The 278424-nt window shown below is 41.3% G+C and overlaps 25 protein-coding genes and 1 long non-coding RNA gene across 50 annotated transcripts in view; 11 read left to right on the forward strand and 15 right to left on the reverse strand.

Moving 5' to 3' along the window:
• The first annotated feature begins 377 nt into the window (after positions 1–377).
• Positions 378–7493, forward strand: sgk2b (serum/glucocorticoid regulated kinase 2b). 2 transcript variants are annotated; one of them, XM_076889986.1, is made up of 12 exons: positions 378–621; positions 934–1009; positions 1107–1176; positions 1285–1310; positions 1537–1594; positions 2646–2729; positions 2907–3038; positions 5808–5920; positions 6283–6502; positions 6592–6747; positions 6826–6915; positions 6996–7493. In XM_076889986.1, the coding sequence occupies exons 1-12, from the start codon at positions 555–557 to the stop codon at positions 7155–7157; spliced, it is 1254 nt and encodes a 417-aa protein (XP_076746101.1). In that variant the 5' UTR covers positions 378–554; the 3' UTR covers positions 7158–7493. The 2 variants fall into 2 exon arrangements, with proteins under 2 accessions (XP_076746101.1, XP_024654793.1); XM_024799025.2 differs by having other exon boundaries at positions 2910–3038.
• Positions 7419–10036, reverse strand: LOC101475785 (putative transmembrane protein 244). Its single transcript, XM_004541353.4, has 6 exons — positions 9877–10036; positions 9371–9456; positions 8400–8473; positions 8190–8315; positions 8054–8098; positions 7419–7961 (listed from the first exon to the last, which is right to left on the reverse strand). Exons 1-6 carry the CDS (start codon positions 9907–9909, stop codon positions 7867–7869), a joined length of 459 nt encoding a protein of 152 aa, XP_004541410.1. The 5' UTR covers positions 9910–10036; the 3' UTR covers positions 7419–7866.
• Positions 10037–10769: 733 nt separating this feature from the next.
• l3mbtl1b (L3MBTL histone methyl-lysine binding protein 1b) lies at positions 10770–25548 on the forward strand. Of its 5 annotated transcripts, none has more exons than XM_004541350.5 (22): positions 10770–11071; positions 12483–12614; positions 12798–12993; positions 13108–13321; positions 13432–13561; positions 13718–13769; positions 14185–14279; positions 14371–14475; positions 14574–14745; positions 14819–14910; positions 15027–15178; positions 15415–15491; positions 15882–15967; positions 16058–16168; positions 16263–16377; positions 16627–16726; positions 17259–17453; positions 17561–17662; positions 17755–17819; positions 17899–18071; positions 18369–18431; positions 24081–25548. In XM_004541350.5, the coding sequence occupies exons 2-22, from the start codon at positions 12507–12509 to the stop codon at positions 24207–24209; spliced, it is 2532 nt and encodes an 843-aa protein (XP_004541407.1). In that variant the 5' UTR covers positions 10770–11071; positions 12483–12506; the 3' UTR covers positions 24210–25548. The 5 variants fall into 5 exon arrangements, with proteins under 5 accessions (XP_004541407.1, XP_076746102.1, XP_012771352.1 ...); XM_076889987.1 differs by lacking the exon at positions 10770–11071 and adding an exon at positions 11096–11645; XM_012915898.5 differs by lacking the exon at positions 10770–11071 and adding an exon at positions 11096–11645 and having other exon boundaries at positions 13135–13321.
• A 5695-nt stretch (positions 25549–31243) lies between these two features.
• Positions 31244–38622, forward strand: LOC101474349 (uncharacterized). The gene is made up of 4 exons (XM_076889992.1): positions 31244–31579; positions 32113–35908; positions 37816–37983; positions 38092–38622. Exon 2 carries the CDS (start codon positions 32127–32129, stop codon positions 32922–32924), a length of 798 nt encoding a protein of 265 aa, XP_076746107.1. The 5' UTR covers positions 31244–31579; positions 32113–32126; the 3' UTR covers positions 32925–35908; positions 37816–37983; positions 38092–38622.
• msh5 (mutS homolog 5) lies at positions 38443–53911 on the reverse strand. Of its 2 annotated transcripts, XM_014412107.3 has the most exons (26): positions 53768–53911; positions 53035–53139; positions 52802–52925; positions 52562–52642; positions 50391–50444; positions 50170–50291; positions 49961–50070; positions 49589–49624; positions 48583–48665; positions 48462–48507; positions 47848–47986; positions 47678–47740; positions 47463–47591; positions 47302–47374; positions 47110–47219; positions 45481–45561; positions 45287–45374; positions 45102–45169; positions 42861–42979; positions 42622–42748; positions 41723–41872; positions 41407–41481; positions 39415–39561; positions 39075–39212; positions 38927–39000; positions 38443–38850 (listed from the first exon to the last, which is right to left on the reverse strand). In XM_014412107.3, exons 2-26 carry the CDS (start codon positions 53125–53127, stop codon positions 38730–38732), a joined length of 2451 nt encoding a protein of 816 aa, XP_014267593.1. In that variant the 5' UTR covers positions 53128–53139; positions 53768–53911; the 3' UTR covers positions 38443–38729. The 2 variants fall into 2 exon arrangements, with proteins under 2 accessions (XP_014267593.1, XP_076746106.1); XM_076889991.1 differs by lacking the exons at positions 53035–53139; positions 53768–53911 and having other exon boundaries at positions 52632–52642; positions 52802–52900.
• A 1343-nt stretch (positions 53912–55254) lies between these two features.
• LOC101474061 (SPRY domain-containing SOCS box protein 1) lies at positions 55255–58603 on the reverse strand. Of its 2 annotated transcripts, none has more exons than XM_004541347.3 (3): positions 58161–58603; positions 55758–56549; positions 55255–55661 (listed from the first exon to the last, which is right to left on the reverse strand). In XM_004541347.3, the coding sequence occupies exons 2-3, from the start codon at positions 56503–56505 to the stop codon at positions 55531–55533; spliced, it is 879 nt and encodes a 292-aa protein (XP_004541404.1). In that variant the 5' UTR covers positions 56506–56549; positions 58161–58603; the 3' UTR covers positions 55255–55530. The 2 variants fall into 2 exon arrangements, with proteins under 2 accessions (XP_004541404.1, XP_076746104.1); XM_076889989.1 differs by lacking the exon at positions 58161–58603 and adding an exon at positions 57921–57968.
• Positions 58604–61198: 2595 nt separating this feature from the next.
• LOC101467329 (rano class II histocompatibility antigen, A beta chain-like) lies at positions 61199–63744 on the reverse strand. The gene is made up of 6 exons (XM_023154511.2): positions 63730–63744; positions 62981–63083; positions 62547–62807; positions 61849–62130; positions 61575–61732; positions 61199–61367 (listed from the first exon to the last, which is right to left on the reverse strand). Exons 1-6 carry the CDS (start codon positions 63742–63744, stop codon positions 61335–61337), a joined length of 852 nt encoding a protein of 283 aa, XP_023010279.1. The 3' UTR covers positions 61199–61334.
• A 1715-nt stretch (positions 63745–65459) lies between these two features.
• On the forward strand, positions 65460–68003 carry LOC143421078 (uncharacterized). Of its 3 annotated transcripts, none has more exons than XR_013100828.1 (4): positions 65460–65983; positions 66369–66547; positions 66724–66850; positions 67385–68003. It is a non-coding gene; the product is annotated as an uncharacterized LOC143421078 (long non-coding RNA). The 3 variants fall into 3 exon arrangements; XR_013100826.1 differs by having other exon boundaries at positions 65463–65983; positions 66769–66850; XR_013100827.1 differs by having other exon boundaries at positions 65465–65983; positions 66407–66547; positions 66769–66850.
• Positions 68004–73584: 5581 nt separating this feature from the next.
• On the reverse strand, positions 73585–77423 carry LOC101472588 (H-2 class II histocompatibility antigen, E-S beta chain). 2 transcript variants are annotated; one of them, XM_076889995.1, is made up of 6 exons: positions 77322–77423; positions 77036–77131; positions 76871–76942; positions 74853–75134; positions 74626–74736; positions 73585–74379 (listed from the first exon to the last, which is right to left on the reverse strand). In XM_076889995.1, exons 1-6 carry the CDS (start codon positions 77377–77379, stop codon positions 74354–74356), a joined length of 645 nt encoding a protein of 214 aa, XP_076746110.1. In that variant the 5' UTR covers positions 77380–77423; the 3' UTR covers positions 73585–74353. The 2 variants fall into 2 exon arrangements, with proteins under 2 accessions (XP_076746110.1, XP_004541400.1); XM_004541343.2 differs by having other exon boundaries at positions 76871–77131.
• A 461-nt stretch (positions 77424–77884) lies between these two features.
• On the reverse strand, positions 77885–80476 carry LOC101472870 (H-2 class II histocompatibility antigen, A-U alpha chain). The gene is made up of 4 exons (XM_004541344.6): positions 79947–80476; positions 79180–79443; positions 78810–79091; positions 77885–78720 (listed from the first exon to the last, which is right to left on the reverse strand). Exons 1-4 carry the CDS (start codon positions 80026–80028, stop codon positions 78578–78580), a joined length of 771 nt encoding a protein of 256 aa, XP_004541401.1. The 5' UTR covers positions 80029–80476; the 3' UTR covers positions 77885–78577.
• A 626-nt stretch (positions 80477–81102) lies between these two features.
• LOC101473169 (rano class II histocompatibility antigen, A beta chain) lies at positions 81103–85032 on the reverse strand. Its single transcript, XM_014412081.3, has 6 exons — positions 84747–85032; positions 84320–84586; positions 83932–84213; positions 82922–83032; positions 82818–82843; positions 81103–82719 (listed from the first exon to the last, which is right to left on the reverse strand). The coding sequence occupies exons 1-6, from the start codon at positions 84841–84843 to the stop codon at positions 82693–82695; spliced, it is 810 nt and encodes a 269-aa protein (XP_014267567.3). The 5' UTR covers positions 84844–85032; the 3' UTR covers positions 81103–82692.
• Positions 85033–85186: 154 nt separating this feature from the next.
• LOC143412451 (rano class II histocompatibility antigen, A beta chain-like) lies at positions 85187–88399 on the reverse strand. Its single transcript, XM_076889994.1, has 6 exons — positions 88262–88399; positions 87835–88101; positions 87447–87728; positions 86949–87059; positions 86827–86852; positions 85187–86728 (listed from the first exon to the last, which is right to left on the reverse strand). The coding sequence occupies exons 1-6, from the start codon at positions 88356–88358 to the stop codon at positions 86702–86704; spliced, it is 810 nt and encodes a 269-aa protein (XP_076746109.1). The 5' UTR covers positions 88359–88399; the 3' UTR covers positions 85187–86701.
• A 354-nt stretch (positions 88400–88753) lies between these two features.
• LOC101473466 (rano class II histocompatibility antigen, B alpha chain) lies at positions 88754–90279 on the reverse strand. 2 transcript variants are annotated; one of them, XM_004541346.3, is made up of 4 exons: positions 90168–90279; positions 89684–89947; positions 89319–89597; positions 88754–89232 (listed from the first exon to the last, which is right to left on the reverse strand). In XM_004541346.3, the coding sequence occupies exons 1-4, from the start codon at positions 90244–90246 to the stop codon at positions 89105–89107; spliced, it is 750 nt and encodes a 249-aa protein (XP_004541403.3). In that variant the 5' UTR covers positions 90247–90279; the 3' UTR covers positions 88754–89104. The 2 variants fall into 2 exon arrangements, with proteins under 2 accessions (XP_004541403.3, XP_076746108.1); XM_076889993.1 differs by having other exon boundaries at positions 90164–90271.
• A 2946-nt stretch (positions 90280–93225) lies between these two features.
• On the forward strand, positions 93226–119889 carry fam171a1 (family with sequence similarity 171 member A1). Of its 2 annotated transcripts, none has more exons than XM_004541341.3 (9): positions 93226–93661; positions 103671–103898; positions 104567–104659; positions 107751–107915; positions 108790–108966; positions 112749–112865; positions 113005–113119; positions 113707–113824; positions 115796–119889. In XM_004541341.3, the coding sequence occupies exons 1-9, from the start codon at positions 93553–93555 to the stop codon at positions 117371–117373; spliced, it is 2700 nt and encodes an 899-aa protein (XP_004541398.1). In that variant the 5' UTR covers positions 93226–93552; the 3' UTR covers positions 117374–119889. The 2 variants fall into 2 exon arrangements, with proteins under 2 accessions (XP_004541398.1, XP_004541399.1); XM_004541342.3 differs by having other exon boundaries at positions 107751–107909.
• A 1681-nt stretch (positions 119890–121570) lies between these two features.
• nmt2 (N-myristoyltransferase 2) lies at positions 121571–129775 on the forward strand. Of its 2 annotated transcripts, none has more exons than XM_004541340.3 (12): positions 121571–121814; positions 122132–122246; positions 122919–123060; positions 123511–123629; positions 123716–123807; positions 123894–124010; positions 124122–124292; positions 124740–124848; positions 124944–125114; positions 125198–125365; positions 126741–126878; positions 127302–129775. In XM_004541340.3, exons 1-12 carry the CDS (start codon positions 121702–121704, stop codon positions 127320–127322), a joined length of 1476 nt encoding a protein of 491 aa, XP_004541397.1. In that variant the 5' UTR covers positions 121571–121701; the 3' UTR covers positions 127323–129775. The 2 variants fall into 2 exon arrangements, with proteins under 2 accessions (XP_004541397.1, XP_004541396.1); XM_004541339.3 differs by having other exon boundaries at positions 121572–121814; positions 122129–122246.
• A 19302-nt stretch (positions 129776–149077) lies between these two features.
• On the reverse strand, positions 149078–151388 carry LOC106674462 (ribonuclease P protein subunit p38). Of its 3 annotated transcripts, none has more exons than XM_076889996.1 (3): positions 151247–151388; positions 149630–150501; positions 149078–149388 (listed from the first exon to the last, which is right to left on the reverse strand). In XM_076889996.1, exon 2 carries the CDS (start codon positions 150486–150488, stop codon positions 149679–149681), a length of 810 nt encoding a protein of 269 aa, XP_076746111.1. In that variant the 5' UTR covers positions 150489–150501; positions 151247–151388; the 3' UTR covers positions 149078–149388; positions 149630–149678. The 3 variants fall into 3 exon arrangements, with proteins under 3 accessions (XP_076746111.1, XP_024654781.1, XP_014265368.2); XM_024799013.2 differs by adding an exon at positions 150579–150666 and having other exon boundaries at positions 149078–150501; positions 151247–151375; XM_014409882.3 differs by having other exon boundaries at positions 149078–150501.
• A 622-nt stretch (positions 151389–152010) lies between these two features.
• LOC101471133 (uncharacterized) lies at positions 152011–162501 on the reverse strand. The gene is made up of 8 exons (XM_012924465.4): positions 162388–162501; positions 161276–161394; positions 161010–161198; positions 158500–158638; positions 157415–158409; positions 155794–155949; positions 155292–155387; positions 152011–155194 (listed from the first exon to the last, which is right to left on the reverse strand). The coding sequence occupies exons 5-7, from the start codon at positions 157928–157930 to the stop codon at positions 155364–155366; spliced, it is 696 nt and encodes a 231-aa protein (XP_012779919.2). The 5' UTR covers positions 157931–158409; positions 158500–158638; positions 161010–161198; positions 161276–161394; positions 162388–162501; the 3' UTR covers positions 152011–155194; positions 155292–155363.
• Positions 162502–167287: 4786 nt separating this feature from the next.
• LOC143421079 (uncharacterized) lies at positions 167288–169739 on the reverse strand. The gene is made up of 3 exons (XM_076889997.1): positions 169523–169739; positions 169132–169413; positions 167288–168639 (listed from the first exon to the last, which is right to left on the reverse strand). Exons 1-3 carry the CDS (start codon positions 169731–169733, stop codon positions 167609–167611), a joined length of 1524 nt encoding a protein of 507 aa, XP_076746112.1. The 5' UTR covers positions 169734–169739; the 3' UTR covers positions 167288–167608.
• Positions 169740–171872: 2133 nt separating this feature from the next.
• Positions 171873–174328, reverse strand: rpp38 (ribonuclease P/MRP 38 subunit). 2 transcript variants are annotated; one of them, XM_014412030.3, is made up of 2 exons: positions 174212–174328; positions 171873–173467 (listed from the first exon to the last, which is right to left on the reverse strand). In XM_014412030.3, exon 2 carries the CDS (start codon positions 173452–173454, stop codon positions 172645–172647), a length of 810 nt encoding a protein of 269 aa, XP_014267516.2. In that variant the 5' UTR covers positions 173455–173467; positions 174212–174328; the 3' UTR covers positions 171873–172644. The 2 variants fall into 2 exon arrangements, with proteins under 2 accessions (XP_014267516.2, XP_076746113.1); XM_076889998.1 differs by having other exon boundaries at positions 174120–174326.
• Positions 174329–175063: 735 nt separating this feature from the next.
• Positions 175064–178602, forward strand: acbd7 (acyl-CoA binding domain containing 7). The gene is made up of 4 exons (XM_014412088.3): positions 175064–175218; positions 175999–176116; positions 176212–176274; positions 178183–178602. Exons 1-4 carry the CDS (start codon positions 175207–175209, stop codon positions 178254–178256), a joined length of 267 nt encoding a protein of 88 aa, XP_014267574.1. The 5' UTR covers positions 175064–175206; the 3' UTR covers positions 178257–178602.
• Positions 178603–179715: 1113 nt separating this feature from the next.
• On the forward strand, positions 179716–197873 carry crot (carnitine O-octanoyltransferase). Of its 3 annotated transcripts, none has more exons than XM_004541335.6 (17): positions 179716–180040; positions 180808–180933; positions 188011–188135; positions 188244–188425; positions 188524–188648; positions 188762–188870; positions 191387–191480; positions 191599–191724; positions 191838–191939; positions 192070–192153; positions 192242–192349; positions 193758–193888; positions 193974–194097; positions 195745–195823; positions 196898–196991; positions 197208–197327; positions 197618–197873. In XM_004541335.6, exons 2-17 carry the CDS (start codon positions 180819–180821, stop codon positions 197736–197738), a joined length of 1839 nt encoding a protein of 612 aa, XP_004541392.2. In that variant the 5' UTR covers positions 179716–180040; positions 180808–180818; the 3' UTR covers positions 197739–197873. The 3 variants fall into 3 exon arrangements, with proteins under 3 accessions (XP_004541392.2, XP_004541391.2, XP_076746115.1); XM_004541334.5 differs by having other exon boundaries at positions 179717–179996; XM_076890000.1 differs by lacking the exon at positions 179716–180040 and adding an exon at positions 180099–180213.
• Positions 197874–198892: 1019 nt separating this feature from the next.
• Positions 198893–214187, reverse strand: abcb4 (ATP-binding cassette, sub-family B (MDR/TAP), member 4). Of its 2 annotated transcripts, none has more exons than XM_004541336.5 (28): positions 213895–214187; positions 212902–212969; positions 212673–212751; positions 212139–212277; positions 212005–212041; positions 211713–211904; positions 211317–211488; positions 211103–211227; positions 210781–210952; positions 210553–210666; positions 209352–209462; positions 209136–209261; positions 208575–208778; positions 208322–208492; positions 207863–208024; positions 207591–207767; positions 206945–207091; positions 206755–206859; positions 206420–206497; positions 206184–206267; positions 205911–206114; positions 205706–205806; positions 205481–205621; positions 203481–203637; positions 203215–203412; positions 202485–202691; positions 200125–200271; positions 198893–199842 (listed from the first exon to the last, which is right to left on the reverse strand). In XM_004541336.5, the coding sequence occupies exons 2-28, from the start codon at positions 212958–212960 to the stop codon at positions 199636–199638; spliced, it is 3816 nt and encodes a 1271-aa protein (XP_004541393.1). In that variant the 5' UTR covers positions 212961–212969; positions 213895–214187; the 3' UTR covers positions 198893–199635. The 2 variants fall into 2 exon arrangements, with proteins under 2 accessions (XP_004541393.1, XP_012780392.1); XM_012924938.5 differs by having other exon boundaries at positions 213891–214187.
• A 7273-nt stretch (positions 214188–221460) lies between these two features.
• rundc3b (RUN domain containing 3b) lies at positions 221461–241107 on the forward strand. Its single transcript, XM_004541331.4, has 11 exons — positions 221461–221712; positions 226849–226964; positions 228753–228886; positions 229240–229325; positions 229442–229531; positions 233655–233735; positions 235076–235250; positions 235496–235653; positions 237069–237215; positions 239781–239902; positions 239989–241107. Exons 1-11 carry the CDS (start codon positions 221618–221620, stop codon positions 240132–240134), a joined length of 1350 nt encoding a protein of 449 aa, XP_004541388.1. The 5' UTR covers positions 221461–221617; the 3' UTR covers positions 240135–241107.
• An 88-nt stretch (positions 241108–241195) lies between these two features.
• On the reverse strand, positions 241196–249196 carry slc25a40 (solute carrier family 25 member 40). Of its 4 annotated transcripts, none has more exons than XM_012916047.3 (10): positions 249017–249196; positions 248745–248845; positions 248433–248492; positions 247643–247749; positions 246409–246476; positions 245970–246094; positions 245366–245649; positions 245153–245234; positions 244301–244378; positions 241196–242206 (listed from the first exon to the last, which is right to left on the reverse strand). In XM_012916047.3, exons 2-10 carry the CDS (start codon positions 248842–248844, stop codon positions 242076–242078), a joined length of 1035 nt encoding a protein of 344 aa, XP_012771501.3. In that variant the 5' UTR covers position 248845; positions 249017–249196; the 3' UTR covers positions 241196–242075. The 4 variants fall into 4 exon arrangements, with proteins under 4 accessions (XP_012771501.3, XP_023010299.3, XP_012771505.3 ...); XM_023154531.3 differs by having other exon boundaries at positions 249013–249196; XM_012916051.3 differs by having other exon boundaries at positions 248745–248849; positions 249013–249196.
• A 262-nt stretch (positions 249197–249458) lies between these two features.
• On the forward strand, positions 249459–258125 carry dbf4 (DBF4-CDC7 kinase regulatory subunit). Of its 2 annotated transcripts, none has more exons than XM_004541330.4 (13): positions 249459–249664; positions 250027–250156; positions 250574–250734; positions 251945–252145; positions 252262–252312; positions 252389–252458; positions 252580–252656; positions 252762–252807; positions 252922–252967; positions 253058–253183; positions 253645–253759; positions 256123–256241; positions 256389–258125. In XM_004541330.4, the coding sequence occupies exons 1-13, from the start codon at positions 249662–249664 to the stop codon at positions 257155–257157; spliced, it is 1914 nt and encodes a 637-aa protein (XP_004541387.4). In that variant the 5' UTR covers positions 249459–249661; the 3' UTR covers positions 257158–258125. The 2 variants fall into 2 exon arrangements, with proteins under 2 accessions (XP_004541387.4, XP_076746117.1); XM_076890002.1 differs by having other exon boundaries at positions 249460–249848.
• A 1979-nt stretch (positions 258126–260104) lies between these two features.
• adam22 (ADAM metallopeptidase domain 22) overlaps positions 260105–278424 on the forward strand; it is a 72178-nt gene continuing 53858 nt past the window's right edge. For both annotated transcript variants that reach the window (XM_004541329.5, XM_012924972.5), the window contains exons 1-3: positions 260105–260451; positions 260758–260924; positions 264272–264348. In XM_004541329.5, coding sequence (XP_004541386.2) covers positions 260355–260451; positions 260758–260924; positions 264272–264348 — 341 coding nt within the window. In that variant the 5' untranslated portion in view covers positions 260105–260354. The remainder of the gene's footprint in view (positions 260452–260757; positions 260925–264271; positions 264349–278424) is intronic.

Below are 278424 nucleotides of genomic sequence, written 5' to 3' on the forward strand. Positions count from 1 at the left end.
GTAATTTTTGTTTTTACTAGTAAAAGTTAAGAATTTATTGACTATTAATAGATAATAAAGAAAACTGTAGTTTAGTTTTTGGTTTACTGGAATTCTAATGTTAAAAAAATGATTTACAAATGACTTACAGATATATTTTCCACTGGTGACTTCTAACAAGTCAGCAGACCGTTTAAACGTTAAAAGGCTTTGGTGTACGCTTATGCAATCTAATGCAGGAACGAGAGTCCCAGATGCTGCCGAGGAAAAATGAAACATACTGCTGGCCAGTGGCTTGTCGTAACTTACGGTTGTCCACGCGTAATATAATTTGGATATCTCCGAGGGCACTTGAACGCAGCTTCACTGGTATTCAGCGTCTCCCCTGCGTCACCGGTCCTTAAACTGAACGGCAGGTCAGGGGCGACGTGAGACAAGTAGGGCACCTCAGAGAAGGACAGTCCACCCGTGTGCCTTCAGCAGCAGCTACCTGCGCTCTGCTCCTCAGATATTTTCTTTTTTAATTTTCATTTTTCAAGTTAAACCAGCTGGTCGTTTTTTCTTTTCTTTTCCAGATGATCGTGTCTCAAGAAAGGCCCATGACCTATGCCAAGATGAAAGGCCTTGTCTCGTTTCTCTCAGGTAAGAACATTAAATATAAATGTTTAAGATAAGCTTTACTTTACCTGTGATCTTAAAGCAAGCTCGTGTATAACATCTAATATAAAGATAAAAGCTAAAGAGGCCAAAAGAGAGTAATTAGTCATTACTGCATAAAATACCACAATGTTAAAATTATTTATCTTGGCTTGAAAGGTTCAGAAAGTCTCCATATAATTAGAGAAGTTTGATCACTTGAGAGAAGTGCGGTGATAAAGTGACACCAACCTTCTGCTGAGTAAATACAGCTGTTGACCTCTTATGTAAGGGACTAACCCTCTTCCTGTGCTACAGCTCTGCTCAAGGGGAAGAAAGTGGGCTTCAGTGACTTCTTGCACAAATTTGTTTCCAGCCAGCACCTCTGCCAACAGTAAGTTGGCAACAGTAATTTTTTCACAGCTTTTTTCCTTCGTGTTGAACCTCATAAAACAAACCCTCATATTCTGTGTCCGATCTCCCGATTGAAGCCTGGACACTGAGAAAATCCTGCAGAGACAAAGCAAACCGGGGAGAGGGAAGGAGGAGAAATCTACTTTGGTGAGTTCAGAGAGAAGACTTTTTTTTAAAGTCTTTGCTGAGTGTTGACAGAAGATGAAACTTGAGCTGACCTCCTGACCGTTTTGTCCCTCTATGTCTTTTCCTCAGAGCTCCACGAACACAGAAACCTCACAGTAAGTCATTTTCTCCCTTTACATCGGGAAATATTTCGTCTATGTTGTCAATGATGCACAATCTGGACTTAATAAAGTGGCCAGAAGGCTTTTTTCTCATTCATGAGCTTCACCAGAGGCAACCTGAGAGTTATTTCTTATCATGCATTCACATCCAATTATTATGCATGACTTATTTGTACTCGGATGTGCATTATTAACTGTTTTCTGCTGTTGTATTAACCAGGATGAAACCATCAGACTTCGACTACCTCAAAGTCATCGGCAGAGGAAGCTTTGGAAAGGTGGGGAAAAAAAATCCTCAGCACCTACCCCCCTGACCTCCCTTTAAGACAGCCGATTGGTCTGAAACATGAGGATTTGTTGTTGTTCAGTAGAGGAGAGATCCACAGCGAATTCTCAGCACAGAAAAACACATTTAGGCTCTGTTAAAACCTGCTTTTAAATCAGTTTTACACCCACTCCAAGTGACCAGCTTTAAGCATCAGTGCACCAAACAAGCACTGGTACCCTGGATGTTAATTTCTGACAAATATTCGGTGCTCATATCATGATATCAGAGAGGTGGCTGGTCAAAAACAAGTTACAGCTTTAGGAATCGCTCATTTCCCAACCGTGATCCATTCTGTGGGAAAAATACTTTTCTAACATAGTCACAAATCTAACTCGTCGCTGTAAAACAGCTGGTTGCAGTTTTTTTTACTGTCATTTTTTTATTACTTACAAACAAACAGAAAGCACCTACATGCACTCACGAACAACCTGGATTGCCTCGTCTCTGCAGTTTGTTCATGTAACATCAATATTTCAGTCCTCGCCCTGTCTCTGACACATAAACACACATAAACACAGTCCATTTCTTTCTTTTCTCTAGACATCGTACCTCTTGAATTCTTATCTGATGAGTCAACAGCTCCAGGACATTTTTTTTTTCACTCACTAATTTCAGCTATTTGTTTTGTGTTTGTGGGTCTGGCTCGTACCATCTCAATATTTCCTCTCATATGATGAAATTAGAGCACTATACATGACCTAGATATGTCATAATTTTTAAGAATAAACAAATGAGCACGCTTCCAAAAATATTTAATACCAGAACAAAGCCAAAAAACACAAGAATTACTTACTCTTACTACTCTACACTGTCTCCAGCTTGACTGTGTTATAGGTAAAAATGTACCAGCTGTGTTGTAGTTTTTACAGTTTGTAAAATGTGTTTTTCTGATGCTGACGGGGTCAGATGGGAACTTTTTCCCCAGATTTGGTTGACCTTGTAAGTTGCTGTGTTTGAGGTTGGTGCTGTGAGATTAAATGTGAAAATTCAAACTTTTACAGGTGCTGCTGGCAAGACATAGAAAACAAGGGGGTTATTATGCCGTGAAAGTGCTCCAGAAACAGTTGATTGTCAAGAGGAAAGAGGTAATCTATCTATCTATCTATCTATCTATCTATCTATCTATCTATCTATCTATCTATCTATCTATCTATCTATCCATCCATCCATCCATCCATCCATCCATCCATCCATCCATCCATCCATCCATCCATCCATCCATCCATCCATCCATCCATCCATCCAGTGTTCTGTCTCTGTAGCAGAAGCATGTGATGGTTGAGAGGAGTGTACTGCTGAAAGGACTACAGCATCCATTCCTGGTGGGACTCCACTTCTCTTTCCAGACACCAAACACTCTCTACTTTGTCCTGGACTATGTCAACGGAGGGGAGGTGAGTGTATACAGTTTTTCTCAGTCGCTTTGGTGCGTTCCTCAGAACACCACTAACATTTGCACAGCAGTTAGTGCATTTCCCAAAACAATTAGTGCAAACTGCAAAACCTAGTGGATAGCCTGCAAAAGCACGTCACATGCACAGAATTGATTATCCATACCTCAAAAGCAAGTATCCATGTCAATGAAACTGTCAGTGCCATCAAAATGAAAAGTCTTGACACCATCTTTATGAACAAGATAGTCAAATGGCATTGTCATGTTTCCACTATGACAGTTTATAATTTCAGTGTTTCCCATTGCAAAAACAATTGGTGACACCTGAAAATGCTGACGACAGCACTATGGCCTACCTGTACAGCCATCTGAAATGTGCAGTAAAGTCACTGTAGATGTTATGGGAGTCTTGGGAGTAACTGAGACACTGAATACGTACGTTTCACATTTCCATTGTGTAGAAGTGTTTGTAATCCTACAGAATTGTGCAAAAGAAAAATATGCTACAGTCACTTGTTCACTGTAGAATACATGTAAACATAAAATCACCCATTTGGTAGAGCTGTGCACTAATGTGAACAATAAACAGCACATGTAACAGTACAGTAAATCATTCTGGCACATCCAGACGTTCCTGTCTGTCTGGCCACATATTTTCATCTACATCACAACAGATGTTATCCCTCGCAATGCAGCGAGGAAAGTATCTCCTGGAGTGGCGAATCCATCCTCTGCAGGACCCTGCTGTGATGTCGTCACATGCTGCATCCATGGCTGCTAGCAGGGCCATTTGCTCATGTGGATGCCGGTCATAAACTTTCCACCTCCAGGCAGAGAAAAACTCCTCTATTGGATTAAGGAATGGGGAATATGGAGGGAGATATTCAACCAGAATTCTGTCATGTGCTGCAAACCACTCTCTGACCTGATGGGAGTGGTGAAAACGGACATTATCCCAGACAACAACATACTTGCTGAGTTGGCCTCCACCTCTCTCATTCTCAGGGACTAGGTCCCTGTAAAGAGTGTCTAAAAATGTCAGGAGATGTTGGGTATTGTATGGACCAAGAAGGGCGATATGGGTGAGGACGCCGTTGTCTGAGATGGCTGCACACATGGTAATATTCCCTCCGCGCTGACCAGGGACTTCAGTGGTTGCCCTCTGTCCAATGCGATTTCTTCCACGCCTTCTGCCTTTGGCCAGATTGAAACCTGCCTCATCAACATATATGAATGTGTGCAGTGTTTCCCTGGCTTCCAGCTCCAGTACACGCTTTAGAGAGAGACAGAAATGCAATGTCACAATATGCCTGTGTACAGTAACAAACAGTAATGCATGCATTTAGTAAAACACATTGTAGAGTATGTGCTGTGGAATTGCAAGTGTACTGCATGAAACTACGAAGTACTGTAAAACAGTTTGCAGTGCAGAACATAGAAGACCAGCTTTACCTGCACATACTGGTGACGGATCTCCTTCACCCTGTCACTGTTTCGTTCAAATGGCACTTTATACAATTGCTTCATGTGGATTTCATTTTTCTTGAGTACTCTGTCAATTGTTGAAATTGAAACAGATTCAATATTGCCAAATACCGTGTAATTCTCTATGACAGCGCTTTGTATGTCTCTCAGCTTTATTGCATTGTTTGCAATGACCATTGCACAAATGGCTTCTTCTTGCTGTGGGGTAAAAAGGGGCCCTCTTCCGCCTCCGCGAGGTTATCTTACAATCCTATGTGGTGCAGAGTGAACTTTTTGTGAAATTGCAAATACAGTACAGTAACATGTGATGTGTCTGAGATGGCACAGTACAGTACAGTGTATTACTGTTTGCATACCTGTTTTCCCTACGGAATGTTTGAATGATTGAACTGACAGTAGTTCTTCCAATATTGGGTTGCACCCTTCGACCAGCCTCCTCCATGGTGAGGCCGTGATTGACAACATGGTCCACAATTGTAGCCCTTATTTCATTAGGAATCTGCCTATTTCTGCCTCTTCTCCCTCTTCCCCTTCCCCTTCCTCCCCGCATCCTCACCCCTCTTCCACGGTGCTGACCTTCCATTTTGTGTCACAGAAGTGTAGAAATGGTACACACTAGCCCCTGCGCAGTTTATATATGCTTGCCAATTGGGGATTCACAGGATTCATCCATAATTGACAGTGAACAAGTTGTTTGTCATTGGTTACAACTAAACTTTCACACGCCTCCTCATGAGTGACAGCTGTAATTCACCTGAGATCAATTGTTCAATTTCGGAGACATTTCCAGGAAAAATGATACAGAAAGGTATAGGATTTGCTTGACAGATGGCCAATATTTGGCATGTGATAACTAGTTCAACAATTTTGTGTGTGATGACTCAAGCAATGGATGTATGACTATTAGTTTTATTGGGAATGACTATTCAGCATCCATAGGTATGATTACTTTTGACTGACATGACATAAGCAAATGGAAATGTCAGAAAGCAGCAGGGAAATGTATGGAAGCAACTGATTCATGTCCAAAATCATTTGAAGTTTGTTCAGAGAGAGGAGAAATTGCTACTATGATGTGCACAAATGACTGAGTGTTGTGGAGGTTGAACTAATAGTTATGAGAATTTCAATTCTGATCTGAGAAACGCACCAAAGCGACTGAGAAAAACTGTAAGATTAAGGATTTCAAAATATTCTGCATTCAGATGTTTAGTTGTTGTGTACTCTATGAGTTTGTAGAAGTGCAGGTGTTGCTGTTGTGTTGAATTCCTTGCTTTGCTTTCAGCTTTTCTACCACCTGCAGAGAGAGGGGTCATTTCCAGAACCCAGAGCTGCTTTCTATGCTGCAGAGGTGGCTGCAGCACTGGGCTACCTCCACTCTCTTAACATCGTCTACAGGTATGTATGTGTGTGTATGTATGTATATATATATATATATATATATATATATATATATATATATATATGCGTGAAAACACAGCATTAGAAAAGCGGCAGCATAGTCACCCTTCCAAGTTTTTCTCGCCTCTGTGCTCTCTCTCTTTCTTTGTGCATGTTTGATTTGACCACGTTCTGCCTGCTTCATTTATTCATGCAGAGAATTCCCAATGAAATTTTCCCACTCAAATCCACCATGTTCTCCGGCGCCACATTAAAAATTAAAGAGTGAGGAAAAGCAATGTGAAGCTAAAGGAAACTAACAAAGAAATGACAGCTAATGTCAGATTTTGCAGGACTCAGTGTTCTTTGTTTTTATGCAGAGACCTGAAACCTGAGAACATCCTGCTGGACAGTGAGGGCCACGTGATGCTGACTGACTTTGGGCTTTGTAAAGAAGGTGTGGCCACAGGTGGGGTCATGCACACCTTCTGTGGCACTCCGGAGTACCTTGCTCCAGAGGTGTTACACGGCCATCCATATAGCCCAGCTGTGGACTGGTGGGGACTCGGCACGGTGGCTTATGAGATGATCTGTGGACTGGTGAGTGCAGGTGCAGTGATCTCTATCCTTTACATCATCAGCATCTTCACCTTAAGCCACCTCCCTCTTCCCCTCCCTCTCTCTCACAGCCTCCATTTTATAGTCGCAGTAAACTGCAAATGTTTCAGAACATCCTTCACGGCCCTCTGCAGCTACGCAGCGACATCTCTAAAGCTGCCTGCTCACTGTTGGAGGGCTTATTGGAAAAAGATGTCTCCAGACGCTTAGGAGCGAGCTGTGACATTGTAAGTGCCCCAGCTAAAAAGAAGAGAAACAGTAATGAAACATGGCCACAGAAGGGTTAACTGTTATTGTGTTTCCAGGCGGAGCTGCAGGAACATCCCTTCTTCGCCTCTATCGACTGGGATGACCTCCTGGCCAGAAAAATCAGACCCCCTTTCATCCCAAAAGTGGTACGAGTGAATCAGAAATGAGCTCGACGCACTTTTCTTTTTAACCGAGGGAACATGGCTCACTCCTCTCTCCTCTTCAGGCTGGTCCTTGGGATGTCAGTTACATTGACCCAGCGTTTACACGACAACCTGTACCTGCCTGTGTGAACGACATGTGCCAGGAGGCCGGGGTCAGCGAGGCCTTCCAAGGATTCTCCTACATGAACCCTGTGGAGTACCTGGCAGCAGAGCCGGTTTCATAACAACACCGAATCCTCCGGGGGCGCGGTTGTTCAGTTGTTTCTTTTTTACATCATTAATTTTTAAGTGGGTGTCTATTTTTAAGAACTTGAGCAAAAAGATTTTTATGCTAACAGTGCAACATACTGTATGTTTCATTGGATGTTTTGTTTGTTTGTTTTGTGTTTTTGGCTATTGATGTTAATTCAATATGTGGTCGTGATGATGGAATGGGCTGGTCACTATTTCATCCTCGCTGCTTTAATGCATTATATGAAGCACTCAACAGTTTGGAGTAGATTTATTTTTCAACACTTTGCATTTACAGGATATTAAAATATACAATGTGTACTGCAAAATTCTCATTCTAACATTACATTCACAGCTTACAAGTGCACTCAAAATACTTCACTGGCTGCTTTATTGCTGCATAGTGACAGAGCAAAATACAGAAAGCATCTCCATGCGGTGTTTAGATAAAAACAACAACAGGATGCCAGCCTATTGGCAACACTAAAACACAAATTGGACCCCAGCTCCGACTTCACGTGTGGTGTTTTGGTGTCTAATTTTAGTGATGAACAGAAAAAGCCCATCACTGTGGAGAAGCTAATGGATGTCTTCCCCTCAAAAAAAAAAGAGAAAAAAGGAGAGCATCTGTTCTGATCCTTTCTACCTCACTTCACAAGACTGTGGAACAGTTTGGACACAGGGAGGGTGGCTTTCAGTCTGTCAGTAGATGCTGAAGGAGGCGTAGCTCTGCTCACTCTGGCATGTGAAGTAAGCAATCAACTGACCGTTGCAAATCATCAGAAACAAGCCACTGCCTAGGGAAAAATGAAGAGTGACATATTTGAAACAGCTAACCTCATGAAGTTAAGACTGATAGTAACCGATGAGCTGGCAGTGTTTGTCTTACCTAAAGCCAGCCACCACTGCCACACAGTAGGAAACTCCAACATTACTGCAACATGGAAACAAAACGTGTCATTACACAATGCATTTGGTTATTCAAGCATGCACCTGGGTAGATGCACCGATACATTTCTGCTCACCTAGGCTGGTGATCATTACATGCACCAGTGTGACAGTGAGAGCGTAGTCCCAAACCCGCCTCCTCACCACTGCGGCAAACAGAAGGCCACTGCAAAAGTAGGTGAGCTCCAAGGACAGGAGGTTCACTAGAAAAAGAAAAGAGAAAATAGATTATGTGTATAAAGCTGCCACTCTGTGTCGACAGCATTGCACGCATTAGGTGTGCTCACCCAAGTATTTGGAGTTGGATTCGGTAGGTTCGGTCTTAAAGTCAAAAGGAATCAGTCCATCAAAGTGGTCCAACCTGAGATGAGAGATATGATAAAGTTACAGCAGACAAAACATTAAAGCGCAACCTATAAGTAAATATCTTAAAGTAGAATGAGTAGAATAATCTATTAAATGAATATCTTGAATAAAGAAGGATAACCTATAAGTACAATGATCTGTTAGTAAATACCTTAAATAAAGTAAAATGACCAATAAGTAGAATAACCTAAGAGTAAATAGCTTAAATAATGCAGAATGACCTATAAGTAAAGTAGAACATCTTGAGCATAATACGATATGGCGAAACAAAATAGGTCAATAAGTTAAAAATTCCAGAAAAGAAGGAGCTCAAACAGAAAAATTATGAATGCAATAAGTAGAAATTAAAGTAAAATATATAACAGTTTGAATGGAATACAATAAAACATACCAACAAAAACATAAAAAGAAATATAATACATTAAAGAGACTGTGCAGAAAACTATTACAATAAATGTCATACATTTAAAAAGGATAATAAAAAATACCTTATTAAATGTAGTTAAAGAAAAATAGCATAGCAGTGCAGTTTGTAGTCTGTTTGATGTGTGTGATTGGTGTAACTTTTTTTCTCAGATTCTGAGATTAATCTTTGAATTCAGAGAAAAAAGAAATCTCAGAATTCTGAGATTAATGTCAGAATATTTACTTTTTTATTCACAATTCTGACATTAATCTCAAAATTCTGAGGTTAATTTCAGAATAGCCTCACAATTCTGACATTAATTTTAGAACTCAAAGAGATTAATGTCAAAATACTGACTTTTTTATTCAGAATCTTGACATTTGGATTCTGAATATTTGTTGCTATTTATTATAATCATCAATATACTTCCAGTTATTATAGGAGACAAACCCTCCTTTCGATCCCTTGCGCGTGCGTGGCTCTCACCTGAAGGCACCAAAGCAGACGCTCCCGATCATGTAGAAAAGCGAGTAAAATATGAGCAGACACAGCAGCAGGTTGAGGAGCACGGTCTGTTGGGATGGATAGAGAATGGGGCGTAATTTAAAGATTCTTGTCCGTCAACGCTACATATTTTCCATATAACGCAACACGAGCAAACACCACCTAAAGCTGAGGATTGCACTCTCACAGTATTATAGACGCAGATCCCTGCAGTGGGAGGGATATGCGTGGTCTGTAAGCAGGCAGACAGGCAGGCAGGCTCTTTTATGTGCTGCAGCCCGACCTGCTGCTGGTTTATAATATATAAGAGGTATGATATACATATTTAACGTGTGTGTTTACATTATATATAAAACAGCCTGTCATAGCCAGCTTATTCTGTTGTTTAACCGCACATAATTCCCACTTTCGATCCACGGCTCACAGAAACGCCTGAAAATCCACAGGACAGTCGGATAATCTCACAGCACACGATTTCCCCATCTTACCTTCGAGTCGACCGCTCTGCCTTTGAATGCCATCTCATGGTTTCCCTTTAATGCTTTATTCCCAAATAACGTGGGCTGCAGCAGGCTGCACGACCTCGGTTAAATCCCCCAGCTCTCCTCCTAACAAAGTGGACTCCTACCACCACCTAGCGGCCAACAGGAGACGCGGAGCAGCGCCGCCGCTTTTACAGCCCAGCTGAACTCGTTTCACCTCGTATCAGGGCGGCCTTTTTTAATTTGTTTTTAACTGAAAAAAATAAAGACTTTCCTCTGTATGTGCCACTTGTATGTTGTCGTGGATATTTGTTATATTCCCCAGCCCAGGTGTTTACCATTTGGGGGGATATACCTCGCATCTACAGCCTTGCCATTACCGTGGAAAGCCGCCCAGTGTGCAGGGAGATTTATACCGGCAGGTTAGCTGCTTATATTCTGGTTGAATATGAGTGATTTTGCACCCAGTACATACTTCCAAGCCCATGTGGTGACCAGACGAGGCACCTGTGTGGTCAGGTGTTGCGTTAAATTGATCATTTGTCACAGTAATAGATAAATAAAATAAATAAATCGTGCACCCAGCAGCCTCGCTGTGTTATGAAACGTGATGGCATCACCCTTATTGTAGTCGGATGATATTTCCGTGCATAAGATGTGAGATGTAAGACTGACACACCTCAGTACACTCCATCTGACTGTCTCGGGTTTAACAGCCCCATTGTGTTCGTTTTTCAAGTGATATTACAGGCCTGAGCGTTTATATCTATAGTTAGCGCCGGTGGTTGTAGTCTTATTAACGCTTGTGTCCTGAATATGTCCGCCCCAAACGAGCTACTACAGTGATCAGAGTGTGCTTAAAAAGTGGGAAGTGACCAGTTTTTGACCATCGGGGAAACCAACGGCTCTTTATGGGGGAGACACTGTGCTCCCTGCGCTCCGCTCATACACAGTCGTATTTAACGCTTTTATAGGCGGTTTAGGTCAAAGGGGGAACCCGGAGCCCCTGTCCGGCGGATAATTCTCGTTACACCGGCTCTAAATCGAGTTTTGGGGCGCGTTGTGAACGTACGCAGGCCCGGTATTGACCACCAGCAGTGAACTTAACTTTTCCGAGACCCAAAGTTGTGTCAGGCAGCGCGTCTTGCGCGCATGCGCACCACTCTATCCAGCTCTAAATAAGAGTTAAAACAGAAACGAGGTGAGTTCCACAATTGTTAAACAATACGGGCGTTAATAATCATTTGTTGTCGTTGACGAGGACGGCGTTTGAAAAGCAGGCGTTCGTTTTTGTAAACTGGCGACAGTTTCCATTATTTCCACTCTGATTTAAAACGGCGAGAATAAATCGTTTTTTTCCAAGTTTCTATTGAAGAAATTAATCAAGCAACAATGTTAAAGCTCGTAACATTATCGCGGTGTTGTTACGAGTGTGCGTGATATTCTGTGATGTATCTGCATTTTGCAAATGCGTTTTCCTATTGTTATTAACCGGGAAACTTATTTATTACAGATCGTCCTTATAGCTGGCTCTGCATCCAGTCTCAATGCTACGGCTAGCCCTCTATAGCAGCCCTCAGTTCATATGAACTGAGTGGAGCTAGCGACTGTTAGCTTTATGTCAGCGCTAGCTAGCAACCTGGGCTGACATTCCGTGACAAGGGGAAAGTGAAGAAAAACGGCCAGAGTGAATGAAAACACCAAGTCAGGAAATTACACAGCAAGCGTTTGCCTTTGTTTAACGTGTAGCAGCTTTGCGGCATTTGTTTAAAATGGTAACTTGAGTAATTAACATAGTTTAAACGTGTTGGTGGCCTCTTCCTATGCTCCGCCATTTTGTATAAGACGAATGCTAATCATGGGCGCTCTTACATACACTTTATTTATGGCTAGAATAAAACTGAGGCATGGGATGCAAAGTCTAACTTAACCGAGATCCAGGAGCTCTGATTGTTGTTTACTTTTGACACGGTTGTGACCACGATGCAAGCAGAAAATATAACCTTAATTCAGTGTTGAACATGCGTCGGGACTAAAACGTTATATCGTATTATTAAGCGGATAAAGACGTTTTTAAGTTTGGCCAGTGAGTGCAGAAAACAGTGTTCTCCTTACAGCTGATAAACAAATGAGCCCCTCACTTGCTCCTTGCCAGGCAAGCAGTCGGTTTTAAGAGATACTGTTAAAACAAGGAAAAGACGAACTTGTCTGGTTAACTTAAAGTTGAGACGTCTTTCCTCTTCTTTGTCAATGATCTGGACTAAGGTTTACCCTAATGGGGTCGTTTGTGCTCGCATTTCTCTGATAGTTGGCCGGCAAAACAATATTATTATTGACTGTTTTGTCTGAAATCGAAGTGCATGGTGTATCCTGCACGCCAGCGCGCAGTCGCCATCTAGTGGTGATGCTGCGCAGAGCTGTTTACAAGTGCAGGGAGGAATAAAAACTGCATTTGTGATCGGAATCAGTTCGCTGATCAAGCCGTAGGGGACCGCTTGGCTCACTGCAGTTATCATGTACAGGGAAACAATGGGCCTGGAAAACAGAAGCGTAAAAGTCAGAGGTGCAGACTGTGCGCATAATACCATGCCTTTCCATGTGACTCTTTGCAGGTTGGTCATATCAGCAGAGTGGGAATGACTGACACTCCACCCAGTGATGGCCCCTCCCAGGGAGCTGAGTTTGACAGGATGGGATTAGACTGGAAGGATGGCATTGCAACGCTGCCAGGCAGTGATATCAGGGTACAAAAGATATCACTGATTTTTGTTGTTGTTGTTTTTCGGTCCAGGGTCTTTCTTGCTTGTGCAAATATTTGTTTATAGGGGGAGGAGGCTGTATGTATAGCTGTTTCTCAGGCTGAACTCATAATCAGGACCATAGTAGCACACCAACTTGGCTGATAGGAATGTGTCTCTTTTTTTCAGTTCCGCCTGACCGAGTTTCGGACTCTTGAGATTGTCACAGATTTAGAGGTCAAAGGGCAGGAGGCAGAGCCTAACAGTGAGACCTTGGACCCCGCACCATCTCACACGCCCACCCCTCCACCTGAAGGCCAGTCACAGACAGGGACAAGCAAAGCTTCAGCCAATCAGAGTAAACCAGGATTGTCTCAAGCTAAAGGTATGATGGCACATGATTGTCATTTTTATAATGAAGACTTTCACTGTTTGGTTTTTAAAGTCTACGTTACGTTTCGGCCTCAGTTTCAGCCCTTCTTTCTCCTCCGTCCTTTAGCTCCTGGTCCTGTGCTTTTGTCTTTAGAGGAGGGCCCCAGTATGGAGGGCCCCAGTGTGGAGGTTGGGCCCAGTGTTGAAGTTGGTTCTAGTGCAAACTTGGGCTCAAATGGGGAGCTGTCAAGGTGCCGGGCCTGCGGTGGCCGTGCTCCTGGGGATGCCCTCCTGCAGGGGAAATTCTGCTGCTCAGCTTGTGCCCAGCCTTCCAGTGGCAGGTAAAACCATGCCTCTGTTATCTCTAATAACGCCCTCCCCCCCATTTAATTTTTTTTTAGATTAACTTAATATTTTTTGTTTCATGTGCACCTTCTTTGTGTTTGTAAAGATCGTCTCCGGGAGAAGCACGGGAGGGTCAGGCAGTAGAAGGAGAGAGACTTGGCAAACGTGTGCGCAAAAAGAGGAAGATCTACATGGACTCTGGTGAGGAAGAGGAAGAAAACCAAGAAGAACCAGAGGTGAGGAATATACCATCAACACTTGTGTTCGGTGGTCAACTTCAGAGCTACATACATACCAGATGTTCAGGCTTAAGTTTCCTCTCATCTACAGGATGAGAAGAGTTGTGATAGTCCTGTGTAACACGTTTTGCTCATTCTGCTTTTTTCTTGTAGGAAAAGGCTAAAGCTACAAAGGGCAGGAGAGGAGCCAAAATTGCCAAGCTGGGTATGATGAAGCGCTAAACATTATTAGAATCTGTTAATGCCCTAAATCAGTTTTTTGTTGTGTTGTTTAGCTGGTGATACATTCTCAGCTTTTGAGACTGTCCTCTGATTTGATTGTCAGATTTTTTGATTAGCATTTGCATTATCTTCCAATTCATGAAACCTGCAGGCAATGTATTTCTCAGAGCGACAGAAAGCAGGAATGAAGAATGAGTTTTTATTAATTTGGTTAGACTTAAACCAATATTATGAGCATGCTGTTTTTGCCCATTTTTATATAGGGACTTCGATAGAAAGAAAATTGTCAAACTGCCTAGAATACATCCATGTATTCATGGTTTTATATGCATTGTGTGTCATTGGCATACACTTTATACAACACGTAATATGTCACTATTTGTTCACCCAACCTTTAGTTGCTGCCCCACCCAATAAGAAACGTGCATGGAGCTGGCCTTCTTACCTCGAAGAGGAGAGAGCGGTCGCTGCTCCAGTTAAACTATTCAAAGAGGTAAAAACCTGCATATACCTGCTATTTGTACCCTGTTAAGTAGAAGCTCACAGTCTTGTTTATCTGACCTATGCTGTTATTATTCTTGCAGCACCAGTCGCTTCCACAAAGCAGGAACAGTTTTAAGGTGGGGATGAAGCTGGAGGGACTTGACCCGGCACACCCGTCTCTATTCTGTGTGCTCAGTGTTGCGGAGGTACTAATGCTAATGCTTGACTATGTTACCTATACGCTATAACCTTTTTCTAGATAAAGACTTTGACTCATGGATGCTTGCCTCTCTTTGCATCCCAGATCCAAGGTTACAGGGTGAGGCTCCACTTTGACGGATATCCAGAATGCTATGACTTCTGGGCTAATGCCGATTCGTGGGATCTGAAACCAGCCGGCTGGTGTGAGAAGAACGGACACAAGTTATTGTTGCCTAAAGGTAACAAGAATACCACCAATAAACATGAAATTCAAGGTAGAATTTTTATTTTTTATTTTTTTAACAAAGTTGGGTCACAACTCAGCTGACTGGGCTTGTCGTGTTGTAGGCTGTAAGGATGGAGAGTTCAACTGGAGCACGTACGTGAAGAACTGCAGGGGTCAGCTGGCCCCGAAACACCTTTTTAAGAGCCTCAACACAGTGAGTGTTAAACACATCTGAAGCTGTCAGATGGTTCTGTGATTCAGTGGATTTTATTGGCTCCGTGTGGCTAAATTGGCTAAATGCATATTGTCTTTTTGTTTGTTTGTTTTTAGTCCGTGACTCCATCCGGGTTTAGAGCTGGGATGAAACTGGAGGCGGTTGACAGGAAGAATCCTGCTTTGATCTGTGTAGCAACAATTGCTGCCGTTGTCGACAACCGCCTGCTCATTCATTTTGACAACTGGGATGACACACATGATTACTGGTGAGAGATTATTACCCAGAGATGTTCGCCGGTCTGCCTTGAGGGCAGCTGGAGATTTGAATCCGTGTGAAAGCAGTGCTAATTTAGTGCCTGTCTACTGAAGACAGCATGCCACTGTATTTTAAATAAACAGACTAGCATTGTAAGTAAAGAGTTTCTGAACCTTTTTATTGGTGAATATTTCTTTCAAAACCCCCGGTGTTATCGTTCGCCCATTTACTTGTGTTTGTTTTAAGGTGTGATGCCAGCAGTCCATACATCCACCCTGTGGGTTACTGTGAAGAGGCTGAGCTAACACTCACAACTCCAGCTGGTAAGACAGACCAAGACACGTGTGAGTCAGTATGAATGTAATATACTGTAGGACCCAACTCTTGTAAGATCTGAGATGATTAATTAAAGGCCAGCTAAATAAAAAATGATAAATAAAATAAATAAAAATGGCAACAACAAAAAAAAAAAATCTTGAATCCTGAAATAGTAAAATCTGATAACAAAGCCACGGATGAATTATTCTGTAGAAAGTAAATGTGCTCATGCTAAGTGTATTAATAGTAAGATGTAATTTCCTGTAGATCCCCATGTTGCCACCTATTTCTAACCTGCTGGGTAATGTTGTTACACCTGTAGAAATGGCTTTGTTTACATGGTGTCTGTCTGCAGTATCCAGTGCACCTAATGAGTCTTTATCTCCTCTCCTTAGAATGTAAGGAACCAAAGAGTTTCTCTTGGGAGAAATACCTGGAAGAGACGGGCACACAGGCAGCTCCTGCACGAGCTTTCAAAGTGGTATGATATACGAGTATGCAGATATTTACGGTACTGTGCTACAGTAGTCTAAATACAGACATGTGATTCTGTGTTGTTGTTTTTTTTCAGCGACCTCTGCATGGCTTCCAGTTTGGGATGAAAGTAGAAGCGGTTGATAAGAGGAATCCCATGCTCATTCGTGTTGCCACTATAGCAGACACAGAGGACCACAGACTAAAGGTGGGAGATGTCTCTTCATGGTGATGCTTTTTGAGTTTGTTTTTTTTTCTGTGCTCAGCCTTTGTTTAAATTCTTGTTTACCCTCCTCTTGCAGATCCACTTTGATGGCTGGAGTTCAGAGTACGACTATTGGGTGGAAACCGACTGCCCAGATCTGCATCCTGTCGGGTGGTGTCAAAAAACTGGACACCCACTACAATATCCTAACGGTGTGACACATTTTACGACTCTCTCTCACACTCACACGCACAGACACACAGACTGTCCTTGTCTGTCCTGCTGGGTGCTGAGGGTGAGGTTGCCAGATTTCTAATTTCAACAGATGAGTCAGCACACTTGATCTCTGCCTTTATTTTACTTGGATAAGACATTAAGAGGAATGTATAATGAATTCAGAATGGATGGTTGTTTGCATAGTTTTATTAAGTTTCCCGTGTGTGTGCGTGTGTGTATTTCAGGCTCCAGTGATTTAGTGACTGCTCCAGGACAAGGATGTCCTACCCCGGGATGCAACGGCGTTGGGCACATCAGGGGACCTCGCTATGGGACTCACTACACGTTCGTAGCTCAACTTTTTACAGTCGTCTTTTGTTGCAACTCTTATGTCTTACATCTCCATTTTCATTTAAGATGTTTTATGCATTTCCCCAACTGCTCTCCCGGTTTACCTCAGGGAATATTTGTCATAGTTTCTCAGTCGCTGCAGTGTTGCCTTTCTATCCTGTTTTTAAAATACTTTTAACACTCTTAAGTGCACCACTTTCCAAATGGATTTCAATAAATTATCACCATTTCCATTTTTGTTTGTCCAGTCAGTCGTCAGGTAATGTCATATTGTTATATTAAGGTGTAGTAAACACGTCTTAACAGTAACTAAAAGAGGAGAAACGTCTCCAGGCTCTCAAATATTGCTTTTATTTGTGTGGGCTGCCAGCACTCTACATGTGTTACTTGTGTGTTTGTCTGTATGTAGGAGGGTGAGGCGAGGCGATATTAACTGCCTTTCTGTTGTCTGTGTTATAACCTCTTACTGGAGTTTTAAAAAAATAAAGGCTGTGTGTTCCAGCGATGTTTGCGTCTCTGTGTGCAGTCAGGTGAGCTGTCCCTACTCAGAGGTGAATCTGAACAAAGAGGGTTTGCTGCCAGACCGTCTCAGCGGAGAGCGGCCTCCCACCCTCAGCGGGCCTCATCCTCGTGGGCGACGCCCTGACCCAAATGCAAACAACACAACGCAAAACTCCTCGACGCAAGATCAACCCGAAGGACCGGAGGACGCCCAGAACAGGTTCAATCCTTTGTCGACATACTTTAACAGCTCCTATCATATCAGGGGATTTGCATGCAACTATATGTAGTGGTTTGTACCTGAGCAATGATTATCTGTGTTGCTAGGAAACCGGCGACGGTGGCAGCTGAGCGTACAGGACGCAGTAGCCAGGCAGAGGCACTGAGTGGAGCCACCGAGCAAAGCCACAATGGAACAAGGCCTAAACGGTACCTGTCGCTCAAGATAGCCTCACACTACGCTGCGCCTGATATGATTTGTTTGTTTCAAGGAGTCATTCTGTCGTTGGTCTTCATTTCAGGACAGCTCCAGTTCCCAAATACCTAAAAATGCATTATGTCAAAGAGGAGATTGGCGATAGTAAAGGTAAGCGAGGAAAAAGTGCAGAAGGAATCGTACCTCATACCCTCACTTCCTCCCACTGACTCCTCTTAACTCTCCTCAGCCTCTCCAGAGGCCATCTCCCTCCAGCAGGCCCTCCACGAGTCGGTGTTCTCCCCCGGCATCTCTGCCTCGCCTCCCCATCGGGTGGCTCTTTGCTGGGACAAACACTGCCAGCTGCTGCCTGAGGTCCTGGGGCTGACTGCCAAGAGAGTGGCCACTTGGAGTGCCGAGGAGGTTAGACATGCTTAGACACTCAGACTGTGTAAACACCAGAAAAGCAGGCACACAAACTCTGAATCCACTCATCCAACATGAAGGCGGCTAGTTGTTCAGGGAGACCGCAACTGTGCATGAATATTCAGTAAGGGCTTTTCTGGGTGTCGCGGTGAGCTGGAGCCTTCATTTTGGCAGTCAGGTGAACGATTGAGGGTCAATAGAGGCATGTAAAGAATCACGATTAGTAGATAAACACGCATTGATCGACGTTTGTCTGAAGCTGTTTTCTGTATGTTTATTTTCTTTGTTCTTCAGGTGGCTGGTTTTGTCAAAGGGCTTCCAGGGTGCAAAGAACATGCTGCTACATTTAAAACAGAGGTAAGCACTTCAGGATGGTTTGTAAAAAGAAGTGAGAGTGAAAGTAAAAGCCACATGGCATGTACACTGAAACTTCTGAAGGATCGATGCCTCTGCAATCGAAGTGCTAGCAGACAGTCCGCTCACTTTTATTTTTAAAGTTGAGCCACCACTAACAGGCAGGCTCCGTCCCTTCACGTCTTTTGTTACACTGTTGGCGGGCTAATTAGCCACTGTCATCAATATCAGTCAGCTGGCTCTGTAGAAAGTCTCTTCTCGTGCGGTCAGAAAAATTCCCACCTCCCCAGTGTGGATGATGCTCTGTGAGCTGGAGGGAAACTAACCAGAACCTGCAGCAGATGGAGAACTGACCCATGTGCTGCTACACCAAGTTCATTGAGGCCCCAGAGCACAACAGGGACAGACTTTGCTTACTGCAGTTGGACTTTTGTCTGCAGTACGATGGAGTCACTGAAGAAGTAGCTGATCATGGCTCTGATTATTGTCAAGATGTATTATTGATAATTCATCTAAGAAAGTGTTACGACTGTGACCGTAATTATGTGTGGATTTGAGTGTCTAGGTGCTCCTCCGGGGTATGTTACGATTTGGCGTTGGTATTGTATTGTTTTTGCGTGACTGTTATGTGTTTCCTACTTTATTTTGAAGGTCTGTTGTTATTTTAGTGTGTTCAGTTTACGTTTCCCTGTCTCGTCAGTTCTGATTTGCCCCAGCTGTGTTTCCCTCCTGTTGTCCATTTCCTGATTGCTCCCTCTATGTATTTAAACCCTGTGTTTCAGTGTGTCATGGTCGCGATCTCCCCCGTGTTGTAAATAGTTTGGTGTTTTTGTTGTAAATAAATAGTCTGTTGTAAATAGTTGTGAATGGGTTTGGTAATATTTTCGTTTGAGACACCTTCGTTTTGGGATTTTGGTGGAGGGCCTTCGTGGTTTTATTTTCTTTATTTTTGTTTTTCTACGTTGCACCCCGGTTGCCTAGGCCGGGGTGTAACATATGGGGGCTCGTCCGGGATCGCTGGAGGGTCCGAAGGAGGGACAGCTTCGGCCTTCTGTCTTCGCTGGAGGGTCCGAGGACCGCTCCAGCCTTCATCATCTTCGTCTGCCTTCGCTTCAGCCGTTTGCCGTTGCTGGAGGGTCCAGGGAGGGACCGCTTCAGCCTCCGTCTGTCTTCGCTGGAGGGCCCGGGGACCGCTCCAGCCTTCATCCGCCTTCGCTGGAGGGTCCGTGGGACCACTCCAGCCTTCGTCGTCTGCTGGAGGGTCAGGGGGACCGCTCCAGCCTCCATCAGTTTCATCTGCCTCTGCTGGAGGGTCCGTGGGACCGCTTCAGTCTTCATTTGCCTTCGCTGGGGGGTCCGAGGGACCGCCTCAGCCTTCGTCGTCTGCTGGAGGGTCAGGGGGACCGCTCCAGCCTCCATCAGTTTCATCTGCCTCCGCTGGAGGGTCCGAGGGACCGCCTCAGCCTTCGTCGTCTGCTGGAGGGTCCGTGGGACCGCTCCAGCCTTCATCCGCCTTCGCTGGAGGATCCGAGGGACCGCCCCAGCCTTCGTCGTCTGCTGGAGGGTCCGTGGGACCGCTCCAGCCTTCATCCGTCTTCGCTGGAGTGTCCGAGGGACTGCTCCAGCCTTCATCAGCTTCGTTTGTCTTCGCTGGAGGATCCGAGGGACCGCTCCAGCCTTCTGCAGCTGGTGGGCTGCGTGTCCGTGTGTGCAGCTGGTGGGCTGCGTGTCTGTTTTTTGCAGCTTGTGAGCTGCTGGTCTGTCTTTGCTGGGGGGTCCGAGGGCCCGCTCCGGTTTTCCGTTTCCACTGGAGGACCCGTCCAGTCATCAGCGTCGCCTGCGGGACGGTGGCCGGTGCCGTATGGGCTGGACATGGAACATATATTTTTTTCGTTGGGGTTGTATGTTTTAAATGTTTGTTTTTTTTGGGTGGGGGGTATGTTAGGTCTATGCTGGGTCAAGTGTGCTGCCTGTGCGGGTGTTTACCGATCACAACCCACTGGTGTTCCTTTCCCAAATGTGCAACTCCAATCAAAGACTTATGCGCTGGTCCTTGTTGTTGCAAGATTTTAACTTGGAGATCAGTTACAAGAAAGGGAAGGGTAACGTATTGGCTGACACCCTGTCTAGAGCACTGTCTCCTTGAATTAAACATTTTGGGGTTAATGTTAATTCTTGGGTAAGGGGGTGTTACGACTGTGACCGTAATTATGTGTGGATTTGAGTGTCTAGGTGCTCCTCCGGGGTATGTTACGATTTGGCGTTGGTATTGTATTGTTTTTGCGTGACTGTTATGTGTTTCCTACTTTATTTTGAAGGTCTGTTGTTATTTTAGTGTGTTCAGTTTACGTTTCCCTGTCTCGTCAGTTCTGATTTGCCCCAGCTGTGTTTCCCTCCTGTTGTCCATTCCCTGATTGCTCCCTCCATGTATTTAAGCCCTGTGTTTCTGTATGTCATGGTCGCGATCTTCTTCCCCCCCGTTGTAAATAGTTTGGCGCCTTGTGTTGAGATATAAATAAATATCATATTTTGCTTTAAAGATATAGTGGTCGATACTTTCGTTTTGGGATGATTTTGTGGAGACCCGTATTAGTTTTTCTTTTCGTGTGTTTTTACCTTATTTTTATTTTTCTTATCTTTGTTTTTCTACGTTGCACCCCGGTTGCCTAGGCCGGGGTGTAACAAAAGCAAAGCTGAGTTTTTGGGGGTTTTGTGTTTTTTGCATGTAGGGTACAGTACCATCACACATGCCATCACAGAACATAATTCAGCGGAATCACTACAGAGTGTAGTCTGGAGAGTTCAGCAGATATTCCAGAACAGTTTGAAATTAAAATGTGTTTTATGTAGGGGATCCATGTAAGAGTGAAGTGGGAGGCTTTACAAGAGGTGCTGAGACCTGCTGTGACGTATGAGGGTGGCTCAGAAAAAAAGACAGGAGGCCAAGCTGGTAATGTTAAGATTTCACTGGGAGTGACCTGAAGGCGGAGCGGTTGGAGACAGAGTTAGAGCAGCAAGGCTGAGATGGTTTGGAGATGTAGCAGAGGAGGGACAGTAGACAGACTGGACAAAGGCTGTTGAATAAGGACTGCAAGGCAGGAGGAAAAGAGGAAGACCTCAGAAAGAGATCATGGATGTAGTGAAGGAGGACGTGCAGAGGCTTGCATGGGAGGAGGAGAAGCAGTCCCAACCTCCTAACTGATTTATGTGCACTTGTGTAGTGTGTTGTTTTACTGGTGTCCTCTGCTCCCTGTTTCAATCTGTGTGTGTGTGTGTGTGTGTGTGTGTGTGTGTGTGTGTGTGTGTGTGTGTGTGTTTAAACCTTATTTTGGCGGATTCAGCATCGGTTGATTTCCAGCGAATTATAGCCTCTTTTTTTCCCTCTACATTATTTTTTGGTGTTTTGTCTTTATTGGATAGTGAAGCAGTGAAGACAGACAGGAAAGTGGGGAGAGAGAGAGGGAGCAAAGGGCCACGGGTTGGACTCGAACCTGAGCTGATGCACTCGGGCCGTGTGGCATGTGGCTGCCTGCTCATCCACCCACTGTATTTTACATTACTAGAGTGGGATAATGGTCGTGGATGTTTTGGCTCTCGCCCACACAACCTTTCTGTAAGAAGTATACGCTCATTTGTTTTGCGTTGAGATGCTGGTGCCCAGCACAGAAAACTGCTTTAAACAGGGCTTTAGTTAATAACTGCTCATTCTTGATTATTGTTTAATGCTTTATCATTAGACAAATCAATTTAGAACTTGCTTTGGATGTGAGGCAGATGCTGTTGAAGGTTATTCTTTTTTTTTTTTTCTGGATCAGTCCTTATATGTTATTTAACTGAGTAATTAATCAACTAAGGACTTCGGACAATACCTAACTGACCGAGGTTCAATCAGTTTAGCTTTCCCATTACTTCCTAGCCTTGTTCAGAATATCAAACGTGTGTATTTCCCTGCTGACATGAATGAGGTTATTCTCTAATCCAACAGCTGCTTTGGCTCGCGCTCATTTCCTGTGAAGGGAACAAGTGAGAGGTCCTTATTTTGCATTTGAGAACATGTGAAGAAAGCATGCATGAATAAATAAATAAATAAATAAACAAGGGAATACAAGTGGCAGCAATAAGCAACTTCATCAGTTTAGTGTGTGTGTGTGTGTGTGTGTGTGTGTGTGTGTGTGTGTGTGTGTGTGTGTGTGTGTGTGTGTGTGTGGTCTAGCGTAAAGCTGGCTTAAAAATAGCTGCACATTAAATCGTAGATGTTGTTCTTTTGCATCAGTCATGGTTTGCAGTCTTCTCGGACACCTTTTTGCTGACTGCATAATTTCATGCAGTCTCCAGCTTTTTCATCTTGCATATATTTTCATAAATTTAAGGTTCTACTGAAAAATGAGAGAAAAAAGAGCCTCAGTTTTAGTGCTTCCAAAACAATTCATATGTCCACTAATGTAAATCCCTGTGCTAGTTCAGATTTACGTTGCACGTTAACCAATGGCAAACAAACCCTTAGTGATTTTTATAAAACAATAAAAATGTCAGCCACGTTTGTTCTCTAAAATGAGCTTTTTTTGATGTTTAATTTTGTTTTGTTTAACTTTATTTAAATATCACAGCTACAGTAAGACAGCAAGCAGGTTTAACAAACTTTAAGATGGGGAACTCTGAAAGGCTGATCAGTGAGACTGATTTAGGTGACTGTCAGTGGAAACAATTTCCAGGTTCAGACTTTCAATTTTCAGATGTACTTTTCAAAATGTTGCTCGGCTGAATTTTGCTGTTTACACAAAAGCGACGCCGCATGGGGAAAAAAGCCAGCACGTGAAGCAGACCGAGAATCCCGGCTGTACAAAAACAGCCAAACAGCGATGCAGTCGAGAACAACCAGACTTTCCAGTGTTCCTGGTGTTTATGCTAACTTCACTGTCCATAGTATCGCTCAAAACTGTCTGAAAAATTACGTTTACCAAACAGTTTCTGACACGTAAACAGCAAATAAACAGACTCTCCTCAAATCCAGCAAACCTCGTCGCTATGAGAGGAAAACCTGGCTCAGTGCAGACACTTTGTTAGGGGTGTGATCTTCCCCCCCTCAGTGATGCTGGTGACTTTCTATGGCCTGCTTTGTTAACGCTGGCTATCAATCGTTTCTTGTAAACACAGCAGACTTTACATTAGAAGTTAAATCATTTATGAGCTTGCCCGGTCACCTGGGGACAAGGTACTTTATTCATTCATTCATTTATAAATAAATAATTATTTATTTGTTTATTTATTGCATTTTTGATTTTTTATTTCTTCTCTTCTATCTGCATCTTCTTCTTTGTAATAATTGCATTTTTTTTTTAGAAGTTTTAGCTGTTAAGTTGATCATTATTTCTTTTTGCTTATCAGATTATCCTGATGTGTATTTTAACTTCATGACCTGTAGTGAAACAATCAAAATCTTTGACAAAACTCATAACACCTAAAGGTTGATCCTAAATACTTATTTTGTCAAATCGTACTTTAAAAGTTAAGAAGTGTTGCTGTTGGTTTGACCCCTCCTAGTGCTTCTAGTATTGGAGGTGTTCTGTGTTCATACTGTTTGTGCGTCAACCAGCGTACAATAGAAATTCTTTTAAAGTAACAAAGCCTTTACTTGATTTTTTTCCTCTTCAGCAAATCGATGGCGAGGCCTTCCTGCTGCTCACACAAGCAGACATCGTCAAGATCCTGTCAATCAAGTTAGGACCCGCTCTGAAGATCTACAACTCCATCCTCATGTTGAAGAACGCCGATGAAGAGTAGAACACGACTCCAGTGGGACTTGTTCCTCGACGCTCGAGTAAAGACTTTGTTTGTTTTGTTTTTTTTAAATGTCCAGAACAAGTTTAACTTGTTGAGCTCTGTGATGGTACAGCTACACAAGAGAAACAAGCGGAAGTCATCATCTCAAAAAAACGTCCATCTCTCCTCCCTCCTCTCTCCTCTCTCCATGATGGACGGCCCTGGTCAGCCTGAGGGAGAGTTTTTCATCATACCCCGAGGAACCCTTAACTTATAACGTGTTTGTTTACTGACTCTTTAAAAAAAAAAAAAAGGGAGGAGGAGAAGAAGAAGCTACAAGCACCTTCAAGATTTCTTAACATTGTACAGCCAACAAATTGGATTTTGCGTCACAGTTCTGTTGCATTTTTTAAAAATCTGAGCTGTAATGAAACGTTTTTTGTGTTGCGACTTACTTGAGAACACACGTTGTTTGGTTTTTTTCTTTTGTTTGTTTGTTTGTTGTTTAAGCTGCAGAATACAATCGTGAGGCGGTGGGACATTTTTAAATGTGAAATTCAGTGGAGCAGAAGCACTATGTAGTTCATCTTTTCTCCTGTAGATGGAGAAAGAGGGCCACTCCACGGGCCCAAAGGGCGTGAGTGAATTTGGAGTTTAAGTTGAATGAGGAGGGAGGGAGGGATGGTTAAAAATACGTGTTTGTGTACGAGTGTGTAAAAGTGTGTTTGAGAAGTGAGGATGCAATTTCCTACTATCCCGCTTGTGTTGGTTGGTCATTGCGGGGCGGGGGGGGGAGTTTTTGACAAACAGGGCCAAGGGCTAACTGTTGAATTAAGGAAGCTTGGAGTTTTTTTTTTTTTAAGGTGGAACAAGCAACAAGCTCTGTTCTTCTACTTGTTTTTTTTGGGAACGCTCCATGAATATGAATGTTAAACACAGCTTTCAGTTTTGTTGTTTCTGGTCACAATGTTCTTGGTTCAGATTAACCTCTGGTCTTTTTACAGTGTAAATAGTATACAGCTACAAGAGTTTACTCCTGTTTGGATATGCAAAAGCTTCTCTACAGGAGAGGACGCTGTGGCAGTAAACTTTAAAAAAAAAAACACACAAAAAAAAGAGCCTTGCTTCATAGTTCTGGAGAAAGAGGAAAGAAAACACCCACAACAAACATGTTCAGTGTCCTTGTAAATCTGCGTGTACTTCAGCAAGTTGGAATGTGTACATCAGCAACTGTTTATATGCAAACAGCTTTTATTTATGTATTGTAATTTAAGGGGTTAATGGTACGCCATTCTGGCTCCGAGGTAGCTCTGGCTGTTTGGAAAGTCTGAATGGGTGAAAATAAATGAGATGCACACTATCGGCTGTCCTCATTTGACTCTGGACATTTCACCCTCTCCCACACACTTGCACAGACAATCTAAAACTGCTCTACACTCACAGAGCTAGTACCAGGTTGGACCCCTTTTTTTTATTTTAATGGCACAGATTCAACAAGGTGCTGGAAACATTCCTTAGAGATTTTAGTCCATATTAACATGACAGCATCACACAGTTGCTGCAGATCGGTCAGCTGTGAATCCCCTTTTCCCACCATATTCTACAGGCGCTGTTTGTGAACTCATTATGTTCAAGAAACATATTTATTATTTGGGCCTTAGAATATGGTGTGTTGTATGAAAGTTACAATGTGGTCAACAACACTCAGGTAGGCTGTGCCATTGAAATCAGAATCAGAATCAGAATCAGAATACTTTATTCATCCCGAGGGAAATTAGGGGTTACAGCAGGCAGCACGCTAATGGCGCATGCGCACTCACAAAGGAACCTTCTGACCAACTTTACACAAACATCACATTGGGCAGACATGTCAGAAGGTAGGCTGATAGGAAAAAAACAACGAAAATACACTACATGAGGTAAGAGGAGGAGAAAAAAAACTCCACTCAGACTGAGCTCCTAGTGGGAGAACAGTTTGATAAAAGAAAAAACACCTCAGCACAAAAGCACATGACTATCAATACACCATAGAAACACGAGACAAGCAACAGGGCGGGTAAAGGGTAAGAGAGAGCCGGCGTAGACAGCGCATCCGGTCCTGCAGCATCTGTGCTGATCCAGTTGACTGCTATCATCCCCGGTAGGGCACAAGCATCGAAGGCGTTGGAAAGGGAGGGGGATGAGTGAGTGCTTATCAGTGTAAGTGTGTGTGTGTGCGTGTCCATAGTTTAGCTGAGACAGTGTCCTTCGGCCTATCAGGCTAAGTAAACAGTCCTCCAGCCAATCCAGGTGTCCTTCATGGGGCGGGAAGAATAGTCATCACACAGTCGTTATCAGGGAGTTGTTTTGGTGGGCTCCAGCCTTGGGCCTGCAGCTGGGGCCGTGGTGTCCAAATGTTGAATATTGTTGATTTCTCCTTTGTGAGCAGCTCGAATTCTAGCTCTCCGAGGCTGGTCTCTCGATCTCCCGTTGAAGAGCTGCGAGCCTCCCCATGATGGTATCAAACTTCTGTTCCGTGGTGTTGTCAGTCTTTTGATTCTGAGACCTCACAACTGCAGTGATCCGTTCCGCGATGTTTTCCAACTGTCGCTCAAGGGTCTCATTTTGAGCAGGCCTCTCTCTGATGTTTCCCCTCATACGCTCAATGGTGTTGTTTTGAGCCTTCACAGCAGCTGTAAGCGTCTCCAAGGTGTTGACCATATTACGTTCGTTGTGAGAGGTCGCACCTCGTCCCGTCGCTTCGAATCCAGCGGGCAGCCTTGTGGGGGTTTGAACAGCCGGTTCCGCTTTCTTATTTCTCTGATAAACCAGGGCTAAGCCAACGCCGATCAGCATGAACCCTGTTATCATGGTTCCGAATAGGTAGATATCTTCAGCGTCCTCGATCGACAGTCCCGCCAGGCACACGGTCCTCCAGTTCTGCCACCCGTCCATCGTGTAACCGGCAGGGAAAGTCCCTCCAGGGCACTCAGGCTCTCCCGAGCCCCGACTTCTCGTTGAGAAAAGGGTGTCAATAGCACTCAGAGACCAGTTGATCAAATCCATAATTCTCTTTTAGGTTTAGAGAACGACAGTGAGAGACTGTTCCAGGGATGCTCAGTTGGTACCAAGAGGCCACAAAAATGCCAGCCTCACAATGGGACCAATGCCAGGCTGAAGCATTGCTACAAGGCAGGATGGATCCATGCTTTCATGTTGTTTACACCAAATTCTGACCTCGGCATCAGGCTGTTGCAGCAGAAATCGAGACTCATCAGACCATTGATCCCATGTGAACTATGTAGCTTCAGGTTTTTGTTCTTCGTCGACAATGTCAAATGTCAGCGGCATCGTAATTATTCAGTAAATTTGCTCCAGACTTTTTTTCAAATCTGTGATGGAAATTTAATGCAGAGTCAGTAAGAACTGGAACATCTTGTTTAAGTTATTGTTTTTTTTAAAATCTAAGAGATAAATTTGATCACATTTGGCAGAGCCATCCGTAACATCACGCTGCAGTCAGGTCTCAATGGCCCACAAACCTAGAACTCAGTTGAGAGCAGGGACACCTGGTGTGAGCTTTCACCCAGAGAACTGCTGCTCACTGGATATTTTCTCCTTTCTCAGATCATTCTCTGTAAACTCTACAGATGGTTGTGTGGAAAAATCCCAGCAGATCAGCAGTTTGAAATAAATAAAGCAGCCCGTCTGACGTCAACAACCGTGTCACGTCCAGAGTTGCTTAAATTATATTTTTTCCACAGTCTTGATCGTGTCTACATGCCTAAATGCAGTGAGTTGCTGCCAATGTGATTGCCTGATCCTATATTTGCATTAAAAGAGCAGCTGAACGGCTGTACCTAAGAAATCACTTGCAGACTATATAGGTGTGCATTTATTTTTTTTTATTTGAAGTTTGATCTGTTGATGTTCACTGGATATGTGTTTTCAGGCTGTGGTAAACATTGTTTGCATGCTGTGTTTTTGTGCCATGCAGTCATTAACTTCCATTTATTTCTGTATGTTACATTAATTAAGCTGCAGATGTGAAAAATGCAAGTGGCATCGTAATTACTCAGTAAATTCGCTCCAGACTTTTCAAGTCTGTGATGGAAAATTAACGCAGAGAGTAAGAACTGGAACATCAAAGCATCTGTTTCCTGTTTAAGGTACTTTTTTAAAAAGTCAGAGAAAAACATTTGGTCAAGAGGCAGAGCCATCCGTAACATCATGCTGCAGGCAGGTCACAGTCAGGCCACAGTGGCCCCCAAACCTAGAACTCACTTCCTGTGTCTTGCCCACATATGGCCCACATGCAAACTTACCCACAAACCAGATTGCTAATTGAAACACATGTGGCACATCGGCAGCAGGCTGAAAGTCACACAAAACCACTGCTGCGCATGGCCTGAATCTTACACTCGTAACCCAGAAGCTTTCAGGTATCTTTAATACTTATATTCCTGTTTTCATCTAAGCTGTGAAGAACTGCAGATGAGCTCTGAGTGGATGAAACAAAATGTGTTTGTGGTGATGTAAAAGCTACATCTGTTGGCCCGGTGTGACTCATTCTATCTTCACCACAAACGGAGCCGTCGCTTACAAAATGGACCTGAAACCCCCCATATTTATATCCTGAATAGATTTTCACAAGTTTAAACCGTTTTTGTTTGACCTTATCCACAACGCAAGTTACCACTAACAAGATGGACTAGCTAGGAAATCTGGGCTTAAATGGTTAAAGGTGTTAAGCATTTGGACAGTTTGGACATTGATTATTTTGTTTGTTTGTGTTTAATTAAGTAAGGGGCACTTAATTGGAGCAGGATGCGTAAAGTTAGGTCTGTAATTTTTTGGACAATTACAAAGTTTTGTTAGTTTCAGTGCATTTTAATTTAAACAGTCAAAATGTGACTGAAGTGCAATGTTTCAAGTTTAAATAAGCTGCTTTAATAAAACTCATTTTAGGATTTACAGCCATTTTATACACATTCCCCCAATTTTCAGAGGCTTGAAAGTAATTTGGCTAACTAACTTAATTTTAAATCTGAGGACTGTTTGTAATCTTTTGAAGCCTCGGGCGGGCCTTTTACTGCAGACACCTTCTTGTTTGCGGGTCTGTCTGAATTCAGTTTTGTATTTAATGAAATGAAAAGCAGCTGGACAGAAATCAGGTGACTGACTTGGCCACTGGATAATGTCCCATGTCTTTGCCTTAGAGACTCTTGCGTTTCTTTTGCAGTTTGCTTTGAGTCATGTTCCATTTGCACTGTGAGGTGTGTCCAATCAGTTTGCAGCATTTGGCTGAATCTGAGCACAGAGTATTCTTCAAAATTCATCCTGCTGCTTATATCAGCAGTCACATCCGCATTAAACACTGGTGACTCACTTCCACAGGCATACATATGCACATGCCATAACACTACCTCCACCGTGTTTGACAGTGGTCCGCTTCAGATCATGAGCCGTTTCTCTCCTGCATTTCCATTCATGAAGCTGTCTCTTGATCCTGGACCATGGCAATGATATACCTACATCCTCAAGAGTGTTCCTGACTCGGTTAGATGTTGTGAAGTTGCTTTTGTTAACTATGGAAATAACTCAGTCATCATGCCCTTGAGTTGTCTTCTGTCTTCAGGCCTTTCTTCTTTTCAAGGGTGTTCCAGGTTGTTGTTTTGTCCTCTCCTAAAATGTTTTGCTGTCTATCTAATAAGGTTATTTATGTAAGCTTGATGGCCTCGCTCACTCGCACTGACATCCATTTTAGCCTCGAATTTAAAATTATAATGAAAAGCTGTAAAATACAAATGTAACACTTTGAATCAACTTCAGATGTTAAGTTTGCTCCATTTGTCATGAAACAACAAAGGGACAGACCTTACCTGGACATTAAACTGCTTAAAAGTCAATTGTACAATTACACACGATGCTCTGAAAACAGGGGACTGTGCATAAATCCTGTAAATTCTAAACACGTTATGCTACATTAACAAAACAAAACCAAAAAAGCCCCGCTTGAATTAAAGTCTGCGCTTCAGTCACATGTTTGATGTAAAATATAGAGTGGTGGTGTGCAAAAGGAAAACTACAAAAAACGTGTCCTTGTCCTAAAAATGATGGGCCTAACTGTATATAGACACACACATTTTTCCAGGGTCTCCTTAACAAGTGATATTCTATATATGAATGCTTCTGCTCAATGTCTTCGAATGGTTGATTCTGTGTATCATGCTTCTCTGAGGTTCATCACTAACTGTAAATTTCAGACTCACCACTGTGAGTTATACTCTCAGGTAGGATGGCCTGCTTTGGTAAGTCGGAGGAACTCTCATTTATACAGTTTTATATATAAGGCGATACTTGGGTTGCTGCCTTCTTATATATGTTCCCTGCTTGTAATGAAACATGCTGGTCGGTATTCTCTTCGTCCGCATGGTTACTTGTTGCTTTCTGTTCCATTTGCCCGAACTGAACTTGGTAAAAGAGCTTTTGTCCATTTAGCACCCTCGGCCTGGAACAAACTGCAGAAGGAATGGAAAATGACTGAATTCATTTCATTAAGTGATTTTAAATCTAAACTACGAATCCTTGAGGCCAAGTCCATAACATGCAACTGTTTCAATTAGATTGATTGTCATTTTAACTGACTTTTTATTTTATTTGAATTTTATTGAATTTTATTTTTATTTTATTTGTATTCTTTCACTTATTGTTGCATGTGTGTTGTTGCTGCCTGTGTTTGAGTAATTTCTGTAACTGTGAGACATCTGCTGCTGCCTATCTTGGCCAGGTCTCCCTTGAAAAAGAGGTTTTTAATCTCAATGGGATCTTCCTGGTTAAATAAAGGTTAATAAATAAATAAATAAATAAATAAATAAATAACAAGAAAATCCCACCTAGAACGAAAAGTCTCTCTCTCTATCTATATATCTGTGCTCATTTTATTATGGGAGGGTACGTTTCTTCAATTTTTGTATTTTATGCACTTAGAAAAACTTCTTGATGGGTGGTGATGATCGCAGAGAATAATTTACCGTGGGACTGGCCTGGACCAGCCAGAGATTCCCACGACCCCTCCTCTTCACACACACACACACACACGCACACACACACACACATCGGAACACAGGCTGCACAGACGCACAAGCAGCGCAGAGACGGAGAGGCAGAGCAGCTTTGCACCACTTTTATCAAGACTCTTATTTTACTATATAAGCCTCGTTTCAGGCTCCGTTTCCGCGCGGCACGCGCAGTCAATCCATGGATGAAAAAGGTCTTCATGTGAGGAGGAATTGGGTTAAAGTACGGAATCCTCCGGATCAAAGTGGAGGAGTGGGAGGAATAAGTCAGCGCTATTTATTTTGATAATGCCGAGGAGCCAGTTTCTGCTTCGGATTTACGTCCAAAACAAGGCAAGTACCCACTCCGACTGCACACACACTGCGTTAAAACAGCAGGAAGTGGATTGGTGTAGTGAGCAACAGTGCTGTCGAGCAAAATGACTCAAAATATTCTGTTTAACACGGATGCGTAAAAGCAAACTTGGATCATCTGCGTTCGGATCCCCCGGTTAGGTCCACTTGCCTCGGGCAGAGTCGGGGGGAGGAATAAATTATGAGTTCAGTTGGAGCAGTTAGCGCAGGGATGTGACTCCAGTTTGTTTTTTAGCCGCAGTGAGATCGTGAAGTGAAATCATAAGGTCTTGAACGGGGTCAGTCATTGATGGTGGTGGTTCATGAGCTCCTCAGAGACACCAGCGGAGTTGCGGGAAGCTCGGCATCTCATTAACTGAGCCACATGTCTTATTAAAGCAGCTATTTCCTGTTGTGTGCGGTGCAGGCTAAACTGTCTTCTCCCCAACACCTCCAGCGCTCTCCTGATGCTGCATCCAGCGCTTTCATGTTTCATTCCTTTATTTTCTGATGCCTCTCTCCTCTCCTCTCAGTCTGAATCCAGACGATGACAGCTGACACTCCAGTCTGCAGCCCTGCCTCTTCCCACTCTTCCCACTCCTCACCTGCCTGCCCCCCGGAGTGCCACAGACACCTGAGGAAAAGCAAAGCCCTCCAAACCAAACTGCCCCTGGCTTCTGCCCCAGGTTGGTGGCTCCTGCTGGGTGTAATGGTGGTGCTGGTGGGGATGAGTGTTGCAGTGGCGGGCTACGTCTCTGCAGAACCGAAGCCCGTGGGGCGGCGTGGCACCACCCCCGTGGACAGGATGAAACTGGCTGGCCCCGTGGTAATGGGAGTTGGCCTCTTCATCTTCATCTGCGCCGCCACGCTGCTGTACGAGAACCGGGACCGTGAAGTCTGCAGGCGAGAGAAACCTGACGACCTGGAGGATCTGAAGGGAGGAAGCTTTTGTGAAGATTCCCAAGAGCAGCCCAGCTTCGGGTGCCACGAGCAGTGGGAGTGTAAAGAAGGAGAACAGGGATCCTGGGCCGCTCCAGCCCACATACTCCCCCTCTCAGACCCTCCTCTTCCTCATTTGAACAGACACAGCATTAGCAGCAGAGCCTCAGAGCCACCTCCTCCGGACGCACAAGGTAAAGATAAAGAGGACGAAGACAGGAATGAGGAGGAGAAGGAAGGAAGGTCAACCCTGCTGGCCCGAGTTCTGCACCACCAGGAGCCAACTCCTCACCCTTCCTCCCCCTGCCTGTCCATCTCTCACTCCCCCGTCTTCTCAGACTCCTGCAACTCTAGTGAAATCAACTTCAACGTACGGACAGACCCTTCTGTGCCGCCTCAACTCTGAACCCCATGCTGCCTCCCCCCCCTTCCACTGTCTCATGAAATATGCATGATGAGACACACTTAAAGGTTTCACGTGCAGATACACAAGACTATGCAGTCCTCAATAAACAGATGAAATGTTTTTTGGGTATGTTATAGTGCCTCCGAATGGCGCAGTTGCTCTGAGTCACTGTCTGTGAAGGGTGTTTTTGTCCTACATCGCTCTCTGACTCACCCACATTTGAAAGATTGGAGCTGTGCTGTTTGATGTCAACTCACAATCTTGTTGTCTTTGAACTCAACCGTGCCCAAAAATCCCTAAAGCCACCACTGGATTGACCATATTAGGACGTGAGGAGGTTTGCTGAAAAGTTATTTGGGTGCCATACTGGGAGATGGACTCCGTCTCCTCTCCCCTCTCCTTCCTTCTCTGCAGATGTCTATATTTGCTTGCTGGAGAGGTTCAGTAAAAGAGGATGAGCCAGATTAGGTTTCAAATAAGTCTTTATCTTATCTCATACATAAGTGAAATCTGCTCTTTATCTGAGGAAATTGTGTCTTGGTACAAACAAGAGAAGCACATAAGGCCACACTCCTCTCACTCGACACCTACAGCCACTCTATAAATACCAGCTGGTGCTCTGCACACATGCAGGATCTTTTTTTTTCTTTTTACTGTAATTCAACATTTCTTTTTAAATTCCTACTGTCAGCTGCTCAGTTTTTTCCTTTTTCTCAGCCGCGGCGGCGAGGCGAGATCTTAAAGATTTTCAATCACAGGCTCTATGGAAAGAAAAAGAGCAACAACTTGACACAAAAAAGACACAAAAAAAAATCTGGTGAGGCTGTTATGAGTTATTCCTGACGTAGCTTAAGTGAGAAAAACAAGTCCTGCGAGTGGAGTAATTGAAGCCTCCCTCTCCCACCCATCACGACCTTTCATCTCCTCTCTTATCATCCAATTCCCACGCTTTATTCAAATACTCCATCCTCCGTCTCCATCCTTGGCTCCCGCAAAAGCCGAGAAGTGGCGAAAAAAAATAGGGCAAAACAATGCAGAGGGAAATGTTAGCAGCTACAATTAAGCCAAAGTGAGAATGTTTGAACAGGGAAGAGGAGGAGGCGGAAGAGGAGGGGGTTTAATTTTAATTATCGCCAGCATTTTCTCCTCCAGTCTTTAATTACACTGGGGATCAGTGTGAAGGGTTTTATAGGTGCTGTAGGACTGCTGAGTATTTCCTTGTTTCGGCCCATGCTGGGATCCAGGCGACGACCGAAGTCTGAGCAGTCTACAGTAATTTGCAGCCACACATTTCACTCACTTAAAAGCAGCACCCATCTGTGTGTCACACACACACACACACACACACACACACATGGAGGGCTTTTGTGTAGGTACAGTATGCTGGCTGTATATTCAGCTGCAGAGATGAGCTGGTGGTGGTCGGGGGGTGGGGGGAGGGACGCGTCTGAATCTTGCAACATGCTGCAAGCAGCCTCCTTCGCACTCATGCCTCTCAGAAATGCAGCTCTGTGTTCGCTCTCTTCTCACACGTCGGCTGCGCGAGTGCTTTGCAGTGCGTGAGATGATCCGATGTGTTTACATTTGGAGGGAAAGACGATGCACCGTAGAGCTGTAACTTACAACTTATATTACCATTTAATCTGCACATTGTCATGCTGCACTCGACTGCCAGTTTGTTGTTGTTTTTTTGGGCTTTTGTTTTTCAATTTAAGTAAACCAAGCACACAACAGTGTTGCAATAAAACCTTCCCCCTGCAAACGTTTTTATTCAGAGCTTTTTATTCGACCGCATTGTGATTTTGGGAGCCTGCAGTTTGTGGTGCAATGGAGTTCATATTGTGTTACACTACACATCAGGTGCTACTTCTGCTTGTCCATCTGAATCAGAGAGAGGAGGCTAAATAACAGCAGCGTGTGTGCATAATCCAATAAAGCACCACAAATTACATCTTCCATACGAGTCATAAAGTTGTCAGATGCCTTCAGGATATTACATTTACCACCACATGATCCAAAGTAAGGCAACAAACTTTTATAATTCAGAATCTGGAGCCTTTCTTTTTAAAAAAGAAAGTTTGATGCTCGGAATCATTGCAGTGAGTCATGCAGTTACATCACTGAGTTAATTACAAAAATAAGTCTCTTCAGATAAATGTTGCATTTACAGAGGGATTGATTCACAGGACGGGGGGAATCCCTTCAGCAGATTTATGTGTATACAAACACTGCAGCGCCACACAATTTAATAAATCTTCTCATGTGTATTTCTGTGTGGTTGTGTGTGTGTGGCACGTGTTAAGTCAGCTGCACAGATCTTAATGCTGCATTGAGAATATAGCTGAATCGAATGCCCTCATCTGAGAGGCCAGTGTGTGTGTGTGCGCATTGATACATATCTGAGCAGACGGACGGGTGGCTATAAGCTGCTTAACCCTGCGCTGACTCAGGTTCATTCAATTTCTCTACTCCTTAACATGCGAGAGAAGCTCTGATCACCGTTTCTGTGTTGGTGAAATGATTTCCGTTACTGAGGAACTTCAAAAGTAAAAAGCTGTCAAAACAGAAAGGCGGGTTCAGCTCAGCTCACAAATCTTTGTTATAAGTCAGAAACACGGTTTGCACCCATGTGGAGGAATCTTAACCTTTGAAGTAGTTTGCTAATTAGAAACAAAGGCACGTGTCACCCTCTTGGTTATATTTTTGACACTGATGCTGTATCTTCTCTTGAAAAACTGCAGGTTTCAGTGCACATCTCTGCAGTTATTTCCAGAAACGTCACTTGTTTGATCGTCAGCACCCTTCTAGCAGCTGTGATTGGTGTCACGCAGGTGACAGGTGCATTCCTTACTAATCCAATTTCCCTCCACCCTCCGGCCACCTCAGCAGTCCTCATGGTGGAGTTGGTGGAGGAAGCATCACGCTCAAAATGAAAGGCCTCATATTGTGTGTTTTTGCCATCATGATGCTCACACCTGCTCAAGGTAAGCTGACAGAGTACCCGAGTTCATAGCAGGTGTTATTTTTAGTGTTCTAATGCTTTTTAAGGACATTTTCTTTATATTTCACTTAAGAGTCCAACAGCTGACCCTGAAAAGTATTTGCGTTTTTGGCCGATAGCTTGTCAGATTCTCACTGGCTGTAATGACTGCATTTATTTATATCATATCAATAATGTTTGAGTTGTTAAATTCCATGATTAACATCACCTGCGATACATTTGGTCTGTAACTAAAAAGTATTAATCTGCACATTATTTTATCGCTAAATAAATTAACTGATAAAGCATCACACAAACTGCCTCAGATTCCCATAGTGTAAGATGACTGCTTCAAACTGGTGAAAAACTGAAATGTATTCAGTCTGCTGCAGTGTAAGGCAAGACAGAAATACAAATGTTTGGGACTTTACTTCATAAAATAGTGACCAACCTTTGTTAAAACTGTTTTAGAGAGGTTCAGACAGGTGGGACCTAAAGAGACCCACTGCACAATGCAACAACAGGAGAGTTTGGTTAAAATCCTCCAAAATTACCTTCAAGTCAAACCATAACCTCAAAAAAAAAAAGTCTATTATAATGTGCACTAAGGAAAAACTTATTATAGGACTGTGTTACGCTGTATTAGACAGGCTTTACCCCATAAACTGTTGAATAAGAGTGGACTTTGGACCTTAGGTTATAAAAAGTAAGCCTGGCCCTTCCTCATAATGACCCCCCACCTCGGTACTCTTTTGTTTTGCTCATTCACCTGAGCTAGCACTGGGTTAACAAGATGATAGGGGATAAGGATTGTCTCACCAAAATGCATCCGATTACTCTGAGGAAGAGATTAGTCCCTTTTGCCGACAGCAGCTAATCGCAGCACTAAAGTCAGCCATTTGGCAGCCAAAGCTCCCTATATCATGATATTCTGTTGTCTCCTAAAAGGTGATCTTTAGAATAAAACAGGACACTGATGATAAGCTTATTAACAATTTTCAGTTTTGCTTTATGGACACTAAGAAAATCTTTTAAAACTAGTGACATGATTCGGAGGGCTCGAGGAATAGTAGGAATAACTGAGGTATTGTCCCCTGCCTGCATTATGTTTCCCTGCTGAAGTTTTCCATTAATCCCAGTATCTGTGCAGTTAATACAAACATGATGCTGCCCTATGACTTGGAGCACTCCCTGAATAACGCACTCAAGAAACAAATTCCAGACTGCTGCAGAATAAACAAAGCATTTCTGAGATGCTCAAGTGCTCAGCAGTTTGCTGGCCATGAGTTTGGCTTGATGTCCTGTAACAGTGCTGCAGTACTTCACACATCCAGCAACCCTGAATATTAATGTGCCAAAAAGGCTATTACATAAAATCTGAGAAACCCAAAGTATTTTATTAACTTTAGCCTGTTTATAACTTCATTTTTTCTGTTCTTACCTGTATTTGAGTCTCTCTTTACTGTTACCTGATTATGTTCAGTGTCCTGGTTACCAGATTTACCAGTGGTGCTTATTTGCTTATGCAAATTTAAATAAAGGATAAGAAATCTGCATTTTCTGTATCAGCCACATTCATAGATCTTTGGCGACGACTTCATGCTTAACAATGGTTGTTTGGCATGTAATCAATGTCTTTCCATTTTCCTGTTATTTTTGGTTGTTTAAAATGTGTTTACACTTGAAAACATTTACCCAAATGTTAAAAAAAGTATATATTTTTATTGTTAAGCTCTGATGATTTTTTAATGGTGAGAGGCCAAAATATTTTACATGCAGGAAAAATCCTCTTCATCTTTGTCAGCTGTCCCCATAATGGACCATTTCCATTTTAAGTTGTTCAGAAGAATCTCCTTTAGCAGCACATTCAGTAAAAATCATTGTGCATTCAGTGTTATTCTTTGGGCTCAGGTGAGGAAAAGGAGCAGGTAGAGCAGCTCATGGAGTCAGTGGCATTCGAAGCAGAGGAGGAGTGTCTGGAGTGCTTCCGCTGTGATTTAGGCTTCTGGGATGTCTGCTACACGACTGAAACCAAATGCAATCTCGGGGAGCGCTGCTACACAGGCCGGGGGAGGGCAGGTGTGTGTTTACCAAACATTATACGAAGAATACAAGAAATGATGTGAAGGTTATTGCCTATAAAATACACACTGATCATGGCTCTATGCTACTGCCCTGTTTCCCCAGCTGATGCTTTGGATATAAAGATGCTGGGGTGTACCCAGGCAGAGGAGTGCGAGGTGGAGACGACCTTCGAGATCTTTCCAAACAACACCATCTTTGTGATGACCAAACACTGTTGCGACACGCCCTTCTGCAACTCAGCGAGCAAACTTTCCATCTGTGCACTGATGTATATCACAGTGGCTCTAACCACCTGGTTTACTGAAGAATCAGCGTCATCATAATAAAGTGAACTTGTTTATTATTTATTACAGACTGTGTGATGTGATGCTGAAAGGACTTCAACCATACGGTGAAGAAAAACCGCCAGATTTACAGAACTTTTTTATGAATGACTAAGAAGACATTGGATAATTAAAGCATAAAAGATCATTTATTATATATTATAGAAACACTGTTTGGTGTTACATTTCATATTTTTGAAGTGTGAATATGGTACTTAAACATATAAAACTGCTGTTTTTGTTTTGTTTTTTTGTCTTTTTTGCTACAACATAAGTTTCAGTGTTTCTTGGAATAAAGGTTGCGTCATTATGTATTTTTCCCCGGCGTTCTTCCAACACCAACCCAAAATATTTAGGAATGAATGAACAGACTGACCACGTGGTACAGAAGCGCGTTTGCCGCAAAGCCAGAAGCATTCAGCTGCGGTTTAGCAGATCTCCAGCAGAGGGCAGGAGCTCTTCCTTCAAGAACCTCTGCACATCCAAATCTTTGTCCTCCAGGTTCAAGCTAAGGAACTTCTCCACAACAAACTGGCATCTGTTACCCACAAACAGAAACATTTCACACACTGCTTTAACTGTGTGTCACTTTGTGCTGCTTAAGTTTAGCAAACCTCTTTGTCTCTTCTTCCAAGGATGCTTTTTCAGTCCGTTTGATGGGCCTTCCTACCCTGTACAGCTCAGACACCTTAACAAACACAAAAATCAGTCAGTCTGTCAGCCTATTTCTGTATGTGTGCGTGTGTGTGTGTGTGTGTTTACCTCCACTGCTCTCTGTACAAGGGAAGTTGGCAGGCCCGCCAGTGTAGCAATGTTGGCAGCATAGCTGGACTGGCAGATCCCTTCCTTTAGTTGGTACAAAAACACCAACTCATCTCCGTCCACTGCTGTCTCTAGGGTCTAACACACACAAACACACATACCAGACGCACACATACACCCAAATGATTAGTCATACTTGTGAAATGAGGTGAAACAAATTTTATTACTTAATCGTCCATTTGGATGTTTCCGTTCTAAACATTTTTCTGAAGCACTTTAGTTTACCATTTTTAAACTTTACAGAAGGTTTTTTTTAATCACTCTCAAAGTTTCTCAGTACCAGAAGAGACAGCAGGGCCGAGGATGGTAACAAACTCAGCTGCACCACACTGTGGAAGTTAGTAGCCACCAGAACATGAGGAACATCCCGCAGGGCTTTCTTCAGCCAGTAAGAGATCGATGCAGTCAGCAAGGACAGTCCGTCCACCTGCACAGCAACAACTACGATTTAATAATATTTTTAGTGACAGTGGGATTCTATTAGGAAAAAATGGGACATCAGTTTCAAATTTGTGGATGAAAAAAGTCCACCCACCAGATGCCCTCCTTGCTCATTGTTAAAGGTGTAAAAACGTCAATTTACCTAATGCTAATGTTTTTTACTGGTTTTAATCATCCAACAGTAATAAATATCATACAGGTACACCTGTTCATCTACTTGTTAATGCAAATATGTAATCAGCCAATTACATGTAGACATGGTCAAGAAGACCTGCTGAATTCAAACTGAGTATCAGAATGAGGAAGAAAGGTGATTAGTCTGAAATGGTCTGAAAAAGAGAAATGAACATATAGCTGTCCTGTATGTTAACATTAAACCGAGGCTACAATTCACACAGGCTCACCGAAGTTGGACAACAGAAAATTTGAAAATATTTTCTAGTGTGATGAGTCTCGGTTTCTCCTGCAGCATTCGGAAAGTAAGGTCAGAAGCATAAATAACATAAAAGCATGAATCCATTCTGCCTTGTAACAGTGGTTCAGGCTGCTGCTGGAGGTGTAATTGTATGGGGGATTATTTACTGGCACGCTTTGAGCTCCTTGATACCAACTGACATTAAAATGCCAGTGTCTACCTGAACATGCTAACAATGTTCAAGAGAGCCACAGATTAATAATAATAATAATAATAATAACTAATAATTAAATGCAGATAGGAGAGTGAAAAACCATGACTTGAATGTATTTCTTTATGATTCCAGTGCATCCATAGGAAATTCATATCATGGATGTGCAGCTGAAAGATCTGCAGGAATGTATTTATCGGTGCACCCAGGAATGTTTATATCTATGTTTGGATACCTGAAACAATTACAAAGGAGTAAAGCAACAGCAGCAGCAGATAAGATCAGCAGATGTAGATCTGTCTTTTTCCAACCACGTGCAGCAAAAAGACAAAAGTACACTGGGAAAGTCAGGCATCAACCGGTCTTTGCATGCATGTTATCAGGAGTGAGAGTTCAGTTTCTTTTTTCTGATTTTTTGAATAGTTTTTGGCCAAACCACAGAAAGAACCAGAACTGACACATCCAGCAGTTTCATAGTGACATTAGCTTTATTCAGGATAATATTCAACATTTCCTCTTTTTAAATTCACATTTCTGTGTGTGTAACTGTCCAGTGCCCCTCTGTGGTGTTTATTAGTTAGTGTGCAGCAAAGTTTTAAGAGCTTTTTTACTGGAAATGACAGCATTAGAGCAGTGAAACGATCCACTGAAGCTCATTACAAAGCTCTGAGGGGATTGAGGGGAGCTGCAGATTTAGTCCATTACAGTGACTAATACTTCAAATTATCAAATTGTTTTCACATTGTAATAATAATTTTTTTAAAATTATACACACATGTTAACTGGATTAAGATGGAAGTTATCCTACACTGATATTTTTCTCTTGTTCTTTCTGTTGGTTTCTGCCTCTGACACCTATGTTTACTCTCTAGATGAACATAACTGGAGTTTCTCATCCCTTCTCAGTACAACATGGTACACAGAGATAGATTAAAATGCTTTGTGTGTGTATGCACATACCCCAAAGTTTCAAAACTGCCCATAGAAGGTGCAAAATAACACTTCTAAGTTTGTAGGTCCACACAGCTGCTGCTATTTTCTTGCTAATAGGTGACACATGTTTGGCTGAACCCAGAGTCTGTTTGTGCTGCAGCTTTAAACTTGTGACTGGTTTCAGGTGCGTAACATTAATGACATAGTGTTTCCCCTTTTACCCTCGTGCATATGTGTTCAATTCACAAAGTGCTGGGACAGTCTGTTCTTACTGTGTTAGTTCCTTTTCCGAATTCATCGATGAGGACTAACGAGTTGCCAGTACTGCTGTTAAGAGCCTGTGCCATCTAGAGAAAAGAGATGCAAACTATTAGACTACACTTTGCATTTTTTGTGTGTGTATGTGTGTGTGTCATTGCTGCAGGCAGTGGTTGCTTAAAAAAATTTGACAGGTGGAGAGTGGGAGTGGAGCATGAAGAGAGCAGTGATGAAAATTCATATATTTCATTTGTACACCTACACACACATACACAGTGGGAGCTGCTTGTTATCATGAGATTTCTGTGTTTTTGTGTGTGCGTGAGATACCTGGTTGAGGTCTATCATGAAGGTGCTAAGGCCCACAGACACGGACTCTCTGCTCTGCATACACGTAAAGATGCCGTCCACTAGACCAATCTCTGCCTCCTTTGCAGGCACGTCTGAGCCAATCAGAGCCATGAACACAATCAGACCCACCTGCAAAATCAAAATAGAAAGCAGGTTAAGCGTTGAGTTTCAAAAACTGAGCTGTCTCTTTGCTATTATGGAAATCTAAATATATTTTTCTGATGAGGTTGTAAATTTCGGAGCAATGCCTGATTAAATAACTAAAGTAAAAATAGTGTGGAACGGAAATAGATAAATGTTGGGGATCTTTTCTAAGGTGCAAATGCAGCTGCTGAGAGAAAAAGGCAAATTATGTGCAATAATGCTGATTATTTTTTTGTCTCTTGGTAAATGGTAAATGGCCTGTATTTGTATAGCGCTTTTCTAGTCCCTAAGGACCCCAAAGCGCTTTACACAACCTGTCATCCACCCATTCACACACACATTCACACACTGGTGATGGCAAGCTACAATGTAGCCACAGCCACCCTGGGGCGCACTGACAGAGGCGAGGCTGCCGGACACTGGCGCCACCGGGCCCTCTGACCACCACCAGTAGGCAACGGGTGAAGTGTCTTGCCCAAGGACACAACGACCGAGACTGTCCAAGCCGGGGCTCGAACCGGCAACCTTCCGATTACAAGGCGAACTCCCAACTCTTGAGCCACGATCGCCCCACGATCTCTTGAATGCCATAATTTTTAAAATTCTTCTTCTTATTATTGTTTTTAAAACTTCTTGCTTGACTGTTTGGCTCATAGAAGCTCGTCACTTGGGATCACAAAAGAAGAATAAAATAAAATTCAGTTCAGTTCAATTCATTTTTATGACAGCCCTACCTGTTTGAGGTAGATGCTCTTTCCGGATGAGTTGGGTCCGGTGATTATTTTGACTCTGCCCTCCGACTCAGAGCTGTGGAAGGAGTTGGCCACAAACACAGGAGAGCACAGCTCCAACAGCGGGTGCCTGGACAAAAACAAACCCCCCCAAAACAAACAAACAAAAAAAAACAGTAAATACAAAAAAGTACACTCTTGTACCGCAGTAACAATTTTTCCTTTTGTGTGTCAGCGCTTACCTGCCCTGTGTGATCGTTATCTTCCTGTTGCTGGCTAGCTTAGGCGAGGTATAATTGTACTCCTGGGAGGCGCTGCTCATGGCCATTAAACAGTCCAGCTCAGCAGCAAGATCAAGAACCTATAAAATGTACAGATTAAACGCCTTTAATATCCTGAACAGAAGAGCTATTAGAATCCAACAGACCTTCCTTCCTACCTACCTACAGTCTTCTCTGTTGATACAGGGAGTGCAGAATTATTAGGCAAGTTGTATTTTTGAGGAATAATTTTATTATTGAACAACAACCATGTTCTCAATGAACCCAAAAAACTCATTAATATCAAAGCTGAATGTTTTTGGAAGTAGTTTTTAGTTTTAGCTATTTTAGGGGGATATCTGTGTGTGCAGGTGACTATTACTGTGCATAATTATTAGGCAACTTAACAAAAAACAAATATATACCCATTTCAATTATTTATTTTTACCAGTGAAACCAATATAACATCTCCACATTCACAAATATACATTTCTGACATTCAAAAACAAAACAAAAACAAATCAGCGACCAATATAGTCACCTTTCTTTGCAAGGACACTCAAAAGCCTGCCATCCATGGATTCTGTCAGTGTTTTGATCTGTTCACCATCAACATTGTGTGCAGCAGCAACCACAGCCTCCCAGACACTGTTCAGAGAGGTGTACTGTTGTCCCTCCTTGTAAATCTCACATTTGATGATGGACCACAGGTTCTCAATGGGGTTCAGATCAGGTGAACAAGGAGGCCATGTCATTAGTTTTTCTTCTTTTATACCCTTTCTTGCCAGCCACGCTGTGGAGTACTTGGACACGTGTGATGGAGCATTGTCCTGCATGAAAATCATGTTTTTCTTGAAGGATGCAGACTTCTTCCTGTACCACTGCTTGAAGAAGGTGTCTTCCAGAAACTGGCAGTAGGACTGGGAGTTGAGCTTGACTCCATCCTCAACCCGAAAAGGCCCCACAAGCTCATCTTTGATGATACCAGCCCAAACCAGTACTCCACCTCCACCTTGCTGGCGTCTGAGTCGGACTGGAGCTCTCTGCCCTTTACCAATCCAGCCACGGGCCCATCCATCTGGCCCATCAAGACTCACTCTCATTTCATCAGTCCATAAAACCTTAGAAAAATCAGTCTTGAGATATTTCTTGGCCCAGTCTTGACGTTTCAGCTTGTGTGTCTTGTTCAGTGGTGGTCGTCTTTCAGCCTTTCTTACCTTGGCCATGTCTCTGAGTATTGCACACCTTGTGCTTTTGGGCACTCCAGTGATGTTGCAGCTCTGAAATATGGCCAAACTGGTGGCAAGTGGCATCTTGGCAGCTGCACGCTTGACTTTTCTCAGTTCATGGGCAGTTATTTTGCGCCTTGGTTTTTCCACATGCTTCTTGCGACCCTGTTGACTATTTTGAATGAAACGCTTGATTGTTCGATGATCACGCTTCAGAAGCTTCGCAATTTTGAGACTGCTGCATCCCTCTGCAAGATATCTCACTATTTTTGACTTTTCTGAGCCTGTCAAGTCCTTCTTTTGACCCATTTTGCCAAAGGAAAGGACGTTGCCTAATAATTATGCACACATGATATAGGGTGTTGATGTCATTAGACCACACCCCTTCTCATTACAGAGATGCACATCACCTAATATGCTTAATTGGTAGTAGGCTCACGAGCCTATACAGCTTGGAGTAAGACAACATGCATGAAGAGGATGATGTGGACAAAATACTCATTTGCCTAATAATTCTGCACTCCCTGTATAGTCGATATATGACTTTGAACACAAGTGGTCAACAATGAAGCAGACTGTGTTGCCCCTCTTTATTGAACTCAGTATTTCTTTTAAATTATTTATTTTAAATCTTTCAAGTTGTAATATGATTAAAAGTTATTAGCGTTACATTTTGACCACAAATGCATTTGTTCTTAATGTTCATTGTTCCCTCAAAAATAATATTGTTTAGAACAGCTGCAGTCACATAGTGCAGCACTCATACATCAATAGACAAGTATCACAGCAGTTAAAAAATAACTTGTAATGGGATCAGGGCCTGTTTCATAATCAAAGTAAACAACTCAATCCAACCAGAGGAAGCACACAGTAAATCACAACAAAACCCACCTACACACATCAAAAACATCACTTTGATGCCAGCAATCGCTTAAACAGAGTGGGAGTCATGTGTTAAACCCTGGAATCTGCATACACAGTGATGAACACGAACCTTACAGAGGGAATCGCTCCTTTCAAGGACTGCGCTCTGCAAATGGGCCATGACTGCCATCTCCATGTCTGACAAACAGAAGGTTTGTGATCAAGGTAGTATCTTGAGAATTGCAGTTATTTTCTCATAAAAAATGTCAGAAACACGCCTGTGATGTGACTGTTTTGTGGGTGAACGTAAAAGACCTCTAATGTCGCAGTGCAAGTCTCCGAGGAACTCGTTGAGCTCCCTGGTTCTCTGGCTGCGGTAGTGGAGCCGGTCGTCTGAAAGAAACTAGCCCACACACAGACATATAGAAAAAAACATATACTGTATATATGGAATAATGATCACAAAAATGTGTAAACAATGTAATCATTAGATACGATCATGAACATGCCAAAAAATCAAGTCCCTCCATCTCAAAATCCTTTTTCTCTACCATACTAGGCAGTCGAGGCACAGACAGCAGGAATCCAATCTGTACAGAGAGTTTCAGACATAAAAGGTACTGAGATATATACGCATGGTGGTCCAGAGTAACAATTTCCTCAATATCTGATCATCAATAAATCAAAGAAATACTGCAGTATACAGTGCTGTGAAAAAGCATCTGCCCCTTTCTTGATTTCTTAGGGTTTTTTTTCCATATTTTTCACAGTTACGTTTCAGATCATCAGACAAATTTTGACATTAAACAAAGTTTATGTCATTAAATACAACATTAGACCTGCTGACTAAAGAAATCATTAAAATAGAATGTGTTTGACAAAGTGAAGTAGGCTGAAAGATCTCATAAAGCAACACACCACACCAAAATCTAAAGAAACAGCTGAGAAACAAAGTCATTGACATCTATCTCTCTGGAAAGGGTCACAAAGCCATTTCTAAGGCTTTAGGACTCCTGTGAACCAGTGAGAGGCATTAACCACAAATTAAGAGTGCTAAACCTTCCCAGGAGTGGCCGCCCTACCAAAATTACTTCAAGAGCACATCCACGACTGTTCCAGGATGTCACAAAAGAACCCAGAACAACATGTACTCACTTGCCTCAGTTAAAGTCAAAGTTCATGATTGAACAATAAGAAAGAGACTGGGCGAAAATGGCTCACATTTGTCAGAAAACATCTTGATGATACCAGAGAAAAAATATTCTGTGGACTGACGAGAAAAAAAGCAAACTTTTTAGAAGTTTTTAGTCCCGTTACATTTAGACTGAAACTAACGCAGTATTTCAGTAAAAGAAAACATCGTACCAATAGTCGAACATGTTGGTGGTATTGTAATGGTGCTTTGCTACTTCAGAACCTGGGTGTTAAAAAGGTTGTTCGTGCTCGAAAACCCTCCAGTGTGGCTGAATTAACATAATTTAGCAAAGAAGAGTTGGCCAAAATTACCCCACAGTGATGTGAAAGACTCACTGTCAGTTAATGCAACCATTTGAATTCAGTTCTTGCTGCCAAGGGTGCCACAACCAGTTATTAGATTTAGGGGGCAATTACTTTTTCACACAGCCCATATGGAAAAGAAATAGTAAAAATATATATGATTTACTCATGAAAGTGGCCACTTTCATGAGTAAATCATATATAAATCATATAAGGCTTACATGATTTACTCATGAAAGTGGCAACTTTCTCATTACTTTCATATATTTTTTTAGTAAGTATACAAAACATACAAGTTTCATTATATAATTTTTCAAGGGATCTTATATCTGTTTTCACTCTTGTATGCTTTTCATACAAGTTTCATACAAGACAGATAAAAACTTTATAAGATTTATATATATCTTTTCCATATGGGAGAGCTTGGCAGGTTTGTTCCTTTAATAAATGAAAGCATCATTTTAAAATTGTGTTATGCATTTACTGGTTATCTTTGTCTAACAATAAAAATTGTTTAATCATCTGAAATAAGAAGTCAGGAAGGGGGAAATACTTTTTTGAAATACTGCATGACAGATGAATTTGTAAAAAAAATAAATAAATTGAGAAAGCATTGTGTGTGCCAGAATTAAATCTCGGACCACAGGGATGTAGATGACACAGCAGGATGGGATTCGAGCATCCAGGTGTTCAAGTTCTCTTCTGGCAACATCTGTCAGGAAGTCAGAGAGCCCCATCATCCTCCTCTTCTCTGGAAGAGGGAGTGTAATTATGGGTTTAGGTCAACAGTCATACAAAGTTCACATGGGCTTACAACTAAAACAGGCACTTACTCTCATCAATGGCAGGATCCACATTCGGTTTGACTGTGAAGCGGTTGTCTGCCAAGCTGGCTTCAAAATCCACCTACATCACACATCAGAAATCTATTAACACTTAACAAAGGCGCCAAATGTGATTAAAACAATAGGTGTGATTTTATGGAGGAACTCACAACTCTGCTGATGAGGGAGGTGATATAGTTGAGATCATCAGAGAACCCTTCACTGATATCACGAAACAGCTGAATGGACTGAGGGAGGTGACGCGCTGTGTCCCTGATACAGACTGCACTGTACACCGTCTGACAAACACACACTTTGTTGAACATTTAACAGAACCTGTCACATGGAAAAGGTGTGCTTAGTAAAACTGTCCTGCAGCTCCAACCTTGTAGAGGCTCTGCCAGTCATTAACTTTGGTGAGAGAGAGAGTCATCCGCCTTAGAAGAGTCTACAGCAAACAGACAAAAACTGGATTTAGGTAGTTGTCATATCAGTGGTTAGGTGATGAATCTGTAGGTAATGGTGTAATTAAGTGAGAAACGATAGACTTGTTACAGGTATGTTTCGGATGTTGCGTAGCGATGACTGCAGGGTTCTCAGGGAGTCCGAGTTCTGAGGAGACGTGAAGAAACGTATCACTTCCTGCCTCCTTTTTAACACTTTCAGGTCCTGAGTAGGCTGCAGAAACCACTGACTGACAGAAGACAGGATGCCACAGTAGTAGTACAAACAAGCAACCCTCAAGAAACCACAGTTTGTTGATGAAATGCAAAATTACCTGAAAATAGGGGTGTTTTACCATCAACATTAAATACTACAAAAATACAGCATTATTATACTAGTAAAAACAAACAAACAGTGCATCTTGACTATAAATAAAATCTGCTTTATACAAACTCAAATTCCATATCTTGCAGAACTTCAGCACTACGGTTTGTTTGTGGAAATACATGAAAGAAACTCGACTGTTTGTTTTTTGTTGCTATGATAGTGTTTGTAACTGTGTAGGATTTTTTTCACACATTTATTTGCTAATTAAATCATCTTTTTATTTGCTGCTAGGACATTTTATTTTGCTTATTATGTTGCAAGCCAAAACTACCTTTATATTATTAAAAGACGGAATTTGCTGCTGATCAATAACTTATTGTGTAATTGTACTTTCTTACCGTAGCAGTTTGGAGCCAAACTTGCACTTGCAGCGGTTCAGGATCCCTGTGACACACACACAATACTCGGTAAACACAACTGGATAAGAAAGAGTGATAATGCACTAACTACTATACATACCATAGAGACTGAGTCCCTCCTTTTCTCCTGAATGCAGCTTATAGACTGATGGGTGGAGTTCTGATTTGAAGATCTGCAGAACACTGGAACAAACCTGTCATTGTCCCGTTTTCTTGTAGTGTTGTTGGTGAACTTTTATTTTACTGCTATTCCTTCTTGTATTTCCAAGAAGGAGCGTCCCCACTGTTGCCTCCCTTTGTCTAGTCTGTGTGTTTGCACATTTTTCTACCTTGTTTTCCACTTCCTTACTTATTTTGTTTTTGTGCTTCATTGTGATTGACTACTCTTCCTGTGCACCATTGTACAATCAGCCTTTTGTGTATATTAGTTTCACCAGCTACTTCATTAGCTTTAGTTTTCCCTTCAAATCTACCCTAATTCTTTGTGGCATAGATTTTAAAAAGTGCTAAAAACATTCCTTAGCAATTTTGGTCCATGTTGACATGACAGCCTCACATAGTTTCTGGAAATTTGTCAGCTATACATGATGTGATTATTTATTTTCATTACATCCCAAAGGCTACTGGATTGAGATATAGAGACTTTGGAGGCCGTGAGTACAGTGAACTCATTAGGTGAACTCATTGAGTGTATAGTCCTATTGTGCTTTGTTTTTCATTCTTTATGCTTTAGTTTTTGACATTTGCTTCTGTGTCCTGTGTTTGTCCTCTCTTAATAAAACCCTTGATGAGTTTCCATATTTTTCTAAATTTTGATAAAGTATATTAAAAACAACAAAAGTAACAACAAAAGATAAACAGTCACAACACAAAACTGAAATTTCAAAAACTGTAAAACAATGTCAGAACAGATAAAGAACAGAACAGAAAAAGCAAAAGAAACTCCTAAAAGTTTCCTAAACAAATAAAATAAACCTGATTTCAACTGAATTGAACAGTTGCTTGGTAGGCTCAGTTGTTCTACAAGGAACAATTTATGAAAATTGTAGGAGATCAGTATTAGCTTTTAGGGGCCTATGTAGGACAAAGACAGTTTATACACTTACCTGTATGTGTCTCGGTCAATGTACACCATTCCTTTACTACAATGAGAATGAAAAGAGAAGCAACATTTTTTATTCATGAATACTTCTGAATGGCATTAGGCTGGTCTGGTTTGCTAGATGGGCAGGAAGGAGATGCACTTGTGCTATTAAAACACAGTTGGACAAATTCATACTTGTGCAGCACGTCTGACCGACTAAAAACAGGCCAATGAAATTTCACACTTTGCTGAAAAATGGTTTCAGGGTTCTCATTATAATGTGTAATCACAGTTCTCTGTGTGTGTGTGTGTGTGTGTGTGTGTGTGTGTGTGTGTGTGTGTGTGTGTGTGTGTGTGTGTGTGTGTGTGAGTGCTACATTTATGCAAGTCTCACAGTGTGTAGGCATGAAACTGCAGGATGGGTACTCCAACACTGCTGTCTTCCAACTCCACTCCCACTCTCCTCCTGTCCAGACATTTCAGCAGGGCACCCACTGCCCTCAGCTATCCCACAGATGTACACACACACACGAGAAAATGATCATCTCCTGCAGAACCATGACTGATGGATAGGATAATGTTGAATGTAGACAGCTGGCTCACCATCAGGGACGAGTCAAAGGAGATACAGGAGGAGAGGTAGGACAGTTTGTCTCTCTCAGAAATGCAGGCGGGGAGGAAAGGCAGATTGGCAGAGAGCAACCTTTGCTTACTGACCTCCAGACCTTCAACATTGATACAAAATGAAGCCGGAAAACTGTGCAATTTCATGCTAGATTTCTTCTAAAGGATTGAGGAAGAGAGTATTGCAAGAATGTGTTTACCAAAGTCGACATATGGATACGTGACCACCTCTGGTCTGTAATGTGGGTTTGAACCTGAGAAGCAACAGAGAGTAGTTTAGAAAAAAAAGTTGTCACTTTAGTGAACACAGTAAGTGTCGCGCTGACCTGGGAGGTGTGGCTGTTATACATAAAACATTACACTAATCAGTAGTTCAAAAATGTTGTCACTTGGAATTTTATGTCAACCAGTCTTTATTATTAGAACTGTGAAGGTAATGAAGTAAACTTTTGCAGTTTTGTTTGATAAACTCACCACTAGGGCGAGCAGTGGTGTCATTTAATCAAAAGGTTCACTTTAGACAGCTTTTGCTGTTAGATCTGAGTCAATCCAATCACTTGGTTTTGTTTATATTTTTGCAAGCAGAAAATAGATGAATACTTCCTGTTTATCAAGAATAATAAGTAATGAAAATCTGGGTTGCTGAAAACATTTTTGGGTTTTGTTCTGTTTACCACGATGACCTGTTTTTGAGAAGCAATTTCGTCAGTGCGACTACACTTCAAAGGGTCTGGCTTATAGAGAGCAGGATAACATTTGTTGGGGATGGGGATCCAGTCTTCTGTGGAGTAAACCACAGAAGAATGTAAAATAGCTGTCTGGTTAGGTTGTGACTGTAAAAATATGTTATTAAAAATACCTTCCTCTGACAGAATATTCAAAAGATGACATAGAGGCTGTTTATCACAGATATGAATACAAGTGTGCTTTGAAAGTTTGGCTTGCCATTTGGGGTACTTTGGTTAGGGCTGGCACTTATATAGCACTTTTTAACTGTATTTGTGGCCCATAGCCCATTGCTACAGGCCATTCGATCCCTATACAACCGTTACAAGAGCTTGGTTCGCATTGCCGGCAATAAGTCGGACTTGTTCCCGGTGGGTGATGGGCTCCGCCAGGGCTGCCCTTTGTCACCGATTCTGTTCAGAATTTTTATGGACAGGATTTCTAGGCGCAGCCAAGTGGCGGAGGGCTTTCACTTCGGTGGCCTCAGAATCTCATCTCTGCTTTTCGCAGATGATGTGGTTCTGTTGGCTTCACTGGGTGATGGCCTCCAGCTCGTGATGGCCTCCAGCTCGCACTGGAACGGTTCGCAGCCGAGTGTGAAGCATCGGGAATGAAGATCAGCACCTCCAAATCTGAGGCCATGGTTCTCAGCCGGAAAAGGGAGGAGTGCCCACTCTGGGTCGGGGATGAGTTCAAGTATCTCGGGGTCTTGTTCGCGAGTGATGGGAGAAGGGAGCCGGAGATCGACAGACGGATTGGTGCTGCGGCCGCAGTGATGCAGACGCTGCACCGGTCCGTCGTGGTGTAGAGAGAGCTGAATGTAAAAGCAAAGCTCTCAATTTACCGGTCGATCTACGTCCCTACCCTCACCTATGGCCACGAGCTGTGGGTAGTGACCGAAAGAACAAGATCGCGGATACAAGCGGCGGAAATTAGCTTCCTCCGAAGGGTGGCTGGCCTCTCCCTTAGAGATAGGGTGAGAAGTTCAGCTCAGAGTAGAGCCACTGCTCTTCCACATCAAAAGGAGCCAGCTGAGGTGGTTCGGACATCTGACAAGGATGCCCCCCGGGCGCCTCCTGGGTGAGGTGTTCCAGGCATGTCCCACCGGGAGGAGGCCCCGGGGCAGACCCAGGACACGCTGGAGATTATATCTCTCGGCTGGCCTGGGAACGCCTTGGTGTTCCCCCGGATAAGCTAGAGGAGGTGGCTGGGGAGAGGGAGGTCTGGGTTTCTCTGCTTAGGCTGCTGCCCCTGCGACCCGGGCCCGGATAAAGTGGAAGAAGATAGATGGATGGATGAACTTTATTTGAGCACTCAAAGTATTTTCTTAGTGCAAACCTCACAACACTCACATTGTAATGGGTTCGGTGTCTTGCCCAAAGATACTTCGACATACATACTGGAGGAGCCAGGGATCAAACCACGACCTTCCAACTGGTAGAGCCACAGGCACCCCGGGATCAGGATGTTTAAAAACTGCACCACTGACTTACCACACGGGCTGGTTTCAGTGTCAGACATACCTCAACCTCATTCCTCTGACCCAGACCACATGTACCACACCACGTCTTAAAAGAAACTGTCTAAAAGGTCTTTCTGTTTTCCCTCTTTCGTGGTAAGATAAGTATCATCTCCCAAAGCTCACCTAACTGTTGCAAAAAGAGAGTCATGGAGCGCTCCTGCTTTGCACTGGTGATAATTACATGGGGACTAACCTCCTGAATGACTGTAAAACAGAGAAAAAGAGAGTTTATGGCAACGCAAGTGTTTTTGGGTTTTTTTTAACACATACTGTAAGTCTCCCTGAGGGTTTTACAATTTACCATTGTGTGGAGATAAGTGTATCGATTCTACAATACCTGCCTCATACAGGTGCATTGCTTACCTCTGACCAGTAGGTGGAGCTCTTGGTTGTCGGGCGTGTCCGGCATGTAGTGTAAAGATGAGTCCTGACTGTCATAGAAGCAGAGGCCAACCTGCCCATGCTGGACCAAAACACTCAGTAAAACCTGGAAAACAGACATGCAAACGTGTAAGTTGGACTGCCCTCAAACTCTCATATAACTCCCATATAACATTAAATGAGTGCTGCTGGTGAATGTGAAAATCAGAGCTTACTGCAGGAGAGTCCTCCTCATCTTCTTCTTCAAAACTGCCAGAAGGTCCAAAAACCACACCTCCTCCTCTAAGGTTATCAAGAGCTGCTGCCATGAATAATTAATTCTACAAGGACAAGTCAGATTAAAGTAATTTGGAGTCACCCGATAAATCCAATATTCATTGTATTTTATGTTTTATGTTCTTCTCTGTCTTTTCTGCCTCCTTAGGGAAATATGGAGCCATTTAACTGCTAAATGAGTCACTCTCATTAACAGGCTGTCCAAGGCTGTCTGCCTTGTACTTTAGTGCTGAGCAGGGAGTATAATGTGGGTTTTAGAGCTTTTTCACTTTAAATAGCTTACTACTACTGATGCTTAAAGAAAACCATGGCTTCCTAAAACAACTAAACTGCAAGTCAGACAAAAATACCTTTTTGAAACTCGCTATGGGGTCCTTTAAAGATAAAAACAAAACATGGAATTGATATTACAGACATTATTATGATAATAATTGAAATTATTGTAGCTCCAGTTAGCTTGTTGGGCTAACGATGTAAGCTAGCTCGTTTAAGTTAACTATAACTTATTTATATTTTTATTTAGAAACCGGCTATAGAATTAAATGTCTGTTTTAGAGTACTGCCACGTCAATAAATCTTTTATATAACTGATAGAGTCCAGCTTATAACAGAAATGAGGCTGATAAAATAACTTTAACAACTTTTAACAGTGCTTGTTTTCCACAAACTCACCTTCAAGTGCTCAAAGGTGCCTTCCCGGTTGCCATAACAACCACATCTCTCTCGCTATTAGTTCTGTACAATTAATCAGTTCAGAAAGCTCTTTCAACATATGAAACCTTTTTGTTTGTCTGTCTAGCTATCTGTCCTCTATGTAGCATAGGTGTGGGGTGGTTGATGGTTGGAGTGTACAGCTGATGGGATTACTGCATCCACTCCTGGTAGGACTCCAAACACGACTTTTTTGTGGATTACGTCGATGGAGAGGAGGTGCCTGTATGAAGGATTTAAACATGTCCTGCATGCAAGCATCGATCAGCAGGATTAGCAAACTTCAAGTAATTTGTCTGCCACCTGCAGAGGGAGCATCTGGTTCTTAGCAGGTGAGCAACAACACACAACACATCACACTGTGTGATTATTTATTCAACAAAAACGAAGGCAAAATAAAGAGGTGTGTGAAAAAATAAGTACAAAGCAGCCAGGTGACTGATTAACTGATCATCAGTAAGTGTGAGAACCTCTATAAAAACGTAACTTTTGACAGTTTGTTGGCATCCAGCGTTACAGTGTGTGTTAACACAATATCAAGGAGGAAAAACATCAGCAATCATCTTAAAGAAGCAACTGGTGCTGCCTATCAATGTGGGGCGGTTTATAAAGTCATTTCCAAACAATCTAAACTCCATTATTCTATAGTGAGGAAGATAATTCACAAATGGAAAACACTGAAAGTAGTTGCCAATCTTCACAGAACTTGATTTCCCAGGAAATTAACCCCAAGATCAGATCAAAAAACCCAAGAGCTACCTTTCAAACTCTACATGCCTCCGCATGTTAAATGGTAATGTTTATGACAGCACAATTAGAAACCTGATTCAAATTCTGTGCTGGGACCTTAGGGGAGCTGAGCTGTGATGCAACGCTGTAAGTTCCCGCATTCCTCCAGAATGATGCGAGAGACTGATGAAGTAATATAGAAAACCATTACTTCAAGTTATTGCTGCTAAAGGTGGTTTTATAAGCAACTGAATCGTGGGCTGTGCTTAGTTTTTCATACACTGCTTCTGCATTGTGGTCTAGTTTTTGTTACGTAATGACATGTTATAAAATCTTATGTGCTGTTGTTTTTAAGGTCGTATTTAAATAATATTAGAATCTGGTATGTCCTGATTGATAAAACCTTAGAATTAAAGAGGGTGTATTATTGCTAATGTCACAAAATAACCTAAATTACAACTACAAACAAATGTGTGGAAGTATGGGCATGTTACAGTATACAGGAATAATATGAGTACACCTGTATATGAGACAGGCTTTCAGTCACATAAACAAATGTAAGTATATATCTATCCTGCCACTGTACTTGGCTTCTTATGCTGGTTGAAAACATTACATCAGTATTTCCATACAAATAATTTTATATTCCTTATTGGATCTGAGCTTTATTGTCAAAACCAAACATTGTGGTTTGTGAAAGGACAGGAAAAGAATAAAAATCACTTGAAACAGCTCATTTATTAGATACACAAAAGAAGAAACCAGACCTGTACCACACAGAACTGCCTCTAAATCCCCCAAATTTCTTTTAAAAATATTACAAAACATCTATAAACATACACATTTGTAATAAATAAGATAAAAAAATAATTATACTAGTGCATATAATGTAAGATTTACAGAATTTACGTCAGTATTTCATAGAAAAGGGAATGGATCCTTGGTAAACTGCAGTAATTGATAAAAATATCCATCTTGTCAGTTTGCGTGGAAGATTAATGACTGGAAGCCAGGCAGCGCTGGAGAAAAGGGGGTAGAGGCAATTTGTCCATATGTTTTAACCTTTTCTGTCCTAAATTCTGACGAATCGACAGTCCGCATAAAGCCATGAGGGATGGCGGATCTCCTGAGAACAAGCCAGAAACAACATAGTTTAGTATAAGGCTGTGTTTTATCTTAATATTTCTGCGTACAAAGACAAATAAATAAATGAGGCACTCACGTGTAGAACCATTCATGTAGCGCAGTCGAATGCAGGCTCCTCCTCTCACACTGCTCACTGTTGGGAACAGCTCCACATCTCGAGGGAGGTCCTTAAAAGCTACGCCAAGGAAGCTGCCATTGACAACAAAACCCAGAGTCCCGGCATCGGCATCCAGAACCAGCAGGACACGCTCAGGAATGAGGAGAGGTGTTTGTGCCATCTTTGCACTTGATGAAGAGGAGGACTGTGACTTTGAATCAGCTGCCATCTCAGAGTGACACCTCTTACTCCCATTTTCTGGGTAAAGCTTCAGAGTTTGCCCACCATGCCAGAGCTGATTGGTTTTGAGCTCCCATCCCCAGGACTGTGAATCTGCCCCCACCAGCACATTGTACCCTGAAGACTGCAGGGGACAGTCCTGCCTCGAAATGCCCACGACGGCATGAGTCCCTCTGTGTTCGGGCCTCCACACCACCTCCCAGACATGAAGTCCACTCTTCACTCCTATCTCCGCCCTCACGCCATCGCTGCTAAGCTCAGCGGGTGAGCGGGTCGCTTCCTGTTTGCAGGGGGACAGCAGGAAGTGAAGAGAACGGTGGACTGTGCTCCAGTGTGAACGACTGTCTCCTGGGGAAACTGGAGGGGAGTTCAGCGTAACTGCAAGGCGAGAGGAGGTTGGGACGGCCAGTGGGAGGAATGGTGATGATGAAAAGGGAGGCCTGTCGGCTGTCCTGCTGCAAAACCAACGTGACAGACTCAGACCCATCAGTGCAAACGGCAGGGTCACTCCTATGTGTTGTCAGAGGAGAACTATGGAGAACAACAAAAAAACAAAATGCGACTTATTAAACCTTAGATATGCAGTCATTAGAGAAAGAAAGTTTGAAAAACGAATTGGACGCTTAATGCTTCCATAGAAATTAAGAGTGTAAGTAGCAGCCAGGTCCTGCTCATCAAATGTACTTAATTAACTGATCATCAGCAAGCATGAGCACGTCTATAAAAGCAAAAGGTTTTCAGTTTGCTGGTCTGGAGCATTCACAGTGTGGAGGTTAAAAATCCTCATTCAGACTCAGAAGGCAGGCAGGATTAAACAAACAATGAGCCTTAGTCCATGAAACAAAGTCCAAAAGGCAAGGCAAAGCAAAAAGTCAGTCCACATAAACATCACAAGCGAACAAAAATGACATCTAAAACAGGCAGAACCAAAGACTTGACAAGTACAGGATGACCCAAGAAAGGCGAACATTTCTCTGTTGTTGAAAATGTCAACTGCGAAAATAAAGCTGCCAGATAAATGGACAGAGGAGCAGAAGTCCAAAGCAGTTTGGCATGAAAATATACAAATAGTTCAAATGTGTCCTTAAGTACAGTCCTTGAGTATAGGACTAAGTGCAAAGGTGTCGTATATTTAGAACTCATAACATTACTCAGTGAGAAATGCCTCCGTCAACGGTGGGTCTATTTAATTTAAAAACCATGAAATATGTGGTAAAAGTAATTATCTCAGGCACACAGTGTTCTCAGTTTGCAGCAGGATAAAAGGAGGAGGTGGTTTGATATGAGAATATATATTCCAGAAAATGAACAAAGTTCTGAGCCCCTGGATAGTGTTGTTTGGTTTTTAGCAATATTTTTGCTAACTAATCCTGAGTTTCAGTTACACAGCTGAGAAGATTGCCTAAGTTTATCTTACAACAGCGATGCATATATGTGTTAGAAAAAATTTAGTGCTTCTATCATGGATTTCTCTGTCTTAATCTACTTTCCTGGCAACTTTGTATAGTTTTTACAGGAATTGGAACATTGGTGTAGCAGGGGATACTAGGAAGCTCTATTTCAACATTATACACTTGGATTTTTTGTTGAAAATTATTTGATAATTATTTATGACAGTTACAGTTTTTATATTTAAATATCGTATTTAAACACGTTTAAATAGCTTAAAGCATATTTTTAGCAATAATGAAACAAATACAATGTTAAGGAACAGACAAGGGTGGCCAATTAAGCTAAAAAGAAAAGGGGGGGGGGGGTTAGCATAAAAATTGTTGAATTTTTTTTTGTTAACTACATGAAATATAAAGGAAACAAATAGTTTTATAAATAAATACAGATTTGTTAAAGGTTAAGAAGGGTACTTCTCCGAACATGATACAAATGCTCTATAATAAAATTCACCAGAATTGAGGAGATCGGGTGTTAGATGCACAAACTTTTGGGGGAAGGATCCTCAGACCTCTTCATGATATCCTCCCAATAAAGTCAGACCTACTCCCGTGTATTTATTTAACGTCACCTGTTAAGGTGGAGCAGAATAAAGTGAACTAGAAGAATACAGTAGTTAAAAAAAAAAAAAAAAAGACAAAGTCTCCATCGAGCTAAGCAAACAGTGTAGACAGGGACTTCTATCAGCCTTACCCGCTGGTGTGGCTCCTTCTCTGGTGCTCATGAGGAGATTTCCTTCACAAACCCTCCGCCTGGTTCCCTATCTGAGCTTATATGAGGCTCTTATCAAGCATCTCCTGCGTCTTATCGCCGCTCGGTAACGTAACCGCTCCGGTGTTTTGGTGATGCTTCTCGACTCGACCTCCGGAACGGGAACAGCACAGTCCTGTCACTCAATGACAAGGACGAGAGAGCCGTGACGCTGTTTGTTGTTTATCTGCAGCCCTCATCACTTTCCGTCTTTATTTCTCCCTCCACTTCTTTTTTTTTTTTTTTTTATCGCGTCCGGTAGTGGATGTAAACATAAATGGCGAAACATAGGAAGAGAATCAGACTCGGACATTTAATCAACAAGAAGAGAAAAATAAAATAAAACCCGAAGCGGCTCATCGTTTGACAGAGCGCAGGCGCATCAGGGGACTGTGGGTCCTGAAGCCCTCTGTGCTGTCTTACAGACATGTGACGCACTAGAGCGCACTTTGGACAGAAGCTTCGAGCAAATAAAGATATATACTGATATATCTGCGTCCACAGACAACAGATTATAGATATATACTGCGTTTAGAGACAACACTTCTGACACTAAGATAGAATATTTATTTATCACAGGGCTATGAAACTCCTCTGTTACAGCAGTTAGATTAGCTACAGTACTTAAACTTAAATTAGCAGAATATTATGTAACTCATCAGAATACAATGCAATACTACATGTTTCATATTTAATTAAAGTTGGTGTGTGTGTCCGTGTGTAAGAATGAGTTGTGTGGTTATGTGGATGTGAATTATGTGGATACGTGGGACTCTATTCAGTCCAAACAGAGAGAACTAAATAAATAAGGGTGTAGGGTTAAAATAAATTGTTAACATGTGAGAACAGTTGATACCTCCATGGACAGATGTGTTGCTCTCAGGCTGTTGTGATATTTGATACCACAAGTTACTACATGTGAAAAATGTGAAAGATGTATCTGTGATTATCTGTGATTATCCGTGATCGATAACGGTTTGTTGAGTGATCAGCCGATCACAGAGCCGACTTTCCTGATCAGTTTATTCAGTCTGTTGGGTCTATCAGCTCTGACGCTGCTCCCCCAGCAGACCACAGTAAAGTACACCGCACTCACCACAACAGAGGAACAGAAAATCTCAGAAAACTCATATCAAAGATCTCAGCTTAATTATGAAATAGAGCCTGCTCATCCCCTTTGTCGGTCTTTCAGTTTAGCGTCTTTGGATCACCACCAATAAAATTTTGTGTTACTGATGTTTTTAATACTTGTTTTATGAATTTTTTTTTTTGTCAAATTAGAGATTTAGAGATTTAGAGATTAATAATATAAAATTTGCTGCAAGAAAGTGACCATTATTCCAGCAAATTGAAATAATAATGAATGAAGTATTCACATGCTCCCATTTGTTGGCCTTCCTAAGACCTTTAGAAATATGATCCTAGCTGTGAATCTCTGAATGCAACTCCCTGATGTATTTATAACCCTAAAACCCTGCAGACCATATTAACACAGTAATTCAATTCTCTCTTATTTATATAGTGCCAAATCACAACAGTCGCTTCAAGGTGCTTTATATTGTAAGGTAAAGGCCATTCAGTATTCTGGAGAAAACCTCAACAATCAAACAACACCCTACCAGCACGCACTTTGTGATGGCAGGAAGGAAAAGCTCCCTTTTTGTCAAGGTAGCGCTGTGTGGTAGGCAGGAGTAGGACCCAAACCCAGGACTCATAACACAGAGGGATAAAGAAAAGATTTTATTTGCTGTAAAATTCAAACACTAAATACAAGGAAACAAAAACCTAAAACTGGAAACTAGGAATTACAAGGAATCCGAGAAGCACAGAGGAAACACAGCGATGTGGGACAACACAACAACAAGCAGAGGACGACAGAGGACATAAATACAGAGAAGACAATTAGAGGATGGGAAACAGGAGGGATCACAGCTGGAAGTAATCAGACACAATGAGACACAGGGGAAGAAAAACTGAACACACTGAACAGCAACACAGCTGTCCCCCAACACAGCTGTCCCAAACCATCAACACGGCAACACACTGAACACAGGATGGGAGACTGTCAAAATAAAAAAGGAAACACAGAGAGGGTGAAAAGGATGACGAACTGGGGAGAACACAGATGAGACCAAGACAACCAGAGCACAAAAGAGAACAGGCTAAATGAACAAGAACCTAAGAATTAGAAATACAAATGATTAAACTAGGAAGAACAAGGAAACTGAAACATGATTAAAACTAATTCAAAGAATATAAATTAAACCAGAAAACACACACACTGAGTCACACACCCAGGACCGTGACACTATTAACAGAAAGAAACGTTCAGCAGAACCAGGCTCAGGGAAGCCCATCAGCTCATCGTGGGGCTTCCCTGAGCCTGGTTCTGCTCGAGGTTTCGAAGAAAGAGAAGATAAAAAGGGCAAGTAAAGCACAGGAAGATGGCACAAAACAAAGCCTGTTGCTTTTGTTTGAGCCTTTAGGAGTTGCCATCCTATCTTCTGTACTTAAACAACTAATCAGCATGGCCAGCAGTCTCATCTATAAGACAGTACTGAGGGCTTCTTTAACCCATAGATTACCAAAAATACCCAAAGGAGAGCAGGAGAGAGGCACATAGCTTTGTTTACCACAGGAAAGAAAATGGAAAAACAAAAACTGCTGAGCTTCATAAATGATAAATGATTTCAGGTTTTTGGAATGAAGATAAAGTAGATAAATCAGACTTCTCGCAGATTTCTCTAAATTCAGCTTTGAAACCTGTGGGAATGTCGATATATGAATTGAGAGAGAAAAATTAGCACAGATAACTCAGCGGAGTTCTGTTCGTAAACAGAACTCTGCTGTATATATATATATATATATGTATATATATATATATATATATATATATATATATATATATATATATAATAAAATTATTTATGATATATATATATATCATAAATAATTTTATGTATTTCAATCTGAGTGTAAAAGTCTGATTTAATCTCCATCCTTCCATCACTTAACTACTTCAGGGTGGTGGTGGTGGGGCTGGAGCCCAGGTGTCACAGGGTGAGAGGTGGGTGACCTGGAGAGGTCACCAGTCTGTTGCAGGGCATTTAATCCACCTTAAACCTCATTTTTCCCACTATTTAGATCGGCCTGTAGAATAAATAAAAAACAACAGAGTTGAAATTTGTTCATTTTAGATTGCAGACATTTTGTGTTAATGTGTTAAAACGTTAAAGTAAAAACTGCAACTGCTACGGTAACCGTGACAGAGTTAGAAGTGGGAATAATGACTGCTAGAGTGAAATGGGGAATAATCAGCACACTGCTTACATTAACTAATGCAATTACCCAACTTACAGTTTCAGATTTTGTTGTTTGAGGTTTTTTTTGTTTATGTGTCTCACATGTGGCCTTCCTCTTGTAGAAAATAACTCCAATAATTGGAAACACCAAAGCCAGCAGCAGCCCTGCTGCACCAACAGCAATCTTATTCTTCCCTGCTTCAGTTATTGGCACTAAAAACACATTTATCACTGTGTTAGATATACACACTTATATAATATGTCTTATTTTAGAAGGATAACACCAATATGAGTTCTACTGATAAACTCTCCTCCAATCACTCTCTTACCCCAGTCATAAACCTTGGGCTCTGTGAGGCTGGCATGCTCCACCATGCAGCTGATTTTCTCTCCAGGTTTCGATGAAATCTCGATGTAGGAGTGAATCTGGTAGAGCCAGTTTCCGTTGGGTAGTTCATCAGTGGAAGTCACATTAGATGTTGCCTCCTTTCCGTCCTTCAGCCACGTCAGTTTGATTTGTTTGGGATAAAAGTTGTACGCGCTGCACATGAACAAGCCTGGATGTTTGCTATCTGCTGACTCAACTAACCTCAGCCTGACAATGGGCTTCACTGGAGGAAAGAACAGACAGAGCTATTTAATATAAAATGAAATATCATCAGTTAATACACTGATACTGGACTAATAACACTAAGTTTCTGTAATTATTTAGACTACAGTCAGACATGTGTAACAGTGGAACAGATGAAGAGTTTCAGGAGCTGCATTTTGCCGCGTATGTTGTCCTGATTCTAAAAAAAAACATTGCAGGTGTTTCGACGATGATACATGAATGCTTTTCACTAAGGAAATGATCTGAACACTTCTTTCAGCCCACTTGATGAACAGATTCCTGCAATCATTCCCTCATAAAGTTCTTAAAACGTTTTCAGAAAAGCTGCTCTAAAGCATCAAGTTGTTTCTAAAGAGACCCCAGAGTGAGCAGGCTGCTGAACCCTAAAACATCATTAGTTTCAGCTGTGCTCACCTGGTCTTGAAAGAATGTCCAACACGAGTGGGATGTTGGTTCTGCACTTCTCTTTGTTCTTTTTCTCATGTTCCAGGAAACCTTTGTTTTTATTGAGATTGTCTGCAATTTCTTTAGTTTTCTTTGTGTAGCCGACATATTTCCCCAAAGTGCTGTTGTACTGGCCCAGAAGCATCTTATTCAAGTAGACTTGCGCCAGATAAACAACATCATCTTTAGAAGTAAACAGGCAACGGATCACACCGTAACCAAAGTAAGCATCTGTAACACAAAGTCAACAATTAGCCAATATGGAAATGCTCATGTTTTTTTTATCTTCTCACACACAACAAAAGCACCAGTTTAAGGTTTGCTTGTATTTTTATTTCTCTAATGATATCATTGTTGTATTGTTGTAACACAAACAATACAGTTTATATATTAAAGTTACTTACCCGCTGTTGAAAATATCAAGAGCACATGTGGCAGTATCACAAAGTTGTGAGTGTGCATGGTGACGAACACGAAATCACGAATGAAAGTAGCAATCAATCTGATCTTCTCGCATAAGGAAGTGAATCTGCAGCTTGAGTAACAATAAACTTTTTAAAGAGTAGGCGTGGTGCTCTGTGTATGTATGTGGTGTGATTTATTTTCACCCTAACTGCTGGATTTGTGCAGACTGTAAAAACTTGTGTAAAATTTCACCTGAAGCTGGTTTAAACTGTTTTTGAAACCATACAGGAAGGCCGTAACACATCTGTTTGATATCCAAGCAGTGGTGCCTTCATCATGGAAAGAAAAAAGAAGGTTTTTGTAAGCGATAAAAGAAAGAACTGTGCTTGAGATGAATTAGTATTCAAAATTTGCTTCATTTCCCCGCTATGGCAATTTATTACAGTGCAAACAAGGAATTTAGTTCCAAAATCAGAACTCTAGCATATGGTGTTATGTATTTCAAGTTGGAGTAAATTCTTAGCAGTAACGCCCTCTTTCAGTTTAAAATAACCTGAAGAAAAATTACTGCTGCAGGTCTGATATTTGTATCTTAATATTGTGCAGCGAATTGTGTGTATTTGTAGTTTCATGCCTATAATAGATTGAGATATTAGTTTCTTTTAAGTCCTTTGGCAATAAAAGAATATAAAAAAAAACATTTTTTTGGAACTTATAAAACTCATCGGTTTTACATTAACCTGAATACCTGCAATATTGTCATTACTGACAGAAGTAAAAACGTCTTTTTATTTTTGCTTTATTCATAAGACTAAATATTTACCCCAGATTCCTGTTTAGGGTCTCTCCAGTGCTCCACGGTGCAGCTGTAAATGTCGCCCTCGCTCAGGCTAAACGTCAGAGTTGAGAACTGGTGGAAGGTTTGATCTTTATTGGGAACATACCGACTGAGCGACACCCTCTCAGACACTGGATGGCCGTTTTTGGTTTAGCTGAAATTGATGGAAGGTGGGTTGAAATGATTCACAAAGCCGATCAGGCTATTTTCAACCCCCAGCTCAACTTCTTCAGCAAGACAGAGGATGCTCTCAGGGGGTCTGTGGTGGGTTTAAAAACAACTAAGATCCATCATATCTTACCAGTTATGTTACATCAAAGATAAATGAAGTAAACAGCAGTAAAACTCATGTACCTTTTTCCTCCAGTGGATTTTTCTGTAATGTATAACACATTTGTTTTCTGTGTTCTCAGATCTCCAGATATTTGACTTGGGTTAATCATAAGATAGGTGGGCACTGTGTATACAACCCCGTGTCTTTTATAATCAACATTAAAAAAGCTCTTCAGCCTTGAATTTACTTAACTTATATCATTGTCAAAACAGGTCACTATTGCAACTGAGAATAAAAACTTAAATAATAAATACATTTAATCTCTGTCTGGTCAATGAAAATAACAGACTGATCACACCTTACTTCCTAGGTTCCTTCCTGTAACGGAGACATTCTGAATTTGTCAGTAATTACATAAACAGTTCTTGCATCATCAGCCAGAAATATGAGAAATTACACAAGGCTATGCGTAATACACCACATTCCTCGGTTTTTACCACAGTTTTAGTCCAAAACTTTCTAACTTCCTTGTAACACGTGTGATAAGAATGACTACACACAAGTAGCAGAAACCCAAAAAGCAGAAGTTGGTGTGTCAGGACCAAGGTGTTGCAATCACAGCTGCAGGGTTCGCAGGTCCCTGTGGATTTACTTTGGTAACGAAAGAAGTTACATCCAGTCCTTCCAGTCCTTCTCACTAAAATGCACAAAATACTTTGAAACATCCTCATAAACATCTGCAAAGAAGATTTGAATCACTATTTACCAAGTGATTCAAATCTTCTTTTCTGCCTTTGCTGGCATGTTACGGAGTTTGTTTTAACAACAACACATTAAATGCTTTGACAAGTCTCTTTTTACTTCACTAAAACCACTTAGTGAAGGAATTTAAGTTGTTCGGGTTAAACCAGATTGGTTTTTAAAGAGTCTGATGATAAGCTAAAGCAAAAAAATTAACTGTGCCTACGTGAGTAATATCAATAAGAAGATTGGTACTCAAGGTTTCTTAGCAGAATATTACAAAGCATCACACTGCCTCTGCAGGCCCAGCTTCTTACCAAAAGGTGTCCTCGCAGCTACCTTACTATGGAACTCCAAAGTGTTCAAAATTAAATAAATAAATAGGTCAAGATGAAATAAATAACTATGTGAATAAATAAGACACAGATATGTAATGTGAGAATGATATTGTGAAATAATGGAACACATTTTGAAAAAAATGCTCATTATTGTGAAATATATTGCATTCTGCTATATAAATTTACTTATTATTGTGAAATATTATTTCATGGTCATTATTTTTCACAATAACAGAGATTATTCCTGAGGCATTTTATTTATTTCCAGCCGTTTATATTCCAAAATGACCTTTTTTCAAAGTCAGTCTTTATTTCAAAATCCCGTTTTTCCCGATGGTCTATTTATTTCATAATGCGACTTTTCAGCAGAATGACTTTGTCTGTCAATCAAGAAAGACAGGGCGGAGCCAGTTGTGTGATTGGTTGCTCCTTTACTCAGACGTAAGTAATAGCACATGAATTGTCGATTTAGGTTTAATGGTGCAATGCATCTCCTATGCAGCTGGCGGCAGTATGCAGCTCAAAATAAACTTAAGGCACCGACAAATGCAAAACACTGGGCGCGAATAACGTTACAGGTGTATCAATTCTTGTGAAGGGCATGGCTGCAGGAAACAAGTCCGTTTCTGAGTTACTCAGAGAACTTGTTAACCGCTTAGATTGAACGTCTTCACCTCAGTCTGCGTATTGCAGCAGTGTACTGGAGATGAAGTGGTCCCTGATCCAAGTTCTCATCACAACCGCACAGTGTTAACGTTAGCAAATGCTAACGCTATCACAGCTAGCTCCACTCCACGAAACGCTGTTCAGGGTAAGTAACGATATGTTATTATTGCTTGGTTAGTCTGTCTGTCTGGCAAAAATGAGCTTTTTAATCAGTTTAGTCACAGATTTTTTTTAATACTGTTTTTTATCATAGCAAAGAATTCTATAAATTAGGTAAGAGAAAATAATTGTCTTCTGGGTTAATGTCTGTATTACTATTTACATTGTTGTAGGTAATAGTTATTCATGACTGTTTTAAAGTGGCTTATCTTCTGTGCTAATATGGAAGACAAGTAATCTATGTGAAAGAAAAGAAAGCAATTTTAGTTCAACGTAGTGATTTTGTAAGTGGGTATAATTTGAAAATGCTTTTACTAGTACAGTGGATGTTCTTTAAATATTTAACATTTAAAGTGTGTGTCACTTTACAGACTCCAACTTCAGTTTTGGTTTGGTCTCACCGTTGTAGGTCATAACACAAACAAGTCGTCAAGTCAAGCAGCTGAGGAAAGGGCTTAAGGAAACCATGGTATGGCCGCTTCTGACAGAAAGATCAGACATCATTCCTCCTTTCTTACCAAGGGAATCAGAGACTGCTCCCTGTTGTGAGGTAAGGTCAGGTCACATCTTTTAACATCTGAATAGTAAAGCTATTTGGTTAATTTATGAAGGATGAACATTAATTGTTGACACAAAACACCAATATACTGTTTTGTATGCGTGGGTTAGTTGAACAGCTGGGTTACATTTAATAAAAATACACCTAATGTTGCTGATGCTCTTAAGACTACAAGATAAGTAAAGCTATAAAATGACTGTGGCCTGCCACAGAAGATGAAGATGAGGAAGAAGAGGAATGCTCTCGAGGATAAATGCAGAGTGGCAGGTTACCTTCGGTCCTTCATTGAAAATGGTAAGTCTGCTGCGATAGGTATTTTGCCATTGGTTTTCTCTGATTATACTTTGGTAAATTACATACAGTCCAGTGATCTTGGGTCATTAACAAAGTACACTATAGTAGAGCTGGGCGATATGAGATTTTTTCATATCACGATATTTATTTTTATTTATTTTTTTATAAAAAGGACAAGAGCGGTGAGGTCTATCGCAATAGTTTAATTTTTCTATTGAGAAAAAGTTATTTCGCAATACATATCGTTATCGTTCTATCGCCCAGCTCTACACTATAGTATAATTTTGTTTTGTTATTTGCTCCATGCAATACATAAGAGTGGTGGCATTATCAGTTGCACTAGAATTGTATGTAGACTACTTTTAGCTTTGTTAACATAAAAATATCTATAAAAGCTACAACAGCAATTTGAGTGGGGCAAAAATGTCTGGTGCCCTGTATGTAAGTGGTCATCTTTTATGGTATTTCTCCATAAAAGATTCAAAATAATGAATATAGGATGTCATTATAGTTTAAAACAATCTTCTGTTGCAGCATCTTGTGCACAACAAAAAGCCCTCATCAAGTTTTGGACAGGATGGGAAGTCTTGCCGAGAAATGACTGTGGAAGTGGTCAACAGCAATCTTCCAAAGTCTTCCACCGGTTTTGAAGTACTACGTCTTCCTGCACACTACTGTACCTATGAGTCATTTCTAATGGACATTCAGGTGTGTCTCAACTCTACTGACTCAGGTTTTGGTCTGGTTTACGATTGATTTCATAACCACATGGTAAAATTAGACCATTTCTTCTTTCTTGCATCACATTACTGTACTCTGTGTTCAAAGAAACGGACAATCTAGTGAGTTCTAGTTCTTTTTAATACACTTGACAGTGAAAAATACAGAGTACAGGTGTGCATTTATGGCTTTTTTAATATAAACTGATGAAGAGTTCAGATATCAAAATCAGTTGTTCACTGTACATTATAAATTACACAATATGTTTTGTTTATACTCGCTACCGATACAAAAAAAATTTCTAGAAAAAATTATTTGAATTAAGATGTTACACTACTCTGTGTTCATTGTATTAAATCTGCTCAGAGTTGACATGTACTGTATATCCAACCAAGAAATGAATATCATTAAAGTGACAGCTGTATAAAACAAATCCTGTTTTATAGCCACTCACTGTTTTGTTGAAAATGAAATTGGTTATGCTGTTTTGAGTCAGTATTAGCTACAAAGCTGTAGAAATTAAAAAAAAAAAATCCTCCTGACATAGAAACTGATTAAATGTAATAATGTCTTTCTACAAGTGATTTTGAAGTATTGGTAGCACAGCAGGGTCTTGTTCATTCAGTGCATCTGGGAGCTGAATCTCAGGAATGGTGATCTCATTTGATGGGCAGCGATTATGTTGTCCTGTCCAGTCCACACCATAATCCTCATCAACCTGAAAGAGCATGCACATGTTTTAAATCTAAACTGAAGAGGTGTTTCCTGCAGCTGTTCCTAGATGGACTTATTGAGTCTGCCAGGGCCTATGTGAGTTGCTTAGGCATTGGCTACCAACTAATTATTCATTCACCCATTCTAGGTCAGGATTGGTTCTCTTCAGGTATAACAAATTTAACTTTGTTTAAAGTATTGCCATCTATACCTGACAGGTGGGATAAAAGAGAATGGCTTGGGAGGCGCACAGCAAATCTCAAAGTTTTCCAATTAATGCTGAAAGAACCAAGGATGTAAATGTATTCTTGTTTTAGCTTTACCGAAGACACCAGAGAAAGTATATCTATAATGCTGCTGAAATAGACAAAACCATTTCAATAAACTCGCTATTTAACATCAACCTTGTTATGCGTTATCAGAGAACAATCAACTGCAAACAGCAATGAAACATTCAACTATGTACTATTTAAAGCACTAATGACCCTGTTGTCTAACAAGATGTGATAAGTAAGTAGACTGTGGAAAGCTGGTGGGTCTACTCTCTGTGTAAAAGGTTCCTACAGGCTCCACTGACCCCAGTCTCCGAGTTAACACACTAACAGCTAACACTGCTAAACGTGTCTCGGCGCCGATAGCTTTAGCCGTAGCTGCCCCACTTAGTTTAGACAGTAACAAAAAAAAGTAAGCGATAATAATTCATTGTCAAACGTCATAATTAAGGTCAACACCTAAACAATGCTGTGTACAGAATCACACAGGTGCTCAATTACAGCATAAACTTACCTTAGACCATCCTCCGTCATTTTCCTCCTAATTGTGCTCGGAGACACAGAAAATGTATCGGCAATTACCCCGACGGTTATCCCGGACAGCACTAAAGTCCTGAGTGCTGCACCGGGATTTCTAGACGTGGACGGCCAACATTTGAAGACTGTTCTTCCTCGGCGTATTCCAAACGAACACGGTGCTGAATTGATCTTAAACCTTTGACAATGCTGTCATCGATGCGAACATCTTGAAGAGCAATTATCATCCCAAGCATTTCAGAAACATCTAAACGACTCAAAACAGTATCTACAGGTAAATGATCCCTCTCTATCTGATTTGCTTAAATGAGCAGAACTGACTGAAGTTCACACCAGTCCGCCATCCTCCGTGACTTTTGACCTAGCACGCTGTTGCTAGCTGCAGTAGCCGTCCGCGGAGCCGGTATCCAGGAAAACTAGTCGATGGTAAACGATAAGCCAATAGGTGCAAAGGTCCAGCCCACTTACATTGATTGACAGACAAAGTCATTCTGCTGAAAAGTCGCATTATGAAATAAATAGACCATCGGGAAAAACGGGATTTTGAAATAAAGACTGACTTTGAAAAAAGGTCATTTTGGACTAAAAACGGCTGGAAATAAATAAAATGCCTCAGGAATAATCTCTGTTATTGTGAAAAATAATGACCATGAAATAATATTTCACAATAATAAGTAAATTTATATAGCAGAATGCAATATATTTCACAATAATGAGCATTTTTTTTCAAAATGTGTTCCATTATTTCACAATATCATTCTCACATTACATATCTGTGTCTTATTTATTCACATAGTTATTTATTTCATCTTGACCTATTTATTTATTTAATTTTGAACACTTTGGAGTTCCATACCTTACTGGCTCTGTCTGTCTGGTAATATTCTGGTTGTAAGGTTGTAAATATTTTTGCAACAGGACTCAGCTCTCTTACTGTGTTATTGAAGAGCATACAGTGAGATTTAATTCAACTAGATAAACGATAACTAGAAAAACTAACATCCGTTTAAATATAAGATTAGTTTTTAGTACTTGGATGATTCCTTTGCAGTCAGTAAAGGCCTGAAGTCTAGAATCAATAGACACCAAATGGATTTTCTTTCATTTGAGATGCTCATCCAGGCCTTTACTGTAGCTGTTCTCAGTATTGCTTGCTTGGGGGTCTCTCTGCCTTAAGTCTTGTCTTCAAAAACTAAAATTCTACTACAATTATACAGAATTTCCTGGAGGAACCCACCCGAGGGATTAATAGCTTTATCTAATCTAATCTAAAAAGCATGCTCTGTTGGGTTGAGATCAGATGACTGAATTGATGAAGCTGTTTTCCTGCAGTCTGAGAGCAATGGGCCTTTTGTTAAAATAATATGGTACTGTGAGGTCTGTAAATTTACACAATGTGTAACAAGCGGGAACCACTAGATGTCAGCAGATAGCTGTCAGTTCTGCTTTCTTATCCTAACTATAGTGGCCAATGTAGGACAAACATGTTTTAGTCAGGCAAGAGATCAAAAACACAAAATTTAGAATGCCCCCCACAACAGCTGCAGCTGACCAACGTATTTCCACTACTGTTTAAAAAAAAAACAAAAAACAAATGCAATCAAGTAATGGTCAGTTAGATAGTTTTCAGTACTTTATGTTTTAATCCCAGAGTCACTTCAAAAACTCTGGCCACCTACCATCTGTAGTGAGTGTATTCAGATATGAAAGTGACTCTGGACCAGATTCACCCCAGAGCTTTTTTGCTATCTCTGAAAGGCTGTCAGTTCACTGTTTATCTCAGTTGTCAATGCCAGGTGAGAAGCATCCACCTGGCATTTACAGTTCAGTACAGAAACAACTTTAGTGAAGGTGACAAATGATCTTATGGCGCTCTGACAGTGGACTCATCTCTGTGCTCGTTTTGCTAGACCATAATATTCTATTACAGCGATTAGAGCATGCTGTAGGTATTACAGATAGTGCTGTGATAGTGTTGTATCATATCTAATGCACTCCAGTTTATTCATGTAAATGGAGAGTCTTCTTCACACACTGAGAGTAATTATGGAGTTCCACAGGTTTCCGTGCTGGGACCAATTGTCTTTACATTATACATGCTTCCCTTTAGGTAGCTCTATCAGAAGGCATAGCATACATTTTCACTGCTATGTGGATGACACCCAGCTTTATCTATCCATGAAGCCAGGAAACACACACCAATTAGTTAAACTGCAGGAATATCTTAAAGACAAAAAGATCTGGATGACCTCTAATTTTCTGTTTCTAATTTCAGATAAAACCAAGGTTATTATACTCTGCCCTGAAAATCTTAGAAATATGGTATCTAACCAGATTCTTACACTTGATGGCATTACCTTGGCCTCCAGTTACACTGTGAGGAACCTTGGAGTCATTTTAGACCAGGAAATGTCCTTCAGTGCACGTATTAAAAAATATGTAGGACTGCTTTGTTCCATTTGCACAACATCTCTAAAATTAGAAATATCCTGTCTCAGAGTGATGCTGAAAAACTAGTTCATGCATTTATTACTTCTAGGCTGGACTACTGTAATCGTTATCCGGTTGTTCAGTGATGACGCGACGAATCCTACTTCCGGGTCTAAAGTAGTCTGCGTTTAATATGGCTTTTGTGTTGTTAACATGTTTAATGTTTTGTATTTTCTTCTATTTGATCTCAAAAAGCTCCTAAAACAGTCAGTGATCCCTGTTGACCTCCCTCGGCTTTTATTACCGCTAATCATTTATTTAAGCTCAGTTTTTAAAACCTTAGGATGTAACTACAGCCCAGCCCATGAATGACTAACCTCGTATTGAGGATGGATTATCTCAGTTGTTCTCCTGGCTGAAGTTTGGTCCTTTTACAGCATCCTGCCATGCGATTACATTTGTTCCTGACCACCGAGAACACTCACGTTAACTTTTATCGAGTGGGAAAAAAGTTAGCTTGTTTATATTATGCTAACATAGCTGTGTTGCTAGCGGTCACGTAGCACATCATTATATACCAGCTAGCCCAACTTCAGTAACCCTACAAACGTCACTGCTGTTTAGTTTTCTGTCTTCATTTATGCTGGAAGTGATAACAGAGCTGTACGTTTTAATTTGTTTCCAAAACCCCGCAGTCAGGACATGCTATATTGTATTTAGATAGAAGCTAGCGAGCTAACTCCCTGCTAACTTCTAACTCCGTTAAATGTCATAAATTCCGTTTTCATGGATGCCTGGATGTTAAACTCAATTGTTACACCTGGTAGAGCAGAACACTGATCATTTTATTAAAGATGAAAGACTTTAGACAGTTTTTCAACTCTCAGTAATGCCATAGTGATCGTTTGATATATGGACCTGCAGCGGAGTTTAGACCCAGACACGGCTAGTGACGTCAGACTGAACAACCGGATTATCAGGATACCCTAAAAACTCCCTGAAAAACCTTCTGTTAATCCAAAATGCTGCAGTACGAGAAAGAGAGAGCATATTTCTCCTGTATTGGCTTCCCTTCATTGGCTCCCTGTTAAATCCAGAATTTAATTCAAAATACTGCTCCTCACATACAAGGTCTTAAATAATCAGGCCCCATCTTATCTTAATGAACCCACATTTCACTCTCGGACTGCGGGCTTGCTTGTGGTTCCTAGAGTATTTAAAAGTAGAGTGTGAGGCAGAGCTTTTAGCTTTCAGGCCTCTGATATTTGGAATCAGTTTCCAATATCTCCAATATTTCCAATAGTTTGTATTCGGGAGACAGATACTATCTATGCTTTTAAGATTAGGTTTAAAACTTTCCTTGTTGCCGAGCATATAGTTAGGCCTGGATCCGGTGTAGACTGCTAGGGGGATTCCCATGATGCATTGAATTGATTGATTGACTGATTAATTAATGTCTTTTGTCCTGTCTTCCTCCCCTCACCCTGGTCGCAGCAGATGGCTGCCCCTTCCTGAGCCTGGTTCTGTTGGAGGTTTCTTCCTGACAAAAGGGAGTTCTTTCTTCCCACTATCCCCAAAAGTGCTTGCTCATAAGGGGTCATATGATTGTTGGGTTGTTCTCTGTATGTGTTATTGTATGGTTTAGCTTTTCATATAAAGCGCCTTGAGGTCACTGCTGTGTCTACTGTAAAAACTTCAGCCTCTGCTGTTGAGACGGACTACACCATGATGCTACTGCCACCATGCTTCACAAACACGAACATCTCTGATTGCTTTTGTGCAGCAACACATGTTCTGCACTGTTTGTCTTTACTGCGACGGGCCCGACTTACTAAACTAAAAAATGACCAGCAGATGGCAACAAAAATTAATATCATATGCATAGATTTAAGTTTTTAATGATTTTACTATTACCTACTGTGATTACTTTTAAAATTCTTAATTCATAACCTTTTTTAGTTAACGTTAACGTGATGACTTCACCACACAACTCAGTTTATCATATATTTTATATATTTAAAACTTATGAAGAAGGCATCATCAATACAATTATGTAGGGTAATATATTTTATTTTATAAATATACCACTTAATACAAAATGTAAAAATAGTGGTGAAAAAAACTTAGTATACCAGTTCTATTTTTCTTTTCCTTTTGAGTTTTTGTTTCATTTTTCCTTTGTAGTCCAGACCAAATTCAGCCCCCTGCTGGGATCAGGTTAATTTTGATATTTCACATCAAATAATCCTTATCCTGCCACATTGCTTTTGAACAACTGGGCCCTACGAACCCAACGGTATCCAGTTCACACTTGACAAAGAAAAGCATGAAATCTTTAAGTTAAAACAGCTGGAACAAGAAAATGAAGAACATATTGCACGATGCAGTTTCACATTAAGTCTATAAATAAATCAGCTTGTTAGAATAACTGAATGACTAGATTAATAAAATATATCTCTTTTATCCAAGCCCCAGATATATATTTTTAACATTTTCAGTAATATTAATAAAACATTTCACAATCAAGTAGACCTTCAAAACAGCAGCATCTCTGTCAACATGAACATTTACAGCCCACACTCTGAGAAATCTAAATAAATTAATTAAATCATTAGTTACATTGTTAATTTAGTTGTGATGTTTTATAAACAAAAGTCTTAAGTCATATGTTTTTTTTCCTTTTTTTGCTGAATATTTCTGAATTCTCCAGTCTAAATGCACAAATTATAAGTGTCTTCCCAGTTGGCAAACTCAAAATTGACTTTTTTCCATTTGCTGCCATCGTTTCTTAGATGATTCCACCTTCGGACAGTACCTCCAAACAGGTAGATTAACTTGTTGGCACCAATATCCGGCCTATACAATAATAACAAGAAGACAGAGTTAAAATGTATTGGTTTTAAATAACAATAATTTTGTGTTAATGTGTTAAAATTGCAGCTGCTACAAAGTGCGGTAGAGTTAGATGTGGAAATAATGACTGTTAGAGTGAACAGCTTGTTACCTACAGAGCAAGTAAAAGTTATTCCTTAAATGTACTTATATAATTGCTCAGGTTACAGATAGAGACATTAAGGAGGTCACGTTTGTCATGTTTCTCACTTGTAGTGTTCCGCTTGTAGAAAACAGCTCCACCGAGTACAAACACCAAACCCAGCAGCAGCCCTGCTACACCTATAGCAATCTTATTCTTCTCTGCCTCGGATGTTGGATCTGAAAACACATGTATCACTATATTACATTTCTAAACTGTGAATTTAATAAGTCTTATTTAATAACATCATAAACCAGGATGAGGTCCAAGAATAAGCTTCCTTTCACTGTCTTACCCCAGTCATAAAATTTGGGCTCCATGAGGCTGGCATGCTCCACCATGCAACTAATGTTCTCTCCAGGTTTGGGTATAATCTCCAGGTAGGAGTGAATCTGGTAGAGCCAGTTTCCGTTGGGTAGTTCATCAGTGGAAGTCACATTAGATGTTGCCTCCTTTCCGTCCCTCAGCCATGTCAGTTTGATTTGTTTGGGATAAAAGTTGTACGCGCTGCACATCAACATGCCTGGATGTTCACTTTCTGGTGACTCAGCTAACCTCAGCTTGACTGTGGGCTCAACTTGTGGAAAGAACAGACAGTCAGAACGATTTGGTATAAAATTAAATACCATCAATTAACACTGATTAGGCATTGCAGCAATAACACAGTTTCTGTAATGAGCCTTATATCCTTCTCTGGAGCTTCAGTTTTCCTGTAATCCTCTATTCCGATAGAAGATGGCGTGTTACCAGTCGGGCAAAAAGCAAAGCAAACCAATCAGATTTAAATGAAAAAAATTCACAAAGAAAGCACAACAAAGCACCCTCAAGTGCACTAAAGAGTAAACAGTTAAATATGTAGTATTAAAAATTAGGTCTCTGTCTTCTAAGCCCCTGTGAGTAAATTATTTGATAATTGACAAACATATTGATTTGCTCCTATTACAAAGACTTGGTTCCAGCAGATAGTTGAAATTAATCAAACCCCTGAGCAATACTAACTGTGAGAATCCTCAAAGCACAGACCAAAGAGGAGGAGTGGCAGCAATCTTCCACTAAAGCTTTGAATAGATCCAGATTTACAACTTCTTAGATTTCATTTGAAAGCAGAACTCTTAGCATTGTAAACTCTAATCGGAAAACTCAGTTTTATTTGCTGTTAACTATCATTCATATGGCCCTTACTCACAGTTCCTAGGTGAATTCTTAGACTTTCTAATTTAGTCCTCAGCTCTAATAAAATAATTATAGTAGGTCATTTTAATATCCATGTATATGCTGATAATGACCGTCTCAAAATTGCATTTAACCTGTTAGTAGACTCAATTCTCTCAAAATGTAAAAGACCCCACCCACCACATTAATCTGGATCGTGTGGGAAAGGTGGCATTAAACATTTAACAGTATTCCCAGTAAAACCCTCTGTTTGATTAAGCTTATAATTTGGGCTGGATCTTTTCACTCGGAACATTCCCTTATTTAATAAACTACGCTGCATCATTGCTTTCAGATCTTCAGGTTTATCTCTGGCTCTCTTCCACATTGTGTCTTTTGTCCTGGCTCTCTTCCCTCACCCCTGACTGTTCAGTGGTTGTCTGTTTTTTGGTATGTTTTTTCGAATTTTTGCTGATATTCCTCGCCATTCTGTCTCCTTGTTTCCTGGTCATGAATTCTGTTAGCTCTGTTGTTTCGACTAACTGTTTTATTTCGGGAACTGCTTTTTCTTTCGTGTCCTCTGAGCTGTTTACTTTCAGTCTAGGGTTTTCTCATTTCTCTAATTTGTCCATCCGTCTTCCTGCTCGTGACCAGGGTTAACAGAGGGACATCTTAATTCCTAAAATGCATCAAGAGGGCTGAAGAGCAGTAACTAAGCACGCAGGGTTGTTTCCTTTATGGAAGTGTTTTCACTTTCAACATTTAAAAGAGATGGCGCACAAATCAGGAGAGATTTTCATTCATCAGTAATTCATCAGTTTGGAGTGTATAAGGAAGTTGAACACAGGGAGGTAATGATAACTCCACACAAATCCACAGGTTGGGTTAAAACTAGGAACCTTCTTTCTGTGAGGCGACAGTGCAAAACACCGCAGCACTGTTAGTAATTTTCAAAAACTTACCAGTCACAGGATTCAGTCACTGATTCAGTCACCAGCAATCTTTTTCTCACGTACTTAAAAAACATTTTAGGGAAAGTCCCTGTAGAGCACCAAGCTGTTACCTAGTGCTTTATTGATATCACAGAAATAAGAAGTGTAACTATCAATGGCTGCTGGAATCTAAAATATCATTAGAGTTTCAGAGTTTTTCTATGCTCACCTGGTCTTGAAAGCACATCAAACACTAGCGGGACGTTGGTTCTGCACTTCTGTTCGTTCTTTTTTTCTTGTTCTAAGAAACGTTGGTTTTTGTTGAGTTCATCTGCAATTTCTTTCATTTTCTCTGTGTAGCCGACATATTTCCCCAAAGTGCTGTTGTACTGACCCTGAAGCACCTTATTAAAGTAGAGCTGTGCCAGATAAACAACATCATCTTTGGAAGTAAACAGGCAACGGACCACACCGTAACCAAAGTAAGCATCTGTAACACAAAGTCAACAATTAGCTGATGCTGAAATGCTCATGTGTGTTGTCTTCTCACACACAACGCAAGTGCCAGTTCGACAATCTTAAACGTTAGCTTGTGTTTACTAAATAACACAAATGAATCAAACGTCTTTTTTATTTTTACTGTAAGACCGATAAACAGCTATTATCTTGAAGTTACCTACCTGCTCTTGAAAATAAGAGGAACACACTTGTTAGCAGTAAAGTGCAGCGAATATGCATGGTGAAAAAATAGGAATCACGAATGAAAATAGGAAGAAGTCTGATCTTGTTGCAGAAGGAAGTGAATCGCCAGATTGAGCAACAGTATTGTTATGCAGGCTTTTAGTAGGCGTGGTGCTCTGTGGGACATGATTTACTTCTATTGTCGGATTTGTGCAGACAGTAAAGCTTTTTTTAAACACAGACAAGCCGTAATTTTTATGTAATATCCACAGTTAACCCTGATTTGTTTGAATTACTAAACACAACCCAAAACAAGTATTTCTCCAGTCTGAAGTTACTAAAAAGATTTATATTTGATTTTATTAAACTTATTGGTTTTGCATTTATCTGAACACTAGCAGGCTAGCAGCTTATATCTATATCTATAGCATATCAGGAAATATGTTTTTATTTATTTGTAATAATACTGATTTTAATGGCCGAGCTTTACGGGTTTTGGAACCAAAGATAAAGAGCTGAAAGACAACAGTCATTTTTTTCAACAAAGATTTCTTTATTTTGCTGGTATAGAAAAGAAGATTAAATAACAATCAAAGTTACATAAACAATAAAGGTGGTGTTTGGTTACAGACAAAAATTAGCTTCATTGCCCAGCTATGGCAAACTATATTTATTGTGCATATAATGCAAACATATTAATCCAGTCTTCACTACTTGAGAAAACCTTGTTGCATTTTACTGCTGCCTCCTAGAGACTCTGTTTTAGCACATTTTATTTAAAATTCATAATAACAAGCTACTTCTCACTGCTTTTGTGTCTGAAGCACAGCCAGCAACTCCATATCTCTTACTTGGCAAACTTTTCTGCCCTTCCTGACACAACCCCCAAGGGATTTGTGTCTCATGCCAGGATCAAACCAGAGATCTTCTGCTTGTTAGAAGAATGTGCAAACCACTACACTGCAGAGCTACTACTGCAGAAAATGACTACATGTTAACTAAAAGTGCTGCAACACCCCAAGCAAACAGCAGCAATTTAAATAAGGAAATAAAAAGTCAAATGGCCTTTTGAATTTCCTGTGTGAATCTGAAACACTTCTCACAATAAAGACTGGATGTGATTAGTGGATACTGTTTCATTACAGTTAATTTTAAACCTTTGGACTGACCTAATTGTTGAATTGTTTATTGAATGAACCATGACTTTGTGCCCCACTTTTGTTGTTTATTTGTGTGATTTTCATGTGTGGAATCTCTAAGATAGATATTGTTTTTTGTTTTCAAGTCCTTTTACAATTAAAAATGTTCCCGTTGCCACTCCCAGCAGGCCCAGAGTCAGGCCCACTGCACAGAAAACATCCAGTCCATGACTTTCATGGCTTTTCATTATTTCTGTTTCTGCAGAAGAAGAAAAAAAAGAACATAATTACTGACTACAGTAAACAAATCTTTTCATTTTATTTTTATTCATTAGGGCAAATATTTACCCCAGATTCTTGTTTGGGGTGTCTCCAGTGCCGAGTGCTCCACGGTGCAGCTGTAAATGTCGCCCTCGCTTGGAGTGAACACCAGAGTTGAGAACTGGTGGAAGGTTTGATCTTTATTGGGAAAATACCGACTGAGCAACACCCCCTCAGACACTGGATGACCATTTTTGGTCCAAGTAACATTGATGTCAGGTGGATAGAAATAATTCACAAAGCAGATCAGGCTGTTTTCAACTCCCAGCTCGACTTCATCTGCAGGGTAAAGAATGCTTGCGGGTGGGTCTGTGGTAGGATCAAACACAATTAACATCATCAGATCTTATCAGCAATGTTACAACATGAAGTTAACACAAGAATAAAAATCCTTTACCTTTATCTTCAGGTGGATTTTTTTCCTCTACTGTCCAGTATGACAGAAGTGCTGGACATGCTCTCTTGGCTTTTTGTGCATTGTTATATACATTCAAATTCTGAAATGTTTCACTTGGGTTAAATATAAAATACCGGGGCACCGTGTATACAACTTCATGTCTTTCGAAATCTGTATACATAAGCTCCTCAGCATCAAATTCAAACTGTGCCTCAGTTCTCCCATCAACAAAGCAGGCCACGACATAGGTAATTTCATGTGAAACTGAGAAAAAAGACAAAAAAATGCAAACAAGAGAATAACAATAAATGTATTAGTATGAACAGAATAGAACAGAATAGCCCTTTATTTTCACTGTACATAAAATATAAAGAGTAAGACAGGAGTATTAAATAACAAACTAAAGGAAAATAAAGGAAACATGTAACACATTTCATAACATCAAATCATGTGTTTCCAGAGTGTCCGGCTTGTAATGCAGGTTAACGCATGAATGAACCCAGGTGGAAGCACAATCCTAACCTCATGCAGTGCAGTTAATGATCTAATATAATACTACACAGAAAAATAGGACTGCATCACGAAGAGCAGTGATGAAATACATGCCAGTGAAGCTGGGGTGTTATTGTTAACCTCACAGTAGTATTAGTGAACAAGAAAATTCAAGTTACCAGATGACTTGAGAAGGAGACAAATTGAGAAAATTCAAACATACATTGAATAGTATGAGTTTATAGTAAAGGAGTAAATTAGAAATTCATCCTTACTTTGAGAGAAGACGCAGAAGCTGTTGAGCAGCAGGATAACGAGAGCAGAGCGCCTCATGTGTGAGCTGCAGGTGGCCATCATTGGAAATTCCCCCACTGGTCCAAACTGAACAAAATGCAAACTACGATCTCTTTCAGGGTCAGTTAACAATAAAGCCCAGCTACACCTTCTTAACACATGACCACTGATGGTAATGCAGCAGTCTAACCGGTTGAACAGGCGAGATACCTCAGAGAGATCGTTTGCCAGTAGCTACATAACTTTCGTGCATTCACCGTCATACAGAAAAGTTGCCTCCGAAATTCACATGATGTTATGAAAGTTTTTACACCATCTTTTCGGCTTTACCGCAGTTCTGCTCCACATTTCAATACTTTCCGGCTTCCTTATCCTGCTGTTGAAGCTCATTCTGAGGTTTTTGTTCTAAGATGGGTCACATGTTTAGTTTCCTCAAAAAAGAGGAACCGTAAAAAAAAAGGAAACAAAACTGCACTATAAGCTGAAGACCTTGCTTATAAACACACACACACATGCGCGCACACACATATGGGTATAAAATCCTTTCCCTCTTGTAGTTTAGAGAGAAAAATCTGTGTCTCCTATACTCCTAAATTGTGGTTCTCATTTAATAATAATGAAACGATGATGGTTTTATCCACGTTAAGCCACAGAAATCTGTACGTTTGAATTTTTTAAGTATACAGAAGTAGTAAAAACCCTGAAAGCAGAAGTGGTGTATAATGAATGAAGTGAGTGTCCACAGTTGCAGGGTTCACAGGTCCCTGTGGATTTCTCATGTTCTCACTAAAATGCCCTGTGTACTTTCAGACACACTGGAGGCATTTCCATTTTTCTTAAATATTTCCAAAGGAGATCTGTAGTGAACTTTCCTTTCACTGCAGTGTTACGTCATGGTTTCTGGCTGCTTCTTCTCTGCCTTTGTCGGTTTTTTGTTGACTTTGATGGAACAGCTGATCCAGTGATTACTGACAAACCTGACTGCAATTAGCCTAAAGTCTGTTCCTTTTTTAAAAAAGTTGACTTCCTTGAAAACATTTCCAAGCAACAGCAGAGTTACGTTTTTAAGTTTAACCAGCTTACAGTGTTTTATAGTGAATAGTAATAAGTTAAAGCAAAAGAAATTCTTATTGGAGCTCTTCATTGAATTTTTTTCTTTATTTTTGGACTTGCTGTTTCAGAACAAAGACATCAAACAAATCATTCCCGAACTATATTTTCGGTGTGGCAGGGTGTGTCATCCTGGACAGAATTCACTGCCAACAGCGAATGTTATTGACTGACAGTAAATGCTTTGCATCAATGTTTAATCTACATTAAGGATCAAAGTAACATCCACATGACTGGTTTTCTGGCTGAATATTACATTGTATCACTGCCCCTGTTGGCTAGTCTTCCTACTATAACGTATCAAGTTTTTACAATAAGGAAATTTGTATTTATGTATGAATTATTTGTATATTTTCTAACTGGGGACAGCTTGTTTTATTTGCAAAAAGCACATTATTTTTCACTCAGCAGCCTTTTTATAAGGTATAACTTACTAGTATCACATCGCCTTCAGAGCTGCTTTAATGTTTGATGGCACAGATGCCTCAGAGAATTTCCTGATCCACCACATACCAAAGGTTCTCTTTTGGATTGACATCTATTCACTTGGAGGCCATTTGAGGACAGTGAACTAAATTTTGTGTTCAAGAAAACAGTTTGAGATGATCTCAGCTTTGTGACATGGTGTGTTATCCTGGTGGAAGCAGCCAGCAGAAGGTACACCGTGGTTATACTGTTGGAAAAATATCACAAGCATTGTTACACCACCAGCAGGCTGAACTGTTGATACAAGGTAGGGTGGATCCAGGCTTTCATGTTTTTTACACCACGGTCTGACTCTACCATCTGAATTTTGCAGCAGAAATCAACTCATCAGACCAGGCAGCAGTTTTCAAATCTTCTATTGTCCACTTTTGAGCCTGTAAGAACTGTTCCTGTTCTTAACTGACAGGTGTGGTACTCGGTGTGGGCTTCTGCTGCTGCAGTGCTTTTTGTTTTGCAAACCTCGGTTGTATCGAGTGGTTATTTTAGTTACTGAGGCCTTCCTATGAGCCCAAAGCCATTCTGTTCTCAACCTCTAACATCTACAAAACATTTAAACCCAAAGAACTGGCGCTGATTGGATATTTTCTCTTTTTCAGACCATCCTCTGTAAAACCCCAGAGACAGTTGGAAAAATCTCAGTACATCAATAGTTTTTGAAGTACTCAAGTTGGTTAAATCACCTGTCTCCCTTTTGATTTAACCATGTTTACATGCCTAAGTGCATTAAGATGCTGCCATGTGATTAGTGATTATTATGCCCTTACAATGGGCAGTTACAGCTGCCATTTTCGACATGTGCTGAAGGTTTACCTGCATTAACTGATTCTTGGCCACTTGAGGGCGGTAGAGTAAGGTAAAAAAAACAAAACATCATATTACATTCACTTTTTAAATTCTTCTTTCCAAAGTGAAGCAGACAGGAAACAGTACACAGCTGTTTGCTGGTGGAAGCTCAGCTGATGTGATTCAGAGTTTGGATCAAGTTTACAGTGTGAGGAGAAAATGTGGATGATGTGAGTCTCTGTGCCTCTGTGAAAAGCTCAGACGGCAGTTTAAGGACAAGCAAGTCGACCACAACGTTTTACATAATCAGAACCAAAATCTCAGTGAAATCCAAAAGGCTGCTCCGACTCAAAGTGTGTCATCGGGGTATAAAACCTGCAGAAAAAAGAAAAAGAGATTTATTATAGTCTGGTAGATGTTTCCACATCTGTTTCAAAGTGATGGAAAAATAACTGTTAAATATAAACATCTACCTCGGTTGTTGACACCATGACCCGCCCTGCAGAAAGGTTCAACGTTTTTATCATTAAATCTTATCACAAGTATTGTTTTATGTTTATTAGAAAGAATCTCTCACCACTGGATTTCTTCTTGTAGTAAATGAGCCCAGCAACTGAAAACACCAAACCCAGCAGCAGCCCTGCTGCACCAACAGCAATCTTATCTCTCCCTGAGTCAGGCGATGGTTCTGAAAACACATTTATCAGCAGCAGCAGATTACATCTACATATTTTAGACTGATATATATCAAATATATGAATCATGAGTCAATCAGATGACAATACTTTTACTTTATTAATAACTCTAAAGTGCATTAGACTACAATGTGTTGTACATTCATGCAGTATTTTATTAATCTTCCTCATGTGGATGGCCAGTTTAGAAGTACCAGCTGACCTAGAGTAACATGCTTGTCTTTGGACTTGAAGAGGAAGCTGGAGTAACTAGAGGAAGCCCACACACGCACAGGGAGAAACTGCATACAGAAAGGCCTGGCCAACCAGGAGTTTCAAACCAGGAACCTGCTTGCTGTGAGGTGACAGTGTTAACCACATCACTGCTATGTCGCTAAATCCTCTCGGCCGTTTTTAATGTGTGGCAAAATCAGCCTTCTACTCTGTGAATTCCTCGTTGATGTTTTCTCATAAAATGTCAAATTGAATACATGCTGAAAAATGTTGATTGTATAGATCCAAGAATAACGCAAAGTCACATTTGAATGATTATCAATTTGACTTGACTGAAAATACCGGTAGAAAAATGTATTTAAATCATTTGGAGTAAATGTAAGTGGAATTTACTTATTATTAAGTAAATTTGCTTTAAGATAACATGTCCAAAATAGCATGAAACACCTTTTATAACATCTCTTGTCTTAAGCTGACAAGTTTCTTGTTTTACGCAAACAAAAAGCAGAAAATTTGCATTTGGTTCAGTTGTATTTAGTATCAGCTAACTATATTTTATGTTTAAGCTCTCACTGAGTTGATTTAGATGTGCAAACCTGTAAAATGAAGTAACTAATGAAATACTGTGTAATTTTCAAATCTAAAGCTCAGATACAGGTGGCATTAAATACTCTCTTACCCCAGTCATATATCAGGGGCTTCATGAGGCTTGCATGCTCCACCATGCATGAGATTTTTTCCTCAGGTGTGGGTGTATACTCCAAGTAGGAATGGATCTGGTAGAGCCAGTTTCCATTTGGCAGCTCCTCAGTGGAAGTCACATCAGTTGTTGTCTGCTTTCCGTCTCTGAGCCACGTTAGTTTGATTTGTTTTGGGTAAAAGTTGTACGCGCTGCAGACGAGCATGCTTGGATGTCTGCTGTCTGCTGCATCCACAGACCTCAGCCAAACGTAGGGCTCGACTAGAGGAAACATACAAGTCATTAAAACAAAACTTGACTTTGTTTGTAGACAGAAAGAAAGAGAGACAGTTTTGAGATAATTGCTGTGATGTTTTGTGAAAATTACCTGAATTCTGGAGCTCATCATAAATCAGTGGGACATTTCTTTTGCAAAGGTTTGATTTCCATACCTCATGTTTCATAAAGCCCTGGTCACCGTTGAGCTTATCTGCAACTTTTATTCCGTTCTTTGTGTAACCGACTACTTTCCCCACACTGCTGTTGTATTGGCATTCTAGCACCTTATTAAAGTAAAACTGCTCCACGTACATGGCATCGTGGCCGTCAGGGGAAGTAAACTGGCAATGAGCCACATAATATCCAAAGAGAGCGCCTGAAAAATGTTTTCCAACAAACAGTAGTTAATATGGCTAGTTAAATGTATATCCTATCATCACACATCACATGCTACAGCTAAACAGATAGCTGCTAAGTAGCTATTTGAGTCTGTTGTATCACTTTGATCAGCAGTATAAATAAAAAGTCTAACTTACCTTCTGTGGAAAAGACGAGCAAAAGCACAAAGAAAGGAAGAAAACTGTGAGTATGAGACATGCTGTCTGGTAAATAAGAGTAGAGTGACTGAATCATCACACCTAGACAGCAGTGGTTAAAGTTGGCACTGAGTTGTAAAAATCAGGAAGTTGAGTTCCTGAAATGTATTGTTTTGATTTCAGTGCTCATAATGTCAGTGGGTCTCATATTCCCTCCTCAGTTATTTTGCATAAAGATTACCGATGGGGAAAAAGAAGTAAAAAATACATTTGGTTAAAAATCCAGAAGTAATGGTGCCACTTCAGTCAAATGGAGAACTCAGGATTTATATCTTTTCTAAGTGTAATTCATAAAACAAAACAATACACATTGCTAGTAAAGCAAATTTTGTATTGGTAGATTACAGTACTTATGTAAAACACAAAGAGAAACACACAGAAAGCTTTGAATCACTTTATCATCGTTTTTGTATAAAATTTAGTGTTGGCTAAACAATCATGATGTGAATTTCCTGATCCACTACATCCTACAGGTGCTCTGTTGGATTGACATCTATTTACTTGGAGGCCATTTGAGGACAGCGAACTAAATTTAGTGTTCAAGAAACCAGTTTGAGATGATCTCAGCTTTGTGACAATGTTGTATTATCCTGGTGGAAGCAGCCAGCAGAAGATGGTACACCATGGTCATAATGTTAAGAAAACATCACAAGCATTGTTACACCACCAGCAGGCTGAACTGTTGATACAAGGTAGGGTGGATCCAGGCTTTCATGTTTTTTACACCACGTTCTGACTCTACCATCTGAATTTTGCAGCAGAAATCAACTCATCAGACCAGGCTGCAGTTTTCAAATCTTCTATTGTCCACTTTTGAGTCTGTAACAACTGTTCTCGTTCTTAGCTGACAGGTGTGGTACTCAGTGTGGGCTTCTGCTGCTGCAGTGCTTTTTCTTTTTTCTTTACTTTTTTTTTGCAAACCTCGGTTGTAACGAGTGGTTATTTTAATTACTGTGGCCTTCCTATGAACCCAAAACTGTTCTGCTAACCGCTGAAATCAGTAAGACATTTAAACCCAAAGAACTACCACTGATGGGATATTTTCTCTTTTTCATACAATTCTCTGTGGAAGAATCAGTAGTTCTGGAAACACTCCAGTCTGGCACCAACAACCATGTCATGTTCAAGTTGGTTAAATCACCTGCCTCCCTTTGGATTTGACCATGTTTACATGCCTAAGTACATTAAGATGCTGCCATGTGATTAGCTAATTAAATATTTCTGTTACCAAGCAGTTAAATGGATGTACCTAAAGAAATGGCCTGTGAATGTATGTCCTCAACCACACATGGATGGAATGTTTAAGCAAACACAAGTGTTATATTTATTATCAGTAGTTGATTGTAGTTGATATCTGTAGTGAAATTGATTTACCATCCACACCAGGGTAGCTGGGATAGAAAGACAGGATGACACATGTTTGTTACACAGACTAGATAAACATGAATTTGAATAATTACTATTTTCTCTGCAATGTCCAAATATTATGCCCTTACTGCCCATTTCCTGTTTTCACCCCGCAGTGCTTTACAGCTGCCATTTTCGACATGTGCTGAAGGTTTACCTGCATTAACTGATTTTTGGCCACTTGAGGGCGGTAGAGTAAGGTAAAAAAAAAACCCCAAAACAAAACATCATATTACATTCACTTTTTAAATTCTTCTTTCCAAAATGAAGCAGACAGGAAACAGTACACAGCTGTTTGCTGGTGGAAGCTCAGCTGATGTGATTCAGAGTTTGGATCAAGTTTACAGTGTGAGGAGAAAATGTGGATGATGTGAGTCTCTGTGCGTCTGTGAAAAGCTCAGACGGCAGTTTAAGGACAAGCAAGTCGACCACAACGTTTTACATAATCAGAACCAAAATCTCAGTGAAATCCAAAAGGCTGCTCCGACTCAAAGTGTGTCATCGGGGTATAAAACCTGCAGAAAAAAGAAAAAGAGATTTATTATAGTCTGGTAGATGTTTCCACATCTGTTTCAAAGTGATGGAAAAATAACTGTTAAATATAAACATCTACCTCGGTTGTTGACACCATGACCCGCCCTGCAGAAAGGTTCAACATTTTTATCAATAAATCTTATCAGTAGATGCTGTCATGACAAAAACATTCTTTTATGTTTATTAGAAAGAATCTCTCACCACTGGATTTCTTCTTGTAGTAAATGAGCCCAGCAAATGAAAACACCAAACCCAGCAGCAGCCCTGCTGCACCAACAGCAATCTTATCTCTCCCTGAGTCAGGCGATGGTTCTGAAAACACATTTATCAGCAGCAGCAGATTACATCTACATATCTTTCACTTTTCTGATCACTTTTCTCTTGGTGGTTTTTAATGTGTGGCAGCATGGGCCTTTTACTCTGTGAATTCTGTGTTGGAGTTCTCTCATAAAATTTCAAAGGAATGCATGCTGGGAAATGTGGATATATCCACAAAGAAAGCAAAGTCGCATTTGAATGATAATCAGTTACAAAATACAGAAATACAGGCAGAAAAATGTACTTTAATGATTTGGATTAAATGTAACTACTTATTATTAAGTTAACTGGCTTTAGCTAAACATGTCCAAAATAGTATGAAATGTTGTGTAATTGTCTAATCTAAAGCTCAGATACAGGTGGCATTAAATACTCTCTTACCCCAGTCATATATCAGGGGCTTCATGAGGCTTGCATGCTCCACCATGCATGAGATTTTTTCCTCAGGTGTGGGTGTATACTCCAAGTAGGAATGGATCTGGTAGAGCCAGTTTCCATTTGGCAGCTCCTCAATGGAAGTCACATCAGTTGTTGTCTGCTTTCCGTCTCTGAGCCACGTTAGTTTGATTTGTTTTGGGTAAAAGTTGTACGCGCTGCAGACGAGCATGCTTGGATGTCTGCTGTCTGCTGCATCCACAGACCTCAGCCAAACGTAGGGCTCGACTAGAGGAAACATACAAGTCATTAAAACAAAACTTGACTTTCTTTGTAGACAGAAAGAAAGAGAGACAGTTTTGAGATAATTGCTGTGATGTTTTGTGAAAATTACCTGAATTCTGGAGCTCATCATAAATCAGTGGGACATTTCTTTTGCAAAGGTTTGATTTCCATACCTCATGTTTCATAAAGCCCTGGTCACCGTTGAGCTTATCTGCAAATTCTATTCCGTTCTTTGTGTAACCGACTACTTTCCCCACACTGCTGTTGTATTGGCATTCTAGCACCTTATTAAAGTAAAACTGCTCCACGTACATGGCATCGTGGCCGTCAGGGGAAGTAAACTGGCAATGAGCCACATAATATCCAAAGAGAGCGCCTGAAAAATGTTTTCCAACAAACAGTAGTTAATATGGCTAGTTAAATGTATATCCTATCATCACACATCACATGCTACAGCTAAACAGATAGCTGCTAAGTAGCTATTTGAGTCTGTTGTATCACTTTGATCAGCAGTATAAATAAAAAGTCTAACTTACCTTCTGTGGAAAAGACGAGCAAAAGCACAAAGAAAGGAAGAAAACTGTGAGTATGAGACATGCTGTCTGGTAAATAAGAGTAGAGTGACTGAATCATCACACCTAGACAGCAGTGGTTAAAGTTGGCACTGAGTTGTAAAAATCAGGAAGTTGAGTTCCTGAAATGTATTGTTTTGATTTCAGTGCTCTTGTTGTTACTGGGTACCTCCCCAGTTATTTTGCAAAAAATCTCAGATTACCAATGAAAAAAAAAAAGAAGAAGTAAAAAACAACAACATTTGGTTAAAAATCAGGGAAGTAAAGATTTTGAACCAGCATTTTTTTCATGGTGCCACTTCAGTCAAATTGAGTGCTCAGAATTTTTTGTGGATCATGACTATACAGTCATTACACAAACAAAACAGAACATTACACATTACTAGTAAAGCAAGTTTTGTATTGGTAGAATATAGTATTTATGTAAAACACAAAAAGAAACACACAGAATACAAAAAGCTTTGAATCACTTTATCATGTTTTTGTATAAAAAATGTAATTAAATATATGTATATGCAAAGTATAAACAAAAATAACAGTTATAGTTTTATAAGAACCACAATCTCTACAAGTTATGTGGTTAATATATCAAAGAAGACAAAATCAAAAATACAACTGATTTACATGATGTACATCGAAGTTTATTAAACACTGTATACATTGTACAAACTCACATTTAGTCTCTATCACATCTTGAGTTACTGGATTTGTTTTGTGTGTGTTAACTTTATTGGCTTTAAATGGTACTGTGCAGAAATAATATAGTATTTGTTTATCATATGCTGACTATATTTAACCTCACAGAAGTTACTGTCGTTGGTGTCCCTTTACAAAGAAAAATACTCCGACTGTGACTCCCAGTAAGCCCAGACTCAATCCCACTCCACAGAAAATAGCTGGTCCAAGACTTTGATCACTGTTCATGACCTCAGCTTCTGTAGAGAAAGTTAAAGACAATATAAGTCATTACAGACACAATGAAATTTCTGTTTTTAGTGACTTCATAAGGTCAAATATTTACCCCAGATTCTTGTTTTGGGTGTCTCCAGTGCCGAGTGCTCCACAGTGCAGCTGTAAAAGTCTCCTTCACTTGGTGTGAATGTCAGAGTGGAAAACTGGTGGAAGGTTTGATCTTTATTAGGGAAATATCGACTGAGTGACACCCCCGTGGCCGGATGGCCATTTTTGGTCCAAGTAACATTGATGGAAGGTGGGTAGAAGTGATTCACAAAGCAGATCAGGCTGTTTTCTACTCCCAGCTCAACTTTGTCAGAAGAGAAGAGGACGATCTCTGGAGGGTCTAGAAGAGGTAAAAACACAAGTAAAACTTTCTTCAGCATTTTCTCAATCATGTCTGTACAGAGATTAATGCAGAGGTTGATTTACCTTTTTCTTCTGGCACATACTTCTCTTCCATTTCAGCAATTTTTGTAATTAGTAAACACCATTTCCTGTTGTCCAAAGCATCTTCAAGGATACTCAAACCCACCAAAACATGACTCGGATCGGGAAAAATAAAATTGGGAACGGTGTAGACAATCTCTTTTTTTGGGAAATCGGCATATAAAAACTCTTCGCCATCAAACTCAAACTGAACCTCTGTCAGGCCTTGGACGAAACAGCCCACTACGTAGGTCATTTCATGGGGAACTGAAAAAAAAAAACTGTGGTTACAACTTAAAAGTATAGATGTCAAGTCATATGACTGCTAATATGTACAGTTTATGTCTAATAATGTCTTTTCAGGCATTTGCATTCTTGAGTAACAGAAACAAAAAATGACTATGGGTGCTTAACATGTCTCAACACATGAACTGCATGCTCCAGAACAAACAAGTTGCAATAGATTGTTAGCTTAAAACTTACTTACTCTGTGAGAAGACACAGAAGTTGTTGAGTATGAGGATTAAGAGAGGAGCGTGCTTCATATCTGTTGTGTGATGTGACATCAGTGACAGCAGACTGAGTGGTTCAGTATTGGTTTTAACTTTACCACTGCTGCCAACAGGGAACTTCACAGTGAGTCATATGACCAGACCAGGTCCTGGGGTGGAGTAAAACAAAGGAGTAACTGGAGAAAATTCCAATTAAATTTGTTCTGTGAGCTGTTCTTTGTGGATTTAACCAACTGAATTCAAGAAGATATCAGCAGAACCCTATGGCTGATTTCCTGCCACTACACACTATAAAACCAATATAATAGGTAGAATTTAGTGAGTGTAAATAAGACCCTAGATGTGATCAATCCTTTGAATAACAAAAAGTTAGCATACTTTAATTTGTTTTGCAAGACATTTCACGTTAAACATAGTCAACACATCATGTATGGATCCAACATCTAATTTTAAAAAATCTAAAAAAAGTTTTGATTAACCTACTTAATCAAATTTCACTTGTGAACCTGGGCTTTTTTTTTTATAATCTCTCACCTTCTTCTTTTATCCTCCCCTTCCTACATGTTTCTCCATCTCTGAACACGACACATTGGCATTTTTGACTCCTTGGGAAATACAGCAACTGTGACAAACTGCAAAGAAACAGTTTGTTTGTTCGCTCATATTTGTTGAAGTCTTTGAAAATTTGCATTTGAAATTACATGACAAAATGTGACTCCATTTATGCTGACATACCAATGCAACTTTATATAAAGATAGCTAGACAGAAAAAGGGGGGGGGGGGGGGGGGGGGATTCTTATTACATAAACGTGGCAAGAAAGCAAAGGCAACTACAAGTTTCTCGGGAAAACAACAGCTACATTTATCCTCTGTTTAATTTCCTTATACTAGACTTCCTCTACTATACTAAGATTTCAAAAAATTATTTTCGTTTCAGACTGGTTCAACTGCTTTATTTATCAGAATTACCGAGGGTGTGTCTGTCTGGAGTCTGTTGCGATCTGGGTAACTGATCTAACCAGGTGTCCCAACCGTTTCTCCACATTTGATCTTTACTTTTTGTTTCCTACAGTTTGTCCTGTCAAGTTTCGGCTGAATAATTACCTAAGCTTTGGAATAATCTTCCTCTTCACAATAGGCAATCGACATCAGTGATGGTTTTTAAATCCAGATTGAAAACGCATTTTTAATCACTGGCTTTTGACTCAGTGGTTGACTGACTTGCACTTACTTATATTTTATTGTTTTCACTATGTTTGTTATTTTATCGTATTTATTATTCTTATGGTATCTATTATGTTTCTATTGTTCAGCACTTTGGTCGGCCTTGTGTGTTTTTAAAGTGCTATATAAATAAACGATGATGATGATGATGAATAATTAGCTATAAAATCAAATGTAAAGTTAGGATACAGCTTTATCTGATCAAAGTTCTTACTGGCAAAACGAACACTGACAAAATGTATAGATTTAATTTCAAACTTTATTCTTTCTTTGATGTGATGATGCCAAAGTGGCACAAACTGATCAAATTGCTCTGTTTTTCTTCCTGTTTTTATATGTAAAGATGTTACGATGGTGACTTACTCTCTTAACTCAGAATGAACATACTCACAAGTTGATTGAATTTACTCCAATCACTGTTCTGGACCAGGAAACTCAGAGTTCCCATTTGTTGAACAGGTGATATGACCAATCTGTTGCCATGTCATCAGACCTGCAGCTAAATACTTTGTACACCTGAGTGAAGAGGAGCAGAGCTGTCAGCTTATCACCACCTGGTGGAGAGTTTGATCTGCCTTTGAACTCCAAATGACAAAAAAATTCTCCTGCATGCTCGCGGACATGAAGCCGAGAAAGCCATAACTAAACATAATCTGTGATCAGGGTGTCCCAGGGCAATGTTTTGAAGGACACTGTAAGAGTGTTTGTGTCCACCTGACGTAGCACCAAGTATTTCAACTGGGCTTTGCATGTTAAAAGAATATTAAATTGAGTCAGTTACTAGAGGCTATTGGCACAAAAAGCAAATATGCAGCATGAGGACTTTGACTATTTTGGCTCAAATACAGTAGTACTTAATCTATTCAACTATGTACATGTTTTATATTTTCTACAGAAAAACTGGGCACTAAATAGTGATTAGATGGTGAGGAAACCTCTAGATCTTAATATACTGGCTGTTGAGCAAAAGGCTAATGCACTGATAACAGCTCAGCCCCATACTATTCAGTGTCCCAGTGTGTCATGACAAACTGACAGAGTCTGCAACACAAACAAAGTGAAATATGATTAATGCAAATATATATTTTTATTCATAGCTGTGACATGATTCAGTCCACCAGCAATATATATCAGATTTCCAGTAAAAACATACGAAGGGTCACTGTTGGATGTGGAATTTGGATATTTACAGAAAGGTCTTGAGTCACCCTATGTTTCTTCATATTTCGCTGGAAAAATGCATTTATTGAAACATGCAAACATGAATGAAAACATTGTACATAAAATTACTTAAAGTAGTCTTCCAGGTGTCTTGTATTTCACTCTTCTGTTGATGTTGGCTGTCTCTTGTTTTGTTGTATGCCTATAATACCATATAATCGTTTGCATTTTTTCATGAAAAAGAAAGAAAAAAAGACGAAATTTAATTTTTATAACAGGCTGGTTATGACAAAGTGCCCAAAGATGGAGGAGTATTACTCAAGTCTGGGTACATGGAAGCAAAATAAAGAAATGAAACACTGAAAATGTTTGCACAGTGCTGTGCATAAGGTGAAGACTAGATGTTAGGGTCAAAGTGCACAGAAAATCTATTTTCCGAATATTTTAATATTGAAACTGTATTTCTAGAGTCACTGTTACATTTAGTTATTGAATTTAAACTGCTAGAAATTTATATTTCTTTCCATCCCCCCCCCATAAAATTAAAAAAAAAATAAATTCATTGTTGCCCCTTGTAAGCTTTTTTCTGTTCCTAGAAAGTAAAAGTTGTAAAAACTTTGGCTGGCAGGTGGAGGCGCTGGAGGTCCGTGGACGGTGGTGGTGCTGCGTGTGAGAGAAGCCGCCTGTTGGTGCCGTTCTGGGGCATGTGGCTCAGAGGAATGGGGCCGTCTTCCACCCTGACCCATCGATGAGAAAAAAAGAAAAAAGGCGACCGAGAGGGGGATGCACAGCGGGGCAGGAGAAAGGCAGCTTTACAGGCGGAAAATCGTGGCTGCTGAAGCTGCTGAACATGGAGAGTCGCCTGGTTTGTGGGATAAGCGGTGCCGTAGGGGAACAGTGAGTTTTTAGCAGACACGGGTTTGATTTCCACTTTGTTCCTCGAGCCGTTTGCGTTGTTAAACACATCTGCAACGATGCGGGCTGTGGACCGGAGCAGGACCGCCGCGATTTTACTCTGCCTTTTCGGATACCTTTTCTCCAAAGCTGCGACCAAAACATTACAGGAGGACACGGCTACACAAGGTAAGAAGTGCGTGTGAGGTGTTTTGCCAGAGAAAGCGGCTCGTTGACTGTTGTGGAGGCCAAACGGTGCCGCTAGCAGCTCGGATGCTGATGTGATCTAAACTTGGCTAACGTTAGCGAGTAAGCTAACGGAGAGCGAAAACTTCTCCGTCTGTGCAGCGCTGCAGATGCTTAATTATAAGCACGGTGCTGTGTTTAAGGGGTTAAAACCATTTCAGGTCGTTTTATATGAGATTTGTGGGGTTTAAATTTTTTTAAAAAAATACTTTGTTAATGATCGGAGACGTGCCCTCATGTTGTCCAGCTGCTGTGATTTATCATTTATAACACTGCTGCGTTTAGTAAAGTCGCTTTTAACCAAGTGCTTGTGTCTGTATATCATAACAAACCTGAATTAAGTCAGGTTTACGTGCTGTTTTTAAAGGTAACATGGCATTTTTGGAAGAAGGCGGCTGTGTGTCTGTGTTCCTTACATGTAAGGGTCGTGGTTCGCGTCACAGAGTCTGCAACCATCGACCTTACTCAGGGGTCCTGTTGCAAGTATATCAGTACCTAGAGATTATATATTGTTAAAGTAAATCTTGTATTTGAGCTAAGGATTGTAGTACTTTTGAACCATGATAAGTATGCAGATTATGTTCGTAACTGAAATGCCTTAAAAGGGAATGAAAACAAGAGTCCACTCACGTTTTCTCATCAACAGTTGGGCACTTTAATATTAATATGTGCTAAAAATGTAAATTTCTGAATAACAATATCTCTCATCGCTAGATTATAGCTGTTTTGTGCTTGCGTATCGTTTTTGTTGTGTTAATAAAGTTTTTTTTTTTAAAGAAATGACTTAATTGATATTACTAGTTACTAGTTAATCTTATCTTAATGACCTTGTAGTACCATATCACCCTATTAGAGCACTTCGCTCTCGCTCTGCAGGCCTACTTGTTGTTCCTAGAGTATTTAAAAGTAGAATGGGAGGGAGAGCCTTCAGTTTTCAGGCCCCTCTTCTGTGGAACCAGCTTCCAGTTTGGATTCGGGAGACAGACACTATCTCTACTTTTAAGATTAGGCTTAAAACTTTCCTTTTTGCCAAAGCATATAGTTAGGGCTGGACCAGGTGACCCTGAATCCTCCCTTAGTTATGCTGCAATAGACATAGGCTGCCGGGGGATTCCCATGATGCATTGAGTTTTTCCTTTCCAGTCACCTTTCTTACTCACTATGTATTAACAGACCTCTCTGCATTGAATAATATCTGTTATTAACCTCTGTCTCTCTTCCACAGCATGTCTTTTATCCTGTCTTCCTTCTCTCACCCCAACCGGTCGCAGCAGATGGCCGCCCCTCCCTGAGCCTGGTTCTGCCGGAGGTTTCTTCCTGTTAAAAGGGAGTTTTTCCTTCCCACTGTTGCCAAAGTGCTTGCTCATAGGGGGTCATATGATTGTTGGGTTTTTCTCTGTATCTATGAAGCGCCTTATGTTGTGATTTGGCGCTATATAAATAAAATTGAATTGAATTGAATACATTTCCTCAATCAGCTGGCAACTAATCAAATGTTTTCTCAAATTTATAATGGCTGCTTAGTGTGTATAAAACAGACTGTAGTAAATGTTGTGAGGATGTCTGATGTAAGAAGGGCCCGTTTGCACAGTGTAGATGCAGCATTTACTGTAAACAAAGCATGTAAAAACTAGCATAAAATGTACTAAATGGCATAAGTGATCCAATTAGTAGAGTGACAGAAAATTAGCTAGCAGTTTTTTGATGAATGTGGGGAAAAGCAATTAATGCTGTTGTAGGTTTTCCACTCTAACAATATGCAGGTTCTCTTTGTCTCATAAAAACAGAGTGTTTTTGGCTTTGGCCCTGTGTGTTATTAGCGAATAACACACAGGGGGTTATATTCAACCACAGATTCAAACTTGTGCACCCAGTTCTTGTCGTTTTTTTAAGTCGTATAAGATGTAGACTTTGACTTGATTCCCCTAAGAAAAAGTAGCAGTTCAAAAAAATCATTAAAAGCTCACAGTTTACATTCAAAATCTGACCGCAGCATTGCAACAGTATTACAAATATTAAGGGCAAAGTGAAACCACATTAGCGCCTTCTGTTAAAAAAAGAAAGAAAGAAAAACAGGGGAACGTGCACGTTAATTTCCCTTTAGTTAGATCTGTACAGCAAACTTTTCAAGAGACACGCTCCTCAGTGTGTCAAACAGCATCCTTTTACCACAGCAGCAAAGTTCCAAAGCAATTATAAATCACAGCAATCGGCTGGCTTCTCATTCAGTCTCTGACTTCAAAGCTACCTTGTCATACGAGCTACTAATGTGGAGCCACATCTGTTTAACCCATCGCTTTTATCTCTCACTGCACAAGCACATAAACATCAGTCGTCTGTGTTCGCTTAGGTTGTTCTTTTTTTAATAGGGGGTGGCCTACATGCGGTTCTTTCACTACACCAGGAGTGCAAATGTAAACATACAGAAACTGTCACTGTAAATCAGTCAGAGTTGGAAAAGTGCAATGCTGGGCTCTGGTTTTCCTTTAAATCATGATTATTTCCTGATGTTTTATAACTGTTATTATAGCTTGGGAGATTCTAACCTAGTCTAGGTTTAAGGTTTGTGATCAGGCATGAAAATGGCTCGTTTATTATCACAACAAGCAGCTCTTGTTTGAGGTAAAAACAGGGCGTAGATGTTTTGAAAACTCGCAAGATTGGGGCACTTTGAAGTCAATCCCAGCCTCTATCTGCACTCTTGTTCCTTTCCCTTTCTTTCTCTCTTCCTCTGGTTTTCATTTCGCTTCAGATTGACCTTCGCTTGTTCCCGGGGGGGTGCGTTCAGGTCGATGCTGAGAATTTCTCCTACACTGTCCAGCAAGTATGGATGAGTGGAGCCAGACAGACGATCTACCCGCAGATATAGATCTCACTCACATTACTGCTGCCCTTAATAGGCATGGCGTTGCATCTGAAACAGACAAACATTTGCTGAAGCTGGACAAGGGCTGCCAGGAAATACACCAATCAAATCATATTGTCACCAGCTAGCCAAGCTTGATTTTAATCACGAGATGCTGGCGTGAGTGTTAACATCAGCCTGCTTCAGGGAGGTCATGAGAACACACTGCATTTACAGACAGGGTGAATGACCTGCTTGGCCACAGAGGAGTATTGCAGTAGTACAGAGTACAGTATTTGACCTATATATTTACTGAAGTAAAAAAAAGCGGGCCCATGTACCCCTCTCAACCATGATGTAACGCAGTTGCTTTGTCCCCTGCTGAGTTAATGGGATTGACAATCACTACCTAATCTTACTTTTAATCCAGTTTAGAGAAAATAGCAGGCTGAATCTACTGATAGCTGGTTTCTTTGCTTGCAACGTGTGCAAGAGTCTTGAACCACCCCTCACATCTTTACATTTAGCAATAAAAAGGAGAAATGGGTGCAGTGATTTATGGAAATATGTGCAAACATAGATGGGAATGCAGTGTATGAGGCAAAAACAGAGTTTGTACAATTTTAACGAGCTTGAAAGTCAATATTTGGCATGACCACCTTTATTCTTTATTGCTGCCTGAACCTTTTTAGATCCGCTTTCTTGTAGTGTCTGTAAGTAGTATTTAGGAATAGTTCTCCAGGCTTCTTGAAGGACATTGAAAGCTCCTTTTTGGATGTTGGCTTCCTTTTGTTCCATTCACAGTCAACATGATCCCACACTGCTTCAGTAATATTGAGGTCTGGGCTCTGGGGTGGCCAATCCAGGACTTGTAGCGTGTTTTTTCTATCCAGGTTTGCTTTGACTGCACTGGAAACATGCTTGGGATCATTTTCATGTTGAAATAGGAAGCTGTTGTCAGTCGGACCATTTCCAGATGGCACTGCATGGTGGATGCAAATTTGGTGATACTCATAATTATTCATAATTCCATCAGTTTTGACAAGATCTCCAACCTTACTGGCTGAAATGCAGCCTTAAACCATGATGGTCTCCACCATGTTTTACAGAGGCCTGTAGACACTCACTGTTGTACCTCTACCATATTGTTGACAATTTTAACCAAACAATGTCATATTTGGATTCCTCCTTCAGACCTGTCATTGGTTATTTCAGTCTAGCTTTGTGTAGCTTTTTCTCCGTTTCCCAAGAAGAATGGTTTCTTGAAAGCCACCTTTCACTGAGACCATTTCTGATGAAGCTTCAGTAAAGAAAAGTAGATGGATAAGCTAAAGGGTCAGATGCATTTCTCAGACCCTGTGTCAGCTCAAAGACTCCACTTTAGATACTGTTTCTCTTGCTGTTGTTTTTTCATTTTGGTTTAACAGTTCTTTTGTCCTCCACATGTCATGGTCCTGGGCCATGTGGGCCCAGTATTCTTAGTTTCTTGTATTTTTGTATTTCGTTCCTTATTCAGGCCATGTTTCCTAAGTTGTCCTGTTGTGGTGTTCCTTATTTGACTTCCCCTTGTGACTTTTATCCCCTGTGTGCCCCTCTACGTATCTGTGAGCCCTCATCTCCCCTCCTTGTTTCATTCCATGTTTCCCCAGCCCACTATGCCCGTGCTCTCTCTCTCCTCCTGTTTGCACCTGTGTACTTCCTGTTTTACTTTGACAGTCTCCCGTCAGTGTTGTTTACTCCTGCCATGTCTTGTTACGTTTATCTGTGTCAGCTGTGTTCCCATGTGTGGCCACTTCCCCTGATCATCCCTCTTGTGTATTTAGTCTCTGTGTTTCATGTAGTCTGTGTCACCACCCCCTGTGTTCCGTATCTCCAGCCATAGCTTTTTCTTAGTTTATGTCCAGTTTAGGTTTTCTGTTTGAACTATTACCCTTATACTGCCCTCGCTCTGGTTTGTTCTGTTATCAGCCATAATAAAAGGCTCGCTTTTGTTTAATCCACTCCTGCATCTTCGCTTGTGTTCGCGTCTGGGTCCAACGCACACATTCCCACACGGTCTATCTCCACGGACCGTGACACCACATGGCCAGTTTCCTCAAATTAGTGCGAAAATATGTTTGTCTGTCAAAGTGTGTTATCTTTGGTATTTTTGCATAGATTCTGCTACAAAAAATGGAAGAAAATATGTTTTTGTGACAGGTTGCTAGTAACAAAGTGCCTAAAATATAATTAAAAAATTGGTTCTTTGCCACATTTCCATTTGGAGCTATTGCTCATGACAACTCTAAAAATTACAAGACATTTGGGCTTCTTGGAAACAAAATAAAAAGAAAAGAGGGGTGGCTGAGGACTTTTGAACAATACTGTGTATTATTTTTCGTTTGCACCTGAGTGTTTCATGCCGTGACATGTCAAGGTCCTGTTTCGCTCTGTGTGTGTGTGTGTGTGTGTGTGTGTGTGTGTATCCAGTGTCCCTGTCAGTGATTCATACTGTCTTCTACATTTATGCCTCTATTTTGTTCTTTGTAAGATCACCACAGATGTTTGTCGTTTATCTGAAGGGTAAAATAATAGCCACAGTAATTGTGATGCCTGTTTGTTGTGGTTAGACAAGCTATTAAACCCAGAAACAAAAACAACAGTCTATTGGTGCCTAAGGTTGAAAAGGCATGCATGTTGTAGACACTATAGTCCTAAAACTGTTTTTGATTTGCCTAAATCATGAATTGTTTGGGGGGTTTTGCCCAACATTCTTGAAATAATAATATGATAGCATTGCTGTTTACGTTTACAACAATATTCACATTGCTGCTGTGAAACACAGATTTCCTTTACGCAAACGCGTATCACAGCACGTGTGTGATTTTTATTGTTTCTTCTAGTTTCTCACATGATTTCTCGGACTTCTTGTAATCAGCCACGTGCTTCTGCTTGAGACGGTGAAATTACCCCCTTGATGTCACAGTTTTCTTGAACCACTTTAGAGCTGTAACCATTTCCCAGTCATTTGACAATGAGAATTACACGTCAACAGAGAATAGAATAATAGTCATTGAAGTAGCTTAAGCAAGGAAACTGAAGGATTTCAACTTCTCTCTTTTTATATTTTTTAAAATAATGATTTTTGACACAGACATTTTAAGGGACATCATCTTGGAGTTTCAGTGATTTTTATTTACGTTATCATTTCATTGACTTCATTTAACCTATTTTTGTTTTCAGCCATGCAAGTTTTTTGGTGCTATGTTTGCCGATGATGAAGTACATCAGCATGTCTCTTTAGCAGAGGAGATTAAACTGTCCTGTGTGGCACAACAGAAAATGCGTAAAGCAGTTTTGTAGACAATCAGACTCCCATTGGTTTATAAGGTGTTTAATTGAATGGCCTTGCTGTTCTTACTTCAAGTGCCCAACACAATTTTGAGCTAACTAGACACAAGTTAGGTGCTAGTCTTGTGCTGAAAACACGTGCTTCAAAATATATCTGCAGTCACGTGTTGTTGGTCTGATGGTAGCCACTGAAAATGATCATAGCTAGATTTCGGAAGATCTGGGTTGACCTGTTCAGTTGGCATCTTGTCAAAAAAGTTATTGGGCATAAAGTTGAGTTATAGTTTCTGGCTTTATGAGTATTTGAAGTCCGCTTGAGTCCAAGTGACAAATTGAAGTGCTTGGCTCTGAGTTTATAAATACCAGTACTGTTCCAGGACTAGCTATAAGGCGTTCTTGTCCACATCAGATTAAAATCCCTTTTATAGTTTAGCCAGATTGCAAAAGCATCCTGATATCTGTGTGTTGAACTTGCTTCCTAACATGGGCCCAAAGATGGCAGAACAAAGAACACTCGTTTTAATTCATTCTCTACCTGTTAGTTGATGAAGACATAGGAAACCAAACAGCTGCAGGGTTGTTTTCATATATCAACACAGGACTTTGGTGGGATAGCAGTTATTAGACTGATTCACATGACGTAAAGGCCAAAAAAGCTGTTTTACCCTGTTTTCTTGTTATTTCTGACCATCTGAAATAAAGGTCAGTTTACAGTAAGCTGAACACAGTTAACAAAGTTGGTGTGGCTCTGATTTTGGAAGATTCACGAGCTGAATGTTTTGCAAGTTTTTATAATGACATCACTTTAAACTGGCGTAGCTCGTAACAAAGTGCTGATTACAACGCACGCTGAGTGCTTGCATGCCTTCTGCTGTCATATTAAATATCTTCACTTAACCAAACCACGTGTGCAGAAAGCTTCTGCTTAACTCAGCTCTGCTTGGAAGAACACCAAACCATCTCACACGCCCAGTGGAGGCCAGCCGTGCTACCCATTCCTCATTTATCACACCTCAGTTTCATAAGGCTGAAATGATCGCTCTCTCCCAAACTTAATTCAAACTAGAAGGATGGAAAAAATCAGGCACACTCATTCTTTCTTCCTTGTTGTTTACCTCTCGGTTGCATCTCTTGCATCCAAGCACATTCACGTACACACAGCTATCCTGCTGCTGAGCTGGGGATAATTGGTCTGAGATGGCAGTGCTGGTCAGGGGGAAACTCTTTGAAGCCTTTATTCTCCATATGGTGCTCAGTGCACACACAAATAGGCAGCTATGGAGGTTTAACTGGAGAATTGGGGGTATTGGCCATCCCTCAGGGTGCTCAGAGGAGACTTTTAGCTTGTTTAGCAATGATGTCACCTCGGTACTGATTTATTGGACGAGGACTGGGAGGGGACTACATTTGTGTGTGTGTGTGTGTCAGTCTTGAAGTCTCCCAGGGGATTTTTTTTTTTTTTAGGTGAGCACAGCTGGCACCCGTAACAGCATATCAGGGGGAGTGGGACAGGAAGTGAGGTCAAGAGCTCTCCAGTACACTCGAGAAAGCAGTGGAGGGTTTCCGTCATGGGGAAATCCAGTCTGCCTGTTTCCCAATTCTCTGCTGACGCAGTCCAAATGTTTAAAAAAAAGAAATCCCAGGAATGAAGTGGATCTTTACACCTGTGGATAATTATGTGTTTTGGTTTGAAACTGACACATTGCTCAGCCAGATCTTTTCTTGTACTAAGCAGCCTGTAACTTCCTCCCTTCCCAAGCTATAATTTGGTGCAGAGCTTGGGTTTTTTTTAGGTGGAGCGTGCACTCGGGCTGAACTCTCTCCTACACATTGTCAGAGTGGTTTCCCGCTGACCAGAGGATCCCTCAGTGGGGGGAGGGGGATTTGTCAAGCCATGTATGTGTTACTGTGTGTGTCACTGCGGGTGAGGTTTAAAGGAAACATTAAGACAAAATTCAGTGAGTATGGGGGGGAGGTGGGCATGTTTTGGTAATTGTAGGGGGAGTGGTGGGGGGGGGAAACCTTTCAGCCACAATATAAAGGCCACCGTTGGTCAGCCTGTGACCAAACAGGACGCAAATTGTCATGTGTGCAAAGATGGGGACGGTGTGGGTTTTTGTGGCTGTGAATTATAGTGCTCTCTACCAAGTTTTTTATGATGACTCTGGAATGTGATGATTACATTTTAACATTTGTTTGTCAGAGTGTTTGACTTCCCTCCTTTAAGATCTGCAGGTTAGCTTAAGGTTGAAATTCTCAATTAAGGCAAGAGTGGAGTGAAATAGAGGGATGTCTTTGGAGATATGACAGCTGATGTAGGGTTTCTGCAGTGAAAGACAATCTGAGCGTGTCACAGTGTGACTGCTGCAAGAAGTGTGTGATATCAGATAGATGTGCCGCATATTGATTTCAAAATCACTTTGGAAATTTAACATCGCACCTTCCTTTACTTCACTTGATATGACCGTATGTGTCGCTGCGTCTCAAACTTTACGTGGAATGCTCCAGTTCTGAAGCCTATAAAAGGTCATGACTCACACACCCTGCTATTTTTATCAATCATTAACAACAAACAATGATAATAGTTTATTTTGCTTAAACATATGCGCAGTGTTTGTATACCCATTAATTTCCTAAATCTCACTTCATATTTTTTACATGGTTGTTCACCTACATCCTGCAGTTTGAGAAGCATGGGTATATGTAAAGATTCACTGTTTAAATAATATCTGATAATGAGGGTATATCAGGAAATTAAAAAAATCACGCACCCATCTCAAGCACAGCCTGATGGGTAGTGGTTGGTTGGTTGTTAATGTCGCCAAACCGCATTCGTATGACCTCCATTAAACTCTTTCGGAGTATTTCAAGAAAAAGAAAAATAGACTGGTCCTGAAGAAAGCAGGTTTTTCCTGATCTGAAGTCTGAACCATAATGACATCAGTGGAGGTGTCATATTCTGTTGACTTTATTTTATTGTGCAACCTTGATTAGTGTGGTTCAGCTTAAAGTTTGTGGAAATATGGGTTGGGTGGCTAGACTATACAGAGCTCATTTGATGGAAAAGAGCTGCATTTAAACCTGAGAGCACTCTGGTCATGGCTTGTTTATTGTTTGCTATATTTTCAAATCAAGGCTAATTTTTGTGGTCCTGAATGACTCAGGCTAATGGACGATAGAAGGTGGATACTTTTTCCCCCCCCTAAATAATAGAGAAAGATCATTATTACGTTTTATAATAAAGTTACATTGCAGCAGTGATATTCACAAGCCAATTAGTTGTGCAATACATCAGGGCTTACCTGAAAAGTGATAGTGTATACAGAACGTAATAGAGTCCAAGATTTATTAATACCAGTGTTAATGCTAATGGAACATTATTATTACTCCATAGGCAGTTTTCGGGACACAGCGTTTGTCTTTTAACGTTTTAATTATTCTTTGTCTCCGTCGGAGAAGGTGTTTGTATGTGCAGTTGTTTTTTTTTCCCCCCTTCAGCTTCCAAGGCTTCTTTGAGAGAGGGAAATGGCCCATTGTTTTAGAGGGGAAGTGCCACTGGCGGTTGTCCAGGAAATGGTCATCACTGTGTGACTGGCTGGGATTTAGATTTGTAGGCCAAAAGCCTGGCACTGATGCTGAAAATAGCTAAGACGATGGCATTTTAGGTGGCTGTAATCATAGAGGCCTTGTGGGGTTTTTTTGTATGTTTATCAATCACTGTTTACGGAGACTTGACATCTTACAACCGTTACAAATGATGAACTCTTGTCTTCACAGATGTGACTCTTAAGGTTCACCTGAGCGATGCCAGCACTCACCAGCCCCTGGTTGGAGCCACCGTACAGCTTTTTGCCAATCGTACTTCTTTAACAACTGAAACCTCATCAGCCGACGGCAACATTTACCTGCGTTTTCCCTATCGCCTTGGGACGCCGCTTGTTGTCACCGCAACTAAACAGGGATATGTGCCTAACTCTGTGCCCTGGACTCCCTCCAGATTACCTGGTAGGTGTGTGTGAGTGAGTGAGTGAGTGAGTGAGTGAGTGAGTGAGTGAGTGAGTGAGAGAGCGAGAACTCGTACATATATTTTGAGAAGTAACCAGATTAACAAGAACAGTGTCTCACTAAACTGTGGCATTAACAGATTGTTTTCATGTTTTATGTTTTTATGTGTGTGTGTGAAGAAAAAAAAAGTACATTTTTTGTGCCAGGTGTGTGAGCTAATGAGTGGAGTGCTCCATTACTAATTTATAGCTTTAGATGCCAAAACTCAGCAAGGGGGCTGCTTAAGCTTCCCTTTCACTAACACACACTCACGCAAAATACCTCCCAGGAGCCTGGAGTGTGTGTGTGTGTGTGTGTGTGTGTGGGAAGGGGGTTATTATGAGCCAACGGAACGGCGGCCAATTGGATTATCACGCTTACCAGCTCTGAACAATGGGCGAGTGAGGGGAAAAAAGGAAGGAAGAGCAAAGAAGTGCAGTTTGCTGGGTCAGGCTGTGGTCCTGCACAGCAGACAGGATGAAAGCAGGACTATTAAAAATGCATAAAGATGATTTAATGACTTGTGTTTCAGAGTGATTAGTAAAGTGGTAGATTAGAGCTTGTTTCTAATCTCATAGTGAAGTTATTCCTATACACTGTGTGTGTGTGTGTTTTTATTTCTCCTCTAGTATTTTCATCCATCAGCCTGGACCTGCTGCCAGAAAGAGCTGCAACTCTGATGGTGTACGAAGATGTTGTTGAGATTGTTCCAGGATTACAAGGTGAACACACTGTCTGTGTGTGTGTTTGTATGCAAGTGTGTGTGTGTACAGTTTATTGTTTTTAAAGAAAATCAGACTTTTAAATCGAATTATTTCATTGAAATAGAAAGATTATAACATTTTGGTCCATCACACCTTGGGCAGACATATTGGCACTATCTCTGCGCACACACACATGCATAGGAAATGACTCAGTCATAATGTTTATAAGGCCTCGGTCACACTGGTGACCGGTCACAGACTCCATGGCAACTACAGGTCACTGTGGGAAACTGTATTCCCAAACCTGCTGCCAAGTGGTTCTTGGTATTACTGGGTGGCTGCACCACCTTGTTATTGCATTTAGAGTCCAACCGGCAGGTGGATATAATCACCCGATATTTGCTGTATCCGCATTTGTCATGACTAATAAATAGAAATTTTAAAAATACAAAAAAATTAAAAAAGAAACATCACTCAACCAAGCATTATTCTTTGTGTTACATAGTTGCTCCAGTAGAGGAAACACTGCAATTTCCCTGTTAGCGACACATAAAGCTGCGTCCCTACTGGAAGCGATTCACGCTTTGTGCATTACTTTGAAGCTGAACGCTATTTGCTTGTGGGCGTTCCAGGCTCTGGTTCCCTCTAAACTTATTTACTATTAGTAGGTGAGGTGAGGAAGACGGGACAAAAGATACACTGTGTAAGAGAGCCAGAGTTTAATAATTAATAATGACTAAATAACAGCAGTGGTGTTTAAACACGCAGAAAGTAAAAAAAGAGGAGTGAAGACGAAATACTTCATCATGGGAAATCCCCAGCAGCCTAGACCTACTGCAACATAACTAAGGGAGCATTCAAGGTCACCTGATCCAGCCCTAAATATAAGCCTTATGAAAAAGGAAACTTTTAAGCTTTACCCTAAAAGTAGAGAGGGTGTCTGTCACCAGAATCCAAACTGGGAGCCTGAAAGCTGAAGGCTCTGCCTCCCATTCTACTTTTAAGTACCCTGGGAACCACAAGTAAGACTGCAGTCTGAGAGGGATGTGCTCTGTTAGGATAATTAGGTACTGTGAGATCTTTAAGATATGATCAGGCCTGATTATTCAAGATTTTATTTGTGAGGAGAAGGATCTTAAATTTGATTAAGGGAGCCAATGAAGAGAAGCCAATATGGGATAAATGTGCTCTTTGTTTCTAGTCCCTGTCAGTACTCTCACTGCTGCCTTTTGGATCAACTGAAGGCTTTTCTGGGGGCGGGGGGGTTAGGACATCCTGATAATAATATAGTCCAGCCTAGAAGTAATAAATGCATGATATTTTCAGTATGACTGGGAGACAGGATGTTTCTAAATTTAGAGATATTCCCCAAATGCATGAAAGCAGTCCTACATATTTGTTTAATGTCGTCACTGAACTACATACCCTGGTCAAAAATGACTCTTAAGATTCCTCATAGTGTTACCGAAGGCTAAGATCATACCAGCCAGAGTAAGTATCTAGGACAGAGTACAATAACCTCAGTGTTTGAGTATTTGTAAGAGAACTCAAGTTGGGATGAAAGCCATATTTTGTCATTTTTGTCATTGGCGACAAGTGTTTTTTTTTTTTTTTTTAAACATAATTAATACACTCCTAATATAAAATGCTATCTTATATTAAATGGCCTGTTATCAGGAAAATATCTAATACCTGATATAAAGAAAACACACCATATAGACATAAATCACAAGCGTGTCTTTGTTATTCCGTTTCTTTGTTTGGGTGTAATTACATTAGATAAGGCTTTTTCATCCAGGCAAATCAATTTGGTCTCTTTGTCTGTTGACTCTTTTGTATGGCTCTGGCCAACAGGGGAGTAATTTAGCTTGTCAGCTGTGTTGTCTGACTAAAATAAATTTCTCACATAAATATACAGGCTCCATTAACATATGAACCTCTTGAATACACACTGCCTGTAGCACGTGCCTGAGCCGGGCACAGTCCAGCCCCCTGTCCTGCACAGTCTTTCATGATGCTGTGAACTTGGACACCCAGGGGAGTGATGAACCCGGGCGTGTGGCAGAGGGAGGGATAATAAAAGAAGTGGAAAGGAGAAGAGGAGGAGGAGGAAGGGAATGTGGTATGCATTGGGAAGTTGTGGGAGGAGAGAGTGGGAGAGAAGGGGGGGATGGGCCGAGCAGTGTCCAACAGAAGGAGGAACAGATGAGGTGAGAAAAAAGTGGAGGGAAAAACACAAAAAGAGTCAAGGAAGGGGGCACACAAAGAACAGCAACAGGCTCATTTCCTCTCTGAAAAACAGAACCGCAGACAGGAAATAACATTCACACCTGAATTTTTAGGACGAGCTTTAGTCTGAAATGTGAAAGTGTCGCTCATACTGCACGCCCAAAAATCATGTCGAGCACAAGGAGAAACCCAAACACAGCGAACACTCGTGTACAGCTTGATCCATGTCTCACTGCTCAAGAATGTGCACTCGGCACAGTTGGACCACAATGACATCACCTTGCTGAATCCCACTACATGCTTTTTGGTTTTCAGTTTATTGTTTCTAATCTATAATTTGTTGATTTGTTGAAACTAGATGCCAGGCAGCCATGATGACAAATCAAAAAGAAACAATTCATTGCAAAATATCAGAAAAGAGAATCACGTTGGCCAGGAGAGAAAGTCGACCAGGGCGTTATTGATCTAGAGCTGCCTCCATTAAGCTTAATTTGATGTCTGAATTTATAAGAAGGCACTAGGAGTATAAAGCTGCCTTGTAAAACATGTTCAAACAAACATCAGTGTGCATGATGGACTCTTGAGGTCAGGTGATTTCAAGGTTTTAAGCTCACATTGCTCCATAGTGTTTAATAGGGAGACTGAATATATCCTATACCTTATATATTCTATACTTATGCGCTATATACTAACTGAATTAATTGCCATTGTCTTGTATAAATTGAATGAATTCCGTGGAATTTTAGATGTCATTCCCACTTTCTCCGCATTATTATTGTTACTATTATGTTAAAGTCTGTGTCAATTATCCAACTAAAATACTCAGACGGATTTGAATAATATTTTAAATGACAACTCAGTTTCATTTTCTGTGTCACAGGTTTAAGAGTCCAGCCCAGGGTTAGTTTCCTGCACAGAGCTCTCAGTCTTCCTCCCAACACATCGTACGCCAACCTGACCGCGCTGCTCACCGTGGCAACCTCCCCCTCACACATCCAGCACTTTCCCCACCTGGAGATGCTCAGTGGCAACGGCACAGGTGAAGGTTAGACTGACGGGTCAGAGCATATAGTTAAAGACACCTTCATAGAAACGGGACAGAGGAAAAATGTGCTGAGAGAGGGTGAGGCGTGAAGAGTAGCAGGAGCAGCTCATCAGAAAGACACTACCGTCTCTATCTGACCTCCTGAAACACAATAACCCGTGTGTGTTTGTGTGTGTGTGTGTTTTCTCTCTGCTCTAACACAGCCCGCGTGCCCACACGCTTTCAGGCACTCTTATCCACATCTTGACATTGCATGGACTACACTGGCCTATAATACGAGTGATGACAAACATGTTCATCAATATGTGCAAACAAGGCTTATTTTTTAACATAATACAAAAATATGGATAATTAGAAATGGTCTTATCATAACATCCAGAAGACAGACTCTGGCAATGTTTTTGTTCACAACTCAGCCAGAAAAATGATAAACAACGATCTCATAAATGTATTTGTTTATAAAAAAATATGAGCTGACACATCAACATCATAATCCTTAAAACCATGCAACAGACTCGTACGTTTTTTTGTGTGTGTCCCCCTTTTTTTTTTTTTCATGTGACTTGAATACCCCTTCAAAGCTGTCTCCCCCGACAGAGCGTACCTTCTTCCTCGAGGCGGCTTTGTGACACTTTCCATCCTCAGTCTTCAAGTTTTTTTCCGCCCTCCACCCAGTTTTCTTCTTTCCTGTCTTTCGCTTGTTTTCTTTCCTGTCTGTCTTCCTCTGACAGCCCTCCTTTATCTAAGCTGTTTTACGTTACCTCCCCCACTGTCTGCTCCTTTCTCCGCTTCCCCTCCTGTGCACCTTACTCCCGCTCCCTTTCCTTTTCCCTGCATTTTTCTCTCTCACGTCCTCGTGTTTGCACTCTCACAGGCACGGAGAAGACGTTCGAGTTGACTCCTGTCGCAGCCATCTCTGTTCACCTGTTGGCCGGCGATGGAGTGGAGCTGCAGGTGACTGGGCCAATCACCTTCTCTGTGCCCCTCCCGCCTGATAGTGGCCTGAAGGAAAATGATCACCTCCCTACTTGGAGATTTGACCCGCGCTTAGGTATGTATTAACAGAAACTCACACGTAAGCTTTTCTGACTTTCTACATTTAAGTTCAGGAAGTTTTTAACTCTGAAGGCTTTACTTCTGTTTATATGAGACCTGCAATTATTTGTGAAAAGAGCACATTACAAGCACTAACACAAACCACGTGCATGCTCACATGGTGCAGCCAGGTCATAATTTGTGGCTGTGTATCAGAGCGATGAATAGAATTATTCATACGATCATAAAAATTGCCAACATACAGCTACACATTAATCTCTTCACATCACAAGTTTGGACTGTGGATCCATAATCTGCCCGTGCTCAGTTAAATCTTGAACTGAACAATAGCTAAAAGCCCTGCGGTGTTGGCTCATGCAGCGGAGACATTTCAAATCTCTCTCGGCGCTCTGATTTACTCCTGCGATCTTAAATCTTTGTTGTCAGTCGTCCTGCACTGTGACACACCCAGTTCCTCTCAGAGAGGCTCCACTTAAAGACAGTGATTCGATCATCAGTTGACTCAGACGTGTCTGCACTACAAAACCTCCTTCTGCATGAACATTAGTGTCTCAACAGATCCACTGCTTCCTCTCATCAGCAGGAAAAAGCTTTGTTAGGACCCACTGGAATTATTTGGGGAAAAGCTGTAAACACACATAAGATTGACATACCACCTATTAATCAGAAGACTAGTGTATTAGCAAATGTTATGTAGACATTCATGAAATTATCATTTTGAAGGTGCAATTCTGTTTAATATTAACTCTCCTTTAAGCTCTGTTTTCTGAGGACAGCGTTGGTTTTCAGCTGTTAAATGTGTCAGTTTGTTCTCCACCTAATTATATTATCACTGTTGTTTGTTGCTGTGCTTGTAGCAGTCTGCTATGGCTGGAAAAAGGACTGATTAAAGCAGCAAGGGTGGGAAAACAAAGTCGTAAATTTCCAGTCCTGAAAAACAAAATCGTGAACTGAAAGATACTGAAACTTGTGGAGTTGAGGGGAACTCCTGGCTGGGCATATTTCTTGGTTAATTCATCACTATTACTGATATCTCACAATTGGATTAAAATCCTAAAAATGTCGTACTTCCCACGTGTCATGATATGTGTACTACATTCATGCTACAGTCATTTCACAATAAACATTTTAGAGCTCTGATTTATTTGGCCAAACAGTGTCTAAAGATTGCTACTAGAAGTGTTTAGTGAGCTCTAGATGGGCAGATGAATGGATAGAAAGAAAATAAAACATTTGAATGGCAAGTATTTTGAATTTCTCCTTCATTAGTTCAACGTTATTCCCTGTCTGTGCTGTGCAGTTTTCATCTGAACTGTAATCGTACGTCAGAGTGTTACATTGATTAAAAAACAGATCCACATTGGCTCCTGTGATAGTTTCAGGATCTCAGGAGTCTGTTTTAAAGCGCCTAAAGTATCAACATGCAGGGCTTATAAAAAGGGCTTTCATTAAAGCTGAATGAACACACACACACACACACTTGTATCCTCCTCACAGCCTGTAGCTGCGAGTATTTCAACAACAAGAAGCCGTTCCCGGACCCCTCTCCAGGCTACATCTCATGTTCCTTAGCAACCCTCCAAATAAGTAACACAACAGACCGGCCCATCTCCTGATTGAGTTTCTTCACTGAGCATTTAGTGGGTGAAATGTGTGTGAGTGTTAAACTGAAGATGATAAACAGACAAAAAGAAGTTTGAAATCCATCTGGTGCCTGCGGTGGAAGACTTCAGGCTGAGGATGGCAGCCTCACAAAGACGCTAGTATTGTTTATGAAGTGCTCGCATGGAGGAGGCATGAACACAGAGAGAGAGAGAGGGAAACCTGTTTCACTTGTGCAACTGGCAACATGTCATGTATTGTTTGATGTCAAGCAGGCATGGGGAGGACTGATGTCATACACAAACAGATCATGTTCACCTGGGTGTGCGAGTCGGGAGTCTGACGATGCAAATAAGCGCCGCTCGCTCAGATCAGCCGACGACTCTCTGCGGCTGGACGTGTTGGCTTTGTGTGAATGGGCGAGAAGCAGAAGTAATATATGGGCTGTATTGACTTTATAAATGTTTGCCTTGCGTCTGAGTAGCTGCCCTGCTGTCTGTCAGTGCTGTATTGTACCGAAGCGTGGGAACAGGTCCGTCGTTTGTAGCTATGAAACAGGTCAGCCACACAGAGAGGACTCCCCTGTGGAAAGGATTCAGAGAGGGACCTGGGTGAATCTGGGCAGGGCTGGGCACAGTGGTGTGTGTGTGTGTGTGTGTGTGTGTGTGTGTGTGTGGTGCTGAGTCACACAGCCTCGCTCTCATTTCTCTTCTGTTTCTTGTGCCTGTTCCCTTATCTCTCTTTCCACTCCTCCTGTTTATCCCCTCGTTTCCTCTGCTTGTGATGTTTCCCCCCGTCAGCATCTCTTGTATATTTGCCTTTCCTCTTTGAATATCCTCTTTACCCTTTTGTTTCCTCCTTTTATTAAACATGATGCATATTCCTAACCACTTGATGTTATATAACTTTGTATAAACATAGAAACAAAGTAGGTCTCACCGCGTTAGCCCTGAGAGCCTGAGGATCGGAAGTGTAAAGGCACAACACAGTGTTTTCCTCTTGAAGCAGATTTACTGGGAGCCAATCAGTCAATGCCTCTAGCTTTGTAGTGGTTTTCCATTCTGGCTATGCGGAGAGCCGCTATTGTACTCAGTGTACACTGCTCATAGGGTAACACTGTTATCTACATGTTGCCTCCTTGTGGGAGAGTTAAGTACTACCAAAACACTGCCGTCTCTAGAACAGGTCAGGGCAGACATTTGAGTCGTTAATCAGAGTATCTGCAGCTTTGGGGAGGGCAAAGAAAGTCACAAGTCAGTAGAAGACATTAAGCTGTGCGTATAGGTGGCACTTCAAACTATTATTTTGAATCTGTTCCACCAGACACATACACTGCTAACTAGACAGTTCATTATAAAGCTTCATCATCAAATGTTGATTTTAGTCAAAGAAGAGGTGTGTTTGGTCACCTTTTAGCCGTTCCCTTTAGCATCACCACAGTGCACAGGTGTCGAACTCCAGGCCTCGAGGGCCGGTGCAGGTTTTAGATGTGTCCTTGATCCAATACACAGTACTCTTTTAATCCCAGTCTTCAGCTTCAGCTCTGCCACTTCCAGCTTCAGGTCTGCCACTTCCAGCTTCAGGTCTGCCACTTCCAGCTCCACCTGCTGCCTTTTCTGCCAGTGTCACCATGTCCAAACCATACATCAGGGGTGGGCAACTCCAGGCCTTGAGGGTCGGTGTCCTGCAGGTTTTAGATCTCACCCTGGGTCAACACACCTGAATCACATGATTAGTTCATTAGCAGGCCTCTGGAGAACTTCAGGACATGTTGAGGAGGTCATTTAGCCATGGTAATCAGCTGTGTTGGATCAAGGACACATCTAAAACCTGCAGGACACCGGCCCTCGAGGCCTGGAGTTGCCCACCCCTGCCCTACATTATAGGTCTCACTACCAACTTGTAAAACTTTTACTCTTATGTTTGAACAAATATTTCAGAGTGAAATACTGTAATTAAATCTACTGGTTTATCCAAACGGCTATCATTTGGCTAAGATCTTGAGCATAAATAATTTACTCCTAACACATTAAGAGATTAGCTGTCTTAACTCCATCGAGCCCCGTCTTTACATAATTAGGGGAGGCAGGTGAGCAGTTGCTGCAGCCAGTCCTCACAGAGTAACCTTTACAAAGTTTGTTTCCACATACTGTGATTTCTTTTGTGTGTCTTTAGGTATCTGGATAAAGAGCAGCTGGGCTCAGGTGCAGAGGGAGGGAAACCAGCTCAGTCTAACCTACATTGTTCCTCAGCTGGGGTATTGGGTGGCCGCCATGTCGTCTCTACACACCGGTAAGAAAATCCATAGACACAAATTAAATTTACTTCGCAAAACACATATTTTTGTTCTGTCATTTATGTGGTTTACTTGACTGCAGACTTCCACCAAAAAGCTTTTTCTCTGGTGCTTCAACACATGTCTTTGTAACAGGTCCAATGGTTGCAAAGGACATCAGCACGTACCACACTGTGTTTCTGTTGGCCATACTGGGAGGCATGGCTCTCATCCTGCTCTGTCTGCTCTGCCTCCTGCTGTACTACTGCAGGTGTGTGAAACACTTTGCCTTTACACAGACTATAGCAGGAGTTTCCAGATTAGTATCTAAATTAGTGAAGATGATGTCAGTCTGTAGCTAGAACATGTGTACTGCTGCTTGGGATTTATTTCTCCGTTATTGTTCCAAAATTTACCTTAGCAGGCCGACAGGACAGCTTGGGCTTATCTCCTCTCAAGAGCTGGGGTGTTTGTATGCCACATTTAACTGAACATTAACAATACATTCCTTTTTTATTGAATCCAGCACCATCTGTCATCCTTCTGTCTGCCTAGGTTTACACGTTTATTATTTCTTCAGTTGTGATAACAGTACCAGAAAACAAAGCCCTGTACTAATAAAAGTTCTCCAGAGTAAGTCACATGGCAGTAATATAGTTTTTATGTTGATCAAATGTAAACAATCTGGACCCGGGCAGCTGCGCTACACAGTAAATATAAAACCCTCACAAATGCTCTTGTCCAGTCTCAACTTGTTCCAACAAAAAGTCAGGGATGTATTTTTCACCATTAGAAACATTTGTGTGTAATTATTCCGATTTTAAAGATTAAACGTGCTCTTTGTCTGTGTTCACCCAGACGTCGATGTTTAAAGCCACGAGGGTCTCACCGCAAGCTCACGCTGTCCTCTGGACTGGACAGCAGTAAGAGGGACCAAGCCACGTCCATGTCTCACCTTAACCTCATCAGCAATGAGGTGTGTTTGCTCAGTGATCAGATGGCACAGTTTAAGGAGTTTGCACATTAATGACTGTTTAAAGGTGTTGGAAATAGAAAACACCAAAGTCGTTTACTAAATATTCAATATTTTGGATGTTCTCTAAAGGACGTATTGCATAGCCAGGCTTTCTTTGCATTTGCTGTCTTTGTACACCCAGGCTTTCTACTTCAGGATCAGGCTGCGCTACATTAAAACAGGGTGTCTGATACATTATTTCACTCTTATTCTGCACAAAAAGACTGATTGTGTGTAGCCTACCTCAGCTGGACACATTAATTATTTATTTATTTAATGTATTAGGAAAAATCTGCTAAAATTACTCTTTAGTTAATTAGTAAATATATTTATTTCACCACTCTGTTATTTCTAATGTGAAATAGCTGCAGGTTAGAGCGCCAAACCTTAAACTGATTCTGTCTAATAGCCTTATAAAATGAGGAAATTGCATTACATTAATCATGACATTACATCATATTAGGTTAACATGCGCTGTTTCCTCGGGATAAATAACCTACAAATAAGCGTCTGGACTTCTCAGTCATGACCTGGATGACTGAGAACCTTCACAGACAACCTACAAATAACTTGTATTCTGTTACCTGTAGTTCAGCAGTGTTAAACTAACTATTATACCTTCATTAATTACTGTGGGAATGCGTGACTCAACAGTTTTCATATATACAGTGGTGTATAAAGTGTTTGCCCCCTGCATATTTGCCAGTGTTTCAGATCATCACACAATTTTTTTAGAATTAGACAAAGAGAACCCGAGTAAAATGCAGTTTTTAAATGATGATTTCATTGATTAAGGCAGAAAATTTATCCAAACCTGTCTGGTCCTGCGTGAAAAAGTAATTGTCCTTGTAGTTAAATCATAAATCCACTGTGATTTTGAAAGCTGAGTTGAGTTTCAATAAAAAGCCTGATTACTGTCAGACCTGTTGAATTAAGAAATCGCTCAGATAGAACCTGACAAAGTGAAGCGGGCTAAACGATTTCAAAATGTAACACATTACGGTACGATTTAAAGAAACAGATGAGAAACAACACTGACACTGGCCCAACTAGTTATTAGGTTTTGGGGGCAATCACTTCTTGGACTTTTTTCCCACTTCATAATCAACTCCTTCACTTAGAAACTGCATTTTGTGTTTACTTGTGTCATCTTTGTCTAATATTTAAATTTTTTGATGATCTGAAACATTTAAGTGTGCCAAACACAAAAAAGGGAAATCAGGGAGGGGGTAAACACTTTTTCACACCTCTATAGAACATAGAATCTACATCAGTTTATCATTTTTACAGCTTGTCGATGGAGGGAAAGGCAGTAATATGTGGCCCATGAAAAAGAGGGGGGAAAAGACCTTGGTACCTGGTTCAGCACATGTTGCTATGGGGATTTAGATGGGTAAAAACTGAAAGCTCTGGCTTTAGGCTCAACATACCTGACTTGCTCATAGCTTGCCCCTAGGAAGGAAAACGTGTATCGATGCTAACCTGTGCTCCTTAAGTGCACTGCATGGTTGTTTGTTGGTCCTGTGCAGAGCTTTGCTGTGGAGATCATTGTGCTGTAGCTGCGTTTGTGTGGTTGGTCCTTTAACTTGGCCCCTGGAGCAGAGAAGACAGGAGTCATAATAACAAAGAACTTCTTTGTAATAAAGTGAACCTGAGTGTTTCAAAATGTTAAAAATTGTCAGCTGCAGCCATGTTTATGCTTTTCCCCTCATTTTGATTTTTCAACCAATCAAAAGGCTGTTTTTATGGATAACAACACACCTCCTTCACCCTTCTTAACACAAAAGAACACCAAGATGGGACCAAACACATGAATTACTCACACTATAGCACTCTACGTGTTTGAAATTAAACTACAGTGTTTGTTATGGTTTGCTTCATGTGATTGTATTTAAAAACATTCTCACACCTGAATTTTGTTGTTGCCTTCAGGTGCAGCTGGAGCTTGTTTCCACGGGGACTGAGCCTGACATGACCACTCCGATGCTCAAGCCTTCCTCATATGAGCACCGAGACAATCAACGTCAACACAGCCTTATCCATCAAAACAAACACAGCCGCTCCTCTCTCGGCAACAACAGCCACCACGGATCATCTCTGGGCAATCTGACGCCTCGCAGCCGAGACTACCGACAGTCTGTAGAGACGTTTCAACTGAGGGCTGCTCTATCATCGGGGACAGAGAGGGGCTACCGTCAATCATACACCTCCTTCTGTTCATCTAGCAACCAGATTTCAGATGCGTTGTCATCCACTAATCATGGTCAAGTGTCAGCTACACAGCTTAGCAGTGTTGGGATTATTGATTGCATCTCCCCTTCATCTCCTCCGCACTCCCCCAGCAGAGGGGAGGGAGGTGAGTGCAGGGCTGCTGACCACCTTCTGTCCCGGTCTGTGGACCACCTGGAGCGGCCCAGTCCCCAGTTGCTCTCCCGGCCAGGCCAGCTGCTCTGCTGCGGCTCTGTAGATCTGCTGAGTGGAGGGGAAGGCTACTCAAGAGTGCGACCCACACTTGTAATCCCAGCACACTACATGCGGCTGCCTGGGGAGCACCCTCTGTCTGGTCAGGCGCTCCTGCTGCAGACTGACCAGCAGAGTGACTTAGAGACCATCCAGGCTGAGCTCAATGCCTCACATTCCCAGCAGCCCCTGGGGCAAACCCCCACTGACTGCGACCCAGGTCCAAAAAAGCAGGGTAAAGGCGAGGGTATCTCAGGCCTGTCAGAGTCTCTGTCTATTCCAGGAGCTCTCGGGGAGTCGGGTCTTGTGGAAATAAACAGCGAGGACACCTTGCTGGCTGAAAAGACTTTAATGGAGCTGAGAGGAGGGAAGCCTCTGCCTCACCCACGAGCCTGGTTTGTCTCCCTGGATGGACGCTCCAATGCTCACATTCGCCACTCCTACATCGATCTCCAGCGGGCAGGGTGCCACAACAACAACAACAGCACACCTAGTGCAGGAGGTCAGCAAGGTAGCAGCCGTCAAGGGAGGCATGGCAGTTGTAACGATGCCAGTCTGGACTCGGGTGTGGACCTGAACGAGCCGAGAGCGGGGCGCAGGGGGAGAGATGCTGAGCAGGAGGAAAGGGGGATTGAGAAAGACAGATCAAAGGGGGCGACGCCAGCCTCGGCCTACACTCAGCTGGTGTTTGTGGATGATCTGAATGTGGGAGGCTGTGAGGAGGAGAAGTGCACCCACAAGGGCAGCAAATCTGGACCTGTCTTGTCAGACAAAGGAGAGAGTAACAGAGTGGATCAGGGGCAGGGGGATGCAGTGGGTAAAACAGCTGAGGGAGTACAAATACAGGAGGAGCCACCCTCACTTTCCTCTGCATCCCCTACTTCTCCTCCGCCCCTGCCAACTCCAGAGGGAGTGACTTTCAGGACTGATCACGCGCTGCTGTCAGTGTCTCCGGATGAGGACGCAGCACACGATGATGCAGAAGAGGAGAAGAAAAGCCCCTGGCAAAGGAGGGAGGAGCGACCCCTGCTGGCCTTCAACCTCAAATGATTCACAGATGACAAAGGAAAGATTCACATTTTTCAAGTCTGTTTGAAGTAGAATGCCAGTTTAAGGCTTTTTTTAAGTTGCCATGCTGTTTTAAAAAAAAAAAAAATCAGCGTTAATTAAACAATCTCTTTCCCCTTCTGGGAAAAATTTATCAAAGTTAACAAGATGTTGAGCAAAGTTAAGTAAGGTTTAATCATAAAATCTCAGTGAAAACTGATCTTCAAGTTGAAATGAGAAGCACGCTAAATATTTAACATTTCAGACATGGGAGAGAGTCTCAGTATGCGTGCCATAAAGCAACGATAAAAAAGCATAACCACACTGCACAGCATTGCCGCTAAAAACTGGATTTGTGTGTTGCCGAGAGAGCTGTACCCCACCCCTCCAACTCATGCTCAAAGAATGAGGTGTCCTGATCCAAGCAGAAGTGGTGTTGTTGAGGTTAAAGTGTCATCGTGTTCTTATTATTGCTGTTTTGAGCATTTTCTAGTGAGCTAGGCAACTCACAAAGTCACATTAGAGGCATGCTCAGTGGTAATCCTGTCCACTAATGTGGCTGAATGCATCCATTCTGGGGAGTGCAACTGTGATTTATTTCCTCCACTTTTCAATACACTTCACTTTCAGAGGCAGCATCTTTTCAGGCACTATGTGGAGAAGGAAAGGTACTAGGAGGAGGAAAAATGATCAGGAAACACAAGTGCATGTCGGTTCTGCTTTGAAACAGACTTGGAAGAGTGTAAATCTGCCCGTTAACCACAAGTCCTCCTCTGCTCAGACCACAACATGAAGGATATATGTGTTTAAATTGAAGCCGTTTGTTCTTAATATAGCACTGAATCAATACTTTAGCACTGGGAGCCCATCTGGTTGAGAAATGAACACTTCTGCTGGACTCTTAATGACCACTGTTGTACTTCACTTTTCATGAAACACTACATAAACAGACCACTCGTCAGGCGTGGCGAACACATTGCCTGAGGGGAGACATAAAGACGCTGGAGGCACGAAATTAGGATATTTTATGCACAACAAATATATGCCTTTTTAATAAATAGCCTTGCAAGCATAAATGAACTGTAGTAGAAGCAGTCGATGGGTGGTTCATGGAAAATCCGAGACTACAAAAAACTTTCTTTCTTGAGCCATATTGTCCTCAGTCCATTAGCTTAATCTAGTAACATGCAGCAACACTCGTTTGAAGGTCATAACCCCGGTTTGTTCACACTGACTGATGTCTGAGATTATGAAACATCTGTGCAAAACGGGGCAGCCGTGTTCGAGGGATTTACTTTGAACGGTTGGTGGTATGTTGCTAGAGTTTAATCTAGCCCATCAGAAGGCTTTGTGGGAGATAAGGTTTCTGGACTGAGGAGGTTTAACCACTATCTGCTCTGTAGCATAATCAGATAATGTGACACACCGCTATGCTGGTGGGTAAGGATGTAATACCACTTCAAAGCCACCCAAATTAGTTGTGAGGGATATTGGTATGAAGGGTTTTGTAACTGTTGAACCACTGACTGGTGTATTTTTTATGTTTTGCTTTGAAGGCTATGCATAACTTTTATATGGCTGCTTGATGCCTTTTTTTTTTGTAATTTTAATCATAATTTTAATTGCCAAACATGAAGTATTTTATCTGAGAATAGGCTATTTTTTTTTCTTTCTTTTAAATATGTTAAGGGCTTTTCCTCCGTACCCACCTTAACGTTCAAGCTATAAAAGCAAACGCTCGATAACCTTTCACCTGAAATGCAAACTGTATTTGCTTGCTGTGTTTCACCTCCATTTGAACCACTCACCCACGATCCAAGTGCCTTTGAATAGCCTGACTCTACAGCAACTGATTACCTTATTTATTTCTCACCTCCTTTTGCCTTCGTCCGCCCTCCCCCTCCTTCCTACCTCAGCCCTTACTTTCTCTCCTGCTTGTGAAAGAAAGCATGCAGTAAACTTTCCTCAGCACTAGCGTATAACAAGCTACACTGCAGACATCTCAGAAAATGTCTACCAGCTGCTGCAATCGTAAAATCCTCTACAGTAATCAGCAAGAGTTCAGTCTCCCTCAGAGTAAGCAGTTAAAGATGTTTTGTTTTTTGTGTGCGTGCGTGCGTGCGTGCGTGTGTGTGTGTGTGTGTGTGGCACTGGATATGTGAAACTACACTGCAGGTCGTTTCAGTGCATTTTCTTATTTTTGTGTTTTGTGGGTGAACGTTTGTCTGAAATGTGTTTTGCAGTGGCGGCTGAGGTGATGCTGACTGATCAACATGCATCCAGTCAAGGTTCACATAGACAAAGCAGCCATATTACAGAGTGTGTATAGTCTTTCCTTACCTCTGCCTTATCAAAATAATGTGTGTCTTTGTGTTATGAATGGCCTTTTCTCTTTTAGTTTCCCACACAGCAATCTCCCCTTTTAGGGTGGATGAGCAATACAGTATCTTTGAGTGTGTAAATCAGATGCTTGCATTATATTTGAAGCCTGTTATTCTGAATAAACAGCCAAACTGGAATTAACTGAGTGTGCATCTGTTTGCAAAATTAAACCTCTATATCTCTTTATACGCTAATCCAGATAGTAGTTAAAATGTATTCATATGGGCCACTTTATTGGGTACACCTTGCTAGAATCAGCTGGGAGCCCTTTTTGCTTTCAGGTGGCTGCATATCCATGATGGGAATCTCCGGTTACACCATTGTTTGACGATATGATCTTTGTATTAAGGTGCACAACGGCTTCCAAGAAGATGTCCCGCACACCTTTACACTACCAGCCTGAACCGTAGAATCAGGATGGCTCGATGCTTTTGTGGTGTTTACTCCAAATTACGTCATTACCATCTATGTTGCAGCAGAAATCAAGACTCACTAGGCAACGTCTCCCAATCTTCTGTTGTCCAGTGTTGGACTGTATACTCACTTTTTTTGTTTTTAGCTGACTGTGTGGTCTTCTGCTTCTGTGCTTCTGCATATCTTGGTCATAACGAGTGGTTATTTGAGTTGCTATCAACTCAAAGCAATCTGGCTATGACCTCTGGCCTCTTCATCCAGAAAGCTGCCGCTCACTCGACCATTCTCTGTAAACTCTATAGAGATGGTTGTGTGGAGAAAAATCCCAGTAAATTGCCAGTTTTTTTTAAAGAAACTGTTAAATTGACCTGTCTAGACCAGCCTGTTTACACACAGGGTGGTTCCCGGTGTCAGATTCACTTAAATCACTTTTCTTCTCTATTCTGATGTTCGGCTTGAACTTCAGCAGGTCATCTTGATCATGCTTGCATTCCTAATTGCACCAAACCGCTGCCATTAGATATTTGCATTACAGAGTAGGTGTACCTAACAAAATCGCCGTTGAGCGTAAATTAATGTCCTTTCTGAGGGTAATTTTCACCATTTTTTTAAAACAAATTTATTTGTAGTACTTATCATTATAAAGCTTGAGAACATACAATGGTAAAAACATTTCTCATCTTTATTTTCAGATAGGTCAGATATCTACAAAAACATATCAGTTATACCTCCATGGTCCTGACTACAGCCTTCCATAAGGACACCAACACTCCCAGACTCACTGAGGATGGTTTTTATTAACGGATTAATTAGATTAACTTAAGTAACTGATCGGGATCTGTGTGTTTTTATATGTATTTGATATAAGAAAACTGAATAATCCTAAATGATATCAAATCCCCGAAGTTGCTGTCTAAAACATGCCTTATGCAGCGCAGAGTTGTTATATTTTTGTACATTTAAACAGGTATTTTTATTTAATTGTAACCTTTAGGCTTTTTGTTTCTTCTGCTACATCATCAATTCTTTTCCAGGATGGTTTTGTTTACCTAATTTAAATGTGTTTAAAAATGTTGAAGTAGCAAAAAGTGCTACTTTGCACGTGTTTTTCTCATTGATAGTATGAATTTAGAACACACTTGCTGATAGTCCAGCAGATATCCCAGTATCTAGTTTTAAAAAACTGACAATTTATTTTTACTTTGTATTTTCTTATTTAAAAAAATAATTTTAGATTTTTGTCTTTTTTTTTATTACCTGTAATTTGTAATATGTATTTATTTTCCCTCTCAGTATCAGAAACAAGTGTCTAAAGTGTCTATAACATTTAAATGGCTATATGTTTGAAATAAGGTAAAAGTCTAGTTTGGGTACCACTTGGCTTCATGTTAAAGGCAGCAGCTCAGGTCTGAGTTCCCGCCTTTGGCCTCTAGGCGGCGCGATTTCCTTCGACATTTTCTTTGTTTTTTCCATCTCTCGCCCGCTCCCCGTTAGCTCTGTTAAACGGTGGCTGACTATATTTTTAAAACATTTTTATGATGGCGGAGGACAGTGAATCCGCAGCCAGTCAGCAGAGCCTGGAGCTGGACGACCAGGACACCTGCGGGATAGACGGAGACAACGAGGAGGAGAATGAGCATATGCAAGGGTGAGGGGTGGCCTGTCCGGTCGGCTCGGGGAAACGCAGTAATGATATTCCAGGCAGCCTGCTTGTGAGCGGCTAAGGCAGTGAGCCTGCTAGTATTAGCAGACAGCAAACACAGGCCGTCTTGAACTGTTTATAACGTTGTGACCTCTTTAAAGCTCTCCGACTGAATGACATGGCGGGCAACCATTAAGACAAACCGCTAGCTAGCTAACGTTAAGTAGCTGAGCTGTCATTCGTTGCTATGGTAGCTAACGTTAGCTCTGTGTGCGGGTCTAGCCAGCATCCATCCTCATCGTTTGTTTTCATGTCTGTAGCAGTCCAGGGGGAGAGCTGGGGGCCAAGAGGAAGAAGAAGAAGCAGAAGAGGAAGAAAGAGAAGCCAAGCTCGGGGGGAGCCAAGTCTGACTCTGCCTCGGACTCTCAGGAGATCAAGGTGTGATGGTGATGATGACCCAGTGAAAAGAGTGCACACACCCTTTTTTTAGGGCAGGGGATACAATACAAAACAAGGTTCTTTTAATATCCTGAAAATAAAAGAGGAGGGGTAAGAAAAGGGAAAGCAACAACCCAGAATTCAGCTTGTTTGCCGTCAATGTGTCATGGTCAGTAAGGTTTTTCCAGCCTTGGCATGCTCCCTGTTTGTATTCTGTAATGAGGTTCTAGAATGAGGTAGTTTATTTTGCTAAAAGGATATATCACAAACTTTTAGCCAGCTGTGAGATTTCTACATACTGCATGCTGCTTTAGAAAAATAAACAATAACTACATCCAGACTCTGATGTTCTGATCGGATGAAGAAAGCAAATCAAGCTTAACCAAATGATTTAATGACAGGGACTGTCATATTTGGGTTTTTGCATTTATAATTTAAAGATCATTGACTTCATCAATCATTTATACAGTGACATGATTAATCCGGTTTCTCTTGCTCAGTGGGAGTATAGTGTGTAGGAAAAGACCTGTGTAAACATGACTATAAGACTGTTTATTTACATGCACTCTGATGTTGCCTCTCGTCTACATTTAGATTATTTAAAGCATCCAGTGTTTGGTTGAGTGATACAGACATTAAGTAATCTGTGTATGTGTGCCCGCTTTAAATCAGAACCCTGGGCTGCCCATCCAGAAGCTGCAGGACATCCAAAGAGCTATGGAGCTGCTTTCCTGCCAGGGTCCAGCAAAGAGTATAGATGAGGCAGCCAAGCACAAGTACCAGTTCTGGGATACTCAGCCTGTCCCAAAATTAAGTAAGTACTTAGTTAAATTCATTTAAATGAACTGCACTCCTGTTTAAATTGGTATTATTTCCTCTGTCAACAGAAATTATTTTTCTTTCTGCACCAGCGCCATCTGCTGGTTTTATCTCCTCAGTCTGCTGATTTAGGCCAGTATCTTAGAAACATGTCAGCTGCAATGTACAGTAGGGGTCCATGCATTCCCACTGGGCATGCTCAGCAGCATTAGATCAAGCTGTTTCCATAACAGCCATGACCCAACGAGTCAGGCCTTTGTGCAGCCACAGGCTGTGGGGGTTGACGCAGGACAAACAGCAGCAGATTTATATAAAGTCTGATGCCATCAGCGGTTTTGTGCATTGCTCACAGTTTAAGGACATGGAGTTTTATGAGGTCCCGTGGAAGTGTGGTGATTGGAAGACAGTTGCAAACCTTTGACAAAAGGCTGTGCTATTTTTGTAGATGAAGTTGTGACGAGTCACGGGCCAATTGAGGCTGACAAAGAGAACATCAGACAGGAGCCATATTCTTTACCTCAAGGCTTTATGTGGGACACTTTGGATCTCAGTAATGCAGATGTTGTAAGTGCAGTCTTTGTTCAAAATACACCAATGAGATTAATCAGATTAATCAAAACAGAATGATTTATTGTCACGCTCTTTTGCAGCTGAAGGAATTGTACACGTTGTTAAATGAAAATTATGTGGAGGATGATGATAACATGTTCAGATTTGATTATTCTCCAAACTTTCTTAAATGGTAAGCTTCTTCATGTTTATCACATGATGCAGTACAGTAGCTTTAAATGTATGCGGTTATAATAAAAAGATTTTTTCCCCTCTCAGGGCTTTACGTCCACCTGGCTGGTTACCACAGTGGCATTGCGGAGTGAGAGTGTCTTCAAATAAGAAGCTCGTTGGCTTCATCAGTGCCATCCCTGCAGATATACGAGTCTATGATACGTGAGTGTTCATTACTTATTGTATGCATTTGAGAACAGCAGTGATGGGGAAAGTGTTTTACTCATTCAATCCATCCTTTTGTTTCTTTTCTTTTCTCGCTTGTGGCTCCAGGCTGAAGAGGATGGTAGAAATCAACTTCCTGTGTGTTCATAAGAAGCTGCGTTCAAAGCGCGTTGCTCCTGTGCTCATCAGAGAGATAACAAGGAGAGTGAACTTAGAAGGAATATTTCAGGCCGTATACACCGCTGGAGTTGTGCTGCCTAAACCCGTGTCTACATGCAGGTATGTTATTCACTAGTCACACATGTTAAAATATATAAAACAAGGCACTCTCTTTTCATATAAAATTAAAATACCTTTATACTCATGGCATGGTCATATTTAACTTAAAGCTCTGATGGGGGAAAATTGAGTCTACTCTGAATCTTTTCCACCAGTAAAACTCCACCAGTACTTTACTGGTCAAGTTTTCCACTCTTAACCATAGGTTTGCTATTGGTGGAACAACACTAGAAAGATTCAGCCATTCAGTGCCATGAGAATATAAGCATTTTAATTTTTTAATGAAACAGAGTGCCCTGTTGTTTGTTTGTTTTTTGATATGTTAGCTTATACGTATCTCTTCTAAAGAGCACATCTAGTGGAAGTGTTTTGAATTCAGGAAGCACTCCTTTTTTCTTTTTAATCTTGGTCTCCTGTTTTGTTTTTTTGGGTATTTTTTATCCCCAGGTACTGGCACCGCTCTTTGAACCCTAGAAAGCTTGTGGAAGTTAAATTTTCCCATCTGAGCAGAAACATGACCCTGCAAAGAACCATGAAACTCTACAGACTACCAGATGTAAACACTTACACTCATAAGTCCTGCATCTCGCTGTTCCTCTTGATAGCAGGAACTCTTAGAGATTTTCATTTTGCTCTCTCCACCCTGTGCAGAGCACCAAGACTCCAGGTCTGCGGCCGATGGAAAGGCGCGACGTCGGTCAGGTTACTGAACTGCTACAGAGATACTTGAGACGTTTCCAACTTGCTCCTTCTATGGGAGAGGAGGAGGTGGCTCACTGGTTCTTACCACAGGACAACATAATTGACACATATGTAGTAGAGGTGTGTGGATTCAGATTTGCAGCCTGATGTTGATGGCTCTTCTGCACTTAAAGTGACATTGTTCTTGTTTTTATTTCCCTCAGGGTGCTGGTGGCATTCTCACAGATTTCACTAGTTTCTACACTTTGCCCTCGACTGTGATGCATCACCCTCTCCATAGGAGCCTGAAGGCTGCTTACTCTTTTTACAACATTCATACACAAACCCCGCTACTGGACTTAATGAATGATGCACTGATCCTGGCCAAACTGGTAATCTTACTTTCTGCTTTTAAACACTTGCCAGTACCAAAGACAACAGCTGATGAGATCAGTGACATAAACATAAACAGCAACAAGAAGACGCACGTGTGAGGAGGAAAAAATGGCACAATACAGACCAGACTGATTATATAGATGGATAGATATTTTATTTTATGAATACCAAGATGGTTTATGTACTTTTTTTTTCTTTTTTTTTTTAACGCAAAGCCTTATAAATCATTGGGAGTCAGTGATGTTTGGTTAGATAGATGAGGAGTGAGAGTATGATCCAACATTTTACTTGTGCAGTAGAGGATAAAAGTGAGAGAGACTGACCCGGTCTGATCTTTATTTATTTGAGGCCAGAGCAGGGCTCTGTGCTGAGAACCAAGTTCCATGGTAGTTTTCTATTATCTCAAGTCACTTCCTCTAACATCAGCACTCAAGTTGATTCAGAGTTTCTGGATCTAGATACAAGGACATCTGACCAGTCAAACTTTTTATTGTACCGGAAGCTGAGTGTCTGATTTTACAAATGAAGAGTAAACTGTAATATTAGAAAATATGAAGAGGCTACACACAATAGAGAATGCAGGTGACACAGCTTCTGCAGAAAAGTCAGGGGTGTGAGAGGAAAAACAAAGTTTAGCCTATTTTGATGGCAGAAAGAAAAGCTGACAAAAATGCCAGTTGTGTGAGTTAACAGACTTACTAATATCACAACTTTACCATTAAGAAACACGAGAATCTGATGGGTTATAATCAAGTAGTCCAGTGTTCAGATTTGCATATCGTGGTCTTGTTTTTTGTTTTGCTTTATTTTGTTTTGTTTTTTTTTTCAGCTGCACCCTCCATGGTGTTGAATAGTCTAAGAGCATGTAAAGAACAAACACAAAAACAGAATTCAAATGTAGACTTAGGCTACCTGCGACTGATATGAAGTCAAGTAGAAATGGGTGTCCAGATTATATTCATGATATTATTGATTAAAAAAACTCAAGAAATAAAATTGAACGAAATAAACTGTATTTATTACTAATAAAATGAATGGTGAAGCTATTTTCACAAGACTTGATCAGTCAGTAGGCAATATAACTGGAATATAACTCAGGTTAGGTTTGCAGCACAAGTTACTATGGCGATGTACCCCGAGAAGAAGTGAACCACTTTCATAGTGCAGAAAACTCAGGGGTAACCCCCAAGGTTACTGGGATAAGCTAAAATCCTGCTGCTTCGTAGTACGGGCCTGGTGTCAACCAGCTGGCAAGGCTACTCTGAGCTCTGCATACAAACGCAAACTGAGAGCAGGGTTTCCCCAGATACTTTTGATAATTTTCTTGCTGCTGTGTTAGTTATCATGGTGTTTGTTCTTTGTGTTTAACAGAAAGGTTTTGATGTGTTCAATGCCTTGGACCTAATGGAGAATAAGGTGTTTCTGGAGAAGCTCAAGTTTGGGATAGGAGATGGAAATCTGCAGTATTACCTCTACAACTGGAAATGTCCCCCTATGGACCCTGATAAGGTCAGTCTCAGGTGGTAATCACACACCAACTATTGGTCAGCATCCTGTGATAAGACTCCATGACAATTAGTGGAAAAAGTGGAAATAGTCTTTGGTTCAGATCTCAGTAGAGCTGCTTCTTGTGCCTGATTGTGCAAGCTTCACAGTCAAATAAGTCTATAGCTTTGAAGCAAATCCACAGAGGCCTGATAAGGAGAAATCATCCTCTGACATGATTGAGTATGCCTTAGATCATGGAAGCCTAGTTTTGATTGGGAAAAAACACAGGACTTTTGGAACAATGTCCTTTTGACAAATTAGACCAAAGTGGAGTTTATCAGTGCAAACACCTCATACCAGCAGTCAAGCACGGAGGTAGAGGGTGATGATTTGCAATTGCTTTGCTAGCCTATGATCATAAAAAGTTTGATCTGTGTGTTTCAGGTTGGCCTGGTCCTTCAGTAGCAGCTCTCTTCACGGCAGCTGCATAAACTCGGGAGGCTCTCAGCGATCTCTGGAAATACCTTACCTGGACACGCAGGTGGCCCGAGCTAGACAATGAGAACTGCGACAGTAAATCCAACCTGGCGCCCGAGTGGAGCTTTCACTCGGCACTTGTATCATCAAAAACATTCTCAGTTCACCCGGAGGTGAAAACTCTTAAACCATCCAACATCCTGAATGTGAAGTCATGCTATGCCTGAGATACTCATACGACACAACGCTCCTGACATAAGCGCTCACGTTTAAAACACACACACACACCGGTCTGACACTCGAGGATGCCTTGACATTGTGTATTCTGTTTTAAGTTCTTCTTCCTCAGTAGACACCAATGGACCGGCACGTCATTTAACTTTACTTACGTGGAACTATGTAAATGATAATCAACTAAGCAAGCAAGACCTGACATAATTAACAACTGTTGTAATTTTATTTATCCTGTCCATACAGTTACTGTTCCCAAACCCCTTTCTTCTCCTCCTTTCTGCTCCTGCTGCACTTATTTTTGCTCCAGTTTCATATCAGTGCGGTCAGTCGAGTGTCTCTGCTGGCTGTTTTGGGCCTCAGTAGAATTAGAAATGCTGATCTTAACTTTTAAAATGACAAACTGCAAACACTGAGAGGGAGGAAAAAAGGATTCATCCCACTGGTGCATTGATATACATGTGCTTTGTTAAAGAGCATATGGTAGTTAATTGTACATTTAAAGGCAGATCATATTTATTTGTGTAGTGTGAGTTTGAGGGGTTTGGGAGGGCTGATCCAAAGTATTCTCCTCATGAGTAGCTTAGAAGTCACCGAGTTTGTTCAAAGTGTTTGGGGGTTTGTTTATTTTTTTTAATGAATGTATTGCAGAGACGAAGCACAATTACTCCGTTCTTAAACATACAAAATAAATGGGTCCTCGTTTCAAATCAGATGGGATTGCCCTAGAATCTGAACAGCCATGTTTTTTTTATGAAAGACGGGCGCAGTTTTCACCTTATAAAACCGTTTCTAGAGCTGGCGTTTTTTAATACATTAAAACAACATGTTTGGTTGTACACTCTTTGTAGTAACAAACCCAAGCGTAGGGTTGTTTGCATGTCAGTGGTGTGCTGTCCAGTTAGTAAAGCTGTTCAGTTAGAAGTAATAGGAGCTGGTCTGGTCAGTGCATAAGCAGGGCAGTGAGAATGACGCCGGTGAACGTGGGGAAAAACTTCGATTTTATACAAAAAAATTTAAAGTTTCTGTTTAGAGCCAGGTTTAAAAAAAATGAGGTTTATTTACTATGGAAGGACTCTGTTCAGCAGCGGTTAAAGCAAACAGGGCACATCTTCTGTTACTTTGGTCACTGCCACCCACAGCAGTGGATAAACTGCTCTGTGCTTATTAAACAAAGGACTTGTTTAATCACGGGTGCAGTGGCATCAGCTTGAAGTGTCCTCTCCTCCAGATCCGCTTTCATTGACTTCTCTGGGTTTATTTTTTTTAATGATACTGTATTTTGTGTATGTTTGTTTTTTTTCTACATGTGTTGTGCAGCTAAGTGCGTGAAACGGTTGTGATATTTATAACTGTACCTTCTTTTTCTTTTTTTTAATGTCTTACATCATTTCTTTCCTCCTTTTCAGTATTTAAAACAAACATCACTGTCAGATTTGTGATTTAAGAGCTGGATGAGGATCTTTGATAAAACTGTTTTATTTTTTTGTCTGTGGTGGAGCTGCTGGTTAATTTAAATGTTCTAGTTCCTTAATGTTCACGGGGCTCTGCGTAACTTGCAAGGTAAAGAGGCTGCTTTTTATTTTAATGACTTTATTGTTAATATTTGATGTACTTTTCTAATCATCCCTTTATAGATTAGCCAGAAGAGGATAAATATTTGTCCTGTTGGTGCTTCAGGGCTCAAAGATGTTGTTGTTCTTTTTAAAAATCACTTAAAGGTTGAATGACGTTATCTTCTACAAACGTGTTCCTGGCATTAATTTAACTGAGAGTGGGTCGCTGGGTCAAAGCTGTGTGCCTCATGGATGTTGCTGTGTCACAGATGTGTTGCTTGCAGCTGTCTGAATGAACTGTGAGCATGTCTGTTTCGCTGCTGCATTGATTTATAGCATCAATGTTTCTAGCCACGCCCTTTAGCGAGAACTCTGTCAGAAGTACCTGCCTTATTTAAAGGTTGTTTTTCGGTTTTTTTGGTTTTTTTAAGGTTTGGAGGTGGGGTGAGGGAGGGTGTACTTTTGAAATGTCATAAAGCTTTCTCTAACTGAAGAACAATATTTTTATTCGATTCCATTGTAAGCTGTGAAAAAGCTGAAGAACTTGTACCAGCATCATTTAGACATGACCCCATGCAAATAACAATCTGTTTCAACACACGTCGGCTATACCAGCATGGATATTTGATTGAATAAACTCACTTTAAAAAGGAACACGAGTCATGACTCCTTTATGACGCACTGCAGGAAACACTTTTTCACAGCACATATTTTGAATTTAAGTATTTGTAATTCAGGCACCACAGTGGTTAGCACTATTGCCTCACAGCAAAAAGGTCCTCAGTTCAATTCCACCATCAGGCTGGGATCTTTTCTATTTATTAATACTAATTTTATTAGAAATAAGTAATGGAGCTGATATTTTGTTTGGGATGTGTGGTGTTATGTCTGTGTCTGCAGAGGCAATGTCATTTCCTGCAAAGGATTAATAAAGAATCTTTCTATCGATCTTAATCTTTCCCCTCCAGCCATCGATTTTCTGCTTATCCGGGTCACGGGAGCAGCAGTCTAAGCAGAGGCACTCAGACCTCCCTTCCCAGGAGGGCATCAAGACATTCCCAATTCAACCAAGTGATGTAATCTCCCAGTACCTTTGTCCATCTATAGATATTTACAGCAAACTAAACTTGGAAAATGATCATTAAGTTGGCTCATTTTTGCCTATGAGGTCTAAAACTTCTGCTTACATTTCAACATGAATGTACTACTACTTTCTACTTAGTACCCGAGTAATCCAGCAGAACAGCTCCAAGATGGTGGTGGTGTAAAGGCAGCCCTCTCTATGATATAGAGGAAATATATTTCATTTGAGGGTCAAATATTACAAGCTCCATTTAAAACAAACAGCACTATCAAAATACCAGGAAAAACGTAATTGCCTTTATAAAAAACAATGTGTGCAGACCAGCTTTAATTGTGGACAAATTGAAATTCAAACTTCAGTCAGGTATAAATATACCCAAACGGTATATTTATTTTTTTTCTTTCCACCAAAGTAAATATGATTCAATAGATTTTTGTAATTCCACGAAAAATCACCTTGCCCGGTGGGCCGATGGCCAGTCCAGCTATGGTCATTACGAGGGAAATTTCTTTTGCAGTTTGTCTGAAAAGATGGACTTGCGCTTCGGGATCCTTTAAACATCATCAGGCGCGTTGCTACGCGCTGTCTGTCCTGTCTGTGAGCTCACAAAGCAGCAGTACGGGGATGAATGACGTCACACACATGGATCCTCTGTCGGAATATAGTAAAACCGAGGATGGTTGGTTAGTTGGCTTAGTCCTCCTTTGATCGAATCAAAGGATCAAAGGATCGAAGAGAGCTGACGTCATGGCTGACGTCACGGTCGCTGCCAGAAAAATCTATAAATAGACCCCAGTTTCTTTAACTCGGCATTTCAAGAAACACCTTGTTGTTTTCGCAAGCCAGGAATCCTTGGGAAAGAGAACAGTTTAACACTGAAATTATTCAGTTAGCGGTTTTGTTTTGTTTTTTGCGAAACTTTTATAGAAATGTCACAGGAACCGTCCAGCAATTCAGTGTCTCACAGAGAAACGAGAGAGGAAGGACCGTCCAACTCAGGGGAGAGAGGAATAGTCCAGGGCATGGAGCCCAAAAAGAAAATTCGCATAAGCGAGATAGAGGGGGTGCCCGTAAAAATAACACTGCAGATTGGAGCACTTGAGCAAAATGTGCATGAACTTGAGGAAACGCAAGAGTTTCTCCTTGAACAGAACAACACCATTGTTGTTCAGCTGTCCAAGGCTGAAAGCGAGAGAAATGAACTAAAGAAACGGAATGCAGATCTCGAGAAAGCTTTGAAAACTATTAAGGGTCAAGTGGAAGAATTACAGTTTTCAAAAACCAAAAATGCTGCTGAACCTGAGGGACTTGAGACTCCTGTTGCTCAACCACCTCAGGATGAGGTTCAGGGTACTGGTATGTGGCATCGTGGTGCCAAATGCCTACTTAAAGTAGGTTTAGGTCTTGCCACAGCGGCCCTTATTGTTCCTGCAGCTTTCTGGGTCTTCTCAAAGATGTCCACCTGACGTGAATGACCCAGCTGCTCCCTGTGGCATTGTGTTTATAACTGATGCGCACCTGCGGACCACTTATGTGCACCCCTGTTTATAATCTTGTGAAAGACGCACGACAGACCTGACCATATACTCGTGTTTTTCATCATCTACTTTTATTACTACAGGTTTACCACTACAGATGGCTGCAGCTTTGCAGCTCACAGCCACACACAGTAACAACAACAACACAGCAGGACCTAGTTCAGCCTTTAAACCAGCAAGGCATGATTGCAGATTGGCGCTCAGGTGCGTCCACCTCCCCTGCTTTCCAACCACGGTCCACCAACTACACCAACCTCCGATAACTATGCAGTGCTCTCCTTTAAGTTTTATTTTGCCCCTCACCCCCCAACCAGTCGCGGCAGATGACTGCCCCTTCTTGAACCTGGTTCTGCCTCAGGTTTCTTCCTGTGAAAGGGAGTTTTTCCTGGCCACCGTTGCCCAGTGCTTGTTCATAGGGGATCATTTGATTGTTGGGGTTTATTCTTTAAAATGTCATTTTATTTAAATTATTTCAGGTGAGGGGTTCACTTGATAGGGAGCACAAAAAGCTGCAAATAAAAAAAAAAAAAAAAAGGTGTATTTAGCTGCAAATCAAAAATTAAAAAAAACAAATATTAAATTTCCCTACTGCTTCGTTTATTTACTTAAAAGAACAGCTTTAAATTTTGTGTGATAGTGTCATGGCCCTTGGTCAAGTGATCCAGGGTTTATCTTTTGGACTGTGTGAATCTGGTTTAATTTGTGTCCTTTGATTTAATAGTATTCATGGTTCTGTTTCTCATCTCCCATGTGTCCATGTTGCTTTTGTATGTCGTGTCTCTTTAGCCGCCGCAGCAGTGGGCGGGCACATCCACATCATCCACGTCGCCGCCAACATACGTTGTATGTTTAGACCATTTATATCATTTGACATCCACAGGACATAGAGGTTCGAAAGACACTGAGTCATGCAATACCTTTAATGAGAATACTGTCAGTGAACACTGATGAGCTTCTGCTTCTTTAATGAGCCATAATTCTCATTAAAGAAGCAGGTTGGCTCATAAAGTGCTCTGTAGTTATCTAATGCAACTGCCATTTGTTTCAGGACATAACCACAATCTGTAATCAACACAGGGTTTATTGAACTGTCGGCTGTGCAGACAACATGGCACGCATGAAAAATGGGTAAGGACATTTTGTGAACACTCATAGTTGATGTCTTAATTATGGGAATAGCTACTATGTAATTGATGCTTCCTATTCTATCAGATAAGGTGCACCTTGTGTGGAAGTTAAGTTGGCTCATTTTTGCCTATGAGGTCTAAAACTTCTGCTTACATTTCAACATGAATGTACTACTACTTTCTACTTAGTACCCGAGTAATCCAGCAGAACAGCTCCAAGATGGTGGTGGTGTAAAGGCAGCCCTCTCTATGATATAGAGGAAATATATTTCATTTGAGGGTCAAATATTACAAGCTCCATTTAAAACAAACAGCACTATCAAAATACCAGGAAAAACGTAATTGCCTTTAAAAAAAACAATGTGTGCAGACCAGCTTTAATTGTGGACAAATTGAAATTCAAACTTCAGTCAGGTATAAATATACCCAAACGGTATATTTATTTTTTTTCTTTCCACCAAAGTAAATATGATTCAATAGATTTTTGTAATTCCACGAAAAATCACCTTGCCCGGTGGGCCGATGGCCAGTCCAGCTATGGTCATTACGAGGGAAATTTCTTTTGCAGTTTGTCTGAAAAGATGGACTTGCGCTTCGGGATCCTTTAAACATCATCAGGCGCGTTGCTACGCGCTGTCTGTCCTGTCTGTGAGCTCACAAAGCAGCAGTACGGGGATGAATGACGTCACACACATGGATCCTCTGTCGGAATATAGTAAAACCGAGGACGGTTGGTTAGTTGGCTTAGTCCTCCTTTGATCGAATCAAAGGATCAAAGGATCGAAGAGAGCTGACGTCATGGCTGACGTCACGGTCGCTGCCAGAAAAATCTATAAATAGACCCCAGTTTCTTTAACTCGGCATTTCAAGAAACACCTTGTTGTTTTCGCAAGCCAGGAATCCTTGGGAAAGAGAACAGTTTAACACTGAAATTATTCAGTTAGCGGTTTTGTTTTGTTTTTTGCGAAACTTTTATAGAAATGTCACAGGAACCGTCCAGCAATTCAGTGTCTCACAGAGAAACGAGAGAGGAAGGACCGTCCAACTCAGGGGAGAGAGGAATAGTCCAGGGCATGGAGCCCAAAAAGAAAATTCGCATAAGCGAGATAGAGGGGGTGCCCGTAAAGATAACACTGCAGATTGGAGCACTTGAGCAAAATGTGCATGAACTTGAGGAAACGCAAGAGTTTCTCCTTGAACAGAACAACACCATTGTTGTTCAGCTGTCCAAGGCTGAAAGCGAGAGAAATGAACTAAAGAAACGGAATGCAGATCTCGAGAAAGCTTTGAAAACTATTAAGGGTCAAGTGGAAGAATTACAGTTTTCAAAAACCAAAAATGCTGCTGAACCTGAGGGACTTGAGACTCCTGTTGCTCAACCACCTCAGGATGAGGTTCAGGGTACTGGTATGTGGCATCGTGGTGCCAAATGCCTACTTAAAGTAGGTTTAGGTCTTGCCACAGCGGCCCTTATTGTTCCTGCAGCTTTCTGGGTCTTCTCAAAGATGTCCACCTGACGTGAATGACCCAGCTGCTCCCTGTGGCATTGTGTTTATAACTGATGCGCACCTGCGGACCACTTATGTGCACCCCTGTTTATAATCTTGTGAAAGACGCACGACAGACCTGACCATATACTCGTGTTTTTCATCATCTACTTTTATTACTACAGGTTTACCACTACAGATGGCTGCAGCTTTGCAGCTCACAGCCACACACAGTAACAACAACAACACAGCAGGACCTAGTTCAGCCTTTAAACCAGCAAGGCATGATTGCAGATTGGCGCTCAGGTGCGTCCACCTCCCCTGCTTTCCAACCACGGTCCACCAACTACACCAACCTCCGATAACTATGCAGTGCTCTCCTTTAAGTTTTATTTTGCCCCTCACCCCCCAACCAGTCGCGGCAGATGACTGCCCCTTCTTGAACCTGGTTCTGCCTCAGGTTTCTTCCTGTGAAAGGGAGTTTTTCCTGGCCACCGTTGCCCAGTGCTTGTTCATAGGGGATCATTTGATTGTTGGGGTTTATTCTTTAAAATGTCATTTTATTTAAATTATTTCAGGTGAGGGGTTCACTTGATAGGGAGCACAAAAAGCTGCAAATAAAAAAAAAAAAAAAAGGTGTATTTAGCTGCAAATCAAAAATTAAAAAAAACAAATATTAAATTTCCCTACTGCTTCGTTTATTTACTTAAAAGAACAGCTTTAAATTTTGTGTGATAGTGTCATGGCCCTTGGTCAAGTGATCCAGGGTTTATCTTTTGGACTGTGTGAATCTGGTTTAATTTGTGTCCTTTGATTTAATAGTATTCATGGTTCTGTTTCTCATCTCCCATGTGTCCATGTTGCTTTTGTATGTCGTGTCTCTTTAGCCGCCGCAGCAGTGCGCGGGCACATCCACATCATCCACGTCGCCGCCAACATACGTTGTATGTTTAGACCATTTATATCATTTGACATCCACAGGACATAGAGGTTCGAAAGACACTGAGTCATGCAATACCTTTAATGAGAATACTGTCAGTGAACACTGATGAGCTTCTGCTTCTTTAATGAGCCATAATTCTCATTAAAGAAGCAGGTTGGCTCATAAAGTGCTCTGTAGTTATCTAATGCAACTGCCATTTGTTTCAGGACATAACCACAATCTGTAATCAACACAGGGTTTATTGAACTGTCGGCTGTGCAGACAACATGGCACGCATGAAAAATGGGTAAGGACATTTTGTGAACACTCATAGTTGATGTCTTAATTATGGGAATAGCTACTATGTAATTGATGCTTCCTATTCTATCAGATAAGGTGCACCTTGTGTGGAAGTTAAGTTGGCTCATTTTTGCCTATGAGGTCTAAAACTTCTGCTTACATTTCAACATGAATGTACTACTACTTTCTACTTAGTACCCGAGTAATCCAGCAGAACAGCTCCAAGATGGTGGTGGTGTAAAGGCAGCCCTCTCTATGATATAGAGGAAATATATTTCATTTGAGGGTCAAATATTACAAGCTCCATTTAAAACAAACAGCACTATCAAAATACCAGGAAAAACGTAATTGCCTTTAAAAAAAAACAATGTGTGCAGACCAGCTTTAATTGTGGACAAATTGAAATTCAAACTTCAGTCAGGTATAAATATACCCAAACGGTATATTTATTTTTTTTCTTTCCACCAAAGTAAATATGATTCAATAGATTTTTGTAATTCCACGAAAAATCACCTTGCCCGGTGGGCCGATGGCCAGTCCAGCTATGGTCATTACGAGGGAAATTTCTTTTGCAGTTTGTCTGAAAAGATGGACTTGCGCTTCGGGATCCTTTAAACATCATCAGGCGCGTTGCTACGCGCTGTCTGTCCTGTCTGTGAGCTCACAAAGCAGCAGTACGGGGATGAATGACGTCACACACATGGATCCTCTGTCGGAATATAGTAAAACCGAGGACGGTTGGTTAGTTGGCTTAGTCCTCCTTTGATCGAATCAAAGGATCAAAGGATCGAAGAGAGCTGACGTCATGGCTGACGTCACGGTCGCTGCCAGAAAAATCTATAAATAGACCCCAGTTTCTTTAACTCGGCATTTCAAGAAACACCTTGTTGTTTTCGCAAGCCAGGAATCCTTGGGAAAGAGAACAGTTTAACACTGAAATTATTCAGTTAGCGGTTTTGTTTTGTTTTTTGCGAAACTTTTATAGAAATGTCACAGGAACCGTCCAGCAATTCAGTGTCTCACAGAGAAACGAGAGAGGAAGGACCGTCCAACTCAGGGGAGAGAGGAATAGTCCAGGGCATGGAGCCCAAAAAGAAAATTCGCATAAGCGAGATAGAGGGGGTGCCCGTAAAGATAACACTGCAGATTGGAGCACTTGAGCAAAATGTGCATGAACTTGAGGAAACGCAAGAGTTTCTCCTTGAACAGAACAACACCATTGTTGTTCAGCTGTCCAAGGCTGAAAGCGAGAGAAATGAACTAAAGAAACGGAATGCAGATCTCGAGAAAGCTTTGAAAACTATTAAGGGTCAAGTGGAAGAATTACAGTTTTCAAAAACCAAAAATGCTGCTGAACCTGAGGGACTTGAGACTCCTGTTGCTCAACCACCTCAGGATGAGGTTCAGGGTACTGGTATGTGGCATCGTGGTGCCAAATGCCTACTTAAAGTAGGTTTAGGTCTTGCCACAGCGGCCCTTATTGTTCCTGCAGCTTTCTGGGTCTTCTCAAAGATGTCCACCTGACGTGAATGACCCAGCTGCTCCCTGTGGCATTGTGTTTATAACTGATGCGCACCTGCGGACCACTTATGTGCATCCCTGTTTATAATCTTGTGAAAGACGCACGACAGACCTGACCATATACTCGTGTTTTTCATCATCTACTTTTATTACTACAGGTTTACCACTACAGATGGCTGCAGCTTTGCAGCTCACAGTAACAACAACAACACAGCAGGACCTAGTTCAGCCTTTAAACCAGCAAGGCATGATTGCAGATTGGCGCTCAGGTGCGTCCACCTCCCCTGCTTTCCAACCACGGTCCACCAACTACACCAACCTCCGATAACTATGCAGTGCTCTCCTTTAAGTTTTATTTTGCCCCTCACCCCCCAACCAGTCGCGGCAGATGACTGCCCCTTCTTGAACCTGGTTCTGCCTCAGGTTTCTTCCTGTGAAAGGGAGTTTTTCCTGGCCACCGTTGCCCAGTGCTTGTTCATAGGGGATCATTTGATTGTTGGGGTTTATTCTTTAAAATGTCATTTTATTTAAATTATTTCAGGTGAGGGGTTCACTTGATAGGGAGCACAAAAAGCTGCAAATAAAAACAAATTAAAAAAAAGGTGTATTTAGCTGCAAATCAAAAATAAAAAAAAAACAAATATTAAATTTCCCTACTGCTTCGTTTATTTACTTAAAAGAACAGCTTTAAATTTTGTGTGATAGTGTCATGGCCCTTGGTCAAGTGATCCAGGGTTTATCTTTTGGACTGTGTGAATCTGGTTTAATTTGTGTCCTTTGATTTAATAGTATTCATGGTTCTGTTTCTCATCTCCCATGTGTCCATGTTGCTTTTGTATGTCGTGTCTCTTTAGCCGCCGCAGCAGTGGGCGGGCACATCCACATCATCCACGTCGCCGCCAACATACGTTGTATGTTTAGACCATTTATATCATTTGACATCCACAGGACATAGAGGTTCGAAAGACACTGAGTCATGCAATACCTTTAATGAGAATACTGTCAGTGAACACTGATGAGCTTCTGCTTCTTTAATGAGCCATAATTCTCATTAAAGAAGCAGGTTGGCTCATAAAGTGCTCTGTAGTTATCTAATGCAACTGCCATTTGTTTCAGGACATAACCACAATCTGTAATCAACACAGGGTTTATTGAACTGTCGGCTGTGCAGACAACATGGCACGCATGAAAAATGGGTAAGGACATTTTGTGAACACTCATAGTTGATGTCTTAATTATGGGAATAGCTACTATGTAATTGATGCTTCCTATTCTATCAGATAAGGTGCACCTTGTGTGGAAGTTAAGTTGGCTCATTTTTGCCTATGAGGTCTAAAACTTCTGCTTACATTTCAACATGAATGTACTACTACTTTCTACTTAGTACCCGAGTAATCCAGCAGAACAGCTCCAAGATGGTGGTGGTGTAAAGGCAGCCCTCTCTATGATATAGAGGAAATATATTTCATTTGAGGGTCAAATATTACAAGCTCCATTTAAAACAAACAGCACTATCAAAATACCAGGAAAAACGTAATTGCCTTTAAAAAAAACAATGTGTGCAGACCAGCTTTAATTGTGGACAAATTGAAATTCAAACTTCAGTCAGGTATAAATATACCCAAACGGTATATTTATTTTTTTTCTTTCCACCAAAGTAAATATGATTCAATAGATTTTTGTAATTCCACGAAAAATCACCTTGCCCGGTGGGCCGATGGCCAGTCCAGCTATGGTCATTACGAGGGAAATTTCTTTTGCAGTTTGTCTGAAAAGATGGACTTGCGCTTCGGGATCCTTTAAACATCATCAGGCGCGTTGCTACGCGCTGTCTGTCCTGTCTGTGAGCTCACAAAGCAGCAGTACGGGGATGAATGACGTCACACACATGGATCCTCTGTCGGAATATAGTAAAACCGAGGACGGTTGGTTAGTTGGCTTAGTCCTCCTTTGATCGAATCAAAGGATCAAAGGATCGAAGAGAGCTGACGTCATGGCTGACGTCACGGTCGCTGCCAGAAAAATCTATAAATAGACCCCAGTTTCTTTAACTCGGCATTTCAAGAAACACCTTGTTGTTTTCGCAAGCCAGGAATCCTTGGGAAAGAGAACAGTTTAACACTGAAATTATTCAGTTAGCGGTTTTGTTTTGTTTTTTGCGAAACTTTTATAGAAATGTCACAGGAACCGTCCAGCAATTCAGTGTCTCACAGAGAAACGAGAGAGGAAGGACCGTCCAACTCAGGGGAGAGAGGAATAGTCCAGGGCATGGAGCCCAAAAAGAAAATTCGCATAAGCGAGATAGAGGGGGTGCCCGTAAAGATAACACTGCAGATTGGAGCACTTGAGCAAAATGTGCATGAACTTGAGGAAACGCAAGAGTTTCTCCTTGAACAGAACAACACCATTGTTGTTCAGCTGTCCAAGGCTGAAAGCGAGAGAAATGAACTAAAGAAACGGAATGCAGATCTCGAGAAAGCTTTGAAAACTATTAAGGGTCAAGTGGAAGAATTACAGTTTTCAAAAACCAAAAATGCTGCTGAACCTGAGGGACTTGAGACTCCTGTTGCTCAACCACCTCAGGATGAGGTTCAGGGTACTGGTATGTGGCATCGTGGTGCCAAATGCCTACTTAAAGTAGGTTTAGGTCTTGCCACAGCGGCCCTTATTGTTCCTGCAGCTTTCTGGGTCTTCTCAAAGATGTCCACCTGACGTGAATGACCCAGCTGCTCCCTGTGGCATTGTGTTTATAACTGATGCGCACCTGCGGACCACTTATGTGCACCCCTGTTTATAATCTTGTGAAAGACGCACGACAGACCTGACCATATACTCGTGTTTTTCATCATCTACTTTTATTACTACAGGTTTACCACTACAGATGGCTGCAGCTTTGCAGCTCACAGCCACACACAGTAACAACAACAACACAGCAGGACCTAGTTCAGCCTTTAAACCAGCAAGGCATGATTGCAGATTGGCGCTCAGGTGCGTCCACCTCCCCTGCTTTCCAACCACGGTCCACCAACTACACCAACCTCCGATAACTATGCAGTGCTCTCCTTTAAGTTTTATTTTGCCCCTCACCCCCCAACCAGTCGCGGCAGATGACTGCCCCTTCTTGAACCTGGTTCTGCCTCAGGTTTCTTCCTGTGAAAGGGAGTTTTTCCTGGCCACCGTTGCCCAGTGCTTGTTCATAGGGGATCATTTGATTGTTGGGGTTTATTCTTTAAAATGTCATTTTATTTAAATTATTTCAGGTGAGGGGTTCACTTGATAGGGAGCACAAAAAGCTGCAAATAAAAAAAAAAAAAAAAAGGTGTATTTAGCTGCAAATCAAAAATTAAAAAAAACAAATATTAAATTTCCCTACTGCTTCGTTTATTTACTTAAAAGAACAGCTTTAAATTTTGTGTGATAGTGTCATGGCCCTTGGTCAAGTGATCCAGGGTTTATCTTTTGGACTGTGTGAATCTGGTTTAATTTGTGTCCTTTGATTTAATAGTATTCATGGTTCTGTTTCTCATCTCCCATGTGTCCATGTTGCTTTTGTATGTCGTGTCTCTTTAGCCGCCGCAGCAGTGCGCGGGCACATCCACATCATCCACGTCGCCGCCAACATACGTTGTATGTTTAGACCATTTATATCATTTGACATCCACAGGACATAGAGGTTCGAAAGACACTGAGTCATGCAATACCTTTAATGAGAATACTGTCAGTGAACACTGATGAGCTTCTGCTTCTTTAATGAGCCATAATTCTCATTAAAGAAGCAGGTTGGCTCATAAAGTGCTCTGTAGTTATCTAATGCAACTGCCATTTGTTTCAGGACATAACCACAATCTGTAATCAACACAGGGTTTATTGAACTGTCGGCTGTGCAGACAACATGGCACGCATGAAAAATGGGTAAGGACATTTTGTGAACACTCATAGTTGATGTCTTAATTATGGGAATAGCTACTATGTAATTGATGCTTCCTATTCTATCAGATAAGGTGCACCTTGTGTGGAAGTTAAGTTGGCTCATTTTTGCCTATGAGGTCTAAAACTTCTGCTTACATTTCAACATGAATGTACTACTACTTTCTACTTAGTACCCGAGTAATCCAGCAGAACAGCTCCAAGATGGTGGTGGTGTAAAGGCAGCCCTCTCTATGATATAGAGGAAATATATTTCATTTGAGGGTCAAATATTACAAGCTCCATTTAAAACAAACAGCACTATCAAAATACCAGGAAAAACGTAATTGCCTTTAAAAAAAAACAATGTGTGCAGACCAGCTTTAATTGTGGACAAATTGAAATTCAAACTTCAGTCAGGTATAAATATACCCAAACGGTATATTTATTTTTTTTCTTTCCACCAAAGTAAATATGATTCAATAGATTTTTGTAATTCCACGAAAAATCACCTTGCCCGGTGGGCCGATGGCCAGTCCAGCTATGGTCATTACGAGGGAAATTTCTTTTGCAGTTTGTCTGAAAAGATGGACTTGCGCTTCGGGATCCTTTAAACATCATCAGGCGCGTTGCTACGCGCTGTCTGTCCTGTCTGTGAGCTCACAAAGCAGCAGTACGGGGATGAATGACGTCACACACATGGATCCTCTGTCGGAATATAGTAAAACCGAGGACGGTTGGTTAGTTGGCTTAGTCCTCCTTTGATCGAATCAAAGGATCAAAGGATCGAAGAGAGCTGACGTCATGGCTGACGTCACGGTCGCTGCCAGAAAAATCTATAAATAGACCCCAGTTTCTTTAACTCGGCATTTCAAGAAACACCTTGTTGTTTTCGCAAGCCAGGAATCCTTGGGAAAGAGAACAGTTTAACACTGAAATTATTCAGTTAGCGGTTTTGTTTTGTTTTTTGCGAAACTTTTATAGAAATGTCACAGGAACCGTCCAGCAATTCAGTGTCTCACAGAGAAACGAGAGAGGAAGGACCGTCCAACTCAGGGGAGAGAGGAATAGTCCAGGGCATGGAGCCCAAAAAGAAAATTCGCATAAGCGAGATAGAGGGGGTGCCCGTAAAGATAACACTGCAGATTGGAGCACTTGAGCAAAATGTGCATGAACTTGAGGAAACGCAAGAGTTTCTCCTTGAACAGAACAACACCATTGTTGTTCAGCTGTCCAAGGCTGAAAGCGAGAGAAATGAACTAAAGAAACGGAATGCAGATCTCGAGAAAGCTTTGAAAACTATTCAGTGTCAAGTGGAAGAATTACAGTTTTCAAAAACCAAAAATGCTGCTGAACCTGAGGGACTTGAGACTCCTGTTGCTCAACCACCTCAGGATGAGGTTCAGGGTACTGGTATGTGGCATCGTGGTGCCAAATGCCTACTTAAAGTAGGTTTAGGTCTTGCCACAGCGGCCCTTATTGTTCCTGCAGCTTTCTGGGTCTTCTCAAAGATGTCCACCTGACGTGAATGACCCAGCTGCTCCCTGTGGCATTGTGTTTATAACTGATGCGCACCTGCGGACCACTTATGTGCATCCCTGTTTATAATCTTGTGAAAGACGCACGACAGACCTGACCATATACTCGTGTTTTTCATCATCTACTTTTATTACTACAGGTTTACCACTACAGATGGCTGCAGCTTTGCAGCTCACAGTAACAACAACAACACAGCAGGACCTAGTTCAGCCTTTAAACCAGCAAGGCATGATTGCAGATTGGCGCTCAGGTGCGTCCACCTCCCCTGCTTTCCAACCACGGTCCACCAACTACACCAACCTCCGATAACTATGCAGTGCTCTCCTTTAAGTTTTATTTTGCCCCTCACCCCCCAACCAGTCGCGGCAGATGACTGCCCCTTCTTGAACCTGGTTCTGCCTCAGGTTTCTTCCTGTGAAAGGGAGTTTTTCCTGGCCACCGTTGCCCAGTGCTTGTTCATAGGGGATCATTTGATTGTTGGGGTTTATTCTTTAAAATGTCATTTTATTTAAATTATTTCAGGTGAGGGGTTCACTTGATAGGGAGCACAAAAAGCTGCAAATAAAAAAAAAAAAAAAAGGTGTATTTAGCTGCAAATCAAAAATTAAAAAAAACAAATATTAAATTTCCCTACTGCTTCGTTTATTTACTTAAAAGAACAGCTTTAAATTTTGTGTGATAGTGTCATGGCCCTTGGTCAAGTGATCCAGGGTTTATCTTTTGGACTGTGTGAATCTGGTTTAATTTGTGTCCTTTGATTTAATAGTATTCATGGTTCTGTTTCTCATCTCCCATGTGTCCATGTTGCTTTTGTATGTCGTGTCTCTTTAGCCGCCGCAGCAGTGCGCGGGCACATCCACATCATCCACGTCGCCGCCAACATACGTTGTATGTTTAGACCATTTATATCATTTGACATCCACAGGACATAGAGGTTCGAAAGACACTGAGTCATGCAATACCTTTAATGAGAATACTGTCAGTGAACACTGATGAGCTTCTGCTTCTTTAATGAGCCATAATTCTCATTAAAGAAGCAGGTTGGCTCATAAAGTGCTCTGTAGTTATCTAATGCAACTGCCATTTGTTTCAGGACATAACCACAATCTGTAATCAACACAGGGTTTATTGAACTGTCGGCTGTGCAGACAACATGGCACGCATGAAAAATGGGTAAGGACATTTTGTGAACACTCATAGTTGATGTCTTAATTATGGGAATAGCTACTATGTAATTGATGCTTCCTATTCTATCAGATAAGGTGCACCTTGTGTGGAAGTTAAGTTGGCTCATTTTTGCCTATGAGGTCTAAAACTTCTGCTTACATTTCAACATGAATGTACTACTACTTTCTACTTAGTACCCGAGTAATCCAGCAGAACAGCTCCAAGATGGTGGTGGTGTAAAGGCAGCCCTCTCTATGATATAGAGGAAATATATTTCATTTGAGGGTCAAATATTACAAGCTCCATTTAAAACAAACAGCACTATCAAAATACCAGGAAAAACGTAATTGCCTTTAAAAAAAACAATGTGTGCAGACCAGCTTTAATTGTGGACAAATTGAAATTCAAACTTCAGTCAGGTATAAATATACCCAAACGGTATATTTATTTTTTTTCTTTCCACCAAAGTAAATATGATTCAATAGATTTTTGTAATTCCACGAAAAATCACCTTGCCCGGTGGGCCGATGGCCAGTCCAGCTATGGTCATTACGAGGGAAATTTCTTTTGCAGTTTGTCTGAAAAGATGGACTTGCGCTTCGGGATCCTTTAAACATCATCAGGCGCGTTGCTACGCGCTGTCTGTCCTGTCTGTGAGCTCACAAAGCAGCAGTACGGGGATGAATGACGTCACACACATGGATCCTCTGTCGGAATATAGTAAAACCGAGGACGGTTGGTTAGTTGGCTTAGTCCTCCTTTGATCGAATCAAAGGATCAAAGGATCGAAGAGAGCTGACGTCATGGCTGACGTCACGGTCGCTGCCAGAAAAATCTATAAATAGACCCCAGTTTCTTTAACTCGGCATTTCAAGAAACACCTTGTTGTTTTCGCAAGCCAGGAATCCTTGGGAAAGAGAACAGTTTAACACTGAAATTATTCAGTTAGCGGTTTTGTTTTGTTTTTTGCGAAACTTTTATAGAAATGTCACAGGAACCGTCCAGCAATTCAGTGTCTCACAGAGAAACGAGAGAGGAAGGACCGTCCAACTCAGGGGAGAGAGGAATAGTCCAGGGCATGGAGCCCAAAAAGAAAATTCGCATAAGCGAGATAGAGGGGGTGCCCGTAAAGATAACACTGCAGATTGGAGCACTTGAGCAAAATGTGCATGAACTTGAGGAAACGCAAGAGTTTCTCCTTGAACAGAACAACACCATTGTTGTTCAGCTGTCCAAGGCTGAAAGCGAGAGAAATGAACTAAAGAAACGGAATGCAGATCTCGAGAAAGCTTTGAAAACTATTAAGGGTCAAGTGGAAGAATTACAGTTTTCAAAAACCAAAAATGCTGCTGAACCTGAGGGACTTGAGACTCCTGTTGCTCAACCACCTCAGGATGAGGTTCAGGGTACTGGTATGTGGCATCGTGGTGCCAAATGCCTACTTAAAGTAGGTTTAGGTCTTGCCACAGCGGCCCTTATTGTTCCTGCAGCTTTCTGGGTCTTCTCAAAGATGTCCACCTGACGTGAATGACCCAGCTGCTCCCTGTGGCATTGTGTTTATAACTGATGCGCACCTGCGGACCACTTATGTGCACCCCTGTTTATAATCTTGTGAAAGACGCACGACAGACCTGACCATATACTCGTGTTTTTCATCATCTACTTTTATTACTACAGGTTTACCACTACAGATGGCTGCAGCTTTGCAGCTCACAGCCACACACAGTAACAACAACAACACAGCAGGACCTAGTTCAGCCTTTAAACCAGCAAGGCATGATTGCAGATTGGCGCTCAGGTGCGTCCACCTCCCCTGCTTTCCAACCACGGTCCACCAACTACACCAACCTCCGATAACTATGCAGTGCTCTCCTTTAAGTTTTATTTTGCCCCTCACCCCCCAACCAGTCGCGGCAGATGACTGCCCCTTCTTGAACCTGGTTCTGCCTCAGGTTTCTTCCTGTGAAAGGGAGTTTTTCCTGGCCACCGTTGCCCAGTGCTTGTTCATAGGGGATCATTTGATTGTTGGGGTTTATTCTTTAAAATGTCATTTTATTTAAATTATTTCAGGTGAGGGGTTCACTTGATAGGGAGCACAAAAAGCTGCAAATAAAAACAAATTAAAAAAAAGGTGTATTTAGCTGCAAATCAAAAATAAAAAAAAACAAATATTAAATTTCCCTACTGCTTCGTTTATTTACTTAAAAGAACAGCTTTAAATTTTGTGTGATAGTGTCATGGCCCTTGGTCAAGTGATCCAGGGTTTATCTTTTGGACTGTGTGAATCTGGTTTAATTTGTGTCCTTTGATTTAATAGTATTCATGGTTCTGTTTCTCATCTCCCATGTGTCCATGTTGCTTTTGTATGTCGTGTCTCTTTAGCCGCCGCAGCAGTGGGCGGGCACATCCACATCATCCACGTCGCCGCCAACATACGTTGTATGTTTAGACCATTTATATCATTTGACATCCACAGGACATAGAGGTTCGAAAGACACTGAGTCATGCAATACCTTTAATGAGAATACTGTCAGTGAACACTGATGAGCTTCTGCTTCTTTAATGAGCCATAATTCTCATTAAAGAAGCAGGTTGGCTCATAAAGTGCTCTGTAGTTATCTAATGCAACTGCCATTTGTTTCAGGACATAACCACAATCTGTAATCAACACAGGGTTTATTGAACTGTCGGCTGTGCAGACAACATGGCACGCATGAAAAATGGGTAAGGACATTTTGTGAACACTCATAGTTGATGTCTTAATTATGGGAATAGCTACTATGTAATTGATGCTTCCTATTCTATCAGATAAGGTGCACCTTGTGTGGAAGTTAAGTTGGCTCATTTTTGCCTATGAGGTCTAAAACTTCTGCTTACATTTCAACATGAATGTACTACTACTTTCTACTTAGTACCCGAGTAATCCAGCAGAACAGCTCCAAGATGGTGGTGGTGTAAAGGCAGCCCTCTCTATGATATAGAGGAAATATATTTCATTTGAGGGTCAAATATTACAAGCTCCATTTAAAACAAACAGCACTATCAAAATACCAGGAAAAACGTAATTGCCTTTAAAAAAAAACAATGTGTGCAGACCAGCTTTAATTGTGGACAAATTGAAATTCAAACTTCAGTCAGGTATAAATATACCCAAACGGTATATTTATTTTTTTTCTTTCCACCAAAGTAAATATGATTCAATAGATTTTTGTAATTCCACGAAAAATCACCTTGCCCGGTGGGCCGATGGCCAGTCCAGCTATGGTCATTACGAGGGAAATTTCTTTTGCAGTTTGTCTGAAAAGATGGACTTGCGCTTCGGGATCCTTTAAACATCATCAGGCGCGTTGCTACGCGCTGTCTGTCCTGTCTGTGAGCTCACAAAGCAGCAGTACGGGGATGAATGACGTCACACACATGGATCCTCTGTCGGAATATAGTAAAACCGAGGACGGTTGGTTAGTTGGCTTAGTCCTCCTTTGATCGAATCAAAGGATCAAAGGATCGAAGAGAGCTGACGTCATGGCTGACGTCACGGTCGCTGCCAGAAAAATCTATAAATAGACCCCAGTTTCTTTAACTCGGCATTTCAAGAAACACCTTGTTGTTTTCGCAAGCCAGGAATCCTTGGGAAAGAGAACAGTTTAACACTGAAATTATTCAGTTAGCGGTTTTGTTTTGTTTTTTGCGAAACTTTTATAGAAATGTCACAGGAACCGTCCAGCAATTCAGTGTCTCACAGAGAAACGAGAGAGGAAGGACCGTCCAACTCAGGGGAGAGAGGAATAGTCCAGGGCATGGAGCCCAAAAAGAAAATTCGCATAAGCGAGATAGAGGGGGTGCCCGTAAAGATAACACTGCAGATTGGAGCACTTGAGCAAAATGTGCATGAACTTGAGGAAACGCAAGAGTTTCTCCTTGAACAGAACAACACCATTGTTGTTCAGCTGTCCAAGGCTGAAAGCGAGAGAAATGAACTAAAGAAACGGAATGCAGATCTCGAGAAAGCTTTGAAAACTATTCAGTGTCAAGTGGAAGAATTACAGTTTTCAAAAACCAAAAATGCTGCTGAACCTGAGGGACTTGAGACTCCTGTTGCTCAACCACCTCAGGATGAGGTTCAGGGTACTGGTATGTGGCATCGTGGTGCCAAATGCCTACTTAAAGTAGGTTTAGGTCTTGCCACAGCGGCCCTTATTGTTCCTGCAGCTTTCTGGGTCTTCTCAAAGATGTCCACCTGACGTGAATGACCCAGCTGCTCCCTGTGGCATTGTGTTTATAACTGATGCGCACCTGCGGACCACTTATGTGCATCCCTGTTTATAATCTTGTGAAAGACGCACGACAGACCTGACCATATACTCGTGTTTTTCATCATCTACTTTTATTACTACAGGTTTACCACTACAGATGGCTGCAGCTTTGCAGCTCACAGTAACAACAACAACACAGCAGGACCTAGTTCAGCCTTTAAACCAGCAAGGCATGATTGCAGATTGGCGCTCAGGTGCGTCCACCTCCCCTGCTTTCCAACCACGGTCCACCAACTACACCAACCTCCGATAACTATGCAGTGCTCTCCTTTAAGTTTTATTTTGCCCCTCACCCCCCAACCAGTCGCGGCAGATGACTGCCCCTTCTTGAACCTGGTTCTGCCTCAGGTTTCTTCCTGTGAAAGGGAGTTTTTCCTGGCCACCGTTGCCCAGTGCTTGTTCATAGGGGATCATTTGATTGTTGGGGTTTATTCTTTAAAATGTCATTTTATTTAAATTATTTCAGGTGAGGGGTTCACTTGATAGGGAGCACAAAAAGCTGCAAATAAAAAAAAAAAAAAAAGGTGTATTTAGCTGCAAATCAAAAATAAAAAAAAACAAATATTAAATTTCCCTACTGCTTCGTTTATTTACTTAAAAGAACAGCTTTAAATTTTGTGTGATAGTGTCATGGCCCTTGGTCAAGTGATCCAGGGTTTATCTTTTGGACTGTGTGAATCTGGTTTAATTTGTGTCCTTTGATTTAATAGTATTCATGGTTCTGTTTCTCATCTCCCATGTGTCCATGTTGCTTTTGTATGTCGTGTCTCTTTAGCCGCCGCAGCAGTGGGCGGGCACATCCACATCATCCACGTCGCCGCCAACATACGTTGTATGTTTAGACCATTTATATCATTTGACATCCACAGGACATAGAGGTTCGAAAGACACTGAGTCATGCAATACCTTTAATGAGAATACTGTCAGTGAACACTGATGAGCTTCTGCTTCTTTAATGAGCCATAATTCTCATTAAAGAAGCAGGTTGGCTCATAAAGTGCTCTGTAGTTATCTAATGCAACTGCCATTTGTTTCAGGACATAACCACAATCTGTAATCAACACAGGGTTTATTGAACTGTCGGCTGTGCAGACAACATGGCACGCATGAAAAATGGGTAAGGACATTTTGTGAACACTCATAGTTGATGTCTTAATTATGGGAATAGCTACTATGTAATTGATGCTTCCTATTCTATCAGATAAGGTGCACCTTGTGTGGAAGTTAAGTTGGCTCATTTTTGCCTATGAGGTCTAAAACTTCTGCTTACATTTCAACATGAATGTACTACTACTTTCTACTTAGTACCCGAGTAATCCAGCAGAACAGCTCCAAGATGGTGGTGGTGTAAAGGCAGCCCTCTCTATGATATAGAGGAAATATATTTCATTTGAGGGTCAAATATTACAAGCTCCATTTAAAACAAACAGCACTATCAAAATACCAGGAAAAACGTAATTGCCTTTATAAAAAACAATGTGTGCAGACCAGCTTTAATTGTGGACAAATTGAAATTCAAACTTCAGTCAGACCATATTCAATTGTATAAATATGCATGAAACCAAATGCAATGCTACTAATCTGCTGAAACAATGAATGCAAACCTGAAGGTCTGAGGGTTCCCCAGATAAAAAATAAAGTTTCTCTTTCACTTTACAGCTTTTTCTTCGGCTTCCCTCTCTTTTTCTTTGCAGGGTTAGCAACGATTCTCTTCACCTGGAGCGGCTGCAGAGTGCAGGAGGGAGACTCTGACACCTCCTCAGATTCACTTTCCAGTTTCCTTTTTTGTCCCCTTCTTTCACCACCTTCCTCCTCCTCCATGGCAACAGGTTCTTCAGGCTTAGCACCTTGCAGCCATGCCATGTCCAATGTAGGCACTCTGGGCTTAATGGCATCGACAGTGTCGGTAAACACCCCATCATCACTGGAGGAGCACCGTCTGAACCCGAGGGCGAGCACGCTTTTCAGCCCCAGCGGCTCCGACACACTCTGGCTCAGGCGAGGCACCTGGCAGGCCGGCACTCCTCTGGTGGTGCTCAGAGCGATCAGGTGATTAGTCGTGTGTTTCGGTTTGACAGACTTGCACACGAGCAGCAGTCTGAGTTCGTTTCTCTCCAGAGCCTTGGTCACCTCGTTGATGCCGATGGCCAGCTGCTGTCTGGCTGCCACATCTGTCCAGCCGTTTTTGGAGGAATCGCTCACCTGGGGAACAGGTTGTGGTGCGACATCAGGTTTTTTGCCTTTCTTTTTCCTCCATGGGCGAAACACTTTCACTTCTTTTTTCTCCAGACCCATTGAGATCAACTTATCCTTCAGAGTTTTCAGGATGAAGTGCATGTCCTCTTGGGGGAGCGGGCTCCATTTTGAGGCAAAGGGTGAGGTGAAGGAGGTCTTGGCTGGAGTCTGCTTTTTGATTTCCTTTTTAGTCGGCTTTCCGGGAGCTGCCATGACTGTTTGGAGCATAAAACAACCGACACTGTAACAAAAGAGAGAAAAACTGCTTTAGAGTCTGGCAACCAATCACTGGATACTTTATTAAGTACACCCGTTCACCTGACTGGTAATGAAGGCAATCAGATGAGTTCCCTGTACTTAACCTCCACAATCACCAGATCTCAATCAGAGAGAGCACCTTTATGATCTGGTGGAACAGGAGAGTCACATCATGTATGTGCAGCCACAAATGTAATGCTGTCATGTCAACATGGGTCACATGTTGATCCCCCAAGAATCTTTCATGAAGAAATAAAGCAGTTCTTAAGGCAAATGGGGGTCCAACCCAGCACAAGGAAGATGTATGAACTGGCCAGTAAATGTAAATAATTATTGATGTTAAATTAAAGCACAGAAATGCCAAAGATGAGTTAACCAGCTTACTCACATATAAAAAACGCATACCGAAATCTTTTTTATTTTCTTGTTTGTTTAAAAGGTAAAAAAGTAAAAGCAGTAAAGAGTAAACACGACTAAGAGGAATAAAGTAAATTTTAAGATGAGTGAATAAAATAGAAAAAACAAGAGCACATTTGTTAATTTTTTTTTTATCCATAAGTCAGACTAAACAAACAAACAACGCCATTATACACTAATACGGTTAGTAACGTTTTTATTTCGCATTTCTTTAACGCACATGGAAATGTCGTTAAATTTCGGATCTTCTTCGGCTCTAATAAAAAATTTTCGCTTCTGCGAGTGTTAAAAACAAACACAGCCGCCGTTACCTGTAGTTAAAGCAGGTAACGCATTTCTCCTCGTCTTCTTTACAGCTTCAGCACAGCTGCATGAGAGACACACAGGGCGCTGCCATTTTGTTTCAATTTAAATAACTTTATTTAAAAAGCCCCACAGCGCCGAACAGCGGCGAAAGGGCGACACGACAGTCAAATCATCAAAGAGTCAGCGAAGGCAGTGAAGGTGGAGTTTAAGAGGCGGCGAACACTGTTATCTGACACTGTAGTGTCTGATGTAGGGAAACGTGCATGAAGTCTCCTTCATGAATCCGCTGGAGTAAAAGTGCACGAGCACAGGAAATAGAAAGTAGGCTTTTCTAAACCAATTAATCAATTGGTTTAAATGCACTCAAAAGTGATTTTTTACACCAAGCAATAATATGAATAAAATGAAACATATAAAATAAAAAGGTTTATTTATTCAAATACTTCATTAAAAGGTTAAAAAGGTATTTAGGTCTTTGCGCATATTAAAAATGGTTCCTGTGGTCTATAATTATCAGATCCTTTGATCGAATCAAAGGATCGAAGAGAGCTGACGTCACGGCTGACGTCACGGTCGCTGCCAGAAAAATCCTTAAATAGACCCGTTTCTTTAACTCAGCATTTCAAGAAACACCTAGTTGTTTTCGTAAGCCAGGAATCCTTGGGAAAGAGAACAGTTTAACATTGAAATTATTCAGTTATTGGCTCAATATATAAGACAAAATAAAGAAGTAGAAGGTATTAATATCCATGAAAAGGAGCATGAATTAGAATAGAATAGAATTCAACTTTATTGTCATTGCACATGCACAGGTACAGGGCAACGAAATGCAGTTTGCATCCATCCAGAAGTGCTTTAGTGATATAGATATATTACAATATATATTAGCAATAATATAGATATGTGAGTATATTACAGAAATGGGTCTATTATGGTATGTTATAATGTACACGGTATGAAGTATGTTGTGAATATTCTATAACTATAAGTATGTACAGGCTGTAGTGAGTACAAGCTATGTACAGGATATGAACAGGATATAAATATGAAAAACTATACAGAATATGAAATAAATAACTTTACAGAATCTGGGATATACAGCTATACAGAAATGGGAACTATGCAAGTTGTAAACAGTTGTAGGATTAAAAATTATCGAATGTACAGAATGATTATTTACACAGAGCTATACAGTAGTGCAGTTAAGAAATTAGCCTGCTATGCAGATGATATTTTAATATTTTTGGGTCAACCATCAAATTCTTTACCTAAATTAATGCAATCATTTGAATACTTTAGTCGACTATCTGGATAGAGGGTTAATATGAGTAAAACACAATTGCTTAAGTACAATTATATTCCATCAGAAGAAATTAAAAATAAGTATCAATTAGCATGGCAAACAGAGTACTTTAAATATCTAGGAGTCATAATACCTAAGGATCTTACAGAACTATTAGAACGAAATTATTTACCAATACAGAAAAAAATTAAGAAAGATATAGCGAGATGGAATTTAATTCCATATTTAAGTTTATATTCGAGAATAGACTCAATTAAAATTAATATTCTTCTTAAATTATTATATTTATTTCAAACACTACCAATAGAAATTAACCAGAAACAGTTTAATGAATGGGACAAAATTTTGTCAAGATACATACGGCAAGGAAAAAGGCCCCGAATTAGATTTAAAACCCTACAACTTAACAAAGGAAAAGGGGGGTGGGGCTTACCTTCTCTTAGGGAATATTATTGGGCAGCACAATTAAGGCCTATGATATGCTGATGTAATCCTTCATACGATGCTCAATGGAAAGCCATTGAGGAGGTTCTGACTTCCATCCCCATACAAGCTATTATAGCAGACAGAAGCTTGCAAAATTTAATAAAAACTATTGAAAATCCATGGATCAAGTTGACTTTTAAAATTTGGGAAACAGTAATAAAAGAATATAAACTAGAAGAGGATATAGCAGTTCTTAAGTGGTGTGCATATGACACACATTTTGCTCCAAATAAATTGGACACCAGATTCAAAGATTGGACATATAAAGGATTAACAGCTTTATGTATGGTAATGGAGGAAGGGAGACTAATTAGTTTTGATAAAATGAAAGATAAATATTCATTAGAAACACAGGATTTTTATAGATATCTACAGATGAGGCATTTTGTCAATAAAACGATAAAAGCTAAGGCTGAATTGAGTAAACAGCTGCTAGACGTATTTAAAAGGGCATATAGTTCAAATAAAAATAGAGGTATTTTAGGTGACCTCTATAAAGGATTAACAAATATGAAATTACACTCAACCTTGTATATCAAAACAAAATGGGAAATTGAGGGAGGAATAGAGATAAAAGGAGGATGAGTGGACAACAATATGGGCATATCAATGGAAACGTAGCAGCTCACAGAGCTGGAGGGAATTTGGGTGGAAATGCCTGATAAGATATTTTATTACACCTCACCAAAAATCTCACTATGAAGGTAACCCTCCCACTTGCTGGAGAAATTGTGGAAATACAAATGCTAATCACTATCACATTTTCTGGGACTGTCATGTTATTAAAACTTAGTGGAAGGGAATACATGCAGCAATACAAGAGACATTTGGAAGATGTTTACCTTTGGAAAGTAAAAGTCTATTATTTGGACTTATTCCAGAAGGATGGACAAAGAACGATAAATACTTGTTTAATATTTTACTGGCAGCAGGAAAAAAGCCATCACAGAAAAAAAAAGAAAAAAGATTTTGACTTTGTTAACTACTAGAAGACTAGAGGAAATATTAGTTACATTAATGGAAACAAAAACACTCCCTATATTTATTTATCTTTCCTTTTTCCTTATGTATTTTTTATTTATGTTGTTTTGCTTCTTTTTCTTTGCTTCTTCTTTCGTTCTTATTGTATGGATATTTTAGTTGTTTAAATATAGAAAAAAAGAAAAAATATATGTACTGAAAGATAGCTGAAGTTGATGGTATTGTATAGTGATTCTAAAATGTCAATAAAAAAAAGAAAGAAATTATTCAGTTAGCGGTTTTGTTTTGTGCGAAACTTTTATAGAAATGTCACAGGAACCGTCCAGCAATTCAGTGTCTCACAGAGAAACGAGAGAGGAAGGACCGCCCAACTCAGGGGAGAGAGGAATAGTCCAGGGCATGGAGCCCAAAAAGAAAATTCGCATAAGCGAGATAGAGGGGGTGCCCTTAAAGATAACACTGCAGATTGGAGCACTTGAGCAAAATGTGCATGAACTTGAGGAAACGCAAGAGTTTCTCCTTGAACAGAACAACACCATTGTTGTTCAGCTGTCCAAGGCTGAAAGCGAGAGAAATGAACTAAAGAAACGGAATGCAGATCTCGAGAAAGCTTTGAAAACTATTCAGTGTCAAGTGGAAGAATTACAGTTTTCAAAAACCAAAAATGCTGCTGAACCTGAGGGACTTGAGACTCCTGTTGCTCAACCACCTCAGGACGAGGTGAACCTTACCATTTTCTTAAAGCCAGAAATCAACTTTTTTCGGAGCAACTTACCACGAAACCCAAAAACTGTAAATCAAAGCAAATTGCTGATTCTGTTTTCCACAAGTTGCATTTGAGTTGAACATGTTGTCAAATAGGTTAGACTTTGGTTAAGAGCTTTGTTTTGAAGCTTCTTATCCTCTGGGAACAGGTAGATGTCAACTCCATAAAAATGTGTTGCACAGCTTTAAATGTGTACTTGAGTTCTTTGGGAAAATCCATGTTGAGCCCATAAAGTAGGCCAAACAGGTAGGCAAAGGCAGTGGGAAGGTCTGGCAGATCATCAAGAATAATGTCCTCTTCCAAAACAATGGCAGTGTTGACCACTGTGGACTGCGAGTTGGGTCCCACGTAGTCCTCCAGAACAGTGAGGATGCCCACCGTAACACCTCGGGTTGCCCTCTCAACTGGATCTGTATCCTATGCAAAAAAAACAAAAACAAAACAAAAAAAAACCCCCAGTACATATAAGTCTCTGAAAACCAAATCCGAAGATTGAGTAGATCTGCATGCTCACCAGACATGTTAAGAAGAGTTTGGTCTCGTCGTCGCGAACAAATATCGGTAACCCTTCCAAACTGATGGTTCATCAATGCTCGACTATGTTTGAGACCTAAAACAAGGAAATCAAATAAGACTCAGTCTCATTTATAAACCTACCATTTTGTTTTTAAAACACATTAAGTTTTGTTGCTAAAAATACAGTCTTAAGAAATAAGATGTTGAAATTAGTTATTGCAGATAATTGCTCATGGTTTTGTCAGTTGTTTTTTTAAAGTAATTTTGATGTGCAAGAAATGTAGCACACTTATTACAACATGTATAACAAAAAGTGCCATGACCTGCCATCTGCCAAACACACAGCGCTGCTTGTTAGCTTATAATCCCATTCAGGACACTTTCTGAAAACTATTGAATATTTACTAAATTGATGTAAAAATTGTTAAAATATCTTTCTTTACAGTGGGAACTTCAGGTTCCTCATAAACCAGACACCAATACATTTTTATATATATTACCTGTTCATCAAACTTCCGCAACAGGGAATCCATGTCATTGCAGAAAGCAGCTTTTTTAATTCGATACAGCTTAATCAGCCGAAGTGAGTAAGTGTCGAGGGCAGTCATGAAGGTCCCCATGAGATCCTTGGTAATGCGTGAGAATTCCGCACAAATCTACAAAGCAACAAAAAATAAAAAAAATATTAAAAAAAAAATAAATTAAAAAAAAAAATAGAAAACTTTTAAAGGTACATTATATAAAAATGACATTGTTTTCAAATTTGGTTAAAACAGCTTAATTTCAAAACATTTAGTTAGTCTCGGCTGATCTATTTGTCAGGTCTTGATTGGATTTTTTTTTTCCCCCTTTTAGTGGTAGTGGTGGTACAAATTATAACTGACGCATTTAAAAAAAAAAAAAAAAAAAAAATCTGATCGGCAGATTTTACATTAAGTATATAGAATACCTAATCAAATGCTGATTAGACAAAATAATGGTTTCAACTGTTACAGGATGCATTGAAGAAAAGAAATAAATCAGTAAATTGTATTTTAAATTCATTGCAAAAATTTCATTAATTTTGTAGTTATGTAAGAATGAAGTAAGAATAACATCCTGTGGTCAAATTTGGATACTTTCATAACACGCAAGTGACTTTCTCAATCCTGTTCTGTGAGTTTCATGGCTGTTGCCTGCTAAGGGTCAGCACCAAAAGATTCTAGATGCCCAGTGAAGACAAGTCATTGCAAAAACTGTGGTTCAGGGGGTTGGGAAGCTCATCTATAACCAGAAGGATGCTGGTTCTGTCCCCCAGCTCTCTCTGTCCTGGTCGTTGTATCCTTGGGCAAGACCCTTTACGCTACCACCTACTGGTGTTGGCCAGAGGGGCCAATGTGCGATATGGCAGCGTCGCTTCTGTCAGTCTACCCCAGGGCAGCTGTGGCTATAACTGTGGTTTCCCTGCACCGATGTGTGAATGTGAGAGTGAGTAAGTAGTGGAATTGTAAAGCGCTTTGGGTGCCCAGCAAAGAGCGAAATAAATGCAATCCATTATTATACACGGTAAGTTGACAAGTAAATAGATTTCACTTCAATCGAGTTGTTGGTAATACCAAAATTAGCTTCATATTTTTAGAGCCAACTATTTTTTTTATATTTTACCATTAGCATTGTTAGCTCAACGGTAGCCTTCAACCTTTTCTACAAGATATTGGAGTGATACAAACAGATATTTCTCAAGGGCACAAGAAATGGAGCTCACGTTCATTTACTCACCCAGACAAGTTTCGAGGCATTTGGAGTTGATCAAAAAATTTTTTATATCATATAAAATCAACTTTTTCGAGCTTTTAAACACATTTTAATGTTATTTCCTTAGATTAAAAACCCTCCACAGTGGTTTTTGGCTTAATTCAGGCATTTCTTAGTTGTCTCAGTGAATCCTTTCCCCATAACCGTGGCTCAGCTCTCTCCTGCAAAACGACTGACTCGTAACATTGGGATTAAAATTTCTTTCTAACAACTCCAAATACCTTGAAATTTGTCTGGGTGAGTAAATGAACGTTTTCCATTCTAGAAATAAGACCACACTGAAAAAAAATGGAAGTTTTCCTTTAAATATTTAAGAGATTATCTAACCTGTTCTTTCAAGAAGAGACCTGGCCATCTGAGCTGCATTTCCTTGACCAAGGGCTGCATCTCCACAACTTCTTTCCTCCTGAGAGAGAATGTGATGTCCATCTTTTGGGTGATGAGTGCCATGTTCTTATCCCTCTTCATTTCATCTTCCAAAATGCATCTTTCATTTTCAAGAGACTCATTATTGTAGTTTTCTGGGGCATCAGGGATAAAGTTGACTTCACCTCGCTTTGGTTTCTTTAAGGAAAATCTATTTGTGCCACTGTCATCTTCTTCCCCTCTTTTTTTTCGATTGTCTGCAACTTCACTACATTCAGCTTGACTTAGCTTGGAACGGTAGTTGGCAAGCTTGAACTTAATGCTTGTTGCCCAACCATCATATCCTGTGCCATTGCCGGGCTCTTTGAGGCAGGGATGTTTTGAAACTAGCTCCTGGGCAACAGACGTTATTTCATTCTTGTCAGGGTAGGCTTTGATTGCAAACATTTCTTGTGCCAGCTTGTCTAGAACTTCCATCTTGATGTCTCTTGTTACACTTAAATTTGCCCCTGCTTTCTCATATACCTCGTTGCCCTTGCAAAGTTTTAACTCTACATCATAGGAAAAGGTTGGGCTAGGAAATGGATTTGGCCACTGAAGTGCTACGCATGTAGGTCTGGGTGGATGAGGATGGGCTGAAAGAAGATGCTGAACTCACACTGGCTGTATCAATAGATGAGATGGTGCTATGATCAGATGGAGTCTGGTGGCGAGGCTGATGCATTTTCCTCCCAAATGAGGTGCAACACTGCCCGTCCAGCAGGTAGCTCATTAATATCCATCAGGTTGCAAAGTGCGTTCCCAAAATCTGGGTCTTCATATTGTATTGCAAAGTCACCTTCAAGTCCAAGCTTTGCTTGTAGTTCATCTTGAAGCTGCTTCACAGATTCTGGAACAGTGGACAGTTGGATTTTTCTGATAAGTTTTGGACTGACGTGGACTCGCAATAACAGGGCCTGTGAAGACAAACCAAAAAAAGGGCACAATTCTAAATAATTAACGAATTCAAAGTAATCAACTGAAAACTATTTAAGAATAATACATACCATCACTTTCAATGCAGGAGGCACGTAACAGGTGTCACCATCAGTTGTCCAGCTACGCAGTATTCAGCTAAAGGGTGGTAATCATTCAAATCTTCTGGGTCAAGTATTTCCAGATCTTTGTAGCTGCTGTCAAGCCGATCTGTAATGTTCCATAAACCAAGAGGAGAGCTTTGTAGCAACAAATGACACTTTCCCAGAGTCAGTTATTTATTGCAGTTATTTTATGAATTTTTCGAGATGTTCCTAAAGGGTTGCATATTTCAAAGTCGTCAATATACAAAGCTAAACTAATGCAAGTATCTTGCAATCCTAAAAGCTTGTTGTTTAAAAATACTGCCCATCTCTAAATGATCTGTAACCTTCACTAATTTCTTTATCAAATGCTAACTTTTCAAAGAAACTTTTCTCTTTCAATAAGTTCTCCAACACCTGGTTTACTGAGACATAAACAAATGTATTTCTAGTTCTCGCTTTGTAGGTGTACTCTTTAGGCTCACATACATGAAAATTATTCTTGAAATAAATATTTCTCTTGTAATCGGTAGATAATGCACCTTTTGGTTCTGTTGAGATAAATAATGGGTTGGTTTTGAAAAGTGCATCATTTAAAATTTTTATTACATCATCATCTGCCTCAATGTTCTGTTCAGCAAGCACCTCTTTGATTCTTTGAAATGAATGAACCTTAGAAAATTTTAAAATGTCACTAATTTCCTCAATAATTTCCTGCAAAGCCCTTTTAGAAACATGTAACAATGTTTGCATGTAGAGCAGGGCAATATGACCAAAATATTTATCGTGATATAGATTTGAAAATTTGCGATAACGATATAATTGACACTAGACAAAATACTTTACAACTCCACAACTTTATTAGTGCAAAAAAACACATCAATGTATTTTCACTTAAACAAGCAGCTGTTTTTTTTTAAATCTGCATTAATATATATATAAAAATTTAACAGTGCAAATGCAAATTCCTTGCTGACAGTTTAACCAAAAGGCATTTCCAGTGGAAACTGGCCGACATATCCTCAGCTTAACCATGTATAACAGCCACGAAACTTAAAAAGAGGTTATATACACACACACACACACACAATACGGTAATATTATGTTGAAGCACCGTACGTATCACTCCGCCGGGCTCCTCCCTCGTCATCATAAATAATGCTGTTCCAGGTTCAACATTGCAAGTGACCAATCACCTTCTCCTGACGTCATCCGCGACCTCGAAAAAAAAAGCAAACGCCTTCAAAAAAATCTACTTCACTTGCGAGAGGAGAAACCGCCTCTGTAAGGACAATATGTATAATGCTTACCGTTTATTAAAGTATCCTGAAATGCAAAGAATTCAAGTTCCTGAATGGGCGGACAGAAGCGGTTTCTCTTCTCGCAAGTGAAGTAGATTTTTTAAGGCAGTATTTTTCAAAGACACAAAAGGGGGACATCACAACAATGTCATTGGTCACTTGCAATGTTGACCCTGGAACAACATTTATTATGATGATGTGGGAACAACACACAGACACGAGGATATCAGATCATCCCCTGCGGATGACAGCCGTACTGCTCCGACAATCCATCAAGCGGTGTGGCTTCGTAGCTTAGCAAAGTCGTACTAAAACATTTGACAGATTTTCGAGCGCCGTGTACATAAACTCGTCTCGAGGTCAGTAAACAACCAGAATTCATACATAAGGCACACGGGATTATAAGGGGCTCTGTTGATTTTCAGAAAAATCAAAGGATTGATTTTAAGTGTGCCGTATTTTCCAAACAACATGGTAATAACGACGGCCCGCTAGCATGCTCTACCAAAAATAGTGCTTTGTTGTGTATCTGACGGACGAAAGCTAAACCAGTTCCACACCACTGAAGCTGCAGCATTTTTACAAACCAGTTCTGGTTCATCGTTTCATTCAACGATCCACTTTCACTCTTCTCATTCCCCGTCGGCTTTTTCACCATGTGCGTATGAAAACAAAGGCACTGCGCATGCGCGTTTTACCCATATTCTATCGTGATATTTCATTTTCTTATCGTTGCCCAACATTACACCGGTATTACCGTGAACGGGATGATATGGCCCAGCCCTATTTGCATGCATAGAAAAAGTCTAGCTATTTTATGTTCAAGACATTGGTAATCTACAAACTCATTGTCCTCTTTATCACTTGATGCTACACCTGAACCACTTGGTAATGTCTCTGACTCCTGAGAGGTATTTAAGGATTTATCAGGGGAGCTACTTTCACTAGGACATGCATTTGCATGAGAAATCAGTCTAATACAGTTTTTTATATCTTTTGAGTTTTTTGTGCTTTCTGCTTGTGTGTGACATAAAGGTTGATAAATTGTTGGTAACATAGTCACATTTTTGGAAAGGACAGGATACAGTCTGATGGGTTTTTAAGTGCCTTAAAATATGTGAAATAAATGTATGCTGTGAACAGTTTTCCTTAAATTCACAAAAAACACACACACAAAAAAATGTTGAGATCGCCTGCCTTTTCTTAGCCCTGTTGTGTGATCTGCTGAGGTGAGACTTCAATGCCCTTCGTGTCCTAAATGAACAGACTCAGTCACTGTAAACACAGGGCAAATGAAATCCTCTTCTATGTCGTAGCTGGTGATGTCTTAAGAGTACTTCTTGGCTTGAACAGACAAAAGAGCAGAACTGGCACTGCATACAAAAACTATAATGAGAAGAGAGGACAGTGTCAACAATTCAAAAGAAACCTAAATTAATCTCAAATTACCAAAGTTACATTACCTGATTATGTGTTTGGGGGCGGGGGGAGGCACCCCTGTTCTGATTCCTCTCCTTACCAACTCTTCGTCAGTCCCTCACAAATCAGGACAAGTAGTGGTCTGGAGTTGGCTTTTCATTCTCTAAATAAATAAAAATAGCAATTAGTTTTAAAATAAAATACCAGCTTCCTGACATTACTTAAGAATTTTTTTCTCCTGTCCTAATTGTTTTGACTAAAGTGAGCTGATTCTGCCTTGTAAAATGCCATGTAAAACAGTGTAAAACAAATAATTTACAAGATATACATTACATCAAATGTTTAATTTATTATTAACAGATTGTATTCTACATGGAATGCACCAACAGTGTACTGGGATGTATTATGTATGCCAAGGATAATTGTGTGTGATTGGTTTTACAACTTAGAATGACAAACATTGAATTGAAAGTATGAGTGGGATAAAACTCCTGAAGCATCTGTTTAAATTATCAGTGCATTTATTAATGATGCTCCATAAATAAACCAAAACAATGTTTTGTGCATAACAAAAAGCTCACAATTGTGCGATCAAAATGTAAACTAAAAGATGCTGAGCATAATAACAAAGACAGATTTCGCAGCTGCTCTGTTTCCAAGTTCTACTGCGTGACTGACAGCCTGGAGTTTGAAATCCTCTTTGTAACCATGTCTCTTACAGGTGCCATTTATGGTCCTTATACACATAATATGGTAATATTACGTTGAAGCAGAGTATCACTCTGCGAGGCTCCTCGGTAGCCGTAATAATCCAACAATCAATCAAGCAGTGCAGCTTCATAGCTTAGCAAAGTCGTACCAAAACATTTTTGACAGATTTTTTTAAGCTGTGTACCACATAAAATTGGTTCGCGGTCAGTAAGCACAACCAGAATACATAAATAAGGCGCACTGTCTATTTTTGAGGAAACGAAAGGATTTTAGGCCGTGCGTCAAGGCGTTAGCCCGGTTAGCTCGTTAGAGCCGCCCAGCTCCACGCACGCGGTGATCCGCGGTAACTAGTTAACGGAGATTTGCCCCATTAATGCAGTTACGGCATTAACTTTACGCTGACAGTACTAAAATAGTAATCTTCAAATGTTTTCTTTTTACCGACCAGATCCTCTTTGATAGCTGCCGTGTCCATCTTGTTGCCTGCAGATGAAGCGATGGGGGAGGGGGAGTTGTGTTCAGTGAAGGAGAGAGCCGAGGTGGAGTAACGTTGCGTAGAGACAAAAGTGGACGAAAGAGAGGCAAACTTGCGGCTCCACAAGTATAATTATAATGTAACATAGACTACATCGATATAAACGATATTGTTACATCTCATATCTCGTATAAAAATATATTTAGAAACTCTACATGTCGCCCAGTCCTAATCACTTGTTCATCTGTTTTGTTCCAGCTTCATTACTGGATGCATAGTTCTAATGCATCTGTGTTTTTTAAGTTATTTAAAGCCTGTTTGATATGACTCTTGCAGACTCTAGTAGTTCGTATTTAATATTTACTGCTCTGTAGCTGCTTCTCTGATCTCCCTCCTGTTTGTGTGTTTGGTGGAGCTCGCTGGCCGTGAGGACTCCACCACCCCGTTCACACAGAAACTAAAGCATACATTTTATTGGCTAACAGCGATTCGAACAAATTAGACGACATGGCAGCGGGCGCCCCCGAATTTTATTTTTAAATAGCAGCGGGGGGGTTGCAGCCGTTGGTCATGAGCGAGACAGCCTATTTTGTTTCGTTAGGTGGTATGGCGGCCACAGACTGCACTTCATGAAATACACATAGGGGGTGTCGCGGAGGCTTGTCAGATATGAGCTCGCCTCTTTAGTAGCGTCGGATTTTCATTGTTTTGTGACATGGCATGTAGCTTGTGACATGGAATCTTAAATGATATAGTAAACCCATGAGCCACAAGGCTTCTTAGCCTAGAAAGTAATGCTATGCTAAGTTTCAGAAAAATACGAAGCACTTCAGTTGTGATATTTCTAAAATACAAATTGAGACTGTTCAAACATATACTGTCTGATATAATAAAAGAAACATTAATTGCCTTTAGAAAGTTGAGATGAACGATCTATCCAGCTCCTGGTATAAAAAGCCTCACGTTCTCATTAAGGCAGACGGCCAGGTGGCTTTCAGTCCTTGCAAAAGCGCAAAGTAGACCCCGTAGTATCCAAAAATATGAGATGCGCATGCGTGCTCAGGTACAGAAAGGCGCCAAATGCTTCAAATCATGTAAAACTTGAATTCATTCATTTTGCCAGCAATAAATTTCATCTTCGACCAACTTTTGCTCTAAAACGTTAAAGGATTAGTTGAAACCCTTAATGTATTTGAGTTTATGGGGCAACTCAACTTTTATTGTTGAATTGTGAAAGAAATAACTGTAAGCTCAACAATAGTTGGGTTGCGGTCACGTGGTTCTGATGACGTGCGGAGGCAGCGCGATTTTTGAGTGGAGGGCGGAAGTAAACATGGAGGACACTGTGGAGAGTCAGGAGAGCAGCTATTGTGCAACTTTAGACCCCGTTTCTCGGGAGAGATATAAACAGATAGTTAAAAAATATATCGGACGTGATCCGTATTCTTTGAAAATGTCCGAATACACCACAGAAGTAAAGGATTTGCCTACTATCGAGGCTGTGGATATCACCAACTACTTGGTCCTCCAGACTTCTTACTACACTAGGCAGCAAATGAAAGCTTTCAAGAGTCTGGAGGCGTACAATTTTTTTGTCAGCGGGTGGGTCCACAACCTTGGAACAAAACGTCTCCGTGATGGATACAGTTTGGTGTTTGCAAGGGTGAGTGTTTGTTCTTATATTGCTTTATCTTAAACACGCTAACAGTTAGCGGTAGCGGCTTTAACGTCAACAAACATGCCACATCCTTAGGACTTCGTTAGAGTGACAGTTGTTTGTTTCAAGGTAAACCATTCTCAGCGGTCTAACGAGACACCTCTGAAGACTTGGGTAATTGCAAAGGAGGATGGAGAAGTGATTGCAGCTCATTGCAATTGTATGGCAGGGTTAGTAGCCTAATTAAGTAGGATGTTATTGCAATGAGAACACACACATACACACACACACACACACATATACGCATAGGGCACTGCTAGCATTTTGCAGGTGTACTTCAGTAGTAGTGGGGAGAGAGTGTTTTCTTTTAGCTAAGAATTCATCAGCTAAGAATTTGTGTGATTGCCTTAGATCCCTCATGACACTCAGATGCATTTTTCAGATAGAGGGTAGAACTATTCAGTCATGTCATCACCTAGATAATGATTTCTCTATAGGCTGTTGAGAAAGAGTTAATGAATAAACATGTTACTTCAAATAAAGTGCCATTGCACATTAGTATTAGTAAGCTATGCATCATCAAAATGTACTGTAAATATTGCATTTCATGTTAAAAAGATTATGTGCTCTATTTCCAGACTATCAGAATCATGCTCGCACGTTGGAGCTGTTCTTTTTGCAGTTGAAGCTGGGGTGAAAATGAGAGTGACATGCACATCAGAGCAGTGCAAGTGGCTGATGCCATCTCATGTTAAAAAGGTAAGCCAAAAAGCAAAATGTAGGATAAAGAATGTTATATTGGGACTTCATGTGACAGTAGGATAAAATATCTTCCCCTATACTGCTACCTTGTCGTGGTGGGGAAGCTTGAGTGCCTCAATGACCCTGTAGGCTATACCGGCGGGGGCTTCAAGCTCCTGGTAGATCTAATCAAGCCAGGCAGGTTGCAGGTGAGGGGTCAGACAAAAGGCAGTACTTTAATAAATGAAGAGTTCTATTCCAAAACGCTATAACAGCATTTAAAAGCCATTTCCTTTTTCATGACTAACATAACCATGACTGCAGAACCGTATACTGTATATCACACCCTTCTCATGCATGCCTCAACACCCTAGCACTTGTTTTCTGCGCACACACACACCTGACTGCAGCACTTTATATATTCACATTTCTCATGCATTCCTCAATACTCACAACTCCTCACACCACATTTTCATCAACATGGAACTGCTTACTTTCCACTCCTTTTATACCCAGCACATGGCACCTCCATCCCCACCCAACATACACACACACACTTCACTGCCAACCAACCACTATACCCAGCCTAAAACACACATACTCACTCCACTGCCATCACTGTTCAATTTCGAATATTTTTGGAAACGAATATATAGCGTTTTGGAAAAGCGCTTTTTAAATTTTAATGATCTTCTTTGGCTTAATTTTTCCAGATTCCTGCTTGCCCAGTAACTCTGATTGACTTCTCTTCAGCAAAGTCAAAAAAACGAAAGCTTGAGTGTTCCATTGATGGCTGCACAAGTACACAAAAGGTTGGGAAATCACTTCCATGCCCAAGAGTGCAGAGAGATTCAGAGACATACTGTAGGTTTTTTGAGAGTTTAAGCAAAAACTGTCCAAGGAGTGCAGCACTGATGTCTAGGGAACCTTACCACAAAGAATTTGTCCCCCAGTCTAGCATGCTTCCTAAAACTGTGCCTGAGTACAGAACACCAGAGACACTGCAGCTCCCCCCCAAAGACCTTGAAGAGCTATGCCTGGACTTCCAGCTTGAAGAGCTCACCCTGTCCCAAGTCCAGGCTGTAGAGAGGGCGACTCGAAGTCAGAGTGCAAGCAGTATTTGGTTTAGGCAAAGAGCTGGACGCGTAACTGCCTCTAAGCTGAAACAAGTTCTTAAGACCAACCCCCAGCAACCATCAAAGAGCTTGATCAAGGCCATATGCTATCCAGAGGCATATAGGTTCACCACAGCTGCTACAAGGTATTTAGGGTTTGATGTAGGGTAAGGCAGAGTTAAGATTTGGGGTATGAAACTGTCCATAACTGTAACTAAAAAAGTGTTATGAAGATGGAGGTTAGTTATAGGCTTATACGGCTAGGGTTATACAGGGTAAGAACTAAGTATAGTTTAGGGTAATGGCATATTGTATAATACATCACTTTACTGTTTTACACATCCAATACTAAGTAATAATTTCCTTTTCATGTTTGGCATGTGTACTGTTTATAGTTATGGATGCAAACATGAAGCACAAGCCAGAGGAGCATATGAGAAGCTTATGAGCCAGGAGCATGCAGGCTTCTCATGTATGGACAGCAGTCTCTGGCTGAACCCCAAGTGGCCATACATGGGGTCCTCCCCTGATGGGATAGTCACTTGTGACTGTCATGGAACTGGCATCTGCGAGATTAAGGTATTGACTCTGTTGTAGTCAAGGCCATAGGTGTGACATCTTTCCATAAGAATCAGTGAACTGAGTAAAAATGCAGGAAATACCTTTTCTAATTTCTAATCTATTGTTCAATTAAGATAAGATGAGGCTTTATTGTCTGTGTCAAATAGACATTTGTTTTGGGCAATGAGAGATTATGATAACACAGACCACACCCATCATCTTTGCTTCTTCACTGTTTCATCAGATAAATCTTGATTGTTGTTCTCATCACTGTGATTTTAGTGCCCACACTCTCAGAAAGATGCGGTCAACCTGCGCATGCGTGCTGGGGAGAAGGGCTTCTGCCTCATCAGTGACGGGGATAATGTCACACTGGACCCAACTCATGACTACTATTACCAAATTCAGGCACAGCTTCACATTGCAAATGCAGAGTACTGTGACTTTGTTGTGTGGAACCGCAATGACATATTTGTTGAAAGGATTTTGCCTGACCTTGAGTTTTGGGATGATGCGATTCCTAAAGTTGAGTGTTTTTTTTTAGAAACAGTATACTCCCAGAAATACTGGGACAGCAAGTTACAAACATACATGTGTAATGTGATAAAAGGACGACAACATAATGACATTTTGAATATTGTTATGACCTGATGGTAGTCATTATGAGTTCTGGCTATTGTATTTGCTCTGACGTAGCATTAGAGCACAAATTGTCATTTAATTTTATTGTACATTTAATTGTGTCATTTAAGTGTTGTGTAACACTACACAATGATTAAATGCTATTGAGGCAGCATAATAATACATTGGTGGTTTATTTACAAGATTAGACTTTTAAACAAATAAACAAAATAGATTGCAATCCATCTCACAGTATAATACTGTACAAACTGCCAGCACAATATGACAGTTGGAGAAAAATATTTCATTTGAAAACATTTACAGACTAATCAGGAGTCAGGACTTAGGTACTACTATTACTCTACCCTGTTCTACTTATCACCAGAGCCAAGCAGCAGATACTGGACACTACTCTTCCTCTCCACCCCCGTCTGTGAGCCGTGACAGTGACAAGACATTTAATTTTTTTTAACTGATTGATTACCACCCACCCCCCTTACTCCAGTGGGACAACAGACTCGGAGAGATTTGATAAGGCACAACAAATTACCCCAATCTTGTCGATCAATGCATGTGTCTCACCTGGCTTTGTGGACATGTTCTCTATTGGCATAGCCCTGCTCTGCAGAATTTGATATTTCCTCCTGACTAAACCTATGACTCGCTCAACATGGATACGCAAATTGGCTATTTTCCTTGTCTCTGCCACTTCATAGGCTGACAGCTGTTTTCTCCCTTTAGTGAATGCCGGTGTCTGTAGTGAAGCACAGTAAAACCCCACATTATCGCCAATATTGAACCCACGATCTGCAAGGACAATATCTCCAGGTAACAAGTTCTTTAGGAGGCCACTCTCTATTGTGATCTGCTTATCGCTAACTCTCCCTCCCCAGGCAGAAGATATGTAAGTGACGTAGCCTTGGGGGGCAACACCAATCAAAAATTTTACAGTGTGATGGTGCTTGTAGTTGGACCAAGTTTGAGCTTGTGCAAGAAGATTAGATGGTCTCTCAATAAAGACTTCAAAGCAATCAACAATCACAGCCACTTTACATCCAAATGCCTGTCTGAAACTCAGTGGCATCGTAGCTTGAAGAACATGTCGCTCTGGCCACTCAATTAGGAACTCTAACCTTTTATGAAGTATGTCAATTACTTTATGCCAAACTCTAGAAGCAGTGGACAGAGAAATATTGAACCTGAAAGCTAAATCTTTCAGGGGCAGATTTAGTCTCAGCCTCAGCAAAACTAGTATGAATTGTTCAAATTTGGACAACAAAGACATAGGTCCCGAGGTGATATAGGGCTCGCACAGTTCAAAAATCTGAATTAAAACTAAGAAGTTGGGGAGCCCTGTGTAGAACTTTGTCTTGTCTTCATTTTTTTCAAAAGCCTCCTGGCTGAACTGTGTGTCCAGAGCCTTGCTCCGAAGATCAACCAGCTCTGCTGTGTTCTGTCTCAAAACATCCTCCATCTTCTCGATGTCATCCATCGTCAGCTCTGTCTGGCATCCAGCATCCGCACAGCCTGCAATATAACAGAGGGGGAGCATAATCAGCATAATAGAGGCAACCTCAATTTTTACTCATTTTCACTGTAGGAGTTTTTTAGTGGGCTATTAGAATCTGGTGTAATGTGTTTAATTCACTATGTTAATTTAATGTAATTATTTTTTTTAATCAACAAAAAAACATGTTGCGTCTAAACAAAAAATATATTTATATGTTTCTCACCACAGAAACCTTACATTACGGATATCTTTACTTATCTTTGAAAGGAGACTGTCTGGAATCTGGCAATATAAGAACCATAGCAGTGTACAAAAACCTGTGGTGTGTGCCTGACGGTAATAAGTGCCACTTTTTCCTTTTTTCTGAATAAAATGGTATGGATTTACTCTGTGATTAAAAAATCACAAACATGTAATATGTAACTTGGACCATAATCATTACAGATAATGGCATCTTTTTCTCTTTGACATGATTCTTGTTTGTTTTACATCTCAGCACAATATCTTACCTGGATAAGTGAATGTCTCATTCACACTGAAGTCTTCTGGTTGTGGATTCTCAGCTGGAAGCTGCAGTTCGGGGTTCTCCACTGTCACTAGGCTCAAATCCGGGCTCTCAGCCGTCTGTTGCATATCCAAAATCGCCTCTGCACATCGATGCTGTTCTGCCTTAAGCTTCATTCTTTTCTCTCGTTTGAGAACTGATTCCGATCTGGGTTTTCGTTCGTAGCCGAGATTGACCGTCGGAGCCCAGTCCTCCGACTCTTCGTCATCCAAAGCACTTGGGCAGCCTATAGTCCCAATCAAGTCAATATTAGACTACTAACTTAAAAGCACTAAGTAAACGAGAATTTAACGACAACCTAATGCTAATAAGTTCGTTTGCAAACATAACATTACCTCTGACGAAGTGGTCGCTGCAGACACGGGCATTGGCAGACTCTGCTCCTCCCGACTGTAAACGTAAATTTAAAATCCATTTTTTCCTACGTTTTTCGGTTAGAATTTTCCATTTTTCTCCTCTTCGTTGGGCTATTTTTGGTACCCTAAAATACCGTTTATCAGTTTCTCTGGTCGACCTACTGGAGCATCCGTAAACACAACAGGACATAGGAATTTTGCGTACTGTCTGTCTGTGATTTTGCGCTTATCTTTTTCACTTCCGACCGCCAGTCAAATTTCGCGCTTTACGTCGACGTCACGTCTACGTCAAATGAAACCTAGCTATTGCAAGTTTGATTTTTTACAGTGCAAAGCAGTTCGGGGATGAATGACGTCACACACATGGATCCTCTGTCGGAATATAGTAAAACCGAGGACGGTTGGTTAGTTGGCTTAGTCCTCCTTTGATCGAATCAAAGGATCAAAGGATCGAAGAGAGCTGACGTCATGGCTGACGTCACGGTCGCTGCCAGAAAAATCTATAAATAGACCTCAGTTTCTTTAACTCGGCATTTCAAGAAACACCTAGTTGTTTTCGCAAGCGAGGAATCCTTGGGAAAGAGAACAGTTTAACACTTAAATTATTCAGTTAGCGGTTTTGTTTTGTTTTTTGCGAAACTTTTATAGAAATGTCACAGGAACCGTCCAGCAATTCAGTGTCTCACAGAGAAACGAGAGAGGAAGGACCGTCCAACTCAGGGGAGAGAGGAATAGTCCAGGGCATGGAGCCCAAAAAGAAAATTCGCATAAGCGAGATAGAGGGGGTGCCCGTAAAGATAACACTGCAGATTGGAGCACTTGAGCAAAATGTGCATGAACTTGAGGAAATGCAAGAGTTTCTCCTTGAACAGAACAACACCATTGTTGTTCAGCTGTCCAAGGCTGAAAGCGAGAGAAATGAACTAAAGAAACGGAATGCAGATCTCGAGAAAGCTTTGAAAACTATTCAGTGTCAAGTGGAAGAATTACAGTTTTCAAAAACCAAAAATGCTGCTGAACCTGAGGGACTTGAGACTCCTGTTGCTCAACCACCTCAGGATGAGGTTCAGGGTACTGGTATGTGGCATCGTGGTGCCAAATGCCTACTTAAAGTAGGTTTAGGTCTTGCCACAGCGGCCCTTATTGTTCCTGCAGCTTTCTGGGTCTTCTCAAAGATGTCCACCTGACGTGAATGACCCAGCTGCTCCCTGTGGCATTGTGTTTATAACTGATGCGCACCTGCGGACCACTTATGTGCACCCCTGTTTATAATCTTGTGAAAGACGCACGACAGACCTGACCATATACTCGTGTTTTTCATCATCTACTTTTATTACTACAGGTTTACCACTACAGATGGCTGCAGCTTTGCAGCTCACAGCCACACACAGTAACAACAACAACACAGCAGGACCTAGTTCAGCCTTTAAACCAGCAAGGCATGATTGCAGATTGGCGCTCAGGTGCGTCCACCTCCCCTGCTTTCCAACCACGGTCCACCAACTACACCAACCTCCGATAACTATGCAGTGCTCTCCTTTAAGTTTTATTTTGCCCCTCACCCCCCAACCAGTCGCGGCAGATGACTGCCCCTTCTTGAACCTGGTTCTGCCTCAGGTTTCTTCCTGTGAAAGGGAGTTTTTCCTGGCCACCGTTGCCCAGTGCTTGTTCATAGGGGATCATTTGATTGTTGGGGTTTATACTTTAAAATGTCATTTTATTTAAATTATTTCAGGTGAGGGGTTCACTTGATAGGGAGCACAAAAAGCTGCAAATAAAAAAAATAAAAAAAAGGTGTATTTAGCTGCAAATCAAAAATAAAAAAAAACAAATATTAAATTTCCCTACTGCTTCGTTTATTTACTTAAAAGAACAGCTTTAAATTTTGTGTGATAGTGTCATGGCCCTTGGTCAAGTGATCCAGGGTTTATCTTTTGGACTGTGTGAATCTGGTTTAATTTGTGTCCTTTGATTTAATAGTATTCATGGTTCTGTTTCTCGTCTCCCATGTGTCCATGTTGCTTTTGTATGTCGTATGTCGTGTCTCTTTAGCCGCCGCAGCAGTGGGCGGGCACATCCACATCATCCACGTCGCCGCCAACATACGTTGTATGTTTAGACCATTTATATCATTTGACATCCACAGGACATAGAGGTTCGAAAGACACTGAGTCATGCAATACCTTTAATGAGAATACTGTCAGTGAACACTGATGAGCTTCTGCTTCTTTAATGAGCCATAATTCTCATTAAAGAAGCAGGTTGGCTCATAAAGTGCTCTGTAGTTATCTAATGCAACTGCCATTTGTTTCAGGACATAACCACAATCTGTAATCAACACAGGGTTTATTGAACTGTCGGCTGTGCAGACAACATGGCACGCATGAAAAATGGGTAAGGACATTTTGTGAACACTCATAGTTGATGTCTTAATTATGGGAATAGCTACTATGTAATTGATGCTTCCTATTCTATCAGATAAGGTGCACCTTGTGTGGAAGTTAAGTTGGCTCATTTTTGCCTATGAGGTCTAAAACTTCTGCTTACATTTCAACATGAATGTACTACTACTTTCTACTTAGTACCCGAGTAATCCAGCAGAACAGCTCCAAGATGGTGGTGGTGTAAAGGCAGCCCTCTCTATGATATAGAGGAAATATATTTCATTTGAGGGTCAAATATTACAAGCTCCATTTAAAACAAACAGCACTATCAAAATACCAGGAAAAACGTAATTGCCTTTATAAAAAACAATGTGTGCAGACCAGCTTTAATTGTGGACAAATTGAAATTCAAACTTCAGTCAGACCATATTCAATTGTATAAATATGCATGAAACCAAATGCAATGCTACTAATCTGCTGAAACAATGAATGCAAACCTGAAGGTCTGAGGGTTCCCCAGATAAAAAATACTTGGCAGAAAAGTCTAAACCTTGTTCCCATAAACCTTTTTTTCTCTTTACGCTTCCAGAAATTCTTTATATAAACTATTCACATAAGTAATGTCCAGACTGAGGCTGCAAGCACTGTTCAAAAACCAAAAAATAAACAACACTGGAAACTCCTGAGCTAAACAGTCTTTAAAGTTTCTCTTTCACTTTACAGCTTTTTCTTCGGCTTCCCTTTCTTTTTCTTTGCAGGGTTAGCAACGATTCTCTTCACCTGGAGCGGCTGCAGAGTGCAGGAGGGAGACTCTGACACCTCCTCAGATTCACTTTCCAGTTTCCTTTTTTGTCCCCTTCTTTCACCACCTTCCTCCTCCTCCATGGCAACAGGTTCTTCAGGCTTAGCACCTTGCAGCCATGCCATGTCCAGTGTAGGCACTCTGGGCTTAATGGCATCGACAGTGTCGGTAAACACCCCATCATCACTAGAGGAGCACCGTCTGAACCCGAGGGCGAGCACGCTTTTCAGCCCCAGCGGCTCCGACACACTCTGGCTCAGGCGAGGCACCTGGCAGGCCGGCACTCCTCTGGTGGTGCTCAGAGCGATCAGGTGATTAGTCATGTGTTTCGGTTTGACAGACTTGCACACGAGCAGCAGTCTGAGTTCGTTTCTCTCCAGAGCCTTGGTCACCTCGTTGATGCCGATGGCCAGCTGCCGTCTGGCTGCCACATCTGTCCAGCCGTTTTTGGAGGAATCGCTCACCTGGGGAACAGGTTGTGGTGCGACATCAGGTTTTTTGCCTTTCTTTTTCCTCCATGGGCGAAACACTTTCACTTCTTTTTTCTCCAGACCCATTGAGATCAACTTATCCTTCAGAGTTTTCAGGATGAAGTGCATGTCCTCTTGGGGGAGCGGGCTCCATTTTGAGGCAAAGGGTGAAGTGAAGGAGGTCTTGGCTGGAGTCTGCTTTTTGATTTCCTTTTTAGTCGGCTTTCCGGGAGCTGCCATGACTGTTTGGAGCATAAAACAACCGACACTGTAACAAAAGAGAGAAAAACTGCTTTAGAGTCTGGCAACCAATCACTGGATACTTTATTAAGTACACCCGTTCACCTGACTGGTAATGAAGGCAATCAGATGAGTTCCCTGTACTTAACCTCCACAATCACCAGATCTCAGAGAGAGCACCTTTATGATCTGGTGGAACAGGAGAGTCACATCGTGTATGTGCAGCCACAAATGTAATGCTGTCATGTCAACATGGGTCACATGTTGATCCCCCAAGAATCTTTCATGAAGAAATAAAGCAGTTCTTAAGGCAAATGGGGGTCCAACCCAGCACAAGGAAGATGTATGAACTGGCCAGTAAATGTAAATAATTATTGATGTTAAATTAAAGCACAGAAATGCCAAAGATGAGTTAAACAGCTTACTCACATATAAAAAACGCATACCGAAATCTTTTTTATTTTCTTGTTTGTTTAAAAGGTAAAAAAGTAAAAGCAGTAAAGAGTAAACACGACTAAGAGGAATAAAGTAAATTTTAAGATGAGTGAATAAAATAGAAAAAACAAGAGCACATTTGTTAATTTTTTTTATCCATAAGTCAGACTAAACAAACAAACAAACAACGCCATTATACACTAATACGGTTAGTAACGTTTTTATTTCGCATTTCTTTAACGCACATGGAAATGTCGTTAAATTTCGGATCTTCTTCGGCTCTAATAAAAAACTTTTCGCTTCTGCGAGTGTTAAAAACAAACACAGCCGCCGTTACCTGTAGTTAAAGCAGGTAACGCATTTCTCCTCGTCTTCTTTACAGCTTCAGCACAGCTGCATGAGACACACAGGGCGCTGCCATTTTGTTTCAATTTAAATAACTTTATTTAAAAAGCCCCACAGCGCCGAACAGCGGCGAAAGGGCGACACGACAGTCAAATCATCAAAGAGTCAGCGAAGGCAGTGAAGGTGGAGTTTGAGGCGGCGAACACTGTTATCTGACACTGTAGTGTCTGATGTAGGGAAACGTGCATGAAGTCTCCTTCATGAATCCGCTGGAGTAAAAGTGCACGAGCACAGGAAATAGAAAGTAGGCTTTTCTAAACCAATTAATCAATTGGTTTAAATGCACTCAAAAGTGATTTTTTACACCAAGCAATAATATGAATAAAATGAAACATATAAAATAAAAAGGTTTATTTATTCAAATACTTCATCGTTAAGGGAAATGTGTTTCGTATAAACTGAATGTGCACGAACCAAGTAAATTTCATTTGAGCAGACTCCAATAATTGAAACATTTCACATTGTACTTGTGGAACAAAAAAATCAAATCAAATAATAATAATACACATTCACATGTAATGAAATTTTGGGCAGATTTTTAAAAAAAAAAATTTTTACATGGAGTTCTGTGTAGGAAGCATATTGTGGTAGAGGTTGTATTAATCCTGCTGAACTGATATGATTATATCTCCCTAAATTTATTACACTGTTGCAAATGACACGTCATAAAATCGACGTAGTCAGTGGACTAGGTGCCATAGTCCACCATATCGCCCCACTTTATTAAAGTCTGTGTGCGTGTGCGTGTCGCTGTGAGTGAGGGTGACAGGCAGCCAATCAGCACCTCCGCAGCTGTCTGCTCCCTCCCCCTGCAAGCCTCTGCTTGGCTCTCAATAGTGCATCGATCAGCTGTGCTGCAATTACTGCTGCTTAAAACCCTTCAGAGCAGGACATTCATCTGCGCTCCCAACCTTTACCTTTACCAAGATGACCCTCCAGGTAAAATCCTGCGTTTCTTTGCTCTTTTATTATTGTTATTATTATTTATTAGATGCTACATTATCGCGATGAACCGAACAGCGCATGCCATCTTCTGGCCGTATGAAGTCATCCATCTTTGACGGCGTGGATGAAGGAAAGTCGTGCCTAAACGCGTTAATGCTCTCGGCTCAGTGGTCCTGATGCTGCTCTTAGAATTTAAAGATGTGCTGCTTAGAAGCAGAAAATATGAAAACATGATGAAAATTCACTAGATTCAGAGTTTGTCTCTATGAGAACATGCGGAGGTAAACTGGATCTATATGCAAACATCCGCTTTTTGACCAATGGTCAGCATTCAGAGCTGGATCATTATATATTTCAGCCGCACCTCAGTAAAGAGTTAAAAGGTATTTAGGTCTTTGCGCATATTAAAAATGGTTCCTGTGGTCTATAATTATCAGTTCTGCTGTGTCCCAGATCCTTTGAAAAGCAGATTATTTGAGTAGGCACACAGGCTCTGGTCTCATATAAAAGCCCATTGTTTATCTCCAGCTTGTGCAACAATCAGTTTCCCAGGACTGCCCCGTGCCTAGAATACCACACTCACATTTCTTATTCAGTGCTTGTAACTCATTAATATGCACACTCTCGTATTCGATGTAATTACTTTACATTCCTGCTGGACTTTATTGCAAAGAGAAGAAAGCCTCCAGTCCAGTGTTTTCCCATCGCAGACACACTGCTTATGTTTTCTGAATAATTAATGGCAAACATAAAGAGTGTTCATGTCACCTGCAGGCAGAATTTGACAAGGCAGCAGAGGATGTGAAGAAGGTGAAGGCCAAGCCCACAGACGAGGAGCTGCTGTTCCTGTATGGCCTTTATAAACAGGCGGTTGTTGGAGACATTAACACTGGTAGGAACCGCTACAGAGAAACTGAATCACTCCCATAAAGAGTTCATTAAGTTCAGATTTTTTTTCCTTCTCTCTGTGTGCTTTCACAACTGTAGAGAGACCGGGAATGCTGGACCTAAAAGGAAAGGCCAAGTGGGACGCCTGGGAGTCGAGGAAAGGTAACGAGTTAGGAAAGCTTGTGATTGTTACATTTGTCCACGAGAACTAAACACTTTAACTGAAGGTGCTGGGAAAGTGATTCATTAGCAGGTTATAGATCATACAAGGATATATGAGACAGATATTTTTTGCCAAGTTTGCAGCTGGAACAGTTTTTGGTATTTGTCTGTACAAAATAAGGTAAAGGAATTGGTTCTTTTACACTACGAGCCACACACACACATTTACACTCCACTGGATGCAAGGACGCATGCAGACTGGAGGGGCTCCACCTCCTTGTTGCCTGTCTATTTAGTACTCAAAACCTGCTGAGTCCACAGGTGTAAGTCATGAGAATGAATTTTGTAAAACATGTTTATAGAGCATGAGTTCAACTGAGTTTTGCTCCTCTGCAAACATGGAGGAATCTGCTCCAAATGAGGTGTGTTCAGTGTCAACTAAGACTCACAGGAGGTAACTTTTAGGAAATTAGAAGTTAGTCATTGTCAAAACATCCAAATATTTTCACCACTTAGTTTCATCCAACATCACACGAACGTTTTAATTTTACTCACTTATTCATTGATTTTTTAAAAATGTATTTTTTAAAGTAAAATTACCCTAAAAAAATGTTGAGTTAAGTCATTTGCAGGTTAACATGATTTAGCTGCACACGAGCTGTTTCTGCAAGTCTGTGTTTAGTGTTGAGTACTTGAGAAAAAGGTGACTACACGCAGATTTTGTTGGGTTTTTTGTTGTAATAGGTTCATTTTTAGTGACATCACACTTGTGCAAAGAGTCAAAGGGTGGTGTTGAGCTCCACTCATTTCTTTGTATTTTTCTTCCAATGACTCAGACCATGTAAATGATCTTGAGCAATAGCTCTCCAGGCTTTCTGAAGGTCTTTCAAAGTTTGCCTTTGGACATTGTTTGCTCCTTTAACTCATTTTCAGTCCAGTCCTTGTACCTGACCATTTTCAGAGGAACTGTTTTATTTGTTAAGCAATTTAGCACTGAATCATTCAAGGAATAAAAAGTTACCTAACTCGAGAAACGATCGAGAGACAACTGATCAAAGTACCATTTTTAATCTTTATCTTTAGGCCCTTTGTTACTAGCAGCCTGTTGCACAAACGCATCATTTGTTCACATGTCTTTTGCTGAAGCTATGAAAAAAGCCAAAGATAACACAGTTTTTTAACAGAAGTATTCATGACACAGTTTATAATCTGGCAGCATGATAATGATCCCAAAAACACTGCACGCATATACACACAGATTTTTAAAAATCCAGTTTTTTAAAGTTTTATATCTTTACTTACACATTACCGTAAGAAAAACACAACCCAGATGCCAGCTTCCATGGTGGTGATTTATCATAATAATAATAATGGATTGGATTTATATAGCGCTTTTCAAGGCACCCAAAGCGCTTTACAATACCACTATTCATTCACTCTCACATTCACACACTGGTGGAGGCAGCTACAGGTGTAGCCACAGCTGCCCTGGGGCAGACTGACAGAAGCGAGGCTGCCATATCGCGCCATCGGCCCCTCTGGCCAACACCAGTAGGCAAGTAGGGTAAAGTGTCTTGCCCAAGGACACAACAACCAGGACAGAGCCCGGGGATCGAACCGGCGACCTTCCGGTTACAGATACGCTTCCCAACCCCCTGAGCCACGGTCGCCATCAGAACCTGTTGAGCTCATAAAAGGAAGCTTTTTAGGGTTTTTTTTAGATTTATTACCAATAAACAGACCTGATCTTATCTAAGCATCTTCATCATGAGAATCTCTCCCATAGTTTAACCAACTTTTCAGTGCTATATGGGAGAAAGGCTATGTAAGCATGTATACAAATAGGAGAAAACTCCTTTAAGACATTATTATTTAAGTCCAAATCACTCGTAATTTGAACTCTTTCAGGAATGTCCAAGGATGACGCCATGTCGGCCTATGTCACAAAGGCTAAAGAAGTCATCAGCAAGTACGGGCTGTGAGACGTCCATGAAGTGAAGAGGCAGCAGCGATGAAAACAGACTACTAATTCAGACTACTAAAACAAAGCTGCTCTTTACTTAAAAGAGCAGCTTTGCTTCCAGAGGCCATAATTCTGCAAAATAATGTGATTTTAAAAAAATGTCTTTCTATCCTTGATTTTTTGAATTACATAGCTCAATTGATTTATGCATTTTAACGATATCTATGCAGTCTTTAACATATTAATCTTTCTATATGTACTGCATACTGGACTTAGATTTGCAGCTTGAATCAAAACAGGACAATTTAAATGTTGGCAAATGTGAACAAACACGTTTTGAAGATTAAACCTTTTTCTGCACTGTTTCCTTTCTTTCATTTGTGCTTGTTTTTATTGAGAGGTTGATTTTTTTTTGCCTTCAGTTTCAGTTTAAAACAACCTGCATAAAATCTTTACACAGAGAAAGGATTTTAGGTTTTATTCATGAAGAGGCCCGACTATGGTCTGTGCAAACGATTACAGGAAGTTTTGATTGACATACAGTTATTCATACTTAAAAGAGTTGTCTTAGCTGGAACTACACCTGCAACACCTGCTTTGGTGCCAACCTAAGTGGACAACAGGTGCACTGGAGAGGCAACACCACAACCCTCAAAGTTCAAGCTGGTGGACACAGACGGTTGCTCTCTCCTCATCCTCCTTACTGGTTTCTTTCTAGTTTTTGTTTTGCTGGTGTCCTGACAGCTGCCGGCATCTTCATGGCATAGATTCAACAATTTTCTGGAAATGTTTTAAAATAAGTCAACATCACACAGTTGCTGCAGATTTCCATGATGCAAATCTCCCACTGTACCACATCCCAAAGGTGCTCTCTTGTGTTAAGACCTGCTGACTGTGGAGGCCGTTTGAGTACAGTGAACTCATTGTCACGTTCAAGAAACCAGCTTAAGATTATTTTAGTTTTGTGACACAGTCCATTATCCTGTTGATCCATGCTTTCATGTTGTTTCATTAGACCAGCCAATGTTTTTCCAATCATCTGTTGTCTAATTTTGGAGAGCCTGTGCAGACTATAAACTATAGTTTCCTCAGTTTCTTGTTTATAGCTGACAGGAGCGGCATCTCGTTTGGTGTTCTGCAGCTGAAGCTCATCTGCATTTGGAGATGCTCTTCTGCATACAGTTGTTATTGCAGTTACAGTAGAGATGGCTGTGTCGGAAAATCCCAGTAGATCTGCATTTCCTGAAACACTGAGACCAGCCCATCTGGGATCAACAACCACACCACATTCAAAATCGCTTAAATCACCTTTCCCCCTCATTCTGATGCTCGCTTTGAACTCCAGCAGCTCCTTTTGTTCACGTCAACGTCCCTTAAATGCTTTGAGGTGCAGTGTGATTGGCTGATTAGATAAACAGGTGTATCTAATAAAGTATCCGCTGAAAGGTGTGGTTTCATGTATTTTTCAGGCCTAATCTTTCCAAAGTTTTAGGTTGTTGCCACACACTGCCTGCCTGACCTCACCCTTCAAAGCCTCTTTATTATTTCACTCATAAGTAATTCAAGCCAGGGCAATTGCCCGCGCATGCGCAGTGAGCTGTTCCGGGCTGGCTTGAGTCTATGGTTTAGTGGGGTAAAGGTGAAGGGCTACAGCTGCAGTCCAGCACAACAACTGAACGGCTGCTACACCGGCTTATATAAGAAACCAAACCCGCACGTTCACAACATTTGCGCTGAAAGCCTCCAGAGCCCGCGGCAGGTGAGCAACGGGAGCTAACAGTCCAGCTTTACAGTGCAGTTAAAGTAAGCTAACGAGCTGCTCCTCAACTATTGTTTGCGTTTGCACTCGACATTAACGCCGACAGGGGCGAGACGAGCGAGTGCACCTTATCAGCTCAGTGTTACCCGGTTAATAAGTGTTTATTGTAAACAGTTTGGTCGTTTGCACTAACAGGTCTCTGCCCGAGCACGGAGAGGTAGGAGTTTAATAGTTTTAATGTGGTGCTGATAGCTGAGCTCAGGATTTGCCGAGTTTTGTTCAGAAACATGTCAAAGCTGTCACTGTGACACAGTATGCAACTGCTCATGTTTGAGACTTACACAGTGCAAGCCTTACTGTTGTTTTAAATCTGTTACCCAAGGCAATAAATAATATGAGTGTTTTAACTGGAAGTAATGATGAATGCGCTTTCAGCATTGTCAGCTTATTATCCAGGTGTTGCTGCTTTAAGTACTAGATAAGGTGGTTGTTGAAGGTAAAATGCTATGAAATGCACAGTTTAAATGTTTTACAATGATTTTTTTTTTTTAAATGTCATAAACCACAAAAGCTTCATGTGTTCAAAGCAAAACCAGTCATAATCACAGGGTCTTCAAATGGTTTATAGTGCTGTTATTTTTCAGTATTAAAACAAATATATAACTGCTTTTAAATGTATCCGCAAAAAACAAAGAATAATTAGTGTTATCAAGGTTTGTCTATTATATAAGTACCCCCACCCTGGTATATCAGTGATATAAAGCGTGGAAAGGCTCTGCTTCATATCACTGTAATGTTTCTTTTGTGACAGGGGGAAAGGAAATGGCAAATCAGCTGTCTCAGTCTCTGCCGGAGCAAACCTTTCAGTACCAAAACAGTCTGCCGCCCCTGCCTGTACCCTCACTGCAGAGCAGCCTTTCTAAGTACCTGGATGCAGGTAGGATGTCTGCTGTCATCAAGTTAGTCAGTTTCCAGGCTTTTGTAAATATTTGTCATGTGACCTTTCAGTTGTCCATATGTCGTATCTGTTTGAAACTTGTCTGTGTCATTGGTGCAGTCTGTGGTTTTCTATTAACCAGCGTTAGTGATTCTGGTCTGTGATTCTAGACACACGGTTTCTTTTTTAAAACAACATAAAATAAGATGTTAAATAAATAAATGCTCACAATTGAATTTAATTTAATGGGAAGAACACAAATTATTAACCAAAAGGTGTAGGCTGAAGCTTAATTACACCTATGCTTTTTACATTTCGTTTCACCAAAACAAACACCAAAGATGATGCAATATTAGGACTGAACTAGAACAAAAACAGTCATACTGTACCCCAGTTTTATATTTGTTTACTGCCTGATTTTTGAGCATTTTTTATTTACATAGTGAAAAATCTTTTTTGAAGTTAGTTTTCTCATTTTTTTCCTGCCCCAATTAAAAACAAACAAACATGTAAATAAAGTTTGTAAAGCATGTTGTTGCAGTGCTGAGATCCACTTACTAATTTTAAGGCATCGAGTTTTATGAATATTCTGCTGGTTTCTTCTTAATAATCAATTTATAACTCTTCTATAGTATGTAAACTGGATTAGCGTTGGTTGTGTATACGTTTGTGCAAACCTCCACACAGTAGATCATATATTTATATAGCACCACTGAACGACACAGGAAATCTTTCCTGCCTGTGGCCATCTCCCTGTACAACGCATCCACTTAACACACTGGTTACTGCTACAACTACACATGTTTCTTTTCCAGCTATTTATTTATGAGTGACTTATGTATGTATGTATGTATGTATATATATATATGTATATATTGTACTATTCTTAGTTAGCGTATTGTCTGTCTTGTCTTAATGTTGATTTATAATGGAGCACTGTAACAAAAAATAATTTCCTCCAGGGATCAATAAAGTATTCTGATTCTGATACCTATTAGGATCAATATAGCATGTGTGTTAATTTTCTTATTTAAAATGTCTTGTTTTATACATTTTTGCAATAGTTTGTTTTTAGCTCATTTATGTGAGCATTCCAGCATAATTTATAGTCAAACTGTTGGTTTCATACACTCATTAAACTTAAATTAAACTTTTAATTTGTGCACCCCTGAGCCTCTGACAATGGCTGTAAATGCTAAACAGTTATGGCAAAATGTCTGTGAAACCTGCTGAATCAAAGCTGAAGCTGTTACATCTTCATTGTTTAATTTGAAATCCACTCTTGTGGTGTGCAGAATTGTGTCATTTTCTAAAAGCTTAAGGATTTAACTGTAGCAGGAATCATGCAGGTGTTATCAGATATATGTGTGAATGTTTTAGAACAAGTTTATATGCACTCAGTCAAACCATTAGAAACACCTATAAACACACACACACATAAATATATATATAAATATATATATAAATATATGCGAGAGGAACTGACCTGAAAAATAGGATCATGGCCAAGCTTGAAACCTGGATCCCCCGTAGCCGGTTACCAAGATTACGTGAAGTTCCCTCAGAAGGTCTGCTAGATGATGTTAATGCAGCACTACGGGCAATACCTACAACCACGATTACCGACACTAACAAGCTGATCTACAATACGGCAACAGTGATCAGTGAGATGCTTGGCTACAAGTTGAACAGCGACAAGGGGCAGTACCCTCCATGGAGAAGGAGGCTAGAGGGCAAGATCAAAGTAGCACGGAGGGAGGTTAGCCAACTAACGGAGTTGCAGAAAGGTGCGACAAATAAGGTGCCTAAGAAATACAGCAAGCTGTCCATACCTGAGGCCTTGGAAACTGCCAAGCAAAGACTCACAGCCTTGGCCAGCCGAGGTACACCAGAGAGATAGAAGGCAGGAGAATAAACCAGCTGTTCTCCACAGAACCAGCAAAGGTGTACTCTCAGTGGCAAGGGAACAATAATAAGAGAACAGCACCACCAAGGCTGGAGACGGAGCAATACTGGAAGAGCATATGGGAGAAGGACGCAACCCATAACGGCAATGCTCAGTGGCTAGTGGATCTGAGGGCAGACCACAGCGACCTCCCTGAACAGGGTCCAGTAACCATCACAGTGGCAGATATCCAAGAAAGGGTCTCCAGTATGAAGAGTTGGACAGCACCAGGGCCCGACATGGTTCACGCCTACTGGCTAAAGAAGCTGACTGCACTCCACGAGCGTCTGGCAGCACAAATGAACCAGCTGCTAGTTAACGAGAGACACCCGGAATGGCTAACCGAAGGTCGGACGGTCCTGATCCCCAAGGACCCCAAGAAGGGACCGGTCCCCTCCAACTACCGACCAATAACCTGCCTCAGTACTACATGGAAGCTCCTGTCAGGCATCATATCGGCTAAGATGAACAGGCACATGGGTCAATACATGAGCGGGACACAGAAAGGAATTGGCAAGAATACCAGAGGCGCAAAACACCAGCTACTGGTAGACAGAACAATCAGCCGAGACTGCAAGACCAGACTGACCAACCTGTGCACTGCCTGGATTGATTACAAGAAGGCCTATGACTCAATGCCCCACAGCTGGATACTGGAATGCCTAGAATTGTACAAGATCAATGGGACCCTAAGAGCCTTCATCAGGAACTCAATGGGGATGTGGCGTACAACACTAGAGGCCAACTCCAAGCCCATAGCACAAGTCACCATCAAGTGCGGGATCTACCAAGGAGATGCTCTGTCCCCACTGCTGTTCTGCATAGGCCTGAACCCCCTCAGTGAGATCATTAACAAGGCTGGCTACGGATACCGACTACGGAACGGAGCAGTTGTCAGCCACCTCCTGTACATGGATGACATCAAGCTGTATGCCAAGAGTGAACGAGACATCGATTCACTGATCCACACTACCAGGCTATACAGCAATGACATTGGAATGTCGTTCGGACTGGAGAAGTGTAGTCGGATGGTAACAAAGAGAGGGAAGGTAGTCAGAACTGAGGGGATTGAACTACCAGTAGGCAACATTGCAGACATAGAGGACAGTTACAAGTACCTGGGGATCCCGCAGGCAAATGGGAACCATGAAGAGGCCGCTAGAAAGGCTGCAACCACCAAGTACCTGCAGAGGGTCAGGCAAGTCCTGAGGAGTCAGCTGAATGGTAAGAACAAGATCCAGGCCATCAACACGTACGCCCTGCCCGTGATCAGGTACCCTGCTGGGGTAATAGGCTGGCCAAAGGAGGAGATAGAAGCCACTGACATAAAGACAAGAAAGCTCCTTACCATGCACGGAGGGTTTCACCCCAAGTCCAGCACCCTGAGGCTGTACGCTAAGCGGAAGGAAGGGGGCCGGGGACTGGTGAGTGTCAGCACCACAGTCCAGGATGAGACAACGAACATCCAAGAATACATTGGGAAGATGGCCCCAACTGACCGAGTGCTCAGTGAATACCTCAGGCAGCAGAAACCCAAGAAAGAGGAGGGAGACGAGGAACCATCATGGAAGGACAGGCCCCTGCACGGTATGTACCACCGGCAGATAGAGGAGGTGGCTGATATCCAGAAATCCTACCAGTGGCTGGACAAAGCTGGACTGAAAGACAGCACAGAGGCACTAATCATGGCAGCACAAGAACAAGCTCTGAGCACAAGATCCATAGAGGCTGGGGTCTATCACACCAGGCAAGACCCCAGGTGCAGGCTGTGTAAAGATGCCCCAGAGACAATCCAGCACATAACAGCAGGGTGCAAGATGCTAGCAGGCAAGGCATACATGGAACGCCATAACCAAGTGGCCGGCATAGTGTACAGGAACATCTGTGCCGAGTATAACCTGGAAGTCCCGAGGTCAAAATGGGAGATGCCCCCAAGGGTGGTGGAGAATGACCGAGCTAAGATCCTGTGGGACTTCCAGATACAGACGGACAAAATGGTGGTGGCTAACCAACCGGACATAGTGGTGGTAGACAAACAGAAGAAGACGGCCGTAGTGATCGATGTAGCGGTTCCGAATGACAGCAATATCAGGAAGAAGGAACACGAGAAGCTGGAGAAATACCAAGGGCTCAGAGAAGAGCTCGAGAGGATGTGGAGGGTGAAGGTAATGGTGGTCCCCGTGGTAATCGGAGCACTAGGTGCGGTGACTCCCAAGCTAGGCGAGTGGCTCCAGCAGATCCCAGGAATAACATCGGAGATCTCTGTCCAGAAGAGCGCAGTCCTGGGAACAGCTAAGATACTGCGCAGGACCCTCAAGCTCCCAGGCCTCTGGTAGAGGACCCGAGCTTGAAGGATAAACCGCCCGCAGGGGCGTGCTGGGTGTTTTTTATATATATATATATATATATATATATATATATATATATGAGTATTTTCTGTATCCATCCATCCACCCAACCATTTTCCATGTTCTGTATCTGGGTTACGGGGGGCGCAATCTAAGCAGAGAGGCAGACAGACCTCCCCTCTCTCCTGACACCTTCTCCAGCTCATTTGGATGTTCCCAAGCCAACTCAGATACATAATCTGTCCAGCATGTCCTGGATCGGCCCTTGGGTCTCCCTTTTAGTGGGACATTTACAAAACACTTCACCAAGGAGTCGCAGGAGGTATGCTGGTCAGATACCTCAGTTGACTGGAGCAGCAGTCGAGTCCCTATCTGTTTTGACTTCTGCTTGGGAGTGATAAAGAAGTGGGTCTGGTTTTTCCAACAAAAGTCCCTCCAGATGTGAGAGCTGGTGGAAGAAGATGTTTTCCAAGTGTGGAGCCATTCCTCTTCAGTAATAACAATGTTCAGTCCCTTTACTCTGCGCTGTTTAGCATAGTTTGTTTCGTCCTTATTCATTGTTACAGTACTACGGTACAGCCGACTTACTAGACCATTTCTATTCCCTAAGTTATAAGCATCCATGAATATCTGGATAACATTAGGGACTTCATTTGGACACAGACCTTTAATTTTTTTGGAAAAGTAAATCACAAAGCTTCAAATATCTGTAAAAAATCATGTTTAGCCTACTTATGTTTCTGACACATCTCCTTAAAACCACACAAATGCCACCCCTTGGCAATTCAAGATATAGATGTAATACTGCAGTAAACCCACTGTCTGCATCTTATGTCTTGTAATGGTGGCTTAAAAACAGGATTATAGGCAGGCCACCTTAATAATTTGATCTCTTTTTGCAGTTTCTAATGATTGGCCACTTTCACCCACACCTAAAAGAAAAATGTCACCCACTGACTTGCTGTTTTGGAGATTTCTCCTTCTTTTTCTATCCAGCAAAGTAATGATTATGTTGGTGTGTTCAGTGGAGATAATTCTGTTGTCCTGCGTCGATCCAAATATTGATAGTATCGATACCAACGCTGGTACTGGTAACAGGTCGATGATGGCATGATTGTTGTGCATTACCATGTTGTTGTGGAAAGTAAAAATCACTGATTTACTGGTTATTAAAATGTGTCCAGAATTGCAAATTGATGTTGATTCATCTCATAAATCATGACATGCTGCACTCCACAAAATAAGCTGCCTTTGTGGGATAATTATAGCTTATTAATTATGGATCACTTGATATTGAATCGATACTAAAATTACACTAGTACTCTGAGCTCCTCATGACTGAACTCCTCACGCTGACTCAAAGTTAGAGGCAAGCCACCCTTCAGAAAAAGCTCATTTCCACCTCTTGTATGTGCAATCTCATTCTTTCGATCACTACACAGAGCTCGCTTTGCTGTCTTTGGTTTCCATCTCTACACTGGTTGTGAGGAGGATTAGAAGGACTTCCACTAATAGAAGTGGAAATTCTACAAAGCGGCCACATTTTGTTTTTGTTACTCTCTCAACCAGCTGTTTAATGTGATCAGCCTGAGCTTTTCCAGCAGTCAGCACGTATACAACTCAGTCAAACAGCTGGATTTAGGTTGGGTTTGTTTTGGGGTTTATAAAGTTCTATCTAATCTAATCTATTGCCCTGCTTTTACCTTTAACATCAGTCAGAATTTCACATTTCTGCCGATAACTCTAACCATGATTTTTCACCTTATTTTCTCAGGGTGGTCCTGCCTAAAGTTTATGGACACTTCAAACCATTTTACATCACGAGCCACATACAGCTCACTTTGATCTTATGTGGGTCAGACCTGTCAGTGTAAAGAAGTTTAACTACACATTTAATTGCTGAGATGTTTTAATATAAGACAAAGAAGAGCAATTTCAATAGTATCTGTTAGTTTTTCTACATTATGTAGAAATGCTGCTGTAGTAAATGAATGAAATCTGTCAGCAGGACTGGGCTTAAATTTAAGTTGTAAATGTAATATTTAATTACTTTGGTATAGCATGAACGCCCATGGGGTATTTCGTTATCAGTAAGAAAAGCTGTAAAACTTGTAAAAATATAGTTGAAGGTCCAAACTTTTATGTTCTTTGTGTGTTCTGTTTTATGTCCTTGACATTTTCCTAAGCCATCCAGTGGGCTAGATTGGAGTCTTTGCCCGGCCAGTTCTGGCCCCCGGGCCTTATGTTTGACACCCCTGCTTTAAACAATGTTAAAATGTTTCAGACTGACTGTCTGAAAGTAACAATGAGTCTTCAGTTTCTCTTTCATGACCAGTTTGTCTAATAACATTGATTGAAAGAGTAGCATGATTGTTTGTTTCTTTTTCCCTCCCCGCTGTCACCAAGTGATTTGATTGTTGTGATTTAGCGCTATATAAATAAAGTTGAATTAAATTGAATAGGACTTTTTCTTTGTACCAAAGGCTAAAGAAATCATTCAGTAAGATTATTAGTGTGCCGGAAGTGTGAATGAAAAACAAAGCACTCTAGCTTTGTTGGCACATTTCTGTCTCTGCATCATTTCATTTGTTTCATTTGTATATTTTCTGCTCGTTCTGCTGTAAAGTAAAACAAAACAAAACAAAGAATCCTTTGCATAAACAGGTGCGATCAGACTTGTTGTTTTTGAAAGCAGTTACTACATCAAAACAAAATGACCAGAAGCTGGCGCACTTGTTTAACAGAGGGACTAATCTTCCATGTTTTCACTTTATTGTGCTTCAGTTCGTCCATTCGCCTCTGAGAAAGACTTTAAAGCTACGAAGGAGACTGTGAGGAAATTCCAAGCGGGTGTTGGCCAGGAGCTGCACAAGAAACTCCTCCAGAGAGCCAAGACAAAGAAGAACTGGGTGTGTGTTTGAGATATAAAAGCCTTGTTTTTGTCTTTAGCGTCTCCTCTTTAGTTACAAGTGTGATGCAGTTGACTGTTTGATGTTTTTGTTTGCTTTGTCCTCCAGCTGGAAGAATGGTGGTTGGACACGGCGTATCTGGAGTTGCGCATCCCCTCTCAGCTCAATGTGAACTTTGGTGGCCCAGCACCCTACCTGGAGCACTGCTGGCCACCTGCTGAGGGAACTTACCTGCAGAGGGCCAGTATTATCACATGGCACACACTGCAGTACTGGAACCTACTTCGCACGTAAGACGAGCACACTCGCATGTATGAAAGCTGTGTTTTAGGATGTGTTGCTCTGTCTTTTTTGCATTTAAATATCTTTCCGTCACTGCTTATTTTAGAGAGAGGCTGGCTCCTCAGAAAGCAGGGAAAACGCCGTTGGACATGGACCAGTTCAGAATGCTCTTCTGCACCTGTAAAGTACCCGGAGTGAAGAAAGACACCATCCGAAACTACTTCAAGACAGGTAGAATAAATTCTGCTCTTATCTTTGCCGCAAACTTACCTGCGGCACTTTGACCCTTTTTCCTCTGCTTGCCTGTCACCCTTGTCTAACATGCATGCTCTGCTGTGTCACAGAGCGTGAGGGTCCGTGCCCCTCCCATTTGGTAGTGATGTGCCGGGGGAGGATATTCACATTTGATGCACTTTGTGATGGAGAAATCCTCACTCCTCCAGAAATTCTCAGGTAAAGATTAAACGCACTTGAGAGTAAAACCCAATTAGAAACCTTGTATCCAGACTAAACAGACTGAAGGCCTTTACACAGTTAGTGCAGCCAAAAAGCGACACAATTCTGAATGTCTCAGATTCATACTTGTTGTGTAGCGTATATACAAACAGAAGTGTTGAGTTTTTAGATGTTTCAGGATGTCAGGGGGGCAATTTTATCTCAGAGCCAGAGCAGCATTTAGCTGTGTGTCTGAGATAAAATAGTATTATTGCACTATGTGTACTTTCAGCTTTGAACTGTGAGCACAGTGTTCTGATTGGTCAGATCTATGTATTCACATGTAAAACATCTGAAAAATCAAGTTTGGTTCAAAATGAAAAGCCATATTAAGAATTAGTGAATCCAAAAAATAATTTTTATGCACAAAATATTTGCTCATATTTTACATATCCAGCATTTGTAAGCCTCAACAGAACCAGTAGCAAAAGAAAGAGGACATAACTCTTTCTTTAGGAAAGAGTTAAAAAATAAAAAATAATAACAATATTATAAATCTTGTTGACCAGTATTCCACTACGTAGCCCAAAGAGCTCTTCTGCCTCAGCTGAGGAGCAGGGAGGCTGTGGTCACATTTGGATAACACATCAGCTTGCTTCTGTCTTTGCATCCCTCCTACAGAGAGGGAACAGAGAGTTGCAAAGATGCATGAAATATTTTAGTAGAAGTATTTATGACACTCTGTATTTATGTAGAAGTAAACAAGTAGAACTATTAAAGAAAAGCACCTCATCATCAGAAAATTTCTACTGTTTTTTATTTATCGTCTTGATGCATTCTCAATCATCCAGGAAAGTAAATCTCCAAAAGTTGATTCTGTTCTTCTGGACGTAGCGTTTTGTGGGAGAAACATTTCGTCACTCATCCAAGTGACTTCTTCAGTCTCAGCTGACTGCAGGTTTCCCCAAATCTTATAAACAGTACATTTGCATAATGACTGAAACCAGCACCACTGAGGAACAATGGGCTGTGAGGTCAGTTCCTTAATCTTAATTATGCAAATTCTCATGACCATTGATCAACAACCACTGATCAAAGACCACTGATCAATGGCCATGAGTACCATTCATAGAGAGTTGGGGAATGGCTGCAATCACAGCATTGTAAGATGGTGAAAGATGTACCATTAGGTCCCCTCCTCGATTCAGAGATGGTCTTTCCCTTTACACGTAAATGGCCTCCTTGACTCCGCGCAAAAAACCAGCGTTCCTCCCTGTCCAGGATGTGTACATCCTCATCCTTGAAAGAGTATCCACTGGCCTGTAGGTGTAAATAGACTGCCGAGTCCTGGCCTGACGAGGTAGCTCTGAGCTACCTAAGATTAAGGAACTGACCTCCCAGCCCATTGTCCCTCAGTGGACTGGTTTCAGTCATTATGCCAATGTACTGTTTATAAGATTGGGGAAACCAGAAGTGACTTGGATGAGTGACAAAATGTTTCTCCCACAAAACACTACGTCCAGATGAACAGAATCAACTTTTGGAGGTTATTTATTTATTTATTTATTTTTACCACTGTAAGAAAAGGCTTTAAGGTGCAGTAAGGGGGGGGAAAAAAAGCACACGAAACCTGAAATTATGCTACCAATTTTCCTTCTTCATATGCTACAGATTTACAGCATAGTGTACTTGTACAGTGTGTCCACCAGGGGGCTGTTTCACATGCATAACATATAAAACATGGACAGAACCATTGTGATGTCACCCACTGGGTTTGGAATTTAGCACTGGTTTGGTTTTTCGAGTCAGAGGTTATAGTACGGATGCTAAGGGCTAGTATCGGACTTACCCAAACTGAGGCACAGACTTCTTGGATGATCAGTATCACACAGCGAGCAGTAATATTAGTTAGAGAATCTATTTAAAATGTTCCAAAAAAAGAAAATAATTTTTTTCCATTTGATTATATAGCACCAATCCACACCAACGTTTGACTTAAGGTGCTTTTATATTGAAATAAGTCTCAACTATCAGTTGATGCCCTTTGAGGAAGCACTTGGCAACAGTTGTGACCTCCAGCAGAACCAGGCGAGCTGAAAAACGTAGCCCCTTTAGTCACACGCAGCAGACTAGTGCTTGTTTGGATGAACCAATCAGCTTTCTTGATGCGTTGGTCAGCGCAACACGCTGCTGAGATAAGTTAGGGGTGTATACCATTTCCTTTCTGCTTCAGTTTCAAGAAGATCCCCCGTATGCAGGAGGTTCATTTCATTTCATTTAGGCTGAAGTCTGTTTATGTTTAGTGTTGTTTGGCTTTTTTCAGGTTACATAAAACATACAGAAGTCTAAAATATTTATTTTGTCTGTTTTACATATTAAAGTGTTTTATTTTTGTTCATCATTATGGGAAGCAGTCCACACTCATCGCCTAATCATCCATTCATTTTCCTCCAGATGTCCTGTATAATTTGGTTAAAGCTGCAGAGTGAAGAGCAAACAAGGCTGATGCAGCATGTGTTTGTTTACCTTTTCAGGCAGCTGAGCTATGTGAAGGAGCGCTGTGACTCAGAGCCTGAGGGAGACGGCGTGGCTGTGCTCACCTCAGAGGAGAGGACTCGCTGGGCGAAGGTAGGGGCGCTCATGTTTGGAGGACTTAAAAAAAAAAAAAGTGAATATAGTTTGTGAAGAAGGTATCATGTTACTGTGGCGTATCTCATGATTAGCGCTTTGTTTACTTTCACTGCAGGCCAGAGAGCATCTTATAAGCATCGATCCACACAATAACACCATCCTAGAGACCATCCAGAGCAGCTTGTTCGTCATTTCTCTGGATGAAGTGAAACCCTACTCTACCCCAGAGAACTACTCAAATGTACGGACTGCGCAGATCTAAAATATGACTCGCTATTTAAATCATGAGAAAGAGTTGTGTCTGATTTACTTGTTTATTTATTTTCTTTCCAAATTTTGTACTTTTGAGTTCAGATGACTGCAGAAGCTCTCACCGGCAACCCCACCATCCGCTGGGGTGACAAATCGTACAACTCAGTCGTGTTCTCAGATGGCACGTTCGGATCCAATTGTGATGTGAGTGTGCTTGTTCGTACAAAGCTGCGCTGAGGTTCAAGATGATTGTACTCATTGATTTGCCAGTGAAACATGCAGTCCAACCAAAATCAGCTGTTTTAATACCTTAAAAACTCGACTTGTTTCGCAGCATGCGCCGTATGATGCTATGGTGCTGGTGTCTATGTGCTGGTATTTGGACCAGCAGCTCAAAGCTACAGAGGGCAAATGGAAGGTAAACACTTGACGGTGCACATCGTGTCAAACATTTCCTGACTATTCTTTTCATTTTTCTGACACACATGCATGTCTGGGATTTTCAGGGCTCAGATGCAGTCAGACTGGTGTCCTTCCCCGAGGAGCTGGTGTTCACTATGGATGAAAAAGTCATTGGCGATATCAGTCATGCCAAAAAGCAATACATCGAGTCGGTGAGCTATCGTTAATCCCAAATGAAACCTCAGAAAACCCCTGATGACACTGAATAGGCTGTCTTGAAATAGGCAAAATAGGCACGTTTCCATGAACTTGCTGGAAAACACATAATTCTGTCAAGGAAAGACGTGAAAACACATTTACAGAAACCTCGTAGAATAGAATAGCATAGAAAAGCCACTTTAAGGTCATTCAGAAGTTATATCAGAGCAAAAATTCAGTGCTTTTACTCGTCATCAGACTGCACAACATGAGTCTAACATAAAATAAATAAATATAAATCTAAAGATATGAAATATAAAAAAAGGATCTAGAATATAGTCATGTAAGAATATAATAAAATGTTTTATCTTTATATATGGATAAAATATTATTAGGTACTAGTGTACTATGAAGGAAGTTCAACACCTAAAACCCCACACGGAGATGACGGTTATAACAACAGTCATCAGTAACTTTCTCTTTTAAGCTAGGCTTTCCGCTCTGAGCGCGCTCACATAAAAAAAGGGGCTTTTCACACGTCATGTGACTCCTCTTTCAACCCACACAAAATGATCCCTTTGAGAACCGCCCGCTTCGATCAGATACATTATCAGAGGATGGTAATAAAAGGGTAAAAAAATACAGTAAAATGCAACACTTGCAGATTAATGCTGGTGAAAATCCTCAATGAAAAAATGTTTCAGTTTGTTTTAATGCTCCTGGTGCTGCTGTTTATTTGTGACATGACAGCTACAGATTACAGATATGAAACTTGATTAGAGACGTGGAAATCACTTCAGTTTGGTGTAGATCAAAGTGAAATGAATTTTATTGATTGAACAGCTTTTCATGTTGTGTGTCCTCTGTTCTTAGCCGCAGATTAGAGTCAAGTGTGATAACCTTTATACATTTCAGTGATTGTCTTAAAGTCAGGTTTCAGCGACAGTGTGATGCACAGTTTGAACTGCTGTGTCTTTAAAGCGGGGTGTAATTCTTGATGTTATTATGGTACAGTTTAACAAGCTGCACATATAAAAACCTGAGAAAACACACGCACACAGGACACTCCTCTGAACAGCCTAATAGTACGAGAGTGGATGTTGTTGAGCTGTTCCTGCTGTGGTGAAACTAAAATCCTCCATAGATTAACTGCAAACACTGAATCTGTGATGCAAGGTTAGGATTGAAATTTGAAAAAAGTCACATTTGAAAAGGTGTGCAGCCTTTTTTTCACTGATTTTATTTTCCTGCAGAAGAAAATCTGATTGAGTTAAACTCCATGTGGCTGAACAACGAAAACATATTAGAAGCACAGCGGAAACATAAGATGGGAAATTGATTATTTGCAGGCGTCATCAGTCATGCTGACGTTTGCTGTGTGGTCCAGAGCATTTAACCATTCGTTCTCTCTCGGTTTTCCAGGCACAAGACCTCCAGGTTGTGTGCTATGCTTTCACAGCATTTGGTAAATCTACCATCAAACAGAAGAAGCTCCATCCAGACACTTTTGTTCAGCTGGCGATGCAGCTGGCCTACTACAGACTGCACAAGAAGTAAGCTGTGGTTAAGCACACACTTTTATTATCATTATTGTCAGTGACATTCGTGGCCCTGAAGGTGTCCTCTTTCCTCTTACAGGCCAGGAAGTTGTTATGAGACGGCAATGACGCGCAAATTTTATCACGGCAGGACTGAGACGATGCGCCCCTGCACCCAGGAGGCTGTGAATTGGTGTAAAACCATGATGGACCCCACATGCAATGTGAGTGTGTGACAGTATTTGGGAAAATCACAGAAGAGCTGGGGCCCGTTCTTCGTACCTCACTAAGTAGGTTAGCCGGATTAGATTGTTGACGATTTCGCGTGATCCTGGATCAGTCGGTTCCCCGAAGCTCATCCGGGACTTGCTGTCATAGCAACAGAGCCGTAAGCGTAAACCTGCTCGGGAGCAGGTTTACTTTATGTAAACAGGATTAGATCGCGGCCACGCAGGTATGTCCGCGTCATCATACGAAAGCAACAGCGACATTCCGCCACCGTTTCACCACAAATAAATAACATCAATGTAACTGAAGATAATGCAGCACTTGATCCTTTTATTGATGTCACACAGATACATACAGGTCATTTCCTAAAAAAGGGAAATGTACTATTAACATTCTATTACATGTATGTGATTATTACAGATGTAATTCATATTTCAGAGTAGTAATTGTAAATTACTTTGTGTAATCAAGATGAGAGACCACGGCTATAAAAGCCAAGGTGGATTTGGGAAGCCTGTCGCAGCCATGTCCTGTCCGTATACGCGAGCAACCCATTGCGGAAGGTGCAAGATTGATAAGGAGAGTCCTCAGAATTCAGCATATATTGCGGGACAGACAGGATCCTTTAGCTCAGCGCGACAGTGTGCTCATAGAGAGATATCGATTTTCCCGTGAGGATATTATTTACTTAACCAACTTGTTGACGAGGGGGTGCAGGACCACCACCTGTCTTTTGTTGCTCTGCCCTTTTCTTGGTTGCTGTTATAAACAAACAGATTATTCCAGGGTCTCTTTCCAAGAGACGAAAAGCAATATAAGTGATAAATATTACCATTCTATAGAATATTCTTATATTTCACTTTTACTTGTTCCCATGTTCTAGTGGGTCCTGTTGTGGCTCTAATGTGAAAGAGGATATAATATAACAATATAATATAATGTAATATAATATTGGATAATATAGTGTAATATAATAAATCTACCCTACCGCCTACTGGTGTTGGCCAGAGGGGCCGATGGCGCGATATGGCAGCCTCGCTTCTGTCAGTCTGCCCCAGGGCAGCTGTGGCTACAACTGTAGCTGCCTCCACCAGTGTGTGAATGTGAGAGTGAATGAATAGTGGCATTGTAAAGCGCTTTGGGTGCCTTGAAAAGCGCTATATAAATCCAATATATTATTATTATTATTATTAAATTACTTACGAGTTTAATTTGTCAGCAACTTTCTGCCAGCCCTCTCTCCTTGCTTTTGCAGCCTTTGCAGTGTTCCCTTGCGTTCTGATTAAACTCTGAAACTCCTGAAATCCCTCACTCAGGAGTTCTTGCTCTGCTGCCGAAAAATACCGAGCCGAGCGCACTCCTTCGACATTTTCGCCGACCAATCAGAGGGTTGCCGATCAATGTTTCTACTATCGATGCGTAGCCCCTTTTACGACACCCAGTGATGTCACATTACTGCGTCCAGCTGTACTAATCGTCAACGGAAGGTGTGTTCGGAGAACCGGATTAGCGAGCTCACGGTTAGCGCGATGGTTTGATCTTGGATGTGTCATTTGATCTTGGATGTAGTGAGCGACGTACGAAGAACGGGCCCCAGGAGAGAAGAAGCAATCTCATATTCGACTTAAATGTTTTCCTCTCAGGATGGTGTCAGGAGGAAGGCCATGCTGCAAGCCTTCAGTAGACACAACAACCTGATGGCTGAAGCACAGGAAGGACAAGGTTAGTTCACTTTGTGATTCCTGCTTCGTGCTTTTTCCTGACTACACTTGGCCCTGGCTGTCCCGTTTTAGTCTCAGATATGAGGTGCAGCTACAAGCAGTGTGCAGAATAGAGATGTAGGGCCAAAGTATCATCAATAAAACAATGACTTTGATCACTGGTAGTTTTGTTTCTGATATTAAACTTGTTGGCTTAATTTTTGTTCGCCTGATTGAGCAAAACGGAGCTGCTACACCCCCCACTGGACTCTTCTGAGCCAGTAAAAATCTGCTTTAGTTCAACATCTACATTCATCTGTTGTACAAAATCGTTTAGCCCGTCAGCTTCCCTATGTAGGACTTTTTTTTTTTTTTATTGTCACATCACATGTGCAGGTACATTGGTACAGCACATGTGAGTGAAATTCTTGTGTGCGAGCTTCACAAGCAACAGAGTTGTGCAAAATACAATAATGTAAACAAGCAAAATACAAGAATGGCTACATCTGAAACTAATAAATATATGTACAATATATAATAGTATATGCATTTCTGGATGTGTATACTAAATATTTTTCTACGTGTGTGTGTGTGTGTGTGTGTGTGTGTGTGTGTGTACACATATTTTGCAAATTAAATAGAGTAAACAATAAATAAAATATATAAAATAAAATATACAGAGTTGAATATGTGCAAAACAGTGGCGTTACTGTACAGTATGGAGTGCATAATGTTAAAGTTCCAGTAGTGAAGCTGAGGTGTCTATGAAGTGTTCAGCAGTCTGATGGCCTGATGGAAAAAGCTGTCTCTCAGTCTGCTGGTACGGGACCGGATGCTGCAGAACCTCCTTCCTGATGGAAGTAGTCTGAACAGTTTATGGCTGGGGTGACTGGAGTCCTTGATGATCCTCCCTGCTTTCCTCAGGCACCGCTTCCTGTAGATGTCTTGGAGGGAGGGAAGCTCACCTCCAATTATCCGTTCAGAGCACGGATAATTGCGGGCTGAACCAAGGCTTCTGACATCACAAAGAACCATATTTGTAGTCTCTTTGAGTTTTTATGCCCTACTTCATGCGGTCGTGTGATATTGTTGCCAGGTTTTGACAGGCATCTTCTGGGGCTGTATCTTATTGCCAAGGAGGAGGGACGTCCAACCCCAGAATTATTTATGGATCCCCTTTACACAAAGAGGTACGCCACCCAGAGCTGATTTATCGCATGAAAGCAGTAAATTAAATTTCTGCTCTACTAGTTTATAATGTATGATCTATTGGAAATAATTTAATTAAATATTAAATCCTAGAATGTTACAGTGCAGTATCCAGAAATCTGCTTCTCCAGAGTAGCTGCTGCAGAGCAAAGGCAGTGCATTAGGTTTCTGTCTGTGACTGTTGTTTGTGTCTGCAGTGGCGGTGGGGGTAACTTCGTGCTGTCATCCAGTCTGGTGGGCTACACTACAGTTCTCGGGGCTGTGGCTCCCATGGTGCACTATGGCTACGGCTTCTTTTACCGCATCAGGGATGACAGGTGAGCACATGAAACGGGCTTTCACTGACCTGAAAACCTGTGTGTGGGTTTTTGGTGAACCTGTGCTGCATATGTGAGATTTGCCAGTTCTGTAGAATTTATTAAAAGCAAGCTAAGGATGTATACACTTACTGGACACTTTATTAGGTACACCTTGCAAATACTGTGTTGCACCCAGGTTTACCTGCACAACTGTCTTAATTCTTCATGACAGACTCAACAAGGTTCTGGAAACATTCCTCTGAGATTTTCAGTAGCTGTATTCAGATCTCCGCTCCTCTTTTTTCTAGGATTGTGATCTCCATGTCAGCGTGGAAATCCTGCCATGAGACTGATGCTCCATCACTGTTCAGTAGCTTCAGTAGCTGCCTGCATGAGATGCTCCACTTAGCCACCACTTCTCAGCTATAAACCTACTTAAGCGGGGAAACGGGATAATTTAATGACTCCTGTTTCAACCCACACAAAATGATCCCTTTGAGAACCGCCCGCTTCAATAGATGCATTATCAAAGGATGGTAATAAAAGGGTAAAAAAAAAAAAAAATACAGTAAGATGCAACACTTGCAGATTAATGCTGGTGAAAATCCTTAATCAAAAATGTCTAAGTTTTCAGTTTGTTTTAATGTCCATGTTGTACCACAGAGAGCCTGTTTTAAATATCAATGCACTTGTAGTTGTACTAAATGGTGACAGCTAGATCAGCACGAATCAATGCAAAGGTGCAGAATCTGTACCTCGTATTTTTTTAATGTAAACGTAAATTACTCAAGATTTTATGTAGTTATTAACATAGCGTAAACTGTACTTTTTTCTTTCTTCCTGATTCAATGCTCGTTTTTTTTTTTTTTTGACTGTATAGTTTGAAATCCTGACAGTATTATTCGACATTTTAAGATAAAATGTTAACCGCTAAGTGGCTAACGACTCGCCTTAGTTTTCACTGTGAAAAAGCTCTTTTCCAGTAACCGTAGAAAAGAGCTGTTAGGCTTGAACTGAATCGTAACACTGTAGGGAAGCTCGTTTCTAAAGCTTTTGCAGAGTTAATTCAACATTTCTACTTCACTAAAAGAACCTGAAATTTGTACTAATGGATGGCAGAAACAAGCTTCTGACTATTTGGACAAATATTTGATTGTCTTGTCAAAACAGTGCCTACAGATAAAGGAAATGCACTTGAATACCACAAGAGGACGTGAATGTACCCCATCGCATGAAGTGCACACACTGAGCTAATTTAAACTCATTAAAAGAGAGAAGTAGGCACGACTCGTGTAAGTTTGTTAAAGCCAAGGTTTGACTTCCAGGTACCAATACCATCTACACACTATGCAACTTTGTTTTTAATTTCATGTCCAAATGTTGGTGATGGTGTTTACTTTGGGTTTCAAAGAGTGGCTGACGTAAAAATCTGTTGAAACACTTTCTACATTTGGAGCCTCACACCAACGTGATTATTGCTTTGATAAGGTGAAATTTCACTGTGATTGTACCACTTTGAGGGAAGCTGTAGTCAATTTTTTTTAGTCAAATTTTCTGAGAATAAAGTTCGAAGATGTCCACACTTGCTTTATTAACCTTTATTTGAATATAAAACATTAACAGTTACAAAGCAGCAATTCCTCTAAAAAAAATAGAAACAAAATTACATTTTAAGTGAATTCCACAGAAACTTCGCAAATGAAAATTAACATTTGCGCAGCATTTCCCAGGCTTTAACTGCTCAGGTACTTTGGTCCTCCAACTCAATCCAAGATGCTGAACTGAGTCATAACAGTATAAATATTAAAGATTTTACCCAAAACTATTCCAGACAGTGATGATCCCATCGTCAGAGGCATAAAACCAGTGCATAGACAAACGAACAAAGAGGACTGGTCATTGAATTTACTTTAGCCTGTTTAAAAAAAAAAAAAAAAAAGAATGCAGCCATTTTTAATTCCAGTGTTCTCCTTACAAGTAAAAATATCTATCTCAAAGGTCACTTTTTCTACTTGCACAAAAAGGCTCTTTAGAAGCCAAATCTGCCACTTAGCTAAGCAGGAAAAGTACACATTAATCAACTTGTATCCACCAACAGTGAGTAAGCCAAAAAAGAAAAATAATATCAGTTTTACCGTTTACATCTGCACCCCACAAATGTCAAAAATCTCTTGTGGGAAGGACAGTCACAAGTGACAGCCAATCAGAATTCAGACTTTATACATTTAGGTTTAAGCCACAGGAGCCACTGTCTGAATCTGCATGGGAGGAGTGATGATCTAAGGCACCAGTATTTAATCCAGAACTCAAGATTATGGACTATGGGTTATTTGTCACTGTGTCCCATCTGTCTGTTGACAAGCATGTGGTAGACCCCCTTCTTTGCCAGCAGCTGCTGATGTGTCCCCTGCTCCACCACGACTCCTCCCTGGAATACAGCAATGCGGTCTGCGTTCTGGATGGTGGACAGACGGTGGGCCACGACGATGCACGTCCTGCCCTTGCTGGCCTGGTCCAGAGCTTCCTGCACCACCTACAGAGAGAGCATGGTCTTATAAGAGCTCCTACTATGAATGTTTTCAGCACTAAAGATGGTTTCAGTTTAAACCAGAGCTGTCATCTTTATCAACATGGCTACTTTCCTGTATTCCTCCCATCCTCAAGTTTAATGTGAACTCTCTCAGCCCAACATTTCCCATTTTCTTGTGTGTGGATTTTAGCTGCAGCAGTCGTTTGTATGAGCTGGTGACTTTACTCACCATTTACTTAATCTCCCTGACAAGCATTACAGGTGAAAATGGAAAGATGTGCTCACCTTCTCGCTCTCAGTGTCCAGCGCAGAAGTGGCCTCATCCAGCAGCAGCAGTTTGGGGTTGCGGAGGATGGCTCGGGCTATGGCTATTCGCTGCTTCTGACCACCTGACAGCTGTGTCCCCTTATCACCTGCCTGCGTGTCATATTTCTGCTCATGGAAAAAACAAACAAACAAAACAATGAGAGGGCATAGTTGTGTTACTATAGATGGTCAAAACTATACAAAGTATGGATCCAATCACTCCTCACAGCTGACAAATTTCTTAAAAAGTATACTTTGAGGTTTAATAATAATAATAATAATAATAATAATAATAATAATAATAATAATAGCTACATTTATTGCCAAGTTAATAAAATGCTGGCAGGAAATCATTTTCACATGTACAATAACACATTCATCTTCAGCTGGCCTCCTGCATGATTACCATTCACATTTGTTGACTCATAAGGCTTAATGATACAAGCCCTCCAGTAATCAGTACCGATTCCTCTGGTGTCTTGAATGGGAGAGGAGGTAAACCACTTCACTGGGATTGTCAGGTGGTCACTGTCCTCAGTGTTACATTGATTTTATGCCCATGACACGTAATGTGCCCCCTTCTGCTATCACCCCTTAATGTCCCAGCCTAGCTGTACTCCTGTCCACAACCAGCTGCCGCTTCGTTCAGCACTCTCAGAGTGACTTGACTGCTCGTTGAAAGGCCTGCCCTCACACCCCCACTCTCTGTAGGAGCTTAGTTGTAGATTTAGCAATAAAGCCTTTACACCCGACCTCCACAGGATCCACCTTACTACACCAATTGTGTTCTGTCTGAGCTGCCATTTCCATCCCAGTTATGCTTTTCAACCTGCAGGTGGAAAAATAAAGCACCACCAAGTTTGTTTATCACAGCAGTAAAAACACTGATCAAAGGTTTTTCAACAAAGGTTTTTCACAAAGGCCTCTTTAGGAGACTTGCATTGTTGCTGTAATTACCTTTGTACACCATTTCACAATTTTTAATTTTAGCTGACTTATGGTCCCCTTTACAGCATCTCCATCTGACCTATGAAGCCTTATCTTTACATCATCTTAAAGAAACCTGGGGGCAATCACACCAACCTTTCATCTACAGCTTTATCATGACAAAATATTTCAGGTCCATGAGAGTGGAATAAATGTTACTAAACCCAACCTCGTCCATCTTGGGGTTAATGTAGTTGAGCAGAAACAGAAAGGCACGAGACCTTTACAAAAGGATGGAGCTCTATTCAATGCCAAATAACAACAGTTGCCTCAAAGCACTTTATATTGTAAGGTAAAGACCCTACAATAATACAATACAGGGCAGAAAGAATTACTCAAAGATGACTCGATAGTGACAGCAACCACAACAGTTTGTATAGTGCTTTTTGATTAGTGCTTTATACTTTTAAACTAATGTTTGAAGATTTTAAATTAGTGGCAAGATCCCAGATCTCTCAAAAACCACAGACCAGCATCTAGTCTACAGTTCATCAGCAAAATGCTTTGAAACCACCACATTACTATCAGGTTTCAGTCTGCCTCCTGATCAGAGCACTTTAAAGTCTCAGCACTGACCAGTTAACTGCTTGTCAAATACAAGCAGCAAATTCAACATTTTAAAGGACGTAAAAAGCAAAAGAAATGCCATCTGAGCGATCTGGACGACGAGTCTTAAACACTGTATCGAAGACATTTCGGAAGTTTCAAAGTTAAATTGATCTTCGTTTGTTTCTAATGTGAAACCATCACATCAAAAACCAGCAGTACTGAGAGAGCATAAAACAACAAAAAACAAACTTGAAGTGTATAGTTAGCTCCAGGCAATAAATCAATGATTTCTTGTAGTCATCTATTATCTTATCGGCAGCAGTGTTGCCTCTTACGGTTACATTTTTTTTAATCTTCTTTAGATGTTTATCATCATTTTATCATCATGCGATGTGATAAAAATCTATGGAGTAGGTGACACTCATAGGGATCATTTTATAGCAGCCATCAAGTGTTGGTGTGCACAGCCTGAATCAGAAACAGCATAAAGTTGAGACTCATTCTAAGGCTTTAGGTTTTGAGGGCAACACAAAGACATCCTGGCTGCACTAAACTTCCCTCACAGTAAAACCCTGTGGTAGCTGGGCAGAGGCAGCTCTAGGCAGCTTTGTGACGCATTAAAAACAAAGCTGACATCAGAGTCCATCTTTGTTTAGATTCAGTGTTTCAGCCTCCTTTCTTGCTGTAACCCTGAGTCTGCTTTTTTTTGACCACCTCTTTATCCACCCAGTCTGTTTTACTGACACTGGATTTGACCCTTATCTTTACATGGAATCTTCTATAAAATAGTATAATGACATTACCAGTGGCAAACCCTCTATGAAGTTGTGAATGTTGGCTGCTTTGGCCGCTGCCTCTATCTCGTCCATGCTGACTTTGCGGCTGTTGTCTCCATAGGCAATGTTTTCAGCCAAAGAGCAGTCGAACAGCACGGGCTCCTGGGAGACGATGCCTATCTGGGACCTCAACCAGTGAATGTTCAAGTTTTTGGCATCAGATTTGTCCAACACCTGAAGGAGAAAGAGTAGCACAAATAGGCTTGCATGCTTTGGCACCTGGACGATCATTCATTTGATTGCGCAACATCGTTTTAATCACCAAGCCCTGAAGGAAATGTCTGATTTGTTAATGGTTAAAAGCTTGTTTAGCTGAAGAACTTGTCACTTCTTATTTAAAAGTTAACATTGGTTTTACATTAATTCTGAATCAATGCAGAAATTCAGTTAATGAGTTATTTTGCCAGAGACTTTTTTTTGTTTTTTTAAAGTGACAAACACAAATGTACTAGAAAACCTGCAATTTGCACATGATGTTCAAAAACACCAACAGGACACGAGACAACAGGCACACTATTCATTTCCCTCCCAACCAGATAAATGTTTATGCAGTAATCCAGATAAGAGCTCCTGTTACATGGACTTCATATCAGCACTGGAAAGCACTGGCCAGCTAATCATTACCCAACTGTCAGTAGGTGATGAGGCATCAGTGTGAGGTAGTGCACAGAGCGTGGGCGCGCAGTTGCTTTCTCACCACTTTCCCATCCAGCGGGTCATAGAACCTCTCCAGCAGCTGGACGGTGGTGCTCTTCCCACAGCCGCTGCTTCCCACCAAGGCCAGAGTTTCTCCCTTCTTTACACTCAGATTCAGCCCTTGCAGGATGGGTACATCAGGACGTGAAGGATAATTAAACTTGACCCTCTCAAAGGTCACATTACCATCAAACTGGTCCTGGAAGAAAAGAGAGTTAGATATGTGGTAAAATATCACTTTTCTAAAGCCGTGTTTGCGTCATGTACCGGACAGTCTCCGTCCTTTGACAGATTATCAATGGCAGGCTCCTTGTTTAACAGCATCATGATGTGGGCAGCAGACAGTTTGGCCTTCGCGTAGTTTGGAGCGAAGGAGTTGACTTGACCGACAGCCATGGCACCAAACAGAACGGCTGAAATCACACTGGGAGAGGAAAGTTAAACACATTAGCTTCGCTGTCAGTGGGGTGTGAAACAGGATTACATAAGGCTAGGCTAACACGAACCTACGACATCTGTGTGCCCAGCATGTTTGTAATTACTGATAATCTTAAAGATGAGTTTGCGCTGTTCGGTCCCGCCGATAATGATGAACCGACTGATGAGTTTATGCCTACAACAGCTGTAGTCAGAAGTTTGCATTTACTCATCGTGGGCATGAATTTAATGGTAATTTTGTGGCCTTTAATGTTGCGTCACCACTTCGCCAAGAACTGGAAGAAGACCCAAACCATTAGCCTGAGATAAGAGGGAGCTGGTTAAAGTGTTCAAGAACAACCCAGGAACCACGAAGTCCGAAGCCTGCCATGAACTGGAAACTGCTGGAACACCAGTATCACTGTCCAGTTAGATGTGTTTTACGTCACTATTGACTGAGAGGGTGCCAAAGCCTGTGCTCAAAAGTCAATCCTTTGAGCTCGACTGAAAATGGCAGACGCCCATGTGGACAAGCAAATGTCTCCTGGAGAAAAGTTTTCTAGTCAGACGAGAAGATTTGTCGTGGTGGGTAAACGGCTCAAAACGTTGGAAGCGTAAAGTTGAGGCTTTCAAACCCAAAAACAATGTATTAGCACCGAACCAGTGTGGTGGTGGTACGTGGCTCAAGAGTTGGGCGTTCGCCTTGTAATCGGAAGGTTGCCGGTTCGAGCCCCGGCTTGAACAGTCTCGGTCGTTGTGTCCATGGGCAAGACACTTCACCCGTTGCCTACTGGTGGTGGTCAGAGGGCCCGGTGGCGCCAGTGTCCGGCAGCCTCGCCTCTGTCAGTGCGCCCCAGGGTGGCTGTGGCTACAATGTAGCTTGCCATCACCTGTGTGTGAATGTGTGTGTGAATGGGTGGATGACTGGATATGTAAAGCGCTTTGGGGTTCTTAGGGACTAGTAAAGCGCTATATAAATACAGGCCATTTACCATTTACCATCATGCTCCAGGGCTGTTCTGGCAGTGACAGCATTGATATTGCATAAATTGGCTGGAATAATGAATAAGAAGCAGAACCACCTCCACCTTCTTCAACTCTACCTCAAATCAACAACTATATGATTGACCAGGACAATAATGCCAAACACAGATTAAAACTGGTTTAGAATGGATAAAACAGGCTAACATTAAATTAATGACAAAGCACAAACCTCAGTCCTATTGAAAACTTGTGGATTATTTTTGCTTTCCTGGCACAGACCTGAATTTAGGCAAACTAAAATGGGCTCTACCAATCCTGCCAAGGAGTGATTAAATGATGCCAGAGGCTCGTTTCTAAGGCACATTTAACCAAACATTAGTGGGGTTGTTTGTATATATTGGAGCCTGTGTGGATCCAAAATTCACTTTACTACAGTAATGCTGTACAATCATTCCATCCTGGAGAGTGGGAAAAAGCTCAGAGACATTAAATCAGCCTCAGTTGGGTGTACAGTGTTCATTAAGAGGTAAAGAGTTAATATTTTCTTCTTTTATGGACGCTGAGGCTTCGGTTTGCCATGAACTTTGGACTTCCCAGTTTATGCAACACAATATAAATGAAAGCAGTGGCTCCTCCCAGCAAAAGAGGGTCTGATGTATTACCACAAGTATCTGTCACAGTGTACATTTGAAAGCCACCCACGCTGAGGCTCTTCAACTGCTTCTGACTAAGATAATGATTAACAGCCACATGAAAAGGTTCTGTCCATCAGAAATGCTTTGTTTGGATGTTACCCGCCACGCAAACTGTCAGGCTGCCTGTTAATCTCCTCATGAAGATACAAGCCAATGTCTCAGTTCACTCACAGGAAGACCCCTTCGACACTCATCCTTCCAGCTATAATGAGCCAAGCACCAAAACGGAAACAGGCCGCATAAGCGAAATAGATCATCGCCTGGGAAAAGGAGAAGGTGAGGCCGTAGATGTGTGCCATTTTCTTTGAGTTTCTGTAAAAACATGAGAAAGGTGGCATCAGAACTTAAAGAGCGTATAATTGAGCAATCAGGTCCCTGTGGTACAAATTATCGTACTTGTAGGGCACATCGAGATTCTCCTGATACAAAGCTTCAAACTTTTCCTCTCTTGTGAGGCAGACCACGGTGCGGATGTTCTCGATGGCCTCTGTGGCAATCTGAAGAGACGCAATGCAAATATCTCATGAGTTCAGAGTTTCAACAGACTGAGCCGTGAGGAATTTTTACTTTCACTCTGGCACATCTCGCACCCAATCCTCACCTTTCCAGCCTTCTCCAGCTCCTTCTTGTCTTCAGCAGCGTGTCCGGCGAGCATCTTCATCTCAATGGCTCCAGCCACTGCAATGATGGGCACCAGAGACAGGAGCAGCAGAGTCAGCTCCCAGCCGTACACAAAACCCAAGATCAAACCGGTGCCCATGTTGGCGAAGTTCTGAGCGAGCGTGGCCATACGCACGCCTGCGGCCTAAATGGATGATTTGACACTTTAGTGTGAGCCTTTGGTAACCTTTGGCCAGCTGTTGTTGAAGCTTACCCCCTGCACTTGGGCTGCATCTGTGGCCAGTCTCGTAGTGAGCGCACCAACACTGTTTTTTGGTTGGTCAAACCAGCCCAGATCCTGCAAAGGAGATTTGAAAGAAGCACTGAAGGACCTGACCAGCTTTTATTATGGCTGCCATGTAGATAATTGGTTCACTTTAGCCACCAAGAAAAATGTATTTTTCAACAACATCCTCCCTGCTCTCTCATTTGACTTTGTCACTTACATACCTGCCTCATCATGGACTTAAAGGCCCTCAGTCTCAGTGTCAAGGTGAGGACCTCTCCAGATTTACCAAAACAGAAACCCTGTTTAAAAAATAAAAAATAAATAAATAAATAAATAAATAAAAAACCCACACAACCCCCCCCCCCAAAATTAGCACACGTGTCACATCAGCATTCTTTCAACTTGTGTGCACTCTCCTAAAGTTTGACAGGGACCTGTGTGACCATTTCCCTTTCATTTTTAACCTTTTTATTTACATTACTTACTAGCAGGATATAACAGAGTTTACCAAGGTTTACCACAAACCCTCTTCCATCAACCGCGTGCGTTTGCATACCTGTAGAAACATGGTGACAAAGGAAACTGCTCCAATAGCAGCAAACATGAGGGAAAAGAAAACTGATCTTTGTCTGACAATGTCTTGGTCCGGTTCTGCAAACACCTGAGGGGAGATAAAAAGATGAAGCTTTCTACAGCTGCTGAAAACACCTCCATTCAGCATGAACATGTTATCAAGAGTAACCTACATTGATGATCTTTGAGAAGACGACGGCAAACGCAGGCTGCATTGCACCATTGATAATGGCACAAAGGGTCCCCAGCAGAATGTATGGCAGCTCTGAAGTGTTCAGAGTCATCACTTTGAGGAATGACACAGGGGGAACGTCTTCATCCTGCAGACAGGAGGAAAGATTAAAAAGGCTTCTAATGCAAGTGATGAATGAATGGTGTGTATAAGTAAATTCTCAGCATGAAAACGATCCCAAACACATTGCTAATGCAGTAAAAGTATAGTTGATAGAAACATACAATAGATCATAATCAGTCTAGGAGCCCAAACCAACATTATCGAATCAATGTGGGATCATCTTGACAGAACAAAAGGCAGCAAACATCCAAAGAAGAGTTTTGAATGTCCTTCAAGAAGCCTGGAGAACGTTTCCTGAAGACTACTTAAAGAAACTGCCTAAGAGAATAAATTGCAGCCCCATGTCTTAAAATAAATAGTACTGTATAATTCAATTATTAGTTTCCAGAAAAAGTAAGAGGTGTGAACACTCATCCAAGTGAAAATAACAATTTATTATTTTTTTTTTTTTAAAACATCTTAGACTAAGAATCATATTTTCTTCACATTCCTTTATTGATAGAAGGATTTAGGTGTTTGCTCACCTCCAAGTTATCACTAGTCAACTTTTTCTTTTCCTCTTTGTCCCCTTCTGAAGTTTTAAAGGATGCACCTTTTGTGCTCTTCCTCTTGAAGAGAGAAGACTCCGACAACGACCTGACTCCTGGGCTTCTCTCATCTGCAGACGGCTCATGCTCCTCCTCCGCATTTTTCTGAAACGTCTTCAAGAGGAAAACCACAAATGCAAAACAAACAAATAAAGACTGGGTGCTGTGGAAGTTCCCATCTGCTAAAACTGCCTGTGTGCAAATATTACCTGCATGGAGACCAGTGTTTGGTAGACTCCCTTTCCTTCCATCAGCTCGCTGTGAGTTCCCACCTCTACAACCTTGCCATCTTTGAAGCCGGCAATAACATCAGCGTTTCTGATTGTTGAAAGGCGGTGAGCCACGATTAGTGTGGTTCGACCCAACCGGACCTGCACACGGGCGAGTTTGTGTGTTACACTGAGTTAAATGTTACTAGCATGCTGCTCTGATGTGAGGTACACAAGCATTTAACATAAACTGTTAAATTATTGCAGGAGGGTAGGTTTATGTGCACTGTGGCTCAAATCCACCATCCATGCAGGAGACATTTATACAAGACTATGAATCAAGTCAGATCGGACGGATTGCTCCTCTGGACATGAGTTAACATTTCTGCTCTGTCTCTATTTATTTTTATTTTTTTACAGTAGCCTTGAAACAAGAATTAAGTAACCGTTGAGCCGTACCTTATCAAGCGCCGCCTGCACGATGGTCTCACTCTCAGCATCGAGCGCAGATGTGGCTTCATCCAACAGGAGGATTTTGGGGTTGCGGACTAAAGCTCGGGCGATGGCGATCCTCTGCTTTTGTCCTCCGCTCATCTGAGTCCCCCGATCTCCCACCAGAGTCCCAAACTTCTGCTCAACACAGAGAGTCCAATGATTAGCAAGTGGAGATCAATCATTTACAGGGACAGAGGAATTGTAAGTGTTGCCCTACATCGGGTAGCTTCATAATGAAGTCATAAGCGTTTGCTTCCTTGGCAGCTTGTTCAATCTCCTCCTGCGTCACGTCGGTTCGGCCATATCGGATGTTCTCTGTGATGGTGGTGGCGAAGAGGATGGGCTCCTGGCTCACCACCCCGATCATCTCCCTCAGGTGTCGGACGTTAAGAGAACGAAGATCGTGACCGTCAACAAACACCTACATGGACACACGACACTCAGTTTACACCGTTGTGTAGATTCGCTGTTTCCATTTACTGGTTTATGCAGAGCCCTTTATACACAGAAGCCATTTAACAAAAAAATAAATAAAAAAAATTCCACACAAATCAGTTTACTGTATTTAAGTAAACAGACTCAATTTTCATAAGAAGTGTCCAAAATAAACAAAGTTCTTTAAAAGAAATCCACTTTACATCTACTTTCAGCTTTAAGTTGTTAAAATTAAAAAAGACAAAAATAAATATAAAAGGTCTGATTTCTGAACGGTTAAGTCTACACAGGACTGATCTGATTTGTACATCTTGTACTTCAAAGTACTTGAGGTCCCACTTACGTTTCCTTCCTGAGGATCGTAGAACCGCTGCAGCAGCTGGATTGTGGTACTTTTACCACAGCCACTGCTTCCCACCAAGGCAAAGGTCTGCCCCCTCTTCACAGTCAAGTTCAGGCCATTTAACACCTACAGACAACATGAGTTTGGGGATATAAAAATGTCCGCATGCTATTTTAGCACTTTAAATTTGAGTATACAGCAGCTATGAGAACACACTTTGATATCAGCCCTGGAGGGGTAGCTGAAGTGGACGTTCTTGAACTCGATGTCTCCTTTGATGCATTCAGGTTTGTAGCCAGCCTCTGAATAGCTGTCGATACTGGGGACCTGTCGAGAAGAGGATCAAATACGGCAGATTTCACTTCTAAGAGGCCAAACTAATACAGCAGAACAGGGCTTATTCTTTTCATAACCTCAAAGAAACAATGGGAGGAAATGCTGTTAGCCCTTCAGTTTCAGCTGAGCACATTTAGAAAGCACAATGTTTATTTTCACAGTGCTTTGCGTTTTCACTGCATCTCCTGTTGCACAGCTCTGTTATTCTCCCTTTTGCCTTGCAACTTACAAAAGCTGAGCTGTGTTTTGGCAGAATTTGACACTTATGTCTCACCTGGAAGCCTCATCCTTTACACTTCACCCTTGAACATAAGAATAAGTAGTAGCCACAATACAAGAAATGATTTCAGTGTGAACACAGGTAAAACAGAAGTGACTTTCAAAGGCTTAATACCCTCCCCTTCAAGTCTGGAGCAAGGAACATGTTTCAGAGAAGATCCCATTTGTTTTGCTCGAGGTTGTGTGCATTTCTGTTTCTGTGCAAACAAAAGTGCTGCTCAGCCTGCAGTTTCTCAGATGGGGCCATCCTTTATCTGCATTTCTAAACTAGCATGAGTCTGTAGTCATACACAGAGACAAACACGTGCAACAAGCTAAACAAAGCCACATCCCAGAATAGCAACAGGCAGGAGTTGACCCTGCAAGCCATCCTTCAAGTGGCTCAGTTAAACAGACTGGTTATGCTCCAAGCTTCTGTGGCCATAGGAGCCCCTTTTAAATTCTACTAAAGCTGATTTCACAAAACACTATCCACCATCTTCACAGTGTCTGCAAAACTCATGATCATACTCAAGTTTTAATTACTTTTTGGAAATGAGTCTGATTCAGTGAGTGGAAGAGATTTACAAGAACCACAGCTGTGCAACGTCAACTGAATGACCTGCGGTGTCTTCAAACAGCAGGAGCTCCAATTACAGCAAAATCCAGCTCCAGGTTGCTGGCAGCATCAAAGCAGCTCACCGGAGCGCCACCGTAAAGCAGCATGTTTGGTAATACAAAGTGACAACAGGGCAACAACACGAATGGGTGGAAAAAAAAGAAAGAAAAGTAAGCGTTGAGTGGAAAACATTGCACTTCTTACGTGATCAATGATGTTGTACACTTTATATGCAGCTCCCCTAGCACTCGCAAAGGTCTGGATGTTGGGAGAGGTCTGTCCCAGTGAGAAAGCGCCAATGAGCACAGAAAAGAAGACCTTTTTTTTAAAAAAAAAAGAAAAAGAAAAAGTGCACTGGTGTTAGCCACAGCAAAAACCTCCAAGTCACATGCATGTTTATTGTACAAACTAACAGGTGACAAATCTACTCACAGTGAGTACGGTTCCAATCGTGTACTCTTCACTCAGGACGAGTGTACTGCCATACCAGAAGGCCAGAGCATAGGACAGGTAAATAAAGAGGAAGGTGACACCCATGGAAAGGTTAGCAGAGATCGCCTTCTTTATTCCCATCCTCTTAGCATCCTCTAGGTTCTTATGATATCTAGAGTGCAACACAAAGAGCACAGTTAGGGGCAAATATAGTATAAAATACATTTTTAAACTGCACAAACAGTGGATTTCTGCCAAGACCGACCACATCTGCACAAATAATGCCATTTGAGGCGGTTGATAACAGTTAAAGACATGACACCTCTTAATCTCCTTCTCTTGACCACTGAAGGCAAACACAGTCCTGATTGAAGAGATTACCTCCTCGGCTACAGCACCGGCTTTAGCATATGCAGTCTGCTCTTTACTGGTGAACGATGTGAGCACCTGTACACAGACAAAAGGTGGTGATGCATACAGAGCCCAGGGTGTTTTAAGCATCAGAAACACAGGGATAAACTTCTGCAGCAGCTTACCATACTGAAAAGAGCAGCAGAAATGCCAAGCACGGGGCTCACAGCCAGGATGACCAGAGTGAGCTTCCAGCCTTTGCTCAAGCCGATGATAAAAGACACAACAAAGCTGGTGAAACCCTGGATCAGCATCCCCACCTTGTCTCCGATACCTTCTTGGATCTTATAGACATCACTGCACATGCACATATAAACATCAAGCTCCAGTTTTGAAAAGTCAGATACTTTGAAATACAAGTGACAGACACACTCATCTCCATAACGCAATTTATTCAAAGTGTCCTTCAGTTTCAGAAAGTTAGAGATCTGCATAGCTGCTGATTATACTTCTAGCACATTTAATTAACACACAGCACTGTGGGACCTTTAAAAATCACACACTTCTCATCTGTTACCCACTCTGTGAGACGCGTGTTGAGCTCTCCCGTCTCATTGACGTCAAACCAGCCAATGTCTTGCCGCATGATTTGGTGGAAAAACAGGATGCGGATGCGTTTGACCTGCCGACCGGCTGCCAGAGCCCAGAGGGCCACCTGTAGGTAGGCTGCAACCAGGACCCCAGCTCCCATGATGGAGAAGTATATGGCATGGCTGGGAGAGGACAAGTGACAGATGCGGTCTGATAAATCTGTTTCAGTCAGTCTCTCCGCCTGATGAGGCAGCTATGAGGTGTCAGGCTGTGAGGTCTTACCCAGTCATTTCCTCTTCTAAGGTGCTGTTTGTGGAATCTGAGGACACAGGAAGGAAGAACAAAAGAGTCATTTTACTCCTTAATGATTATTGCTGTGCTACCCATGTGCACACTAGCCTGCATCTGAAACTCACTGAGGAAAGCCTGCTGTATGAAGCTGTCCGTCATGTCGCCGAAGACAATGCACATGAGTGGAAGCACTACGCCGTTTGCCATTGACATCACTGTCCCAGCTATAATCATTAAGACATCCCAGCGGTCTGCAAACCTAAACTGCACACAGAAAAAAATAATAATAATTTGAGTGGGAAAAAGTTAAACTCAAAGCAGCTTTCATCTCCTCGCTGCAGGAGTCTGGTGGAGTTCACTGAAACAACGGGAGGATGTGCCTCACTCCCATCCTCTCCCGACTTCCCCGTTCAGCACACACACCTTGCTGTTATGCTTGTAGGAATTTCCAGTCTTACAAGGATAACTATAAACAGTCAAACCAACTTATAACACTGCTGCTTCCATTTTGTCTTCACATGTACACACGCACACTCCAATAAAGAAAAATAATTTGCACACCAGAAAATAATAAAAGATAAAAATGAGCCTTGAAAAGAAATAAGTGTATAACCTGTTTTTTTTCTGGCAGCAGGTGATTAGTATGAAGATGAACCTACCACTTTGATGGGGCTAACCATGGGCATCTTAGGAGGCTTCTCCTTTTTCTTCTTCTTCAAGTCATCTTTTTCAGTCTCCCTGGAGAATTCATAAATGGCATGATGTCAAATATTTCCCAAGCACCGATAAAAAAAAAAAAAAAAAAACTTTAGGAGTTTGACTCAAGTCACATAATTAGTAGAAAGGCGATTTAGAATTTAGAGTCTTCTTTTTTTTTTTTTTTTTTACCCCGTATTTCCATTTTGTTGGGGTTTGGCTGCGGACATTTCCATCTGCTCCCTCTCCATGGCTGGGTCCTGTCAAAATAAAAGCCATCCCATAAACATGCCTTTGCCCTTTGGAATACGTTAGCCCTGCAATAAAACACAGTCTGCAAAGTTAATCCTTTACAAAACTGAAATTTGAGGAATTTGAGGGGTGGAAAAAGTCAAAGTAGAGTAAGTCCGTGAAAACCAGGGTGCAGATATTCTGCCTGTTGGATGGATTTGGAAGAAGAACAAAAATGCCCCCCCCCCCCAACAACAGTTAGTCTTCTTTAACCTCCTAGGACCTGGCATCCACATATGTGGACATCAGATTTTTGGCCTGATATCCACTTACGAGGACATTATACTGCTACTGTTCTATCAAAAATTTAAACGAATATCCTCATATGTGGCGCTCATTTTAAAAAAAAAACAAAATTTAGGTAAAAAAAAATAAAAATCTGGTAATTGTTTGTTTTAACAATCATCGGGCCCCAATTAGCCAAAATATCAAAGAGAAATTAAAAATGTATGCGTGGAAGAGTTCGGGTCTTAGGAAGTTAAATATTGAAATGATATAATTTCCTTTAAGGAAGTTGCGTAAAGTACAAGTAGAGCATTGTGGTAAAAGTATAAACCATTCACTTATCTCGATCTATGACATCACGCTCCATAATTTTAAATTTGTTTTACATTTCCTTTCAAGCAGCTTTGAAAATGGCAACAGTGTAAAGAGCTAAAACATTGAAAAAAAAAACATTTTACCATTTAAAAAAAAATAAAAATAAAAATCACATGTTTTTAGACACCGACAGTTTTACACAGCTTTGGGGGGGAATTTCCCCCCGAAGCGGTTTTATTTCCAGCACCGTCACCACCGCCTCTGTCTCTGACGTGGTTCAAGTATAAAACCATCGTCGTAGCTCTCAGTCAAATAAAAGCTAAATAAAATGTGTAGAAAAGAGTACAGACCCACCGTTTTCCCCCGCTGCTGTTCTTCCCTGCTTCTCCTCTGCGGACAGAGGTGTCGACCACGCGCACAAACTCGCGCACACTTTTCCTCTTCTTCCTCCTCCTGCCTCACGCTCTCTGCTCCTCACGTGGCTTTAGGACGTCTAAATCGATGGGAGAACTGAAGTGTTATCCCCACATCAGAGAAATGACTTATGAACGTATCTTTCCGGCCTGCTGTTTCATTTTAAAGGCCGGTTGTCAGAATACCGGACGGTCGGAGAGTGTCATGTTTGGAGAACATCCAATTATTGACCGCTGTCTATCGGCAGCTGTTAGGGGGCGTGGCTTCAGGTGCTGAAGTTTGTGGTAAATACCGTGATAAATAGTTTGTTTTATTGTATTTTTATTTATACCAAGTTAGTGTACAAACTGACAATGAAGGCTGTAAGAAGGGCAGTGATTTCTCTCCACTTTGCTGAGACCTTTTTAAAAAAAAAATTTATTTTAACGTTATTTTGTCTTTTGGGACAGACCAAAAGACAGTAGCCCTCTGGGAGGCGCTACAGGAGCCTCCGGACTAAGACCACCAGGTACCGGTGTTGTGCCAAAAAGTGATTGTCTGCCAAAAACTGATTTCCGGTATTTGCCAAAAACTGATTGCTCGTATTTAAACTGCTATAAGTAACTTGTTGGGCTATAATATGTGAAACATATGTCAAATGCATCCCTCATGGATGACATAAAGTCATCTTGAGCCACAAACAACATTCGTGTAACAAGGTAGAAGCCGCAATCAGTTTTTGGCAGTGACTTTTATATAACCTTTATTTAAACAGTTAAAAAAAATCTCATTAACATTAAAAATGTCTTTTGTAAGAGTAAGTTGGCCAAGAGGACAGCAGAAATGGCAGCAAATATTACAATATTTCTGTAAAAATATTTTAAGTGGGGATAAAGGACCGGATTGGTTATAATGTAAGTACAATAGCAGAGAGTTGTAAAGATACTTGAAAAACAGATATTGTTTTAATTCTCTATATAACCCCTTTGTAAACCCTGTTCACCGAAGTCTATTTACGAACATACGTAAAGATATTACACATAAAAAATACACAGAAACATTGGAAATCAGTTTTTGGCAGACAATCACTTTTTGGCACAACACCGGAACAGCTTCTTCCCCACAGCTGTCAGACTCCTGAACTCTGCCTCCTGACATCTGACCCACGTTAAACTCATGGACTGAACATACACACACACACAATGGACAACTGTACCCTCAAACACACAATAATAACATGGACTGAACCACCACTCACAACCACTAGCACTTTATATAGCCTCTGTAGAAATTATCCACACCCTCACTTATCTTAACTACGGAAGCGTAGAGCTGCCACCCAGGCAAAAGAAAAATACAAGTATATCACGTTATAACGTGAAAGGTTTATTGTCCTAACAAGATACTTTTCCTGTTTGTACAATATACTTTTCACGTTTGAACAACATAATATCACGTTATTACAATATGCATAAATATCACGTTCGTACAATATAAATATTATATTGTAGGAACGTGATAATTATGTATATTGTAAAAAAAAAAAGTATATTGTACAAACAGGAAAAGTATCTTGTTAGAACAATAAACCTTTCACGTTATAACGTGATACACTTGTATTTTTCTTTTGCCTGGGTGGCAGCTCTACGCTTCCGTACTTAACTGCACTACTGTATAGCTCTGTGTAAATAATCATTCTGTACATACGATAATTTTTAACCTTACAACTGTTTACAACTTGCATAGTTCCCATTTCTGTATAGCTGTATATCTCAGATTTCTGTAAAGTTATTTATTTCATATTCTGTATAGTTTTTCATATTTATATCCTGTCCATATCCTGTACATAGCTTGTACTCACTACAGCCTGTACATACTTATAGTTATAGAATATTCACAACATACTTCATACTGTGAACATTATAACATACCATAATAGACCCATTTCTGTAATATACTTACATATCTATATTATTGCTAATATATATTGTAATATATCTATATCACTAAAGCACTTCTGGATGGATGCAAACTGCATTTCGTTGCCCTGTACCTGTGCATGTGCAATGACAATAAAGTTGAATTCTATTCCATTCTATTCAAAGTTTCTTGTTACGATAAGATGAGATGCGATAAGATGTGGTATTTCTTTAAAAGGAGTGAACTTGGTGTAAACAACATGAAAGAATAAAACCATCCTGTCTTATATCAGTGGTTCACGGTTATGGTTGAGGTGATGGTGTAAAGTGTGGCAGTATTTTCTAGGTGACTTTGTGCTTCTTAGTAGCAACTAAACCGCAGATTCTCATGATGGATGCTCAGCCAACAAATCTGAAGCAGCTGTATGATGCTGTCATGTTGATATGGATTGAAATCTCTGAGGAATGTTTCCGGCACCTCGTTGAATCTCTGTCATGAAGAATTAAAGCTGTTCTGATTAACCACCTGCTTTATCTTGTGAACCTGAGACAAGTCAGGACAAGTTCCCCAAACTTCATATAAAGTAGTTAAAGTTACACTAGATACTGTAATAAAATGCTCCTTGGACTCTGATCATTTATTTTCCTGATAAAACACAGAAACACAGAAATTCTCTCTCAGTGGCATGGAATTATTTCAGGATAATAATACTCTAGTCTAATTCTTAGTTATCATTTCATGTGTGAATTTTGCCTTTATTTGTGCAGCTTATCATTTCTCATTTTATATTGTGGTTATATAAAGTCAGTATGTGTCAGAGTTCAGTATTCAGGACTGGTAAGTCACGGTATAATTTCACAAGAGACACGCGAGCGATTAAAATCTTCACCACGTTAGCCTTAAAAGGTCTAAAATGTTAGTTTATTTGTTTACACTCACATCACATCCATGATTTCATTTCCTGTTAAACTTTGACTTTGTGTGACTCACAGATAAAGCGCCATAAAGACAAAGATTTCACAGCATGGTGTCTCCTCCCCCACACTTCCCCAAGAAAATACAAAACATACCAAAGGAATATAATTTATTGTGAACAATAAACTAAACAATGGTAAACTCAAACTTGTGGTTTTACCAATGTTTAATTTGTAATCGCATCAGTAAAATTTTACATCAGAGATGGAGAATGCATTTATCTTAGCAGCAGTGCAGGCATGAGGCATGAGAGTCATGTTTACAACAGTGTCACATTGTATCCTTTTAAGGCACAATCTGCTCTTTCTTGATAGCGTGACAATTATCAGGTTTGTGGTTCATCAGAGTTTCAGTTCACATGTTTAAAAAGTGCAGATGCTTGCTTTGCAGAGGTTAATGGTCTGAAGCTAAAACCACAAAGACACTGATGACGTATTTGTTAAACCCCTGCTCACCAAGTTTTATTCACATTTTAATCTCACAACCAGAGAAAAAAGTATCGCTTGTGTAACTGAGGAACTGAAATGATGCTTGGTAGGCAAATTCTATTTCACGTGGAATAAGAGAGTGAGGTCATAGAAGTTATTTCCCTTTCATAGTCCTATCAGGCCTCAGCTAATGCTACACTATATTGCCAAAAGTATTCACTTGCAAATCCGTTCGGTTCACTTCCAAGGTCACAGGTGTATAAAATCAAGCACCGAGGCATGTAGACTTCTACAACAATCTGTGGAAGAGTGGGTTGCTTTCAGGTGCTCAGTGAATTCCAGCATGGTGCCGTGATAGGATGTCACCTGTGCAACAAGACCTGGCATGAAATTTCCACACTACTAAATATTCCACAGTCAACTGTTAGTGGTATTATAACAAAGTGGAAGTGATTGGGAATGGCAGCAACTCAGCTAAGGAAATGGTAGACCACATAAAATCACAGTGCAGGGTCAGAGGATGCTGAGGTGCACAGGGGACAGAGGTCTGTTGCTACAGACCTCCAAAGCTCACGTGGCTTTCAGGTTAACTCAAGAACAGTGTGTAGAGAGCTTCAGGAATGGGTTTCCAAGGCCGAGGAGCTGCATCCAACCCTTACATCACTAAGCGCAATGCAAAATGTTGAGTGAAGTAGAGCATACCGCCACTGGACTCAAGAGCAGTGGAGATGTGTTCATGCTTCTGCATCTGGCAGTCTGATGGATGGGTTTGGCAGTTTCCACGAGTTCTGTTTGGTCCCTTTGTTCCAGTGAAAGGAACTTAATGCTTCAGCATACCAACACATTTTGGACAATTTCATGCTTCCAACTTTGTGGCAACAGTTTGGGGATGGCCCCTCCCTGTTCCAGCATGACTGTAACCTGTGACCAAAGCAAGGTTCGTAAAGATGTGGAAAAGCTTGACTTCTCGTCCAACCTCACAAATGCACTGGTCAAAAATTCCCCTAAACACACTCCTAAACCTGTGGAAGTCCTTCTCAGTAGAGCTGAAGCTGTTATACTGACAAAGGGTGGGCTGAAATCATAATAACTATGGGTTAAGAATGCGATGTCACTCATGTTCATATGCATGTGAAGGCAGATGAGTGAATACTTTTGGCAGCGTATCATTGTATTTAAGGACCGGCTTGTAGGCCTCTCAAAATAATAATTATCATATTAAATCTGTTCAACAGTGATCCACTTAAAGCCTGCAGAACTGCCCTGCTTCTTTGGACTGCCTTTGCTTTAAAATGATTAATGGAGACTTTCAGTTCAGTTTAACCAATCCTCCCAGCTGGTTACTCCACCTGTAAGGAAAAACATGTACCTGTAGCTCACCTGCCCACTCCACCTTCCTGGAATCCTGTCTGCCTGCCAGCTGCCTCTCTGGATCACCTGCATGAGGACCAGACAAATAAGGTCTTATCTACTCATTCAATACTCGCTACACTTTTAGGATAAAATCTATAAAGCTGCAGCTGAGTCCAGTCTTTGTTTCTGTGTGTGTCTATTTTTCTATGTTAGCCTCTGTTTTCTCCTTAGTTTTGCCTGTGTCCTCACCTTGTTAATTTCAGGTGTGTCTTGTTACCCTGCTGTGTCAACTACCCTGATTATCTTCGTGTGTTTCCTGTGTATCCCTCAGTCCCTGTCTTGAGTTTTTTTTGTGTGTTTTCCTTGTCTAAGTGTATAAAACCCCTGTGATATACTCACACGAATTCACTTCTGGAGATGTTTTGGATTAAAGGAACCCTAATTCTCATTGCTGTGGACCCTCTCTTTCATCATATAAGTCACCTGTGCCTTCTGACCGAGGATAGGAAAATCCTGCTGTAATTTGCCAGTTTATTAAGCACACAGATGTCCAGTTCACTAAGTGTTTTGTTTTGTTCTCTCGTGGACCTTGCTCTTTTGACTGTGACATCAACCTGAATAAAGGTTCACATTGGTTTATCCACAGCACCTTTACTTCCTGAGGCAAATTAAGCTGACAACCTATAAGTGGACTTGTTTGGAAGTCCATGAAATATTGTTCCTGATGTTTACTCATTGCAATTACTCATCATATTATGATGGCAATTAGCTCAGGGATCCTAAAAAATAAATGGTTCACAAGTCATACATAGCAAAAAGCTTAGTTAAACTGAACTTTTCCACAATCAAACAGAATGTTAATAAGCACGATCGATGAGAAAGCCTATTGAGTTGTTTTAAAGTGTTTTAAAAGGCAGTTTTACTGTTTAGGATTTTCTTAAAAGTATGGAAAGTAAAAGTATTCTTAAAAACATGCTTTATGGTAGGCTTATGAGAAAGCAGCAGCATCTACTGTCCAGATAAGTTTTGTCATTCACTAAGACACCAGTGATTTAACCCCCCCCCCCCCCCCCCCCCCCAAAAAAAACCAGCTTAAAATAAATCACACAAAAATCTGTCCCTCAAAAAAAGAACCAAAAGAACCCCAAAGAGATCCCCCAAACTAAGGTGCATAAAGACACCAGAGAAAGGCTCAATGACTGATTGTTATAGAGCATTATATCATATCACAGCTATTCCTGTGTATGTAAATGAATAATATTACTACTTTACAGGAATGCAGGTTGTTTTGTCCAAGTATGTGAGCCCTAAAGTACTCAATATGTAGACAAACACACACGAACACACTTTAGATTTAAAAGGAAAGAACTCCGTGATATTTGAAGTATGTCAAAGGCAGCCAGCTGCTGAGCTGTGTGACCAGTCCAAAAGGTCCCGACCAACTGGTTTACTGATTATAGGGGCTTTGTCCTTTATCTGAACCGTCATTTAGTGTTGTAAGTGAAATGTAAAATGTTTCTCTGTGAAGTGCGAATGCTAAAACCCCCTTAAACAAAGCGCATCCAAAAACCCTTGGTATGGAGAGTGTCATTGTAAGCAGGTCTTGAGAGGTCCAGTGTGAGAGGTCCAGACCCAAAGGACTAACCCATCATGCATCTGTGGTCTTTATTTACCCTTTTTACAACTCATTTCTTCAACTCTACTATTTAGAAAGTGGAATAAAACGAAAAAGTGGAGAAAAACGAAGAAGAGCGCATGGATGGGATTTTGGTGAAAAGGAAGAGTCTGCTGTTTTCATTCAAAACCACTAGAGGGCGCCCTCCCCCCTTCGATGCAAGTGAAAGAGATCATTATAAGAGACAGCAGGAAACATGAACAGAAGCACATGTGAGTTTTAAGATGTTAAATATAAAAAAACTGTAGTAATACCGTTCAGGATTATGGTATGAAATCCCTGTTACTCACACAAAAGCTCAGTCTATCATCTGGTCGGATGTTACACAGAAACTCATCACACAGAGGTCAGGCGATGGGATTTTGAAAGGAAATCTTTATTATAACGAACAAACAACTCTTTTATTTATGTGCAGCCAGTATGACCAGAGATGAAAAATAATTGTTTTTTAAAATTTGGTTATACTTTAGGGTTTATATCTTTTCCACATAATAATTTATAGCTCTGTCTTAATTATAATAACACATTTCCTTTATTATATTTAATAATAAAGGAGGAGTCAGAGCTTCTTGTAATTTTAAGGTGGGCTTGACTAATAGGCTTCCTGAAGTTATTTCAGGGTTTTTCAGCTATTTTCCCCCCCACTCTGTCTCGGTCCATCCTTTGTATCTAAACCGAGAAGAAGAAAGAAGAAGAACACATGGAAGCTGACCGTTTTCACTGGATTGGTTTTTGTTTCTTAAAGCACTTCACATTGACCAATGAATAACGCAAGAATTACAAAGACATGTAACTCAAGGGATGAACCAGTGTTGTGTTTACAGGTAACAGCTTAGAAAATAATCAATTATAAATCGTATCTTTAGGCACTGTTACTAGCAGCCTGTCACAAAAACTCGTTTATTTACATTTCTTTAGTTTAATCCATTAAATTTTTTTTAACGATAACACAGTTTGACAACTATAAAATAGTTTTTTATAGGGTGGCTTGAGATTTTTGCGCAGTACTTAATATAATATAATATAATATAATATAATATAATATAATATAATATAATATAATATAATATAATATAATATAATATAATATAAATAAGTATAAATAGAGAACTGTGTTAAATATTTGTGATTTTCTAGTCGGTTGCACAAGCTCTTATTTTGAAAGTTCCAACAGGAAGATCCTAGCGTGACTTATCACAGTTTTCGGGCCCCTCCTTCAGTGGAGCATCCTCTGTACCCCTCACAGACAGACGGACGTAGACAGCTGGTCGTTCCCTGGCGCACCGGAGCCGTGGACAGCTCACGGGGACCAGCCACAGACTCAAGCCCGGGGATGGCGTCGCTCGGCGTGGGTCTCCATCCCGTCCGCAAGCGCGTTGCAGGCAGGAGTGCCGTGGTGGAGAGGAAAAACCTGCTGACCGTGTGCAGGTGGGGACTCCTCATGCTCTTCAGTGCTTTAACGACAGGGAGGACGAAACAGAGTCTGCAGCTGAATTCATGACGGCAGATAATTTAATTTCAGAGTCAGGTGCATGCATTTATTAAAGGTTGGCTTTTAAGGTTGCAGGATTACAGCCCTGCTCCATCCTTCAGTTAAACTATGAGCTAATGTGCATACAGAGCTGAGGGGAGGGAAAGTCACTGATTGTCTGCTGGGTGGGTTTAAAACCAGAGATGATCTCAGATCTGAGATGATGATGCTTATTTTGCACAGTAGGATAATTAAATTTTTCCTCATTCGCCCACCCACCCCAGCTTTACAACCCTTCCTTAAAGATTCATGCCACCACATTTCAGCTCACACCAGTGGAGAGTTAAAGCCAGAAATCTAGAAATACCCCCCCATACATTTTTTTTGACACAAACTTGAGTTTTCTTTGGATTTTTGTTACCCCCTATACACACAAATGAACCTTCCCATATATTTTATTTAGCAGCATTTTCAAAACAGTTAAAACTCCTACACATAAAACCGATTCCCTCAAAACATTTATAAGCAATTAGATGTTGAGGGGGGGGATATCGATGCCGAGGTGTGCACACATGTCACCGGTCAGGTTCTCCTCCCGTCTCTTCCAGCTGCAGTGAAAAACACCCTGCTACATGTATTGATTTGTGGTGCTTTTTTGGTTTTGCTGGCAGATGTCAGTTACCGACTGATAGTCCCTGTGGTGTTTTTGAGGCAGAGGGAAGAGAAAATGTGGAGGTGTCTGTATTTTGGCACCAAGGGAGCGTAACGACTCCGAAAACAAACTGATAAAAATGCTATCAGCTCAGCCTTGTTTTGAGAGCTGGCGAACAAATCCAGTTATAAAATGACTAACAGTGTTTTGAAGCTTCAGGAGGCCTTCTGATATTGGTCACTTGAAAGGAAGGTAATTGGACACAGGTGCTCATACTTTCCCAGGTCTTCCTGCCTCCGCAACAGCCTTTATCTCACTGATTGGCACAAAGAGAGAGAAAACAGAGAAATCCTGAACAAAAAATGCCAATAATGGATTAATCGTGGGTTTTTAAGTAGAAACGATACAGGGATTTGGCTTTATAGTGACTGCTGTTTAGCAGAAAATGAGCAATTTGAATGTCAAATTGGGCTTGTTGTTGCTTTTTCCATTTTTCTGACAAAACAATCGAATCATGAAAGGAAGATGGCAGACTAATGAACTGTACTCTTAAAATTATATAGATTTAGATAAATATCTATATAAACCCTGTAAATGTAGTAATGTAAAAATACCATGCATGTACATATAAATCAGTGAAATCTCTCTGTTTTAGATGCTCTGCTGTCTTCAACATGATAACAAATTACTCAGCAGTCTCTCTTTTTTTTTCTCCCGCTGCAGTAGATGAGTAAACGGTGAGGGTCACAGCAAATAAAGGGAAGTAAACAGAGATCACCGACAGCCTGCTGGCTTCAGTGTTTGCCCTGAGACCGTAAAAGCCAGCTTTATATTTGTTTATGCTGTCACTCGAGTTTTACCTGTCACACTTACCAGTATAGTTAAAACACAGACTCATCGTTGTAAGTACTTACAGCAGAATCCATCCATCCATTTTCTCATGCTTATCCAAGTCAGGGTCATCGGTGGGTTAAGCATATGCCAGTTGTTATAGGGTGAGAGGGGGTCTTCACCCTGGACGGGTTGGCAGTCTGTCGCAGGGCTAACACATAGACACAGATAAACATTCCTACCTCACCATCCCTCCCTGAGTCTGCTTCTGCTGGAGGTTTCTTCCTGTTAAAAGGGAGTTTTTCCTTCCCACTCCTAAAAGGTTGATTCCATTGATCTGGGCGTAGCGTTTTCAGTGGGAGAAACGTTTCGTCACTCATCCAAGAGACTGAAGAACTCTTTCCCCAACCTTATAAACGGGATGGGGAAAGACCATTGATTAATGATCAGTGGTCTTTCGATCAGTGGTTGTTGATCAACGGTCATGACAATTTGCATATTAATGATCAACGAACTGACCTCCCAGCCCATTGTTCCTTTGGTGATGCTGGTTTCAGTCATTGTGCAAATGTCCTGTTTATAAGGTTGGGGAAACCCGCAGTCAGCTAAGACGGAAGAAGTCACTTGGATGAGTGACCAAACGTTTGTCCCACTAAAAAACGCTGCGTCCAGATGAACAGAATCAACCTTTTGGGATTTACTTACCTTGATGATTGAGCATGCATCAAGACTTTCCTTCCCACTGTTGCCAAGTGCTTACTCAAAAGGGGTCATTTGATTGTTGGGGTTACTCTCTATTGTTGGAGCGTCTCCACATTACATTATAAGCACTTTGAGGTGTCTGTTGTTGTGATTTGGTGAAATAAAGTTGAATTGAATGAATCTTTTCTGCATGTCTTTGGACTGGGAGATGAAGCCAGAGAGACGCATTGGGGAGAAAATGCAAACTCCCACCAGTCGGTGGGTTTAAAGTACTAGCACCTCAGAGCAAGAGGGTCCTGCTCTGAGGTGCTAGTACTAATCACTGTGCTGCCAGCTTAAAACAGAAATGGGGGAAAAAATTAAAATGATCCCTGTTCCCAAATGATGTGTGTGGATGCACTGTGGGCTTGCCAGAGACTGTGCATGGTTGATATCTTTATAATTTTTTGCTTTAAACACATGTGCACAGAGTCATCGTAAAAGAGTGGCAAATAAGCAGGTTTGCGTTCTAGGGGCCTGGAAACGCTGTTAAAATGGTGAACAAACAAGATGCCGGTGTTTGCATACTGTTGCATACTGTAGAGAATCAGAATCAGAAAGCTCAGCAAAAAGAGATGAAGCTGTGCTTTCTAAGAAGTCATGTATCTGACCACGCGGTTTCCTGAATGAAGATGAACGCTTGATTTACAGTCATGTGAAATATTAAGTACACCGCTATGAATTAAGAGGGTAAGTAACAGCCAGGTGCTGATAATCAAATTTACTTGATTAGCTGATAATTAGGAAGTGTGAGGATCTCTGTGAAAGCAGATGTTCTGGCAGTTTGCTGGTCTGGAGCATTTAGTTGTGTTAGTGCAATAACTCAAAACTCAATCGTCCCAGGAGTCAATGTCCCAGTTAATTCTCTGACTCTACTGTAAGCTTGTTAACTTCACGACAATGCAATTAGAAAAAGATTGAGCAAGTATAGCTTGTTTAGAAAAGCCAGCAACCCACAAGACTTCTGGATAAAATGTCCTGTGGAGTGGATTTTTTTTTTTTTTTTTTCGCGTCATAACAACTGTGAGCACAGTGGTAAAGGGGTGATGGTTTGGGCTTGTTTTGCAGCCACAGTACCTGAGCTCCTTGCAGTCTTTGACATGACCACAAACTCCTCTCCATACCAAAGTATTCTCTAGTCAAATGTCAGGCCATCCGTCCAACAGTTTAAGTCAAAACTGGCTCCTGTGATCCTAATCACAGCAGCAAATCTGCAACAGAATGGCTGAAAAAGAAAAGAATCAAGGTGCTGAAATGACCCAAGTTCAGATTTCAACGTGACTGAAATGCTGTGGTGGGACCTTAAGAGAGCTGTGCATAAATGAAAACCTCAGTGAAGCAAAGCAACGTAGTAAGGAAGCCTGGGCCAAAAATCTTCTGTGAGACACGGACAACATCATTTCGAAAGTGATTATTAAGTTATTGCTGATAAAAGTTATTGCACAAAGTTAGCGAATCACGGAGTGTACTCAGATGTTCACGTTTAACAGCAGCGATTTGACTCGTCATCAAAGTCAGTCTCATGGCACCAGTTAAAATGTGCACTTTCTGATCATTACAGAAGAAGTGATAATTAATGAGCTGTCACATCATGAGAAACTTTTCTAAGTCACAAAGATTGGCAACAAAATACAGTCGACATGGGTTATTGTTGTGAGTCGCCTAGAAACAAGAGTCTCGCGACTTCATCTAGTTTAGCATCAATACCGTGTGACTGACTTCAGCGACACGTCAGTTAAAGTTTAAACACCTCTGTGTGTGTGTGTGTGTGTGTGTGTGTGTGTGTGTGTGTGTGTGTGATTTTCTGCTGTTGTCACGCTGACTGGAAGTCTACATTAAACGTTTTTTCAGGTGGCAGTTACACCTGACAGGATAAGCGCTGCACAGAGAGGAAATTGTGTCTGGCCTTTCGTGAGCTGGGCTGTTGATTTATTTTTTTTCCCCCCATGGTGTCTGTATGTATGTGATGTGTGATTAATTTAAGGCTTTTACTGCTGGAAATCCGTCAGTTTTTAACCCGCTTTCACACTTGGTGATCACCCTGCTGCTAAGCAACGGCAGGGAGAAAGAGAGGCAGGGTGCGATATGAAGTTAGATTACACACACACACCGGCCAGTTTCATAAAGCACACACACAGTGACACATCGCGTCTTTCTCTATTAACTTTCCTTCCTGCATAATCAGTTGCAATGAAATTAGGCAGAGTCGGTAGACTGTCATAGTGGGCTGCACATCATGGATGGTTTCATCAGAGGAGATTAATCAAAGGCCTCATTACACGTACTGAGGCCATGTGTTTATTTTCTCTGCCTTGTAATTGTCAAATGTTAAGTGTGGCGGTTAATGTGTGGTGGTTAATTACGATTTGTTTGTTCTCGTGGGCTTTTGAGATACTGTGTTAACAAGTCCCGAGCTCTGGACTAGATCGTTGCAGACGCCTCGTCTGTCGGCATTTATCCTCGTCTTGGAGGGCGTTCGGCTCGCGTCAGATGGCAACAAGAAAAGTGTTTTGCCACTGTGGCTGTTTGGATGTCGGTGTGGAAAAGTGGGAATTCATGTCTCACGTGTAAACCTCAGTGGTAAAAAGCAGAGACTGACACATCCTAACTTTAAGCACTTAGTTGTTTAAGCTTCATAAAACAAGTGAGACATAAAGCAGCTATCGTTCTCCCCCATCTGGTAAGTGAACTTTACCTTCAAAGACTCTTCCTGGACTTTTCAATGCAAGCCTTTCCTCTATAATTACAGTCACGTAGCTCTCCTTCTGGAGCTGAGTCTGTTTATACAGGCAATATTTGTGCAGTGTCCCTTTAAAACACAGACCCAGTGATTGATTTTGATACCTGTGTATCTGCTTTTTATGTTCAGGTTTTCAGTGAAGACTCTGCTGGACCACTCCTGTTTCGAGACCATAGATGACTCATCTCCAGAGTTCGTTAACTTTGTTTCCATCCTGGAGCACATCCTCAGTCATCGACTCAAAGGTAACAGAGCGGCGCAGCTGTAAAAGCCTGCACACATTAGCACAATTAAATGTAATTTTGCCTTTATTTGATGAGCTGATGGGAGAGATATATGATGTGCAGCGGAGGATACCTCAACCTCTTGTGTGCTTCAATCTGCAAATATACATTCAGGTTTGTTTAGATGTGAGCAACTCAGTTTTAATTTACCAGGTGAGTATCAAATATCAACAGTATTTGGGCTGCTTTTTGTTAGTGGTGCCGTCTCCAAGACGTGCATCATATCAGGATGTCACATGAGACCTACTGTGATGCCCTAACAAAAAAGACAGGAGGCCAAGCTGGAGGATTAGAGATGAAGATATCAGAGAGTTCAGGTGGAGAGAGTGAGAGAGGCCAGGCTGAGATGGTTTGGACTCGTGCAGTGGGGGGATAGTGGGTACAAAGTTGAAGATGGAGCTGCCAGGCAGGAGGAAAAGAGGAGAACCTCAGAGAAGATTCATGGATGAGGGTGAGGAAAACGGAAATACGTCACTGGTTTGTAAATAGAAAGAAGAAAAGTGTGTGGCGAGATGCTTCGTAAGTTTGTCTATGAGTGTGCATATTCACTAATATGTGTCCTATATGTCTGTGTGCGCTGTGAGGCTGTTGTGGATGTGCTGCCGTAGAGCGCGCGCGTGTGTGTGTGTTTTTGCTGTGTGAATGAGTGAAATAGAGTGTTGTTTGTGACTATGCAGGGAAACAGGTGATTGATGCAGTGAAAGAAAGGAGAAGGAAGAACACCAAGGAAAAGGGTGGGTGGGAGGGATGAAAAAGAAAGAAAGAGAAGAAAAAAGAAAACATTTTAATTAACGCATTAACGGAGAATTATGGCGTTTTATCTGCTGTGACATCACATTGAATTAGCAAATTGATATTAATAACTGAAACAGATTAGTTATGCAAGAGAGGGAGAAAGGAAAAGAAAATGCAGCAGGCTCTTATCTGGAGTGAAGTTAATACAGCCACAGAGTGGTGCCGGGATCTGTCCGTCCACATGGAGCCGGTCCCTCCGGTCCGCCTCGGACTTCAGCATACCAACAAACCTAGGTCGTTTACGCTGAAGTCCTTTCAGCTCCCTGCTGTGACTCTTCACCTGCTCTCTCTGCTTGAAATGGCAGAATTTGGCCACAATAGGGCGTGGTCTCCCGGCCCCGACCTCTTAGCCCTGATATGATGGACACTTTCGAAGGTGATGTTCTTCACAGTGTCCTCCAGCAGATTCAGGTGGGTTTTAATGAAGCTTTTCACCGTTGCTTCCGCGTCCTCTCCAGCAGATTCTGGGATACTAGAAAACACAAGGTTATCTCTCATGCTACGGGCTTGTAGATCAATAAGTCTCTTTTTTTTTTTTTTTTTTTTTCTATGTTAAGCTGGGCCACATTTTCGGTAAGAGACTTGACCGAGTCCCGTAGCGTGCCGTTTTCAGCAGCGAGCATTTCCACCTGCTGCTGGGTGAACTCAGGGATAATCTCAGGGATTTAAATTCACGGTGTCAAATCTCCACCAGGGACAGCCTCGCATCGAAGCTGGACAACCGCTTATCGATTGACTCCAGCATGTCGGTAAAGTCTTTGCTGGCAGGCGACGTTGTGTCTACTGTGCGACTTCTTTTCGATGATGGGGTCTCATCTTTGGCCGGGGAAGATGCGCTCTGGGCCTTCTTCATTACTATACCCTTTTGACTGTGGTGGTCATTCAGTATGAATGCACATGCATGCTCATACAAATGCTTGTTTCTTTCTTTTTCTTTTCTTTTTTTCCTCTCAGGTCAGATGTCTTGGTTCGGCTACGAGACTCCTCGGAGTTTCTGGGATTACATAAAAGCTGCCTGCAGTAAAGTACCTCATAACTGCATCCGAAGCATTGAGAGCATGGAAAATGTGCGATCATCTAGAGCAAAGGTAATTATAAAACTGACTATTGATCTGATTTGATTATTCTGAAGCTCTATTTTTCAGAAAATGATCATTTTTATTGAACAACATATTTGATTTAGGAAAACTGCAGGATAGAAGGCAAAGTCAAAGTATCCAGACCCTGCAGCACACAGTGCAGAATCAGTGCGTCATCATTTGCTCTGCTTTCCATTGTCCTCTTGGGAAAAGAACAAAGGGCAAACTTGTGATGGAGAGCAAACAGCCGCATGGTTAACGGCCACGTATTTTACAGGCACATTTAGACGTGTAGCTGGTTTTTTAATTCAAATATCAGAAGCTTCCACTAACAGCTGCATGTCACCTGTTTGTCTCTGCAGGGCAGGGCGTGGATCAGAGTCGTCCTGATGGAGAAAAGACTTTCAGAGTACATCACATTTGCACTGCGGGACTTCAGAGCCAGCAGGTCTAAACAAACAGTTATAATTGTGTTAATGAAAGCTATAACCTACGCCCTCAGTCTTTGCTCACTACTCCACGTTCGTGTACACAGTGAGACTTACTGATGTGTGTTGGCCGCAGGAGGTTTTATGAGGACGGAGCGATCATGCTGGGAGAGGAAGCTGGGCTGTTAGCCGACACGCTCATCGGACTCAACACCATCGACTTCAGGTACTCGTCCAGATGTTCTGAAAAAGAAACATGTTGCCAGAAAACTCAAAACTACTAAAATAATCAGCACAGTGGATTTGTTGCAGTTTGACACATATCCTGAAGGGTTTTTATTAGTTTATTTATTTTTGCATTTTGAAAAATAGGATCATCCTAAATTATATCTATAAATGTATGAAACATTTTACCAGTGAGTGTGGGAATGTTAAAGTATTGGAAATGTTGGTGGCCACCTGCAGCTACAGCTGTGGTCAGATCGAAGGCTTCGTGTTTCTGTTTTCAATTAGAAAACACATTTTCATATATTTAACGAGTCATCCGACCAAAGGACCAGTGAAGTTACGCCATGGTCAAGTCTTTGTTGTCCGTCTGTCCACAGTTCACATAAATCGCTATTCCTCCTACGGTATTCGTCTTAATTTAATCAAACTCATACACAGTGATCACCTAAAGAACGGGTCTCAAACTCCAGTCCTCGAGGGCCGATGTCCTGAAACTTTTCCATGTGTCCCTGCTGCAACACACCTGAATAAAATTAGTAGGTCATTAGCAAGACTCTATGGAAGTTCATTTTTCCAAACATTTACCATCCATCCATCCATTTTCATCCGCTTTGTCCGGGGCCGGGTCGCGGGGGCAGCAGCCTAAGCAAAGAGGCCCAGACCTCCCTCTCCCCAGCCACCTCCTCCAGCTTATCCGGGGGAATACCAAGGCGTTCCCAGGCCAGCCGAGAGATATAATCTCTCCAGCGTGTCCTGGGTCTGCCCCGGGGCCTCCTCCCAGTGGGACATGCCTGGAACACCTCACCCAGGAGGCGCCCAGGGGGCATCCATGTCAGATACCCGAACCACCTCAGCTGGCTCCTTTCGATGTGGAGCAGCAGCTGCTCTACTCTGAGCCCCTCCCGGATGGCCGAACTTCACACCCTATCTCTAAGGGAGAGGCCAGCCACCCTTCGGAGGAAGCTCATTTCTGCCGCTTGTATCTGCGATCTCGTTCTTTCGGTCACTACCCACAGCTCGTGGCCATAGGTGAGGGTAGGGACGTAGATCGACCGGTAAATTGAGAGCTTCGCTTTTACACTCAGCTCCCTCTTCACCACGACGGACCGGTGCAGCGTCCGCATTACTGCAGCTGCAGCCCCGATCCGTCTGTCGATCTCCGGCTCCCTTCTCCCATCACTCGCGAACAAGACCCCGAGATACTTGAACTCCTCCAGTTGGGGCAGGAACTCATCCCCGACCCGGAGTGGGCACTCCACCCTTTTCCGGCTGAGAACCATGGCCTCAGATTTGGAGGTGCTGATCCTCATTCCCGCTGCTTCACACTCGGCTGCGAACCGCTCCAGTGCGAGCTGGAGGCCCTCACCCGATGAAGCCAACAGAACCACATCATCTGCAAAAATCAGAGATGAGATTCTGAGGCCACCAAAGTGAAAGCCCTCCACCACTTGGCTGCGCCTAGAAATCCTGTCCATAAAAATTATGAACAGAACCGGAGACAAAGGGCAGCCCTGGCGGAGCCCATCACCCACCGGGAACGAGTCCGACTTATTGCCGGCAATGCGAACCAAGCTCTTGCAACGGTTGTATAGGGATCGAATGGCCCGTAGCAATGGGCCAGACACCCCATATTCCCGCAACACCTCCCACAGGACACCCCGAGGGACACGGTCGAATGCCTTCTCCAAGTCCACAAAACACATGTAGACTGGTTGGGCAAACTCCCATGCACCCTCAAGTATCCTGGAGAGGATAAAGAGCTGGTCCAGTGTTCCGCGACCAGGACGAAAACCGCATTGTTCCTCCTGTATCCGAGGTTCGACTAACGGACGAACTCTCCTTTCCAGCACCCTGGCATAGACTTTCCCAGGGAGGCTGAGGAGTGTGATCCCCCTGTAGTTGGAACACACCCTCCGGTCCCCTTTCTTGAAGATGGGGACCACCACCCCGGTCTGCCAGTCCACAGGTACTGCCCCTGATCTCCACGCAACATTGCAGAGGCGTGTCAACCAGGACAGCCCTACAACGTCCAGAGCCTTCAGGAACTCGGGGCGGACCTCATCAACACCACGGGCTCTGCCACCAAGGAGTTGTTTAACTGCCTCAGTGACCTCGCCCCCGGAAATTGGCGGGTCATTCCCCTCATCCCCAGACTCTGCTTCCTCCTCGGAAGACGTGTCAGTGGGATTAAGGAGGTCCTCGAAGTATTCCTTCCACCGCCTGACAATTTTCTCAGTCGACGTCAGCAGCGCTCCGCCAGCACTATACACAGTGCAGGTAGAGCACCGCTTTCCCCTCCTGAGACGTCTGACGGTTTGCCAGAATCTCTTCGAGGCAGCCCGAAAGTCTTTTTCCATGGCCTCTCTGAACTCCTCCCACACCCGAGTTTTTGCTTCAGCCACTGCCCGAGCCGCATTCCGCTTGGCCTGTCGATACCTGTCGGCTGCCTCCGGAGTCCCACAGGCTAACCAAGCCCGATAGGACTCCTCCTTCAGCCTGGTGGCTCCCTTCACCTCTGGTGTCCACCATTTGGTTCGGGGATTACCACCACGGCAGGCACCAACCACCTTGCGGCCGCAGCTCAATGCAGCAGCTTCGGCAATGGAGACGCTGAACATGGTCCATTCGGACTCAATGTCCCCAGTCTCCCTCGGAATGCTGTTGAAGCTCTGCCGGAGGTGTGCGTTGAAGATCTCGCGGACTGGGGCCTCTGCTAGACGTTCCCAGCACACCCTCACTACGCGTTTAGGTGCACCAGGTCTGTCCAGCGTCTTCCCCCGCCACCTGATCCAACTCACCACCAGGTGGTGATCAGTTGACAGCTCAGCCCCTCTCTTTACCCGAGTGTCCAGAACATATGGTCGCAGGTCTGCTGATACGATTACAAAATCGATCATTGACCTACGGCCTAGAGCATCCTGGTGCCACGTGCACTTATGGACACTCTTATGTTCAAACATTTACATTTACTTAAATTTGCTTGAGTATGGTTGGGGGTTGCTACCTCAGCATGCGGTCAAGTTCTATTGAATGGGGACACATTTAAAAGTTTCAGGACACCGGCCCTCGAGGACTGGAGTTTGACACCCCTGACCTAAAGGGTCTTCAGCCAGACTGTGCTCGAGGGCTAGTTGGATTTGCCACGCATGTTGCGTACCACTTGCATCCTGTTAGGTGGTAAAGATCATCATCTTATTGGTCACTTTCATGGATGAGTGGCCCTGTTATGTTAAGATCAGTAACCTGGTTAATGCTGTATACATATACATATTTTCCTGCTTTTTGTGGCCATTGTTACTGCTGACCATGTAGTCATAATATTTCCGAGCAGTTTCATTTGGTTCTGAACTAGATTCATTTGTCCTGTATATGAGTGTTTGCTGACCTGCCATTTGTGATGGAGTATAAGACAACAGACCAACAACATCACTGGCGTTCTGAGCTACTGTCCTACATACGCCAAGAGGGATCAAGCAGAAGTACAGTTCTGTGCAAAAGTTTTGAGCCACCACTCATGAATAGACCTTCTGAAAGCCTGAAAAACTACTGCTCAAGACGACTTTAAAAATAACAAGAAAGTCTGTTTTGTTTTGAAGCAAAAAATATAAAGAAATAAGGGTGGCTCAAGAGTTTTGCACAGTACCGTAACTGAAAGAGTTTCATTATTTACTCTCAAAACTTTAGAGTAAATAATACTGCGGTGACATGATACCGCATGCTGTGAATGTTTTTGTGTTTGCAGTGCTTCTTCTGAAAAATTATTTGTTTTTCTTTTAAAATTATAACAAAATTAAACCATTATATGGAAAATTAGTTACATAAGCCAAACGTTTTAAATTCGGCTTCATTATTTCTGATAAAATTAGAGCTGCTTTGGAGAATAAACTGTTATCTGCTCCTGATGAAGGGCCTGCTGATTGAAGAGTGCAGTTCAGGTGACAGATGCAAAGAAGTTGAGCTGTGAAACACTTCATCCTCAGGAAGCTGAGAGACGTCAGAAGAAGGAGAGGATGAGGGTGGACACTGAAGCTCTGACTAACATGCCATCTAAATGAATGTGCTGCATTTCAAACGGTCACAGACAGACCCAGCTTTAATGTTTCATCTTGTTCTGTCTCAAGCTTCTGTCTGAAAGGTGAGGGTCTGGATGGCAGCTGCCCTGCTGTGATTGACTACACGCCTTACTTGAAGTTCACTCAGAGGTATGAGATCAAATAATTCACATCACACGGTCCGTCTCTGGTGTAGTGTGTATTTTATTAGTGTCTGAGCACTGATGGTGTTGAGCTCAAAAGGCTCGAAACTTCGTGAAACGTGGCACGTGTATCCTTTGTGGTAAAAAAAGACATTTGTTGAAAGTGTTTAAGTGGCGCTTCACCTCCCCATGCAAAGTAGCCCCGGTGCTGCATTTCACCTGTATTTATGAAACTTTGTATCCTGTATTGTCCTAAGATGTACAAACATTTTTACCATAAGCAGACAGGAAGTTGTGATTTATGCACAATTCTTGCAGTTTCTTAGTGTCACACTTGAATAAACCCTTCCTAGAGATTGAATTAGATCAGTGGTGTTGAACATAAGGCCCAAGAGTCTTTGTCTAGTGGCTTTACCTTTGGATGTATAGCTCCAAAAAGCTTCTGCTGCCTTGAAGTCATGCCATTGTCAATCATTTTAGTTTCAAGATTCAGTTTTGGTGCCTTTTTTGCCAGTTATACTTTAACAACTGTCAGAGATTTAATCTGATCAACTGGTCAATTTAATCTAATGATCTTGAGTTGTGCTGAAATGTGAAGGTTTTTAGTTTAGATTGAAGTCATGCTTGCTGAGAGTTTAGGCCTGGAGACATCTGTGTGCTAGTACAGAGTCACCCTCACCGCTCCACCGAGTGGTAACAGCATCGTGTAAAAAAACCTCTGGTATACATGATATTTTCATTGTGGATTCAACATAGTATACAGCAGTGTTCTCATAATTAGTGTTTTCCAACACCCTCTAGTGGGCACAGGAAGTGATGGATTCGTGCTCCTGGGAATATCACAACCATAGCACGTCTCAACAAGCAGGAGGTGTGAAGGCTTGAAGCTTTTTAGTGGAGAAACCCTAAACAGTGCAGCGGCAGTAATGTACCACATTTTCCTGTATTGTATCATGAAGTCCTGAACAGTTTAAATGCACAGACGGTTTGTGTGCAGGGTGAATAATGAGGGAAGTGGTCTTACCACAATTTACTCACCAGTATCGACAAATCTTGCTAAACTCACTTGTCATTAGGCTTTAGATTGTATTGCTTTTGCAGGAATTTATAACATATTACATTCTTGACAGTGACGTGACCTGTTACTACCTGAAAATAAAGGTTAGTGTGAATATGACAGTAAATGATGAAATTATGCAAAGCAGGTGTGGTACATTTCAATAAATTGCAGCATGCATTTCCCATTTTTATAACAAAATCTGAAGAAATGAGAGGTGTCTCAAGACTTTTGCACGGTACTGTATGCGAGCTGTGTACTAATCGGGTACGCACTTTTGTCCTGTGCAGCGCAGACAGCATCAGCAGTGATGAGGAGGAGATGAGGACTCTGGGGAGCAGCGGCAGTGAGAGCAGCACACCTGACAAAACAGCCACGGCTGCCTCCATCTTTACTGAGCAGAGCAACCTGGTCAGCAAGTGCAAACGCTTCGAGCAGAAGTATCGCATGGCACTGGAACAAAAGGTAGCATCAGTGGGAGTTTCATATTAGTGTTAATTTACGATGACGGGGCAGGAAGGCAGTAAATGCCAGTGTGACATTTGTTTTTGTTTTCTCACACAAACAAATATTCAGCTTTATGTTATATCTTCATTGTGGCTCCTTGCTGTGGTTGTTCCTGATTCAGGGTTCTTGTTTGTAGTGAAAAGCAGGTCATTCAGATGCATGTGCTGAAGTTAATAAACCAGATGTGTATTTGTTTGCCTCAGGGCTACCTGGAAGAACTTGTCCGTCTACGAGAAGCCCAGCTGTCGGAGGCTGTGTCCCAAAGCAAAGCCCTTCAGCAGAGCCTGGCAGACACACACCTCTCCCACACACTGGAGAAAGAACAGCTTGAGTATATCATATTGGAACTACAGGACCAATTGTGAGTCCATTCTGGTGTGTGTTTTTTGTTGGTGTTGGGTGGAAAGGTTTACAGTTGCTCCAACTGTGAGTTTGACATTCAAGACACAGCAAGTAGCCTGAAGGTTGCAGGTGGTTTGTTTGTTGCTGAATCTATTGCAGTCAGCGCTGCTTCAGTCAAACGGCATCAGCTTTCCATTAATATTCTGAGACAGTGATTCCCAACCGAGTGCCATGTGGGGGCACTCTGGCAGTAGCCTGTCGGTATGTGGAAAGATTAGCTGAACTAATGAGAAAAAACAGAAATGACAGTTTAATTACAAAATTGCGTGGAGCTCAATAGGCGTGAGCAGAGAAGCGTCATGGTCTTTGGGTCTTTCACTCCAGCCTACATTCTCTCGCCACATGATGCCGGGAAATGTCATGCACCAGGAGGAACCCAAGACCCCCTGCATCAGCGAAGGGTCTGAAAATGGGTTCAAGGATTTCCTCAAGATACCTTATGGTATTTAGGGTGTTGTTGCCTAGCCTGTAGAGGTCTGTTCATCCACCCATGGATATGTCTCTCCACACCATAACTGACCCACCACCAAACTGGTCAATGCTGAAATATGTTACAGGCACCATAATGTTCTCCACGGCTTCTCCAGAACCTTTCATGTCTGTCACTGGTGCTCAGGGGCAACCTGCTCTTATCTGTGACAGCAAATTGGGCTCTAAATGCTGGGCAGTGAACATGGGGCCTTCTAGAGGACATTGTGGGCCCCTAGTGGACACCCATGAAGTCTGTTTCTGTTTGTTTGGTCAGAGACATTCACATCAGTGTCCTGCTGGAAGCTATTGTGTAGCTGTTCCCAGTGCTCCTTCTCTAGTTTAAAAAAATCCTGATTCTTCTTCTGTTGTCCTCCATTTGTCTATTTTCATGTAATTTTTTAAGGACGCACTACACAGTACTGTATCTGGAAGAAAAAACACCCATAAAGATTAGTCTCTAACATTCTTCTTTCATTGTCAAAGAAACTGGTTTTAGTAGAGAAAGTGTGCCGGTACTGTGGCCCAGGCCTGAATATGTCAAAACGTTTCCTGTGGGATTGCAGATGCCCCCAGAAAATGACTTTTCCACTCGCACCACATACTGGCAACTGATTGATGAGCTTAATTTCCTTTACTATTGTTTGTTTATGTTCCTCTTGAAATGAAAGGATAGCAGCACCGTATTATTACATATAAGCAGGCTGACATGTTAGGCTGATGTGGTGAAGATTGTAAATTGTACAGTTTCCTGCAAGATTAATTTACAGTTCTTTTTAGTGTTGGTGTTAAAGGTATCACAAGATTGATTTAAAAAGTATTTCAATTATTTAGACATTAATTTTTTTTAAAAAAGATGATTGTGACATTAGAATAAATATTACTTACTTTGTCTCGTGTTTTCAGGACAGTGCTTAAAAACAACGACTTGCGATCTAGACAAGAGTTAACAGCTCATCTGACCAATCAGTGGCCATCTCCCGATGCCATGGATGCCAATGCTGTTGCCTTGGATACACTGCTGTACAGGAAGACTACAGGACAGTGGGAGGAGTATGTACAAAGTCCTTGTAAAAGAAAATCTTCAGCCTACAAGCATTTATTTGGACAGTTATTTTGAAGTGTTTTCTACATTTGCTTTTATTTTCATGGTCAAACATAAGGCCCAGGGGCCAGAATTTGCCCGGCAAAGGCTCCTCCAAGGCTCACTGGATGGCTTTGGAAAACGTGAAGGAGGACATATTTTTTAGTTTTCTTACAGCTTTTACCTACAAGAAAAACCTCCCCTATTGCCATTCATACATAAACAAAGTAATTAAGTAAAAGAAAAATAACTAAATGACAGAAAAGGTCCTCTTCTTGTACTATCAATTATAAAAAAATTCAGCTTTTTTTAATTTAATTTTTACAATGGGTCCACTTAAAAAAAAAAAAGCTACTAGAAACTTTTCTGTAACTTAACTTAAATGTTTATCTATTAATATTGACAGATTTCTTTCATTTACTACAGCAGAATTTCTTTATCATGTAGAAAACAGAAAAAGAAGTTAAAATTGCACTTTTTTTATATTCATTTGGATTACATGTATATTTCATAGTGCTGTCAGCACGCTAAACGCGTTAATGTAGTCATCATGATTAACGCGATTAAAACTTTTAACTCTGTCAACCCGTCTGGAGTGCAGAATGGACAAACTTCGGACAAACTGCCCGAAATGCGTTGACAGCGACATTCCAGGGATTTTGAGACAGTCTGCGCTCCAGGTGAGTTAATTGTTAATCGTGTTAGTCATGATGCCTGCGTTTAGCTGCATTAACGCATTAATGCCAAGTCAACCCCACACGGACTAATCTACGTTAACTCGTTAATGGGGATTTGCCAATTTTGCGCTGACAGCTGTAATATTTAAACATCTTTACAGATATTCAAGTTTTGCTGGTTTCGTCAACTTAAGATCAAAGTGGGATATATATGGCCCACAATCTCTGCAAGGCCAATAGTACAATACCCTGTGATATGCAAACCAAAACAGTAAATATTTATTATTCAAACTTTTGGGTTCAGATGAAAAAAAAGTTTGAACAGCCAGCAGGTGGAGCCTCTGTCCTCACGAAGGAACAAGTTAATTATATCTGCTCTCATTTACATCATTCGTGTTGAGGAACTTTAAAAATAAGCAAGAAGGCAAGGCAAGTTTATTTATATAGCACAATTCAACAACAAGGTGATTCAAAGCGCTTTACAGAGACATTAAAGAACAAAAACAAATAAAAAGCATGATTTAAAATTGATTAAAAAACAAACAAACAAACAAAACACAAAAAAACAAAACAAAAAACAGTAGGTAAAATCAGAACAGTAGATAAAATCAGTAGTTAAAATGTAAGTTTTGAAATTTAAGCTTAAAAGTGTGGATTTGGTGCTTTATTCAAATGCAGCTGAGAACAGGTGAGTCTTCAACCTGGATTTAAATAAACTGAGTGTTTCAGCTGATCTGAGGCTTTCTGGGACTTTGTTCCAGATATATGGAGCATAAAAGCTGAATGCAGCTTCTCTGAGTCTGGTTCTGACTCTGGGAACTGATAAAAAACCGGATCCAGATGACCTGAGGGATCTGGAAGGTTCATACTGGGCCAGGAGGTCACTGATGTATTTTGTTCCTAAACCATTCAGAGCTTTATGGACCAGCATCAGAACTTTAAAGTCTATCCTCTGACGGACAGGCAGCCAGTGTAAAGACCTCAGAGCTGGACTGATGTGGTCCACTTTTTTGGTCTTAGTGAGGACTCGAGCAGCAGAGTTCTGAATGAGCTGTAGTTGTCTGACTGATTTTTTTAGGTAGACCTGTAAAGATGCTGTTACAGTAATCAAGCCTACTAAAGATGAATGCATGGACTAGTTTTTCCAGGTCCTGTTGAGACATCAGATCTTTTATCCTTGATATATTCTTGAGGTGATAGTAAGCTGATTTTGTTATTGTCTTAATGTGTTTTTCTAAGTTTAGGTCTGCATCCATCACTACACCCAAATTTCTTGCCTGGTTTGTGGTTTTTAGGTGTATAGATTGAAGTTCTCTGAAGTGAAGTGAAACAGAAACAAAGTGTTTCAAGGCTTGATGTGCTGAGTGTTCATGGATGCTCTTCTGCATACCTTGATTCTAACAAGTGGTTATTTGAGCTACGGTTGCCTTCCTATCAGCTTCAAGGAGTCTGGCCGTTCTCCTCTTTCAACAGGTCATCTTGACCATGGGTAAATTTGCTGAGATGCTTACTTGTGATTGGCTACTTGGGTATTTGTATCAGAATACTTTCCCTAGGGGAAATTATTATTATTGTTATTATTATTAATGAACAGGGGAACAGCTGTTCCTAATAAAGTGTCAGTGACTGTATATAGAACATTGTCTTTACACAATTTGAGTCCGTTGTTACGTTTTAAGTTTGTACACAAACTTTTGTCTTGCCCTAAATTACCAACACAGTGTATTTAAATGGCTTTTGTCTCATGAAGTACTCGAAGTACTGCCATCAAAAACTCATTCAACTGATGAATTTTTTGGTCCTATCAGCACCAATTATACTGTGTGGCCTTTATTGATCTTTGTCCATTCATTGCAGGAAGAGTTTCCAGAGTCTGGAGCAGCTCTCTGCAGACATGAGCATTTCCCAGAATTCTCTCGAACCGTCCAACATGCTGAGTCTGGAGGCCAGGTCAGCCAGCTCAAAGTGGACTCACCAAGGTACGTCTGCACCTGGTAGCAAGCACTGCTGTCTGCGAAGCTTTCCATCGCTGGTGTGAACATTTACTGTACGTCTTGTCATCCAGGCAAAGAAGAAACTCCTTCTCTAAGAGGTCTGTGTGGCTCCCTGACCTCAGTCACCAGCTACAAGTCTCTGGCCAGCCTGAGGTCGAATGAATGTTTGGCCAGTCCTACAACAGAGGTCAGCAGCCCAAGTTTCACTCCTTCATAGGGAATGAAGAGTTAAAAACGCCTTTTGGCCAGGGCCAGATAATCCAGGAACCTTCTCCGTTTTGGAAATTGTTTGTAGAGGTTTATGTTATGTATGTGGAACTTGAGGATCTGGTGTAGCATGATCCAGCTCCATCAGTCTGAATGACGTCTTAATAATGTTCCACACCGATGAAATGACAGAGGATCTTCAAATGGAACTTCATCAGTATATGTTCAGTGTTTAGTTTTGTTTGTTTTTATCTGTGGAGCATTGTTGATTTCTATTTTAGGAAGTATTAGTCTGAATTATGTCACTTTACAGCCCAGAGGGGGCAGTGAAAAGGCTGCGCCTCTCTTAGGCTCTAGAGATTATACCATACTGAAAATACTGACTGTAGGTCAGAGGTCTGAGAGGGAAAAATGAAAGACTACAAACCAGAGTGTCACTGAATTATTTTCTGTTGATAATGGGATGTATTCATATTTTTGGTTCTGTTGGTGGTGCCATAAATCACCCTTTTCTTCTATTTGTGATGGTTAATGTGCCTGTTTTGTCTCAGTACGTCATCAGTGTTTGGGATGAGGCAGTCTTTGTTGTTTGGTGTTTTTCTTCAGTTTTTCATCAGCCTTATGTTGCCACTGTTGTGTATCACGTGGTTTTGTTCTCAGGTAAGGATCACTATGAGTAATAACCACCCCAAATTTCTGGGTTTTATTTTAAAGTTGAGCTTTATTCCCTTTAATTATTAAAATGCAGTATTTCACTGTAATGGCTGGTTACCGTGGATAGATCATTGTTTAAAGTCTGTGTTGCGATTCAGTATGAATACAATTTGTATTGTTGGTAACTAAGCCGTGTACCTCAACACTAAACTCATTACTTTTTGCCTTCACCTCGTTCCAGCGGTCGTTTGCACAGACATACAGCAGATGTTTTACTGGATTTACCTTGTTATTCTTTATTTGAATAAACTACACTGAAACACTGACAACTTGATGGTGACATTTGAGTTTCTTGTCAACAGCAACAGGTGTGAGGAAAAGGTAATCGGGTATAGAAAATGACACATTTTCATATAGTACAATCTGAATAATGCTATTTTATTTACACTCACGCTGTAGTGGCACTCTACTGTGCAAAAGCAAGGAGACGTTTTAGGGATTCTCACAACACAGAGGAGTGAAATAGAGATCTTGTGTCTCCAATTTAAGGAGTTCAGGCACAGAGCACATGATCTCAGTGAGATACATGGAAAATATATTACTAATAAAAAGTCTTTCTTTGATATACTAGCTCCTAAACACGCCTGAAATGAACAAGGTGTAGATGAAAAATATTTCTTTCCAACTTCACACAGAATCTACTGCATTCAACAAAAACAATGTAAAAATTAATATGAATAAATTCATATCGATTCTGATCATCTTTAATATTTTACAATGCAGGAAGACAGACAGTTGTTTTTTTTTGGGGTTTTTTTTTTTTAACCCCATTTGTGCTAATGTTTTAAATTTGGCAACATTAACTTTATCATGCTAAAGATCTGCACTGCAAAATGAAGCATCTGGCTCATCCAGATAACTTTAGAAGTAACACTGTGCAACTTCTTGGTTGACTTGCACTATGAAAGGAGAATATGGATTCACCTCAATGCATTAACTGCTCAGGCCCCAATAAATTTATCTAAAAAAATACCATCCTTTCCTTGATCTCATGGAGCTCGTTGTGCGGACAGTGAAAACTCTATATACAAACAGACAAGGAGTCCTAAAGCCCTGAGGTTACTTGTTCACCTTATATATACGTCTTAATTATTGTTAAAGTATAATTTAACATCATTCCAACCCCTGACTTTGCTCAATAACCTCAAGTTAAATCTAAGTGGTTTGACAGTACAACCCTCAGGTGCGGTCTAGCAGTAGCTGTTGTGGCGTGCGTCGTTCTTCCAAGGGAAATCTGTCAGGGGTTGGTCTGCAGTGGTCCATGTGTCCTCTCTTTGTTGTGTTTTCGGAAAAAGGCCTTTCCAAACTCATAACTGCTGATCATGATGGCACAGGCTGGAGCCACTTTTATCACCCTGGGGAGAAAACCTGATAGAGAAACCACAGGTATGAGAAGAGTTTATATACAGTCTAAACAGAATGTATGCACTCTTTCAGTAATAAGGTTTCATGTATCAGGACATGAAAACAATCGGGCCCTTAGCAAGTCTTAAAATAAAGGTAAATACAACCTTAAGACGAACTATAAGAGAGGACATATATGTATGTATTTAAGCCAAAGCACAGAAGCAGCGTGTGAAAAAGTAAGCACACACTTAAACTCCTAATTTCTATGGAAGCTGTAAGTAGCAGCCAAGTGCTACTAATCAAATGAAGTTTTTCAGCTGATCAGTAAGTGTGAGCACCTCTAAAAGACCAGTTGGTGTCAAGTATTCACGTGTGTTCGCACAGTGTCAACGAAAAAGCTGCTTCTCTCTAAAAAGAGAGAGGAGGCAGCATGACTTGCATACATCTGAAAAAACCGCAAGACAGACGAGACCAAACTGGACATGTTTGGCTATAACGCATAATCCCACATCTGGCCAAAAATCACAAACAGCATGTCAGCACAACTGTGTCATAGGCTACGTTCACACTGCAGGCGAAAGTGCATCAAATCCGATTTTTCTGACCCTATGCGACTCATATCCGATCATGGTATGACAGTGTGAACGGCACAAATCCGATATTTTCAAATCCGATCTGGGTCACTTTTGTATGTGGTACTGAATCCGATACATATCCGATGTCTTAGAAATTGACTGCTGTTTGATGGTCATGTCGCATTAAATCCGTCTTTCCGTCACTGACACAAGACAGACGCCAATTATCAGCTCCGGAGAAGACATCGTGAACGCTTCCTGGACATCCCGTGAAACTGTTGGGAAGACAACGTTGGAGAAACGTGAACATTTTATTTGTACTGTATAATCTGCAGATTCTGACAGAAATCTGCAACTATCCTTTGAAGCACCGCTCCTCTAAAACAGCAATAAGGATCATTATTAGGTTATTTACATTATTATGTAAATAACAAAATAACTTAAAGCAAAAACTGGGAAACGTAAAGTCCGAAACAAATCTTTATATTAAGGCCATCAGTCAAACAATATTGTTTGCTCTGGGTCTAAACAGAGCGCGTTGTGTGTGACGTCTTCTTTTGCGCATGCGGGCCTGTTGGATTGTGTGTCCACAGGTGTTTGTACTTTGCGTCATAATAAAATGACGGTAAAAGGCTCCGCCCACTTCCTATCCATGTCTTACCATGCAACGACTCTGTGAATGGACTGGAGAAGTGTAGTGGTAGAGTCCTCCGTCTGGAATGAGATATGTGTGTCGACTTTTTATTCTCCCTTAAAATTATTATGCCATAACGCTGCACAGAGCAGCTCTGCTAACAGGGCCGCTTTGAGCGTTCACACTAGAGCGCGTTTGCTGTCGCATTTTATTTGTAGTGTGAACGAGCAGACAAAAAAAATCAGATTTGATCAAAAAATCGGAATTGAGCATTAAGACCTGCAGTGTGAACGAAGCCATAGTGACTGTCGAGCACAGTGGTGAGGCGGTCATGATGAGGGCTGGTTTTGCAGCCACAGAACCTGAGCACCTGCAATCATTAAATCAACCATGAAATCCTGTGTATACCACAATGTTCTTAGCTGAAATAGGGTCATGCAACACGACGACTGAACCTAAGAACAGCAGCAAATCTACAACGAAATGGCTGAAAAAGAAAATGAAGTCAAAGTCCAGACCGCAAACTGACTGGAATGTGGTGGCGACCTGAACAGAGCTGTGCGCGTTCGTGCAAATGTTCGTAAAGCTCATTTAATGGAAACAGCATTGTAAAGAAGAGTGGGCCAAAATGTATTTAAAGTCATACAGGAAATTATTACTTCATGTTACAGCAGCTAAAGGTGTTTCTACAAGTTACTAAACAGTAATATGGTATGTATGTAATATGCTGTTAATCTGAGGTTGTATTTACCAAATGTAAAGGTTGGCAAGAAGTGAAAAACTTTCATCATGTCCTGAAATGTAACGCTTTAGATTTGAAAGAGGGTGGAGGTTGTTTTTACAGCGAGTGTTTATGACTACCTCAGACTCGCCACTCACTGAGTCAAGGGTCAGTGAAGTACTTACCAGCAAACAGCCCTCTAAACCCGTTTTCTGCCACAATCCTGCACATCACATAGAAGGTGGAGGAGGCCTGACCTGGCACTGCAAACACAAGAGCACCAATTAGCAACAAACAGCATCATCCAACCAAAAACAGAGCACAAGAGATGTGGGTTTAACAATAAAAGGCAGCAGCTTTGCCTCACATATTCCATCACATCCTTACAGATGAGCTGAGAAATATCTTCATCGCTATGTTCATCTGAAGCTGTTACACTCTCTAAACTCCTCTGAGTTAGAATTGTTTAGGACAATCTTATCCTACACTGTGAGTGGATATTCTGCCACCCGTCTTCATTGAGACCGTTTGATGTTTACACCGAGTGGTGCACACTGGCTTAATGGTGTTTTTAAGGAGCACATGCAGGAGGGCCTGTTCCTCACTCAGCAGTCTTTAAAGGGCAAGGCTTTGAAAAGAGGAGTGGGGTCTGAAACAGGAGAGAAGGGGGCGTCTACAAACAGCTGGAGCAGCCATCACCATCATCCACAGAGGAGGAAGCACACACTTGAGGCACTTATTTGTGTTGCTTATCAGCACTGAGAAGGTTTAAGTGCTCCACAGGGCTTGACTTGAGATGCTTGTCGACTGTCACTTGAAAGTGTTGTGGCCTCTTAACAGAATGAGGAAGCCTTTTTGATGAGAAGTAAAATGTTTTAAAGCTCATTGTTGCTTTTATTTAACTCTGCAGACTTGGGTTATTTACCATGCCAACACAAATATGAACATATAGCATCAACATAACCTCCCCAAGTAGCTGCAGATGTACATTTACAATCTTCAGAAGCTTTAATTTAAAAGAAATTAAGCAGATTTACAGTTCTTTGCTTGCAGCTCTCCAAGCTCCACCTGTTTTCTTGTTTTGACGACATCAAAAGGCAAAGTTACAATAGATGCAATCTGAAAGAAATGACAAAAATGAAATAAGAAATGATACGCTGTAGTTTACTTCTGCTTTTTTGCTATCAAATATGTTTATCTGCAGGCTGGAAGTTGAATTCTGTGGAGTTTTAGACGAAAAATTAACTTACAGATCCTGAAACAGCTCCGGATACAAAGGTGATGGTCAGCGTGGGTTCTCTGATGTTAGACAAGCCACACAGCCAGCTCTTGCCCATCTCGTAGTTGTACCAGTACATGGCTGAGAAGGGAACGTCTCGGAGAAGCGTGGGCCCCAAACCCCTCCACAGAGACAGCCAGCCCTCTTTGGCCACTGCTGAGCGGATGCACTGGGTCAGCTCCCTGTACGACTGCTTCTGAGACTGCAGTTTAGTGCGGATCAACTCCAGAGGACTGATCACCGTCACCGAACCCACTTTCACACAGAGGAGGAAGACAAAGCAGTTCATGAAGTGATTTGTTAGTGAAAGTAACATGCTGCTGTGGCACTTTTAATGATTGAGCCTCTTTTTTCTACTTTAATAATCACTTACAGGCCTGTAAGTTAGACTAAAAATAACACTAACATTTTCTAAATAAAATCTAGCTTGTTGGATAAAATATAGGAAGCCAAGACCACGGTGCAGAAGGTAAGGGTGGCTGGCCTTGAGACCCCCAACATTGTTAAAATGCTGATGTCTGTTATTAGGCATTATATGGCATATTTCAGTAGCAGTAGGACAGCAGTCAGCTCACCTCTAGCAGTAGCTCCTGCAAGGAGAGGAGCCATCTGAGCATATTCTCCCATCCTGACCCTCAGTGCTGCACAGAGCTGGTCGTAACATGTGAAGTAGATCACTGTCGCTGGGACTGCCATCACACTGGAGAAGGCACATAACAGAAAGCACATAACAGAAGGTACATAAATCATGCCTTACTTATAAAATTTTCTAAGCAGGTAAAAGACAGCCACAAAAATGCATCTAAATTTAAAAACTGTGAAGAAAGTTCTGTTTAATGATGTGTAACATAATTAAATATTTGGTTACGATCATTGAAGAAACTCTGAGGTGGCTCACTATGAATAAATACCACATCAAAGGAAAACACTCTGCTGTAATCACCACTGACCCACCACAGCTCAATAACTCAGGCGCCCAATCAGGAAATAGAAAAAAATAGACTTTACACTCACAGTGTTGGAGGCAGACCGCTCCATAATGACCTGATTCCCTCACGCCGTACTATGTTGACAAATGCATCCTGCAGAGATTCAGAGCTAGGAGTCAGTGAAGGATGATGTGCTCTGTGGCACTCAGAGGTTTTGTACTACAACACCTCTACTTAATACAAGCAGGAACAGTTCTATCAGCCACTAAAGCTAAGTTTAACTTGTCAGACTGCTAACTTTAAAACATTATACAGAACAAGAAGCTCACTCTCTGCACAGCATTTACTTTTAAGGGAACATTATTGTATTTTGTATATATTAATTTTGTTTTCTGTTTCTTTTTAAATTTTACTTTAAGAAGTTTGTAGTGCAGTAAACTCCACAGATGTATAATTTGATTATGCATCCATTCTGAAAGAGCAGGTAATGGATAATAAGTACTGATTTGTAAATAACTTCAGCTTATTATCTATTACACTGCAGTATATTTCTAACTAACTGGACAGCTCATTCTCTGATAATACTTTCTTTAAAGACATAATGCCTTTTGGAGTCAACTTGAAAGAAAGACAGATGTGAAATGTAAAAGTCAGGTCGGAGGTCAAATGTGCCATAATATTTAGATGAAATCTATAATGTGATATTTAGAACATGTACAATTTCTTCATTTTGCCAATAAAAACAAAAGCAGCAGAATTTAAAGCACAGTTTTACAGATAAATGATATTTTATGAAGATTAGACCTTATTTGATCTTGAGGAAAAGTTCATAGGTCCAAAGTAACCTGATATGTAAAATCTCCATCCCCAAAGCTCCCAAACAAAGGCAGTAGGAAACATAGTGGTAAATAGCTCTATAAAGCCTTCTTCTCAATCTGCTGACCTTGAGTAGAGGTCAAAGGACAAATGTGACATTACATTTAAAATCTTTATAAAAATAATATAATATTTATATTATATGTTCCCACTACACACCACACTTGTCACAGATTCTACGTTATAAGGCTTTTTGTCAATTTTCGACCATTAAATCGTTAAGTTGACCTTGACCAAGGTCAATTAACAAAGCAAGGCTTAATGAAGCAAGGCTTAAGAAGCAAGGCTTAATGAAGCAAGGCTTAAGAAGCAAGGCTTAATGAAGCAAGGCTTAATGAAGCAAGGCTACCGTGTTTACAGACAGAACGACACACAAACGATACTAAAAAACATGGCAGAAGGTAATTATAGAGGTAAACTGTAATGTGGATGTAAACTTTTACCAGCGTGCCACTAAAGTGACCTGGAGCTTTGTACCAGGCCTTGGAATTCCCATTTTCACATATACATATGTGGTCCATAAGTCCATTGCAGTAGACAAAGCATTTGCCTGAAAAATATTAACATCAACATTTAATACAGTGACATCAAACGCAGGCCGGCTGGATGTTCAGGTCAGCAAAATGCGAACATTTCGGTGAAGTTGTTACTGGCTAAACCAATTATTGAGTAAAATTCACTGCTGTTTCTAGTGTGGTAATGTGAAGCTAGCAGTACAACAAGGGTATGAAAATGTATGAAAATATAAAAGCAGTTTTGGAGCTTTGGATGTTTCATTGCAGGTATTAAACTCATCCTCCTTCACTGTTACACCGTCTCCCTTCCATTCACACACATGTATTCTGACTGTCCTGCCTCCACCTCTCAGGCTCTCTTCTAGCTGCTTCCTAATCCCACTCCTGATTCATATAGGTTATAAAGTTTATAAAGTGACAATTTATACTGCCCCTTAACTAAAATTAGTTTGACTCTCCTGGTTTAGTATATAATGGAGCCACAATAAACATAAAGACAGATCAAATGCTAAAACACAGGGACAAATGACCCTTTTTTAAGGGCCTCACATGGTTTCTACCTCTGTAATATCTCCAAAAAGTCTGCTATGGAAATAAGTTGATCTTTATTCTTACTTTAATAATGCTTGTTTTTGCATGCACAGTATCACGGTCTGATATATGTAACATAATTTAAAACACAAATACAGTCAGTCAACACAGTGTAAATTCATTTCACCTTTGGGAAAGGGATTTTTCTGTGCTTGTAGCCTGATCTTCACAACATCCAGAGGTGTAACTGTAAAAAAAAAAAAAAAAAAAAGCAACTCAACATGATTGCCTGTGTTCAGGATGTTTGTCACAATTTTCATTTAATCAGAGAACAAACAATCAAAGCAGCAGTTCAGGAAACTTCTCCAAACCTCCGATTGATCAAAATAATTTTATAACACAATAACAAGTTGTACCTCACAAACCACCAGCTGAGTGTTAGTTAATAAACAAAGGCATGCTTATTGTAATGTAATAAGCTGAAGTGTAGGTGCCTCACCAAACAGCGACGTAAGGATGGCACCGGAGCAGGACGCCACCATCTGTTGGAGGGGAGTAATGGCGCCGGTGGCAGGAGGAGCAGGACTTTCATTATTCATCCTGTCTTCATAGAAAACAAACAAACAGACAAACATTTGATTGCTTTTAATACGGCTCCTATTTAATATTCACACAATAAATCATGACAAGGCTACGATCCCTAAAAAAATTACATGACAGGTCTCTGGCTAACTTTAGCAAGCTAACTAGCACAGTTAACTCCTTACCTACCTACTAAAGTCAGTCAGAATCAGCGACGTCTTTCGTGAACACGAACATTCCTCTCGGGGTTTAAACTATCCTCCTACTACGCCAGTTCCTGCTGTCCTAAAGTCTTTGAAAGCATAAACACGTGTGAAATTGCACCTGGGTAGTTCCTGACGCAAACAGAGCGTGATGACATAATTTAATTTCCAGCTGAGCACATTCCTTGACTTTAATAATTGTATTTATTTTTGTAACGTCAGATAAAATGACACTAAACGTGCATGTATACTACATTAAAGTTATTGTAAATGATACAATGTACTGATATAATTGTCTTCGTATAATTTACTTTAGTTTGATAATAGTGGGGAAACGCCACATCCAAGCATCAAGAATATGTTTACGTATTTTTTTGCGTTGCCAGGTTTGGAGAGCATTCCGTTTCACATCAACACCTCTGTTTTTGAAACTATCGATAATTGGACGGCTGTAACGTTCATAAAAGACAAGTTTTCAGATAAATAATATTACATTTGTTCAATTTAAAAACTAACTCAATAACATAGCGCCTTTTAACGTGGAAATGGTTACGAAGTTGGAAAGCGTCAAACATGGCAACATACACCGTCTCCGACACCGGATTTAAAGCGGGAAAGGGACGTTAAGCAAATGGTATTGTTAAAGTTGATTATTTCTGGATGAGGAGCTGTAAAACCGTATAACCGTGGATATCCTGTGAGAAACAAATCTGCCGACAGAAGTTTAGGGACGTTTTTCGACATTTACTTGCATAAAAATGTGAGCAAAGAGGCTAATCGGCGAAGCTGTGTGTCCGCTGTGGAGGGAGGCTGTGAACGTACGTTAAGTTTACATTTAAGACCATTAAAATTGATTAACATGGGGACAGCGAGCACTGTGCTTCAGCTAACGTTAATGTTACATTTTGTTTACGCATTACTGTGTAATAGATGATTGTTTCCTTGCATTTTACGTCCAATTTTTTCAAATATGCGTTTTCTTTTGTTTACACACAGAGGACTGACGAGGCCTTTGTGGAGTATGTTAACTCAAGACGAGGGGAGAAGAAAAGCAGCCTTTTCTCGATGAACGAGAATAAAATGAAGACAAAACGCAGTCAGAGGCTTCCGGGACCCAGCTGGCAAGGTACCTGTAGCGTTTATTTCCGTGTTTTGCATTTAAAATTTAAAACGTAGATTTAACCAAACTAGCGAACAGCTAACACCGTAACGTACGAATGTAACGCTAATGGATCTTTGGCGAAGTTATTTGATTGTTACTTTTCTTAAAAATAAGCTCTTTTGAACCAGATTGACTTGAATGTTAAAACAGTTGATATAGGTTCGTTTGTTTACTTAGCTGCTAATTCAAGTAAGGATAAACTTGATATAAAACGTGCTTTAAGCGTCAAGTTTGTCATTGGAGATCCTAATCCAATCTCTCTTTTTGTTTATGTTTAATCAGTGTCTGGGAAACTCGCTGTAAAACTCACTTGTCTGATAAAAATCACTTGTGAAATGGTTTAACATTTAAGTCTTTCTCTTGTGCTATAATGTTATTCAGGAAAAGGTGGACATACTAGTGACAAGGTGAAGCTGAGTCAGGCGAAACGTACATCAGTTCCCACACAAGTCAAGCCTTTTGCTGGAAAAGTGTTTTACCTGGACCTACCATCAAACAGAGTTGCAGAAACTTTGGAGAGTGACATCAAACAGCTTGGAGGGGTGAGACATTATTTGGTTACATTCACTGGCTCAAACTTGCATTTTGTCACACTGCTTTTGTACTAGCTTAACATATGAACTATGAAGCTGCGTATACACACCAGCCACTCTGTTGGGTACACCTATTTGTTCATGCAAATATCTAATCAGACAGGCTGGTCTGAGTATTTCAGAAACTGCTGATCTAACGGGATTTTCCCACACAAGCAGAAAATATCCAGTGAGCAGCAGGTCTCTGGGCAAAAATGTTTTCTTCATGTCAGAGGAGAGTGGCCAGACTGCTCCAAGCTGCTATCAGTAACAGTAACTCAAATAGCCACAAACAAACAATGTACATCACATCAAACCTTGAAACAGATGGGCTATGGAAACAAAAGACCACACTGGGTGACGCCCCTGTCACAAAAAAAGAGCATCACATGCCTACAATTAAAGCTACAAATCACACAGCATTACTTAAATTGGATGACAGTAGACTGGAAAAAGAAGCCTGGTCTGATGAGTCTTGATTTATGTTCTAACATTTGGATGGTAAGCTCATTTAGAAAAAAAACAACAACAACAAGAAAGAATTGCCCCATCCTGCCTTGTGTCAGTGGTTAGGTTGTTGTTGGTGGTGTAAGGATAGGGGTATTTTCTTGGCTCACGTTGGGACCAGTCTTCTTGCTGACCATGTCCATCTCTTTATGTCCACATTGTACCCATCTTCTGCTTTCAGCAGGGTAACATGGCTAGTCACAAAGCTCAGATCATCTACATTTGATTTCTTGAACATGACAGTGAGTTCACTGTACTCAAATGTGCTCCACAGTCACCAAAATCTCAATCCAATAAACCACCTTTTTGACATGATGGGAAAAGGTTTTTCATCACGGATGTGACGCTGATAAATCTGAAGCAACTGTGTGATGCCTTCATGTCAGTATTGACCTGTTTGCAGGAGTTTGTTGAATTAATGTAATGAAAAATTAAAGCCTGAGGTCCAACCAAATACTCCAGTACTTACTGGAGAAATAAGTCAAAACTGAATACATTTCACTCAGAAGTAGTATGACTAGAAAATGCTAGTAAGGTTACAAACATGACCAGACATTCAGTAATATTTTTCTTTTAAAGGCTCTGGGACATGTTTACTCTGTGAATCGAATAGACAAATAATTATTCTTGAGTTTTTCTCAAAACATTTTATATTCTTTATCTTTTCGCTCAGACTGTGGAGAAGTTCTTCAGTAAGGACATCAAGTATCTGGTATCTAACAAGCGGGAGGCTAAATATGTGAACTGCCTCAGACAGGACTCTCCTGTTCCTAGCCCAGACTCTGGACCGAGTTCGCCGTATCCTTGCTCAAACCCACACCGGCCTGGCAGCCATGGCGACATCAAGAGCAGATCTCAAGGACAAACCGACACGGTGAATTCACCATGATGTGTCTGTTTTACCGGGATTGATCTCACTTCTTCTCTGAACCTGTAGATCATTTTTCTAGTTATTGATATACTTTTGCATTATCTGTTGTTGTTTTGCAGTTTGTTACAAGCCGAGGGAAGTTTCTGGTGGAGAGAGTAGTGAAAGAGCAGGTTTGTTTTGTCAGCATGAATGATACTTACTGAGGGCTCTTAATTGCTCTGCTAATACACACTTGTTTGTTTTTAGGAAAGGATTCAAGTAAACAAGATCCTGTCAAACGCCCTGGAGTGGGGTGTGAAAATCCTATATGTAGATGGTATGTTTTTTGTGTGTGTGGTATCTGTTTTAGTTGAAGTAATTTTTCTTCTTTGTATGAAATTAAGTTCATTCTGCTTTGACATCTGTGACTTTTCTAAATTTATTTGTGCCAATTCCAGATTTAATGGCATATGTTCATAAGAAAAAAAAGATCATCAAAAGCTCAGTTCCTGCAGCCACTGCGACCAAATTATGTGTAAGTTGAGAATTTCCAGTGTATACTAGGAAAAATAGTCCAACTTTATATTAAGTTATTTGTTTAACATTGGAAGTGTTCACTTTTTTCTGTCGTTTCTAACAGGACAAAGCTGATTCTGCAGCAAAGCAAGGCCTAGAGAAATGCAAAGGTAGACCCCACCCAGACAAATTACTGAGCTTTGCTGGTATATTTTAGTTGACCTCTTCAGGCTGGTATTCTTCTTCTTGCTTTGCTAATAAACGATCTATGTTTTGTATTCCAGGCGGGCGGATTGGTAAACCTTTCATCAAGGTTGAGGATTCAAGTAGGTAAGAAGTCAGTCAGAAGAATCCAGCATCCACCTGCTGTCATGAAATTGTTCCTGTGATTTTTAAAATGGTTTCCTTCTCTTTTGTCAGGCACTACCGTCCAATCTACCTCACAATGTCAAACATGCCTGAGTTCAACCTGAAAACCACTGCTCCCTGTAGTCCGTTCTGTCCTGAGGAGAAGGATCCTCCTGCAAACAAACAGCGGGAACAAAGGTATGTCCCCTTCCTTTTTAAAAAAATCTCTCGCCACTTTAACCCCACCAATTTTATACTGGTGGGGTTAAAGTGCTGAGTGCTGCTTAAACATTTTAAATATGCTATGGAGTGCAGTCACAGTTTCCCCATGTGTCTTATGTAACTTGATCAAAAACTAATATCAGGTCATCATGGGCATGAATGTCCTGGCAAGTCTGGTATTGTAATCATTTGACCCTGAAAATTATCAAGGAAATCCTTAAAAGCCTGAAAATACCATGACAACCATGCCCATGATAGGTGTAAGGCTATCTCTGATCATAGCTGTGGGTCTGAAAAGTTCTGAACCATGCAATTGTAAATGGTACTGCTGGAGCTGCTCAAGAGGTCTTAAATGAACTCCTGAAGAGTTTATCAAAATACTAAACTTTTTTTTTCATTTGCTTTATTTGCTAATCCTCTGGGCTACTCTGAAACAGAGGTGTGAAAGCCTCAGTCAGTGAGGAGAGAGCTCAAGGACGAAAGAAGAACAGAGAAAAGAAACGAGGCGGCTACTGCGAGTGCTGTATGATCAAATACAACCAGCTTACGATGGTAAGTTTGTAAAACTGTCACACGGCACAGTGCACACAAACTGTTTTTACAATCCTGCTATTTCTAAATGTGAGAACTTCCACACAAGCACTTATTTTGAAAGTCTTTGTGCAGATGCTAAGAGATAAATAATCCCTGGTGAATGATCTGGTATGAGGGGGTATGATTTCGGTTTGGTTAACATCCACGAATTTTCACTTAAACCTGTTTTTGGAAATAAAATGGAGAATCTTTGACTGAAAAATGGCAAAATCCGTTTTAAATGCTAAACAAGGTGGTTAGCACTGTTGCCTCACACCAAGACGGTCCTGATTCAATTCCACCATCAGGCCGGGGTCTTTCTGTGTGGAGTTTGCATGTTCTCCCCGTGTTTGTGTGGGTTCTCTCCGGGTACTCCTGATTCCTGACTAAAATGTGTCATAATTTTCGAAAAGGCTCCAGGTTCACACTGCGACGCAAAAACGGCGTTTTCAAATGTATCTGCTTTGGAGAGCGTTTTCAAAACGCTTCGTTTTCCTTGACCAAAAATGCCATTTTAGTGTAGACGGATGGCCAAAACGGAGAGAAAAAGATGCATTATCAAACAAAAACAAATTAGTGTGGACATGGCCTTTGTGGGGATAGGTTAACTGGTAACTCTAAATTGCCCATAGATGTGAATGTGAGTACGAATGATTGTTTGCGCATGTGTGTTAGACCTGCGACATGTGCCATATTTCTTATATGGCACATATATACAGGAGTTAGCTCGAAACACTTCCCTCAAGTCAAGCTGCCCGAGATTCACAGAATTTACAAAAATGTTACATTTTTGTGATTTATATTGTTATCGGGACGATAGAATTCTTATATCGGGATATGAGATATTGGTCATATCGCACAGCCCTAACAGGACCCACAGCGTATTATCCTTCTTTAATTACACTTATTAGTCAAAGTCACACTCTTAATATTTTGATGGACTGCCTTTAACTTTCATGACAATGTGCAATCCTTTGATAAGCTCATCCAATATCTCGAATCAAGAGAAAAACGTTTTTGTTTTGTTTTTCTAATTATCATTACTTTTACTAGGATCTTTTAAAGTCATTTGTCTGGAACAGGATAAATCTGGTTATAAGACTTTTTTTTTTTTTTTTTTTTTTTTTTAAATAAGATTTTTTTTTTTTAAATTGCTTTAATATTTATGCTCCTTTTGCAAACTGTAGAGCTTTTCAGGATGACCTCAATGATAAATGGTTGTTTTAAAGCTACACAGCTGTTTAGTCTCAATCCCTTGCGTTCTCTTTGCACTCTGTGTGCAAATGCTCTTACTTACATTATAAAATACAGATTTTTTTTTAAAATCTTTTTTTAATGATTTGATTTCACCAAATCTTTAAGTGATCTCAGGATTATTCAAGATTTATTTATTTTTTTGGTGACCACTTTGTCAGACAGTTATTCACCCAGTTTCAGTAGTTTCAGCATCCTCCTTAGTTGTTTGCTTAGCTTCATGCAGGCTAATGTGTGGGTGTAATTCTGATTACACCCACACATGTGCTACAAAGCACTGTTTTACTTATTGTGAGAACTGCAAAGTAAGAATTTCATTTTTCTGTGTAACCATTTGTGTTTTGCAGTGTACATGACAATAAGCTTCTTGAATAATTTGACCTTCTGAAACGGAGTAATATCTTCTCCACTTTGATGGGCTGTGTCTTCTGACTTTAGCTGTTTTAAGAGGTTACCAGAACATTAGTTAAGGTTAAATGTTTTAATTGCTGCAGTAATTATCTGATAGAAGGCTCTTTATTTGCTTAGCTAGCAGATGTGTGGTACATTTCTTTGTTGGCATTTCCTAACATCATGTAACATAATATGAAACTAACTGATAAACTTGAAAACATTATTAAGTTTTTGTTTTGGGTGATAGATGTAGTGTATATGGAAAAAAGCAGATTTACAACTTTAGATCTGTTACTTTGATTACATTAATACAGATTATCTGGTCCAGAATGAACCACTTTCACTCCAGTTAAGCACAGTATTGCTTGCAGACATGGATAGAAATGTATTAATGATAAATTGTGTCAAATAAAGTATTTAACTGAGAAGGAAACTAACCAAACCTGTATGTTCGTATATCTGTTTCAAGTCCCTCATCAGTGTTCTCTGGTGTTTAACACAATCATGGAAAAACTGCTTTTTGGCTGCTTTGCTCTAATGGGTTGCTCAGTAAATTGCTTTTATTCACTGTGAACAGTTATGTGGCAGGAGCTTCAAATGCCTCTTTTTGTATGTAGGTGTTTGTGCCATAGAGCCTCACTGGCCTTGGATGGACTGCGGTAATTCTCCATTATTTAACTGTCTTTTTTGTTCAGCATCTGCAGAGTGAGAGTCACAGGGCTTTCTCTAAGAGTGATGAGTACTTGCTGGTGGACAGATTGATTTCAACCTTGAACCACAACTTCATGCACGTTAAAGGAGCTAAACTCAAAAGGTAATTTTTTGGGGGGGGAGGGTTTTAGCAAAATTTGTCAAAAAACAAAACCCCATTTAAATCTCTTGTAAAATGTTTTTCCTTAATATTTTTATCCCACGTAGCTAATTAAAGGGTTTGTTTTGTTTTTTCTTTGATTCCCATTAGACCAAAGTGCAGTGTTTCCTGTGTTCTGATTGCTCCTGGACCATGTAGAAAACCTGAACTAAGGTACGAGGGAGATCCTTCAGAGACTGTTCAAGAAGAGGAGCCATGGACAGTTGATGTGAACGAAGAATTAAATTCCAGACAGGATATAAAAATCGCGTCCGTGCCTGCCTCTGCTGAATTGATTGACAGAGAGGGCGACCAGAGGAGCTGCTACACTTACTCAGACAGATCCAGGCACAAGTTGCTTGAACGTAAACGGGTGTGCAGACAGAATTCACACACTGCCCGCACCCAAAAATCTAATCAGCCTCAAAGTCCTCAGTTTGAGTCAGAAGAAGCCCCATCAAGAGGTGAATTTCTTCCCTCTTTGCCCACCAGAGATTGCCAGGATGACCTGCTGGACCAGATGCCTCATGAGGACATAAACAGCTCAACTTTGCGCGTTGATAATATGAACATACAGAATAATTTGGCCTCAAAAAGCCTCAGTTTTTTTGAAAATGAACAAGAGTCTGATAAGAAAGTGACTGGAAAAAATGACTCTGGAAAGAAAAAAGGATGCCTTCCTACAGAAAGCTGCTCTCCAGTCCAGAAAATTCAGAGGAGGATAAAAGTTTACAAGCACAAAAGACGAAAATTGGACACAAACGTCGAACATGTAGAGCCTGGCGATGTTTCTGATAACTCTTTATTGAAGCTCTGGAAGCTTTTCCAGTCCAGTGATGACATGGATGTGGAGTTTCACGGCTTTGAGGACTACAAATAGACAAGCTAAAGGGATTAGCTTGAATTCCTGTGTCCTGGACTACACAAGCTGTTAGATTTAAGATGTTAATAGAAGGTCCTGGCTTTTGTGTTTGATAAGAAATACATCAGCTCTCCTCCTTCAATCAGATGATGGTGATTTTTAACATTTTGTTTACAGAGTAGTATATATTGTAAAACTTAGAGTGGCCCTAGTAATATTGTTATTGTTATTTCTAACCATATAGCCCTAATCCCCCCCTCCCCCATAGAGCCTCTCTCTATGAAATCATATGGAGCTAAGAATGGGAAAAACAGTCTGAAGCCTAAACTTTTTGCTCATTGACATTATGTTCATATACAGTGACATCTTTATATGAAGCTTTGGCCGTCCTAAAACAAACTAAATAAGGGAAAACACAAAAGAGTCCCTTTTTAAAAGGGACAGCAACTGCAAGTCAGTATTTTACATACTTGAACCTGTAAAAAGTACATGAAATCAGTCAAACCATTTCTTTGACCAGAGTAATCTGCTGAGTACATGAAATGTAGTGCCAGCTTAACGTTAGCTCCAAGTCCCTTTTTGCTCAGTCTACATCTAACTTGACTTGAAGACAGTGCGTGGTTGTGTGGCTCTCCTGCTTCTCCTGTGAACGGGCATGTGTTTAATAAAGGAAGTGAGCAACTCTCTTGAAATGGTCGTTTTCTGTGAAAGAATATTGTGAATACATTTCAGTATTTTGACACTGATGGGGACGGTAATGTCAGAGCAGCTATGTTTTGTTTTATTGCCATTTTGGGAAAAAAAACCTATGAAAAATTGGTGCAAGAATTTTTATTTTAAATGATTTTCTTTCCATGAATGCTGACTGTAGAATTTAAAGAGCATCTAATGGATAAAAGGCAGCTTCAGTCATGACAATTATCTTTAATCCTTTCAGACACAAGGATGTGGATGTGTAATTCAAATAAATGCCTGTTGTACTGTGAGCGTCTCTTTCTGTGTGTTGTAATGTGAATGACCTGCAGGTTGTCTGCATGGTATTTGGCGTTGTGTGACATTTTAAAAATTCTTCTAAGTGCACTTTTTATGACCCCGCCATGCTTTTTTTTTTTTTTTTTTTTTTTCTTTCTTCCTCCCTCTCCTCCTGATGCATTAGCTCAGTGTCTTCCTTTTCCCTGCATTTAGTGCATTAGCATAGTGCCCTTGTTCTCCCTCACCACTCTCAAATGGATGTGCTGGGTCAAATGGGACTCTGCGCCACTGGCATTAAGAAAATGAGCATCGATGTGTTCTGAGGTACAAGCACAGTGATACTGGCGACTGCTGAATCCTGACATGGCCATCTTTCATGCTGGTTGCATCCTGTTAGCACTGTTTTATCATCATACTTAACAAACCATCATTTCTGACTAATATGGCTTACATGCATACCTGTATAAATATTGGCTAATAATGGAATACAGCATATATTATACATAAGGAAATTTAAAGAGTTTCACAAATGTATAGTTTGTCCATTAGAGGGCAGTAAAAAATTTGATTTTTCAAGTGTGTAAGGCCCTACTGAGCACACATTGAATATTTCTTGCTGCTGTTTACTAAATTTAAAAATTAGGACTTTTTCTGCTTTTACTGGACTGGTGCCATGTTTGGGATAATTGTCATGCTAAAAAATAAGCTGTTGTCAATCAGATGCTTTCCAGATGGTACTGCATGGTGGATCAAAATGTGATGGTACTTTTCTGTTTTCAAAGATTCATCAAATATGATAAAATCCCCCAAACCACACTCTGAAATTCGGCCCCACACCATGACTGAGCCTCCACCGTGTTTCACAGATGGCTGTAGGCACTCACTGTCGTACTTTTCTCCTGACCTCTTCTGAACAGCCAGAAATTTTGACTTTGAATTAATGACTACACAACATCTGTTACCACTGATTTTCAGTCCAGGTCTTGTGTAATTTGTCATGCCTCAGCCTTTTTCACCTGTTTTCCTTCCTTGAGAATGGCTTCTTGACTGACAGCCACCCTTCCACTGAGGCCATTTCTAATGAGGCTTCAGATAACAGTAGATCAACTATAGGTACAGATCCATCTGTCAGGTCTTTGAATTATTTCTTTCTATTTCTTAAGAACATGGGTTTCAGATACTGTTCACTTGTTGTAGATTTAGCTTTCTGGGTTTTTATTTTTTAGGCCTGGTACTTTTATATCTACTTGTTACTATATTACCAAGACAGCCAATAGCCTTTTGGCAGTCATGTTGTTGGTGCAAAAATATAATTTTATTCCTGTCAAACTATTACCTTTGATATTTTTCATAGATTCGACTAAGCAAATGGAAACAAGTGTATCTTTGGCAGTAATCTACAGGTATGTAAGTGAGAGGATAAACCACGCACACTAAAAGGCCGCTGTGGTGTGATGGGTTTGTCACTGATCCTGGCTCATGCAGTGGAGTTATCAAGTGTAGGTAAATATTTATAGGTTGTTTTGAATGAGCACTGTACATTAACCGACTATGGGATCTCCAAATTTACCCGATCAACTCATCTCTGAAGGAAGATGAAGAAGCAACATCAACAAATAAGAAAATATCATTTGACTAGAGAGACAAAATGGTCATATACTCTAAATTGCACAATTTTATCTAATTGTCTTGTTTTTTTTCCTGGGTTGGGGTGGAGGATGCCTTTTTTGGAGGCCTGGCAGATGATGGAGTGAGTCATTATGATAACAACAGGCAAGACTGGGCAGGAATGGCGCTTCTGCAGCGATTTAACATGGAGGAGCTTTTATGTCGTCCCAGATAGGTCCAGTCGGCGGAAGGCCGAGCCCACATTTTCTCCTCATCCAACCTCCGCTCATATTTATGCATTAGGCGTCTCTGCAGTGAGCCACCGAACACTCATGTGTTTTAAGGAGGTGTCCCTAGATCTCCCTCCCATCCTCCCGCCCTCTCTGTTTCTCTCTCTCTCTCGCCTCCAGCATTCTCCGCGCTGCTGATCCGCGGGGTTTCGGTGCGCTCAAACGCGCTCGGCGTTCAGACTCCTAAGCACCCCCGATGGCCCCCCATCAGCGACACTGCACTAACCAGACGACCAGCCCCGGCTTGAAGCTCCCTTAGCGAAGGCAGGACCCCGAGAGTCCTCTCCTGGAATACCGCATTGTTTATAATTTCCAGCCACACAGAAAGAGAGAGAGACGGAGGAGATGGTGCTGATGATGCGCCCGCGATGGTGGATTTCCCTTTTGTGCGTCTGTGAATTGATGCACGTCGGTCACCAGAGCAGCCCTAACGCCGGAGATGGTAACTGATGCTATTTTGGATGATGCATGAATTGTTATTGCGCAGCCAAAGCGTTAAATCACTATCAAAGGGCCTGTGTTTATTTGTTAATCAACGCCTCGTCTGCTTCATGCTTCCTGAATTTAAAAACATGCACGCAACCCACAGCTGTTCCACTGTGTGAAAAGGAAATGAAAACCATCGACATTTTAATCATAACTGTTTGTGATCCGCGCGTTTCTATCACTGCTGATCTCCGCGCGGAGGAACGGGGCGCGTAATGAAGTCGGTGTTGTCCCCTTTCTCTCTATCTCTCTCTCTGTGCAGGAGACGCCTTGTCGAGCTTGAAGGCTCTTCGTGATGCGGGTAGGTTTGTCGGGAAGGAGGACACGGTGCCTCTCCGCCTGCTCTACAGCAGGCACAACCACAGCCAGATCACACAGGACGAGCTCAGCACCAGGATTAAAGCCAGCGCCAGCTCCGACTCCACGCAGGTACACAAGGTGCTTTCGTGTTGTGAGGGTGGAGTGTGCGATTGTGGAAAGATGCCTCTGTGTTTACAGTTGTCTATTTTATCCATTCAACCCCTCCCTACGTGTCCTCACGGTTGGGGGGGGGATCATTATTTAGCAAGCAGGGATACAAAAAAAGGACGCTGACAACATTTTGACACGAGCAGGTCACACTAATTACACAGCCTGGAGGTGCTATATGGGTCATAAGCAAAAGAAGAAAAAAATCCCACCGCAACCTACACCCATAAAATGCTTTAAAATACTAAGATTAGTGATAGGACCTCTGAGTTCATTTATCCCCACTCAAAATGATCGACTATATGTCACCTGCTCAAACCGGATAATTAATATTTTAGCTTGCATCTCGTCCGTCCAGCTGGGTTGTTGTCTCAGCAGCTGCCTCACCTACCACCTCAAAAACGCTGCCTAATGTCCCACTAGGCAGCATTTTTCACCTTACACATGAAAACGAATGACCAGAAGCTTTCTTATTGAGCCCATGATCAGCAAACTTTGGCTTGTCACATGTATACCAGCGTCAGCATGTACTGCGAGCTGGGCGATCACTGTTGACTTGGTCTTAGAAGCGCTCTGGCCTGTCTTTTGGGTCATTTAGAAATAGGGTTGGGTTGTTTCTTTTGTCCACCAGAGGGCATTAAACTCTATTGTCAGCAAATAAAACGGGCGGTTCAGTATTTTGTATAATAATACTGTGATAATAACTACTTTAAGGACTCATTATTTTTTTTTAATGGAGCTGTTGTTTATTATGAAAAATTGATATATGTTGCTGATGTTAGCTGATCTTTTGGGTATGGCGCGGTGAATATTTTAATATTTACTCTACAGTTCTGAAAAAGGACTGGTCTCTAAAATGGCAAATTACTTAAATAAAGACATAAATATTTAAATGCCTCTGCAGATATGTATATGATTGCATATACTATGTACTATGTAATATGATTGCCTGCAGCAGCCCCTGTTTTTGGATGTTAGCGCCAAGAACCAAGAAATACACTGTAGACTTACAGGTAATAAAGAGTATGGTTGGATTACACTTCGGACATGATCACCCAGAAAATTATTAATGTTTGAAAATTATTCAGAGAGCTGTTATTGAAAACTACCAGCTGCGGAAAAGCCTGGAGGCATTTGGCTTTGCCTGCCTACCATGACTAGTACAGTGCGGTAATAGTGTAGCTGTGTTCACTGAGTCAGTTCAGTCTGCTGGGTTCCTTTCAAGGAATGAGTCAGTTAGCATTGTACAAACATGTTAAGTGTTTTTAATTTGTATGGCTTAGGCTTGAGTAAGGCTAGCCTACTCAGGGCTCAGCGAGCGGAGAGGGCTACAGATGGCATCAGGCAGGGAGGTGTTAACCCTTTGTCTCTCTCACACCTCAGCCTGAGCTGCAGTCCATTGGGTAAACAAGCTAAGTTGAACCATCTGCCGTCAGATATCATTTTAATGTTTTCCTTTTGAAGCTCATTCTAGTCTCACGGCAGGTTTGTGGCACAGGCTTGCTGTGAACTGAATTTCAGAGGTAGCGTTTCTGCAGAGCAGCACAACAGTTTTCTACGAGAGATTTTGCTCAAAATATGTCATATTTTGATCTAAACCCTCATTATTTCCTGAGTCACTCTCATTCTCTGGAGTTTACAGCCCAGGAGATGCGTTTATTTTACTCTGATATCATATTGTGCCAACTCATAGTCATAAAAGAGCTTGCGTACAGGCAGCAAGTTAAAACATCAAAGTCATAAAATGTACATTGCAAATGCAGATGATCGAGGATGGGAGGGTGAGGAGATTTGATTTGTGCTCCGAGTCTTTTAATCTCCAGAGAGCTGATGCTCGTGATGTCACTTGCGCAATGTTTGATCAGTTATTGGCTGTTTTTAGATCAACAGCCTAAAAACAAATCTGTCAGATAGTTCTGAAAATGTGCGACACACATGGAGTTATTTATAGGCTTCTCTCGCATCACCTATTTTTAAGTCGCAGACACAAACAGCACTGAATGAGCTGCGGGGAGTTCAGCAAGGTGCTCTTGTTGTTTTGGTGAAAAAACAAACACTTCCAGTGAAATCAGTCTAACTGTGTCGGTTTGCATTTCCTGCCTGCCTCTCTGCAGAGCAATGATAGGCTTATAGTCATTCTTGAACCATCACGAGTGGAAAATCAGGCTCGCCATGACTCAGAAATCAATGCGAGAGGAGTCACCAGTGGTCTCCTCATATTGGTCCTGCTAAGTCAGGATGGGATGTGCTTTCATTAACCACAATTACTGGTACCTCCTACCCTCGTGGATACAATCTGCCAGATTAGATTTCATCAAAGTGTGGAATTGCCATTTGCACATGCTCTTGCACACACCCACACAACCTCTTAACTGCTCATATATGCATTGACCGGCACAGGCACGCTCCTGCAGACAATAGAGTCTGTGATCACTGGGGACATCAGGCTATCCTTGGGTGAGCACAGGGGCACTTCCTGAAATGACAGCCTACACACACACACACACACACACACACACACACACACACACACACACACACACACACACACACACACACACACTTTCTCCTTTGTTGTCATGTAGTGTCCAGTCTGTAAAGCAGGTAGCCCAAGCCTCAGGGAGACGGTAAGCCATGCTTAAGGTCTCCACTGGGGCTTTACTGGACCTAAAGGAATTACTGTGGGGAGTTATTATTGACCCAGGGGGCACACCTCATACAATATGTGTCCAAGACTTGGAATGAATCAGACCCTCCCCCAGCCACATCAATCAAACAGAGTTCATGCACTTAGAGATGAAGCAGTGATCGGTGAAGAAACATTAAATGAGTCGGCGTAGGGTTAGATTTTTTTTTCTTTTTGATGGTGAACTTAATTCACTTCAATTCAATTTTATTGTTCAGCTGTATTTATATAGCATGAAATCACAGCAACATTTGTCTTAAGGTGCTTTATATTGTAAGGTAAAGACCCTTCAATAATAGAACCCCCCCCAAATAAACAATTGATCCCAGTGAACAACCACTTGGTGACAGAGGGAAGGAAAAACTCAATTTTAGCAGGAAGAAACCTCCGGCAGAACCATGCGCAGGGAGGTGCAGGCATTTGCTGTGACCAGTTAGGGTTATGTGTGTGTGCAGACTTGGCTTACTTCATTCCTGCAGCTAATTGGTGCTATAAACACACAATGCAGCCGTCCATCAGTGTAGATGAGACTTATCCATGTCTATGATACTGAACTTCATCATGCATGTGATAACGGGGACTTTAGAAACAGCGTGCAGCTTCTCTTCTCTGTCTTTTTTAGGTGAACCATGTGGCCCAAGCGAGCTTTCAAGTTGACGCTTTTGGTCGGAAGTTCATTTTGGATGTGGAACTGAATCAGTGAGTATTTCATTATTAAATCTGTCTGTCTTTGTTTGTCTGTGTGTCTGTGCTTGTATGTCACTGTGCCTGTCTGGGTTTCTACTGGGCGCTCCGCTCACAGTCCAAAGACAGGTTTAGGTTAATTAGCGATTCTTAATTGGGCGCGGATGTTCTCTCTTTGTTGGTCCAGTTCCAGCACATCCCTAAGTTGGAGAGGCAAAAAAACAAACAAAACTGGACACATGGATGCATCTTGTGAAAGCAAAGGTTGCCTCATTTTCCAGGAAAAGACTGTAGTGTGAGCTTGCTTGTTGAAATAACTGCTTCAGGTGTCAAACTTGTGTTTCTCAGTGCCTCTTGTTCTTGTTTAGCATGAATCCCCCCAAGTGCATGTTGCACATTAAACTAGTGATGACTTCAGTGTTAAATTGAAGTAGGTCACTGTGGTGCTGCAGTGCTGTTTATTACCTGTTTTAGGGAATGCACATAACTGTACCACAGCAGCTGCTCTGTGGATAAATGCATACAGTGTGTGTGTGTGTGTGTGTGTTAGCGTGTTTGGAACCGGTCAGTTTTGTGTGTGATATAGAGGTTCCATCATAATAGGAAGTGATTTACAGTAAAGGCTCGAGCACAGCCCTGTCAGACACTAATATTGATCACAGCTGTGCTGATGGAAAGTAAGCTCCTCTCTCTCTCTCTCTCTCTCAGCTCTTCTTCTGTTTCTACAGCTTTCACATTTTAGTGTCATCCTCTCTAAACCTTTCCCTGTTCTTGTTTTGCTTTGGCTCCAGTCTGCCACTTTTACAGTCCATGTTTGTCTCATTTATCCCAAAAGCTTGTGAACTTGGCATGTGCATACAGTGAAGCTGCCTACTCATCACAGCGGAAGTCACTCTCTTGCTGAGTAAAATGTTACATCAGAGGAATTCCCAGGTTTAGAGGATAGCCTGCAACTCCCTGAGTGACATGTTGGCCTGTTATGGGTGCATGCATACATCTACGCATGTATGTTTGTACTGTTTAATGCAGACTGCTATCCTTCTCTATACAGGCAGTGTTATAAAGGTAACGAAATAAGTGAAAAGAGAAAAACGCAATAATGACACGAACAGGCAGTTTGCAGTTTGAAGGAACAACGGTGACAAACAGGAAGTAAACATGACACAGTTGGACTCATGTGCATCAAGAGTGATTTCAGCAGGAGTGGAGAGAGATACGAAAGGTGTCAGATCCTCCGGTTTAGCGCTAAAGGACTCAGGATCCAGCCTTCTTATGATTAGATTAACATGGAGTGCTATAAAAAAGTACGCATATGGATAAATGAATATAAAAGAGGGGTGTTTAGGAAGGTTCAGGGCCTCTAGGGCTGAGAGCAACATTGGAAGAAGGGAGTTCACATTATTAGCAGGATAAATTATTTGGATGCAGCCAGTTAGAGGTAGGCGAGTCTCCTCACCCTCACCTTCAATCAGGTTCTGCATTGCCTGTTGGGGTATGCCCCTTAGAATCTGAACCTCGGAGAGCCGATCCAGACTTCCTGTACGGAGATAACTGGCTGATCCACACAGAGAGCCGTACAGCTGTGTGCAGCTGTTCCAGATCTGTTACACCCAATAATAGTAAGAGACTGAGATCAGTACGATCGAGCATCACGCTGTCTTTTTTTATCCTTCGACAGAAATGAAATGATTTTTTAGGGAACATATTAGAATGTATTAAAAATATAAATTAACTGATAATAGGTTAATTCCTTTAATCACGTTCGGAATAAAAACATTTAACATTTCCTATTTGAATTTCCTGCTTTGTGAAGGTGAACTTTTGCAAACTCTTAACTGCAAATTTTTTTAATTCATGATGATTTTTTATGATAACGTTATTTTAAAAAGAACAGTGAGGACACTTAATCGATAATTGATTTGTAAAAATTTTAAATTCTTGTTGACGATTAAGAATTTTATTTCAATTGAATATCTTTGAGTTTTTAAGCTGTTGATGGAACAAGAAATAAGTTGTTGCTATGCATGTTTGCATCTTTGTCCCAGTGCCAGCTGTCTTCATTCATGAAAGAAGAGCTTCAGTTTCCCTCCGTCTCACCTGAGACCTCCTCTTCCAACTCTCGTCTCCCTCCTGTCTACTGTCACTCCTCTGTGAACTGATCCCCTGCATGACAGCCACACTGATTTTGTTTACAGATAGCTTTCATCCCAGACAGAATAAACCCAGTTGATATGTGAGTGGGTGCAGGAGTGGGAGCTTTTTTAGCTGAATGAGCCAACACTGGTTTTTGGCTCCCTGTAACAAAGCCTCGTTCTCTCAGTTTGATCAATGAGTGCTGTGCATTTTTCTGTGTTTAGCTGTTGCCATGAGCAATCAAAAGTGGTGGGATTTATTTTTTTTCCCCCAGTTTTCACTGTCGACTGTGTCTCAAGTGCTACATTACATGTTATTATCATCGTTTTTCTTTCTGTGCCTGGAGTTAATGCTTTGCTGATAGACTGTGAATAATAGAGGAGCGTATTTATTTATTTATTGTCATTGTCAAGAACAATGAAATTGCGTTTGGGGCTTCCATACAACCCAAAAAAAAGAAGAAAATAATAAATACCCCTTAAAACCCAAGTGTACATATTTAACCCAGTGTGACTCCAATGCAATAAGACAATCCTTAGCAATAATGTTCGTAGAAATTCAGACAAAGACCTGAGAAACATGACAAAATACAACAATGCAACCCATTCAATATTATTGTACTGTGAGATATGATATCAGATATGATAGTTATCTATTTAAGAAAGAGGGGGGGGGGGGGCAGGAGGGGGAAGAGAATAAAGATATGATGCACCAATGCAGACCAGTTCATTGCTATTAAGAAGTTGGATATGGTTATTGTCCGTGAGAGGGGGGCAGAGAGTTCAGGAGCCTCACAGCCTGTGGATACAGGCTGTTGGCCAGTCTGGATGTTCTGGCCTGTATAGACCTGTACCTTCTCCCTGAGGGCAGCAGATGGAAAAGGTGGCGCGCAGGGTGATGTTGGTCCCGCAGGATACTGTGCACCCTCCTCAGACAGCGAGTGGGGAAGATATTACTGATCTCTGGCAGACTTGTTCCAATAATTCTGCCAGCTTCTTTCACCACCCGCTGGAGTGCTTGCTGATCGGCCTTGGTGCAGCTGGGGAACCACACTAGAAATCCATACGTCAGAACGCTGCTGATGGCACAGTTGTAGAAGTTCAACATCAGAGATCTGGGAATGTGTGCGCTCCGCAGTCTCCTCAGGTAGTAGAGGCGCTGTTGGGCCTTCCGTGCAACTGAGGTGATATGGTTGCCCCAGGACAGGTCCTCGGTCACAGTTACCCCCAAGAATTTAAAACTGCTCACCCTCTCCACCGCCTCACTGCCAATGAAGAGAGGCAGATGGTTGTTATGACCCCTCTTCCGGAAATCTACAATGATCTCCTTGGTCTTTTTGGTGTTTAAGACCAAGTTATTGTCGTGGCACCATGACTCTAGTTGTTGCACCTCTGTCCTATAGTTTGTCTCATCATTGTTGGATATAAGTCTGAGCACTGTGGTGTCATCTGCAAACTTAACAATGAGATTGGACGCGCAGGAGGAAATACAGTCATGGGTGAAGAGAGTGTATAGCAGAGGGCTCAGAACACACCCCTGAGGGGCACCAGTGTTGACCACAAGGGTGGAAGAGGTGTTCTTACCCACTCTGACACTCTGTCTACGGTTAGTGAGGAAGTCCACAATCCAGTTGCACAGAGAGGAGTTAAGTCCCAGTTGGTGGAGTTTGGGACGGAGTTTGTATGGCCGGATGGTATTAAAAGCCGAGCTGTAGTCTACAAAGAGGAGCCGTGCATAGGTGTTCCTGTGTTCCAAGTGCTTCAGTAATGTGTGCAGCACTGTGGCGATCGCATCCTCGGTTGACCGGTTCTCCCTGTATGCAAACTGGTGCGAGTCCAGGGATGGTGGAAAAGCAGCTCTGATGTGTTTAATGACCAGTCTCTCCAGGCATTTGGCGGGAATGGGGGTGAGTGCCACAGGTCTGAAATCGTTCAGACATGTGACATTTGACTGTTTTGGGATGGGAACGATGGTTGCTGCTTTGAAACAGGATGGTACCAGTGAACAGGACAACGAGGTGTTATATATAGAGGTGAAGACGTCCGCCAGGTCCGCAGCACAGTCTTTTAGCACCCGGCCCAGCACTCCATCCGGCCCGGCCGCCTTCCTGGTGTTAATGCTCCGGTGGGTGCGTGGGTGTTTTGTTATAAAATCATATGCCTTATGCCTTTTAGACACATGTTGGATACTATATGTATTTTTTTTTAGTCTAGTCCTCTTAATGTCAGATGGAAAAAAGCATGATTGGAGATGCCATGTGAGATGAGTTGCTCTGTAGGTGACTGTGTCGCTTTTATCTTTAGTTTAATGTCCCGACAAATTCTAGATTCATGACATTTGTGATCCTCTCCCTTGCTTTTGGTGATCCCCTGACTTTCTGCCTACATCCATCACATCACTGATAAATACCAGATGATGTTTTCACCTCAGTTTTATTACACACACAGTATACACTGATCAACCACAACAATAATAACCTTCATCTTGTTACAATACAATGTTCTTTTGGGTCACACCAACCATCTAAACATGATCAAGTGCTCACCCCACCTCATAGCAGTGATGCTCACTGATGGTAGCAGTCTCAGCCAGCACCTCTGAGAGTGCAAGACGCAGAGCAGGCTTCAAACTCTCAACATCCCAGGCGAGATGTCCATTTGTGGAATCGGCCGAAACAAAGACTGATCCACAGAGACTCCTCCTGACAACCCTCCAGACCCAAAACGCAACCCACATCCCAGTGTTACACCCTACAGCAGACCCGTGTCCGTCCTCTGGTGGGCTGTATTTTTTTGTTTGTTTTGTTTTTAATGATAGAGACCAACACTATATAAAGTGAGCGATGTTGTTGTGGCTGAGTGGTATGTTTTCAGATCTATCCTGTCGTGCATTGATCGTGTTCGTAATCACGACCGGGATCCCATCGTGCACTCTGCAAAAAGGCTTGAAAATGTGTTTCGTGTCACAGAACCTGGATCTAGACATTTTGTTTAGAGAAGAAATGCCCCTCTCTTCTGTGCTCACATGAACTAAATACATAATTGTGTGTGCTTTAGTCTTTGATGCTTTCATCAGTAACATGCCGTATTGACACGAGCCACCCATCTGAACTGTGGCAGTGTATAGAGAGGAAGTCAGGAGGGGGGTTGGTGGGTCATGAGGTCTTTATACCCTTTCTCTGTCTTTGTCTTCCTCCAGTCCTGCATCTCAGCAACTGCCTGCAATTTTCCATTCATAGGACAAGAGTAAGCTGAAAATGTGAAAAGGGTTGGGGGTTGTCTCTCTTTTTTCAATCATCCTCATTTCCAACACACACACACACACACACACACACACACACACACACACACAAAAATCGTCACCCTTGATTGCCCCACACCCACTCTCCACACAGCCCTACCCCTGCTACCTCTTACCCCACCCCTCCCACCTGCTCTTGCTGAATAATAGATGTCGCTATAACATTAAAAGGGGAGTGTGCACAAGACGGCTTCTTTCGTCGTCCATCACGTGAAGAAGGGAAAACATTTAAGTGATATATGTTTACACTTCTACGCATGACCCCGACACATACACCGACTCTGTTTTAGTCCAGCAGCTACAGTATAAAGTTTGATGTTTGGTTATTTTGTGTCATTCATTTTTACGACAACTATAAATCTAACATTATTCATGGACATGTATCACAAGTTGGCAAATGTATGCAACAAAATAAACTCTTTAGAGATTAAATCCCCCACCCCTCCCCCCCCCAATAAATGTATTTATTGATGAATAAGTTGGCAGAATTAAAATATGACACTATGTTAGCATGTTAGTGTGTGTGTCTGACGCATCGCGGAAAATGTGGTAAAATGTGGTCCGGGAAACAAACCTGCAGTACTGCAGTTTCTCCACAAAGGTGGTTTTCAGCACATTAGCAGATGTTTATGTGTATGTCTGTGGAAACATTTTGCCAGCAAGGGGGTTACACACCTGCAAGAAAAGTCTTATTACACAGTGTTGCAGGTATGGAGGTGAAAAAAAAAATCAGGGGTGGGTAATTGATTTTCCCAGGGGTCTACATGAGGCCCTGGGACTGTTGTGGAGGGCCACACCAAGAAGCTGAACTCAGTTCTGCTTGATATTAGTTTGATCTCTTTATAAACTTGTTGGTGACGCTCTCCACAACAGTACCAGTTTCTCATATGGCCCCTTTGGGAAAATGAATTGCCCACCCTCAGGATTGTTTTTACTAACTTTTAAGCACTCGGGTTAGGCAAAATCTGGTTCTGGCTTTGGAAATGTAAAGAAAAACAATATGCAGATGGAGAAGATGTAATTTGGAAATGATAAACCTACTTATACAGCGCTTTTCTACTCTATCTGAGTGCTGCTTCAGACAGCGTATCTTATTCCGCCATTTACACAAATTCAAACAAGCACTTTTTTAATGTTTAAGTGCTTTCTAAGTAACATTCAGATGCATTTACACTCATGAACGCATCAGGAGCAATCTGGGCTTCAGTATCTTGCCCAAGGAAGCATTTTGGCAGCCAGGGATCAAATGGGGAGGGTTGCGTCAGGATCAACCAGAATGAGATTTCCCAACTAGATCGATCAGGGGCCAGCAGGGTGCAGGTGGAAATTGTTGTAGTGTTGGCTGAAGATAAAGGAAGAGAAAAGTGTGGATGGAGTTTTAGGATGAAAGTGCACAGGTGAGAGAAGTGACTCATAGATGTAGCGAAGGAGGACATGCAGAGGGTTGCAGTGACAGAGGAGGGATAGGGATGCGGTGAAGTGGAGATGGATGATCTGGTGTAGTGACCCATAAAGCGATGGTATTCCTAATGAAGAAGATTATGAATAAACCGGCAGTATATGATGACATTATGACTGCATAAATAAATATAAAGTCATCTTCCTACCTGATTGTGTTCTAAAATTGTAGACACTTCCCATCATGTTTTTCTGATATCAAACATTATAATTACTGTATCATCAACAAATCTGCAGAGCTGTCACAACATAGTGTATGACTACCAGCAGCCAATACCAGCCTGGCTGTGCTAGTGTGTATGGTTACTGTGTGTTTATGTTTGTGTGACAAAAATAGAGAAAAGCTGAAGACACTGAACATATCTGAATCATTTAGTATTCGTGCAGCATGCAGAATATGTACGTATGAAAATATGTGAGTGCAGACAGGAGAGGAGAGCTTCGTACATCCAGCTGGGACTGGAGTGTTTCGTAACCTCGCCTGTGTTATGAAATAAGCGGCTGCAGCAGCTTCAAGAGCCGAGGGCTTCTCCTGCTCTTTGTTGACACTGACAGACACTCAGTTTTGTTATTTCTACAACTGTGTCAAGTCTGCTTTTTCTGCATTCAGACAAATTCTTTATGCTAATGCGAGAGGTCAATTACAGGCAGTGCTAAATGCATTATTCATCTGTGTGAAGGCAGTGTGCACCAGGGAGGGCAGTGTTGGTGGGGAGGGGGCGGGCTGGAGGCAACAGTGCTCCAGTATAACCACAGAGTCCTTCCAGATAAATGTGTTAGGCAGGGAGCTAACCAAACATCCCATGGTTCAGTGGTTTGATGAATGAGTGACTACACGTTGGTGCATCTATACATCAGCAGGATTGTGTGTGTGAAGAGCAATAAGACATGAACTCTTAAAAGCTGCAGAGTCTTTGTGTGTATCGTCTCGCTGGGTCTCAGGTGCAGAAGAGGCACGTAAAGTGCGGTCTTAATGAGAGATAACTAAAAAGGATTGAAAGGAGTGGTGCTCAGACAGAATGAGAGAGGATCAATACTTAAAAGGGGGAAAATTAGGAAGAATAATACAAAGAGAGAAAGGTACATGACGTGCTTTCACCCACTTTTGTTGGTGATTTTAAATTAAATACTAAATTTGATATTTAAACTTAAGCAGAATGATTTATTAATGTTTGCAACAATTTACTGTTATTTATGGAAATTTTAATGCCAAATAAAGGATGTTTTTTTTCACGTTTTTGCACTTGATATTGAAATAAACTCACTGCGCCTGTGTTTAGACAACAGCACAATGTTTGTACACACACCTATGAGCGCTATTTGGGGATTGCGCCCACATACCTCTGGCCCCAGGTGTCTTCTGTGCCGATGTGAGGGAGATTATTAGCCAATAAACCTGAACAAACCAGTTTGCTATCTTTTATTTTTTGCAAATAAATTTAATCGAGGCTTGACAAATGTGTTGAATGCTGTTTCTTTCACACATTTTTGCAAATCTGTTTTTGCAAATAATTCCAATCATGCATTCTTGCATCCTTTTGTTGTGATGATAAGAGGTTTGATCATAAGTTACAGGTGTCAGCACTTGTGCCTTTGTAGTATGTGCTGAATCTCTGTTGTACTTTGGCGCGGTCTGTCCTGTGAAAGAGATTTGGGACTTTGCCGTGATATTAGATGCAAAGTGATTTATATTGTAAGTTAAAGACCCAGCAGTAATACAGAGAGAACCCCAACGATCAGATGACTCCCTATAAGCAAGGACTTGGCAACAGATGCAAGGACAGAAGGCATACTGGAAGAGAGCCAGAGATTACTAACTAATGATTAAATATAGTTGCAGTGAGTGATGTTGAGTGATGAAGAAACACTCAGTGCGTCATGGGAAGCCCCCAGCAGCCTGCGCCTATTCCAGCATAACTAAGGGAGAATTCAGGATCACCTGATCCAACCCAAACTATATGCTTTATCAAAAAGGAAAGTTTCAACCCTGATCTTATAATTAGAGAGCGTGTCTATCTCCTGAATCCAAACTGGGAGCTTGAAAGCTGAAGGCTTTGCCTCCAATTCTACTTTTAATAACCCTTGAAACCACAAGTAAGCCTACAGTCTGGGAACAAAATGCTTTATTGGGGAAATATGATGCTGTGAGGTCAGATCAAATGGGGCCTGATTATTCAAGACCTTGTATATGAGGAGATAAATAGTAATAATAATAATGCATAAATAACTGTGATCCTTCAGTTTGATTTTTTAAGAAAAGAAGAAAAGGTCCCAGTGAAGTAAATCCGATGAGCAGGGTGAGTGGTGAGCTAAGGTCTGCGCATGTTTTAGGAGCTTGTTGAAATCACAGGGACAGAGTAAGTGCTCATAATGAGACAACCACAGAGCCTTCTAAAAATAACCACAGCTCTGAAGGTGGTCTAGATTTATCTGAGAAGATCCTCTTGAAGGGGAGCTCAGCCAAGTTCAAACAAGCTAACTTTTTAAAAATTATATCTCATACATTTCTTTACAACTCTTTTGCGAATGTTTTTAATATATATTTTTAGCTTGGAGAAGAAAGGAAAACTGAGAGCAAGATCAGAGGGAAGATGCACAGTAAACTGCCTCGATATATGTGCCACCTACTCCACCCAGTGAGCTAAACTGGTGGTCAAGAATAAAATACCAAAGCTAACAAAACGAAATGATTATCCCGTGCAAAAGTTTGTTTTAAGTCACTAACAGAGAGATGGCAGGTTGTTGTTGTTAAAACACAAAATATTTTGTATAAGTGACGTTGGTTGCCGAGTAGCCTGCTGGAGTTACTGTAAGGTCTAACATTAGTTACATTATGCTAGCTTAAGCGAACACAACATTAGCTTAGCTGATTGAGCAAAGCTGATTTCACCACAGCTGTGTCAAACAAAATGGTAAAGTATATTTCAGGATAACCCTAGAACGATATTGTTTTGAATGCTGTGTGATTTTGAGTTTAAATTCACACACCTTAAATTCTTTAGGCGCTGTCTTTTTTGTGTGTCACTGAATTGAAAGTATTTCCTCCCTTGTCTGAAAACCATGATAGCATCAGTAAGAAAGTCCTGCCTTTGTTATTGATGTGTTGGAGCAGGGCTGTGTTGGCAGGTGCATGTTCTTTGCCGTCTTCTTCATGTTGTTTTCTTTGTTAGATAGAGTAGGTAGATAGTCTTGTTTTCATCATTTTGACATAGAAAGATCCTGGAAGGCATCATAAGTATCTGTTCTGGTAACATCGCTAGTGCAAATGTCCCCCCCCCCCCCTCCTCGTGACCTGGAAGTCCAGGATGTCCACGATGGAGACAAAACTAATTAAGACTCTCCTCCAATGTTATTAATGGTTCAAAACTCCACCGGGTATAACTGAGGTAGAATTTTCCAAACTTATTATTGATTTAACTTTTTAACTGAGTGGCAAAACATGGCAAGGTAGTTACTCCTGGGCCTCAGTCACTCAGAGTAGCTGTAAATGAACAAAACATGAAGTTTTTACCTTTTTTCCATACTAAAGAGAGATATTTTCCTAAAATGTTGTTCTTTGTATTGATGATTCAGCTGGAAGATTTGCCCATCTAAGTTTTGGCAGCATTTTAAAATGCCAGTTATCTAACAGTGTCTGATTTTTCTTCTAGAACTCTAAACTTTTAAAATATCTCCTTCCTACTTATGCTGGAGAAGCTCAGTGGGAGTAGCTGGTGGGTCTCAGAGTATTTTTTTTTACCTGACAATGATCTCTTGTTCACTCAGAGAACAAATAAGTGCATCAAAGTGCCATTGAGACTTTGCGTGACTTTCAGTGGATTTTGTGGCATTTGCCACTTGCTCCCTAAAATGTGAGTAGGCATCGAGTAGCTTGGGAATTATTGCTCTGTGTCTCTGTGCTGTGCATGTGCCTGCATGTATGCAATTATTGCTCATCCTTACATCTTCATATTTGTATAATTTAATGATCTCTCATGTCCCGTTCCAGAATAGTCTATCATCCAGCCACAAATCAGATCTCTCCATCCCGATGTTGCTACAACCAGCTTTTCTCCTTTTCCACCTCCATCCTGGTTTCCCCTTTTCTATTCCCGGGCTCTGTAATTTATTACAGAGAGGCGTGATCAGATTTACGGCAAAGTTAATGAGAAAAACACTGAGAGGGGTGTGTGTGAGAGAGAGAGAGACAAAGAAAGAAGCAAAGGGAGTTTGGAAAGAGGTAAAAGGACAGAGGGAGGTATGAGGGTGTCCTTCATGCACCCTTGAGTTTGTGGGTGGGTTGAGTAAGTGCAGGAGATGGGGAGAGATACGGAGAGCACGCATGATAGAGATAGGTACTTGAAAGGAGTTTCATAAAAAAAACCCCTCCTCTCCTCTCCTCTCGCCTCAGGCAGAGCTCCTCACTGTGATCCTTGTCAAACCTCTCTCTCTCTCTCTCTCTCTCTCTCTCTCACATGCAAGCACTTAAGCTCATAGCTTTAGCTATCACATTGGGGATTATGTTTGTGTGTGTGTGTATGTGTGTATGAGCTAATATAGTGCTCACAGGTAGTATATTACAGATTGTGTTTGCTAAGAGGCTCATTGGCACATCCAGGACTGTGTATTTACAGTCTGTTCTGGCTATGAGGCGGCGAGCATCTGTGCTTGGAGGTGAGCGGGATTAATGTAGGAGAACAAATAGCATCGGGGATGTACATAATAGTAATGCGTGCTGCGGCCGAGGAAGGTGAGGCAGTTTGGAAGTCCTTCAGAGCTTCTGTGCAAATTTGTGAGAAGAGTGAGGAAGATTGAGTCTTTGGAAAGCAATACTTGTTTTCTCTGTTGTGCTTTAAAGCAGTGGTTTTGGTTGCTGTAATAAATTCTTCTATTCAGGGTGGACATTTGGATGTTTTTCTCATACAAAGTCAGCGTGAGTGGTAGCTGGAAACATCTGCAGTCCTTGTATTGAAGGTTTACTTGGTTCTGAGTCAGTTTGACTTATGCAGTTATTTTTCGTTTAGTATAAAAAGAGTAAATGTCAGCTCCATTCATCATTAGGGTTCATGCTTTTGGGAAGATGAATGGCTGTAATATCACAGCATATCACAGTAAGGCGTCCGGTAATTGTTGGAATTTATCAGTCTGGACTGAATTGGCAGGCCGATTGACCAGCTGACGCTATCGTGTCTATGCTAAGCTGCCATTTAAAGGACAGGGCTTGTGTTGCAGATACCCAAGCATCCTCTTGGTTTATCATCCTTTCTCCCCATATTCACGTTATTTATCCCCCAGCCTGCCTCTCCCACCCTTTCATTCCCCCTCTCCTATGCTGGGCCATCTCACTCAGTGTGGAGGATTAGTGAAGACAAAGAGAGCTCCTGGAGCCGGCTCTTGTTGAAGACAGAAACAGGAGGTAGACTGTTGTTCTCCCAGCAGGAAAAGATACTAATACCTCACCAAAGACTATTGTCTCAGATAGCTTACCCATTTTATTCTTTCACGCTGAAGTGCGGTTTACTGTCAGGAGATGAACTGCTTAACAAAATTTACCAGCCTACAAAATCCGATGTGTAGATGGAGACCAACATTACCACCAAATACAGACAGAAATGCAAACACATAAAATCACAGGGTGTATTAAATTGATACACATTTTTTGGGGGATATACCTTAGTAGTTATTACTACTCAGTCCCAAGTGTGCAGGTCTCCAAAGTCTCTTTGTCTCCATTATCCTCTCTCTACATGACATGGTGTTGACTAGCCATGCACGTGCTGTCACAGATAGAGCTTTGCATGTTCTCCTTAGTTCCTGCAAAATCCCCAGTCTCTGCATAATTCAGGAGTCAGCTCTGGTTGTCCTGTATGTTGCGTGCTATAGACCTAAGTGCGCAATGATGCCAAGAAAGTAGGAATACTGTATAGCTTTCCATCCTTGTTTATTACCTCTACCAAGGAAGTTATGTAACTGTTTTTTTAACTGGTTTAAAAAGAAACTTACAGATTTGCATGAAAACTTTACTTTGCCTTTTCTTTTTCTTTAAAGTTTTCAAATAGGGCAGAATTATGCATTTTGAAATATATATTAGTACATGCATTGGAATAAATATCACAGGCTAATGTGGATAAAGACATCCCCCCCCTCTCATTTCTTACATGGGTTAAAAGGAATTTCAGTCTTGGCAGTCCGGGGCGGCTCTTGTTTGTGAGCATCAGTATTCCCTCTGCAATAAGAGCAGGGGTCCCAGGGAGTCTGCTGGTGGAGCTACAAGCCTGATAAGTGATTGGAGAGTGAATGAATTATAGCCTGGAGACCTGTAATGAGGCCTCAGTGGGAGACAGGGGTGGGGAGTGGTGGGCAGGTGAAAGCAGCTGCAGCTTTCCCCAAAGAGAACAACCCCTCCTCAGTTTTTTCTTCTTTTTCTTTTGCCTTTTCACATCTTTATTTCTCTTACACACCTTTCCATCTCCCTGCCTCCCCCTCATGCTTTCTCTTGTGCACTTATCCTTCCTCAGCACTCCCCCCATGCTCATTACAGACGCCTGACACAGCACATATGCCGTCCTTTGTGTGTCCTTATGTGTCCTTTTATTACTGGGTTAAATGTCAAATCCATACATGGAGTCCATTTGATGACAGCAGTGCCTGTATGCTTATGTGTCGCTGTGTCGCTATATGTGGTTAAATTTGCTGTTTTTCAGCATCTTATTGTGTTTGTGTGTTTTTGGGTGTTGAGTTTATTAAGAAGGTCCTTTTGAAAAGCCTGTGTGAAAGCAGTGAAAAGCCTGGTACCCCAACACTTCTGCCAATCCACTCGCTCACACGCACAAACATTAGTCCTGCCAATCAAGCCTTTTAGTGCTCTTTTTCATCCCAGCGCCACCGCAGTGCTCGGCGACACAGATCGTGAGAGGAATTTTAGACCACGCAGAAACTTCGTTTATGTGTGCGTGCATGGCTCACCTCAGGAGATTGGACGGGGTTGCCACAGCAGATGTCTTTGCCCAGAGCAACTCACAACAAAAATGCTTTAAAGGAAGGCTGAAGTTTTGATGTGATGGACTCATTGCTTCTCGCTGCTTCAGTCACTTTTTACCTTTGCAAAGGGCCATTTAATGAAGTTGAATAAGCCTTTTTAGAACAACAATTTCCCAACTGAAGCTGCATCAGTGCTCTTATGTTTCCACTGGTTCAGTGTGTGTGAGTGTTTGATGGAGC

The sequence above is a fragment of the Maylandia zebra genome, linkage group LG11, assembly GCF_041146795.1.
Source record: "Maylandia zebra isolate NMK-2024a linkage group LG11, Mzebra_GT3a, whole genome shotgun sequence".
NCBI classification, from domain to species: domain Eukaryota; kingdom Metazoa; phylum Chordata; class Actinopteri; order Cichliformes; family Cichlidae; genus Maylandia; species Maylandia zebra.

Excerpts from the sequence above, each read along its gene's own strand:
- LOC143421079 (XM_076889997.1), bottom strand. The coding sequence starts at position 169,733 with ATGTCCTGTTGTGTTTACGGATGCTCCAGTAGGTCGACCAGAGAAACT. Across the intron at positions 169,414-169,522 it reads CAGCGACCACTTCGTCAGAG|GCTGCCCAAGTGCTTTGGAT; the intron begins GTAATGTTATGT and ends TTGGGACTATAG. Across the intron at positions 168,640-169,131 it reads TGAGACATTCACTTATCCAG|GCTGTGCGGATGCTGGATGC; the intron begins GTAAGATATTGT and ends GTTATATTGCAG.
- rundc3b (XM_004541331.4), top strand. The coding sequence starts at position 221,618 with ATGGCGTCGCTCGGCGTGGGTCTCCATCCCGTCCGCAAGCGCGTTGCA. Across the intron at positions 229,532-233,654 it reads CTCAACACCATCGACTTCAG|CTTCTGTCTGAAAGGTGAGG; the intron begins GTACTCGTCCAG and ends TTCTGTCTCAAG. Across the intron at positions 239,903-239,988 it reads CTCAAAGTGGACTCACCAAG|GCAAAGAAGAAACTCCTTCT; the intron begins GTACGTCTGCAC and ends CTTGTCATCCAG.
- LOC101472588 (XM_004541343.2), bottom strand. The coding sequence starts at position 77,379 with ATGCATATTCGCTGCACTTTACTGCTAACAAGTGTGTTCCTCTTATTT. Across the intron at positions 74,737-74,852 it reads GCCCAAATTTTATGACTGGG|ATCCAACATCCGAGGCAGAG; the intron begins GTAAGACAGTGA and ends ATGTGTTTTCAG. Across the intron at positions 74,380-74,625 it reads CTACAAGCGGAACACTACAA|GCCGGATATTGGTGCCAACA; the intron begins GTGAGAAACATG and ends ATTATTGTATAG.
- LOC101475785 (XM_004541353.4), bottom strand. The coding sequence starts at position 9,909 with ATGGCATTCAAAGGCAGAGCGGTCGACTCGAAG. Across the intron at positions 9,457-9,876 it reads GCAGAGCGGTCGACTCGAAG|ACCGTGCTCCTCAACCTGCT; the intron begins GTAAGATGGGGA and ends CCATCCCAACAG. Across the intron at positions 8,316-8,399 it reads ATCCAACTCCAAATACTTGG|TGAACCTCCTGTCCTTGGAG; the intron begins GTGAGCACACCT and ends TTCTTTTTCTAG.
- dbf4 (XM_004541330.4), top strand. Across the intron at positions 250,735-251,944 it reads ACATCAAACAGCTTGGAGGG|ACTGTGGAGAAGTTCTTCAG; the intron begins GTGAGACATTAT and ends CTTTTCGCTCAG. Across the intron at positions 252,968-253,057 it reads AAGGTTGAGGATTCAAGTAG|GCACTACCGTCCAATCTACC; the intron begins GTAAGAAGTCAG and ends CTCTTTTGTCAG.
- LOC101473169 (XM_014412081.3), bottom strand. The coding sequence starts at position 84,843 with ATGATTCAGTCACTCTACTCTTATTTACCAGACAGCATGTCTCATACT. Across the intron at positions 84,587-84,746 it reads GCTCGTCTTTTCCACAGAAG|GCGCTCTCTTTGGATATTAT; the intron begins GTAAGTTAGACT and ends AACATTTTTCAG. Across the intron at positions 84,214-84,319 it reads TGATGAGCTCCAGAATTCAG|TCGAGCCCTACGTTTGGCTG; the intron begins GTAATTTTCACA and ends TGTTTCCTCTAG.
- LOC101471133 (XM_012924465.4), bottom strand. The coding sequence starts at position 157,930 with ATGGAAGTTCTAGACAAGCTGGCACAAGAAATGTTTGCAATCAAAGCC. Across the intron at positions 155,950-157,414 it reads GTCTCTTCTTGAAAGAACAG|ATTTGTGCGGAATTCTCACG; the intron begins GTTAGATAATCT and ends GTTGCTTTGTAG. Across the intron at positions 155,388-155,793 it reads TGCGGAAGTTTGATGAACAG|GTCTCAAACATAGTCGAGCA; the intron begins GTAATATATATA and ends TCCTTGTTTTAG.
- abcb4 (XM_004541336.5), bottom strand. The coding sequence starts at position 212,960 with ATGGAGAGGGAGCAGATGGAAATGTCCGCAGCCAAACCCCAACAAAAT. Across the intron at positions 212,752-212,901 it reads CAACAAAATGGAAATACGGG|GGAGACTGAAAAAGATGACT; the intron begins GTAAAAAAAAAA and ends TGAATTCTCCAG. Across the intron at positions 208,025-208,321 it reads TGCAGGCGGCGCTTGATAAG|GTCCGGTTGGGTCGAACCAC; the intron begins GTACGGCTCAAC and ends GCCCGTGTGCAG.
- slc25a40 (XM_012916047.3), bottom strand. The coding sequence starts at position 248,844 with ATGAATAATGAAAGTCCTGCTCCTCCTGCCACCGGCGCCATTACTCCC. Across the intron at positions 248,493-248,744 it reads CATCCTTACGTCGCTGTTTG|TTACACCTCTGGATGTTGTG; the intron begins GTGAGGCACCTA and ends TTTTTTTTACAG. Across the intron at positions 245,650-245,969 it reads TGCAGGAGCTACTGCTAGAG|TGGGTTCGGTGACGGTGATC; the intron begins GTGAGCTGACTG and ends TCTGTGTGAAAG.
- l3mbtl1b (XM_076889987.1), top strand. Across the intron at positions 13,562-13,717 it reads AAAACCAAGAAGAACCAGAG|GAAAAGGCTAAAGCTACAAA; the intron begins GTGAGGAATATA and ends TTTTTCTTGTAG. Across the intron at positions 14,476-14,573 it reads GTGTGCTCAGTGTTGCGGAG|ATCCAAGGTTACAGGGTGAG; the intron begins GTACTAATGCTA and ends TTTGCATCCCAG.
- acbd7 (XM_014412088.3), top strand. Across the intron at positions 176,117-176,211 it reads TGTTGGAGACATTAACACTG|AGAGACCGGGAATGCTGGAC; the intron begins GTAGGAACCGCT and ends TCACAACTGTAG. Across the intron at positions 176,275-178,182 it reads CGCCTGGGAGTCGAGGAAAG|GAATGTCCAAGGATGACGCC; the intron begins GTAACGAGTTAG and ends GAACTCTTTCAG.
- rpp38 (XM_014412030.3), bottom strand. The coding sequence starts at position 173,454 with ATGCTCCAAACAGTCATGGCAGCTCCCGGAAAGCCGACTAAAAAGGAA.
- LOC106674462 (XM_076889996.1), bottom strand. The coding sequence starts at position 150,488 with ATGCTCCAAACAGTCATGGCAGCTCCCGGAAAGCCGACTAAAAAGGAA.
- LOC101474061 (XM_004541347.3), bottom strand. The coding sequence starts at position 56,505 with ATGGGTCTGAGTCTGTCACGTTGGTTTTGCAGCAGGACAGCCGACAGG. Across the intron at positions 55,662-55,757 it reads CTACATGAATGGTTCTACAC|GAGATCCGCCATCCCTCATG; the intron begins GTGAGTGCCTCA and ends GCTTGTTCTCAG.
- fam171a1 (XM_004541341.3), top strand. The coding sequence starts at position 93,553 with ATGCGGGCTGTGGACCGGAGCAGGACCGCCGCGATTTTACTCTGCCTT. Across the intron at positions 107,916-108,789 it reads TGGCAACGGCACAGGTGAAG|GCACGGAGAAGACGTTCGAG; the intron begins GTTAGACTGACG and ends GCACTCTCACAG. Across the intron at positions 108,967-112,748 it reads GAGATTTGACCCGCGCTTAG|GTATCTGGATAAAGAGCAGC; the intron begins GTATGTATTAAC and ends GTGTGTCTTTAG.
- LOC101473466 (XM_004541346.3), bottom strand. The coding sequence starts at position 90,246 with ATGTCACATCACACAACAGATATGAAGCACGCTCCTCTCTTAATCCTC. Across the intron at positions 89,948-90,167 it reads CTTCTGTGTCTTCTCACAGA|TTCCCCATGAAATGACCTAC; the intron begins GTAAGTAAGTTT and ends TTTTTTTTTCAG. Across the intron at positions 89,598-89,683 it reads GTATGTGCCAGAAGAAAAAG|ACCCTCCAGAGATCGTCCTC; the intron begins GTAAATCAACCT and ends TACCTCTTCTAG.
- msh5 (XM_014412107.3), bottom strand. The coding sequence starts at position 53,127 with ATGGCAGCAGCTCTTGATAACCTTAGAGGAGGAGGTGTGGTTTTTGGA. Across the intron at positions 42,980-45,101 it reads GGAGCGATTCCCTCTGTAAG|GTTCTTGATCTTGCTGCTGA; the intron begins GTTCGTGTTCAT and ends TACATTTTATAG. Across the intron at positions 39,213-39,414 it reads CGGCCCTGCTGTCTCTTCTG|ACCCTAGAGACAGCAGTGGA; the intron begins GTACTGAGAAAC and ends TGTGTGTGTTAG.
- LOC101472870 (XM_004541344.6), bottom strand. The coding sequence starts at position 80,028 with ATGATGGCCACCTGCAGCTCACACATGAGGCGCTCTGCTCTCGTTATC. Across the intron at positions 79,444-79,946 it reads CTTCTGCGTCTTCTCTCAAA|TTTCACATGAAATTACCTAT; the intron begins GTAAGGATGAAT and ends CTTTTTTCTCAG. Across the intron at positions 78,721-78,809 it reads ACCCCAAACAAGAATCTGGG|AAACAGAAATAATGAAAAGC; the intron begins GTAAATATTTGC and ends CTTCTTCTGCAG.
- nmt2 (XM_004541339.3), top strand. The coding sequence starts at position 121,702 with ATGATGGCGGAGGACAGTGAATCCGCAGCCAGTCAGCAGAGCCTGGAG. Across the intron at positions 123,808-123,893 it reads TCTCCAAACTTTCTTAAATG|GGCTTTACGTCCACCTGGCT; the intron begins GTAAGCTTCTTC and ends TTCCCCTCTCAG. Across the intron at positions 125,366-126,740 it reads CACTGATCCTGGCCAAACTG|AAAGGTTTTGATGTGTTCAA; the intron begins GTAATCTTACTT and ends TGTGTTTAACAG.
- sgk2b (XM_076889986.1), top strand. The coding sequence starts at position 555 with ATGATCGTGTCTCAAGAAAGGCCCATGACCTATGCCAAGATGAAAGGC. Across the intron at positions 2,730-2,906 it reads TGATTGTCAAGAGGAAAGAG|CAGAAGCATGTGATGGTTGA; the intron begins GTAATCTATCTA and ends CTGTCTCTGTAG. Across the intron at positions 6,748-6,825 it reads TAGGAGCGAGCTGTGACATT|GCGGAGCTGCAGGAACATCC; the intron begins GTAAGTGCCCCA and ends TTGTGTTTCCAG.
- LOC101474349 (XM_076889992.1), top strand. The coding sequence starts at position 32,127 with ATGACAGCTGACACTCCAGTCTGCAGCCCTGCCTCTTCCCACTCTTCC.
- crot (XM_004541335.6), top strand. The coding sequence starts at position 180,819 with ATGGCAAATCAGCTGTCTCAGTCTCTGCCGGAGCAAACCTTTCAGTAC. Across the intron at positions 188,871-191,386 it reads ACTCCTCCAGAAATTCTCAG|GCAGCTGAGCTATGTGAAGG; the intron begins GTAAAGATTAAA and ends TTACCTTTTCAG. Across the intron at positions 191,481-191,598 it reads AGAGGACTCGCTGGGCGAAG|GCCAGAGAGCATCTTATAAG; the intron begins GTAGGGGCGCTC and ends CTTTCACTGCAG.
- LOC143412451 (XM_076889994.1), bottom strand. The coding sequence starts at position 88,358 with ATGATTCAGTCACTCTACTCTTATTTACCAGACAGCATGTCTCATACT. Across the intron at positions 88,102-88,261 it reads GCTCGTCTTTTCCACAGAAG|GCGCTCTCTTTGGATATTAT; the intron begins GTAAGTTAGACT and ends AACATTTTTCAG. Across the intron at positions 87,729-87,834 it reads TGATGAGCTCCAGAATTCAG|TCGAGCCCTACGTTTGGCTG; the intron begins GTAATTTTCACA and ends TGTTTCCTCTAG.
- LOC101467329 (XM_023154511.2), bottom strand. Across the intron at positions 62,808-62,980 it reads CTTGATATTTTCAACAGCGG|ATGCTTACTTTGGTTACGGT; the intron begins GTAAGTAACTTT and ends TTTGTGTTACAG. Across the intron at positions 62,131-62,546 it reads GGACATTCTTTCAAGACCAG|TGAAGCCCATTGTCAGGCTG; the intron begins GTGAGCACAGCT and ends TCTTTCCTCCAG.